The sequence below is a fragment of the Microcebus murinus genome, chromosome 10 (genome assembly GCF_040939455.1).
Source record: "Microcebus murinus isolate Inina chromosome 10, M.murinus_Inina_mat1.0, whole genome shotgun sequence".
NCBI classification, from domain to species: Eukaryota; Metazoa; Chordata; class Mammalia; order Primates; family Cheirogaleidae; genus Microcebus; species Microcebus murinus.
In genome coordinates, this window is record NC_134113.1 from 55,599,352 (window position 1) to 55,885,101 (window position 285,750).

At 42.8% G+C, this 285,750-nt stretch overlaps 10 protein-coding genes, 2 non-coding genes and 2 pseudogenes across 28 annotated transcripts in view; 5 read left to right on the top strand and 9 right to left on the bottom strand.

Moving 5' to 3' along the window:
• Positions 1–10,659: 10,659 nt before the first annotated feature.
• On the bottom strand, positions 10,660–28,243 carry LOC105870061 (natural resistance-associated macrophage protein 2-like). Its single transcript, XM_076007265.1, has 15 exons — positions 28,180–28,243; positions 25,716–25,864; positions 25,069–25,194; positions 24,628–24,747; positions 22,116–22,222; positions 21,314–21,384; positions 21,135–21,202; positions 19,557–19,712; positions 18,379–18,537; positions 16,945–17,031; positions 16,082–16,201; positions 15,448–15,597; positions 14,526–14,599; positions 13,785–13,938; positions 10,660–12,166 (listed from the first exon to the last, which is right to left on the bottom strand). The coding sequence occupies exons 1-15, from the start codon at positions 28,211–28,213 to the stop codon at positions 12,056–12,058; spliced, it is 1,686 nt and encodes a 561-aa protein (XP_075863380.1). The 5' UTR covers positions 28,214–28,243; the 3' UTR covers positions 10,660–12,055.
• Positions 28,244–50,464: 22,221 nt separating this feature from the next.
• On the top strand, positions 50,465–50,600 carry LOC142873602 (uncharacterized; annotated as a pseudogene).
• An 11,480-nt stretch (positions 50,601–62,080) lies between these two features.
• LETMD1 (LETM1 domain containing 1) lies at positions 62,081–70,440 on the top strand. 8 transcript variants are annotated; one of them, XM_012762366.3, is made up of 9 exons: positions 62,081–62,147; positions 62,767–62,918; positions 64,708–64,823; positions 65,773–65,855; positions 67,240–67,426; positions 67,556–67,657; positions 67,762–67,914; positions 68,335–68,431; positions 69,379–70,440. In XM_012762366.3, the coding sequence occupies exons 2-9, from the start codon at positions 62,813–62,815 to the stop codon at positions 69,447–69,449; spliced, it is 915 nt and encodes a 304-aa protein (XP_012617820.1). In that variant the 5' UTR covers positions 62,081–62,147; positions 62,767–62,812; the 3' UTR covers positions 69,450–70,440. The 8 variants fall into 8 exon arrangements, with proteins under 8 accessions (XP_012617820.1, XP_012617814.1, XP_075863383.1 ...); XM_012762360.3 differs by having other exon boundaries at positions 62,095–62,254; XM_076007268.1 differs by having other exon boundaries at positions 62,095–62,254; positions 69,382–70,440.
• A 57-nt stretch (positions 70,441–70,497) lies between these two features.
• On the bottom strand, positions 70,498–88,566 carry CSRNP2 (cysteine and serine rich nuclear protein 2). 2 transcript variants are annotated; one of them, XM_012762402.2, is made up of 5 exons: positions 88,290–88,566; positions 82,230–82,466; positions 80,102–80,361; positions 76,235–76,531; positions 70,498–74,674 (listed from the first exon to the last, which is right to left on the bottom strand). In XM_012762402.2, the coding sequence occupies exons 2-5, from the start codon at positions 82,378–82,380 to the stop codon at positions 73,751–73,753; spliced, it is 1,632 nt and encodes a 543-aa protein (XP_012617856.1). In that variant the 5' UTR covers positions 82,381–82,466; positions 88,290–88,566; the 3' UTR covers positions 70,498–73,750. The 2 variants fall into 2 exon arrangements, with proteins under 2 accessions (XP_012617856.1, XP_075863381.1); XM_076007266.1 differs by lacking the exon at positions 88,290–88,566 and having other exon boundaries at positions 82,230–84,514.
• LOC142873578 (U7 small nuclear RNA) lies at positions 80,822–80,885 on the bottom strand. The gene has a single exon (XR_012921581.1). It is a non-coding gene; the product is annotated as a U7 small nuclear RNA (small nuclear RNA).
• Positions 88,567–95,842: 7,276 nt separating the features above from the next.
• On the bottom strand, positions 95,843–156,870 carry TFCP2 (transcription factor CP2). Of its 6 annotated transcripts, XM_012762479.3 has the most exons (16): positions 156,738–156,870; positions 156,014–156,195; positions 117,784–117,935; positions 117,137–117,213; positions 115,217–115,322; positions 111,857–111,963; positions 109,518–109,670; positions 107,869–107,979; positions 107,528–107,616; positions 105,124–105,172; positions 104,626–104,719; positions 102,434–102,524; positions 100,793–100,917; positions 100,222–100,364; positions 97,776–97,827; positions 95,843–97,359 (listed from the first exon to the last, which is right to left on the bottom strand). In XM_012762479.3, the coding sequence occupies exons 2-16, from the start codon at positions 156,133–156,135 to the stop codon at positions 97,322–97,324; spliced, it is 1,509 nt and encodes a 502-aa protein (XP_012617933.1). In that variant the 5' UTR covers positions 156,136–156,195; positions 156,738–156,870; the 3' UTR covers positions 95,843–97,321. The 6 variants fall into 6 exon arrangements, with proteins under 6 accessions (XP_012617933.1, XP_012617952.1, XP_075863389.1 ...); XM_012762498.3 differs by lacking the exon at positions 156,738–156,870 and having other exon boundaries at positions 100,805–100,917; positions 156,014–156,730; XM_076007274.1 differs by lacking the exon at positions 156,738–156,870 and having other exon boundaries at positions 95,843–97,356; positions 156,014–156,730.
• Positions 143,128–143,234, top strand: LOC142873506 (U6 spliceosomal RNA). Its single transcript, XR_012921528.1, has one exon. It is a non-coding gene; the product is annotated as a U6 spliceosomal RNA (small nuclear RNA).
• An 8,238-nt stretch (positions 156,871–165,108) lies between the features above and the next one.
• POU6F1 (POU class 6 homeobox 1) lies at positions 165,109–195,076 on the bottom strand. Of its 3 annotated transcripts, XM_012762422.2 has the most exons (11): positions 194,738–195,076; positions 184,250–184,344; positions 182,278–182,473; positions 178,320–178,441; positions 177,209–177,434; positions 176,431–176,684; positions 175,663–175,791; positions 174,839–175,042; positions 170,800–170,941; positions 170,056–170,224; positions 165,109–169,063 (listed from the first exon to the last, which is right to left on the bottom strand). In XM_012762422.2, the coding sequence occupies exons 2-11, from the start codon at positions 184,295–184,297 to the stop codon at positions 168,718–168,720; spliced, it is 1,836 nt and encodes a 611-aa protein (XP_012617876.1). In that variant the 5' UTR covers positions 184,298–184,344; positions 194,738–195,076; the 3' UTR covers positions 165,109–168,717. The 3 variants fall into 3 exon arrangements, with proteins under 3 accessions (XP_012617876.1, XP_012617888.1, XP_075863393.1); XM_012762434.3 differs by lacking the exon at positions 194,738–195,076 and having other exon boundaries at positions 176,431–176,681; positions 184,250–185,177; XM_076007278.1 differs by lacking the exon at positions 194,738–195,076 and having other exon boundaries at positions 184,250–185,177.
• Positions 195,077–198,646: 3,570 nt separating this feature from the next.
• LOC105870147 (large ribosomal subunit protein eL21-like) lies at positions 198,647–199,378 on the bottom strand. The gene has a single exon (XM_076006806.1). It carries the CDS (start codon positions 199,333–199,335, stop codon positions 198,856–198,858), a length of 480 nt encoding a protein of 159 aa, XP_075862921.1. The 5' UTR covers positions 199,336–199,378; the 3' UTR covers positions 198,647–198,855.
• A 12,740-nt stretch (positions 199,379–212,118) lies between these two features.
• On the top strand, positions 212,119–216,729 carry DAZAP2 (DAZ associated protein 2). Of its 2 annotated transcripts, none has more exons than XM_012762539.2 (4): positions 212,119–212,251; positions 213,281–213,399; positions 213,808–214,053; positions 215,284–216,729. In XM_012762539.2, exons 1-4 carry the CDS (start codon positions 212,239–212,241, stop codon positions 215,410–215,412), a joined length of 507 nt encoding a protein of 168 aa, XP_012617993.2. In that variant the 5' UTR covers positions 212,119–212,238; the 3' UTR covers positions 215,413–216,729. The 2 variants fall into 2 exon arrangements, with proteins under 2 accessions (XP_012617993.2, XP_012618001.2); XM_012762547.2 differs by having other exon boundaries at positions 213,808–213,976.
• Positions 216,730–217,520: 791 nt separating this feature from the next.
• SMAGP (small cell adhesion glycoprotein) lies at positions 217,521–242,531 on the bottom strand. The gene is made up of 5 exons (XM_012762566.3): positions 242,502–242,531; positions 237,828–238,044; positions 236,792–236,863; positions 220,384–220,464; positions 217,521–219,626 (listed from the first exon to the last, which is right to left on the bottom strand). Exons 1-5 carry the CDS (start codon positions 242,529–242,531, stop codon positions 219,448–219,450), a joined length of 579 nt encoding a protein of 192 aa, XP_012618020.2. The 3' UTR covers positions 217,521–219,447.
• A 323-nt stretch (positions 242,532–242,854) lies between these two features.
• BIN2 (bridging integrator 2) lies at positions 242,855–281,896 on the bottom strand. Its single transcript, XM_012762643.3, has 12 exons — positions 281,736–281,896; positions 274,256–274,336; positions 262,713–262,767; positions 261,970–262,064; positions 261,354–261,449; positions 260,670–260,777; positions 259,916–260,001; positions 258,434–258,509; positions 257,504–257,586; positions 251,263–252,034; positions 247,926–248,006; positions 242,855–243,325 (listed from the first exon to the last, which is right to left on the bottom strand). The coding sequence occupies exons 1-12, from the start codon at positions 281,814–281,816 to the stop codon at positions 243,296–243,298; spliced, it is 1,644 nt and encodes a 547-aa protein (XP_012618097.1). The 5' UTR covers positions 281,817–281,896; the 3' UTR covers positions 242,855–243,295.
• Positions 254,678–255,767, top strand: LOC105870215 (Y-box-binding protein 1 pseudogene; annotated as a pseudogene).
• Positions 281,897–285,047: 3,151 nt separating the features above from the next.
• Positions 285,048–285,750, bottom strand: part of CELA1 (chymotrypsin like elastase 1) — a 14,089-nt gene continuing 13,386 nt past the window's right edge. Inside the window, exon 8 of the mRNA XM_012764742.2 lies at positions 285,048–285,198. Within this exon, the coding sequence (XP_012620196.1) occupies positions 285,181–285,198 (18 nt within the window). The 3' untranslated portion in view covers positions 285,048–285,180. The remainder of the gene's footprint in view (positions 285,199–285,750) is intronic.

The following is a 285,750-nucleotide window of genomic DNA, read 5'->3' on the forward strand; positions in this document are numbered from 1 at the left end:
AATTTGAGGTTTAGGAGGGTTCAATAATTTCCTAAGGACACATAGCTAGTTAGAGGCAAAGCCAGGCTTTGAACACAAATGTGTTAGACCTGGGAGCCAGCACTCACCTCCCACACCATACTGCCTCCATCTTGGATGTTAATGAACTCACAAGTGAGGTTCGCTGTTGCCTGCCACACAGAAAGCCAATTACTGAGGCGGCAAAGATTGTTAAGGAGGAAAGGATTTATTTCTGTGAACACATCAACAGAGAGGGGGAGGTTAAGAATCACCTCAAATCTGCTTCTCCAACCATCAGGGTCAGGGGGGGTTTCTGCAGGCAAAATGAATAATCCATGAGGGGAGTGAGCATCATTGTGTGTTTGGGGTGGAGTGCAGGGTACACAAGCGCAGTGGGAAATCACGCCAGTACATACGTCCCATGATCAAAAAATGGCAGATATATCCTTCCCAGGGCAGAGATGTAAGTATTATAATGAGCTAGAGGTTAATACTGGTCATTCTTTCAGCCTTGTGCCCAGGCTCAGTGGGTCTTTGGTCATCGTCTGTGGTGGGGTATCGCTTATCTTGACTTTCCTGGACACACAGGTGGTCTGAGGCTTTGTAAGAGATTCCCCTGTTCCTGGGAAAGAAACTCAAAAGAGAATGCATCATTGCAACATAAAGTTAACAAATTTCTGGTCTGCAAATTTTACTGAAGAGTTCTCTGTTTTCTAATTTGAGACTGTAACTGCTAAGTTACCAGGGTTGAGATAAATCTTCCTGTCAAGGCCACTCAGAGCTGCCAGTTGCAGCCATGTGAACACTGAAAACTCATTTGAAATGGAGGGAACTAAAAACATTATTGAGAAAACATTGCTTATAGAGCTGGTTAAAACTTCCTCCTTTTTCTTGGCTTATTCCTCATTCTTAGGAAATCAGGGCATTGATTGATTTAGCTGTTCCTTGCTGAAGTGGGGTGTTGTTAGGGTATGAGAAATGAAAATTTTGACCCTGTTGTCAAAAGTGCTCGTGAGTAATAGGTGAATGATTGAAAGTTTCTAGTACCATCATTTAAGTATTTTTGTTTGGGGTTTTAAAACAACATTTTAATCCATATTTAATTAATATACTTCTAATGAGATAAATTAAGAAAGTAGTAGGAAGGAAAGGCTAAATTTTAAGATCTTTGAAAGAATGGAGGGAGTATTCTGAGGAATCTAAGAGAATAGTTCTGAGAACCAATCTTCTATTGCTACATCATCTTTATTAACCTGTTGTAATCATGAAGTTTGTTGTCTAATTTTATTAACATGTGTTTTTACTTCTGGAGGTATTAATATAAACCCAACATGAAGTATTAGCTATAACACAAATACCTCCTTGATCTGTTAAAAAATATAGTCAGGAGCAATGCCATTATCAAGAACCACTGGAGCTAAAAAGCTTAAAGATTTTGTTGAGTAGCTATTGCTAATATAGTTTCCTTAACAATCATTTTTAAGGTTATAGATAGGTTGTGAAGCACAAGTTGGTGAGCTGCTACTGCCCACCAGAGAGGTAGGGTAGACGCCATCTGGGATTCCTCCTGGGAGTACTGTCTTTGGGCTTCCCAGATGGAATCTCCCATTTAAGATTTCCCTGGTTAATTGTGAAAACAATTTTAGGGGGCTGGTCCAATGAGCCATTTCAGATCTGTTATGGACTGAAAAGGGTGTTATGAAGACTCTGGGTTTTTTTTGTTTTTTTTTTGAGACAGAGTCTCACTTTGTTGCCCAGACTAGAAGTGAGTGCCATGGCGTCAGCCTAGCTCACAGCAACCTCAAACTCCTGGGCTCAAGCTATCCTTCTGCCTTAGCCTCCCAAGTAGCTGGGACTACAGGCATACGCCACCATGCCCGGCTAATTTTTTCTATATATATTAGTTGGCCAATTAATTTCTTTCTATTTATAGTAGAGACGGGGTCTCGCTCTTGTTCAGGCTGGTTACGAACTCCTGACCTCGAGCTATCCGCCTGCCTCGGCCTCCCAGAGTGCAAGGATTACAGGTGTGAGCCACCGCGCCCGGCCTAGACTCTTAATAAACAAGTGTCTTCTATTGACTAGCTGTTTAAGCAATCATAAGCTCAAGGAGTTTCTTTCATGTTTCCATAGATAAAAATATATCCAAGGAGTGCACAAACAGTACCTGCTCCTGTTTGAAGGCTTATAGAACTATTGTTAGGTAGCATTAGGGTTAAATTTTTAAACCAAGGGTTTAAAAATTGATTTTGTCCCTCGAGGAGCTGACAGGTTGCTAGTTTTCTAAAGTTTTGAGAATATTGCTTTTGCTGATGTACTATGATAAAAAACAAGGGTCTTGTGGTCCTTGTCTGAGGGATTAGAACATTTCTTTTCTTTCTTTCTTTTTTTTTTTTTTTGAGACAGAGTCGCACTTTGTTGCCCAGGCTAGAGTGAGTACTGTGGCATCAGCCTAGCTCACAGCAACCTCAATCTCCTGGGCTCAAGCGATCCTACTGCCTCAGCCTCCCGAGTAGCTGGGACTACAGGCATGTGCTACCATGCCTGGCTAATTTTTTTGTATATATATTTTTAGTTGATCAATTAATTTCTTTCTATTTTTAGTAGAGACGAGGTCTCCCTCTTGCTCAGGCTGGTTTCAAACTCCTGACCTCGAGCAATCTGCCCACCTCAGCCTCCCAGAGTGCTAGGATTACAGGCGTGAGCCACCCTGCCCGGCCTAGAACATTTCTTAATGAGATAATCTAAAGAGGGTGGTGCAAAAAAGACTGTAGTAGTCGGCTTTTTACAATCGGTGGTCAATTTAAAGAGACCCATTGCCCAGTAGAAAGTATACTTATTTGAGTATGAGTTTCCTTGTATATAACATCTGATAAGGGGCTGGGTAAGAAAGAAACATGGAACTCTGAGTACAGAGTTATTAGTCATACTCTGTTAAGCAATCCAAGAGGCAGGTTTCTTTAAGTTCAATGTACAGGAGGGTACATTAGTGAAACTATATACAGGGACAAGAACAGGCTTAAGATGGTATTACACTGAATGAGGTTTTGGATGATAAACCCAGCAGATAGATAGGTTAGTGGAGGCAATAGCTTGGGAAATTTTTACTAAAGAATTGTTCTATCATGGATGTGAGGGCAATCTGGCTGCAACATCTGTCACCTCATTGATCTCCAGGGTTGATTCGGCTGATCTGGCTGGCTAGGCAGTGTCCCCTTCCTCCCTCACTGCTCCATGTGTGTCCCTCCCGAAGCTGTGTGCTCGGTCGAAGAGCTAGAGGAGGACCTGTCTTTGGTCAAGGATATACGAGTAGCTGTGCTCCCCTGCTAGAACCTCCAAACAAGCTCTCAAGAATTGTTTTATCAGACAAGCAAAAATTCCCAAGGAACAAATAAGATGTATAGAGTATATAATTTCATGTTACTTATTTTTGTTGTGGAAGAATGATTTTAGGTCCTCTAATGGCTTACAAGCCCACTGTTTTTCCAGTCCCTCAGACAGTGGTGAATGCTGGATGCATGGGGTCTCTGGTAGGAGTGCCTCTTTTATTTGGGTGTGATGAATCCACAGCCTAACTCCTGAGAGTTTGACCGATGAGTGAGTTGTTAGGAGCACGTCAGATAGGCCGATTCACTGTGGCTGTAGTTGATCCTCAGACGTTGCTTTCTTCAGGTTTTCAGTAATACTTTGTCTCCTGGTTTTATGAGATGAAGGGGCACTTTTGTTGGAAACTGGAGCCTGTTGGAAGTAAATTCAGAAATAGTAGTTAGCATATTACAAAGTTGTTTTACATATGAACAAGCCTCCATCTCCTTGAATCACTGGTTGAGCTCTGGCTAGAAGCCCTTAGGAATAGTTTCCCATATAAAAATTTAAAGGGGCTAAGTGCCAACTTACTTCTGGGGGCCAGAAGTTAAGACCTGAAGTCTTAACAGGGCAAGAGATAACACTTTGTTCCAAGTTAAATCGGTCTCTTCACAAATCTCGGAGAATCTTTTTCAAAGTTCTATTTATCCATTCAGTTTTCCCAGAAGACTGGGGTCTCCATGATGAATGTAATTTGCAATCGATTTATAAAATTTTTGATATTTGATATTTTTTGAGTAATTTTGACAATAAAAGCTGTTCTGATATCATTTTGGAGAGTTGATGGAAGTTCAAACCTAGGAATAATTTCCTTTAAAACAGCCTTACTAGGCTGGGTGCAGCGGCTCACACCTGTAATCCTAGCACTCTGGGAGGCTGAGACAGGCGGATAGCTTGAGGTCAGGAGTTCGAAACCAGCCTGAGCAAGAGTGAGACCCCGTCTCTACTATAAATTAAAAAAGAGGCCGGGCGCGGTGGCTCACGCCTGTAATCCTAGCACTTTGGGAGGCCGAGGCGGGCGGATCGCTCAAGGTAAGGAGTTCGAAACCAGCCTGAGCGAGACCCCGTCTCTACCAAAAAATAGAAAGAAATTAATTGACCAACTAAAAATATATATACGAAAAATTAGCCGGGCATGGTGGCGCATGCCTGTAGTCCCAGCTACTCGGGAGGCTGAGGCAGTAGGATCGCTGAGCCCAGGAGATTGAGGTTGCTGTGAGCCAGGCTGACGCCACGGCACTCACTCTAGCCTGAGCAACAAAGTGAGACTCTGTCTCAAAAAAAAAAAAAAAGAAAAAAGAAATTAATTGGCCAACTATTATATATAGAAAAAAATTAGCTAGGCATGGTGGCACATGCCTGTAGTCCCAGCTACTCGGGAGGCTGAGGCAGGAGGATCGCTTGAGCCCAGGAGATTGAGGTTGCTGTGAGCTAGGCTGATGCCATGGCACTCACTCACTCTAGCCTGGGCAACAAAGTAAGACTCTGTCTCAAAAAAAAAACCAAAAAAAACCAGCCTTACTGACTTCTGATGCCCATTCAGTCTTGTTGGGGTAAGCTTCATCCTGTTGGTTGGTAACCACAGCATACCAGGCTTCGTGTTATCCATTTTCCATGAAGCTGCTCCTATCTCTATAGAATTCTTCATTTGGGTCTAACAAAGGCTGATCAGTCAAATCTGGGAGGCTAGAATATAGTTGGTCAATGATTTGAATGCAATCATGAACTGGGGAGTGAGAGTCTATAGGCAGCAAGGTGGTGGGATTCAGGTGGACAGTGTCTTTAAAGTTACATTAGGATTACCTAACAGAGTAGCATGATGGTTGCCTAATCGGCCAGCTGTTAACCAAGCGGCTCCTTTTTTGTTCTAGTAGCGGTAACACATAACACACAGTATGAACCATTATCGGCTGTCCAAGCATAAATTTCTCTGCTTCTTGTAAAATATTATAAGTAGCAGCAACTGTTCTCAGGCAAGTGGGCTATCCTCTTGCGAGTATATGTAATTGTTTAGACAAACAACCCATGGGACACTTATTAGTTCCCAATGTTTAGGTTAATACCCCAGTCTAAAATTCCTTGTCTTTCTTGGATGAACTAATCAAAAGGCTTGCGTAAATTCAGGAGGCCCAGAACAGAGACAGTTATCAGTTTTTCTTTAATAGTTAAAAAAAAAAACTTTTGTTACTTTCCTGTTCAAGTAAGGAGTCCCTTTCCTTTCTTCTTAAGGTTTTTTTTTAGGTAGCTTGAAGCTTTAATGGATACTGTTTGCGTTGAGGGGGAGAGATTCCTGGTTTAATCTTGACATGAACAGGGTCCACACGTGCCCTTCCAGGTTGTCAGGTAACCCATACTTTAGGGTTTACTTGATTCAGGACTTGAGCGAGCAACTCTTGACGGACAGCCAAGGGAGCGAGGAGAACTGCTTGCAAGGCACAGGCATGTTCTGCAGGAACTACAATATGCACTTGTTTATTCTCAAAGATTATTTGAGCTAGCAATTTGGAGAGAACATTTCTACCCAGCAATGGGAGAGGGTACTCAACCATGTACAGAAAGCTGTGTGTGAGGAAAGAATTCCCAATAGCATAATCCAGTGTTTTGAGAAAATGTTTGTGAGGGTTTTCCAGATAACCCAGTCACCAGCATTGAGTCTCTAGTAAGCTTAGTTAATTTAAATTTTAAAACTGAGTAGGTTGCACCAGTATCAATTAGGAACTCAATAAGTTTCTTCTCTCACTTTTATGGTTAGCCTAGGCTCCCAGTGGGAGATATTCATCACTGGCTGTAATTCCCGAGAATTCTGAGGAGCCCTAAGGACCCGTCATTTCATATCGTCTGCATTCAGCACCACTGATCATACAGTAGGTTCCCCATTAGTCTTTTGTAGTAACTTAGGACAATCCTTCCTCTAATGACCCATCTTCTTGCAGTAGGCACACTCTTCCTTTCTTTTTTTTTTTTTTTTTTTTCCTGAGACAAAGTCTCGCTCTGTTGCCTGGGCTAGAGTGCCGTAGTATCAGCCTAGCTCACAGCAACCTCAAACTCCTGGGCTCAAGCGATCCTCCTGCCTCAGCCTCTCAAGTAGCTGGGACTACAGGTATGAGCCACCATGCCCAGCTAATTTTTTTATCTATATATTTTTAGTTGTTCAGTTAATTTTTTTTTCTATTTTTAGTAGAGATGGGGTCTTGCTCTTGCTCAGGTTGGTCTTGAACTCCTGAGTTCAAATGATCCTCCCACCTCGGCCTCCCAAAGTGCTAGGATTACAGATGTGAGCCACTGCATCCAGCCACACTACTCTGTTTTAAAGGGAATTTGTCCTTTTAATCTTTTTCCTCTGTGGGATAGTGTTCCGGTTGAGGGAATTCCCTAGTGTTTGTCAGAATTGTTGCCAAAAGTTTTGCTTTTGTTTCATTTCATGTATCTTTCTTTTTTCTTTTTTCTGTTCACAGTTTACAAAGACTTTATAGGCTAGTTCAATGAAATGAGATATGGGCAAGGAAAGAACCCCTAACTTCTGCTGGATATCAGGCATGCTCTGGCCAACAAAGATCATGTTCATTAACATGTAATCATCAGGGCTTTCTGGATGTATATTAGTGAATTTTTGATATGCTTTCATAATCCTTTCTAGGAAGGCTGATGGATTTTCATCTGTTTCCTATCTTATTCCCTACTTTGTTCAGGCTTTCCTTTCTTTTCCTTTCTTCCTTCCTTCCTTCCTTCCTTCCTTCCTTCCTTCCTTCCTTCCTTCCTTCCTTCCTTCCTTCCTTCCTTCCTTCCTTCCTTCCTTTCTTTTTCTTCTCTTTCTCTCTCTCTCTCTCTCTCTCTCTCTCTCTCTCTCTCTCTCTCTCTCTCTCTCTCTTTCTTTTTTTGAGACAGAGTCTTGCTCTGTTACTGGGCTAGAGTGCCGTTCCATCAACCTAGCTCACAGCAATCTCAAACTCCAATCCCAAGCAATCCTCCTGCCTCGGCATCCCAGAGTGCTAGGATTACAGGGAAGAGCCACCACACCCAGCCTGTTCAGGCTTTCAATTTTGGAGACTCCTTTTCTGAGCCCAACCAGGATGCAGTCTCCAAAATGTGGAATCTTACCTTCATTTCCGTTGTTTGAGTCCCAGTGGGGTCATGCGTAGGGATGACCAGATTAGCTGTCACCTGGTTATTTGGACCTTCTGTATGTACTTGGTCAGCTTTTTCTAGAGCCTTTTCCAGGATAATGCAACACTCCTCAGATGTTAACAATATGTTAAGCAGGCTTTGGACATCTGTCCATGTGGGGTAATGTGTGGTGAAAATAGATTCAAACAGATTAGTTATACACTTTGGATTGTCTCTGTGTGCAGAGTTATTCTACTTCCAACTACACAAATCAGAAGTGGCAAATGGGCTATAAGCCCATATTAATCCAGCCGGTTGTTTATTTTCATTTATTCCTCCTACAGGGACCTGTCTTAAAGGAAATTCCCCTGCTGGGAAGAAGGGAAGACCCTGAACAATTGTGTACCCCACTGGGTAGGTGAAAGAGAGACCAGGTCCCCATGCCTCCCCTGACTATTCTCAGAGAAGGAAGAAAGGGAAGGATAGATGGCTGGAGGAGCCAGCAAGGGTGAAGAAAGGAGCCTAGAACCATAAGGGGGTCTCCAGGGGTAGGAGAAAGATCTCTGAAAGCATGGGAGTTGTAGCCGGAGCCACACCACTGCCGCCAGTGCTTTAGCCTCAGCCTCAGCTTGAGCCTGAGCCGGCACAGGCACAGCTGGAGCTGCTGCTAACGCTGCCCAGAGGTATTCTTCATCCTGGGCATTTTCTTCTGCTCATAAGACGAGGATTTTAGATCTGGCATTTTCTTTCCTGACCTTCTTGAAAGCTTTTGTCTTCTGTATTAGAATCTTATATTTAATTTGATCTGGCTTGTTTTGATACAGAAGCATAAAAGACTGTACATAAAGGATTTTATCAAATTTCCCAACATGGTAATAAAGCAAATTTAATTGGAGAATAGTATTGTAGCTCAATGAGCCATTAAGGGGCCACGTCTCCCCAGACCCGAGAGTGCTGGGGCCAGACAATATTATACATATATATAATATATGTATAATTTTTTCTTTATAGGCTCATAGCCATATTCATGGCTGGGTGCGGTGGCTCACGCCTGTAATCCTAGCACTCCAGGAGGCCGAGGCGGGCGGATCACTGGAGGTCAGGAGTTTGAAACCAGCCTGAGCAAGAGCGAGACCCTGTCTCTACTATAAATACTATAAATAGAAAGAAATTAATTGGCCAACTAATATATATAGAAAAAATTAGCTGGGCATGGTGGCGCGTGCCTGTAGTCCTAGCTATTTGGGAGGCTGAGGCAGCAGGATCGCTTGAGCCCAGGAGTTTGAGGTTGCTGTGGGATAGGCTTACGCCACGGCACTCACTCTAGACTGGGCAACAAAGCAAGACTCTGTCTCAAAAAAAAAAATATATATATATAGGCTCATAGCCATATTCAGACCAATTTATAAAACATGGTTGGATCAAATTATTTTTGACAAAGTTGGGACTTATTCACATGACCAAACTTTAGTTGCCTCAATAGGTAATGTAACAAAAACCATAGACTAAAGTTTTGGGTAAAGTAGCTTTCAGGACAGTTTGGGTTTTCTTTTTAAAAAGGTATCTTTAACCTTTTTTTCCCTTCAGTTTCAAATGAGTAACTGGTTGTTCCTGGTTGGCCTTGAATTTGTGATAACTGAGTTCGGTCAGCTCCATATCAACACCTGTAACTTAGCAACTGCAGCTTCAGCAGGCAAAAGACAGACAGTTTAACAAACTTTGCATTTTAACTCTAAAGTGGCATTGTCCATATGAGCTCTGAAATTTTCTTGATGTAACTTGCCCATCAGTTTAAACATATGCATGAGAATAGTACACAGAATGTGGAGACTACTGGGAGTCCTAGAAAACCTGACATCTCTTTAAACTTTCTCATAGACAGTATCTTTATATGTAACATACTACTATAGATAAACACTCATTACAAAGAGAAATTTCAAAGGTTTCAACCACAAGCCCAGGAATACCACATTAGACAAAATAAAACTGAAAACAAATAGAATACTTCGAATCAATTTCTACACAGGGAGACTGGAGAGAAGTTTTCAAGAATCTCATCTCTAACCAACCATTACCGCCATCAATCTGTTCTAGGTCCAAATGGCATAAAAGCCCAAAAGGCAGAGACAGAGATTTCCCAGTGTACAACTTTTACATTTAGGGCTTGAATTCTTATTTCCAAAGTCACACAAACAAACACACTCACACACCAAATGGACTGTAGTTCCAACAAATAAGCCTAGGGAGTGCCAAATCCAAACAGTCGGAGGTCCTGTTCTCTCAAATGAATGGTTAAGGCTTCCAACCCAAATAGGATTTCTCCTGAAATACCTTAAATGGACAGAGGAGCCTGAAGGTCCTATCTCCCAAATGGCTGAGGCCTCCAGGGAGGCTCCCAACACAAAAGGGAATTCCAGAGAGTTTCCTCAGATGGAGAGAGGAGTTACTCCTCTGTGCGGCGAGGTACCTTAAAATACCCTCACCGGTCCAGATACAAACACCAAAATCCAACGGTCAAAGGTCCATTCCTCTATGACAATCAGGGATGCCTTAAGATGTCAGTCCCTGATTTTCTTCACAGTGTATCTTTACAATCAGTTTGGGGAATGATCGTGTTAGGGAGAGAGGGACAGTTATGAGGAGAGACAGTTAGGGGAATTGTCACTCATGATTCTTTATTATTTGAGAGGCTAAGAAAAATATCTAGTCAGTAAAACACACTAGTGTATCCTTAATGCTTAAAAAAGAAAATCCATCCAGTCTGCAGTTGTGAATATGTGCAAAATATCAATAATAATGCCTTGGGGGCTAAGATGAACAGAGAACATCAATCAGCCAGGACTCCAGAAGAAAAGTTTCAAAAATGATAAGTCCTTCAATGCTATTCTCATTACTGTTCTCACCACGTCAATGGCTATAAAAGACTTTTGATTATTTATCTCCAGCTGACAAATATGATTGATTGGAGATAACCACACAGTCTCAGGCTTCACATGTAAAGCTGTCATAAGCGGCTAAAGGACAGCAGTTTCATGCTCAAGACACCCATCTCCTCTGACTCCAGAGCTCCACCATCTGGTCTCAAAGTTTTTCCCTCTGAGGAAACAGCTGTAGAGAGGTAGCCCAGTTCAATCTTGCTGACAGACACAACACTGCAACCACAGTGATACCTAGTGACTTGCTGAGAGAGAGAGAGAGCTGGCTTTGCAATGATTAGCTCCACAGCTCCTGAGATTGCCTCACAAATAAGTCCTCTTGGGCAGGAGGCAGAGCGGTGCATCAGAACAACATGATGAATTCTGGTGAGACTTGGCTTTTAGGAATAAAACAGATGGCTCTTCTTTCTCCTTTGAGTGTTTTCTCCCCACCCCCAAAATCTCATGAGAATGTCAGTTCATAAATGCTACCATCTTTTTCTATCACCGCCCTCCTTGAGGAGGAAAGTGAAGGTTTTACAACTATATGTGCTCAAGACTAAATATCATCAGGAGAGCTCTATACTAACACAAAGTTTATTAAAATCAGGACTCCCAAAAAAACCCTGATAAGCTTTCCATCTCTGAGGAAGATTTTGAAAAGATGATTAGTAACTACAACCTACAGGGGAGTTTTGCCTGTTGTCCACTTTTCACCTTCTTTGTTTTCTCACCCCTTTTAAGTTCCACTGAGAAATTTATAGTGGAAATAAATTAAAAGAATCCTAAGCTTGTCTCTTAATTTTATATTTCATCTGTTTGACCACCCTAGTTGAGATTTTTGTGTAATAACTGAAAGGGTATGCATAAGAATTAATCTGCCTTTGAAAATCCACTCTAAGGCCGGACGTGGTGGCTCATGCCTGTAATCCTGATACTCTGGGAGGCCTAGGCGAGTGGATTGCTCAAGGTCAGGAGTTCCAAACCAGCCTGGGCAAAAGTGAGACCTGGTCTCTACTAAAAATAGAAACAAATTAATTGGCCAACTAAAAATATACAGAAAAAATTAGCCGGGCCTGGTGGCACATGCCTGTAGTCCCAGCTACTCAGGAGGCTGAGTCAGGAGGATTGCTTGAGCCCAGGACTTTAAGGTTGCTGTGAGCTAGGCTGATGCCACCGCATTCTAACATGGGCAATAGAGTAAGACTCAGTCTCAAAAAAAAAAAAAAAAAAAAATCCACTCTATTTTGATAAACAAGACTTGGATACTCATTCAGTTGTATGTATTATGACAACTGTTTTGCACTTTCCCAAAATTTTTGAAACATATGGCCTGGTCAAGAATCATGCATAGATGATTATCTCAAAAGGATAAAATAAGCTAGATAACCCTTGGGCAGCTACTTAAGAATTTAGTGTTGGAATGATAGTAGCAAATGTCAGCTTTTTAAAGATCCTACTTAATCCAGGTCCCAGGTAAGGAGGTCAAGAAAAGAAAAATAATTCCATCTTTCAAACACATATGAAAGAAAGTCTCCCCCAACCAGCACTTGAGTCCTAAATGCAGTCTGTGCATCAGCACATACTTTTAGCTATGTTCACACAGTAAACCATAGAAACACACTGGCTCTGATGGCTACCTGCGCAAGACAGACAGACTAATCCAGTGTTTACTTAGCATAGCCACCGGTGGCTTCTTCAGTCAGCAGGCCTTTAGAGATGCTTACCATGTGCCCACAGTCCAGGAAGGACATGCCCAGTGCAATCAAGCATTGCCAACCCTGAAAGATAAAATAGGGTCATCATTCACCAGGCTCTTCGAAGAGCCCTCTTACCCACCATGACTGCTCATACACCTGCTCAAATGCAAACCTGTTCCCTTCCTTCAATATCCAGCTTTGCCCTTCTTCTACCGGCACAGGTTGCACAAGTCATTCTCCCAACCCCACTCCTCCTTCAAAAAATCCTGAAATCTGTCTTCCTCCACATAGTTTCTCCATACTATTTTCAATACTGAGTTCTCTCTGTCCTACTGCTTTGTGCTTGTGGTTTCTTTTATTCAACTGGGAGTTCCCTGAAGACCACTTTTCTCCAGTCCTCCCCATTCCTCATAATGGGGAGAATGAATCACAGATTAATACAACTGGCTCAGTCTCCTGAGCTGCTCTGTGAAGTTCCTGTTTTGGAGCTCAACAGCAGTAACCTGCTCTAGAATCAGCCCTCATCTCTAAAATTTCGTCTTTAACAATCTCACTAGTCTCAGGCTGACTGAGGAAAACTTGGCACTTTCATATCCAATTGGCATTATGAAAACATTCCCCAAACTTCTAGGGGAATCCTTCTAGGGGAGTTAATTTTAGAAAACAATTCCTGTCAAGGACACAATCAACTCATTGCTTTTCTTTGAAGTCAGTCCCTAGATCATAGAGTCAGTACAATCTTTGTGTGTGCAAGATTTACAGGGAAGAGAGAAAAGGCATATATAAATTCAAGATATTTCTCAATATTTACTCAAGTGATTTTTCTCAATCGAGTACCTAGCATGCAGCATATTGGCATGGGGACCAGGTAAGCCTTCTACATATCAACAGCAGGTTTCCAACCTCTATCTTTAGCCATTCTCTGTAGTAAAAATGGCATAAATTCTGCTGTTCCTTATCTCTAACCCTTCTACTTTTCACAGAAACCTGTACAGAACAGAGAGGAGGACTTGCTGTTGTTTTTGCTATGGCTGTTTTTCATTAAAATAGGCAAAGTTAAAGAAGATTTGGAACACAGAAAGAATATATCCATACTCTCACTTTCCTAAGACAATTACTATTACTATATTGACACAATTTAGATTTAACATTTTTTTAGTATCTCTGTATAAATTTTACATACCTTTTCCATGTAGCTGTGGTTCTATAACCATGATTTTTGAAAATGACTCTAGAATATTCAGTAAGAGAATATCTCTCGTTGCTTATTTCCTTGGCCAGCTAGTAAGTGGTAGAGTGGAGCTGGGCTGTGCACCCGCATGTGTCCCACTCAAAGCTCTAAATCACACTGCACAGCCCATTCTCCAACTCCATCTTGTACCTCTCTCCACTCTCTGTACTGCTACCCTCCTTGTACTTCCTCAAACATACTGCACTTACTTATTAGGAATTGAAAATGGAAACCATATAGAAGTAACAGAAATCAAAAAATGACAGATCTTAGGAACCAAAGTAAATTTTACAGTTTGAAATATTGTTTTATAAATATAGCTCATTTGACAATTCCACATAAATTGTCTCAGCAACTGCAGGTAGATTGCTATGTGCTCTCTAGGATCTGTTTACTTCTAAATGTCAGTCAGTCTCACTTCTACCATCCCTGATACCTGTGCCCCTACCACCTCCAGCCTGGACTTACCAAGTAGAACACAAAGCTCAGATAAGCCACACTGATCACAGCAGCCACCACGTATAATGCCACATGCCCTAGTTCCTGGACATAAATCACTACAAAATACATGTTGATGGAACAGACGATAAGGACCACGATCCCACCTGCAATCCTCCAGCCTCTGTAAAGGAATGAGCACAGTCACTGATGGATTAGGCCAACCCAGTCAAAAACAGAAAAGGAAACTGCATCTTGTGGGATAAACAGGAAAGGAGGTAGAGGCATTTCAAAATGAAGTGAAAACTGGTTCTTATTCTGCTCCAGATTAGGTCAAACGGGACAAAGATAGACCATGACAGGGAGAAAGAGGGGAAAAAAATATCTTCAAATAATCCCTAATATTTACATCCCTAGAAATGCAACAATGCCCATATATCCTTCAAAGGAATATATATAAAAGGTACTAGCTTATGCCTTTCTCATTAAAAAGATTTAACAAAGAATTAAGGTACTTCAAACTTCAGTGGCTGCAGCTGAAGAGTTCAAGCCCTGAAAACTGAAAGCGTTCATCCCCCAAGATGAAAAATGTGCTTTCTCCTTTGCTCCAGTCACAGTCTCCGTTTTTAACCCAAAGAGTAAGCACCTAGTAATAGTCTCTCAAAGCATATATCTCCCCTGTATGAATCATTTCTCACTAGCTTCTTGGATTAACACATCTTTTCCCACATATCACTGTCCCCTTTGGGGAACTAAGAGGAAAATACTCACATTCCATTGGCAAAGTCACTCATTACTGGCCGTAAGCTTGTAAAGGTGAGGATGGGTATGAGAGCAAATGGAAGCTGGAAAAGAAAGAAGTAACATCAGATGGGGCTACTAGGGGTCTTCACATCACCCTAGAGAACTGCATGGCTAGTGAAAGGGAAACATGAACCCTGACTCATCTTCTCCATGAGAAATGATTATCATTCTGACATGTTCAAGTATTTTGTTGTATCTGCACAGCTGTCTGAAACCTAGCATCAGTTAAGATCCCAAGTGTCTTTGTGTCTTTACAAATATTTGGCTGGCCACGGCGGCTCACGCCTGTAATCCTAGCACTATGGGAGGCCAAGGAAGGAGGATTGCTTGAGCTCAGGAGTTCGAAACCAACCTGAGAAACAATGAGACCCTGTCTCTACTAAAAATAGAAAAAATTAGTTGGGCATGGTGGCACATGCCTATAGTCCCAGCTACCCGGGAGGCTGAGGAGAGAGGATCGCTTGAGCCCAGGAGTTTGAGGTTGCTGTGAGCTAGGCTCAGGCCATGGCACTCTAGCTCAGGCAAGAGAGAGAGACTCTGTCTCAAAAAAAAAAATAAAATAAAAATATTTGTATGTGACTTGTCTTCTTAACCTCTACCAGACACAGTGTCCTATATGTTCATTTAACTGTGGTTTGGATTAATGAACTATAATTTTATATTCTACATATCAGTAAAGCTCATAATTCCCATTAAATAGGCTTTAAAAAACCAATCCATTTCTAAAAGCCTTTCGGATGCCAGGAATTTCATATTCATTTACTGCAGACTGTGCCTCTTTCTTCCTCTCAATTTCCCCCCAGCTTCCAGCTCTAGGCTTAGTACCCAAGGGCAGTATATAATGCCACCTGACTAAAAGGGATGTAAGTTGCCCCAGCTCCCTCCTCACCTGTAAGCTCTGCAGAACATTCAGGAAATCATTCATCCCTGTTAGATGCTCCACATCTTGGAAGACAGCAACAAACAGTGTGGGAATGATGGCAATAGAGCGGGTCAGAATCACTCGGGCAAAGCGTGACCATTTCAGTTTCAGGAATCCCTGGAAGAAAATACAGAGCAGGATTAACATCTGGAACAAAGAAGAGAGAAAAGTTCAGGGAGGTTCAGAATAGACTTCAGAAACGTGGTATTAAAAAGTGACAAATGGGGCCAGGCGCGGTGGCTCACACCTGTAATCCTAGCACACTGGGAGGCCAAGGCAGGCGTGCTCAAGGTCAGGAGTTCCAAACCAGCCTGAGCAAGAACGAGACCCCTGTCTCTACTATAAATAAAAAGAAATTAATTGACCAACTAATATATATAGAAAAAATTAGCCAGGCATGCAGACATGTGCCTGTAGTCCCAGCTACTCGGGAGGCTGAGGCAGTAGGATTGCTCGAACCCAGGAGTTTGAGGTTGCTGTGAGCTAGGCTGATGCCATGGCACTCTAGCCGAGGCAACAAAGACAAAGACTCTGTCTCAAAAAAAAAAAAAGAAGTGACAAAAGGGCTTTGTCATCTCTGTCTATTCCATACCACACATACCTCCATGACAAACTGGCCAGAATAGGTTCCTGTCATGGTGGAGCTCTGTCCTGCAGCCAGGATCCCCACTGCCCAGATGTAGAGAGCAGCAGGCCCAAAGTAACATCCCAGAACAATACCCTGGGAGAGACAAAGAAGAAAGATACATTTATGTCAATAATTTGTTTAGACAAGTCTCAAAACAGCATTTCTCTGTGGCATTTCTCCCTCTTCGTTGCTATGCCCCACCTACACCAAGTGCTGTGCCTGGCCCTGTCCCAGAAACTCAGCTCAAGTCCTGATCTCATTCTAAAGGCTTTCAATCTAAACTTTACTAGATGCTCCTTATTCCTCAGCCTAGTCTGTTTCTCTTTGCCAAGCTTCTAAAGCTTTCATTTCCTCTGTTTTAACTATTTAAAAAAAGTGGTCTACACCACACCACATTTCCCAAATTATATTTCTTAACACATTATGCTGGAAAATGGTAATAGGAGGGCAGGGAAAGTTCAAAGAAATCTGGAAAATGCTGCATACTACATATTCTACTCTTGGAGGATCACAATATAAGCAGCATAAAAGGACTGAGAGAGCCCAGGAACAAACACTTTACTAAGAACACTTCTACATTCACCCTAATTAATATCCTGTGAAACACTATGGTATCAACATGAGTTTGAGAAATGCTGGTATACAATCCATCTTTTCAACTGGTTCTGTATTCCCTCCCATGTAATCCAAAATGCTTGTCTGGCATCTTGACTTCTGAAATGAATGACATCCCAGGGGACATATGCTCAGATCTGAAGCGAACTCACAGAAAAGACCAGATAATTTGAGAAGAATATGAATTCAGAAGCAAAGATCACAAATCTGAACGTGCTTACCCCTTTGTAAATGTTCACAATCAGTGTTGAGTTATTGTTAGGAAAGACGCCAGCATGGGGACTGCTGCTATTTTGACACACTTCAACCTAGAACCCAAAGCAGTTCAAGAGCAACTTTAGTTTTAGAAGCAAGAACCAGGTAAGAGCTCTCCTACAGATCATACCCAGTCACCTTTGAGAGGTAGCCTGCAGGGAAAACACTGAATATAGCTTGTGATGTGGACAGAAACTGGCAGCAATATAACTTGGAGTCTTCCTCCATAATCTTTCTAGATCCCTAGGTCATCAAAAATCTTTACTGAGTTAAGACTGTGCATGGTAATGCATAAATGCTGGGGCATTGTAAATGAGGACAGGAGGAAAGGCTCTTAAGAAGGCTTCAAACATTAGAGAACATCCAGCTAGAGAGCCCTTAGTCAAAGCAGACAGGAGTCAGAGGCCCTTTGGATGGGAGACCAATGGTGATCAAAACCACATAGGCAATTAGAAATCAAGATGATACAGAGGATGGGTGCAGTCGCTCATGCCTGCAATCCTAGCATGCTGGGAGACTGAAGAAGGAGGGTCTGCTTGAGCTTAGGTGTTTGAAAACAGCACTTGTCAGGAGTGAGACCTTGCCTCTACTGAAAATAGAAAAATTATCTGAGTGATTTGGAATGTACCTGTAGTCCCAGCTACTTGAGAGGTTGAGGCAGGAGGATCCCTTGAGCCCAGGAGTTTGAGGTTGCAATGACCTACAATGATGCTACTGCACTCTACCCAGGGCGACAGAGTGAGACTCTGTCTCAAAAAAAAAAAAAAAAAAAAAGGAAATTGAACCTCATTTCCCTACTCTTAAAACAAAAAAAAGTGGATACAGAAATCAAAATGACAAAACAGCACAGGTGTGATGGTTCATGCCTATAATCCCAGCACTTTCAGAGGGTAAGGCACGAGGACTGCTTGAGGCCAGGAGTTTCAGACCAGCCTGGGCAACAGAGCAAGACCCCTTCTCTATAAAAAATAACTTTAAAAAATTAGCTGGGCATGGTAGCACATGTCTATTGTCCCAGCTACTTGGGAGGCTGAGGAAGGAGGATCACTTGAGTCCAGAAGTTTGTGGTTACAGTGAGCTATGATGATGCCACTGCACTCCATCCTGGATGACAGAGCAAGACTCTGTCTCTATAAAAAACAAAACAAAACAAATTCTGTCTGAGTCACAGTTTCTGTTTTCTATTTGTTGACTCCTCCCAATCAAAAACTGAGAAAAATGGGTCTAGACTTGGCCAGCCCCAGGACTGTAGAGTCTGACTAGTACACAGTGACTTTAGAGGACAGCAGTGAGGCTAGAGATCTAGTTCCCCTGGGTTCCAAGTCATTGTATTTTCCTACCCCCTTCCAGTCTTCACTTTACCCTCACATTCACTACCACCCATGGGCCTGTTTACTCACCACCTGCTCATTGGTTTTCTCAAAAAATGCTTCAGCAAAGACTGACATAACAAAGACGTTGATGACGAAGGAAACAAAGACAGCAATGCAGGATTCAATGAAAAAGTACTTATTGGCTTCTCGAACTTCTTGTTTATTATTCCGGTTTACCTGTCTAGACTAGAGAGATAACACCAGTAGTTATTTTTTGACCTCTTGGAGCAAATTTTTTTGTAGCATTTCAGTAGTCTGCAGTCAGCTGAGAGATTCAGAGGGCAATTGAGCAGATGAAATGTGAAAGATCCAACACTCACCTACATCCTAGTCCACTGAATAAGAACTGCATGCTCTTTGATGGCATTGCACACCCTCAAATAGGGAACAATGACTAAGTGACTATGGAGCTCTCAGTTATTGTGGCTGGAAGGACCACTGACTTACAAAAACCTGATTTCAGTTCTATGGGGTATATAATCCTAATTATAAAGGTTTCTGAAATCTCGCAGCAAATTATTGTGTAAGACTGACTAGTAAAATCCTAGTTGGACTCCTGTACTTCTGACCTCCACAAGGCCACTCGAGCTTTTGAAATTTAAACACAAGAACCTTGGTACACTTTAAGACCTTTTATGGGCTAGGTGCAGTGGCTCACGCCTGTAATCCTAGCACTCTGGGAGGCCAAGGGAGGCGGATTGCTCCAGGTCAGGAGTTTGAAACCAGCCTGAGCAAGAGAGAGACCCCGTCTCTACTATAAATAGAAAGAAATTAATTGGCCAACTAATATATATAGAAAAAATTAGCTGGGCATGGTGGCGCATGCCTGTAGTCCCAGCTACCCGGGAGGCTGAGGCAGTAGGATCGCTTGAGCCTAAGAGTTTGAGGTTAGTGTGAGCTAGGCTGACGCCACACCACTCACTCTAGCCTGGGCAACAAAGCAAGATTCTGTCTCAAAAAAAAAAAAGACTTTTTATGAAGAATTTTAGTCCCACCTTCTCTGTGGGGCCAGTAATCTCTGGTCAGTTTGGTCATAAAAACAAGAGTCCAAGTCCAAGCATGTAGAGGTTATAAATGTCAAGGCTTGGAAAATAACTTGCTTCTTGAGAGCTCTGGTAGTTATAAACTAATGTTGTGGCCCTTGAAGTTAAAGGAAAATATCCCATTAACTATATAGGGGACAATGAGAAAAGGGCCTTGCTCACCTTGACTAAGGCAGAATGCAGATACACGTTGTGTGGCATGATGACAGCTCCCACGATGCCCACAGCCTGCTCGATCTGTGGTGTGCGACAGCCTGAACAGGATGGCACGAACATGCCCTTGAGTACCTGGCTCTGGCTGGGTTTCACTGTAACATACTACATGCCAACAGAATACCATTAACCCCTCTTGGAACATGAGACTGGGGGAGTAAAATAGTACTAGGGAACACTCAGCAACCTCTTCTGCAACTACCTATGATAATGAGGAATACAGAATCATCAAAGAACCAAGCAATATAAGGGACTTCCTACTGGGGGTCAAAGAATCCAGGACTGGAATATTGAGATATTTTATGTCTTATTTTAGATACATAAAACAGATGTGTATAGAATATAATTGATATTCAAAAGAAATGAAATGGCTAAGAATCTTACTTTTATTAGCTTCCCAGCAATTCCTATGAGACAGACCCAAGACACAGAATCAATTATTGCTTATCTCTACTTATCTTGCTTCTGTTCACCTATGTTCATTTAAAAATCACTTGATTTTCCACTAGTGTGTAGTGAGTCTCATTCATAAATACTTCTCATACATGCTTTTCCCTGGTTTAGTATTTCTCTCGGAAGCCTTTGGCCAAGATGCATCATCTACTCAGAGATTAAATTTTTATTAAAAGGCCAGGCCAATAAGCAGAAATCAGTTATAACAAACTGGACATAGAAAGATGCTAATACTGCAAATAATGGTACTGGTTCTTAGGGGTTCCTGGGTTGGGGTACAAACCACAAAATATCAACTATATCCCCTATAGTTCATCAACTCTTAATACAGGGAAAGTTCAAGCTGCAATTAATATAAACCAGGATAAGTAAAAACAGAACCCTATCTGAAATCGAAGAAGAACCCTGCAATTCCCTTCCTAACCCTCTGCAAGTTGTTCTATTGTTAGGATGGCCAACATGGGACTAGGGGTTTAATCTGGAAAGCCCTAGTAAGTCTAGTTTTTTTTGTTTTTTGTTTTTTGTTTTTTTTGAGACAGAGTCTCACTTTTGTTGCCTAGGCTAGAATGAATGCCGTGGCATCAGCCTAGCTCACAGCAACCTCAAACTCCTGGGCTCAAGCAATCCTTCTGCCTCAGCCTCCTGAGTAGCTGGGACTACAGGCATGTGCCACCATGCCCGGCTAATTTTTTCTATATATATTAGTTGGCTAACTAATTTCTTTCTATTTATAGTAGAGACGGGTCTCACTCTTGCTCAGGCTGGTTTCGAACTCCTGACCTTGAGCAATCCGCCCACCTCAGCCTCCCAGAGTGCTAGGATTACAGGCGTGAGCCACCACACCCGGCTGTCTAGTTTTTTCTAACGTAGTAATCTCTATAGGCCTTTCTGCACACTGATCTTTGCTAAAAATCATATTTCTTTAAAATTGTCCCAGGATGGAACTGACCTTTTGTTGATATATGTCAAACAATTAGACCATCCTAGCACTAGTACTGTCTTTTATAATAAAACGCTAAAAAAATTAAAAACCCACATGTTAAAAAGCTAACAAATATAGCTTGTAATGCTTGCCTCATATCCAAATGTAAGGGCCATAACAGTGATGAGAAATCCAAAAAATGCTTCTAACTTCCGCAAGCCTAAAGGAGAAAATGTAGCAGTGAGCACACAGCAATCAGACTTCCTTTCCCATTAGCCACATGAGATAAAGCAGCTCCTTTGATTGACCCCTCCATTCCCATTCTCCTTACCATATTTGTCCAAAAAGAGAAACACAAAGGTATCTGCAATGGTGATAAGGACTCCACCCCACAGAGGAACCCTAGGTCAGAGATAAGAAATGGACAGCAATGAAAAGAAAGGAAACACTGAAAACCACTTTCTTCCCACCAGCTCTCTAGATATAGAAAACTTAGAAAAGTCATGGCCAGGCGCGGTGGCTCACGCCTGTAATCCTAGCACTCTGGGAGGCCGAGGCGGGCGGATTGCTCTAGGTCCGGAGTTCAAAACCAGCCTGAGCAAGAGCGAGACCCCCGTCTCTACTATAAATAGAAAGAAATTAATTGGCCAACTAAAAATACATATAAAAAAAAAAAAAGAGAAAACTTAGAAAAGTCAGGCCTTAGGGGAGGAGGGACAGTAGCAGGAAGCCAGACTTCTTGGATAGTTTAGGATAAGTTAGCACCAACTTGATTACATTCATTCAAACTTTGATTGAGAATCAACTATGTTAGATATTTAGGTTACAAAGCTGAAAAGTATAGGTGTTACTATCAAGGAGCTCACTAACAGGAGACAATAACAAACAAATAAACAATGATAATATAAAATACCACACGCTGTGTAAGAGAGGTATGTATAACGCACCATGGGAATGAAAGACTTAGAGCCTACATCTTCTGAGGGAGAGGAAGGGAGCTCCAGAAAGGTTCCACAGAAGAAATAAGAATCGAGTTGAATCTTGAAAATTAAAAAGGAATTGGGTTTTTGTTTTCACCTTTGCTTTGAAACCCACCAAAACACTGATTACTTTCTAGAGGGAAACCCCCTTACCTTCCTAAAGACAGAAGATTGATGGCAATGGCTGAGCCAATGACTTCTTGCATATCTGAGCCAATAATAGCCAACTCTACCATCAGCCATAGGATAATTCGTGGGACCTAAATACCAAACAGTAGAAAGACATGGTTTTTTTAGACACAGGGTCTCAGTCTATTGCAGAGGGTGGAGTACAATGGCACAGTCATAGCTCACTGCAGCCGTAAATTCCTGGGCTAAAGCCATCCTCCTAGTGCAGCCTCCCAAATAGCTAGGCAAGCACCACCACAACCTCCTAATTTTCAAAATTTTTTTGTAGAGATGGGCTTCTTCCTATGTTGCCCAGGATGGTCTCAAACTGCTGGCCCCAAGCAAACATCCCCCTTGGCCTCCCAAAGCTCGTGGTTTACAGGTGTAGTCACTGTGCTTAGCAAGACAAGGTTCTGTAATCATTGCTACTAAACTCCCCTGCATCCTGGAATTCATATTTTACCACTGACCCATAAACAGTCATTTGTAAGTATGCAGACTAGAAATGAGTTACCAGACCTTGGCTCTACTGAGCACATAACTGCACTATGGCTCCCATATGGAGAAGAAAAGTGGCTTCCATGTGGCAGAGTCTATCAACAAAGGTCAGGTTGCCACCTGATCTTACCTTTTTCTCTTTCCTTTCCATCAAGAAATGAATGAGACTTCCATTCATTAATTTCTACTTAGTTTCCTGCCTAAAAACAATCCTCAAGGTTTTGGGGAGAATAATGATGCTAAAATAGGGATCAAGACAGACTAGGAACTGACTGCAGGAGAAAACATCTATGCTGACCATAGGCGAGAAGACAAATCACATGAAAAGGTTGGGCTGATTTTTAATGTAATAATAGTACACAAGCAAGTGAGAAAGAACAGAAATGCAAAAGAACTCAGGGTGAAATGGTTGGAAATGGGTGGCATATAACAAAGTAGGACACTAATCAGGCCACACCATCCAGCTGAAAGACAGATTTAGTTGTGCTGGCTCATTGAAGCCAGAAAAGACACTCGCGGATACCTACTGTCCAAAAAATATCTTGTCACAACAAAACAACTATTAACATGCATGAAAAAAGATAAGCTAAAGAAAATTATAAATTATCAAGGTTTTTTTTTTTTTTTTGAGACAGAGTCTTGCTTTGTTGCCCAGGCTAGAGTGAGTGCTGTGGCATCATCCTAGCTCACAGCAACCTCAATCTCCTGGGCTCAAGCAATTCTGCTGCCTCAGCCTACCGAGTAGCTGGGACTGCAGGCACGTGCCACAATGCCCAGCTAATTTTTTCTGTATGTATTAGTTGGCCAATTAATTTCTTTCTATTTATAGTAGAGACCGGGGTCTCGCTCTTGCTCAGGCTGGTTGTAAACTCCTGATCTTGAATGATCCTCCCGCCTTGGCCTCCCAGAGTGCCAGGACAACAGGGGTGAGCCTCCGCACCTGGCCGGTTTTTTTTTTCAAAGCAGATAGCCACTCACAGCCAGAAAAGGAGATTAAATACTGAGGACAAACAAGAGGCAGAGCAGTCTCTTACATAAAGAGAAAGCTCAAGGCCGGGCGCAGTGGCTCACGCCTGTAATCCTAGCTCTCTGGGAGGCCAAGGCAGGCGGATTGCTCGAGGTCAGGAGTTCAAAACCAGCCTGAGCAAGAGCGAGACCCCGTCTCTACTATAAATAGAAAGAAATTAATTGGCCAAATAATATATATAGAAAAAATTAGCCGGGCATGGTGGCACATGCCTGTAGTCCCAGCCACTTGGGAGGCTGAGGCAGGAGGATTGCTTGAGCCCAGGAGTTTGAGGTTGCTGTGAGCTAGGCTGATGCCACGGCACTCATTCTAGCCTAGGCAACAAAGCGAGACTCTGTCTCAAAAAAAAAAAAAAAAAAGAGAAAGCTCAGTTAAAAATGTCTTCCAGATGCAGAGTTCATTCCTGTCTTAGGCAATAGCAAGAAAGTCCCATAATGTCCTGAGGGAAGTTGCAGAGGATAGTGTAATCCCCAGGGTGAGGATAAACTGAAAACTAATTATTAGCAAATCCAAAGATCCTTCCACATACACTTTGTAAGAAAAGGAAAAAAGTTTACCATTTTCAAAGTGATGGCAAAGTCAAACAAAAAAGAAAAGATACATATCTAATGTAAACTGATGAAGCAACATAGAGGTATGAATAAAGTGCTTGGACAGAGTACTCGCTTCCCCCATGGGCTGGGCACTGCTAGATGACAGGAGGTAGAGGCAATGGTAAATGTTTACTCAAACAGCATTTTCCTAAGGAAAGATTCTGGGGAAAAAGTGAATCTCAAGTTTGATTTTCAAGAAGGGAAAAAGCATGGCTCAGCAGCAGAAAGGATTATAGAATTTCCCTTGGTTCTCCCATTCTTCAGGGCCACTGGCCCCCAGTCCTCCACTGTCTCAGTATATAGTGGGGCCAGCACATATGCCAGACACATACATCCCTATGATATGGGTGAGAGACAGACAGGACAGTACATTGCTCACCTTGGGATACTGATGATGACACACTTCAGCAAGATGCAGCCCAGTGACCACTCCCAGTCTAACTGCGAGCCGCTGGAGCAGCAGCCCCAAGATGGTAGCCAACAGCAGTACCCAGAGCAACTAAGAAGAACAAAATCCCCCCATAACACTCATTAGACACCTGGGTTTAACACTAAAATCAAGGGAAAACACAGGTGAGGAATCAAATGGTCTGAGTTCTGTATCAGGTTTTGCACATGACCTCCTAGGTCACCTTGTATCTTTCTGAGCCTCAGTTTCTCCCATTTGCAGTTTCTACTTTATTAAGGAACTATGTGGATAAATTAAAAGACCAGACAGGAAGTAATTTTCACCTAAATTTCACCCCTGAGGCTACTATCCAACACGGGTGTGAGGGGATATTATGTGTCTATAAGGACGGGGGTAGGACTAGATGTTCACCTTAAATCCAGCCACTGCTCCAGACTGCAAATCAGCTTCAATGTTTCCTGGATCCAGGAAACCAATGCTCATAAGAAAGCCTGGTCCCATGAAAGCCCAGAGTTTACGAAAGCTAAAACAAGAGTACTGAACAAAAAAGGAAAAGAGATTAAATTAAATACCACTTCCAAACTGATGATCTAATTTAGCTGTTATCACATATGAAGCAACAATATCTTTACAAGAACAAAGGATTTAGCATATTGGATGTTGTGTGTGCCCACGTTTCACTTCCATCTTATGTACTTTTTATTGATAAGCTGGCCACTTCTCTGTCCAAGTCAGAGCCAGTCCCTTACCTGCTCTTTCCATCAGCCTCTCATTCTAAAACCACAGTAACAATATCAGTAGCTCTGTGCCCAACCACTTCCCAAAGAAGACCATAATAAAAAAGAAATACAAAATTCATATTTTCCTGATCAAAAAATGCTCACTAGTGCCACCTAGCAACTATTTTCAATTTCCTTAACAGTTTCTATTTATTTTGATTACAAGAGAATGTCTGCCAAAATTGGACATGAGGCTATGGAGTTTCAGGCATCCAGCAGATCTTTCACTCATAGGCTTTCCCAAACAATAGCGTTTCCCGCTAAGGACCCTTTACTAACCTCCTCCTCAGGAATGGTGATCTTCTCATTAAAGTAGGTGGCAAAGGGCTCCTCTGAGTGTTTGGTGGACTGTGGAAGAGAGGAGTTACCATAGGCACAGCTGAAGGCATCAAGGCCGGCAGTGTCCCTATGGTCTCCAGAAACATTGCCTGAATTAAAAGATTTGAGAAAAAATTAATAAGAATGAACAAAATATACTAACAACTCATCCTTAGTATACTAAAATTAAATCTTTTTTAATACCTAAATAAATGCACAAGAGATCAATCTAACTCTAACTTAATTTATTTTTAATAGTTTATTTTTATCTTTTTTTCTTTTTCTTTATTGAGAAAGGGTCTCGCTCTGTTACCCAGGCTAGAGTGCAGTGGCATCATCTTAGCTCACTGTAACCTAAAACTCCTGGAGTCAAGTGATCCCCCTGCCTCAGTCTTCCAAGTAGCCAGGACTAAAGGTGTTCACTGCTATGGCTGGCTAATTAAAACATTTTTTGTGCAGAGAAACCATCTCGCTATGTTGCTCAGGCTGGTCTCAAACTCTTGGCCTCAAGCTATCCTCCCACCTGGCCTCTTAGGATTTACAGGCATGAGCCACTGTACCCAGTATTACCTATATTTTTAAATGTATTTTTTGGATAGATAATATATTCACATGTCAAGAATTACAAAAAGCCTCCACTAAAAAAGTTCCCTCTCACCCCTCCCCCTCCAGTCACTCAGCTCTGAATCAGATTTTGTTTTTGTTTTTTGGTTTTTTTGAGACAGAGTCTCACTCTGTTGCTCGGGCTAGAGTTCTGTAGTGTCAGCCTAGCTCACAGCAACCTCAAACTCCTGGGCTCAAGCAATCCTCCTGCCTCAGCCTCCCGAGTAGCTGGGACTACAGGCATGCACCACCACGCCTGGCTAATTTTATATATATATACTTTTAGTTGTCCAGCTAATTTTTTTCTATATTTTTAGTAGCGATAGGGTCTCTCTCTTGCTTAGGCTGGTCTCGAACTCCTGAGCTCAAACCATCCGCCCACCTCGGCCACCCAGAGTGCTAGGATTACAGGCGTGATTCACCACACCTGGCCTCTAGATCAGTTTTAACACGAATTTCACATTGGTTTTCCTAGTTTCTTTCTTGTATTCTTTCTTGGTAATTTTTAGAACCATTTCATTTCACTCTAAAAAACACTGATACCTAGAGCTCAAAATATAACATTCCCAGACAAACCCCACTGGTAACCTAAAATCCTAACTTTTAAAAGAAAAGAACTATGTCTGTCCAGTGGAATGTACACCCTACCCTCCATTATTTGGTGGGACATACTCAAAGAATCATCCCTGGACATTATACCTTCGTCAGCTTTCTCAAAAAATATGGAAGTTGCAAAATCCTGCCACAGTTCAGGCTAAAATCTGAAGCTGCAAGGAAACAACCAAGCAGGAACTCTGACTAAGGTTTGCAGTTAAGTGTTACTGGTCACGGGGTGCCAGTACCCTTGTGATACCGAGGCTCATCTCAGTGTTGCCCCAAGTTCTGCATTTGCAGCTAATCTTAAATGCAGGGAAGGGGAAGGTCTGGGAGAAGAGGGACAATCCACCAGAAATATATAAAGCTCAGTTTGCTGCAGCCATCAAATGGCTATTTTGAATCACAATGTTCTAATCTCTGTATTTCTACTAAATCCTTATAACCTCCGATTAGAAAAGCAAGGGCTTTCTTTCTATAGGGAACAGACCCACATCACCGTCATTAAGTGGCCCTGAATTGATGAGGAAAGTTACAGAAAAGGAATAGAAATTCCTAAGGGGAAGCTCAGATTTAGGAAGAAATAGTCAAAACTCTCAAGAAGACCAGCCTGAGCAAGAGCGAGACCCCGTCTCTACTATAAATAGAAAGAAATTAATTGGCCAACTGATATATATATAAAAAATTAGCCGGGCATGGTGGCACATGCCTGTAGTCCCAGCTACCCGGGAGGCTGAGGCAGAAGGATCACTCGAGCCCAGGAGTTTGAGGTTGCTGTGAGCTAGGCTGACGCCACGGCACTCACTATAGCCTGGGCAACAAAGCGAGACTCTGTCTCAAAAAAAAAAACAAAAAACTCTCAAGAAGCTCCTGTCAAAGGCAGGTGTAACGCACTTGCTCGGTATTTTACTGTTCCATACACACCTGAAACATCAGAAAGTGCCACCAGCAGCCAAAGCACTCCAGAGGTTATCACGCCAGGTCTGGGAAGACTACTGCCTTTGCAAGATTACTTCTATAGAAGCCAACCTTGTAGCTAATCTTAGCTGAACTCAGAATTGGAAATAAAGGATGAAGGCAGGTCTTGTTTACAATCTAAGTCACCAGACGATGACCGCTAAATGGAGTTATTGGAATAAACGACGAGAGGGAAAATATGGTCCATTTCTGATTCTGACATAAGCCTTAATTCCAAATAAAAATTAGACAACACAAAGATGTAAATTACCATTTGACATCTTCTGTTCAGGACCCAACCCCATGGTGGATACCTGAGTGCCCAAGTTCTTGGAATAGGATTCTGGAAAGGAGAAAAGGGAGGGAGAATTAGCAAGAACATACTAACAAGTTGAGAACCAGCATTTTGTCTTTTTTTTTTTTTTTTTTTGAGACAGGGTCTCACTCTGTTGCCCAGGCTAGAGTGCTGTGGTTTCAGCCTAGCTCACAGAAACCTCAAACTCCTGAGCTCAAGTGATCCTACTGCCTCAGCCTCCTGAGTAGCTGGGACTACAGGCATGTGCCACCATGTCTGGCTAGTTTTATATATATGTATATATATATATTTTTCTTTTTTTTAGTTGTCCTAATTTCTTTCTATTTTTTTAGTAGAGACAGGGTCTCATTCTTACCCAGGCTGGTCTTGAACTCCTGAGCTCAAACAATCCACCCGCCTCAGCCTCCCAGAGTGCTAAGATTATAGGCATGAGCCAAGGCACTGGCCGGAACCAGCATTTTGTTACTCTGTATGACTGAACCCTTACTATATGAAAAGAATAATGTTTCTACTGAATTAGATAACCTTGAAAATATTTACAGTTTTCAGAATATGATTACAGAGATATTTAACAAAAACAGAAAAGTCTTAGTCACATTTTTGCTGCCAAGATTTCAAATCCAAATTGAAGCAAAGGTATTGTAGTGGGACAGGCAAATACTTTTTAATAAGCGTCCACACAGAGGCTGCTAGGCAATTACCCATCTCTGCCTTTGCCTCCAGATTACCCCAACTGTCTGAAATAAGACTGTCTTCCCCCAATTTTACCAGTTTTTAAGGACAGAGATCTATAACTGTCTTTGCTATAGCAACTTAAGCCTGTGGATCAACCTTCTGGCAAGGGTAGGGAAAAGCACCATACCAGCATACTAGTAGTGGAGGACCACTATTTCGCAGCCTCAAATTTTCCTAAGGAAAGACTCATCTACAATGTTCCAGGCCTCATTCTCCAACCCTCTGACAAGCAGGAAAAGAAACTAATCACCCATGGCCCAGCCTCTCCTGGGATCTCAAGGGGAGCCAAAGCACCAGCAGGATTACGCCTGTGGAATGCCAGCACTTCTCTAGGTCCTAGAACAAGTAACTTGCAGGTGGGTGGGGGTGGGGATGGGGATGGGGATGGGGGCAGTGGGGTTCTCAGATGTCCAGCATCTGCTAAGTTTTTGGGGGGAGTGGGAGATATTAGCAAGCTCATTTGGCCACAGATTTATGGCATATTCTCCAGTCAGCCTCAACAATAAGGCTGATTTTTAACATTTCTAAGTACTTATTATAGAATCTACTTATCAGTTCACTCCTAATTTACAAGAGGAAGGACAAGGTAGTATTTATTCATTCCCCCCCATTACATCCCGATAACTATCCTACTGAAAAAGTGATGAAGCCTCTCCTAACCACATTTTCCTGCTTAAATCTAGTCTTTTTTCCACTCTTGTCCCTTATGTTGCTCCTATCTGACCAACCTCTTACTTTCTCTTTTGGGTAAATCTCTCTATCTACCAACATATTCTATACCTATCTTATAGAATTACAGAATTCAGATCTGAAAGAAGTTTTTAGGTTTATACCTGCCTTGTGATGTATAAAATATACCACCACTTCCTAATTTGAAAAACACAGTATTTTCTCTCAAGAGTCACTAATGTCAAGTATTATATTACAATGGACCACTAGCCAAGTCTCTCCTGTCACATTTGAAGCCACCAGATTCCTAAACACCAGAGCCTAATAACACTAGCTAAACCAACCCCTCTTGAGCCATTTACGATAGCACCTAACTCAATGGGATGTGTATGTCTGACCACTCAGAATACTAGTACTCCCTTGGATCATAATCATAGCACAGCCCCTTTGCACTCCCCAAGGCCTTCTTACTTTTGTTTTACATATAATTCTAATATGCCAGGTTATCAGGTTATCTTTTTTTTTTTTTCTGAGACAGAGTCTCACTCTTTTGCCCAGGCTTGAGTGCCATGGCATCAGCCTAGCTCACAGCAACCTCAAACTCCTGGGTTCAAGCAATCCTTCTGCCTCATTCTCCCAAGTAGCTGAGACTACAGGCATGTGCCACCATGCTCACTAATTTTTTCTATATATTTTTAGTTGTCCAGCTAATTTCTTTCTTTTTTTTTTTTTTTTAGTAACGAGGGGGTCTCGCTCTTGCTCAGGCTGGTATCAAACTCCTGAGCTCAAACGATCCACCTGCCTCGGCCTCCCAGAGTGCTAGGATTACAGGCGTTAGCTACTGGGCCTGGCCTATCAGGTTATCTTAACCTACAATAAATTAGAAACCACAAGTCAGATCTAGAACCCTAAGAGATAATAAAATTTCAGGACCCTCTAAATTTATTATGCAAAGGAGTAAGTTAAGCCTGAGAACTAAGTTACACAGCATGTTTGCAATTCTGCTTATACTTTAACTCTCTTCCGCATTGTTCTTCTTCTGTAAATGACTATGAGAGACCAGAGACCAGACCTTTACCCCTTCTAATCACTGATCTTTGCTAGAGATTAACTGCCTCCTTTATTGTCTTGTACCTAACTCAGAAGTGATGGTGTCCAAGACCCCATGATAATTCCATTCCAGTGTGGAATGTTAAATATACCTTTCTACAAAGAAAAAGACCACCTCAACTAATCAGATTATTTTAACTGTGCATTAAGCCTTTCATTAAGGACAGGTGCAGTAGCTCATGCCTATAATCCTAGCAGTCTGGGAAGCCGAGACAGGAGGATCACTTGAGGTCAGGAGTTTGAGATTGCTGTGAGCTATGCTGATTGCATGGCACTCTAGTACAGGCAACAGAGAGGCACTCTGTCACAAAAAAAAAAGAAGCTTTTTTGGCAACAGGAAGAATGATTATCATTAGATTATATGTAACCCATTTATTCTAATGACAGATATTGCCCCCAAAGTGTAGATTCACTTTAAGTACATATTTTCCTCAGTTTTTTTTTCAAACCAAAGAAAGATTATATGTAGACAGGTAACAAATACTACAAGATACGATTCTTCACCCTTCTACAAACCTCCTTCTGCTCTTTAGAACTTTCTAAAATTTTAATAATTAACTTGTAGCCTTCTTCTTTTGTTACCTAGTTTTAATAGTCACCAGATTATTAGAAATGAGACCCAAACAAACAAAAAAATCCATACAAATTGACCTGCCAGCAATAGTACAAGACTGAGAACCCTAATTTCCCTGCCTATGTCTTTACTGGAAACTTTAGTCCTTACACTAGAAAATATAAATTACTCTGACCTTAAATTGAAAATGAAAAGGGAGTTACACAATAAATATATTTTTGTCATTCCTGGCCAATTGTTTTATATTCCATTCTGATTTCATTAAAATATACTTCATATTACATATGTGTTGATTCACTTTATCCAGAATATTCCCGATGATACCTGCAGAGCTCTTCTTTTTATTTTTGGAGGCCAATTAATAATTTTTTGTTTTGAAGACAGGGGAAATCCCTGACTTCAAGTAATCCTCCCATGCAAGTAGCTGGGACTACAGGTATGAGTCACTCTGTCTGGCCATGGTCTAGGTCAGGGGTCCTCAAACTTTTTAAATAGGGGGCCAGTTCACTGTCCCTCAGACCATTGGAGGGCCGGACTATAGTTCTAAAAAAACTATGAACAAATTCCTATGCATACTGCACATATCTTACTTTGAAGTAAAAAAACAAACGGGCAAAAACACCCACATGTGGTCCTCGGGCCGTAGTTTGAGGAAGCCTGGTCTAGGTCTTCTAACTCCTCATATTCTGCCCATTCGAATGCCCCTGCCTTCTTTTCCAGAATATCTTATTCAAATCATAGAGATCCAGACATGATAATGATGACAATATTAGGGCAGCAGTTTTCCCTTTTTGCCTCAAACACACTCAACACTTTGAGTGTCATTCCCTTGTCTCCTTACTCAAGCACAAATAGAAAGATTTCAAAACACTATTCATCATTCTTATCAAGCCAACAGTCAACTTTAACCCTAAAGGGGGATTAAACTGTCTTATTCCAAAGATAAATAACTAAACTTTAACATCTGTACTTCAGCCAAATCTGGCCAGCATGCTACTATAGTAAGCAGTGTTCTTTTTCATAAATTCAATGTTTCTCATTTTGTGATTAGTTGTTTGTTTGTTTTTGTTTTCTTTTCTTTTTTTTTTTTTTTATGTGAGACAGAGTCTCGCTTTGCTGCCCAGGCTAGAGTGAGTGCCGTGGCATCAGCCTAGCTCACAGCAACCTCAAACTCCTGGGCTCAAGCAATCCTGCTGCCTCAGCCTCCCAAGTAGCTGGGACTACAAGCATGTGCCACCATGCCTGGCTAATTTTTTCTATATATATATTAGTTGGCCAATTAATTTCTTTCTATTTATGGTAGAGACGGGGTCTCGCTCTTGCTCAGGCTGGTTTCGAACTCCTGACCTCGAGCAATCCACCCGCCTCGGCCTCCCAGAGTGCTAGGATTACAGGCGTGAGCCACCACGCCCGGCCTGTTTTTGTTTTCTGATACAGGATCTCACTTTGTTGCCCAGGCTACAGTAAGTGATGTGGCATCAGCCTAGCTCACAGCAACCTCAAACCCCTGGACTCAAGCAATCCTCCTGCCTCAGCCTCACAAGTAGCTGGGACTATAGGCATGTGCTACCATACCTGGCTAATTTTTTCTATATATATTAATTGGCCTATTAATTTCTTTCTATTTTTAGTATAGACCGGGTCTTGCTCAGGCTGGTTTCCAACTCCTGACCTCGAGCAATCCCTCCACCTCGGCCTCCCAGAGTGCTAGGATTACAGGAGTGAGCTACCGCGCCCGACCATGTTAATAGTTCTTAATCATGCTAAGTGTACAAATAGCAGTTTCCTTAAAGGGGAGAATTAGAAGACAAAACAGTCTACCACTGTGGTCTCCCAGATAGCACCAAGAGAACGTGAAAGGGATTTTTAAGCCCTTAAAGGGCTTAAAAGGGCATAAATCTGTCATCAGACATTTGTATTTACCTGCATGGTGAGGAGGCAGAAAATAAAGATGTCTTTGATTCAACAGCACCCACACAAATTCTTAGCACTGAAAGTCCAACAGAAAAGATCTTACTTTGCAGATTCCATTCTCTAAACTTCAGTGAGTCAAAACTGAACCAAAGCTACTAAGTAGCTCTGTGGAGGAATCCAAGGACCACTGCTGATTTCCTAATAGTAAAGTAAGATTAGCTTTACACGAACCTTCCCCAATCCTTAACAAGAAGTGCTGCCAGGCTACCCAGAAATTCCCCTTCTGAGTCCCACAGCCTTTCCGGAAACATGAGAAACCGAGTATGCTGCAATCATGGCCTTTTGGGATTGGGTCCAAAAGAAACTGCCCAGGCCAAGCAAGACTGTAAATGAAATAATGTCCAGTAAAAAAATAAACAGCCAAAGTTCTCAGGTTTCAGTTAGCCAACACAGTTATCACAGTAAATGACTTAGTACAATGATAATTTCCAACCTTATTTAATAAAACAAACACCCGGCAGAAAAAGCCTCTAGTCACATGTAAATTACACCATATACCCTCAGATCAAAAGTAATGATGTGGATGGAAAGCACAGCCTAAGGTTTCACTGGCAATAGGGCATGGGATTCTAAGCAAAGAATAAATAATAAGGTCAAAATTCTTTAGTTTAGAAGACAGGGGAAAGAAGGCACATGTAATAACAAAAACTCCTACATGACAGGAACTGTTCTAAAAACTTTGTCTTAACTAATTTAATCCTTACCAACAACCCTAAAGATTGATATTATCAATCCCCATTTTAAGTATGTGGAACGAAAGAATAAAGTAACTTGTGAGGAACTCGCTCAAAGGTTGACATGGCCAAGAAATGATGCAAACCAGTCATGCTTCAGACTCCACAGAAGTCAAGGGAAACACAGCTTCCCCTGTCGTCACCAACATTCACTAAAATTATGCCAGCAAAAGTTTCTAGAAGCCTATCTCCCCTGTGAGCTCTCCTTCCATATTTTTGCTTTCGCTTTCCACTTCAGAGAGATGTCACATGCCTTTAACTTCATAATACCCCTTTGACGCACGGACAACGTGAGAATGTCTTCATTTTACACACAGGAAACTCAAGCCTAAAGTCTTCAATCTCCCCTAATGATGCTCTTTGAAATAGTCTGATATATGAGGTCAGGAATTGGAAGAAGCCCAAAGAAAGCAAAGGCATACTATCAAAAAGCAAAAGCTTTAAAAGGGACATCTCACTCCTAACAGCTGGACAGGCATCCAGCCCACTTATGTGTAATATGCCCCTACAGAAAAACCCTTCTCCTTGAGTATGGAATCCTGAGAGGGAGCCTGAGAGCTGCACAAACAGCACTAAAACCAATCTACACACAACTACTTAGCAGCCTGCCTAGGCCCTTCACACGGAAGGCCATCTATGCGTGTCTGCTGGACTAAAACGAGTGTTTTGGTTTAAGTGGGGTGGTGAGAGGCTCCAAGGAGCAGCCGGGGCCCCAGGGCTCCACTGATAAGGCGGCAGCAAGAGACCTTGCCCTGTGCCTGTGGGCCTCTTCCCCGCCATTGACGAGAGTCAGCCCGCCCCGGATCGCGGGTCCTGGCGCTCCATCCAGCGCGCCAGTTGGGCCATTTGGCCTAGGCTGTAGCAGGGAAGGAGTGAGGCCCCTGCGACCAGAGGTGTTCACTCCTCGAGACCTCCTCTTGGGCTTCCTTCTTATTTTTTTATTTTCTTTTTCTTTGAGACACAGTCCCACTTTCTTCCCTGGGCTAGAGTGCCGTGTTGTCAGCCTAGCTTGCAGCAACCTCAAACTCCCGAGCTCAAGCGATCCTGCTGCCTCAGCCTCCTGAGTAGCTGGGGCTACAGGCATGCACCACCATGCCCGGCTAATTGTTTTTCTTTTTTTAGTAGTTTGGCTAATTTATTTCTATTTATAGGACAGACGGGGGTCTCACTCTTGCTCAGGCTGGTCTCGAACTAGAGCTCCAGCAACCCTCCCGCCTCGGCCTAACGCGAGGATTACAGGCTTGAGCCACCCTGCCCGGCTTCCGTCTTTCTTCAAATAAGGGGGCTTCATCAGTCTCCCGGACCCGGTGCCGCGTGCCCCAGGCCCTCACTGACCACACCTCTCCTGGAAGCCCTGAACAGAGCACCCTGCCCCACACCAGGCCGGGAGCCTGCCAGAAGCTAGCCATAGGGCCACCCCCCACACACACACACACACCCCAGCGCCCTACAGCTGAGGCCCACAGCTACAAATCTCCGGAGGCAGGGCGAGGCTGACCAACCCACTTCCCTTCCTGCGATTGGCCGACAGTACAGCAGCCGCACAGTCTTATTGGCTGGATTCCCCGCCGCCGTGCGATTGGCCAGCCACTGATACGAGGCTCCGCCCACACTAAGGTGAAGCTGGGGGCGGGCGTCTGTACCTACGGTGCATCCCGCAGGGCTGTTGCTTGCACTGGTCCCACCCATACGGAGCACGGATTTGGCAACTCCCACCTGCGGGCAGCCTGGGAACAGATAAAAATCCTGCCATAGGCCGGGCGAGGTGGCTCACGCCTGTAATCCTAGCACTCTGGGAGGCCGACACGGGTGGATCGCTGGAGGTCAGGAGTTGGAAAGCAGCCTGAGCAAGAGCGAGACCCGTCTCTACTATAAATAGAAAGAAATTAATTGGCCAACGAATGTATATAGAGAAACTTAGCCGGGCATGGTGGCGCATGCCTGTAGTCCCAGCTACTCCGGAGGCTGAGGCAGGAGGATTGCTTGAGTCCAGGAGTTTGAGGTTGCTGTGAGCTAGGCTGACGCCACGGCACTCACTCTAGCCTGGGCAACAAAGCGAGACTCTGTCTCAAAAAATAAATAAATAAATAAATCCTGCCATAGATGGCAGTGTCCTCACGTCAGGTACTGAGAAGTCCCTTTCTTCTGGAGACCTATAAAGTATAGCCACCTCGGTGGCTATTTCCTGTCGCCCCCAGAGCCACATCATAGTATCTGCCCCACCAAGAGCACCACGCACCTGGGAGGAAACTGCGAAACATCAGCTAGTGTAGCCAGTTTGAACGCCTCAGCTGTGCTGCTCCCAAGCCCCGCTAGTGAATTGTTTTCCTCCATCCTGCCCAGCTGCCTCACTACTGCTGAGACTTGATCCTTACCTATCCAAAAGCAATCCCATTCCATCCCCAGCCTCAACCTCACAGCCAGCCCAGACTTTCGTTTGATGATGACTGTCAAACTGGTGAGTAGGGAGATTAAATGGTCTGACAAGTCACCCTCATTTTTTACAATGTCATTTAAAGCTACCAAAAAAGTCTTAGAAACACCTCCACCACCGTTTACGGCATTAAAGATAATCGGGCTTCTTTCTTCAAGTAAAACACTGCTAGGAGAAAATTTTATTCGTTAGTAAGAGAGTCCAAGAGATGAGGAAAGGCGGGTGAACTACAAAGAGAAATATACACATAAAGTGCAAAGTAAAAACAAGCTCGGACACCAGAATCAAACCAAATACAAAAACAAAATTGGGCCAAGCATCATCCGCTTCCTGGAGCAGGTTAGTTTCTATACAGAATTTCTCCTGGAGAGAAAAGAAAATGCACAAATTAGTTCTGAGAATCTCTCTACAACGCATCTGTAGAGTTTCAGAAAGGCTTGACAAAGTCCCTCCAGAACAGAACCTTTCCTCTGGGAACTTCTGCTAAAACTAGAAAATAAAATGGCTGGAGCAGTTCTTGTCCCCCTTCCAGGTGTGCTAGGCTGAGCAGCTTCCCTGGGCTGTTGCATGCCAGCTGGCTACTTACTTAGCTCACACTGTGGAGCTGCCTCTGTCCTAAGCTGCTGCTTCCCCATGGTGCAGAACTGGTTTGATTTTTCCCAATGCCAGCTCCTTTATAAATGAAGACAGGTGCACATGCATCTCTTAAATAAGGGCAGGCACTTTGGCTGCCCCTAAGCAGCACAGCACTAGTAAAGACTAGCAAGGAATTTAAAGAGGCGGCCTGAGGCAGTGGCTCAGGCCTGTAATCCTAGCACTCTGGGAGGCCTAGGCAGGAGGATGCTTGAACTCAGGAGTTCAACACTACTCTGAGCAAGAGTGAAACAAACATCTCCACCAAAAAGAGACAGGAAAAAAACCCCAGTGGGGCACTGCAGCATGTGCCTGTAGTACCAGCTACTCAGAAGGCTGAGGCAGGAGGATCTCTTGAGCTCAACAGTTGGAGGTTGGGGTTAGCTACAGTGAAGGTGCTGCACTCTACCCAGGGAGACAGAGTGAGACTCTGTCTCAACAATAGCAACAACAAAAAAACAAGGAAACAGACCAGCCCTCCTAACAATCCCCTACTACTTCATATATATTTTTAAAAAAATTTTCGAGGCAAACCACACCCTCCAAAGCATAATCAAAGTTCATCTTTGACCTGCCATGAAAAGGGAAGCATATGTATCTGCCACTCCTGTTAGGTAAAAGCATCAGCCTTGCAAAAATAACTGGAAAATACCTAAACCCCCCCATCTCCCCAGTAACAATTAAAGATCAATCCTATGACTTTTCTCATTAACACCAGTGCTGTGAGCACCTACTAGCCTTTCCACACTAACAAGAAGGACAGAGAAACAGGTCAGAGGTAATGGAATGAAAGGGGCTGAAAAATATGAGGGAAGAAACAGTTATAAGATAACAATAAGCAGGAAATATTTACCAAAAAAATAACCAGGGGAAACAGTCATTTCAATCTTAAGAGTAGGGTGATTACACGATGGAACACTGACCACCAATCAGAAAATAGACACCTTAAACAGAGACTTTCCCCATCATACATATGCGAGAAAGGAATGACTGGAACATAACCTTATGTCCAAACCTGGAAAAATTCAGTCCCCTAAACCCATGCCATATAGTCATAAGTAATTATAACTAACTTTTAGCATCAACTACTAACATATAAAAGGAGCAATTCTAGAGTTAATTAGTGTCTTCTCCACTTGTGGAGACAGACCCAGTTCACCTTAGGAAATGTACTTTCGCTTTGCACTCTTAAACTTCCCTTAGGATCAATTCTTCACGCTTACTTGCTGAATGTCCGTCATTTCTCTCCTTCCTTCAGGCCAAGGCTGTGATTCTTCCAAGCCTTGAGATTGTGATTCTTCCACAAGCCAAGAGACCAAAAACTGGGGCAACGCTTCAAAGTCCAGCTCTGCAATGAACCATGACACTCCTAGATATTAATCAACAATATATTGAGTTCAAAAACTTTTATTGCAAGATTTCATTTCTGTCCCATTTGGCAGGAGCAGGAGGTGGTGGTGGGCCTGTGAGTGCCAGTGGATGAAGGGGGCAGAGTAAGACTTCCCTTCACAGCTCCCCTTGGAGTGAAGCTGGTTCAGGCACTTGTACCAGGGGTACAAATGCACGAGGACGCGCTCCTCTGAGACAGGTGAAACCAATTAATGCCACACCTGACAGTCCACATGTATTTTCCTGAGACTGCAAGAAAGACATCAGAAGCCCAGAATTTCTCATTCTGGGAGCAGCGAACTGAAAGAATGGGGAAAATTTGACTCAGGGAAATGATTTAGAAGGCAATTGAAAAGACAAGGCACTGAACTGAGGTGAGATACAGGAGCGTAGACAGCAGTTGTTGCTTTCAGGTGGCAGGCAGTTTTCCAGTTGATTTAAGGACAATCTTCTTAGTACCATAAAAACATAACACCTTAGAACAGAAAGAAGAGCAGTGGTCAATTCAAATTAGGCAAGGTAGGCTTCCAGCAAGCGGCTCTGGTCCTATACAGAACAATCATTGAGTCAGTAGATGGAAGGAGGGATCTTCTGCTCAGGACTCCAGATGAAGATCTCTTTTTGCTCAGGCTTCTCTCAAGCAGGAAAATCTTTTTTTTTTTTTTTTTTTTTTTTTTTTGAGACAGAATCTCACTCTGTTGCCTGGACTCGAGTGCCATGGCATCAGCTTACCTCACAGCAACCTCAAACTCCTGGGCTCAAGCAATCCTCCTGCCTTACCCTCCCGAGTAGCTGGAACTACAAGCATGTGCCACCATGCCCGGCTAATTTTTTTCTTTGGCCAATTAATTTGTTTCTATTTTTAGTAGAGACGGGGATCTCACTCTTGCTCAGGCTGGTTTTGAACTCCTGACATTGAGTGATCCACCTGCCTCGGCCTCCCAGAGTGCTAGGATTAGAGGCGTGAGCCACCTTGCCCGCCACAAGCAGGAAGATCTTATCACTGCAACCTGACCTCTCTCCTGTCCTTCCTCTACATCAGATATGTTGCCTAAGGCAAAACTGTCTCTGCACATTGTAGAGGGGAGGGCAGTTGGTCCCCCTTCAGGGAAATATAGAAGCACCTGTAAAATCACCCATGACTGAGGTTTTGGAGGGAAAAGGCCTATTTGAGCTTAGAAAATCTAAAAAAAAAAGGATGGATTTTACAATTAGACTCTACCATAGCCCCACTGTTTCCTTTAGTCGCCTGTTTCCCCCAACATACACACACTGCACTTTTGTCTTCCTAATGCCTACTTCTCAAACAAACTGATATTAACTGAATTCTTATTATGTACAAAACACTGCATTTCACATTCCACAAACATGGATTAATCCTCACAATAAACTCAGAAGGCAGGAACTATTTTATTACCTTCATTTTGCAAATTAGAATTTGATGTAATTTCAGTAATTTGCCTAAGGACACATAGCTAGTAGGAGGCAAAGCCAGGCTTTGAACAGAAATGTGTTAGACCTGGGAGCCGGCACTCACCTCCCACACCATACTGCCTCCATCTTGGACACCTAAAACAATTCCCTTCCACTCCAATCTAGGTCTGCCTCTTTCATAAAATCTTATCAATGTAGACCCACTAAAATTCCACATTGCTGCAATAGACGTTAATATACATCTGTATCATGTGTGCCTTTTATTTCAGTAGGAAGCCTCCAGCGGCATATATTTAGTCCATTGCCTGAAAGGCATGACTCTATGGAGAACAACTATGTAGCTAGCATGGGCTGGGTGCTACAGATACAAACACAGATAAGATAAACACAGTCCCTTGTCTTGATTGTTGTTTTTGTGCTGTCTTCTCCCACTAAATTGTGAGCTTCTCAGTAGGGGAGATTCTTATTTTAGTACACTTGGTGCTAGCAAAGGCCAGACATATAGCAGGTATCCCATAAATGTATTATTCCTTTTGTTATATGTTATGGCTATTGGGCAATAAGGAATAATAATTAGGATCTTTCTGTTTATACTTATGTACCTGTTTTCAAAGTTGAGTCTTGTCTATCCTTAAAATATTCCTCTCTTTTTTTTTTTTTTTTTTGAGACAGAGTCTCACTTTGTTGCCCAGGCTAGAGTGAGTGCCATGGCGTCAGCCTAGCTCACAGCAACCTCAAACTCCTGGGCTCAAGCAATCCTCCTGCCTCAGCCTCCCGAGTAGCTGGGACTACAGGCATGCACCACCATGCCTGGCTAATTTTTTCTATATATATATTAGTTGGCCAATTAATTTCTTTCTATTTATAGTATTTGTAGTAGAGACGGGGTCTCACTTTGCTCAGGCTAGTTTCAAACTCCCGACCTTGAACAATCCGCCCACCTCGGCCTCCCAGAGTACTAGATTACAGGCCAATATTCCTCTCTTGACTCTGCCAGTCTTGTAAACTGTCCTGTGGGAAATGCTGGAATGTTCATCCCAGGACCCCCTTTCAGAATCAAAGGTTTATTGCCCTAGTCATTTGGATTGAGAGTGCTGCTGCCAGACAGCCCTCAGCTGTCAGGTCATGTCCCCTTCCCAGGCAGGCCTCATCCATTGACTGATCCATGTGGGGGTGTAAAAACTCATCCCTCTAAGACCAACCCAGCACATCTCTGAAGGTTGGCTGGGCCTTCCTTCTGCATCACAGCTCAACCTCTCCTGCCCAGCCTTGCCTCCTTCTCTTCCCTCAGTGTTGATCCCGAGATCACTACCCAGTAAACTTCCTGCCTTTGTCTCAGAGTTGGCTTGGCTTCATACTTGTTCCAGTAACCCAAAATGACAGTTTAAAAACATGACCTGCACTCACTCTACCTCCTTACCACTGTTACGTTTGTTCCAGGTGGGAACCCAAAAAGTATGTATAGGACAGTGTGGTTAATGCAAAACTTAGCCTTGTAAAACAATAGCCTCAGTAGTCCGGGGAGTCACCAGACTTTACAGATTTCACAGACAGCTGCAGCCAGCATTCCTTCCCCCTCCCTCCCTGATAGAGGCCGAGATGTTTATCTCTTGCTAATAGAGCTAACAGACAGCTGCAGCCAGCATTCCTTCCTCCTCGCTCCCTGATAGAGACCAGGGCTACCCTTCCCTAGCTCTCCTGATAAGGACTACCCTGGAGCAGAAGGATGGATGTGACTGGGGCAAAGGGGTCAAAGGAGTTGGTTGTTTGAAGAAGAATTTACCACAAGCAGCTGTTCTGCCCACCATCCTCTGCCATACCTGAAATCACGTAGTAGGAAGCAATTCTTCACCTGCCTGACCACAACAACGATACTGATCAGAGTTTGGCCCAGAAACAAAGAACTGACCAGGGCAAGTGGGAGGGGGTTGACTATCCCATTTATAAAAAACCTCACAAAACCCCCTTCTGCGCTGACTCTCTTTTCGGACTCAGTCCACTCACACCCGGGCGAATAAACCAACCGTGTTGCTCCCACGTAGCCTGTGTGTGAAATCTGTCCTTTGGGTCATTCACCCTTTTAACCACTTATTTCTTATTTCCCTTATTTAACCATTTATTTCTCTGTCCTTTCTGATCTACTCTGGAAATTACTTTCTCATTGGCTAAATGAGACCATCGTTAGCCATCTACAGTCCAAACAGCTCTTCCAGTTTCTCGGTGTTTGCCCTGTTATGCTGATCCTCTTACAGTTCTTTGGCTTCCATCAGACTATGCTCTCTTGCTAGATCTCTTTGAACTGCTCTTTTTCTGCATCTTTCATCTGCTACTTTTCTTCCTCCTACTCCGTAAATGTAGGCATTCCTTAGGTTCAAGACTTAGTCCTCTTTTAATATTATACATCTCTCTGCAATTTCAATGTAATAATATAGAACCCACCAAGCATTAGAGATATTCATGGGACACGATGGAGTAATGGAAATAACAATGTCTTAAGGAGAAAATAGACCTGATTACAGGTCTAGCCAGCTGGGAAACCACAGGTAAGTTATTAAATGTTTGTGTTTCATTTTTTCCTCTGAAATAGTTATAATATCAGCCTCACAGCGATATGTTTTTAACTCCACAAATGCACCAGTGTTCTCTCTTGTCTCCCTGTCATTTTACATGTTGTGCCTATGCTGGAACATTCTTGCTCTGCCTATCCTTCACCTGGCTAACGCCTACTCACCACTGTGGTCTCACCTTAGATGTTCCTTCCTCCAAAACTCCTTCCATGACCCCAATGTGAGGGGGACGAACATCTTCTATGTAGTCCTATAACACGCTGTGCTGTCCCCTTCCCTTTCCACAGCACCATCCCACAGAATTGCTCTTGCTGGTTATTGGTCTATATCGCTCCTTGAGGGCCAGGACTTTCTCCTGTTCACGGTTGTATCCTCAGGGAGGTCTCCACGGATGGCAACCTCCATTCACACCCATGGCACCATTTCACCTTTTTGATGAAGACTCCCAAATTTCACTCTCCGTAGCCTTTCTCCCTGAGTTATAACTCCTGTTGGACTTTCTCCCTGGACATCCAGCTGTAAAGTCAACATTGGTGTAGCCCAGTCTATCCTCCTCTCTTCCCAAACCAGCAGGTTCTTATAATTTCCCCATGTCCCCAGTCTCTGGGACTTCAAACCTGTAAATCACCAGGGACTTTTCACCCTCCTCCACATCAAATAAAGCTACACAAATTGTTGTCTTCTTTCTCTTCCCACAGCCACCTTCCTGCTTAGGCCTCCACCACTCAACTGCGACTTCCCTCTGATCAATCTGATCACTTCTCTTCCCCACTTAGAAACTTTCAGTGGCTCCCTATTGCTTCCAGAGTAAAGGAGAAGGAGGTGGAAGTGGGCTTCTCTTCATTGAGCACCTACCTTTTGCTAATGTAAAAGCTGTTTTATACACCTCAGCACACATAAATACAGAATAAAGTTTTCATCTGACATTCAAGGTTCCCCACACCATGGTTCCAGCCTTCTTTGTACCACACCTCTCACCTTCTATATGTAAACCCTCCTTCCCGTTGAATTTCATATTCTGTTTTCTCAACACACTTGGCTTTCTGGACCCTATGCCTTGGCTCCTGCTGGTAACTATCCCCACACTTCAAGTACTGAAATCTTGTTCATTTCTCAAGAACTAATTCAATTGTAATTTGCTCCTTATAGTCTTTCCTCATTCTCACAGCAGTAACCTCTTACGCTCTTGTACCTTTGTGCTCTTTTGTTTCACAATTTTTCTTTTATTAATTACTTGAGCTTATTCTCTAATTTCTGCCATTCGATCTTGTGCTTCATGAAGATAGCTATACATTATTTATATCATTCACCTTACCTGGCAATATACTTAGCACATCATAAGTGCTTAAATATTAATATTAGTGTGATTAAACTTTAGCTTAGATTTGACTCTACATATATGTGACCTGTAACAGTGCTTTTCAAACTGGGTCTCAACCCATATGAAATCAATTGTGAAGGTCACCAGAGTTTTAAAAAAATAGAATAGAAAATGCCAGAGAATGCCACAGACACAAATGTAGGTATTGTTTTGTGAAGCATTGTTTTAATATTGTGGGGAGAGCAGGCATGGAGGCTCATGCCTGTGATCCTAGCATGCTGAGAGGCTGAGGCAAGAGGATTGCTTGAGCCCAGGAGTTTGAGGTTGCAGTTAGCTATGATGATGCCACTGTACTCTAACGCAGGTGACAGAGCAAGATCCTGTCTGCTCCTCACCCAAAAAGAAAAAAAATTATGTGTGTGTATACTGGGTTGCTGTAAAATATACTTCTTATTGTGAGTCACAGTCAAAAAAAAGTGGAAAAACAGCACTGTAATGCACCTGCATTAATTCAGTCAGCTGATTAAAAGCTCCTTAACAACAGAAAGCAGGTTTGCCAAACTCATAACCTTATCACCAGTGAAAGACTACTCCCTCCTTTGAGTTCCACTCATTCCAGGAAGCTACCTTAGACACTAAAATAGAGACTCAAGGCAAACAGCGATGACCTGTCTTTAAGCGAGCTTCTCTTCTATTAAGACAAACAGAAAATATACTCATGAAGAAACTGTACAAATACTAGAGAAAGCAGCTGTGGAACTGCAGAATACGCTTGGAATTCAGAGCCAAAAGACCTACATTAGAGTGCATGCTTTGCCATTTATTAGCTGTGGGATGTTGGATAAATTGCTTGATTTCTCTGAGCTTCAGTTTAACCAACTAAAGAATAATATATACCTCACCTCACATAATTGTGTTAAAATTAAGTAATATGTATGTAACAAGATTATTTTATAAACTATAAAAATGTTTTAGGTCAAAGTCTGAATATGTTCTTAAGTAAACAAATGAAAATTGATGTGGTACAAATTATACAGTTAAATGTATACTAGGCATGATTTTTGTCTTCTTTTGTTTTCTTGATTTCTAGTAATAGAAACCCAATTGAAACTGGTTGTGCTCAAAAAGAACTGGATCACTCACATAACTGGGTAAACCAATCATACAGGTAGCCTTGGGCAGAGCTGAATCTGGGGACCCAGATAATACCACCAAGCCACTGTCTGTTTCTAACTCTGTCTTACTCTTTGGTCTCTGCTTTAGAATCCATGTGGTTTTATTCAGGCAGGTCTCTCTGCATGGTAGAACAATGGCCACCATCTGCTCTGAACTGACTTGATCCATGCAGATAGCAGGGCAAGATTATCTCTTTTCCTAGTCTTCAGCAAAAGTCCCAGGGAGGGCTGCTTACTACCTAGGGTTATAAGCTAAGTCCCAAACCAAAAACAGTGGCTACGGGTGCCTGGGACACAAGCTGATCCTTGGAGGTAGGGTGTGGGGTCAGGCCTATGTGAGTTACCTTGATTGAAAAAGAGGTTGGTTAGGGGAGTCTTCTCAAGGGGCAGGGTCAGAAATTCAGAATGACTGAGCTTCTACTACTGAATAGGGGTAGTACAGAAAGACTCCTGTAGTCAAGGACACTACTCATCTTGCTGTTAATCTCTTCTGTTTAATTTCATCATACACCATTGACATAAGGACACATGAACACATGTTTGTTCCCTTTACTTTCATTCATTTAACAAATCCACTATAGAGACTCTACTATTTGCCAGCCACTATTCTAGGCACTGGGATTTAGCCATGATCCACACATAACAAAGTTCCTATTCTGTAAAAACTTACATTCTATGAGGGACATAGATAATAACCAGTCAATAAGTATACATCAGGGAGTGATAACTTCAAGGAAAAAATACATTTATTTAATAAAAAGCAGGAAATGGAGCAACAAGACCTAGAGGTGGGAGATAAGGACTATTTCAGAAGGATTGTTAGGGAAGACCTTGCTTTGTGACTTTGAAGCATAAATCTGACTGAAGTAAAGAGCAAGTTATATGAATATCTGTGGAAGAACTCAGGCAGAGGGAACAGCAAGTACAAAGACTCTGAGACAGGGCCAATAACGTCACTGAAACAATCATGTACATTCATTAGCATAAATACTTGCATTTGTATGTAAGCATGTTAACCATTTTCTTGGTACATTAAAACGATTTTTCTGACAATGATATCAAACTACAAAATCATTGAGAGCTTTCTAATATTGATTCAACTTGGTAGGACGCTTAGGAGTCCTGCTGAATGCGCAAATGTACCTAAATTGACAGTACTTCAAGGCAAGGGCTTCCTGCCTCTGATAGGAACTGAATGCAGGGGAAGCTCAGTCAGTGGTGCTAGTGGAACTGCGTCCCCCCTCCACCCCAGTGAACATCAATACTGACGGTACTGCTCCCAGGTGACCCTACCAAAGCTGCGTGAGGAGAACTTTCCTCAAAGGGTTTCCTTACTCTGTCCTTTTGCTCTAATTGCTGTGGACGTGCCAGGCAGCACAACGTGGCTCCTGAGGGTGGTTCCTGCTGACTTAGCACAAAGTAAAAATTCCTCTGATCTCAGGCCTTAGCAAGGGTTATGTTGCTGGGAAGAGGAAAAACCTGGGGTGAGGCGCATGTGTGGAGGGTGGAAGAGGGTGGCAGAAGTCAGAAGGCAAGAGGCCCGCCCTCCCTGGCTGATCCCTGACTTGCCCTGAACTTGGGACCCCCTATAATCAATCCCTACAAGGCAATGCTATTCACCTAATGATGCCTTTATCTTTGAATTGCACTGACTTCTGTTTGATGTGAATGCTTTGCTGTCTACAGTAGTTTTGGATTGGTCTACCTTTTTATTGTCACATGATAAGTCCTTTGTTTATCTGTTTTATTAATTTTTATACACTATAAATTCTTAAACCATGTTCATAAACAATATATACTCAATTAATTCACTATCTACCTTAATTGCCCATTGCAAACAGGTACTGATAAATGCTTTTCGATGACTGCAATTACAAAAATCAAGGGCTACTTCTTGTAACTTTGGAATACATCTCCTCTGGAGGTGCTAACCTCCTTTTAAAATTTGTCTCCCAAAAACTGGTTTCAGGGCCAGGCGCAGTAGCTCATGCCTGTAATCGTAGCACTCTGGGAGGCCAAGGCAGGAGGATCACTCGAGGTCAGGAGTTTGAGACCAGCCTGAGCAAGAGCAAGACCCCGTTTCTACTAAAAATAGAAAGAAATTAGCCAGACAACTAAAAATATATAGAAAACATTAGCCAGGCATGGTGGCGCATGCCTGTAGTCCCAACTACTCAGGAGACTGAAGCAGAAAGATCGCTTGAGCCCAGGAGTTTGAGGTTGCTGTGAGCTAGGCTGAGGCCACAGTGCTCTAGCCTGGGCAACCGAGTGAGACTCTGTCTTAAAAAAAACAAAAAACATACAACAAAAAAACTGGTTTTAGGCAGACTGCCCTGAAACCTTTCAGTTTAATGGTCAGGAGATCAGGGTTCTAATCTTAGATTCATGACAACTTCTGTGTAACCCTATGCTTCAGTTTCACAATCTTCTAGTGCAACACAGAAAAAGTGCCCAGGGTTTGCCAGTAGGGAAGATAGGTAAAATGAGAAAGTACAGTGGAAGGGCTTTAAACATAGCACATAATGGTTCTATCAGAAGTCTGTACCTTGTTCCTTTCAGGGCCAACCTTCTGAGACATTCTTTTTTTTCCCCACAAACAACTCTTCTTCTAGGATGCCCAGGCCCTGGTATGAGGATGAAGAACCACCCTTGGGCATCATGTTTTGCAGAGATTCCTCCTGATGATGCCCTTTACCCTACCTTTGCCACCTGATTTTTCTTTACAGGCCTTCGAGGAGGTAATCTTCTAAGCTTGAGGCCTCATTCATATTCCCCTTGTCTTCTTTCCAGGAGAAAGACTCTGAGGGAGGAGGTAAGATGCCTAGAGTGCCCAAGATGGTGAAGAATCACATAGTGAGCCCCAGAAACCTCAAAAGACAGAAAAGGAGTGGGCAAAAATGAATTGGTGAATTAAGGACCTCGAGTTGTAAAAACAAAACAAAACAACCAACTTCAAACTTAGCTTTAAAAAAATACAGCACCAGCTGGGTTCAGTAGCTTATGCCTGTAATCCTAACATTCTGAGAGGCCAAGGCGGGAGGATTGCTTGAGGTCAGGAGTTCAAGACCAGCCTGAGCAAGAGGGAGACACCATCTCTACTAAAAATAGAAAAATAGTTAGCCAGTCAACTAAAAATAGAAACAAAAAATTAGCCTGGCGTGTTGGCTCACGCCTGTAGTCCCAGCTATTGGGAGGCTGAGGTGGGAGGATCACTTGAACCCAGGAGTTTAAGGTTGCTGTGAGCTAGGCTGATGCCAGGGCACCCACTCTAGCCCAGGCAACAAAGCAAGACTCTGTCTAAAAAAAAAAAAAAAATACAGTACCTTTATGACCTTCAGATAGAATTTTAACAATCAAATTAAGAAAAAGCAAAAGTCATAATGCACAATTTTGATAAAGTTGATTCTAATCATAAAAACTCCTGTCTAAAACACATTTTTAACAAGGTTAAAATACAAGTGACAGAGCTAAGAGGAAGATAACTGCCACAGCTATATCTGGAAAAGACTGGTAGCTAGTATTTGTGAAGGACTCCTACAAACTGATAATAATAAAGAAGACAAACAAGTCAACAGAAAAATGGACAAAAGGTATAAATAGACAGTTCCCAAAAGAACTCCAAATGACCAATGATCATATCTAAATATTAAATATCTAAATAATAAAATCCATTCCACCTTTCTAGTAATCAGAAAAATGCAAATTAAACTCATAATGATATTTATTTCCCAGATATTAGACTATCAATAATCTAAAAGTCTGGCTCACACCTGTAATCCCAGCACTTTGGGAGGCCAAGGCAGAAGGATCACTTGAGGCCAAGAGTTTAAGACCAGCCTGGGCAACATAGCAAGACCCCGACTCTACAAAAATAAAAATAAAAAATTTAGCTGGATGTGGTGGTGCATACATTATAGTCCTAAGAGGGAATAGGATCCCTTGAGCCCAGCAGTTGAGGCTGCAGTGAGCTATGATGGTACTACTGCGCTCAAGCCTTGGTGACAGAGCAAGACTCTGTCTCTAAAAACACCAGAAATATTAAAAGTCTCACCATTGTAAGTCTTGTTGATGAAGTTCAGAAACTAGAACTCATACCCTGAACCGGCACAACCACTTGGTAGAGCACCTTGATAATATCTACTTAAGTTTAAAATGTGCCTACTCTTTGATCTGCAAAGTATACTTCCAGATATATACTTTAGAGTAGCAGTCCCCAACCTTTTTGGCACCAGAAACTGGTGTCATGGAAAATAATATTTCCACAGACCCTGGGGCAGTGGCAGGGGATTATGAGCGATGGGGAGCTACTGTAAATACAGATTAAGCTTTGCTCACTCACTTGCCACTCACTTCCTGCTGTATGGCCTGGTTTCTAACAAGCCTGGAACCAGTACCAGTTGGTGGCCGTGGGGGTTGAGGACTGCAACCTTAGAGTATTTTTTATTTTTTATTTTATTTATTTTTTTTGAGACAGAGTCTCACTTTGTTGTCCAGGCTAGAGTGAGTGCCGTGGCATCAGCCTAGCTCACAGCAACCTCAAACTCCTGGGCTCGAGTGATCCTTCTGCCTCAGCCTCCCGAGTAGCTGGGACTACAGGCATGTGCCAATATGCCCGGCAAATTTTTTATATATATATATATCAGTTGGCCAATTAATTTCTTTCTGTTTATAGTAGAGACGGGGTCTCGCTCTTGCTCAGGCTGGTTTTGAACTCCTGACCTTGAGCAATCCGCCCGCCTCGGCCTCCCAAGAGCTAGGATTACTGGCGTGAGCCACAGCACCCGGCCTTTTTATTTTTTTTTTTTTGAGACAGTCTTGCTCTGTTACCCGGACTAGAGTTCTCTGGTGTCAATCTAGCTCACAGCAACCTCAAACTCCTGGGCTCAAGCAATCCTCCTGTCTCAGCTTTCCAAGTTGCTGGGAGTACAGGCATGCGCCACCATGCCTCTCTAATTTTTTTCTATTTTTAGTTGCCTGGCTAATTTTTTTTCCATTTTTAGTAGAGGTGGGGTCTCAGTCTTACTCAAGCTGGTCTCAATCTCCAGAGCTGAAACAATTCTCCTGCCTCGGCCTCCTGGAGTGCTAGCATCACAGGCATGAGCCACCATGCCTGGACAGTATTGTTTTTCAATCCATTTGTGGGTCATGAAATCAATCTAGTAGGTCATGTCCAGCATTTTACAAAAATGAAATAGAATAGAATGCAATAGAGTAGGAAATAGTGTGCATATAGCTAGGGCAGGTATTATTTTGTTAAACTTTTATTTCATATATGAACTGGGTCTTAATATAAAATATGTATCCATGGTGGTTTAAAAAAGAAGCTCTGAGTCTCAGAAACATAGGAAGACCCCTGTCTCTACAAAAAACAGTTTTTTAAATTAGCCAGGCATGGTGGCATGTGCCTATACTCCCAACAACTTTGAAGGCTGAGGCAGGAGGGTCACTTCAGCTCAGGAATTTAAGGTTGCAGTGAGTTTTGATAATACCACTGCATTCTAGTAGTCCAGGCAGCAGAGTGAGATCCTGTTTCAAAAAATAAAAAACAACTATAGATGCAAGAAAAACGTCCTCACACTTTCTGTCTGCCTGATTGTGGCAGTCAGATTGAATAGAGGAATACAGAGAAAAAACATGGAGAAGTTTCACAACTCAGGAATAGCCTTGTAAATAGTGAAGAACCTGTTTTACCCCAAAGAACCTTAGATTTTTTTTGGGGGGGGCCCAAACCACGTGGCTTTATTATACACTCATGGACAAGGTTCTGGGGCCCCAGGAGAGGGGGGCCCCAGAAGTCGCCCAGAACCTTAGATTTTGAGCTTTCTTTAGAAGTGTTGGGAAACGTCTCTTGCCAGTGTCATCTGGTTGGTTACACTTGTAAAAGCTTAAAGGTTAGAACTAATGAAAAACGAGTGACTTTTAGGTCCATTTGGACATGTGAATCCAGTGATTTAGCAATCTGGACTTTGCCCTGGTGACTTTAAAGTCCATAATGTCCAAAACCTGAGGCAGATACTAATCAGGTTATTACTGCCCTCTGGTGATTGGAGAAAGCAAATTCAAATAGGTGTTGGAAACTCTAAAATTTGACAGTTTTAAGCCTTGATTGCTGATGTTAAAACGTAGGAAGAAGAGCCAGTCTCTGCTCTAGGAGGCCACTTGCTCTGAAACATACTAGCATGAATTTTCAGGCAGTGGCCAGTGCTATGGAAACCAGGGTAACCTGATAAGTGGGAGAGGGTCTTGAAGTAACATCTAAGCTGAGATCCAGTTGGTGAGTTAGCCAACTTCCAAAGTCTGAAAGGGCAGATAAAAATAGCAATGTGAAGGATGGGGGCTGCTGGTGGGACCTGGCCCCCACCACAATTTTTGAACATTTTCAGATCTACAGTAGAGTCCTTACCTGCAATGAATGTTCTTTATAGCTGTATTCCCCCAACACTCGGATCCCATCAAGGTTCATACATTGTATTTTATGTCTAGCTTTTAATCCAGAAGTGACCAACCCCAGCTTTTTGTTTGTTTGTTTGTTTAAGAAAAGTTTTACTAATGTGTTAATATTTCAGCAAAGTTATTGCAACGGGCTTAAAAGGCAGACAGACACATTATTACAGGCTGTAAAGTAACAAAAGAGTTTTTACACAATTATACAATATTACACAAACTTATGGGATTTTTCGAGTAACTAACAGACTCATAAAAGAAATTAAATCTGAAAGAGTAAATCTAACATTAGCACCTACGATATCTCAAAGTAAAATTTTAACTGTTTCACTTCCCCAATGTATTTCTTAACTTTTTTTTCCAGAATACAGTGCTCTCAAACCCCAAAGATGAGTAAAAGGCGTAAGAAGCCCTGATACTAAGAACGAACAGCCAGAAGGAGAGCTAGAAATATTGACTCAGACTGGAGAGTTTTACTTAGAAATAACTTACTGTACTTAACCCAATCGTAAGATTTCTGTGTACTGAATACTGTATATGAGGAAATTCTGTGAGTTATAAGGTTTGCCAGGAGGGATAGTTAAAAATTAGTAATATACAGTATTATTCCTATCAAATTTTTTTCTCACAAGTTATATTTATAACAAAACTATAATTAAAATATTTATTGTACTTGCTTATTACACATTCAGGGACACAGCAGGGACATTTATGTGTTTGACGGTTTAGCATCCACTTTATTGTGCTTACTTATTTTTGTAATGAACAAGCAACACATACCACATTTTCCCAACAGTCAAGGTAATGCAATAATAACATAAAAATTCTCCGAAGAAAATAATTGGAAATTGCATTAAATACTGCTTTAATTAGAAATAATTGCTATAATAAAACAAATAACATTATACATTTTTTAAAATGAGCTTCAGTTTGAGAAACTCAATAGCAGAAACAGATCTTAAGATCTGAGTTATGGCAAAACTGGTAGTTCTTTGAAATCTGGGAGATGCATTAGCCAAACCACAGACACAGCCAACCCCTCACCAAAATCCTGGAGAAAAGCATTTTATTAATTTTGGGGAATAAGACTGAATACTGGCTAAGCTATGACATGATGAGGCCCAAAGCCACCTGAGAAGCTGGCCCAAAGAATGGAGAGAACCAATGGTGCATACTGGTGGCAGATAAGAAATAAACTTTGCATTGGGCTGGGCTGACCAACTGCATATTTTATTAAATGGCTTTGAATAAAAAAAGTGAAATGCTTCATTGTGTTTTCTCAGAAACGAATCAAAAGATTACAGAGTCCTACACAATTTGGAGACACAAAGTGGATGCTGAGTGACTGTAGGTCACTCCAGGTGTGGAATTTTAGAAAGTTAGTCCTTGGAGTAAATGGCACCGTGGCTCTGGCAGCAGATACAAAGGAATGATGCTCTGGAGAGGAGGTAGGGACGCTCTGCGATCGGCCAGTGGACAGACGAGGATCCCAGCTGGAGGTGGGATCTTTAATTTTATGGTTTATCTTCCACTGCTTATGCCTCTGTCTTCATAAATGGTAATTTCAATAACTGGAAGTCCTCTCTCAATAGGATCTGTCAGGAGGAGGCCTTGAGGAGCATATATCTTCTCATTCTGCTCTTGAATGTATTTGGAGACTTTCTTCAGAACCTTCTCATAATGAGTTTCCATGCATAAGGAAATGGTATATGCTGTTAAACAAGCCAAACAGCCTTCAAGATAGGATTGGCCCCCAAGCTTCTCAGCTTCTGCATACAGGTTATTTAGAGTTGGAACTGTTTCTTCAAACTGCTGCCTATCAATCTGTACTATGATCCGTTTTTTCACTCTAATCATCTGCTTTTACTTTCTTCTTCTGATAGTACTTCGTAGATTTCAAACCTCATTACTTCATCCCGGTTCTCCAGCCCCGCGGGGAACGTGGTCTGGAAGTGGCAGCGGGTGCCACTGCTGTAGTCTCGCTGAATGAACACCTTCCAGGACACCGGCGCCTGCCGCGGCCTCAAGGCGAGGACCGGACGCGCCGCGCTGTGGGTTCGGGGGGACACCAACCACGCGTCAGAGCCCCGGCCCGGACCGGGACGCCAGCCCCGCGGGCCCGCCCGCCCAAAGCAGCCCACGGCCTCCCGCCGCGCTCCCCTTCGCCCATGCTGTCACGGGCTTCCGCTGGCGCCTCGGCCCGGCCCCGCGCCCCCCACAGCCCGGTTCGGCCCGGGAACACGAACCCCTCAACCCCAGCTTTCATGGTGAGGTTTTATGATTCCAGGTAGTTATCTTTTAGGCTGCCCCGTATTTTCTATCTTTTTCTGGTTATTCCTAGAGTTAGGTAAGGGCATTATGGGCAAAAAATAAAAAAAAATTTAAAACAAACAAACAAAATTAAAAAAAAAAACCAAAACAAAAACCTCTGAAAACACTGAACATTGTTTAAGAGAAGCTCTTATATATTAGCACAAGGAAACATGTTCCAGGATTTTCTTTACAATATTGTGTTTGTAATAATGGCACAATGAAAATAATGTAAATGTCTACTAGTGGCATATGAATAAACCAATCTGGGTGTATTCATGTGATGGAACACCACATAGCAGCTGTAATTAGTGAACATGATCTGTATGAATTAATTTTGAAAGTAAAGTTAAGGGAAACAAAACAAGATGCAGAAAAACAAGTGCCACATGAAACCAATTAAATGAATTTTTAAATGCGTAACATCACTGATCATCACAAATGCAAAACCACAATGAGAAACCATCTTATACCAGTCAGAATGGCCATTACTAAAAAGTCAAAAAACAATAGATGTTGGTGAAGATGCAGAGAAAAGGAAATGGTTATACACTGCTGGTGGAAATGTAAATATTTACAATCTCTATGGAAAGAGCATGGAGATTTCTCAAAGAACTAGATTCAATCCAGCTATCTCACTTCTGGGTATCTACCCAAAGGACAGAAATCATTCTATCAAAATGATATCTGAATTCACATATTTGTCACAGCACTATTCACAATAGCAAGGATATGGAATCAACCTACATATCCATTAACTGATGATTGAATAGAGAAAATGTGGTATATATACCATGGAATACTACTCAGCCATAAAAACCAATGAAATAGGCTGGGTGCAGTGGTTCATGCTTATAATCCCAGCACTTTGGTAGGCTGAGACAAAAGGATCTCTTGAAGCCAGTTCAAACCAGCCTGAGCAACATAATGAGATCCCATCTCTATAAAAATTTAAAAAACTAGCCAGGTGTGGTGGTGAGTGCCTGTAGTCCTATGTACTCAGGAGGCTCACTTGAGCTAATGAGTTAAACCCTGGTTTAATCTTGATATGAACAGGGTCCACGAGTGCCCTTCCAGGTTGTCAGGTAACCCATACTTCAGGGTTTACTTGATTCAGGACTTCAGCTCTTGAGCGACAGCCAAGGGAGCGAGGAGAGCTGCTTGCAAGGCACAGGCATGTTCTGGGGGAACTCCAATATGCATTTGTTTATTCTCAAAAATTATTTGAGCCAGTAATTTAGAGAGAAGGTTTCTACCCAGCAATGGGGAGGGTACTCAGACACATATAGAAAGCTGTGTATTGGCAGAGTGCAGTGGCTCATGCCTATAATCCTAGCACTCTGGGAGGCCAAGGCGGGTGGATCATTTGTGCTCAAGAGTTTGAGACCTGCCTGAGCAAGAGCAAGACCCTGTTTTTACTAAAAATAGAAAGAAAATTAGCTGGACAACTAAAAAATATATAGAGAAAATTAGCTAGGCATGGTAGTGCATGCCTGTAGGCCCAGGCATGGGAGGCATTAGGAGGCTGAGGCAGAAGGATTGCTTGAGCCCAGGAGTTTGAGGTTGCTGTGAGCTAGCACTTTAGTCCGGGCAAGAGAGTGAGACTCTGTCTCAAAAAAAATCCCCAAAAACTGTGTGTGAGGAAAGAATTCCCAATAGCATAATCCAGTGTTTGGAGAAAATATTTTGGCGAGGGTTTTCCAGATAACCCAGTCACCAGCATTGAGTCTTTAGTAAGCTTAAAGTTTAAAACTGAGTAAGTTCCACTGGTATCAATTAGGAACTCAATCAGTTTTTTCTCTCACTTATATGGTTATCCTGGGCTCCTGGTGGGAGATATTCATCACTGGCTGTAATTCTCGAGAATTCTGAGGAGCCCTAGGGACCCGTCATTTTATATCTTCTGCATTCACCACCACTGAGTGTACAGTAGTACCCCATTACTCTTTTGGGGTAACTTAAGACAATCCTTCCTCCGTGGCCCATCTCCTTGCAGTAGGCACACTGCTCCTTTTTTTTTTTTTTTAAGGTAGTGCCTTCATTTTATTCTTGAGGAATCAGCATGTGAACGTTACATTTAGGTGGCAAAATTCAGCTTACAAATATAAGATAAATATCAAATAATATCACATTTATGGTTTACTGGAAAATATAACAGTTGTGACAGTCATGCATGCTCTTTTTTTAACCCTTTGCACTCGCTTGCTTTTTTCTCGATTCCTTTATTCTACTCGGGATTTATTTTTTTAAATACCCCAGATTTTACAAAGCACGGCAGTAGAATAAAAAACTGGAGTTTCTTTTCACACAAACTTATTTATTTGGATTTTTTTATATTTTAAATTATTGATACATTCAAAGAGTAATTTTAATCTCTATAACTTCTGCTAACTGTGTCGAGTCACACTAAACATCCGAGTGCAAAGGGTTAAGGGAATTTTTCCTTTTAATCTTTTTTCTCTGTGGGGTAGCGGTTCCGATTGAGGGCACCACCTAGTGTTTTCTGTCAGAATTGTTGCCAAAGGTTTAGTTTATTGTTTCATTTCATGTATCTTTCTTTTTCTGTTCACGGTTTACAAAGACTTTATAGACCATTCAACGAAATGATGTATAAACAAAGAAAGAACCCCTTCTAACTTCAGTAACTTCTGCTGGATATCAGGCATGCTCTCACCAACAAAGATCATGTTCATTAACATTGATTCATCAGAACTTTCTCAATCTATATTAGTATATTTTTAATATGCTTTCATAATCCTTTCTAGGAAGGATGATGGATTTTCATGTTTTCTGTGTTATTTCCTGAACTTTGTTCAGGCTTTTAATTTTTGAGATTCCTTTTCCAAGCCTAACCAAGATGCAGTCTTGAAAATGTTGCATCTTACCTTCTTTTCCATTGTTTGAGTCCCAGTGGGGTCATGGTAGGGATGGCCAGATTAGCTCGAGCTCTACCTGGTTATTTGGGTCTTCTATATGTACTTGGCCAACTTCTTCTAGAGCCTTTTCCAGGATAATATGATGCTCCACAGAGGTTAACAGTATGTTAAGCAGCTTCTGGACATCTGTCCATGAGGGGTGATAATAGGTTCAAGGACTTTGGATTGTCCTTGTGCACAGAGTTATTCTATTTCCAATTACACAAATCAGAAGTGGCAAATGGGCTATAAGCCCATATTAATCCAGCCGGTTGTTTATTTTCATTTATTCCTCCTACAGGGACCTGTCTTAAAGGAAATTCCCCTGCTGGGAAGAAGGGAAGACCCTGAACAATTGTGTACCCCACTGGGTAGGTGAAAGAGAGACCAAGTCCCCATGCCTCCCCTGACTATTCTCAGAGAAGGAAGAAAGGGAAGGATAGATGGCTGGAGGAGCCAGCAAGGGTGAAGAAAGGAGCCTAGAACCATAAGGGGGTCTCCAGGGGTAGGAGAAAGATCTCTGAAAGCATGGGAGTTGTAGCCAGAGCCACCACTGCCGCCAGTGCTTTAGCCTCAGCCTCAGCTTGAGCCTGAGCCGGCACAGGCACAGCTGGAGCTGCTGCTAACGCTGCCCAGAGGTATTCTTCATCCTGGGCATTTTCTTCTGCTCATAAAGACGGGGATTTTAGATCTGGCATTTTCTTTCCTGACCTTCTTGAAAGCTTTTGTCTTCTGTATTAGAATCTTATATTTAATTTGATCTGGCTTGTTTTGATACAGAAGCATAAAACACTGTACATAAGGGATTTTATCCAATTTCCCAACATGGTGATGAAACAAATTTAACTGGAGAACAGTATTGTAGCTCAATGAGCCATTAAGGGGCAACGTCTCCTCTGACCTGAGAAAGTGCTGGGGCCAGACAGCATTATGCAAACATACCATTTTTTCTTTATAGGCTCATAGCTACATTCAGACCAGTTTGTAAAACATGGTTGGATCAAATTGTTTTTGACAAAGTTGGGACTTGTTCACATGATCAAACTTTAGTTGCCTCCATAGATAATGCAACGAAAACTATGGACTGAAGTTTTGGGTAAAGCAGCTTTCAGGACAGTTTGGGTTTTCTTTTTAAAAAGGCATCTTTAACCTTTTTTTTCCTTCAGTTTCAAATGAGTACCTGGTTGTTTACTAGTTGGCTTTGAATTTGTGATGAGTTCAGTCAGCTCCATATCAACACCTGTAATGTAGCAACTGCAGCTTCAGCAGGCAAAAGACAGTTTAATAAACTTTGCATTTTAACTCTAAAGTGGCAGATTGTCCATCTGAGCTCTGAAATTTTCTTGATGTAATTTGCCCATCAGTTTAAACATATGCAGGAGAACAGAACATAATATGTGGAGACCACCTGGAGTCCTAGAAAACCTGACATCTCTTTAAACTTTCTCATAGATAATACATTTATATGTAACATACTACTATAGATAAACACTCAATACAGAGAGAAATTTAAAAGGTTTCAACCACAAGCCCAGGAATACCACATTAGACAAAATAAAACTGAAAACAAATAAAATACTTCCAATCAAATTTCTACATAGGAAGACTGGAGAGAAGTTTTCAAGAATCTCATCTCTAACCATAACCGCCATCGATCTGTTCTAGGTCCAAATGGCATAAAAGCCCAAAAGGCAGAGACAGAGAGATTCCCCAGTGTACAACTTTTACATTTAGGGCTTGAATTCTTATTTCCAAAGTCACACACACAAACACACTCACACACCAAATGGACTGTAGTTCCAACAAGCCTAGGGAGTGCCAAATCCAAACAGTCGGAGGTCCTGTTCTCTCAAATGAATGGTTAAGGCTTCCAACCCAAATAGGATTTCTCCTGAAATACCCTAAATGGACAGAGGAGCCTGAAGGTCCTATCTCCCAAATGGCTGAGGCCTCCAGGGAGGCTCCTAACACAAAAGGGAATTCCAGAGAGTTTCCTCAGATGGAGAGAGGAGTTACTCCTCTGTGCGGCGAGGTACCTTAAAATACCCTCACCGGTCCAGAAATAAACACCAAAATTCAAAGGTCAAAGGTCCATTCCTCTATGACAATCAGGGATGCCTTAAGATGTCAGTCCCTGATTTTCTTCACAGTGTATCTTTACAATCAGTTTGGGGAATGATCGTGTTAGGGAGAGAGGGACAGTTATGAGGAGAGACAGTTAGGGGAATTGTCACTCATGATTCTTTATTATTTGAGAGGCTAAGAAAAATATCTAGTCAGTAAAACACACTAGTGTATCCTTAATGCTTTAAAAAAGAAAATCCATCCAGTCTGCAGTTGTGAATATGTGCAAAATATCAATAATAATGCCTTGGGGGCTAAGATGAACAGAGAACATCAATCAGCCAAGACTCCAGAAGAAAAGTTTCAAAAATGATAAGTCCTTCAATGCTATTCTCATTACTGTTCTCACCACGTCAATGGCTATAAAAGACTTTTGATTATTTATCTCCAGCTGACAAATATGATTGATTGGAGATAACCACACAGTCTCAGGCTTCACATGTAAAGCTGTCATAAGCGGCTAAAGGACAGCAGTTTCATGCTCAAGACACCCATCTCCTCTGACTCCAGAGCTCCACCATCTGGTCTCAAAGTTTTTCCCTCTGAGGAAACAGCTGTAGAGAGGTAGCCCAGTTCAATCTTGCTGACAGACACAACACTGCAACCACAGTGACACCTACTGACTTGCTGAGAGAGAGAGAGAGCTGGCTTTGCAATGATTAGCTCCACAGCTCCTGAGATTGCCTCACAAATAAGTCCTCTTGGGCAGGAGGCAGAGCAGTGCATCAGAACAACATGATGAATTCTGGTGAGACTTGGCTTTTAGGAATAAAACAGATGGCTCTTCTTCCTCCTTTGAGTGTTTTCTCCCCACCCCAAAATCTCATGAGAATGTCAGTTCATAAATGCTACCATCTTTTTCTATCACCGCCCTCCTTGAGGAGGAAAGTGAAGGTTTTACAACTATATGTGCTCAAGACTAAATATCATCAGGAGAGCTCTATACTAACACAAAGTTTATTAAAATCAGGACTCCCAAAAAAACCCTGATAAGCTTTCCATCTCTGAGGAAGATTTTGAAAAGATGATTAGTAACTACAACCTACAGGGGAGTTTTGCCTGTTGTCCACTTTTCACCTTCTTTGTTTTCTCACCCCTTTTAAGTTCCACTGAGAAATTTATAGTGGAAATAAGTTAAAAGAATCCTAAGCTTGTCTCTTAATTTTATATTACATCTGGATGACCACTTTAGTTGAGATTTTTGTATAATTACAATAACTGAAAGGATATGCATAAGAAAAGAATTTCTCTGCCTATCAAAATCCACTCTATTTGGATAAACAAAACTTGTATACTCATTCAGTTGTTTGTATTATGAAAACTGTTTTGCACTTTCCAAAAATTTTTAAAACATATGGCCTGGTCAAGAATCGTGCATAGGCCAGGTGCAGTGGCTCACACCTGTAATCCTAGCACTCTGGAAGGCAGAGGTGGGTGGATTGCTTGAGGTCAGGAGTTTGAAACCAGCCTGAGCAAGAGTGAGACCCTGTCTTTAAAAAAAAAAAAGAATCATGCAGAGATGATTTATCTCCCAAGGGATAAAACAAGCTAGATAGCTTTTAGGGAGCTGCTTAATATCACCCTAGAGCAGGCGTCCTCAAACCATGGCCCGTGAGCCACAGTAGGGCACCTAGCACATTTATCTGGCCCTCCGAGTGTTTTTTGCCATTGCTGCCTGTCCTGCTTAGCAGCCCACTCGTCCAGTCCCACAGTGCACACTCTTCAACGGTCTGAGGGACAGTGAACTGGTCCCCTGTTTAAAAAGTTTGAGGACCCCTGCCCTAGAGAACCATATGACTAGTGAAAGGGAAACAACCCTGCCTCATCTTCTCCGTGAGAAATCATTAATCCTAGCACTCTGAGAGACTGAGGCGGGTGGATCCTTTGAGCTCAGGAGTTCGACAGAACATATAAGGCAGTGTGCCATGTCTGGTAGAGGTTAAGAAGCCAAGTCACATACAAATATTTATAAAGACACAAAGACACTTGGGATCTTAACTGATGCTAGGTTTCTGACAACTATACAGATTCAACAAAATGCTTCAGCATGTTGGAATGATAATGATTTTTCTTTTCTTTTCTTTTTTTTTTTTTTTTTTTGAGACAGAGTCTCGCTTTGTTGCCCAGGCTAGAGTGAGTGCCGTGGCGTCAGCCTAGCTCACAGCAACCTCAAACTCCTGGGCTCGAGTGATCCTTCTGCCTCAGCCTCCCGGGTAGCTGGGACTACAGGCATGCGCCACCATGCCCGGCTAATTTTTTATATATATATCAGTTGGCCAATTAATTTCTTTCTATTTATAGTAGAGACGGGGTCTCCCTCTTGCTCAGGCTGGTTTCGAACTCCTGACCTTGAGCAATCCGCCCGCCTCGGCCTCCCAAGAGCTAGGATTACAGGCGTGAGCCACAGCGCCCGGCCTCTTTTCTTTTCTTTTTCTTTTTTCTTTTTTTTTTTTTTTGAGACAGAGTCTCACTCTGTTGCCCGGGCTAGAGAGCCCTGACATCAGCCTAGCTCACAGCAACCTCAAACTCCTGGGCTCAAGCGATCCTCCTGCCTCAGCCTCCCGAGTAGCTGGGACTACAGGCACGCACCACCAGTGCCCAGATAATTTTTTCTTTCTATTTTTAGTTGTTTGGCTAATTTCTTTCTATTTTTAGTAGAGACAGAGTCTCCCTCTTGCTAATTTTTTATATGTATTTTTAGTTGGTAATTCATTTCTTTCTATTTTTAGTAGAAATGGGGTCTTGCTCTTGCTCAGGCTGGTCTCCAATTCCTGAGCTCAAAGGAGCCACCGGCCTCAGCCTCTCAGAATGCTAGGATTAATGATTTCTCACGGAGAAGACGAAGCAGGGTTGTGGACAGTTCCCCGCCTCAGGCCGCCACCCTTAGAAAACGCCGCGGTCCTCCCAGCCCCCAGGCGGCGCCGTGGCCTGAGGCAATGTCAGATTGCCATAGGGTATCTAACGGTCAAAGGCCCAACCCCCCGGGTAAAGGCTGAGGGCAAACGCGGCGCTGGGAAGCCCCGAGGCCCTAGGGAATAGTGAAGGGTAACTAGGCCCTTCAAGGAGAGGGCGACCTCAGGATCACAAACCCCTATCACCGGCATTAACCATCACTCCCTCGGTTATAGCCTGTTTCCGGCGCCTTTAAAACAGGAAGTACTGCTGTATCCAATCCCGGCCCTCTGTCCGCACTTAGCCTTTGAGTACTTTCCCCGCCTAGTTTGAGCACTAGCCAAATGGGCTATGGCTACCAATCAGCGCTCAGGGAAGGCGCATGCGTCCTCGAATGAACACGACGTACAGTGAACTTTGACCTAAAGACGACCTCTTTTCTCCCGCCTTCCTTCGACCGCTTCTGCTGTGAAGATGGCGCTGTCCAGGGTGTGCTATGCTCGGGCTGCTCTGTGGGGTTCGGCAGTCACCCCTGGATCTTTTGTCACCCGGAGGCTGCAACTTGGTCGCTCTGTCCTGGCTTGGGGGGCCCCTCGGTGAGGGACCTGGAGAGAGAAAAGCATTTCTGACGTCCAGGCCTTTCTAGTGGCACAACCTTGCCAGCATACTGTCTCTTAATGCTCAGGGTTCCACGCCTTGGACCCGGGATTTTTAGTTTTCTGCTCAGGATTCCCACTCCAACGCCAGCTAGTGACCTAGCTTCTTGGCTCTCTCGATTCCCAGTGCCCCATATTGTTTGATTTCTCCCACGTGTCTTCAGCTCATTTTTAGTCTCCCTTTTTTGGTTCAGGTTTTACCGCTACTCTCTTAATCCTACCTCTCTCTGGCCTTGGCATGCAGTTCAGTTTTTCCTACAGGCCTTGCACTCTCTCCAGACTTGTACCGCTCCTTGACTTCCCTTCTGCCTGACCTCTGCTTGATCTGTCTTCCATAGTCCGATTGCTTATCTCTCCTTGACCCCAAGATCTTCCTTGGTATTCGGAAGTTTCAAGTTTTAGCACACATTCCAGGACTGGTTCCCAGATAGTCTCTTTGATCTTCCTTATAGGTCTTCAAAGTTTCACCTTTCTCCAAAAGCAGATGTGAAGAGCTTGATGTCTTATGTGGTGACCAAGACAAAAGTGATTAATGGGAAATACCATCGTTTCTTGGGTCGTCATTTTCCCCGCTTCTATGTCCTGTACACAATCTTCATGAAAGGTAAAAACAAAACTAAAATAAAAATCCTTGAGTCAGCTCTTGGGCAAAGTCAGAGGGTTAGAATAAATAAGATCATTTGTAGGTTCTGCTTTGGGGGTTTGAGGAGGGATATCTTCTGTTACATAAATGCTTGAACATTAAACTAATTCTTAAATTAACACTTCTTGAGGGTGTTTCTAGAAAGATGTTATGAGAAACAACTTTGACAGCATGGGAGAGGGAAGAAAATATATGTATATTCTTATACTTTTCTTAACCTGGCTATCAGAAAAAAAAATTTTTTTCCTGCACAAGGGCAGGGATTTATGGCTGTATAGACCTCTGTGATTTATCAGTTGACTAGGCCCTTAAGAAAATGTGGTCTAATGCTTGTCACAAATCTATCTTAGGTAGTATGTTGTAGCAGAAATAGCATTATGTATACTTGGTTTCTGAATGTTTTGGTTCAAATTGAGATGTTAGTTTATAGAAGATAATAGGTATTGTGTCAAGGGTCCACTCTGGCGCTGGATTGCCTGATTCAAATCCCAGTTTCTCATTTGCTGGCCGTGTAATTGGACTGGTTATTTAACTACTGTTCCTTGGTTTTCTCATCTGTAAAATGTGAACATTAGAACCTACCTATAGACCATATGGTTGTGAAGATTAAATCAATCAATACATGTAAAGTACTTAGAAAAGGGCCTGATCCTTTGTAAGTCCCCAATAAATATTAGCTATTAATATTATTATACTCTATGCTTTTATCATAACACTATAGTAAACTACCACTTTGTCAACTCTATTATCATCATTATTACTAGCTTTATGGATTTGAAAATATTAGTTATCCTCATCTATAAAGTAGAAATAAGAATGGCTTCTTTGTTTGCCCTCAGTTTTATAACTAGGATAAAATGAGAAAAGGGTTGGAAGGCATTTTGGTTTGTTCATTTTTAAACATTCTATTATGGAAATTTTTACACATACATAAAAATGGAATAGTATAATAAGCTTCTATGTACTCAACTTCATTTCAACAATTACCAACTAATGGCTACCAATCTAATTTCATTAATACACCTGCCTTCTGTATTATTTTGAAGCCAATCTAAGCATCACATCTTTTCATTCATAAATATGAAAGCATTTTTAAAAACTATAATCTTAGATAAATGTAAGAATTTTTTATAGAATGAATATTAAAAACGTAATAATAGAAATATGTTGACTTACACCACTTAAAAAGTGTTCCCGAAAAGAGATAGATTAATGACTGGCTGGGGAATACATAGGGTTAATTGAGCAAGACTTTGTGAGGTTATGGAGCTTGATTTTTAAAAAGGAGTAGCTGGGTGTGGTGGCTCACACCTGTGAGCCCATCTACTCAGGAGGCTGAGGCAGGAGGATTCCTTGAGGCCAGGAGTATGAGACCAGCCTGGGCAACAGAAAGATCCTGTCTCTTAAAACAAAAAGGTGAATAATGAAACAGAAAAGGGAGACTATTCCGAAGCAGATCACAGAAGCCCAACTTAGCTGTAACAGAAATGATGTGCTGAGTGGTGTGGGTGGGGATAGGGGAGAGATGAAAAAAGAGATTTGTCTAGGTGCAAATAATTCTAGGGGAAAAAAAAGAGAGAAAAGATTTGATGTGGCCTCATAAGAGTTTCAAGTTACCTAGTTTAGAGCTTTCATATCAAGTGGTGTTGGGGAGGGGCAAGAGTGTGTGCATGTGAACATGGAGTAGGAAGCTGTGGTGAGATTCAAATTGGGATAACATCACACTCTGTCCTCTACTTTAATGAGGCAGGATTGCAGATGTTTTGGGCTGATGCCAAAAAGGCTAGAAGAATAAAGACAAATATGTGGAAGCACAATATAAAGTTTCATCAACTTTCATACCGGGAGATGGAGCATTTGAGACAGGTATGGGCCGGGGGGAGGCAGATATCCAGAAGTTCATAGTGAGGTAATTACTTTTAACCAAGATCTCAAGGTTTTTTCTTTCCCTTTCTTATTTGCCAGTGATGAAGCTTTTGCCCTTTGCTGTGAGATCAAAGTATTGAAATAAATGAGGGCACCAGATTATTTGTAAGAATTGGGTTCATTCAGGGTGTTAGCCCTCCAGAGCAGAGCTCCATAGAGTTTCTGGTACACTTTTGTGAATAAAAGTTATAAACACCAAAATCCAATTAGTTTTTGAACACGTAGAAACCTATAAAGATCCAAAGGGCAGCAGGAAAGTAGTAGTTGATGGTGACTTTACTTTTGAAATTGAGAGTAAGAATCTATGACCCATTCTATAGATCAGGAAGAATTCACTGAAGGATTTGGTATAATGTCAGGCCCTGTACTAGACATTATTTGGGATACAAAAGTGAACAAATCAGCTCCGTATGGCGGCTCATGCCTATAATTCCAGTGCTTTGGGAAATGGAGGCGGGAGGATTGCTTGAGCCCAGGAGTTTGAGACCAGCCTTGGCAACATAGAGAGACCCCATCTCTACAAAAAATAAAAAAATTAGCTGGGCATGCCAACATGCACCCGTAGTCCTAGCTCTTTGGGAGTCTGAGGCAGGAGGATTGCTTGAGTCCGGGAGTTTGAAGCTGAAATAAGCAAGGATTGCACTGCTGCACTCCAGCCAGGGCGATGCAGCAAGACCCCATCTCAGTCAATCAATAAATACCTCCCAACCCCTGCCAGCAAATCAGAGGTTCTGTCCTCAACAAACTTACCATCTTGAAGTAGATAAAAGTAAATTTGGTCCTTTTCTGCACTGTAACAAATCTTAATTGCACAGTGGGGTGGAGGGATTATCCATTGTATTAAGAACTTACTTGGGTTAAAACTGCATCTGTGTTTATTTCTGCTTAGTTCCGCCAAGACGTCACCAAGTGTCTTTTCATAGGTATCATTTCCATTCCACCCTTTGCCAACTACCTGGTCTTCTTGCTAATGTGAGTACAGACTTCCATCTCTCCAACATTTTGAAGATATAGATATTTTTAAATTAAAAATTAAGCAGAACATTTTATTTCAGAAGTGAGGCAGAGGTTATTAAACTGCTCTAGTCTCATTATCCCAAGGTTCATAGAAGCCACTCAATAAAACCTCGGTTACTGGGACACATCACAGCTGTAGGTATAGGTGGCCTAGACTCTTCATGTCTGTTAGCTGCCCTGGGTGAAGATAATGACCTTCTCCATCATTCCTAGAGGCAGCAACTCCCTGAGAGGCACAGCAATTTGGGACAAATTTTTTTCTTCCCCAAAAAGTATATTTCATATTCTGATAACATATCTTTATTATTTCATATCCAAAGATGACATTTCTAACGTGACTTTGCATGTTATTCCAGTTATCTATTGCTGTATAACAAACAACTGCAAAGCTTAATAACATAAAACAACCACCACAATTTTTATAATTTTGTTAGTCAAGAATTTGGGCAGGACTCAGGTGGATGATTGGTTATTCTTTTCCATACAGTGTTATCAGAAGTCCCCTCTCAGTGATACTCACCTGCTGAGAGGGTCCACTGTTACTCTTATGTCTGGTGCCTTCGCAGGAAGGGCTGAAAGGCTGGAACTGCTGTTAACCAGAGTGCCTATCTGTGGCCTATTCAGTGTGGTGGTCTCCGGGTAATGGGAGCTCAGGGCTCAAGAGTGAGTGTTCAGTGAATAAGATTTTTCATGACCTTTTACAACCTTGTGTTGGAGGTCACAAAGACTCACTTCTGTTCTGTTCTATAGTTGAATCAATTACCTACATTGAAAAAAAGGGAGGACATAGACTTTGCCTCCATAAGAGGCGTGCCAGAGAATTTGTGGCCATGTTTTAAAACCACCACACATGTGGATAAATGAGTTAAAAAACAATTTGACTATCTTTTACATACTGTATACACATGAGGACTGTATTACAGTTAGGTTGTCACAGCATCACATAGAGTGTCCAGTTCTGTCTGTAACTCTGTCCAAAGCAGGTTCTTTCACATGCTTTAGTTCAAAAAGAGTCATTTTATTATTTTTTTTAATTTTTTCTCTTTTTTTTTTTACAATGCAATCTCATTTTACCCTAAATCATTTTATTATTTATTGCTGCATACCAAGCAATTCTACTTCTTCCTTTCACATCACATTTCAGTAATGTTGCTTGAAATTGTGCTTCAGTGTACCTTTTCACCTTGGTTTGAGACTCACTTAAGAAAAAGAACATTGAGGTAGGAAAGTAGTGTCTCCATCCCTTCTTCCTAGTAAACACATCTGATGAATTTTTACTTAGCTCACTTTGAAAGATGCCAGTTTCAGCAAGTGACCTTATAATTCTTTCTCCTTTCAGGTACCTGTTTCCCAGGCAGCTACTGATCCAGCATTTCTGGACCCCAAAACAACAAATTGATTTCTTAGATATCTACCATGCCCTCCGAAAGCAGTCCCACTCAGAAATCATGAGTTATTTAGAAAGGGTCACCCCTCTCATTTCTGATGCAGGACTCCAGTGGCATCTGTCAGAAATGTGCACCAAGGTATTTCTCCAATTAGTCCTTTCTATTATACAAACTAGGAATCTTGTTAGAGCCAGTGCACACTAAAACTAGGTAAGAGGGCTAAAAAGGACCTTTCCTAACATCTACCAATCTCTTACCTGTGCCAAGATACAGCGCGGTATCCACCCAGCAATACATGATATCTTGGCTCTAAGGAAGTGTTTCTGTAACCATCCTCTGGGCATGAACCAACTCCAGGCTTTGCACATGGTGAGCACTTTGAGGCCTTCTCTTTTCCACAGCCTCACCTTGTTTCAGATCTTTGCATGAGGTAATACTGTTTGCCTTTCTCCTTCTATGTGGTTGTGTCACAGAAAGCCTTGAGCCGGGCCATGCTTCTCACACCCTATCTGCCTCCTCCTTTATTGAGACATCGTTTGAAGACTCATACCACTGTGATTCACCAGTTGGACAGGGCTTTGGCAACGCTGGGGGTTGCTCAGCTAACTGCTCAAGAAGTAAAATCGGTAAGAGCTTGATTATAGCATCAACCCTCAACCCTTGGTGGGCTGGAAACTTACAGGGGCTCCTTGCCTTGCTCGTTATATCAGAACCCAAGCTCTTTATTCTCTCACCTTGTTTCTATATCTTTTCTCAGTGAACTTAACTAACGAGAATTACCCATAGTAATTTTGGTTTGTATTTCTTTTCTTGTGGCACTTCAAAAACCAAGGACACTGCACTTCAGACCTGCTGTTTTAGGTTATATAGGCCTGTTTGCTTGTCATCTTGTCTACCACTAGTTCAAATTGCCATGGGGAGAGGTTTCACGTGGGGATGAGGTTGTAACTTATTTAAATAAGATTTAGGATTATTTGTGGCTTTCCACTTCCTTGGCATACTCACTCTATGGTTATTAAGGACCATTTCTCTTCTGATTGGTATAGGCTTGTTATCTTCGTGGCCTGAATTCTACCCATATTCCTGAAGACAGGTGTCGAAGTTGGCTGGGAGAATGGCTGCAGATTTCCTGCACCTTGAAAGGTAAGACAAAAAAAAAGAGACAGGTAAGACAAATTTCTTTGGTTATGCCACTAAAATCCAAGTTACATCTATATTTTATTCTGAGGTTATTTTGCAGTTAATTTTTGAATAGTGTGAGACCCTTATCTAGCATGTATGTCTAATTGAAAGGGCACAAACTCACATGCCTACTCACATGCCTACTGCACATGTTGGCAGGTAAGGAAGTAGATGTAAGACAAGAGGGAGTAGTGGGGATTGTGGGAACATGAGTGCGTGCATGCTAGTCAGAAGCAGATTTTCTCAACCATGGCACTTTCTTGTGGGGGCCTATCCTGGCCTTTATAGGATATTTAGCAATATCCCTGGTCTCTACCCACTAGATATCAGTAGCACCCCTTCACTCTCAGTTGTGAAAACCAAAAATGTCTTTAGATATTGCCAAATGTCCTAGAATTGAGGAGATGAGAAGAGAGGGGCAGAATTGTCCCAATTGAGAAGCACTGGTCTAAAGGCATTCAAATTCAAAATAAAAACACTCCACTGGCTAAATAAAAAGTATTTGTGGGTGGTGTTGAGCCCTTGGTCTAGCTGTTTAGAAGCTTTGGCTAGAACTTGATGTTTTACAGGCCTTGGGATATGAGGGTAGACCTACTAATCATCCTAGAGCACCAGCTTCTACCAGGAGAATCCCAGGCTGACAATGACTTTTAGTACCGTTACCATTGCCAAATTTTCTACTGCTTTCACATGAGAATCAAGGACTAGAGAACAAGTTGATATGAATATATAGTGAAAGGAAAGGAAAGCGTGCATGCTGGGGCTGAAATGAAGCAGGGGAACTTTGAAAACAATGCCACCCCTCCCTGCACTTGGCTTCCTGCCTCTAGTTTCAAGCCCTGTACACCAAGGCAGTTAGAAGGCAAATTGTTCCCTAGCTAAACCACTAACACTGATGGTGTTTTCAGAAGCTGAGCTGTCCCTCTTGCTGCACAACGTGGTCCTGCTTTCCACCAACTACCTTGGGACAAGGCGCTGAGTGAACCATGAAGTGGATGGCGTTGTCCTGCAGTCACATAATATAGCAGTGTGGGACCAAACTGCACTTGTCACAAAGAGTCTGTGTGCACTGTTAAGTGTGTAGGAGGCAGAGGAGCAGGTGCCATGGGCGTCACAGAGTGGTACCCACGTGGGATCTACAGACATTCCCCTTCACCGCTAGAACTGCAACCACCCGTCCTTCCAGGGATGGCGCATGGGCGGTGTCGTCTCGTCTCCCTCACAGTTAGCTGGAGCTGGCAGCAGCCTCTGTACTGGGCTTCTGCTGTGATGTGTTAAGTTCAGGTCCTAGGAAGTAAGCCAGCTTTTGCTCTTTGTCCCAGGTGAGAATCCTCATTTGGCCTAGGACTCATCATTGCCATGTTCTTTGTATCTGTGTTGCTTTGTTAAAGAAGTTGTGGCCGGTGAGGAGAACAGCACTTAGACTGGAGCATTTGCATCCATGCATGTACTTCAGCGCTCCCCTCAATCCCTTCTGACATGACCAAAAATATGGATCTTTTTATTGTTGTTCTCACTGGCATGGGCCAACCTCTCCCTTTCCTTTTCAAATGCATTGAACATTTTGACTTTTTTTAAAATGAATAACTCATGGGGACATTTTAATGGAAAAGATAAAAGGAAGTACAAGTGGTTCTTGATCCCTTTTCTAGTGTTTATGGCCTTCACCCTCCATTGTCTTAATTTCTGGGCTGTAGTACAGCCTCTGTGGATCTTAAAACTCTTTGCTACCTCCACTGTGTTGCAATAATACAACTGTATGTAACTGACAGTGGCTGCCTTTGGGCAATGGATCAAACCCATGAGGTACTAATTACTGCCCAGCGGGGGAGACCAGGAGAGGTCTGCATCACGTTAGTTAAGTTGGGTTTAGTTTTTGTGTGTGCATCAGTGACCTGTAGTTCTGTGATAACTTATTGTAAATGCATGAAGCACTGCTTTTAAACCCAAGTAAAGACTGCCTGAAACCAGTTGATGAAAATTACTTATGTATCATTTAATAATTTTATTAAATCTCCTTTTACAAGACTAATATAACCTAACTAATGGGGATTTAATTATTTGAAGTAGAACCTTCTGATGGGATGGAAGTTTTGAAGGAACTAATTTGAAGTTGATCTTACTGGACATTTTATGGTGGTAACTATAGGGAGAATGTCTTAGATATAAAATTAATGGGGGCCGGGCATGGGACTTATGCCTATAATCCCAGCACTTTGGGAGGCCCTAGGTGGGAGGATTGCTTGAAGTCAGGAGTTCAAGACCAGCCTGGGCAAGAGCGAGACCCCGTCTCTACTAAAAATAGAAAAATTAGCTGGGCATGGTGGTGTATGCCTGTAGTCTCAGCTACTCAAGCAGTCCTCCTGCTTTAGCCCAGGAATTTGAGGTTGCTGTGAGCTATGATGCCACTGCACTGTAGCCCAGGAAACAGAGTGAGAACCTATCTCCAAAAAAAGATTAAATAAAAGTTAAAGGAATGAGAAAATGGGACCCAAGAGTAGGGGCTACAGAGGGGGCAGAGCTCCAACAGGACAAGAGCAAGGCCTGCTTCAACTGAAGAGGAACAGATGAAGCAAGGGCAGATGAAGCAAGTCTAGGTCTTGGTGCTTCAAAGAGAATATTCTATTTTTCTAACACAAAATGTTCCTACTGTTAACATTAATTCCTAACTGACCTAATTAAGTTTTATATACAAAGCTGGACAAGTATCCTTTCTCTAGTAAGTAACTAAATTGTAGCCCGCCAAGATAAAGAATAAAACACCATTCTTTTGAATATTTCTTTAATATTACATTTAAATATTCTCTTTAAATACAGCATTATCACAATGTAAAGAACCTAAAGGGCAAAAAAAAATTTGTTTTCAGAGAACCAGACAAGCTTTGGATTCACATTGAAAATACTACTTGTGTACAGTATGTGAGAAGGAATATTGGAAAATTAAGAATTGCAGTAATAAGAGTCATTCCTTTTATCAAGGCCTAGACTGAGTGGAACTGAAGCTATCTGCTTCTATGATCAGAGGCCTAGCTTTCCTAGCAACCATGAGCTAGAATTCTGTCCAACTCAGGTAGCACCAGAAATGAGATGGACTAGGTTATAAAAAGGCCCTTTGCTTGACAAGACAGTTAATGCTAAATGTTAATATTTAGCATTCAACAGTTTAGGATTGGTATGAGTCAGAATTGTAGAGTTAACGAAGGGATGGACTTAGATTAGGAAATACAGTTTTTCAGAATATCCAATATCTCATGGCAATGAGTTTAATAATTACAGATTGATATTCCTGGTTTGATCCCAAAGGCTAATGTGTCCCTTACCTACTGAGCAGCTGGAATCTCCTTCTTAGATTAAGCTAGAGCCTTACTTTGGAGGAAATATGTCAAGTTCATCCTTTTCTTCTGACAATATTTCAAAGATTCTTTTCTCCACAAGCTAAATTCCCAATTAAGCTTCAGTACTTGTATTTGAGGGTAGCCCTACCAGTAGGGGAGTGTAGCTGAGTTCTGGATAATGTCTACATCTCAGGTACTTAAGACTCTCAACTCTGTTTTATGAGGCTAGGGCTTGGGGAGAGATAAGAACCTATGTACTTAATTAAGAACTTCCCTCCAAACATAAAACCAAGCAGAAACAGGAATGAATAGGAAAGGCAGAATGGGCTGAAAAATGTATGTGTATTAAGTACAAGGCCTTTCAGGCTGCTGTGACATACACAAAGGTTGCTTTAAGACACCAGGGCCTTCATAGCCCATAAGAAAAGGCTTTATGAGTAAGATAAGTACAAATAGTTATCTCCCCACACACACAAAAGTTTTTCACTTTTTTCTTTTCTGGTTAATAAGCCATACCGGAAGTGAAGCGTGGTATAAAGAGTGCTAGAGAATAGTGTTTTGTTCCTCACTGCCTCCATTTTAACACAGAGGCAGAGATAACTTTGTTAGTTTAAAAAAATCAGTGGTGTTGAATGGAGCAGATCTTGGAAAATAAGCTGGACATAGTATCTCTTCTGACAGAGGTAAGAACTGAATTTAACTCAGTTTGAGTTCCATTCTATAGACATCAGAGGTTATAATCAGAACTTGAATCCTTTGGAACGTTAAGAATTTGGCTTCCAATTTTTTTATATCATCACGATGGAGGGGCCCAATAGACATTTGCAATTCTTGGGGTTGAACTTACACTGGCTTGTAAGAACTCTCTAACCTTGAATATCCAAGAAGGACAAGGGTAGATACAGAAAAGAACAGAAACTAGTTGGTGACCTTAGATTGCCATATCCTACATTCCATTAAAGCTCAGATCTCCCAAAGAGGGAAAAAAACCTGGGTGAAAAAGCAAGCATGGCACAAATAAAGTCATCTTTGCAGACAGCAGCCTGTTCCTGCTGCCTCCTTTGGACACAGTTAATGTTCCACATAGCCCTCCTGTGGGATGGGCGAGCCCCAGCCTAGAGCTGCCTGACGCAGCTAGCGTCAGACACGTACGGAAGACTCGGGCTCTTTATACCATATCCCCAGACAATCTAGCTCTTTTTCTCCAAAGGAAAAAGGATGGAGGGGCAAAAAGACAAATAGACAAGTTTAACTCTAGTACCTAAGAACATGTGAAAGAAACAATTCAAGTTACAGACCAGGAATCCCCAGTGTGGGGAACAGGTCAGAGAACACCTAACATGTCAAATAGTAACTTATTTACCAAACAGGAGGGTTGGAAAAAGGCAGGTTAAATTTTTATAAATCCTGGAGGTCTTGTATAGAAGCAGAGACCTTTCCACCCCCCTCCTCTAGATTCAACCAGGTGACATTTTCCAATTGCAGTATTATGATACACCAAAATGGGATATCAAGAGTAACCACTGAGAAAAATGAGCTTGTACCCCATCTGGAGCTCAGGAAAAAAGAAAGGGCTTTGCCATGCTGTTTAAATTCTCATGTTCTGGTCCCTACATAAAGAATAGCTGCTTGAATTACTCAGCTTCTCCTGTGAGATCCTAATTCTTTGTTCCAAATGGCCCAGAAAGCTCAGTATTCAGCACTACACAGGCAGCCTCCTCTGCCCCAAGACTCTATCCCCGGATCAAGCCGGGGCTGGTCTCCATGGTACCATTTCCCTTTTAAAAAATACTTGTACAAATACTCCTTTCCCACCCATTCCCCAAAGACCTCAATAAAATACCATGGGAGCAGCAGCTGCTTCTACAGTTTTGTTTTGAAATGGCATTAGATAAAATAAGGGAATAAATAGAGAACGGGAAAAGGCAGCATCTCCATCCCCATGTCACACTGCCAGAGGGAGTTCTAGGGAAGGATCTTCGGGGGGCCGATCCTCACTCTGCTGTGAGGTCTTCTCCACCCCACAGCCCTCTTTGCTGTCCGTGCAGAAAGGAAGGTTTGAGGGGGACCAAGAGGGGCGGAAGTCTTCATTCTCAGGCTCCTTGGAGTTACAATCTTCAGGCAATAGCGCTTCTAGAGTGGACGTTTTCCCCACCTCTGATTTACAGAGGGCAGCTGGGTCTGTGGGGCTACAAGCCATCAGTGAGGTAACAGGGAGAGAGAAGACACTCAGATCCTTCTCCTTGGGGAAAGAGGCTGGGCCTTCTTCTGTACCAGGCTCTCCTTTCACTCCCAAGACGGGCCTCTGCTCCACCTGATAATAGACCAGGGGCCCACTGTTCAAGTAGGATGGGTTGTTCACCGTGGAGGCAGTTGGGTGGTCTGAGTTATCAGCAAAACACAGGACAGAGGAGCCCGGGGGCAGCTGAGCCTGGATGAGAATGGGGGCGGTAAGGCCTGGGCACAGCTCTTCAGGGACAGCAAGGGGCTCCTCCAGGATACACACCCCCAGGCTCTCAATGCTTGAGTCCAGGCTGGCACTAGAGCCACTGGAGTCTTCCTCTGCCTTGAGCCGCTCTAGTTCCTCTGCACTCTGCAGGTGCATCACTGCTGTCTCATTCTCAGCAATGAACTCCTGGAAGTCCTGCGTCTCGGAGCCCTGTGCTCCTGTCAGGCTGCAGCTGGCCAAGGGTGAGGACTCCTCGTCTGCGGCTGCCGGGCGGCTCACCTGCCGCTTGCTCTCCAGCTCCAGCTTCATGATGGTGTGGAGGTAATGAGTCCGGACCCGGATCGGATTAAACTCGATACGCCCAGCCATGTTCCCACAGCCATCCCGGGAGCAGCCACAGGGAAAGGACATGCGATCCACCTGAAGGAGCGGGACAAGGAGGTTGAGGCAAGATGAGACCAACAGATCTGACAATGGAGTTAGAAGACATTAGCTGGCAAACACAGGCAGTGGGATTTTAGGTCTTATAAGAAGAAAAGCAACCAATTAAAAACAGCATGCAGTGTGAGCTCACAGAGCACTAGACGGTAGTTACCAGACCACTTGCATTTCAGTTCCAGCTCAGCCATTAATTAGTGGTGTGACCTCAAGAGAGTCATTTCTCTCTAGGGCTTTGTTTCTTCTTCTAAATAAAAATTACACAAAAATCACACCAAATGGTCCTTCTGGCTAAAAGGTCCAGAAATACCTCTCTGAATGCTGACAGTTCTCACAGAAGAAATTTATGTGCCTCAGAGACTTTTCTGGAACTTACCTGGTTTACTGAGACAACAAAAGGTGGGGGCCCAAGCCTATGGCCTCCTGCAATGACAGGCATGGGAGCATGAGTAGGTCTTGCTAGTCCAAAGCAATACATTCTGGAGAAACTAAGCACAGGTGCCTAGAACGCAGACGCAAACAAGTAATGGGCAGCTTTTTACCGCCTGCTTGCTTTTCCCTGAGGGTTGAGTGGTTTAGTTCTGAAGCAGTTATGAAGATAATTAACTTACAGACCAGGGATATCTGGAAGGGAGATGCTTTCTACCTCTTTATCTCTTTCATATTCCAAACAGGGAAAACACACACACACACACCAAAAAATAAAAATTAAAAATAAACATGTACAAATACACAGTGTCTTTTTATGATATCGACTTATAGAAATCTCCACTCCATTTCTACCAATTCTTAGGAATGTTCTCCCATCTATGTATAACAGAGTGATCCATTATGGGACTTAAGTCTGTAAAGCAATACTTAGTAGATCTGCTATAGCTATTTGCTACCTAGATAAAAGAAAGAAAAGGTTGGTTAGGAAAAATCCAACCACCAGGACTCAGCATCCACGTCCTCAGTTTATACATTCCAGACCAATTTCATCCTTTGGGATGGTATTGCTGTTTTCAGTGGAAATGTGTCTTCTAAACTGTCCCTGGTCAGAAGGCCAATGAGGGGATAATACTTTCTATCTTTCAGGAAACTGGATTTAGGCTCTGCCAGGCAAAGTCTGATCCTGAATTACAGACTCTGAAAACTATTTTGATTCCTACAAAATTGGAGTTGAGGTACTGTGAATGGTGTTTACAGACAGAATCCATAGGGCCACCTCCTTTCCCTGCTCCCTTTTGTGTCAAGGAATACGTCAGTATTTAAGGAACAGTTATTAAACGTTAAACATACTAACTCCTGCTCTTCCCTGTGCTGGCAGCTGCTGCTTGTCACCTCTGAGGTATGAATCAAAAAAGATAATAGGTCTCTCCACAGCCTAAGAATCCTGTCATGCTGGTTTTCTTTGTTGGTGGAGGAGGTTTGTGGAACTGGGACGTGTTCACAGCCATGGGGAATCCAGCCCTGGAAGGGCAGCCTCCCACATTCACTGGCACCCACAACACACCCCTGGCCCTGGTGTAGACATACCATCTCCAGCCAACTTGGACCGACCTGGCATTTAATTCCAGCCTGGCTACAGGCACACGCTTCTGGGTCACAATACAGTCGACAGTCACAACCACACTCTTCCCGTGACAGGCGGATGGCTCGAAGTTCTTGCTTCTCTTCAGCGTCAATACGGTGGACCCCAGAAGCCCTGAGCAGGGCCCGTCGCCGTTTGGTGGGCAGAGGCTGCAGGAAGAAGTAATCATCCACCTCCACGTTTTCCACATCGATATCTTCATCTGAAACATCATCCAGCGTCAGGCCATCAGCCTCCACAGACTCCACCGTCCCATTCTTGGTCAGCTGCCAAGTGACAGGAAAGGTTAGTCTCTTGAGCACTGGCAACACGAACCTCCCAGTGATCATCTATAGCAGCACTGTCCATTGAACTTTCTGGAAAGATGGGAAGAACACATGTGGCTACTGAGCACTAGAAATGTGGCAACTGAAAAACTGAATTTTTAATTTGATTTAATTTTAATAGCCATATGTAACCAGCGGTTACCACATGAATAGCATGCAGGCGAAGGCAGTAAATCAAGTGGGAAGATAGGAAATTTTATGAAGTATCACCCTGTCAACACAAAGGACATCACCTTTCTGGGTCCAAGTGTCTCAAAAATCCATCTCATCCTCCCTCCTAGATGATAATCTGTTCCCACAAACATACCCTCCATTCCCATATATGTCTCCCTTAATTTAGACTCACTTGCCTTCTAGCACAGGGAGGAAAAGGTATACGAATGGCTGGTTGTTCCTTCAATATATAGATAACCTTGAAAAACACCCTTCAACTTGTGGCCTATAGAATCCCAAACTACCTTCTTGGAAAAAGTGTAAATTAAAGTACAGTACAAGGCTACCAGGTCTTCCCCAGTGAACCTGAATCTCCATAGTGTGAACAATTACCTGTGCATGCACCAAAGAGCTTCATTTTATTGGGAGGAGAAAAAAGCAAATTATTAACAGTTATTAAAGAATGCCCTCAATTCTGGCCCAGGGCTTAGAAGAAATGTATTCTTTCTCCTTTCTAATCCTTTTTTATTTGACTTCAAAGAAAAGCTGTATGAGAGGTCGGGTGGTATAAATAATACTGAGTATACTATTTACAGGCAGAAATCTGGGTTCTCTGGGCTGAGATGGCCAGCAAGCCAAGAAGAGAATCTCAGTGGAAGGACAGACGGAAGACAATCTATGGCTGAATGAGTTCTGAAAACTCACTAGAAAATTCAGGTAAAGAAAATGAGGCCTCATAATCCCTGGGGCTCTGGAAGCCGCTAGCAGGAGGAAAGCCAAGTGACTGGAGCCTTTGGTTTATTTCATCAGACAACCTCGGTAGTGCTGGGAAAGGAACAACTCCTGGGAGAGATGTGATGCAACAGACCTGGGTAATAAGCTACACACCTGGATTTTTAGTTTGTTGATTTGTTTTAGGGGGAGGTAGTAGAGAAAAGAAGAGAGAAGGACTTGTGGGGGTTCCCTAGTCTATTTGTGTACCAGGCAGGCCAACAACAAGGGGCCTTTCTGTAGACCTTAGGATTGCTCCTGTCTATGTCACCAGGGTTGGCCTCCTCCTAAGCACCCTCCCTCCTGCTGTCCTCTAAAAGAAAAGAGGTTAGAGATGCAAAAGAAAGAAACTCATACAGGTATATATGAGAATTTAATACATCATGACAGAAATGGCATTTCACATCAATAAGGAAAGAGTCTTCTAGTCATTAAATGGTATTGGGACAACTGGATATTCTTAGGGGAAAAAAGATTCCTAATGATAATGAATTCCAAATGGATAAAAGGCCAAAATACAAATAATAATAATAAAAATATTTTTAAAATTATAGGTAACTAAAGCTGCAAAGCACCAAACAGCTACTAGAACAATAATCTAAAAAGAAAACAAACATTAGATGACATATGAAAGATATGGGAAAAAAATATATGTATACACACATACATACATATATATATATTTTTTTTTTTTTGAGACAGGGTCTCACTCTGTGGCCCGGCTAGAGTGCAGTGGCGTCATCATAGCTCACAGCAACCTCAAACTCCTGGGCTCCAGTGATCTTCCTGCCTCAGTCCTGAGTACTGGAACTATAGGCATGCCACCACACCTGGTTAGAGAATGCTAAAGATAAGAAAAAAATTTTTTTTTTTTTTTTTTTTTGAGACAGAGTCTCGCTTTGTTGCCCAGGCTAGAGTGAGTGCCGTGGTGTCAGCCTAGCTCACAGCAACCTCAAACTCCTGGGCTCAAGCAATCCTCCTGCCTCAGCCTCCCAAGTAGCTGGGACTACAGGCACGCGCCACCATGCCCGGCTAATTTTATATATATATATTAGTTGGCCAATTAATTTCTTTCTATTTTTATAGTAGAGACAGGGTCTCACTCAGGCTGGTTTTGAACTCCTGACCTTGAGCAATCCGCCAGCCTTGGCCTCCCAGAGTGCTAGGATTACAAGCGTGAGCCACCACGCCCGGCCCTTTTTTTTTTTTTTTGAGACGGAGTTTCGCCTTGTTGCCCAGGCTAGAGTGAGTGCCATGGCGTCAGCCTAGCTCACAGCAAAAAAGTTCTGAAAAAAGAGTAAACTAGGGATGGTAAAGCAAGGGTTTCCTTTGAGGTACAAAGATGTATTAGATGCCACCACTGCTGGTGTTCACTAAATATCTTGCTAAGAAATAGGAATCCTTGCTAATAACAGAAATAATAAATACTTCAGTCTTGGGTTTGCCTGGCTTTGTCCCTAGAATTTCTACAAGGAAGGGGCATAGAACAGGACAATATTCCTCTACCAGATTTAGGAGAGAGGAGTTTTCTTCTAGGGAAAGGGAAGAATGCCTTCACTGCAATTGATGAGAACAGTGTTTATTTGCCCAGCTGTTGCTATAGCAGCTGGAAGGTGACAGGGTCAGTGATGGAATTCCTCAAGACAGAAGAAAGGATGCCTGAATGTCAGTCTAGTAAGGAAAACAGGTGTAGGGCTTTAGGAGCAGACTGAGGGAAGTAGACACAGAGCTCTCAAAGAGAGAAAGGAATGAGATCTGGTCAGCCTACACCCTTTGCCACCAGTTCTTCAACTCTACCACATTCTGGTGTGTGTCACCCATAGCCCTGGAAATAATGCAGCCACCTATTTTAATGTGGATCAGCATGCTTTGGGCCCAGAAGAAACTTGGCCAGGCTTAAAGCAGTGTTAAAGCAAATTTGGATCTAGGAATTCTGGGGAAAATTTTTGAGGACTGTGGAGTGTCAAACAGTGCTGATAGCAACAAGGTGGCTGTAAAGAGCCATTTGAGTTGAGTCTTCTCCCAGCCCCTTTCTCCTAAACTTGAAGAGCTATTGCTGTGTATCAGTTGATAGGCACAGTGTTACACAAGTCTAAGTAACTATTTGATAATGCTGTAGTTTGCACCTAGAAGAGTATCACCTAAGGGTGATGAAGGTTATACAAACAGCAGGATCCTTTCAGAGAACATGAAAGATCCTAAACTTTTTCTGTGTATCAGTGCAAGAGACAATCAATTGACAAGGAACAGAAAATTAATTGTGCTTCTTTGGGTTCCAGGGGTGGTAGACCTGAATGCCTTTAGATATTCACATTGTAAACTTTAAAAAACAAAACTGGGGTGGGGTAGGGCATGGAGAGGGGGGATTCTAGGAAAGCCCATTTTGTTGTATCTGCTAGACTCCCCTGCCAGATGAAAAGAAAGAAATCTCAGATAGATTTGATTCCAAATCTGAGACTTTTCATTAGAAAGATTTGGAATCTCTACATACCCAGAACAACAGTCAAATCAAAGATCAATGAACCTAGATGGTTTCCTACTTTATCCTAGCATATGAAAGCACCAAACCCCAGAACCCTTAGGCACCTTCATTTTCTTGGCATGGAGTTTCTCTTCCTTCAGGTGCTCACGAAGAATCTCTCGATGGTTCACCTCCTGCTCTTGAGCAAACTCACAGAGTGTGTAGCTGCGTACGGAGTTATGGCGCTGGGCCATGCCCAGAGAGCTACCACCCTGGCTGGGCACACTGGTGAAACCCTGGCGCCGTGCAAAGTAGTACACAGTCACCTGATCAAAGCGTACGTTCTTCCTCCGCAGCTGCTTCTGCCGCTTCAGGATGGATGTGGCTGAGAAGGGAGCACAGATAGGCATTGTTAACCCAGAGATGGCCTGTTTGGGGACTTGGCTCTTTCTCATCCACTAGGCTTTCAACTCTTCCCCAAAATGTGCTCCCTATATCTGGAGAACTTTCTAATATTTTCAAATCATAAATGCACAGTTGGAAAGGACCTTGAACCTCAGCTGGTTCATACCACTGCCTCCAGACTGACTTCATCTAAACTGATGACTACAAAATCTATTTTGAGACACCAACTGTGAAGACCTCTAGGTAATCTCTTCAGGATATGACAATCTATAGTTTTACTGTCAAATACAGTAGCTACTAGCCACATGTGGCAATTTAAGTTAATTAAAACGAAATAAAATTAAAAATTCAGCTCCTCAGTTACACTGGCCACATTTCAAGTGCTCAATAGCCACATATAGCTAATGGCTACCACTGGACAATGTAGACATTGTGGGGGAAGGGGTGTTTTCTCGTGAAAACTGGAAAACCTGCTAGACAAATTCCAAAAGAGCTGTAATACTGAACATTTCTATCATAACAGAAAATTCTACTGGATAGTATTGATCTATAGCAGGGGATGGCAAACTTTTTCTATAAAGAGCCATTCAGTAAATACTTTAGGCTTTAAGGGCTATGAGGTCTTTGTTGTAACAACTCAACTCTGCCACTGTAGCATGAAAGTAATCATAGACAATGGGTGTATCACCATGTTCCAATAAAACTTTATTTATAAAAACAGGCAGTGCAGGCCGGGCGCTGTGGCTCACGCCTGTAATCCTAGCTCTTGGGAGGCCGAGGCGGGTGGATTGCTCAAGGTCAGGAGTTCAAAACCAGCCTGAGCAAGAGCAAGACCTCGTCTCTACTATAAATAGAAAGAAATTAATTGGCCAACTGATATATATAAAAAAAATTAGCCGGGCATGGTGGCACATGCCTGTAGTCCCAGCTACTCGGGAGGCTGAGGCAGAAGGATCACTCAAGCCCAGGAGTTTGAGGTTGCTGTGAGCTAGGCTGACGCCACGGCACTCACTCTAGCCTGAGCAACAAAGTGAGACTCTGTCTCAAAAAAACAACAACAACAACAAAAAAACAGGCAGTGGGCCAGATTTGGCCCATGGGCAACCCCTGATCTATAGTATCAGATGTTCTTTCCAAGAACTAATCGAGCCTTAATTTAAAAATCTGGGCTGGGCACAGTGGCTCACACAGTGGCTCACCCTAGCACTTTGGGAGGCCAAGGCAGGAGGACTGCTTTAGGCCAGGAGTTTGAGACTAGCCTGAGCAAGAATGAGACCCCATCTCTATAAAAAAAATAGAAAATTTAGCTGAGCATGGTGGCACACACCTGTAGTTCCAGCTACTTTTGGAGGCTGAGGCAGGAGGATCACTTGAGCCCAGGAGTTTGAAGCTGCAGTGAGCTAGGATGAAGCCTGGGCAACAGAGCAAGACTGTCTCAAAAAAAATTAAATAAATAAATCTGGAGTTGCCCAGTTGTTTAGGCAGTAAGCATTTATGTCCTGCTATTGCTACAATTTCCTGGAACTGTATGGGACTCTGGTGGGGGAAGGGTAGAGTCCTGGACTTCTTCCGTCTAATTCAGCCCCATTCCGGGGGACCCAAAAACCACAACACAAGTAAAATCAGCTAGACTAAATCAGACTCCAGTTTATGATATTAGAGCACAGTGGGCTGGGCACAGTGGGAGGCCTCCACTGAGCCTCCAAAGGCTCAACAAGGTCCTCCAAAGAGCAAAGAAAGACTATGATTAAGGGCAAATCCCCAAGCTAGATGGAAGCTCTCTCAGGAGCTGTCATGGCCTCTGATGCTTGGGGAATGTGGGTGCAGGCGGGGGAGCAGCTCACTCACGTGTGAAGCTGGCAGTTGTAGGAGGGTTGAGGCTGTCGCAGCTGTCGGCACTGTCACTGCTGGAGATCTCATCATCTGAGTTGGAAACTGATGAGCCCACATCCACATCATCAAACTTCCTCTTGAGACCCGAGCCCGTGAATGCATCCATTGGTTTCAAAGGGGTTTCCTTGGGGAGCCCACCACGTTGGCCCCAAAACCCTTGCTCACCACCGGCTAGCCAGGTGCATTAGGATTCTGCCCAGGGGAAAAGAGGAATCAGCATTCCTGTCTGAAGCCAGATCCCTCCCAAGTCTAAACACACAGCTCTCTAACTGAAGAAAGCAAGCACCTGACCTAGCACTGATGTCTGGTTTCTCATTAAGTCATTCCTCTACTGAGCCAACATTCTCCTACTTTTGTTTCCCTTCAGCCCCTCCAGTCTCAGTTACTCTTAGAATAATGAGATGGGTGGCAACAGCACCCTTCCCAGTGGAGGGAAGGCCTTTGGTTCCAATCCAGCTGGGCTCTAAGCTTCATTAACCCAGGGATAACAGTAGCTATTCTTCTGATCACACAGGAAAGCTCTCCGAGGGACTAGTGGGAGGGACTGGAGATCCAAAGCAGAATTAGGCTGTGCCTAAACCAAGACTAGACCCAATTATTTTTCCTAGATTAATACAGCCTGACATTTCACTGTGTACTTTAAACACATTAATTCCATGGACATTTATAGCTTTCACATGGATATAGGACTGCTATGTCAAAAGAGTTTAGAAAACTGTTTATGGGGGCCAGGCACAGTGGCTCGCCTATAATCCTAGCACTCTGGAAGGCTGAGGCGGTCAGATCGCTCCAGGTCCGGTGTTTGAGACCAGCCTGAGCAAGAGCAAGACCTCGTCTCTAAAAATAGAAAGAAATTAATTGGCCAACTAAAAATATATAGAAAAAAATGAGCCGGGCATGGTGGCGCATGCCTGTAGTCCCAGCTACTTGGGAGAGTGAGGCAGTAAGATCGCTTGAGCCCAGGAATTTGAGGTTGTTGTGAGCTAGGCTGATGCCACAGCACTCTAGCCCAGGCAACAGAGTGAGACTCTGACTCAAAAAAAGAAAGAAAGAAAGAAAACTGCTTATGGGAAAATCTCTTAGAGGCTCTTATTATATAATACTGATGAGGATGGTGAAGGCTGAGAGAAAACAGAATGTAGTGTTTCTACAAACCTGATTATGGAACTCACTGTTTGTTCCAAAGTATCTTAGTGGGCAAATAATTCTTGGAACACACTTTGGGAAATACAGCTTCAGGCTGTCAATTTTGAAGGGCACTGCAGTCAAGAAAACCCATTATCTACATCTTCACAAGAATAAAGTATCTCACCAGACTCCTACAAAGGTCAAATTTGGTACTAAAGAATCTGCATTGGCTTCAAAAACCAGAATCCTTCCCAATCTCATACGCTCCATAAAATACAGCTCATCTGGTGTATCATCATCCTGTTCAAGGAAAACCTATCTTTACAATCTTTGCTCTCTGTAAAGAAACCAGCAAGGGGAAAATAACAAAAGAAGTGACAGTCTACTCCGGTTACATCAATATAGCAAGCGGTGTTTTCAACATGCCTTCACAAAACCGAGGAGTATGGATAGTCCATTTCCCAGGTATAAATCTTTTTCCTTCTCTGTCTTGGGACTTAAGTTCCAGAAGGGCATGAATCTGCTCAGCAGAAATGCTGTCAGAGCCAGAGCCATGTGTGATGAGGAAAGAAGCTTCCCTTGCTCTGCCTCAGTAATGCCAGAATCTCCCCAGACTATGATCTCACTAGTTGCTAATTATGCAGCAGGAATAACAACACTGCCCAGAACGACAGAGCTGCATTACGGCAGAGCAGCTCCCCAGAATATACTGTGGTGTCAAGAGATGCCTGCTACAGAGCTGTTTTTCTGGACTGTGTCTCTTTGTTAGCGATTTGCCTGCTCTTAGATCAGCTCTACAAAGTCAACCAGACTTAATAAGTACTTCATATTTCCTAATCTATCCAGACATCATCAAATTCTGCATTCAAGTCACAAGATGTACCTAAGAAACCTCAACCATCACAGGTCGCAGACAAGCACATTCCTAAAATAAATTTGGCCAGGGAGGAAAAAAAATAATCAAGTACTTGGTAAGAATTGTAATTAAATTTAAAAATAAGCCCAAAGTATCAGTTCTGTTCTTCAGGCTACTGCTTTTACCATCAGAAGGCACATTCTTAGGACACTGTAAGGATGGAGAGAGCCAAGGGCTTTTTATGGGTTAAGATTTTAGCTAGATGGAGTTCAGTTGGAATTGGGGATTAAGAAAGTGAAAAATATTTTAAAAAATATATAATAAAAAAAAAAAAGATTTTAGCTAGGTTTAACACATTAACTGCCATGTGAGTTGTATTTAACTCACACTAGTTTTGAGCCCAGGGCCTTATGAAGCCTATGTAACACACATGTCTCTTTGCCTTGGGAGCTGCTTGAACTATTTTTCAAGTTGCATATAACTCACGCCAAGAAAACAATAAAAAAAAAATAACAATTTTTTTTTTTTTTTGAGACAGAGTCTCGCTTTGTTGACCAGGCTAGAGTGAGTGCCGTGGCATCAGCCTAGCTCACAGCAACCTCAAACTCCTGGGCTCAAGCAATCCTCCTGCCTCAGCCTGCCGAGTAGCTGGGAATACAGGCATGTGCCACCATGCCCGGCAAATTTTTTCCTCTATATATTAGTTGGCCAATTAATTTCTATTTATAGTAGAGACGGGGTCTCACTCTTGTTCAGGCTGGTTTCGAACTCCTGACCTCGAGCAATCTGCCCGCCTCAACCTCCCAGAGTGCTAGGATTACAGGCGTGAGCCACCACGGCCGGCCACAAATTTTTCATTAAATTAGAAAGAATCATTTTGCTTTTGAAGTTTTTATTCATTTTTGTAATAAAACACCGTGGCCCCAAGGAAAAAAATTTTTTTTCTGGTGTGGCAATCAATGTGTTAAAGGTACCTATCAAATTTCTCATTCCATTCTACTGTGGGTGGGGGAACCCCTTTTAATTGAGGACTTATGTGTATAGGATGAAAAAAAAAGACATAATGTTGACCACTGAATTTAATTTTTCCTCCTCAGTAAACACCTTATCAACTACATGAGAAATCAGACTGAGCTGAAAACCTGCTTCCTCAGAAAGGGCTTAAGTCCCACTTCAGTTTGAACTGAGCTCCAGTTAGTGCTGCTCCTAGACAAGTGGCTTTTTCCTTGGTCTGGAAGCATCAGGGAGTTATGACCGGAAGCAAGCATGCACTCCTGTGTTTCCTCAGGTGTCCCTTTGCTTCTGGTAGTGTGAGTTTCCTTTCAATATTTCTCTTTAAGCCCCACATAAGCTTGGGTCTGGTCCAAAATCATCTTTGTTACTAAAACTCTCCATCATCTTAACGCAGTTGCCCTCAGGAGTAGCCCTTCTCTTTAGGTTACTTTTTGTGCACTCGGGTGCAGTAAGGATTGCTGGTTGCTGGTTCTACCCTTCTCCTTTTATTCTGTGTCTGCCCCACTTTTACTTCTAGAATAGTGGTTTCTGGGCAATGAAGGAGGTAGGTAAGAAATCAAGAAAGAAAAAAGATGTGACACCTAGGAGAAAACTGTTTTCTTTAAGCTGTCTGAGAGTAATCAGAAACCTACAGCTATAGGTGTAACTAACGTGCATGTTGACCTCCGATCTAAGTATTCTATTAACTGGGATGGCACTCAGGAAAATCCTCAAGGAGACTCCGCTGCTCTAGCTCTCTTCATCCTATCCAGCATCTGCTAGCATCACTTTCTTTGACATTAATTCCATTATTTTTTTAAAATCCATTTGTTATCCATTCCTGATAACGAATATAAATTTAAATTTCAACCCAGCTCTCCCTGTCCAACTCTCTGGTGTGAACCTGACTTTTAGATAAAGATGTTCACTGGGCAATCAAGAAACCTCCCATCCTCTTCCAGTGTCTTGAAGAAATCTTTCTTTGCAATAGTAACAACTAGAATAGGTTCCATACTTTTCAATTCATCGAATTAATCTCCTTTCAAACCACAACTAGAAATCAGTCATTCCTACCTCTCTCAACTATTCATTGTAGAGGATCAGTGCCTCTGTTCAGGAGATGATACACTTACATGTTATACTCCAAGCACTTACACATACAAAGTAAGTAATCAAGGAGAGCCTGGAAATATAGGTCAAAACTGACAGTTAACTGTCAGAATGACCAACTCAAACAACAAATGGTTTTGGAGAAAATAATGCAAAATAATGCAATAAAAGTTTTTAAATGCCAATGAAATGAAAGGTCAGCTGAGACTTTCTGGCTACATGCCTTATGTTCTTTCCTCAAGTGGTTCTGCTGAACATTTCCCAAAGGTATATGAAATAGTTCAGATCCAGGGCATATAAAAGACATGAGGCTAGCACCAAATAAAACAGATCTACCAGTGTGTGTGTATTTTAATACTAGATCTAAGTTTTCTCAAGCCTGTAAGGATTCCTCTAACCACCAAAACAAACACATTTTAAAAAGCCAGCATATGTGAGACTAACAAGAGGGCCTGCCCAGGAATAATTTTGTGGAAGAATGTATTTGTAAAGGTTAAGTAATGTAAGCCTCTTTTTAAAATGAGTCCAAAATAATAAGACAAGGTACATCTCACAGGAGAAAGCCTCTCCACTCAATAGGAACGAAACCTTCTGCTTAAAGGTCAAAGGACCAAAATCTCTAGTAAGATCGGCAGGGCTCACATCTGTAGCTGGGTTAGAGGAAGGAAGGCTTGCTGCTAAGTGTTATGATAAACCTGAATAAGATGACCTGCCCTGTTTCTCCTTTTACAAGATACTATGGTTGATTCTCAAATACTATGAATTTCGTAGATGCATATGTCCTTGTGATCACTAGGATCATGAACTTATAATGCACTCAAGAGAAACCCTCCAGTTTAAGGGAGGTATTTAAAGAAAACCCTCCACTCACCCCTACTCCCCGGTTTTTACCCATTGACTAACATAAGGTTAGAATTTGGTTTTCCATGTCTAAACTACCATCGTATGGAGGACACAAGATCTTTGTGGGAGAACTGGAACATGATGCTGCATTAACTCTCAAGGATATCCAGTCATTTATAACTCTGGCACACACCAACATCCTGGCTTTGGAGATTTGCAAGATAGAAAGCCGGTAAAGAAAAGGAAAAATATGAATCAACTATGGATTTACCTTGAAAACTGCAGGTCAAGGGGACAGTGTTGTCTTTGGGGGATAACTTCTAACATTTCATATTGAAGAACGGTTTGTGCATCACATTGCCACTCTAAAACCCCTTTAAAAGGATGAATCAAGAAAACAGCACTAAAAGGGATGGATGGTAGTCGGCTGCGTGTTTGGGCCTGTGAAAAGATCAAGCTAGCAACCAGGGCAAGTGATGCTTTCATTTTCCCACACAACGCCGGGAAAATGGGAGACATCTGGAACCTGAGCTGAAGGGACATGTCAAGTCACCAGTTCCCTTTAACGAACACCCCTGCTGAATCCTTCGGCTCTCGGCCCATTTCGCTCAGATTCCTGCTAACCTTCCCGCTCATTCTAATCATCTGCAGCCCCTACCCAGCCTTCCTCATCCCTTCCTGCCTGCTACTCACAAATTCCCAACCACTCCTCCCACATTTTCCTCTGTTCCCCCTCCCCTTCCTTCACTTTCCTCCATCCTACATCATTATCCACTCCATTCCGAACTCAACCTTCATCCGCAATCCTGCTGGCTTCCAGGCCGCCCATCAGTGTCCCCCGAGCTGCCCCCACAGTCCAGGCCCGCGTCCTCGATGCCCCTGGCTCCACGCCTCTTCCCGACTCCGTCCCTTCCCAGCGGCACTCTAGCTCCCCGCCCCCCGGCCGCTCGGGTCCGAGCCTCCCTCACTTCTGACCCCTCCATCTGCACGGCTCTGGGCTTGACCACTCCTCCACAACCGCCCGAGGGCTGACCCCGAGAAAGGACGAGGCGGCACCCTCCGCCCCACACCCCCAGGCCCATTACCGGCCCCGCCGCAGCTGCCTCCTCCCGTGATGGTCGCTGCCGCCCCCGCTGCCGCCGCCGCCCTAGCCCGGGGAGGAAGGAGGGAGGATCGAGCGAGTCCCGGGCCCCGCGGCGACGGTCGGGGAGCTCCCAGGGCGGCAGGGCGGGGAGGGAGGGTAGGTGGGCAGGACGGCCGGCAGGCGGCGTGGGGCGGGCGGCTCCGGCAACTCGGGCGTCCCCGGCAGCAGAAGCCCAGAACCGCCCCGGCTCCGGCTAACAATAGGCTCCGGCCGCAGCGCTCCGGCTCTTATAGGCGCCGGCACGTCCTGGCCGAGCCCCGGGGCAACCTGGGAAATGGAGTCTACGTGCCGGCCCCACGCCCAACGGCATGCCGGGAGTTGGAGGCAGTGATTGCAGCAAAGCCGAAGCCCGCAGGCAAACAGCTTCGGAGGCGGCGGCTCTGCTGTAGCGGACTCTGGGAAAGCGAGTTTGGTGCCGCTGCAGTCTTTTGAAAAGGAAGAAAGGAGACCCTCAGCTACGATCTTCAATGACTAAATGAATTCTCCTCTAAAGCCCCCCTTTTCCTTTCGCCAGGACCATTCTCCCATATCTAAGGAATATGGTCTCCCCTCTCCTTGCCCATGGGGTCTTAAGTCTTCAGCTATATGATTTGACGCAGCCTGCCTAAGTTATAAAGAAGAAAATACAAGAAATACCTTGAGGGATCTACTTATACGATGGACTGATTCGGTGGTTTCTTTCAAAAAAATTTTTTTTTCATCTTGATCTTGATTTTCGAAATTTTGCAACCCATTCTTAAGATGGGTAAAACAAAGACTGAAAAGCCAAAAGTTATATGTGATTCGTCAAGGACACATATCCTTGGTTTCTTCTGTCTCTCCCTTGACCTATAAAGCTCTGCAAGATCTAGTGCAAGGTGCATCTTCTTGTCCTGCCTCTCTGTCATCTTGTTTCCTTTTACTTTCCTCCTCCCCTACTCCTATACACTGGCACAATGGGCTCCTTGCAGTTCCTTCAACAGGACAACCATGCTCTTGCCATAGTCTTTATCCCCTTGTCATATATATATATATATATATATATACACATTTTTCCCCCCTTTTTTTGAGACAGGGTCTCACTCTGTTGCCCCAGGGAGAGTGCAGTGGCATCATCATTGCTCACTGCAACCTCAAACTCCTAGGCTCAAGTGATCCTCCTGCCTCAGCCTTCCAAGTACCTGAGACTACAGATGGATGCCACCAGCCGGCTAATTTTTTCTTTTTTTTTTTTTTTTTTGTAGAGAAGGGGTCTTGCTCTTGCTCAGGCTGGTCTCAAACTCCTGGGCTCAAGTGATTCTCCTGCCTCAGCCTCCCAGAGTACTAGGATTATAGATGTGAGCCACTGCGTCCAGCCCCCTTGCTGCATATTTCTTCTTAGCAACACCATTTGACATATTTGTTTTCCAGTCGTCTCTGACTTGACTAAATTCTGTGAGAGCAAGGAATTGTTTTGTTTACTATGTATCCTCAGCACACAATACAAAGTCTGGTATTTGACATTTGGGAGCATGGTAGGTATTTATTGGATAATTGGATGGATAGCAAGATTTAAACTCAGGTTAGGCTGGTTCCAAATCCTGGTGCATTTTTCACTGCAACCAAAAAACAATGAAGCCAGATCTACTGGCTACCAAGCCATCTCAGCTTTAGAATTAAGAGAGGTTGGAAGGCTTGGGAAAAAAATGCCAAAAATTCCAGTTCTCTCTCCTAGGTGATATCAGAGACTCCAAAGGGCTAGGAAACAACACTGCAAAATGAAAAAGCAGCAAAGCACAAAAAAGCAATCCTTTGGGTACCATTCAGTGGATTCCCTCCCTATCTGCTGAAATTTAGAGGCAATATAACACATGACCAAGGGCTTGGATCCTAGAGCCAGACTGCCTGAATATAAACCCCAGTTTCTCTACTCACTAGTGGTGTTACCCTGGCAAGGTACATAACTTTTCTGCCTTAGCCTCCTCATCTGCAAAATGGGGCTAACAGTATATATCTCAGGGTTTTGTGAAGATCAAATAGCTAATATGTTGTAAAATGTTTACAATACAGTCAGTGCCAAGTAAATGTTAGCAATTTTAACTATAAATGTTCTATTCAGTTGTGCAAAAGGTTTCATTCATTATTCTGTTCTTCCTAGACATAGAGAAGACAAAAAGAGAAAGCTGTCTTAGACTACTCTGTAGAATCAGTAGGCTGAGTAACAGAAAACCAGCCTAATGGCCATGTTGAGCAGGCTGAAAAAGTGTCTCATATGTCTATGAGTCCAGAGTTTCAGAAATCATAAAAATTTGTCAGGGTACCATCAGCCCCAATGCCAGAGCTTTGTTGGTTGATGTCACCATATTAGAAGATAGCCAAACCAAGGTTGGCACATCCTTTAAGAAGATAGCAGAATTCAATTTGGCAACAAGCTCTTGATTAGTTAAAAGATCATCTGGACCTCTAACAAACATCACAACTATTCATCCTAAAGTCACTTATTCACCATATTTCATTGTTATGATATAATCTCTAGGTAAATTACTACACTGGTGCCAGTTTATCCATAACAATTCTGCTTCTAGCCTGTAATTCTGCTTCTAGCCTAAGCAGGGTCTATAGAAGGCAGAGGTCAAGTGGCAGCTGTTCAGGAAGCTGAAGTGCAATATAATAAAAATTACAAAGAATATAAAACTACATATTATTACATTAATAATAACATTAGATGTCCAATTCTAAATGTCACTGCTTTGTTCCAGACCATGCTGCAACATATATATGGACCAGCTTGGAATGCAAAATCACAGACAGGTGGTCTGTTTTAGGGGCAAAAAAGTCAAAGAATAGGAAGAAAAGACATAAGACCTAGAGGAGGCACTGCAAATAGCAGCCACAGATGAAAACCACAGGTCAGTCGTAGGCAGTGTTTATATGTCAGTGTTACAGTTAGGTCTGTGGAAGTGATCTTATAATCAGTAGTGTCTTTAGTTTACTGAATAACTGAAGAAGTATACAGTATTCAGTACAAAATAAAATTGTGTTGTATACTCATTACCTCTTTTAATCTCTCCAACAACCTTATCAATTAAGTATTTATTATCTCCTTTTTAAGATGATAAAATTGAGTCTTGTAAGATTTTGTCCAAGGTCACATCCAGGAAGAGCAAGATCTAGGATTTGAACACATGCCTACCAGACACCAAAATATATACTGTATCAACTACCCTTTACCACCAAAAGATAAAAAGAATACACTCCCCAGAGAGGTGAAAATGATAGGACAGAGGATATTATGTGCTGAACTTCTTAGAAAAAAAGAGTTATGATAAAAATCTAAGGCATTGTATTTGTTTTTCTGAAAAGGAACCTGAAGATTTAGCAGAAAGTTGTATATTATTTCACCAATTTACATTATATTCCAGATCTAGAAAGACAGGCACCTCTTTGTAAATAATTCCGCACTAACAGAAATAGATCAGTATGTGTAAATCTGGGAAAAAGATAATACCACAGCAATTTGAAAGCACAAACAGCAAAAAAGCTGTATAAATGGCATCAAGGAAAGTTTCAAAAAGGATATACACAAAGTTATTTAAATATGTGCATAATACACACACACCATTTATAAAAGCAAAGTAACAGCAAGGTTTGAGGGTAGGGTGCAGAGTTGTGAATTTATAAAGGGCAAGCTTATGCTCAAGGAGGTGAATGAAAGTCTGAAGCAAGGTTATAAAAATGTCTCGGGGAGGATATTAACTAAATCCTTAAATGAAAAATCAGACATGAAAACTCAAGAAGAAAACAAGAATCTGTAGTGATTAAAATGAGGAATGTGTATATCTTAAGCAAATCTAATATATGAAAACATAGATTCATGTAATAGGTAAACCACTTATAACTCATGTCCTAAAAGATCACATACAGTACAAAATAGTATAATAAGACAATAAATATTATTTTAAATAGCAAGTTCCCTTATAATTGACATTAATCCAATTGAAAACTTTAATTCATATACAACTTTTTTTTTTTTTTTTGAGACAGAGTCTCACTTTGTTGCCCAGGCTAGATTGAGTGCCATGGCGTCAGCCTAGCTCACAGCAACCTCAATCTCCTGGGCTCAAGCAATCCTACTGCCTCAGCCTCCTGAGTAACTGGGACTACAGGCATGCGCCACCATGCCCGGCTAATTTTTTCTATATATATTAGTTGGCCAATTAATTTCTTTCTATTTATAGTAGAGATGGGGTCTCGTTCTTGCTCAGGCTGGTTTCGAACTCCTGACCTCGAGCAATCCACCCGCCTTGGCCTACCAGAGTGCTAGGATTAAGGTGTGAGCCACCCCACCAGGCCAATATACAACTTTTTAATCTCTGACTTTGAAAATGCAAATGGTAGGCTTACTTGAAATTTCCAAGATAACATTGTAGATTTTATCTTAGACCTAAGTTCATAAGGAACAACACAGAGGAATCTGGAAATCAAGAGGAAAGACACAGAAATAAAAAGAAGCAGAAATAGATGAAAGTTCAAGGCTGAAGGTGAAATATAAGGTCATTAAAAGAAGCAAGGAGAAATAAAGTATGCAGAAGAAAACAAGTGCTGATGGCATTAGTCCCATGTTGCATGGGGCATCTTTCCCAGCTCATTCTATTTTGGAGTTGGTATAATGAAACAAAAATTTAATCACAAACTAAAAGTAAATATTCTAGTATAGAAAGCCTTAATCCACAACTAAGAAAACAGAGCATTTATAGGAGAAGCAGAGGAGTGAGGTAGGATTGCTTTCAATGAAATAGTATATAAATGATGCAGCTAGGTGGGACATTTGTGCTATTCCTGTCAAGATTGGAGTTCTCATAACAGACCAGTAGGGACCATAAAAGATCAAATTCCTGTAGAGGAACTATATGTGGCCAAGGAAGCAGAACAATGATTCAGTAACACCATAAAATGGTTCTTCAACTATGGTTCTCCTGTCTCAAACTGTCTGGAATTATTAGGTCTGGTCAGAGAGAAAAGCCACAACGAAGAGGGAGAAACTCAGTCCTGACTTAAAATATTTGTACTCTAAATTTGTGTTACTTTTAAGACTAAATGCTGAAGTTCTGTTCAATCCTGCATGGTGGTTTGCAAGGCAGTCCAAATCTCTGCAGCAACCCTATACAAAAGACTTTCTCACAATACTTGGGGATACAAAGAGTTTTGAGAACACTCCTCTAGTGTGCATAAATCAGAAATGGTTGGTTCCGTTATCCCAAGCCTTCTTCACTTGCCAAGCCTCCCCATGTGCCTCCAGCTCAGTGTTGACATCATGCTCTGCCCTCATAACACACCCAGTGCCTGATAGTGCCTGACTTCCAGGAATCAGAGTGTCTGCCCCTTAATGTGGACCTTGTTTTCTCAGGCCTTAGGTTGTTTTCTATTTGTTGTATCATAATCATTTTCCAGTCAATAAGACAATTCAAATTTCTCCTCCCTTTAAATAACTTCTTAAATAAACCATTTACATGAGCAAGCATTCTTACTGGGCCATAATTTTTGGCAAACAATCTTATAACTTCATAGCCACAGTTCAATTAGTGACTAATACTCAATCCTTAGAATTCTGCAATGACTCTCCCCCTTTTATTTCTCAATAACACTTCTTAACTACCAAGTCTTTATAACAGATTTTTCTATATTGAACTTATATACTTGAAAGTAACAGTACTCAATGGTAAGTTAGATAGAATGCTATTCTACTTCTTGAAAGGGCCTAAAATCTAACCATTCTGCTTCTCATATGGAAATATTAAACCATCTACTTTAATTTTAAGATAAACTGTCATATTATTAAAAAAATAAAACTTTTACTTTTAGGAATATATCTTAGAGATATATACAAAAAACTCATGAAGATGCATGTTCAAATATATTTAACCTAAATGGCATCAATAGAGAATGGCCATTTTTTAAGAAGAATGATACAGAACTATAAGTTCTACTATAAAAATATGTTAAATACAAAAATCAAATTGTGGATCATTAGTATAACATGAGCCCACCTGAGTATGTGTATGTGTGCGTGTGTGTGTATGTATTTATGTGATAGGGAGGAGAATTTTTTGCAATGATGAACTCTATAGAGTAGGACTAAGAGGTAAGGGGCAAAAGTTACATAGTACCCTTCTTTATTATTTGAATTTATCATTTTTGTATATTACTTTCATAATGAAAAAGCTATTAATACTTTGAAATTTTCATTTAATTGAAAGGATCAACACTAAGCATGTAATTTTTTAAAGAAAATTGAATAATTACAATACTTTATCATTATACCAATTCTTTTTTTTCTTTTTTTTTGAAACAAGAGTCTCACTCTGGGCAGGGCGCGGTGGCTCATGCCTGAAATCCTAGCACTCTGGGAGGCCGAGGCGGGCGGATTGCTCGAGGTTGGGAGTTCGAAACCATCCTGAGCGAGACCCCGTCTCTACTAAAAATAGAAAGAAATTAATTGACCAATTAAAAATATATATACAAAAAATTAGCCGGGCATGGTGGCGCATGCCTGTAGTCCCAGCTACTTGGGAGGCTGAGGCAGGAGAATCACTTGAGCCCAGGAGTTTGAGGTTGCTGTGAGCTAGGCTGACACTACGGCACTCACTCTAGCCAGGGCAACAAAAGTGAGACTCTGTCTCAAAAAAAAAAAAAAAAAAAAAAAAGAGTCTCACTCTGTTGTCCTGGTTAGAGTGCAGTGGCATGATCATAGTTCACTGCAGCCTTAAACTCCTGGGCTCAAGCGATCCTCCTGCGTCAGCTTCCCAAGCAGCTAGGATTATAGGCATGTGCCACCATGCCTGGTTAATTTTTTTTCTATTTTTAGAAGAGATGGGGTCTTGCTCTTGCTCAGGCTTATCTCCAACTCCTGGCCTCAAGCAATCCTCCCACCTTGGCCTCCCAGAGTGCTAGGATTACAAGCGTGAGCCACAGTGCCCAGCCACTATACTAATTCTTACCAATTATATTGCACTGACACAATAATTTTTTTTTTTTTTGGAGCTAAAGAAAGCCTAAAAGATTTTCCAGTAAATTTAAGGATCTATAATTACAGGGTTGTATAAATTCATTTCCTTAAATTTGAAGGCTACTCTAAAAAAAAAACCTAACTTCAAGTAAAACTTAGTAATATTATTTATAGTGAATATAGTAATAAAATTCTATGCATAACTTACAGTTAGCAAGATTCATAAATTCACAGATTTGGAAGAAATCTTAAAAGTCACCTACTACAACCTTTCCACCCAAACATCCAAACACACTAGGGAAAAAAATAAATAAATACCAATAGCAGCATGCTGAGAAGTGACCTCACTAAAGCTGACAACCAGTTAGGAACATAATACAACTACAAACGTCTTCTCCAAATAAGGACATCTGGTAATCATTCAACAAAAATGCATTCTGGCCTGATATGTCAAGTTACCCACATCAGTTTTAAACAAGTCATTGACTTAATTTTCTGTTTTCAATTTGTTTTAAACCAAGAGAAATAAGACCATGATGCAGGTTGATTTTAATGAATAAAAATCTCTGTATAAAACACACACACACACAAATTCAAGTCCAATACAGAATCTCTGAGCATAATCTTGGTTCACCTCAATATAATCTGTAAAGGTATTTCTGGATAAAATTGTACAAGTGAAAAAAGAAGACCCATTATGCTACACACTTACATACACACACACACACACACACACACACACACACACACACACACACACACATACATGATCATTCTTAAGAATAAAAACATACGGTAAGAGTGTGAATGGGACAGGAATGCATTTCTTATAAAGCTTATATAAAAAAACACTGCACGAGTAAAAGAACTTCCTTTACCAAGAGAAGGTGTAGAGCAAGGAAACAGAAAGCAGGGATTGGACTAACTCATTAATAAATAGTTTGACAATGCCATTCAAAAACAGTAGATTTGGGGAATTACAGATAATCCCAAGTTTTTACCACCTCAAATTCTGTGATTTCAATAATTGATGATACTTAAAGAACATCTATGTTTTCATTTTCTGTAGGTCTTGATTTGTTCATCATTATTTAAGTGTGGTTTGTCTCTTTCAGTGGTTAATTCCGCAGTTCACACTCAGTGTTATGTCCTATTCACCAGAGGGCCAAAGTAATAAACAACAGTGAGCACAGGCTATCAAGGGTGGCACTGGATGTATTGGATACTGACTAATAAGAGCCAGATTACCTGGATATGGATTTCAGCATGACTACCTGCTGGCTGCCTGTTACCCAGCAAGCCACCGTGTGTCTCCATTCCCTCTCTTTCAGTGAGGGATCACTACAGCACCTACTTCATACAGGGTTAGTAAGAGAATTAAACAAGATAATCATTTAAAGAATTCATCACACTGCCTGGCTCAATAAATGTTAGCTAAAATTACTATTAGTTGTAGTATTATAGGGGAACCAAAAGAAAAATTCTATCTCTGTATTTCTCCTCATTGATAAAGCTTCAAGGACCAATTGTGGCAAAAAGCAGAGAGGCTTTCTGAGACCAGTACATTTGAGAACAGTACAAAGAGATTGAGAACCTAGTCTTATGAATATAGATGCTCATTTTTATATTAGAAAAAAATTTACATGGCTCTATATCACAAAATTTAACATCTGTTAAATATCACACAATTCCCATCATTATTATGCCCTACATACACCCTAAATGATGTGGAGTTTCTATTGATATTAAATAAGAACAGGGTTCAGAAATTTTAACTAAGAAATAGCTGCAGAACTGTATGGTGGGCAGTAATCTGTGTGTGCCACAAGAGCATGGGGCTAACACAGAAGGCTGGGATTCTGCCTCCGTGGCCTGGACTCCCCCCAACACACAGTCAGATGGGTCAGGTTCCTTGCAGACCTTCCAATCTCCGTTCACATCCCCCTCCAAGAGGGCCATTTTCAAGAGGTGAAGGAAGTAGCAGCCACTGAGCATGGAATGCCCCACTCCTACTTCAGTATGATATGATAGCTATCATTGGTTTCTGCTGTTAAAAAAAAGAGAGAGAGAGAAATCTTTAGTCACTTCGAAAACACAGTAGGACAAAAGAAGTATGGTAAGGTTTCTTGTGAGAAGGAAAAAGAGGAGCGTACTTATTAATTAGCACAGAATATTTGTAATAAATATGCATTATAAAAACAATATGCCTTGATCTCCTCATCTGTCAATGAAAGATGGAAGAGAATGGTGGAGAGTTATCAGCTACACTTTGTCTACTCTAAGAATGGCAATAAGCCAACTCATACAAAGGAACAATCTCTAATGTTACTTTCTCTAATTCAAATATAGTTGATACTTTCCTTATCTCTCCTCAAAGAAGTAAAACATGTACTTTACTTAGTAGTAGTAAAGTAAAGCTTTTAAACTGCTTAGAGAAAGGTGTTTATCTTACTATCTTATTACCTTTCATTGTGTCCAGAATAAAACAGGCTTCTTCCTGAAAGTTCTGTATCATCTGAAAAAAACAAGAAAATTTAGATTATTAAAAACTTTGGTTTGCTGCATTCATTTTGATTATGTGGCTTTTTAGTACATTATATTTAAGTGAAAATAATACCTTTCTATTTCTATGTTATTACGACTAACCCAAATCCAGAGCGGTTTAGATGTGAGATCTTACAGGTCCATATAGAGTATTACATGAATATCTATAGAATCATATGGGTTTTTTCCTCCTAACTTTCAAAAGCCTGCTTCACAAGCCTGTTTGTGTTTTTTCTTTTTTTTCTCCCCAGTTTGGTTTTTAAATCTTAAAAAAACTGAGCAGTCTAGAACAGTTGTCTTAAAAGTGGGATATGCATTTCCCTGGGGTGAGACCTTCCGAGGCACACATAGACACTGATAGGCCCACATGACAGAACTTACTTGCAGGCCTTCAACTTCCATATGAATTCTTTCCTAAAACCTCTTTAATTTTCCTAGAACACCTCCCCCCTCAAACCCCATTCCTCCATTTTACAAAATAAAGGCATGACTTTCACCCTCTCAGAATCCTACAAAGCTGCCCTGCTGTGGGCTATTAAAAAAAAAGCCTGGGGTGCCAAAGTAGAACTGCAAAGGTGAATTCAAATGATTAAGTAACAAACCCTACTGTGAATCACATGATTTCTAATTTTTCCTTTCATCAGAATTATTGAGTGACCTAATCACTGTCAAATGATAGATGATTCAAAATAATTTTTTTCAAAATATTGTCTCGCCGGGCGCGGTGGCTCACGCCTGTAATCCTAGCACTCTGGGAGGCTGAGGCGGGCGGATTGCTCGAGGTCAGGAGTTCGAAACCAGCCTGAGCAAGACCCTGTCTCTACTATAAAGAGAAAGAAATTAATTGGCCAACTAATATATATATAAAATGAGCCGGGCATGGTGGCACATGCCTGTAGTCCCAGCTACTCGGGAGGCTGAGGCAGGAGGATTGCTTGAGCCCAGGAGTTTGAGGTTGCTGTGAGCTAGGCTGACGCCACGGCACTCACTCTAGCCTGGTCAACAAGCGAGACTCTGTCTCAAAAAAAAAAAAAAAAAAAAAAAATATTGTCTCAATCTGTTGCTCAGGCTAGAATGCTGTGGCATCAGCCTAGCTCACAGCAACCTCAAACTCCTGAACTCAAGCAATCTGCCTGCCTCAGCCTCCCCAGTAGCTGAGACTATAGGTGCTCACCAGGATGCCCACGCCCCATCTAATTTTTTCTATTTTTTTCATAAAGATGAGGTCTCCCTCGTGTTCAGGCTCGTCTCAAACTCCTGACCTCAAGCTATCCTTCCGATTCTTCCGCCTCAGCCTCCCAGAGTGCTAGGATTACAGGCATGAGCCACTGCACTCCACCCAAAATAATTTTTGATAATATCACTATGTAATTTTTGGTACATAATTCAGAAGTTCAAAATAATTTAGTGATGTTGTTATAACAAAATTTCATCCATTCCTATCTATAAATTTATATGAATCAGATTCCACAGCATTTCCGCCCCCCAGATTTTAAGGGGAAATTGATCCTGAACTTTATGTCATTCTAGCAATAAATAGGCAGTAATCATCTACCGATGAAATAATGTACAAGGGTAAGGGTGGAAAATGGAACCTTATTAGCAGATGCACTTCTTTTCTTTTCTTTCTTTTTTTTTTTTGAGGCAGTGTCTTGCTGTGTTGTTTGGGATAGAGTACAACGGCATCACTATAGCTCACTGCAACCTCAAACTCAAGGGCTCAAGTGATCCTCCTGTCTCAGGCTCCCAAGAAACTGGGACTCCAGGTACACGCAACCACACCTAGCTAATATGTTTTATTGTTGTTGTATAGACAGGGTCTTGCTATATTGCTCATGCTGGTCTTGAAATCCTGGCATCAAGCCATCTTCCTGCCTCACATTCCCAAAGTGCTAGATTTACAGGCACAAACCAAGTCTGGCCTAAAAATTCTGTTAAAGAAAAGTACAGTCATGTATTTTTTTAAATGGGATGATGGTGATATTAAATCACTCTTTTTTTTTTTTTTAACCAATGAAAGTATGTGTTTTGCTGAAAAAAATCACTCTTGTATTTAGGTTACATGGAATGCAATTAGAACAGTGATGTAACCATTTCATTTTAAAATGTCATATGTAGCCCACAAATGACATCTTTTACAACTATTTAAACTTGTAACCAAAAATTTTAAGCCAACCTAAAAATGTGCAAGGGGATATGCAATTTTTAAAAATTATTTTAGGAGGTAAGCAAACAAAAAAGTGTGAAACCCTCTGATCTAGAAAACAGAGCACTCTGTCCCAGTAGAACTGCTCTTGCTCCTGTTATTAATACATGCCCTGACAAATTGTCATGTGGTAATTCCACTGTACTGAAAAAAGTCTACCTCATCACTGATAAGCACATGGATTCCTGTTGGCCCCTGCTTGTAAATCTGGCTGATTTGGCAAGGGGAAATGCTGAAAAGCTGAGCAATTTTTTCTGTCAATTCAACGGCTGTCAGTTCTTCTAGATAGATGGCATGGTACACTGCAAAAGGGAGAGAGCAACAGCAGTCAGTACAGTTTGTTCTTATAGGTAATCTGATCACTAGGAACGCACACTTTTCTGAAGGACTCAGAAATCAGGCTGCCTGTGTTTAAATCCTGGCTCAGCCACTTGCTAGCTACGTGATCTAGGGCAAGCTATTCAATATCCTTAGGCCTCATTTCCTCATGTGAATGTTGGAGATAACAATAAAATCTTCTGCAAACTGGAGATATTAGCTGTAAAAATTATAGCATGTAAAAAGCATTGAGAATAGCACCTGGCATATATTAGGAGGTCAATAAATGTTAGTGATTATCATTACTTCTAGCAAATGTTGAATCTGCTGTTTGAGAAATTCCCATCACACATGCATAGGTTATCTCTTCACCTTTCTTCATATCCGTCCTGGTCTGTCCAGAACGACCTACCAAAGAAAGTACCATTGGAGTCTCCATCCTCATGCTTTTGTTGCTGCTGCTGCTGCTGTTGCTGCTGCTCCCTCAACTGCAGCGATTCCTGACAAACATAAATGGTTAACCTTGGACGCACCATCCTAAGGGGGAGAAAACAGCTGTTAGTCTTACATTTTCTATGGTAAGCACATTTTAAGGGAGAACATGTGTTTCTACATTAATACTATAGAGCAAGGGTTGAAAACTGGCAGCTTGTGGGCCAAATGCAATAAATCTGCTATGTTTTATTAGTTTCCCACTGGTGATTTTTTTTCTTCTTCTTCTTTTTATCCTTATGCTGAACTAGTTCCAACAGGAGGCATCACATAAACCTCTGAACTTTTGGCTTTTCTTGAAAATCAGATCAAGCAATCTGAGGCCCCCATTCTCAACTGAAAACAATCAGCTATACTCCTTACAGGGTACATGCATTCTTCACTATACCCCAGACTTGACTGTCACTCATTTACATTACCTATGTGGCCTCTGTAGTCATTTGAATTTGGGATCTTTGGTGTAAAGGTCAGAAATATTCAAAATGTATGAGCCACTGTTTTATGGGTCAGGTTCAAGATATATTTTTTACCTAAAAGTGGCATTATGGTAAACTGGAGAATCTTATGTCTCTCATTTCGTTCTCCTAAGTAGCCTAAGCCCTCTTGCTATTCTTCTTAGACAAAGGTATTTAATTACCTCTTGATCTGATCATCTCATTCCTTCCTATTTCCTAGCACTCTTTAGATAATACACTTAAAAATGAGATCCATTCTTTTTCCCCAAGTCACCTCTTTTCTTAAAATTTTCTAAGATTACAGCCAATCTGATTCGATATCCCTTGTTATGTAGACAAACACAAATACTTCACAATCTATTTTATTTTTTAGTCGCTGATTTAGTTTTGTTGACAATGACCTGCATGTTTTTTCCATCAATATTACTACTACTTAAAATTATAAATCCCAAAATGGGACTACTTATTACTCTGTATTGTAACATTTGCAAACAGACACTTAATTTCTACCCAAACTGACCAATGACCTCTTCCCCACTTAAAACCAGCTGGGGCCTTTACACCTGTTGTTCCTTCTGCCTAGAATAATCTTCCCTCATATGACTCCAGAGCTTCATCCTTCTCATAACTCATCTTAAATATTTCCTCCTCAAAGAGGTCTTTCCTGATCACATTCTGGGTACTCTACACCCCACAACCTTGTTTTTTGCTTATTTGTTTTGTTTTCCTTCAAAGCACTTATCATTATCCAAAATACTATTGTTTATATCTTTATCTGTCTCTCTGTTAGAAAGTGAACTCCCCAACAATGGGTATCTTATATTTGTTCACCAATATAGCCCCAGAGCCTTTAATAGTACCTGGCTCATGATAAGGACAATGAATAAATGCTGGATAAAAATTATTACCTGGAAATGAAAAATGAGATATCATGAGGAATTCCTTGGATCAAGTATAAGAAAAGATATTTTTCATCTTTATTTGGTACATTGGTAAAAAATGTTTTGACAAGAATGTATTTAGCTGTGCAGAGTACTATGAAGAATCCCTGAATCCAAACCCATTTGGAATCTAAGCTTATTGATACTTTAACACTAATTACATACCGGCCTTTTAATGCATTAAAAAGTCTGATTCCATCTGCAGGGCCACAGATTTGGATCACATCATCTCTAGTTAATTTCAATAAATCTGCTCCTGGAATAAATATAAAGAAAATGGATGATAAAGGCAAAGATTCTCTTTGTTAATGACTACTAAAATGGACACTATTGCAAGGACACCTCATTACCATTGTGTTATAATCTGTAATCTTTTGCATTGTATATAAGGCCCTTCATAACCTGGCCTCTGCCTCCTCTCCAATCTCAATTCCCTCTCAATTAACTTCTCCACTTGATCCTATGTTTTCACCACACTGATGATGCCTAATTAGCAAGTTGGTCTTCCTGTTTTAAATATCCTTTCACTGGCCGGGCACGGTGGCTCACGCCTGTAATCCTAGCACTCTGGGAGGCCGAGGTGGGTGGATTGCTCGAGGTCAGGAGTTCAAAACCAGCCTGAGCAAGAGCGAGACCCTGTCTCTACTGTAAATAGAAAGAAATTAATTGGCCAACTAATATATATAGAAAAAATTAGCTGGGCATGGTGGCGCATCCCTGTAGTCCCAGCTACTCGGGAGGCTGAGGCAGTAGGATTGCTTGAGCCCAGGAGTCTGAGGTTTCTGTGAGCTAGGCTGACGCCACGGCACTCACTCTAGCCTGGGCAATAAAGCGAGACTCTGTCTCAAAAACAAAACAAAACAAAAATATCCTTTCACTATCTAAGCTTGGTGCAGTTAATTGTCCATTCCTATAGTCCCAGTACTTGGGAGGCTGGGGCAGGACAATTGCATAAGGCCAGGAGTCTGAGGCCAGCCTCGACAACATAGCAAGACTCCGTCTTAATTTTTTTTTTTCCTTGAGACAGGGTCTCACTCTGTCACCCCAGCTAGAGTGCAGTGGCTTCATCACAGCTCATTGAAACCTCAAACTCCTAGGCTCAAGCAATCCTCCTACTTCAGCCTCCCAGACAGCTAGGACTACAGGTGCATGCCAACACACGCAGCTAATTTTTTCTAGTTTTCATAGAGGGTCTCACTCTTGCTCAGGCTGGTCTTGAACTCTTGACCTCAAGCAATCCTCCCTCCTTGGCCTCCCAAAGTGCTAGGATTACAGGTGTGAGCCACCAAGCCCACCCCTCTGTCTCAATTTTAAAAAAACAAAAACAAATCTTCTACTCTGACCAACAGATTGCTCCTTATCCCTCGAGATTCACCTCATGTGTCACACAAATTCTCTAATACCAGACCCTCTCCTGAATGTCTCACTGTCAGAGCACTTATGTTTTTCAGGGTTTTATTTTGATTTCATTGGCTATTGTTTCCTTGTTTTGGACATTAGATGAATGAGCTCTTTGATTAGTAAGTACGCCTCATTCATTTGTGTATTCCTACTATACCCGGTATACAGAAGGTGCTAAATAAATGTGGATTGTGTGAGTAAAATACAATACAGTGATATTAAGAGGAAATTTTCAGACTGCCTGAATATGTCCCTTGATAAAATAGTATGGAATATACATTTTAAAACGTATTGTATGGAATAAGCATTTTTTTTTTAAGACAGAGTCTCACTCTGTTGCCCGGGCTAGAGTGCTGTGGTGTCAGCCTAGCTCACAGCAACTTCAAACTCCTGGGCTCAAGCAATCCTCCTGCCTCAGCCTCCCGAGTAGCTGGGACTACAGGCATGCGGTATCATGCCCGGCTAATTTTTTCTATATATTTTTAGTTGGTCAATTAATTTCTTCCTATTTTTAGTAGAGATGGGGGTCTCACTCTTGCTCAGGTTGGTTTCGAACTCTTGACCTTGAGTGATCCTCCCACCTCAGCCTCCCAGAGTGCTAGGATTACAGGCATGAACCACCGGACCTGGCCTTGGAATAAACAGTTTAAAATTAAAGTGATTCCAAGCTTGTATAGTTAGTAAAAAAAAAAAAAAAAAAAAAAATGAAAGTGAGCTTAAACTAGGAGGAATTTCTTTTTAAGTATTTCACAGCACGGTTGCAGCTGGTGAGGAAGTCTAAAACAAAGGGTTCTATGAAATTTATTTCACCAGAAAAATGCAGTAAGATCTCTCTCTCTCTCTCTCCCTTCTCTCTCTCACTTACACAAACACACATCTTACATGTATACCAGGAGGGTCTAGAATACAAAGGAATATCCCATGCTGGGGAAAACAAAAAGAAAAGCAAATTTAACCTGAGAAGTTTGTGAAAAGTCTTGTGAATGTAGAAAAACGGTTCCGATGCAACCACTGCTGAGCTTCCTGAGGTGTGGTTGTTGGCAAGAGGTTCTGAAAGGCAGAGAGCAGTTTCTTGGTAACTAAATGGATTCATCTGTTACCCCATTAGGTAACACACAGCCAATTACATCCATATCCCCATACTCAGGTCTAGTTTGGAAGTTGTTTACACCACATCAATCTTCTCTTTCTGTAACCATGCAAGATGCTCATGGAATTCCATTCTTATCTTTCCTGCTAGACTGTAATCTCCTCAAATGTAAGGGTCCTGCATTACTTGTTTCATATCTCTAGTTCCTAACACAGTATCTAGTTCATAATCAAAATTCAATAAATATTTGTTTAATAAATGAATAAATAATATTCCCTAAAAGTCGGGCATTTCTATTGAATTGCATAGTCATCAAAGCATTTACAAGACACTGCAAATAATTGACATTCAACTTCAGACTTACATCTGTGACTGGAGGGGGTGGCTCTGGCTGGTGGTTTGGTGAACCATTTCTAAAGAAACATGTAAAATGAAAGGATGAATCCATGACACATATTAGGGTTCATTATCTCATTCTTTACCTTCATAATAAGTTTTAAGCTAGAGGTTTAAAAGAGTCTGTTTGCCAGTTGCGGTGGCTCACACCTCTAATCCCAGCACATTGGAAGGCCAAGGCAGGAGGATCACTTGAGGCTGGGAGTTCAAGACCAGCCTGAGCAACATATTAAGATCCTGTCTCTACAAAAAATACAAAAATTAGCCAGGCATGGTGGCACATACCTGTAGTCCCATCTACTCTGGAGGCTGAGCCAGCAGGATTGCCTGACCGCAGGAATTGGCGGTTCCAATGAGCTATGATGATGCTACTGCACTCTAGCCCAGGTGACAGAGAGAGACCTTGGATCCATAAATAAATAAATCTGTGCTGTCTCATAAAACATTCCTATTCTTTGATCCAATACTTCAATTATCTGTTAATTTAATCTAAAGAATTTATGGGGAAGTGGGAGAAACTGTCATTTGCAACATTTTTATTATTTTTTTTCGACTAAGCCCTTAACCTGTACATTTTTTATTACTGAGGAAACTAAAAAGAAATCAAAATTCCAATAAGTTGGGACTGATGAGATAAATTATGGCATGAAGAATATTTAATAAGAAATTTATTAATATGACATAATCAGGATATAAAAGTATATCAATACATTGCTACTATATTAAATACATAAATATGCACAGACATACACAGGAAAAATATTGGAAGAAAATTTATGCAAGGCAATATGATCACACACCTAATCAAAACCACTTAATTATTTTTAAAGCAGTTTCAAAAATTACTGCTATCTTATTTGTGATTGAAGGGCTATCTCCAAACCTTTGGTTTTTCTTTACTCTTTATTTATGGATTGTCCCTCTTCCTTAATGTTTACATCTATCTATCTGTCTGTCTGTCTGTCTACCTACCTACCTACCTACTTATTTAGAAACAGGGTCTCACTCTGTCACCCAGGCTGGAGTGCAGTGGTGTGATCATAGCTCCCTGTAGTCTTGAACTACTGGCCTCAAGCAATCGTCCTCCCTCAGCCCCAAGTAGCTGGGACTACAAGTGCAGATCACCACACCCAGCTAATTTTTTAATTTTTTGTGTAGAGACAAGATCTTGTTATATTGCCCAGGCTGGTCATGAACTCCTGGCCTCAAGTGATCCTTCTGCCTCACCCTTCCAAAGTGATGGGATTATAGGCATCAGGCACTGCACCCAGTTTAATGCTTACTTCTTTTATGGGAGAAAAAGTTGAGCCTAATATGAAGTATATGATGAAGAGAAAAGAAAAAATTTTAAAACACAACCTTTAAGCCCTATATAATATTAAAAATTACCTACAAGTAGAATGCATCATCCATGTGGATGTTAAGAGATTTTTTTCTTTCAAAAAAGTTTTGAAAGAAACTTTCAAACTTAGTAATTAACTTATCTGATGACCCTAATTATATGTAGTCCTTCTACAACTAATACCTGCTTTTATTCTTAATTGTTATGTTTTGAATATTTAAGCTACCTTAATTAAATCCTGTAAGAAGTAGGTTGAACACAGAGCCAAAATAAATCCAAAAGCAAACATTGCATCCAAACAATATACTTGCACATTTGGTGGCCTATTTCAAGTTTTAATATGGTTACATGGAATACACATTCAATGCTAGGACTATAATACAGCTACTTTTTTTTCTCCTATTCTATATGTGGTAACAGCTACTTTTTTAAACTAGAGTAGGCATCCATACCAACTTTCAATTAACTCTGATTATTAAAAAACAATAAGACAAGATTAAATGCATCCCATAGATAATTTCGAAAATTATCTTCAACCTTTGTTCCCTAATTATCAAACATTCATAATAATTAGGTGTTAGGGACATTCTTAACAAATAACAAAACAGATTTTAGTGTTTGCGCAACTGTGTTTCCAATTCCCAACGACCACTTTGGTGCAAGTAAGATTAGGAAGTGAAATAACCACAAGATGAGCAGTAATAGGAAGAAGCAAAAAGCCCAGATGATCAGTCCCTGGATCATTAAAAATTGACAATAAATGCTATTTTCTAATGGGGGAGAGAGAAGAGGAGAAAGATGTGGAGGAAGAGTAGAGGAAAGGGGGGAGGCGGAAGGGGAGAAGAAAGGGCCATATAAAACTCTTTCAGTCTTTTTTGAAGATAATCCAAACCTCAGTTAATATATAAATCCATCAAAAACTGATCAAATAGAAGTACTTACTGATTTTAAAAAAACCTTATTTATGGAAAGATAATGAAAAAATACATATCTGGGACAAATACCTGACAATTTTATTTCTCAGACTTACCCTTCCCCAAGAGAAAAACTGCTATGGGAACTGTTGAAGCCAGGTGATGGGGAATTATTGACGTATGTGATCTCAGGCCATGGAGAACACTAAAATCAAAGGATAGCTTAGATAATGAAAAAGCACACTTGATCCAAGTGTTCCAATAACATATTGTTATTATACTTGAATAGCAGATCTTAATTAGTAAATCTTCATTCTTCAGAGGACCCAATAAGTAATAAAGAACATACATGTTCAGGAAAATTTTGATCAGGCTAGATCAAATCCAGGAGGTGATGGATTTTCCTTTTAAGAATAAAAGTTATGAAATGAAATTGTCACCAAAAGAAATCCCTTACCTCTGTGAGTATGGTTGTCTCATAAGAAGGTTGATATTTCTCCTTTTCATGAGGTGTTCGTTTCTCCATTTTTTCCCTATCTGTTTTTTGCTTTCTGTCTGCACCTTTGGGCTGAAATGAGATATATTTTGTTTTAAAATCAGGTATTCATCCTTTAACCGGACAATATTGCTTCTAAAAATGTAAATAGCCACATATGAAACTAAGAGGTATGTGCCATAATATAAAGGCAAGATGCGGGGCCTGGCGGTGACTCATGCCTGTAATCCTAGCACTCTGGGAGGCCAACGCGGGAGGCCGAGGCCGGAGGATCGCTCAAGGTCAGGAGTTTGAAACCAGCCTGAGCAAGAGCAAGACCCCACCTCTACTAAAAATAGAAAGAAATTAATTGACCAACTAAAAATATATAGAAAAAATTAGCTAGGCATGGTGGCGCATGCCTGCAGTTCCAGCTACTCGGGAGGCTGAGGCAGAAGGATCACTTGAGCCCAGGAGTTTGAGGTTGCTGTGAGCTAGGCTGATGCCACAGCACTCTAGCCTGGGCAACAGAGTGAGATTCTGTCTCAAAAAAAAAAAGATGCATCATCTGGCCTAAATTTGAAAATAGGAAATTTAAATGTTTGATGGAGTTGGAAAAGAATAAAACATATCTATAGCTACTGACATGGAAAGATCTCTAAAGCACATAGTTATCTGAAAAAATCGAGTTTCAAAACAATTAATATAGTATAACCCCATTTATGCTTCAAGGAAAATAAATATGTGTATACCTATATACATGTGGTATAAAAGCATAGATGAGGACTAGAACATATACCAAATCATGACAGTGGTTCCATCAGGGGAGAGGTTGGGGATTCATGGTAAGATTGGTAACAGGGATTTTATTTCTGTATTACTAAATCTCTTGCAATGAGAACATAATAATATTTACCCACGTGATAAAAATAAAGACCAGGCTGGGCGTGGTGGCCAGCACTGTAATCCTGTAATCCTAGCACTGTGGGAGGCCGAGATGGAAGGATTGTTTGAGCTCAGGAGTTCGAGACAAGCCTGAGCAAGAGCAAGACCCCGTCTCTACTAGAAATAGAAAGAAATTAGCTGGATAACTAAAAATATATATAGAAAAAATTAGCCGGGCATGGTGGCGCATGCCTGTAGTCCCAGCTACTTGGGAGACTGAGGCAGAAGGATCACTTGAGCCCAGGAGTTTGAGGCTGCTGTGAGCTAGGCTGATCCCATGGCACTCTAGCCCGGGCAACAGAGTAAGACTCTGTCTCAAAAAAATTAAATAAATAAAGACCAAAATAAGGAAATATCAGTTATGATTGTTACCACAATAGTCAACTTTCCATAATTTTTGTGAGCTTTACAAAAGCTTTTAACTTTAACAGGCATTAAGAGCTTTCAAAAAGATTCTTTCAAAAAGGCATGAGGATCGCTTGAGCCCAGGAGTTTGAGGTTGCAGTGAGCCTCGATGACACCACTGCATTCCACCAGGGTGACAGAGTAAGACTCTGTCTCAAAAAAAAAAAAAAAAGGGGGGGGGAATTCAACCCTTCCTCACTCCCCACCCTTCATAAAAAGAAAAAATTCAAAAAAGAAGAAAAAGAAAAAGAATCCAAGAGCCAGCACATTGCCAAGAATACCTTGAAAACTTTGATCTGGCAGCTGGCCGAGTGCAAGTGCTCGGTATATTCCCCGTTCTCGTTCTCCTTGAAGGTATCAATCTGTACTCGGAATGGCACCCCCTTTTCTCCACCATGTTTCCTCATGGTGAACTCTGTGCTAATACAGTGCACCTGAAAAGAATCCAACATCAAGGCTTCAGTGCTGCTGAAGGGAAGGATCTTCACAAAGACACATGCCAAACCAGTCAGCAGTATTTTTTTAGGAACTACTAACAGCAAAACATTTAACAGGCATTATGAACACCTACAAAACCACTTTCTCTCTTTTTGATCTGGAAGAATTTACAGTCTAATGGATGAAATGAGAAAAACTTAAATGATTTATGAATATCAAATAAATGTATAGATCTAACAAAATGCTATCAAAAGCTACTGTGAGGAATTAAATTGATTAACTGTTTGAGAGAATATAGAGTTAACATAAAAGAGAAATGATTTCTGTTAGTAAAAGTTTGTTCGACTTTAAAGAATATTTTGGAAAGAGGCAGCACTATCCACACTGGGAAAATAGTAAATATGAAAGCTCACAGCAATAGGGGAGAAAATGGTTGCTTGGCTACTGCATAATGACAGATTGGTGAATCTTAATAGTGGAACCTTGTCTGACTAGCCATTTACTAGCTTGGTAAGTTACTTAACCTCTCTAAGCCTCAAAGACTATTCCTACTCCAAAGATTATTGTAGAAAGTTTTGTGGGTTTTTTTGAGACAGAGTCTCACTCTGTTGCTTTGGCTAGAGCCATGGCGTCAGCCTGACTCATAGCAACCTCAAACTCCTGGGCTCAGGCAATCCTCCTGCCTCAGCCTCCCTAGTAGCTAGGACTATAGGCATGTGCCACCATGCCCGGCTAATTTTTTCTATACATTTTTAGTTGGCCAATTCATTTCATTCTATTTTTAGTAGAGATGGGGTCTTGCTCTTGCTCAGGCTGGTTTCGAACGCCTGTCCTTGAGCGATCTGCCTGCGTCAGCCTCCCAGAGTGCTAGGATTACAGGGGTGAGCCACCACTCCCAGCCTGTAGGAAGTCTTAAAATCATGTATACAAAGTGTTTACTTAGCACAGTGACTATCTCATGTTAACTACTCAATAAACTATTAGCTATCATTAATACAAATAGGGGCTTTCAAAGAATTTACTGAAAGAATATAATCAGATATGCAAATTAATTCTTAAGTAAAGGCCAGGCTTGGTGGCTCACACATGTAATCCTTGCATTTTAGGAGGCTGAGGAAGGAGAATTGCTTGAGCTCAGGAGTTTGAGAGCAGCCTGAGCAAGAGTGAGACCTCATCTCTACAAAATGTAGAAAATTTAGTCAGGTACATGGTGGTGTGCACCTGTAGTCCCAGCTACTTGGGAGGCTGAGGCAGGAGGATTGAGTAAGCCCAGGAGTTGGAGGTTGCAGTGAGCTATGATGATGCCACTACACTCTACCCAGGGCAACAGAGTGAGACCCCGTCCCCTAAAAATAAAAAAGTATAAAGATGTTCAAAATAACATTATGGATAATAGGATAAAATAAGGTCAATCTAAATGCAAAAGAATTGTTAGGTAAGTTATGGTACACCCAAAAAATGGTATATTATGTAGCCGTTAGCAAGTATTTGGGGGAGATACAAATAAATAAATTGAGGTAATTAGATGAGCAATACAGAAACTCCTCAATGATCTAAGATAGCGGTCCCCAACCTTTTTGGCACCAGGGACTGGCTTCATAGAAGACAATCCTTCCATGGAGGGGAGACTGGGAAGTTGCAGACTTATAGTGCCAGGATGACCCACGCAAACCATATTCATTGTGTAGTCAAACCTCTCTGGCGATGACAATCTGCACTTGCAGCTAGCTGTTCCCCAGTACGAGGACCACTTACCCAGGTCAACCCAAGATCATCAGAAACCAGACTCTCACAAGGAGCTCAGAAACCTAGAACCCTTGCTGTATGTAATACACAGTAGGGTTTGGGCTCCTATGAAAACTCAATGCCACCACTAATCTGATAGGAGGTGGAGCCCATGTGGTGATTCGAGCGATGGGGAATGGCTGCAAACACAGATGAAGCCTTGCTCACTCACCTGCCCACTGCCCACCTCCTACCCCAGGGCCTGGCCCCCAAGAGGCTATCGACTGGCAAGGGTCTGAATTCTGGGGATTGGGGACTATAGCTCTAAGGCACGTGTTGAGCGGTCTGGACTTGACAGTCAGGCTAGGATTTCAAATTTAATGTTTTATCCTTTAAGAAACAAACTGGTAGTAAGACGTGCTTCTTCATAACTAGAACCCCATCTGCAAGGCCTTACCTGAATAAACACAGATGTTCTCTTTGCAGGGTCCCACAGGAACTCCACTGTATTTAGTTGGGTTGGATTAGCCCTAGGATCAATTATACCCACAGACATTGGGATATCTGAGAAACAAAATGGTAATCATTGAACAATTCTGAAAGCTATTCGGTTTTAGATAAGAAAGCACTAATTCTTGCATTACTTGTCCCTAGTTGCAAAGATTTTTGTGTATCACACCCTAAATTTCTTTTTTACCAATGAAAAAGGTTTGATTACAGTTGAAACTGACTTAAGTACTTTCATTCTGAATACCTTTTTTCCTCTCTCAAGTTTTATAAATAAGGCAATTTAAAAGCAGTTTCCTTTTAATTTGCCAAAATTCTACTTAAGGTGGATTAAATCTACATACTAACTCTACTGTCATGAAAATTGTTATTTATAATCTATTTCACCTACAGTCTTTTTTTTTTGGACACAGAGTCTCACTCTGTTGCCTGGGCTACAGTGCCATGGCATCATCTTAGCTCACAGCAACCTCACATTCCTGGGCTCAAGGAATCCTTCTGCGTCAGCCTCCCGAGTAGCTGGGACTACAGGCATGTGCCAGCATGCCCAGCTAATTTTTTCTATGTATATTTAGTTGTCCAATTAATTTCTTTCTATTTTTAGTAGAGACTGGGTCTCACTCTTGCTCAGGCTGATTTTGAACTCCTGACCTTGAGCGATCCTCCCACCTCAGCCTCCCAGAGTACTAAGATTATAGGCGTGAGCCACCACGCCCGGCCTCACCTACAGTCTTAAGATTAGTGTCACCACTAGAAGCACTAATTTGTTTTTCATCCCACACAGCAGATACTCAAATACCATTCCCTGACTTCTATTAATATTCAAACTGGGGAGATAAAGACACGTGATATTATTTATTATTATAACTGTACTATAACTATACTACTATTTTGATATCAATGATTCACACAAGAAAGCATCAAGCGGGTCCCACTACACAGTATTAGTTGTGTTAAATTCATCCTAAGGTCAGTTTACCATACAGATATCAGGAAAACTGCATGAGAAACTGTTTTCTAAGGTAAAACTGTAACAGTAGTACTTAAATTTGTTTAATAACTATATTCATCAATAGAAGGTATTAACCAATTGGAGATCAAAGGTACAGATGCCAGGATTAAAAGTATGTTCAGGAAAAGTGACTGTGTGTTTATGAAGATCCTTCCCTTATACACTATGATTTAGGAAAGACAAATTCTACTCTGTATAGCAAAGTAGTAAGGAAAAACTAACCTGCAAACCAAGAGACATAGACTCCAATTCCAGAACTCCCACTTTAGGTAGAACATACCACTAATCTTGTTCTCAAGCACTAGTAAAATACAGAAATTTTCAGCATGTTGGGAAAAAAAACCTGGCCCCTTTTACATACCTCTCAAACAAAATATCGGATCCTTAATAGCCAAAATAATCTTGAAAAAAAAAAAGTTAGAGACCTCATGCTCCTGATTTCAAAACTTACTACAAAGCTACACTTACCAAAACAAGCATAAAGATAGTCACATAAACAATTAGAATAGAATAGAGAGCCCAGAAATAAGTCTTCAAATATATGGTCACATGAAGTTTGATAAGGGTACCAAGACCATTCAATGGAGGAAAGAACAATCTTTTCAAATGGTGCTGGAAAATTGTATATTCACATGCAAATGAATGAAATTGGATCCTTACTTTGCACCATATACAAAAATTAACTCAAAATGGATCCATAATCTGCCTGTAAGACCTAAAACTATAAAACTGTTAGAAGAAAATTTATGGATAAAGTTTTATGACATTGGAATTGGCAATGATTTCTTGGATATAGCCCCAAAAGTACAGGCAATTAAAAAAATAGGTAAATTGGACTACCTCAAAATTTAAAACTTTTGTTCACCACAGGACACATATCAGCATAATGAAAAGGCAACTCACAGAACAGAAGAAAATATTTGCATAGATATATCTAATGTGGGGTTAACATTCTAGAATATATAAAGAATTCCTACAACTCAACAACTAAAAACCAAACAACCCAATTCAAAAATGGGTAAAAGATTTAAATAGACATTTCTCCAAAGAAAATATACAAATAGCCAATAAGCATATGAAAAGATGCTCAACATCACTAACCAGGGAAAAATCAAAAGCACAATGAGGCCGGGAGCAGGGCTCCTGCCTGTAATCCTAGCACTCTGGGAGGCAGAGGCAGGTGGATCGTTTGAGGTCAGGAGTTCGAGACCAGCCTGAGCAAGAGCGAGACCCCGTCTCTACTAAAAATAGAAAGAAATTACTTGAATACCAAATATTTATTCTTTTTTTAAAAATAAATAAATTAAAATTAAAATTAAAAAAGCACAATGAGATACCACTTCACACCCATTAGGATGGCTATCATCAAAGAAAAGCAGAAAGCAACAAATGTTGGCAAGGATGTGGAGAAATTGGAACCTTTGAACACTGCTGGTAGAAAAGTAAAATGTGTAGTCACTGTGGAAAACAATATAGTGTTTCCTCAAAAAAATTAAAAATAGAATTACCATTCTATTTTCCAGCACTTCCATTTGGGGTATATATTCAAAAGAACTGAAAGCAGAGACTCAAACAAATATTTGTACATCCGTGTTCACAGCTGCATTATTCACAATAGTCAAAGGTGAAATCAACCCAAATGTCTATCAAGAGATGAATGTATAAACAAAATGTGGTATATATAAACAATGGAATATTATTCAGCCTTAAACAGGAAGGAAATTCTGATGTATGCTACAACATGGATGAACCTTAAAAACGTTATGTTAAGTGAAAAAAGCCAGTCACAAAAGGCCATATACTGTATGATTTCATTTACGTGAGGTACCTAGAGTAGTCCAATTCATAGAGACAGAAAGGAAAATAGTGGTTATCAGGGGCTGGGAAGAAGGTGGAATGGGGAGTTATTATTTAATGGGTACAGAGTTTCAGTTTTACAAGATGGAAGAAGTTCTGGAGATGGATGGTGGTGATGGTTATACAACAGTGTGAATGTACTTGATGCTACTGAACTGTATACTTAAAAATGGCTAAAGTGATACCTTTTATATTATGTATATTTACAACTTAAAAAACAAAACAAAATCACCCTTAAGTAATAGAAGCAACTGATATGGAACTGAAGTGTCCAACTTCAATTTTGATATCATTATACAATTAATCTTTTATGCTTAGTCCAAGGTCCATCCTACTCGAGCCTCTGAAATAGTTGAATCAAGGTAAATGTCAAGTAAAGAAAACCAACTCTTAGTCCACAGTTAAAGCCATTTCCTACGCCATAGATTCTCTTAAGCTCACCTATGTCAAGAATTCTATCTCCAGGTCGGTTCCACCTCCAGCCCTCCAGCTGTTGATGTTCAGTATATTGTAGCCTTCTGTCATGGAACACTACGCGAAATATACTCTAAAAGGATACAACAAAATCAAATGATAATAGGTTTCTTGAAAATCAGTGCTGACAGAGGAAAACTAGCAGGAGTCACTGCCAGTTAGTTTCTAGACACAATCTAAAATTATTTTTCTTAAGACCTATTTTACACTAAAATCCATACCATAACAAGCACTATTTCAGGATAAATTGTATAATTTCTCAGATATAATCAATATTGTTAACTGGCACCATATTTAAAATTTGTCCTAGCACTCTGAAAGGCTGAGGCAGGTGGATTGCTCGACGTCAGGAGTTCGAAACCAGGCTGAGCAAGAGTGAGACCCTGTCTCTACTATAAATAGAAAGAAATTAATTGGCCAACTAATATATATATATATATAAATATATATATATATAAAAAATTAGCCGGGCATGGTGGCGCATGCCTGTAGTCCCAGCTACTTGGGAGGCTGAGGCAGGAGGATTGCTTAAGCCCAGGAGTCTGAGGTTGCTGTGAGCTAGGCTGACGCCACGGCACTCACTCTAGCCTGGGCAACTAAGAGAGACTCTGTCTCAAAAAAAAAAAAAAAAAAAATTTGGCTTAGGCTGGGCACGGTGGCTCATGACTGTAATCCTAGCATTCTGGGAGGCCGAGGTGGGCAGATCACTCAAGGTCAGGAGTTCAAAACCAACCTGAGCAAGAGTGAGACCCCGTCTCTACTAAACATAGAAAGAAATTAATTGGCCAACTAAAAATATATAGAAAAAATTAGCCGGGCATGGTGGCGCATGCCTGTAGTCCCAGCTACTCAAGAGGCTGAGGCAGAAGGATCGATCGCTTGAGCCCAGGAGTTTGAGGTTGCTGTGAGCTAGGCTGACAACAAGGCACTCTAGCCCAGGCAACAAAGTGAGACTCTGTCAAAAAAAAAAAAAAGTGTATTCCAATTAGTATGCCAGCCAGGAGCACACGAGACAGCCAGCCATATTCTTTACCACCACCGAGCGTATAATTAAAATAAAAGTTTTAAAAATAAATAAATAATAAAAATATGTAGAAAAAATTAGCCGGGCATGGTGGCGCATGCCTGTAGTCCCAGCTACTCGGGAGGCTGAGGCAGAAGTATTGCTTGAGCCCAGGAGTTGAAGGTTGCTGCGAGCTAGGCTGATGCCATGGCACTCTAGCCCAGGCAACAGGGCGAGACTCTGTCTCAAAAAAATAAAATTTGGCTTAAACATCAGTCCTAATGGTAATTAGGCAGAAAAGACTCTTATCTGAAGCATTTCTACATGCCTCTACTGTTATACCATGTAATAACAGGCTCAGCTCTTCAAATGTATATGAAAAACTCGCCAAGTCCCCAGCTTGCTAACTCACCATACAACTTGTAAACACTGAATTACCATGTAATATCAGGCTCAGTTCTTCAAATGTATATGAAAAACTCACCAAGTCCCCTGCTTGCTAACTCAAGCTAGACTAAGAGAACTGCTATTCATCAACAGTAGCTTCTGTTTTCCTTGTTACAAGACCAAGCAACCAAAGAGACACTGAAGCATCTCTGACAATCTCAAAGAGGTTACTTTACTCCATCCAAAAGAACGGCATTGAGCCAAGGGATTACCCTGGACAGGGACTGGTAAGCCTTTGTTTCTGAAGATCTGAAAAATTCACATGAATTGGGAGGGCTTACTCTGACTCCAGAGAAATAATACATCTGTTTACTACTCTGCCAACAAATTGTGGCACGTAAAAGATACCATCTAGCATTAAGCCCTTTATGAAAGCAAAAGAATATTAGTAATATATATATATTGTGCAGAGGAATGATTTACTTATTTTCTTTTACCTTCACCAATTTCCCATTAATTTCTGGAAGTTCTCCAAGTTTCCTATTGTCTAGCATTCGAATTTCATAAGACTGTCCTAGAAGAAAAAGTAATTGCATATTATATTTATCATAAATTAACTTTGCTAGATTCAGAAAAAGTAAAATTCAGGTGGTTGAATACACAAGAGTATAACAACATTATTAGTATTAGTAACAACTATAAGCCTACTAGAACTAGGTAATCTGCTAAGTACTTTCATATATTATCTCGTTTAACTGATACAAATTTTTAAGGTATTAACAATCCCATTTTTACAGATAAGAAAATTGAAACTTAAAGAGTTTAAACAACTTGTCAAAGGCCACACAATTGGTAAATAATAGAGCTGGGTAGGGTAATACTTCTCAGACAGTAACCAATGGGGATATCTAGGGAACATGGATTAGAAAGACAGAATTGGGAAACAAAATGGGCAGGTAAGCAAAAGAAGCCAGTAAAATAAATAAATAAATAAATAAGTCAAATATGACCTTAGAACTCAAATCTCTGAACTAAGACTTCTAGTTTGACAGGTCACACTAGAAAGATCTAACTTTTTACATGTAAGTGTAGATATGAATCCTGCAGATCTGTAATAATACTAATGAATGAGGGAGCATCTAACCTTGATTGAGATATGTTAGGGTTTCATCATGGAGTTTCACTGCTGGAGAGGTGGCAGCACAAAGCACATATTGAAAAGGTAGGATTTTATTTTCATTATCAGGAGGCAAACTTGACTCTTCTTGCTTAAAAATGGGTAATGCGAGAACATCACTAAAATAAAATAAACAAATTACTTACATTAATATCTGATAATGGTGCAAAAACAGATTTATTGTTGAAAAAATTTAACTGAAATTTGCTTTGGAAAACCGTAAATATTACTCACTTTAGTGGAGTTTCATCCCAACCATTTGGTTCAGATTACCTGCTATGTTATCCTCCTGACCACAACAGTGAGAGTGATGACAGATATTTACTGCTAAAGCCATCTAAGTGTACAAAGAGAATGGTCCTAGGAATAATAGACATGGGCTCCTAAAAGAACTCTGAAAATTATAAACAGAGTTCCAAAATTAATTCTAGGACTTTCAGTAATATACTTAAGGTACCAACTATAATATCTTTATAACCATATCAGCTGATCTACGATAAAGACTAAAACAACTTCTAGAATTCCTTTAGAAGTCACATGAAAAGAACAAATCAATGGCCAGTATATATTTCAAGACTGTCTTACATTCTGTGGAATACAACCAATACTGAGATGTTCCTACAGCTACTTCCTCCAAGAAAAACCTTCTTATATTTATCAATTTATCTAAACTTGCAAGCCAAAGACACATATCCAGTTAATTCTACATATGTCACTCTGAAGTGCTAATAGAAGAGTACAGGACAAGCTAGGTCAGAAGTCATAAATTTTAGTCCCTGAAACCTTAGGCAATCTTATGCAAGCTCCCTTGAGTCTTTATTCCTTCTTCTATAAAACGGGAAACACATCTGCTGTCAAGAAGAAATGCATGAGAAAATATTTTGGAAACCATAAGGTGTTAAAATGGATATAAAGGATTAGTACTAATTTTCCCTCATAAACTCTAGCTATAGATTACTGGGTGAGGATATCCTGGGCCTCAGAGATACTATCCTGATCAGCACTCAAACCTTAAAAGGATCTTAAGACATGTAGCAAATTACAGAGTATTTCCAATTATCTCAAGAGTTGCCATAAAATTCTCAAAATAAAATTTTATTTTAATTTCCTTTACAAAATATGTATAGGTGCTCACTAGAACAGCTAAAATTAAAAATAACTGACAACCCAAATGTTGGCAAGGATATGCAGCAACCACACTCACACTTTACTAGCAGGCCTATAACTATTTTTGAAAAAGGTTTGGCAGTTTCTTAGAAAATTAAAAATGTATCTGTCCTTTGACTCAGCAATTCCACTCAGAAGTATTTATCCAAGAAAAATTAAAACATAAATCTACCCAGAGACTTGTATATAAATGTTCATAGCATAAAAGCAAAAACTAGAGAGAACCCAAATATTCATGGTTAAGAAAATGGAGTTACGGCCAGGCGCAGTGGCTCACGCCTATAATCCTAGCACTCTGGGAGGTCGAGGCAAGTGGATTGCTCGAGGTCAGGATTTCAAAACCAGCCTGAGCAAGAGTAAGACCCAGTCTCTACTATAAATAGAAAGAAATTAATTGGCCAACTAATATATATAGAAAAAAATAGCCGGGCATGGTGGCGCATGCCTGTAGTCCCAGCTACTCGGGAGGGTGAGGCAGCAGGATTACTTGAGCCCAGGAGTTTGAGGTTGCTGTGAGCTAGGCTGACGCCACAGCACTCACTCTAGCCTGGAAAACAAAGCGAGACTCTGTCTCAAAAAAAAAGAAGAAAAAAAAAGAAAATGGAGTTACAAACTGTGGTTTGTAACTATTTATACAACAGACTACTACTCAGCAAAACAAAGGAATACAACAACATGGATGAATCTCACAGATATAATGTTGGTAGGGGGAAAGCTAGACACAAAGAATGCATAATGCATGATTCCATTTATATGACATTCTAAAACGGGCAAATCTAGAGAACAGTGGTTGCCTGGATGGGCTTGAAAGGTATATAAGGGAAATTTCTGGGGAGATAAAAATGTTCTATACTATGATAGGTGAGTGTTACATGGTTGTAACTATACAGCTTAAGTTTGTGCATCTCAATGTACATGAATTTTACCTAAAAAAAACAAAACTGTTGAGTAGAGAGGATGGGGAATAATAGATAGAGGTATGGGGAATAATAAATAGAGGTATAAATACTAAAAAAGTAGTATCATATTGATGATTTTTCAAACAGTGTGATGGGTAGAAGGGGGTTCATCACACTATACCATTTACTTCAAATTTTCTATAATAAAAACTTTTTTAAAAAAAGGAAAAATATGTATAAGCCACAGAGTACTTCTGGGTACAAAAGAAACAGTATACATGAAATAAAACAATTATGATTCCTCCAAAAAGTTAAAAGTTAGGGATCTAGTGATTTTTGTCAACATTCCCCACATTTAAAATGGAATACACTCAAACTTTTACTTATAATTTAAATAATATACTTAGAAAGTAAAAAGACCAAAATCAATTTTTTTTTACTATTCGCAGATTTAAAAAAGCAATCTCTTATATGCATCTATATCCCTAAGCAGTATATACACATTTTCCCCAATACGTTAAAGGGTCATTACATTTAGACAAAAACAATTCATAAAAGTCAGCCAGGAGTGGTGGCTAACACCTGGACAACACAGCAAGACTCCATCTCTACAAAAAATTTCTAAAAAATTAGCTTGGTATTGTAGCACATGGCCATAATCTCAGCTACTCAGGAGTCTGAGGCAGGAGGATCACCTGAGCCCAGGAGCTGGAGGGTGCAGTGAGCTATGATTGTGTCCCTGTACTTCCAGCCTGCGCCGCAGAGTGACATGCTGTCTCAAAAACAAGCAAAAAAATAGTGGCCAGCCATGGGGACTCACACCAGTAATCCCGGCACTCTGGAAGGCCAAGGTGGGAAGATCCCTGGAGGCCAGGAGTTCAAAAACAGCCTTAGACCATTTACAATTTGTTGCCAGATTTAAAAAACAAACAAAGGAACATCCAGCCTGGCAAACATAAGGAGTCCCTGTCTCTAAAAAAAACCAAAAAACAAAAGTTGACTATATTTTACACTCGACTACACTCACGTGAATCTTACAGACAGCATTATGAATTCTTCTTGGAAAGCAAAAGAGCAAGTGTTTTGATTATTGACCTGATGCATAAAGATATAATACAAATTTAATGGCATGAACGCTAAAAGGGGGGACTTTTTTTTTTTGCTAATGTCTAAATAGCAAGAATATATGTTATCAGTTGAATCCTGTTAGCTAAATAGTTTTTATGAAACAGGTTTCTAGTTGCTAAAAAAAAAAAAACAACAACAACAACATGTTTCAAAGGCCAGAACAGAGCGGGCACTTTCTTATTCCTTAGGCATAGAGATGTGTGTGCTTTGCTCATATAGGTTAATAATAGAAATGGTAGGTAATCTGTCTTCCTGTCCATATTAGTTTGTCAAGTGAAACATATCATTGCTCCTCAAGACTACTTAAAACTGTAGAAGCATGGGGTTTTCTGAAAAACTACTTAGTCTCAGTTCTTCCATTTCTTAAAATCAGAAGCTAACACTGATCCCACAACAAATAGTATAGAAAATGATGCAAAACATCACAAAACTTAAGAAACATACTGTTAGCCTTTGGGAGACTTTACTGCCACATCATTCTCAAATACATCACATCTGATGATTCCTTGAAAGATTAGTGAAGATTACCAGGAAACAAGGCAAATAGGATTTTGCAACATAGCAACAGGTCAACATTTATGAACACAGAGTATTTTTTTTTTTCCTTTGCAAATGTCATTGCCAAGCAAGGTTAATAAGTAGTAACAGGTCCTAGTCTTCTCAGCATCATGTGGCATTACACCTAACCCCCCATGACTAAGCAGAAGATTGTCATCTGGGGCTGGAGTTCTAAAACTGATTCTAAAAGTTACCCCTAAAATTAACTAGAAACAGTACAGCCAAACCAAATACACAAGATTGTATTTCCTCATCAGAGATTTTAAGATATATAAATCCTAAATATATTTGAATTCTTGCTACATTGCATTTCTTTTATTCTGCTGCGAGAGCAAGAGTACTAATCAGTCCCACATTCCTAGACATAAAGGGTAAGATTACTGGTAAATACTGTTCTAGACTCCTGCTTATATCCAATCAAAAACAAACACATTTAGCAAGAAACAATTTTGAAAATACAAAAGTCTGCTCTTTTCTCAGAGGTAAGTTGAGTATAGATTAGGAAAACCCAAACCCATTCTGGGCAGACTCTTAAGTATTATAGTTCCTGCCAACGTATAATTTAGCATTTGACTATATTCTCTGATTGCTTCGTGTATTTAATTCATTTCAATGAAACATAAGCTATTTGAAGAGAAGACTTTTTATGTGCTTAGTAAATATGTATTGATATGATTTATACTTTTATTTTGTTAAATAAATTATAGAAGTCCATTGTTTTGGACTAAGTTCCTATGCTAGGCCCCAACAAACCAGGCTAAAAATCAAAATGGAGTCATCCATGTTAAAACTCCACATCACCAAACCAAGTTATCTGATCTGACTTTCCAAGAAATCAGGAGAGAGGTAACAGCCAATTTTCCAAACAATGATAGAAAACAAATTTTCAATTCAGCACTATAATGAAGTTTCCTATGCTTTATTCCTTACCACAAAAAGTAACCTGATGTTAACCCTATCTTTTTTATTGTTCTGTCTCCTTGTCCCCACCTTACGAGAAAATGTAACTTTGAAAAGTAACTAATATACTCTTTGTTCTTTGCTTCTACTTTATGCAACTCTGTCTATAAAGCCAAACTCTTCTGCACAGCTCTTTAGAATATTTATTCTATTTTATGGAATGAAGTGTTGCCAGATTCTAGAATCACAAATCAAGCCAATTGAGATCTTTAAACTCTATTTGTTGTGATTTTGTTCTTGGACAGGTTGTTTGCATTCCCCAGAATATTCAGTGCTATATACATTGTGATCATTTTGGAACTCTTGACATCTTACCATATCTCTGATCAAATATAAAGGTGTAGAAATCATACTTGTTAAAAGGATAAGTTGAGTATATGTTAAAAATGTGTAGCCCTAAGTGAAAATCCACAATAAGAGTAGAGGCATAGCAGAAAGCATCTGAGTGGAAGTAAGGGAGGAACAGAAGCAGTATCAGGAACAATCTTTCCTGTATGTAACTATGTTTCTAGGAAGAGCTGGTTCATGGTCCAGAGAAGTATAAATTACCCTCTTGAGATAAGGCAGCCCCTGAATGGTCTCTACTAATTTGTAACTATGGCTTAACTTCGCCCTTCAAGCCCACCAGCTGTTTGAGATGCTGTCTTCTGGAAAGAGCCTAGAAGAGAGGGTGAGGTTTGGTGCACTTTGCCTTGAGTAAGACCGACAGTAGAAGGCTGTCTTACTTGGACAATAAAATGTAGTGAATTTCAACTTCCCTATTTGTAACCCTCATTTAGCCTCCACTAAATGATGAAAATAAAACATTTGAAAAAAAGCATGCTAATATCCTTATGTTAGCTACAGCATGAAAGGGCAAGAATTGAAGAGACTACATCCTACTCTGAGATCAGCTTCAAAAGAAAAAATAACCAGTAAATACTTTAAGGCTGGGCACAGTGGCACACGCCTGTGGCCCCAGCTACTTGGGAGGCTGAGGCAGGAGGATCACTTGAGCCCAGGAGTTAGAGGTTGCAGTGAGCTATGATGATACCACTGCACTCTACCCAGTGTGACACAGTGAGACTCTATCTCAAAAAAGAAAAAAGGTTTAAGGCTGAAAAGAAAGTAGACTGATTTTCTGGGATTTGTGGGAAGGATGTAAGGTCAGATCAGGGAGGAGACCTGGCAAGGAAAGATGGCCCTGCAAGTTTTTTTTGTTTTGTTTTGTTTTTTGTTTTTTTTTTTTGAGACAGAGTCTCGCTTTGTTGCCCAGGCTAGAGTGAGTGCCGTGGCGTCAGCCTAGCTCACAGCAACCTCAAACTACTGGGCTCAAGGGATCTTCCTGCCTCAGCCTCCCAAGTAGCTGGGACTACAGGCATGTGCCACCATGCCCGGCTAATTTTTTGTATATATTAGTTGGCCAATTAATTTCTTTCTATTTATAGTAGAGACGGGGTCTCGCTCTTGCTCAGGCTGGTTTCGAACTCCTGACCTCGAGCAATCCGCCCGCCTCGGCCTCCCAGAGAGCTAGGATTACAGGCGTGAGCCACCGCGCCCGGCCTACCCCTGCAAGTTTTAACATAAAGTCACTAAGATGTCCTGACTACCTAGGAAAGGTGAAAATTACCTTACCTTCTGTCACATGTGATTAAAGATTTCTACTACTGAAAAATCTCACTCAACTACAAAGGAACATACATGATTTTTAAAATTTGCCTTGCTAATTATTCTATCACCCAGAAGGTAGAAGAAATGAGTAGTATAATTCAGAGCCTAATTTAAATAAGAAGAAATTGATCAGAAAAAGAGAAGTGGTAGGAGCCTTAAAAGAAACCAACCAAGCCAGACAGGCAGGAAGAGGAGCATGGAGCACAGCTAAATGTGGCTCCTAGACTCTTAGAGAACAGGATTCAAACAGTAAGGGAGATGGGACTCAAGCCCATGGTCTGAGGTGCTAAAAGGGAATATGATGCGACTGAGGTTCTCAAAAATGAAATCCTGGCAATCTTATATTATCTGAGAGATAGGGGTGATATCTAAAGAGACTAGCTAAAGTTCACTCATCAACTTAGAATCAGATGGACATGTACAATATATATAAAAAGGAAGAAACTATTTTTAAAAAATAGCACTAATGTGTCACCAAGAAGGAAGAAGGAAGCTTGAGCTGAAGCCCAGAATGTGCTGAGACTTACAAAAATGGTAAGGAAGGCACAGGCCCACTCTTTGATGTAAATGGCAATTACTTAACAAAAAGCAGAGACAGAATATCTCAATTCCTGTTTTTCTTCTCTCTTTTCTGTAAAGAAAAATCATCTTGAGAGTAGAAAGAGAAGAACAAATATTAGAAAAAGTATCCCAGCTACTCAGGAGGCTGAGGCAGGAGGATCGTTTGAGCCCAGGAGTTTGAGGTTGCTGTGAGCTAGGCTAACGCCACGGCACTCACTCTAGCCTGGGCAACAAAGCGAGACTGTGTCTCAAAAAAAAAAAAAAAGAAAAAGAAAAAGAAAAGAAAAAGTAGATTAATGACCAAGATAAAGATAAATAGGAGTCTATCAAAGAGTACCTATATGTCTAAATGAATGAAAATCTCCTAGATGAACTATATACCAGGAGAATTAAAGAATTTGCAGATAAGGCCAGGTGCAGTGGCTCATGTCTGTAATTCCAGCACTTTGGGAGGCCAAGGCAGGAGGATCACTTTAGGCCAGGAGTTCAAGACCAGCCTGGGCAACAAAATGAGATCCTGTCTCTACAAAAAATTTTAAAAAATTAGCTGGGCATGGTGGTATGTGCACATAGTCCCAGCTACTTGGAAAGCTGAGGTAGGAGGATCACTTAAGCCCAGGACTTCGAGGTTGCAGTCAGCTGTGATTGTGTCTCTGTCTCTAAAATAAATAAATAAAAATCAGTAATATTAACATCTAAAAATATCTTCAGATAAGATCTACGTGATACTTTGAAAACTCAAACTTTATGATTCCAATAATGCCAAATATCACATTAGCTCTTTATGTCTGTAGTAGGAATTTTCAAAATGAGGGGAGAGTACATTCTTTATACCTTTCACCAGAGTGATGTGACATCAAGTCTAAGCAAGACTGTAGAACAGGTTATTAAAAGCATAGTTCATGAATACAAACTAGCATCAGGGATCACTAGAAGTCATAAACTCCATTTTCCTTTTATCATTTTTTTTATTTCAGCATATTATGGGGGTACAAATTTTAAAGTTTCAAATAATGCCCTTGCTCCCCCTCCCCCTTCCCACCCACCCACCTTCCCACAAGTCTGAGCCTCAAGTGTGACCATACCCCAGACGGTGCACGTCTCACTCATTATGTATGTATATACCTGCGCCCCCTCCCCCTTCCCACCCACCCAGTACCCAATTAATGTAGTTCCTATGTGTCCAGTTCATTTTCCTTTTTTAAAATATGGTTTAGCCAGCAAATGCTATACCCATATAGTACCTGGATTTCAGCAATGCATAAAATAAAGTCTCTTGACATCCTTGTGCAAGGTGAAAAATATGAATTTTGTAACAGTTAAGTGGCTTCTCAGATAACTATACAACTCTACTTAAAGAGTGCAGATAAATCTAAAAGGTTTAGTGGTATGACACAGGGCCCTAAAGCAACCTGCCCTCTGAAACATTTTTTATAACTAATTTGGATGAGAACATGGAAAAGGAGGATGATCAAATGTGCAAATTAACAGGAACCTGGGTTGGGAAAGCAAATACCCTATACGATAGAATCAACTTTTTAAGTAATTCTATGTGGCTGGAACAGGAGGCTAAACCTAAAGATAAGATTTAATAAGGATAAATATAAAGTCACATGCTTGGAACTAAAAATTAACAATAAAACAGCTCAATACAGTGAGAAATGACTAAGGCTTTCAAAAATATCTGTTTCAGAGAGACAAACAGTGTGATATGGCTGCCAAAATCACTGATACCAGGTTTCATTAAAAACAAAGTCTGAATAAAGGAAATGTCATTCCTCTCTACACAAAGCTATTACACTTGAAAACTGTACCTAATTCTGACTGTGGAAATTTGAGAAGACTTTAAAAACCTAAGGAGAGAGACAAGAATAAGTGAAGTAACCTAAAGTTGTGCTCTATGAAGAGTAACTAAAGGGTAAGAGGATATCTGTTCAAAGCAAAGAAATCTTGTTAGGTCTACTCTGTAAAGAGATTTAATTATTTCTTTACAGAGATGAGTTGACTCAGGGTTGAATGAATTGACCTCTTTAAAATGCCTTCCACATTGGGCGTAGTGGCTCATACCTATAATCCTAGCACTCTGTGAGGCTGAGGTGGGTGGATCGTTTGAGCTCAGGAGTTCCGAGACCAGCCTAAGCAAGAGTTGAGACCCCATCTCTACTAAAAATAGAAAGAAATTAGCTGGACAACATATACATACATATATATATATATATATATATATACACACATATATATATATATATATATATATATATATATATATAAATTAGCTGGGCATGGTGGCGCATGCCAGTAGTCCCAGCTACTCAGGAGGCTGAGGCAGGAGGATTGCTTGAGCCCAGGAGTTTCAGGTTGCTGTGAGCTAGGCTGATGCCACACCACTCTAGCCTGGGCAACAGAGTAAGACTCTGTCTCAAAAAAAAAACCACTTCTAAATTTCAAATCTACCTGCTAGCCACACTTTTTTGGAAGCTGAAAAGTATCTGGCTAATGTCAGAAACAAATTTACTTCCAGAATGCTTATAGGATATTAAAAGTTTAGTCAAGCAGGGCGTGGTGGCTCATGCCTGTAATCCTAGCACTCTGGGAGGCTGAGGTGGGAGGATCACTCAAGGTCAGGAGTTCGAAACCAGCCTGAGCAAGAGCGAGACCTCGGCTCTACTAAAAATGAAAATAAATTAATTAGCCAACTAAAAATATATAGAAAAAATTAGCCGGGCATGGTGGCACATGCCTATAGTCCCAGCTACTCGGGAGGCTGAGGCAAAAGGATCACTTGAGCACAGGAGTTTGAGGTTGCTGTGAGCTAGGCTGACACCACGGCACTCTAGCCCGGGCAACGGAATAAGACTCTGTCTTGAAAAAAAAAAAAGGTTAATCAAAGAAATCCGAATCAGCAAAACCAAACCTCAGGAGATTTGCCAGAAATAGGCCTGCTTTCTGAGTTTTTTTCCATATATTACAGGATTAGCTCTTAACCACCCTATTAATCTCATTTAAATGCTGCTAACTGAAAACATCACCTGTGGCATCATTAATACTAGGCTCTTCTATTAAATTTCTGAAATCACTGACTCTTCCCATTTAGGTGAAAAATGCCAATTTGCAACAATATTCCTAGGTTATATCTTCAAGGGAATCTGACAATTTCGATATAAAAAGTAGAACTCCCATTTCAGTATTCAAAGATCTGACATCTACCATCAGAATATGACCTAACTAAGAAAACACCAATAGAGGTTTTTGGTTTTGTTTTCTTGTGACTAAGGGAATCCACTCAACCCTTTATAATGCTGTGCCTCAAAGATTCTTTTCAGATTCAAAATGTCTACCATCTGGTGTTTTCCCCCTTGCAGTTATGCTTCCTTCTTCTCGGCAAGCTTCACTTACTACCTATCTTTTTTGGGTCCTTCTGTCTTGCATATCCTGTCCCTCCTACCATGCCTGGCTTCAAAGCAGGACAATCTCTCTAGTCCCCCTTCCTCCCTGTACTGAAAGACAAGCACAGACACTGTTACAGCTTCACCAGGTTCACCTTTCTACTTCTCAATAGGAAGCCAATACACTGAGATAGCAGGGGTTACTGCAGAGAGAGGTGAACATCACAGGCGCCATGTGAGTAAATGGGAGGAAGTTCTCAAATCCATTTCCCCAAGAATTTTGGAGAAATGGTTCTTAAAGATAGTTTGGCAGACAAAGGGCTAGACAATTGGATCTGCTGATTGGCTAGGTTCAGGTGGATTCATAGGGGTGTAAAAATTGTCTTTTTGTGCTAAGTTCCTGGGTAGGGGTCGCAAGACCAGTTGAGTCAGTTCCTTGGTATGGCCCGCTGGTATGGGTGGGTCAGTAGTTCCACCAGAATGCAGGCCTAGAAGATATCTCAAAAACTAGCTTTAGGTTTCACTAGAGTGATGTTATCTATGGGAACAGTGAAGAAAGCTAAGAATCTTTATGACTATCAGCTATATGATTCCTGAGTAGTAAGCAATTACAGGAAAGCAAGCTCAGGAATAATGGCTGTTTATATATCTATTTCCCTACCACAGTTCCTACCTTGTGGCCCTTTATTAATTTTACAAAGGGCAGTTTCATTCCCAACCTGGGCTTCATCCCACCTCATTCCTAAGGCATGGGCTAATGAGATGGAAAAGAGTACACTACTGATCTGACTTCTTCCTGCTGACAAGAGGCATGGTTGGGGTTGAACCCAAGATAAGAGGAATGAAATTGTTTTGCAGTTGTCTTCAAGTATTCATGGGTACATGGTTGCAGACCTAAGGTTTGTATGACAACAACATTAGTACTTTCATTTACAGTCTTGGCACAGTACTTAAGTGTGCTAAATAGATAACAAGCCTTAGGATAAGGAGTGAGAATCCTAGCTTCAGGAGTTCCTACAGAACTGATCTAAAGTCCTGGGAAAATCCATGAATAATCAGGCATGGGGTCACTAGTAGAGCCCTGTTGTAGCCACAAAACTTGGGAAACTTTTTCTATTCAGGTTTCCATTTTCCTGGGGTATTTATATAGATATAGCAGGTAGTGTTTAAAACCACACAGACTCCCCCTTGTTTAGCCAACAGGAAATCTAGCACTACCTGATTATATAAGACAACCTAGGCTACAGAGTTGAAGAATTTTTGTTGCGCCCTACAGCTCTTCGCAGTTTCTTCTGTGATTAGTCCTAGAGTTGCAGACAGATTTTTAATCATGTCTCTGTTGGCACTACTCTGTAGTTAGGGACTAGTATTCACAACAAGCTTTGCTACCAGGTATCCTGGTATCTTCCAAGCAACTCTCTCTTAAGGCTATGCAGGAGGGAGTAGAGACTGTCAGTTAATCTTTTCTAGCTCAGGTACAGAAAAACCTGACTGCATTAATGGAGATTTTCTACAGACATAAGTTTGTCCCCAACCATACACACAAAACACAGTCGTGCAGTGTTACTTCTGTGGCAGCCATCCCAAAATATGTCAAAGAAATATATTCTGGGGTAAAATATTTCTAATTTCTTTCAGTGCTCACTTTGAAAATAAAAGGTTTTAGATATTAAAAGCCAAGCTATTATCTATGGACTAAGAAATGGTAAAAAAACAAACTGGAACAAATTTAAATATATCATCCTCTATCTTTTTGTTCAGTCTCTTAGTCCTGTGACTAGATCAGTATAGTTAAACAGCTGTGTCTCATTCCAGGAGCTGCTGGCATTGTAGATGAGTTTTTCCAAAAGAAAAACAAGAGTTAATATCTGGAACAATTCATAAAGTAGTTTCCTTAGTTTAGAGGGCATCCAGCTAAAGCTTCTAGATCAGGCATCCTCAAACTACGGCCACATGCAGGTGCTTTTGCCCATTTGTTTTTTTACTTCAAAATAAGATATGTGCAGTGTGCATAGGAATTTGTTGATAGTTTTTTTTTTTTAAACTATAGTCCGGCCCTCCAACGGTCTGAGGGACAGTGAATTGCACCACCACCCCCCACCACCCCCCGTTTAAAAAGTTTGAGGACCCCTGTTCTAGATGTTAAACTCAAAAGCATCTTTAGTTAAAGTGGAAGTAGTGGCCAAGCGTGGTGGCTCACAGCTATAATCCTAGCACTCTAGGAGGCCGAGGCGGGTGGATTGCTCGAGGTCAGGAGTTCGAAACCAGCCTGAGCAAGAGCGAGACCCTGTCTCTACAAAAAATAGAAAGAAATTAATTGACCAACTAAAAATATATATAGAAAAAATTAGCCGGGCATGGTGGCGCGTGCCTATAGTCCCAGCCACTAGGGAGACTGAGGCAGTAGGATCACTTGAGCCCAGGAGATTGAGGTTGCTGCGAGCTAGGCTGATGCCACGGCACTCACTATAGCCTAGGCAACAAAGTGAGACTCTGTCTCAAAAAACAAATAAATAAATAAAGTGGAAGTGGGCAGTGGCAACCTGACAGATTTTCTTTTTTTTTTTTTGGCCTGGAGTTTGTGTGTCCCAAGGTATGCTAGCAGTGTCTCAGGAAAAAATAGTAGCAATTTCATGGAGTCCAGTTCAGAAAAATGGAAGAAAAATTTGAAAACATTATTTGGAGACTTGTAGCTAGGAGAGAATTCAGAATTCAATCCAAATTGTAGGCAAATAACAAAAACTCAGTAATAGTGGACAAAGCTAAAATGTAATAACAAGTGGACTACAGTTTCTTTTTTCTGAACCATTTTTTTCTCTGTCCAGTTTCCCATTTTTATTAAAGACAAATCATAGTAGGATCAATTTACTTGCAAAGATGAAGTTTAGGGCCGGGCACAGTGGCTGACGCCTATAATCCTAGCACTCTGGGAGGCCGAGGTGGGCAGATTGCTCGAGGTCAGGGGTTCGAAACCAGCCTGAGCAAGAGCGAGACCCAGTCTCTACTATAAATAGAAAGAAATTAATTGGCCAACTAATATATATAGAAAAAATTAGCCGGGCATGGTGGCGCATGCCTGTAGTCCCAGCTACTAGGGAGGCTGAGGCAGGAGGATCGCTTGAGCACAGGAGTTTGAGGTTGCTGTGAGCTAGGCTGACGCCACGGCACTCACTCTAGCCTGGGCAACAAAGTGAGGCTCTGTCTCAAAAAAAAAAAAGAAAAAAGAAAAAAAAGAAAAATGAAGTTTAGTATCATTATATTTGGCTTGATTATTTGCATAAAGTACAGTAAGAAAAATTAATGGCCATATAGGCTTTTCTTTTTTTTTTTTTTGAGACAGAGTCTCGCTTTGTTGCCCAGGCTAGAGTGAGTGCCATGGCGTCAGCCTAGCTCACAGCAACCTCAAACTCCTGGCTCAAGCAATCCTCCTGCCTCAGCCTCCCTAGTAGCTGGGACTACAGGCATTCGCCACCATGCCCGGCTAATTTTTTGTATATATATTAGTTGGCCAATTAATTTCTTTCTATTTTATAGTAGAGACGGGGTCTCGCTCTTGCTCAGGCTGGTTTCGAACTCCTGACCTCGAGTAATCCGCCCGCCTCGGCCTCCCAGAGAGCTAGGATTACAGGCGTGAGCCACCGCGCCCAGCCTAGGCTTTTCTTTTTTAAAACTGGCTTTGTTGGAACTTTTCCATAGGAATCTCAGGTTAGATTTAAAACCTCTCAACTCTGAACCTGTAAACCACTGAGTACAGAGTAAAAAAAGAAAAAGAAATAGTTAAATTAAAAATAATTGTAAATAAATAAATAAAAATAAAACCTCTCAACTGAAGCCAAGGATTTATCTGTGCCTTTAGATACCTACATGAATTGGGTAAATTCCTCTTTTCTCAAGGTCCCAAAGTAACTAGGGGTTCCTGGACCTTTCAGAAAGTGACATTCTTTACTTATCACAGGTCAGGAAATATTACTGATGGGGTACCTTGCCAGTTTTTCCAAAGGGCTTTTTATAGGCTTTATAAAGTCAACCTTAATTCCTTAATGCAGTCTGGACACCTCTGAAAATAAGCTATTCCAGTCAAAGCCTTGGTAAAATAACCAGTGTCTTTCACAGTGTTCTGTTATAGGAGAAAACAGAAATTCTTACTGAACCTAGGCAAATAACTATATTACCATAAATTAATTACTTACAAACAGTTTTCAAATTCTGGAGAAATCAAAGAGAGAGAAAAATAAATGCTTCCAATTTTGCTTACAAATATATATTTTGTTGTAAGCTATAAACAGTTCAAAAGAAGGAAAAGTTTATTTAATTTCAGGGAAACAAACACAAAAAGAATCAGCAATGTTTCAAAAAATGTCATACAAAATTAGTCCTATGTAATTAATTTCTGTTCTGTTTGAGGTTAAGTTAGCAATACTTCATGTATGCATCTGCTTTTTAAAAAATTTATAATATACTTTAATTTTTAATTATTTTGTAAATAGAGATGAGGGTCTCACTCTTGCTCAGGCTGGTCTCCAACTCCTGGCCTTAAGCAATTCTCCCACCTTGGCCTCCCAGAGTGCTAGGATTACAGGCATGAGTCACCATACCTGGTTCTAGGTTTTTATTTTTTTATTTTTTTTTTTGAGACAGACTCTCGCTTTGTTGCCTAGGCTAGAGTGAGTGCCATGGCGTCAGCCTAGCTCACAGCAACCTCAATCTCCTGGCTCAAGCAATCCTTCTGCCTCAGCCTCCCGAGTAGCTGGGACTACAGGCATGCGCCACCATGCCCAGCTAATTTTTTATATATATATATTAGTTGGCCAATTAATTTCTTTCTATTTTTATAGTAGAGACGGGGTCTCGCTCTTGTTCAGGCTGGTTTCGAACTCCTGACCTCGAGCAATCCGCCCGCCTCGGCCTCCCAGAGTGCTAGGATTACAGGCGTGAGCCACCACGCCCGGCCTGGTTCTAGGTTTTTAATTAAAGTCCTGGAAGTTTGTTTTGTTTTAGTCCAATGGTATATAATCTCCAAAGTTATCAGAAACCTGTATTCAAGAGAACCCATCAGTTCTTTCCATGACTTTCCTTGAAGAATCAAACTTTGGACTGTAGCCAATTAAAAAACCACTTTGTGAAAAGAATAAAAGTAAAATAATAATTGTCTATGGATGACAAAAGTCTTAGAATAGCCATGGGTAAAGAGACAACAAAGAAAGTTGGTTATTTTTTTTTTTTTTTTTTTTTTGAGACAGAGTCTCACTTTGTTGTCCAGGCTAGAGTGAGTGCCGTGGCGTCAGCCTAGCTCACAGCAACCTCAAACTCCTGGGCTCGAGCGATCCTTCTGTCTCAGCCTCCCGAGTAGCTGGGACTACAGGCATGCGCCACCATGCCCGGCTAATTTTTTTTTTATATATATATCAGTTGGCCAATTAATTTCTTTCTATTTATAGTAGAGACGGGGTCTCGCTCTTGCTCAGGCTGGTTTTGAACTCCTGACCTTGAGCAATCCGCCCGCCTCGGCCTCCCAAGAGCTAGGATTACAGGCGTGAGCCACAGCGCCCGGCCAAAAGTTGGTTATTTTTATAGCATACAATTTAACATAATAATCATAATTATTACTGATAACAAAGACATATCAGAATTTTAGGAATCTCATACTACATAGGAACATATATTAATAACATGTTTATATAAATATAACCCAAAGCAGTTAAATATTTCATATTTGATAATGCTTCCAGTATGCTCTTAACATACCACTTAAGCCCAATATGTTTTTCTTAGACTTTCAGTAGCCCTAATATTTAAAAAGCTAGTTTGAAGTCAGAAAGATTAGATTTAGAATTTTGATTTTGGAAAGTTTGTCAAATATCAAAAGCTTAAAACACTTGCTGTCATAAAAATACTTGTTGGGCCCGGCACGATGACTCATGCCTATAAATCGTAGCACTTTCGGAGGCCGAGGCAGGAGGATTGCTTGAGCTCACGAGTTTGGGACCAGCCTGAGCAAGAGTGAGATGAGACTCTGTCTCTACTATAAATACTGTGTTTCCCCAAAAATAAGATCTACCCATAAAATAAGCCCTAGCAGGATTTCTAAGCATTTTCTCAATATAAGCCCTACCCCAAAAATAAGACCTAGTGATGGGCGTGGCTACGCAGCATATCTGCACAACCCATGCATTTCATCGCTGAGCGGTAAAGACAACGAGCACACCTTTCTCATCTGCCCCATCGTGACAGCTACTATCCCAGAGGTGACTGGAAAGGTGTGGGCAGCCCGACCAACAAGGTCAGCTCCCCCTGTCAGGTCCCAGCCATCCTGTGCATGCTGCAAGTTGAGGCTTTGAGGGGAAAATAACACATCCCCTGAAAATAAGCCCTAGGGTGTCTTCTTAAGGAAAAATAAATATAAGACCCTGTCTTATTTTTGGTAAACACGGTAGAAAGAAATTAGCCAAACAACTAAAAATAGAAAAAATTAGCCGGGCATGGTGGCGCATGCCTGTAGTCCCAGCTACCTAGGAGGCTGAGGCAGGAGGATCACTTGAGCCTAGGAGTTTGAGGTTGCTGTGAGCTAGGCTGATGCCAAAGCACTCTAGCCTGGGCAACAGAGTGAGACTCTGTCTCAAAAAAAAAAAAAAAAAAAAAAAAACTTGTCATAAAACAGGATCACAGGTAACTATAAAGTTATAGCCATTCATTTAGCCAAATTGATAATTCAAAGATTTTAAAAAACCTTACTCTTTGATATAGACAGGAGACTCAGTTTCCCAATCATAAGAACAAATATAGACAAACTAAAGACGAGCTAATAAAGAGGCAAACTGAATCTGTCTCTCTCTCTCCCCTCGCTTTTTTTCTTTTGCAGTTTATTGGAAAGGCAAACAAAAATCTTTTGTTATTTCTATTAATAGCAGATGCAAATCTTGTTCAAAAAAGAAAACTAAATTTTACCTTTGCATTAGTGTATTATTAATGGTAAAGCTAATTTTAATAAAATCTTATAAACAATCTTATAAGGAAAGTGAAATGATAAGTCACAAACTGGTAGAAGATATTGGCTACATATAAAGCTGACAAAATATGAGTATTTAAAATATATTTTAGGCCAGGCCCAGTGGCTCACGCCCGTAATCTTAACACTCTGGGAGGCCGGGGTGGAGTAGGGGTAGGCATTGCTTAATGTTAGGGCTTCGAGACTAGCTTGAGCAAGAGCCAGACCCTGTCTCTACTAAAAATGGAAGAATTAACCAGATGTCTCTACTAAAATAGAAAAATTACCCAGCTACCCGGAGGCTGAGGCAGGAGGATCACTTGAGCCCAGGAGTTTGAGGCTGCTGTGAGCTAGGCTGATACCACACCACTCACTGTACGCAGGCAACAAAGCAAGACTCTGTCTCAAAAAAAAAAAAAAAAAAAAAAAAGGGTATAGCCTATTGTTATGCTACAGACCTTTATAGCATGTTACTATAGTAAATACCATAGGTCTTAACAATGGTTAAGTATGTGTATCTAAACATAGCTAAACAAAGTAAAAATATGATATAAAAGCTCTGAGTGACTCAGTGAGTAAAGAGTGAATGTAAAGGCCTACGCATTGCTGTACACTACTTTAGACTTAGTAAAAATTGCTAATTTAGACTACACTAAATTTTAACATCATTCTCTTTAATAATTATCCTGAGCTTATTATAACTTTTTTATTTTATAAACTTAAATTTTTTAACTTTTTGACTCTTATAATAACAGCTTAAAACAAACACATTGTACAGCTGTACAAAAATATTTTTTCTTTATATCCTTATTCTATAAGTTTTCTATTTTTAATCTTTTTTTAACTTTTTAAACGTTTTTTGTTAAAAACTAAAACACAAACATACACATTAGCCTAGGCCTACACAGAGTCAGGACCATCAAGACATCACTAGGCAAAAGAAATTTTCCCAGCTCAATTATAATCTTATAGAACCACTGTTGTATATGCAGTCCATTATTGACCAAAATGTCATTATGTGGTACTGACTTTATATAAGTTCCTTCTTTGTTGCTTGTAAAGTTTTTTGATTTAAAGTCTATTTTGTCTGATATTAGTACAGACACTTCTGATTTCTTCTAGTTACTATTTGCATGGAATATCCTTTTCTATCTTTTCACTTTCAACCTATTTATGTCTCTGGGTTGAAATGAATCTCTTGTATAAAGCATAAAGTTGGAAATTTTTTTTTTTGAGACAGAGTCTCTGTTGTCCAGGCTACAGTGCCGTGGCATCAGCTTAGTTCACACCAACCTCAAACTCCTGGGCTCAAACAATCCTCCTGCCTCAGCCTCCCAAGTAGCTGGGACTACAGGCATGCACCACCATGCCCAGCTAATTTTTTTATATATATTTTTAGTTGGCCAATTAATTTCTATTTTTAGTAGCGATGGGGTCTCACTTTTGCTCAGACTGGTCTTGAACTCCTGAGCTCCAATGATCCGTCCACCTTGGCCTCCCAGAGTGCTAGGCTTACAGGTGTGAGCCAACACACCTGGCCAAAGTTAGATATTAAAAAAAAAAATCCTTTCTGTCTTTTGACTGGAGAGTTTAACTCATTTTACATTTAATGTGATTACTGACAATGAAGGATTTTTGTTATTTTGCTATTTGTGTTCTATTAATACATGCCTTATAGCTTTTTTCCCCTCATTTCCTGCATGCCTGTCTTCTTTTGTACTGAATGTTTAAATTCTTTTCTGATTTCCTTTTGTGTATATTCTTTGGCTATTTTCTTTGTGATTACCATGGGGAATTAAACTTAACAACCTAAAAATTTTTTTTTGAGACAGAGTCTCACTTCGTTGCCCAGGCTAGAGTGAGTGTCATGGTGTCAGCCTAGCTCACAGCAACCTCAAACTCCTAGGCTCAAGCAATCCTGCTGCCTCAGCCTCCTGAGTAGCTGGGACTATAGGCATGCGCCACCATGCCCAGCTAATTTTTTCCTCTATATATTAGCTGGCAAATTAATTTCTTTCTATTTTTAGTAGAGACAGGGTCTCGCTCTTGCTCAGGCTGGTTTCGAACTCCTGACCTTGAGCAATCCACCTGCCTCAGCCTCCCGGAGTGCTAGGATTACAGGTGTGAGCCACCGCGCCCAGCCAACATCCTAAATTTTTAACATTAATTTGAATTTATACCAGCTTAACTTCAATAACATATAGAAACTCTGCTCCTTTAGCAGCTCCACCCCCGCCCCTTTTAGTTGATGCCATAAAATTACATCTTTATACAATGTGTATCCAAAAACATAAACTATTAATTTTCATGCATTAGACTCTTAACTTACATAGCAAAGTATGGATTACAAACCAAAGTTACAATCATACTAACTTTTAGACTAATAATTGTGTTTTATTTAAATGCACTAGTCTCAAATCATGTAGAAAACAAAAAGCAGGCCAGGTGTGGTGGCTCACACCTTTAATCCGAACATGAAGGCCATTACAAGAGGACTACTTGAGGCCAGGAGTTTGAGAATAGCCTGGGCAACATAGTAAGACCCTATCTCTACAGGAAATAAGAAAAATTAGGCCAGGCCCGGTGGCTCACGCCTGTAATCCTAGCACTCTGGGAGGCCAAGGTGGGCGGATAGCTCAAAGTCAGGAGTTTGAAACCAGCCTGAGCAAGAGCGAGACCCCGTCTCTACTATAAATAGAAATAAATTAATTGGCCAACTAATATATATATAGAAAAAATTAGCCAGGCATGGTGGTGCATGCCTGTAGTCCCAGCTACTCAGGAGGCTGAGGCAGGAGGATTCCTTGAGCCCAGGAGTTTGAGGTTGCTGTGAGCTAGGCTGACACCACAGCACTCACTCTAGCCTAGCCTGGGCAACAAAGTGAGACTCTGTCTCAAAAAAAAGAAAAAATAGCTGGGCATAGTAGTGGATGGTTATAGTCTCAGCCACTTGAGAGGCTAAGACAGGAAGAATGCTAGAGCCCAGGAGTTCAAGGCTGCAGTGAGCTATGATGGTGCCTCTATATTCCAGCCTAGGTGACAGAACAAGATTCTCTAAAAAAAAAAAAAAAAAGAAGAAAAAAAAAAAGTTGAGTTAAACACCATTTTTACAACAATACTAGCTTTCATAATTACCCATATATTAACATTTACTGAGATCATTATTTCTTCATATAGCTTCAAGATCCTGTCTAGCTGCAAGATTCCCTTTAGCATTTCTTGCCAGACCAAATCTAGGAGTAACAACTCTCTCCATTTTTATCTTAATTTTTCTTTCAATTTTTAATGATATATGTACTTTTAGATTGACAGATAACATTATATGCTTTAGCCACATATAACATACTGTTCTGAAGTATATACACATACGGAATGGTTAAATCTAGCCAATTAACAAAAGTGTATTGCATCACAGTTATCAATTTTTTTTTTTTTTGAGACAGAGTCTCGCCTTGTTACCCAGGCTAGAGTGAGTGCCGTGGCATCAGCCTAGCTCATAGCAACCTCAAACTCCTGGGCTCAAGTGATCCTACTGCCTCAGTCTCCCGAATAGTTGGGACTACAGGCATGCGCCACCATGCCCGGCTGATTTTTTCTATATATATTAGTTGGCCAATTAATTTATTTCTATTTAGAGACGAGGTCTCGCTCTTGCTCAGGCTGGTTTTGAACTCCTGACCTTGAGCAATCCACCCACCTCAGCCTCCCAGAGTGCTAGGGTTACAGGCGTGAGCCACCGCGCCCAGCCCACAGTTAGCATTTTTAACATCTGCTCTTGTTACATTTTTCAAGAATACAATATATTGTCATTAACTATAGTCACCTTGCTGTACAACTCCCACACTTTTAAAAGACAGTTTTGCCAGATATAGGATTCTTGGTTGGCAGGGTTTTTCTTTTTTTTCCTTTTAGCACCTTGAGTGTATCAACACAACTACCTTCTGCTCTCCAGTTTCTGACTTAAAAATCTGCTGAAAATCTCATTGAGGATCCCCTATACGTGATGAGTTGACTTTCTCTCTCTGCTTTCAAAATTCTCTGTTGTCTTGTCTTTTAACAGTTTAATTATGATGTGTCTCAGTGTAGATCTCTTTGAGTTCATCCTTCTTATAGTTAGTTCACTTCTTGAGTATTTATATTCAATGTCTTTCATCAAATTTGCAGATTTTGGCCATTATTTCTCCCAATATTCTCTGTGCCCACTTCTCTTTCTTTTCCTAGGACCCACACAAATGTACTCAGTAGGTGGTGTTCCATAGGTCCCTTTAACTCTGTTCACTTTCCTTAAATATTTTTTTCTTTATATTCCACAGACTCAATAATTAACATTGTTCTATCTTCAAGTTTGCTGATTCTTTCTTCTGCCTGCTCAAACTTGCCCCTGAATCACTATACTAAATTTTTCATTAGTTGTTGTCCTTTTCAGCTCTACAATTTCTTTTTGGTTTCTCTTTAGGTTTTCTATCTCTTAATTCATATTTCCATTTTATTATACATAGCTTTCCTGACTTTCTCCATGTCTTCCTTTAATGCTCAGGGCATATTAAAATAGTTGTTCTAAAACCATTGTCTAGTATAGCAGTCCCCAACCTTTTTGGCACTAGGGACCAGTTTCATGGAAGACAATTTTCCCACAGAAGGAGGTCGGGGGGACGTGGAAAGCTCAGGCAGTGATGCAAGCAATGGGAAGTGGATATAAATACAGATAAAGTTTTGCTCGCTCACCCTCAGCTCACCTCATGCTGTACGCCCCCCCCCCTCCTAAGTTTCATGGTAGACAATTGTTCCACAAATGAGGTGGCAGGAAAGTGGAACTCTGTGGCCTGGTCCCTAACACTGACCAGTACCAGTCCATAGCCTGGGGGTTGGGGACCACAGGCCTAATAGATCCACCATCAGGTCATTTTCAGGGATAGCTTTTGTAGGTTTATTTTTTCCTTTGAATGGGCCATATCTTCCTGTTTCTTTGTATACATGATGATTATTTTGTTGAAAACTAGACATTTGAGCCCTATAATGTGTTAAATCTGGAAATTAGATTCTCCTGAAAACCAACAGTTTGCTGGTTTTTGTTTTTGTGGTTTGCCTGCTGTAGGCTGTCTCTGTGTCAAGGATCAGCCTGAAGTATAAATGTAAGATCTTCTCAGGTCTTTTCTGAGCCTTCCTACTTCCCCTGGGCATGCACAATGACTTCTTAATTCCCTCATATATTTGGTTGCTTTTGATTATCCTAGTCATCAATATCTGGCTCTCAAATGTGGGAGAGGGGGTTAAGGGAAGGAGGAAAGTAAGGTGCCAGCCTTTTAAATACCTTAGATGTCACATCAGTGGTGGTGGTGGTGGGGCTTACAACAAAGGGGAGAGGTGCAACAATAATGGCCATTGCCTCCTTGCAACTCTGGATCAAAAGCAGCAATGTGATCAGAGCAGATTTCCACTATTTAGAAGACAGGACCTTTTTTGCCCACCTTGGGCCCCACAAACTATGTGCAAGTTGCTCCAGGAACATATGCACAACTGTCTACCACAGGGCTGAGGGGTGCGAGATGGACAGCTGTTATTGTGCTAACAGCTGAAATCGAATGATATTAACCACGATTTACCACCCTATCCTAGAAACAACTCCCCTGGCAGTTGCAAGATTTCAATAAACTTCAGATTTCTAAAATAGCTGCATCAGACAGATTCTGTCAATATAATTCTTGTCTAGATTGGAAGACAGATTTTTGGTGCTTCCTACTTCACCAACTTCCCAGAATCCTCTCTGGAATTATTTTTTAAATGGACAAAACACACACTTACAAAGTTTTCTACATACAGAATAAACTGGATGGGTGGTGCGTGTGTGTGTACACACATACATGTGCTGAGTCAGAAGCAGAGTTGGGTCAATTAAAAGGCTGTTGAAAATTAGGGACAGAAGTTACAGAAGATGATGAAGTAGGAAGCTCCAGGAATTGGTCCCTTCACCAAAACATCTATTGAGATGGTAAGAACTTACATGTTGCAATGATCTAAGAAGAAAAAAAAAAAAAAGATGGCAAGAACTGCTCTGAAACTACTATATAGAATGCTGGGATCTAAACAAACACTTGCAAAATCCAAAGGAGTGCTTGATGAAGAAGAAGGTTGGTAAATTTTAGCATTTGGCATAGCACAACCCTGTGACAGGCACCTGTGAGGATGGTGGCCTGAGTTCCTGTTGTAACTTGGTGGTTGGGTAGGCAATAGAGGCCTGGTCCTCCAAAAACTGAGGTTATATGGAGCGTTTCATTTCTTTTTGTTTAGTTTTTTGAAACAGGGATTCACTCAGTTGCCCAGGCTAGAGTGCAGTGGCATTGCCATAGCTCACTTCAAACCTCAAACTCCTAGGTTCAAGCAATCCTCCTGCCTCAGCCTCCCAAGGAGCTGGGACTACAGGTGCACACCACCATGCTTGGCTAATTTTTCTATTGTTTTATAGAGATGGGGGTGTTACCATGTTGCTCAGGTTGATCTTGAACTCCTGGCCTCAAGTGGTCCTCCTGCCTCAGATTCCCAAAGTGCTAGGATTACAGGCTTGAGCTACTGCACCTGGCCAAGGTTATATGTCTTGATCACTACCTTTGATTGCTGAGGAGCTGCCACAGAGGCTGGCCATTGTTTCAACCCACACAGCCAAAATGGTTTCCCCAGCGGCACTGGACAAGTGGATTTAAAGAGATAGAATACGTTTTTTTAAATTTATTTTCTTGGCCAGGCGCAGTGGCTCACGCCTGTAATCCTAGCACTCTGGGAGGCCGAGGCAGGCAAATCGTTTGAGCTCAGTTCTAGACCAGCCTGAGCAAGAGCGAGACCCCATCTCTACTAAAAATAGAAAGAAATTAGCTGGACAACTAAAAATATACAGAAAAAATTAGCCAGGCATAGTGGCACATGCTTGTAGTCCCAGCTACTCAGGAGGCTGGGGCAGAAGGATTGCTTGAGCTCAGGAGTTTGAGGTTACTGTGAGCTACGCTGACGCCATGGCACTCTAGCCCGGGCAACAGAGACTTTGCCTCAAAAAAAAAAAAATAAAAAAAAATTAAACACTTTTGTGCATTAAAGGACATTATCAAAAATGTGAAAAGACAACCTATAGTAAGGGAGATTTTTTTTTTTAAGACAGTATTATTCCTTCACCCTGGCTAGAATGCAGTGGCCTCATCATAGGTCACTGCAATTTCAAACTTCTGGGCTCAAGTGATCCTCCTGCTTCAGTCTCCTGAGTTGCTTGTACTACAGGCACAGCACTGCACCAGCTATTTTTTCTATTTTTAGTAAATACCATTTTAGTAGGGTCTCATTCTTGCTCAGGCTAGTCTCAAACTCCTGACCTCAAGCGATCCTCCTACCTTGGACTCCCAAAGTACTGGATTACAGGCATGAGCTACTGTGCCTGGCTGGGAAAAAAATATTTATAAACCACATATAGGCATATCTCACAGGTTCAGTTCTAAACTACCTCAATAAAGTGAATACTCCCATAAGGCAAATTTCTTAGTTTCCCAGTGTATGTAAAAGTTATGTTATACTATACTGTAGCCTATTAAGAATGCAATAGCATTCTGTCTTTGAAAAAATGTACATACCTTAATTAAAAAATATTTTATTACTAAAAATTTGCTAACAATCATCTGAACCTTCAGCAAGTATTCATCTCTTTACTGGTAGAGGGTCTCACCTCAATGTTGATGGCTGCTGACTGATCAGGGTGGTGGCTACTGAAGGCTGGGGCTGGGTGTGGTAATTTCTTAAAATAAGACAATAATGAAGTTTACTACATTGATCGACTCTCCCTTTAAGAGAGGTTTCTCTGTAGCATGTGATGCTGCATTTTACACATAGTAGAATGTCTTTACAAACAGGAGTCAATCCTCTTAAACCTTGCTGCTGCTTTAGCAACTAAGTTTGTGTAATATTCCAAATCCTTTGTCATCATTTCAACAATGTTCACAGCATCTTCACCAGGAGATTCCACCTCAAGAAAACACTTTCTGTGCTCACTTTGGCAGCACATGTACTAAAATTAGAACGATACAGAGAAGATTAGCATGGTCCCTGCACAAGGATGACATGAAAATTCATGAAGCGTTCCATATTTTTTAAATATATTAATATATATATATCACTTTCTTTGCTATATATACCACTTTCTTTGGAATAAGAAGCAATTCCTCATCATTCAAGTTATATCATGAGATTGCAGCAATTCAGTCACATTTTCAGGCTTCACTTCTAATTCTAGTTTTCTTACTATTTCCACCATGTCTGCAGTTACTTCTTCCACTGAAGTCTTTTGAGACAGAGTCTCGCTTTGTTGCCCAGGCTAGAGTGAATGCCGTGGCGTCAGCCTAGCTCACAGCAACCTCAAACTCCTGGGCTCAAGCAATCCTGCTGCCTCTGCCTCCGAGTAGCTGGGACTACAGGCATGCGCCACCATGCCCGGCTAATTTTTTCTATATATGTTAGTAGGCCAATTAATTTCTTTCTATTTATAGTACAGACGGGGGTCTCACTCTTGCTCAGGCTGGTTTCGAACTCCTGACCTCGAGCAATCCGCCCGCCTCGGCCTCCCAGAGTGCTAGGATTACAGACATGAGCCACCGCACCCAGCCCCACTGAAGTCTTGAACTCCACAAAGTCATCCATGAAGGTTGAAGTCCACTTCTTCCAAACACTTGTTAATGTTGATAATTTGACCCCCTCCCACAAATCACTAATGTTAATGGTGAATTTTTTCCAGAAGGTTTTCAGTTTACATTGCCCAGATCCATCACAGGAATCACTATCTATGACAGCTATAGCCTTAAATAATGTATTTCTTTAATAATAAGACTTAAGTCAAAATTACTCCTTGATCCATGGGCTGCAGAATGAATGTTGTGTTAGGCATGAAAACAATATTAATCTCCTTGAACATCTCCATCTAAGCTCTTGGGTAAGCAAGTGTATTGTCAATGAGCAGTAATATTTTGAAAGGAATCTTTTTTTCTGAACAGGGCTCAACAGTATGCTTAAAATATTTAGTAAACCATGCTAAAAACAGATGTGCTGTTGTCTAGGTTTTGTTGGGCCATTGATAAGAACACATGCAGAGTAGATATAGTATAATTCTTAAAGGCCCTAGGACTTTCTGAATGGTAAATGAGCAGTGGCTTCAACTTAAAATCACCAGCTTTATTAGCCACTAACAACAGAGTCAGTCAGTCCTTTGAAGCTTTGAAAATAGGCATTTACTTCTCCTCTCTATCTCTGAAAGTCCTAAATGCCATCTTCTACTAATAGAAGACTATTTCACTGTTTCATCTACATTGAAAATCTGTTGCTTAGTGAAGCCACCTTCATCAATGATCTTAGCTAGACCTTCTGGATAACCTGCTGCATCTTCTTTTTTTTTTTTTTTTTTTTTGAGACAGAGTCTCGCTTTGTTATCCAGGCTACAGTGAGTGCCGTGGCGTCAGCCTAGCTCACAGCAACCTCAAACTCCTGGGCTCAAGCAATCCTCCTGCCTCAGCCTCCCACGTAGCTGGGACTACAGGCATGTGCCACCATGCCCGGCTAATTTTTTATATATATATCAGTTGGCCAATTAATTTCTTTCTATTTATAGTAGAGACGGGGTCTCGCTCTTGCTCAGGCTGGTTTTGAACTCCTGACCTTGAGCAATCCGCCCGCCTCGGCCTCCCAAGAGCTAGGATTACAGGCGTGAGCCACAGCGCCCGGCCTGCATCTTCTAATACTACATCAGCACCTGCTGCTTCACCTTGCACTTTGATGTTACGAAGACAGCTTTTTTCCTTCAGCCTCCTAAACCAACCTGCTAGCTCCAACCTTTTCTTCTGCAGCTTCCTCACCTCTCCTGGCCTTTACAGAATTGAAGACAGTTAGAGTCTTACTCTGGATTAGGCTTTGGCTTAAGGGAATCTTGTGGCTGGTTTGATCTTCTATCCAGACCACTAAGACTTTCTTTTTTTTTTCTTTTTTTTTTCTTTTTTTTTTCTTTTTCAAGCTGTTACTTCTGATGGAAAAGACTTTCTTGATATCGGTAATTCAAGACACAGAGACAGGAAGTGAACACATGCTGTTGGAGAAATGGCACCCATAGACTTGCTGGACATAAGGTTGCCAAAAACTTTCTATTTGTAAAAACACAGTATCTGTGAGGTGAAATAAAGTGAAGTGCAATAAAACGAGGTGTACCTATATCTGGTAAAGATTTACTACCCAGAATATATAAACAATTCTTAAAACACAACAGAAGATCTTGAGGGGGAGGGAGGTGGAAAACAACAGCAAAATGACAACTACCCAATTAAATACTGGGCAAAGGACTTCAATAGATACTTCTGCAAAGAATGCATACCAATGGCCAACAAGCACTTGAAAAGATGTTCAATATCATTAGTCATTAAGGACATGCAAATCAAAACCACAATGAAATATTAATTCATAGCACTAGGATGTCTGTACAAAAAAAATTTTTTAATGGAAAATAACAAGCATTGGTGAAAATGTGGAGAAATAGTAACTCTGTACAATGCTGTGGGTAAAAATGGTTCAGTTGCCATGTAAAACAGTTTGGTGGTTCTTCAAAAAGGTAAACGCAGATTGACGGATTCCTTTTATTTATTTATTTATTTATTTAATTTTATTTTTTTGAGACAGAGTCTCACTCTGTGGCCTGGGCTCGAGTGAGTGTCGTGGCATCAGCCTAGCTCACAGCAACCTCAAACTCCTGGGCTCAAGCAATCCTCCTGCCTCAGCTTCCTGAGTAGCTGGGACTACAGGCATGTGCCACCACGTCCAGCTAATTTTTTCTATATATATATTTTAGTTGTCCAGATAATTTCTTTCTATTTTTAGTAGAGATGGGGTCTCACTCTTGCTCAGACTGGTCTTGAACTCCTGAGCTCAAGCAATCCTCCCACCTTGGCCTCCCAGAGTGCTAGGATTACAGGTGTGAGCCACCACACCTGTCCAGTTCTTTTTAATTTATTTATTTTGGAGACAAGGTCTTGCTCTATTGCCCAGGCTGGAGTGCAGTGGCAGGATCATAGCTCACAGCAAGCTCAAACTACTGGGCTCAAGCAGTCAGTCCTCCTGCCTCAACCTCCCAAGTAGTTGCAACTACAGGCATGAACCACCATGCCCAGCTAATTTTCTTATTTTTTGTAGAGACAGTAGTCTATGTTGCCCAGGCTGTTCCCCAAATCCTGGCCTCAAGCAGTTCTCCTGACTCGGCCTTCCAAAGGGCTAGGATTACAGGCACAAGCCACTGCACCTGGCTATAAACAGAATTAACACATGACCAGCAATTCCAATCCTAAGTATGCACCCAAGAGAAATGAAAACATATGTCTATGCAGAAACTTGTCCATGAATGTTTACAAATATTTTGTGGTCATTTCCTTATAACATATATAATGTTATATAGCAGCATTATTCATAATAGCCAAAAGGTGGAAACACCCAAATGTCCATCAATCAGTGAATAAACAAATTGTGGTGTATACATACAAAAAACTGCATTAGTCAGCCATAAAACAGAATGAAATATTGTAGTAGTACATGTTACAATGTGAATGAATCCCAAAAACATGTTAACCACTTTAGTACGAGCGTTGACTATAGTCGATAGCCACAGATGAACGCACACCGAGACTGTAGCCGACAGCAGTGATAATGACTTTTCTCATTTTTCATTTATCAAAATAATGAACATTTAAAATGTGAACATTTTAAATGTGAACATTTAAAAATAATGTAATGAAAACATACATGCATGTTACCTATTCTGATTTACATTACAAGTAAAGCTGCCTGTAAAGTAAAACAAGCTTTCAGTGCTTTAAAGCTTTCCTCATCACACAAGAGCAAAACGGATTCGTAGTCAATGCACAGCACAAACAATCGTGTGGACTATGAGTGCCGGCTGTGGGCAAGGTTTTGCGGCTGGTAAGCACTGTACCAAAGTGGTTAAGTGAAAGAAGCCAGACATGAAAGATCACATACTATATGATTCCATTTTTACAAAATATCCAAAATGGGTAGATCCACTGAGACAGAATGAAGACTGGTGCTTGCCAGGGAAAGGGGGAATGGGAAGCAATTGCTTAATAGAGTTTTTCTGTGAGGTGATAAAAACGTTTTGGAACTAGATAGGGGTGGTGGTTGCAAAACATTGTCATCATACTAAATGCCAGTGAATTGTTCACTTTAAAATGGTTAATTTTCTGTTATGTGAATTCAACCTCGACTTTAAAAAAAGGAAATAAGAGAAAGGGAAAAAATATTTTTAAACACAAAATTTAATTTCTTTTACTCATTTTTTTCTATAACTCCATTAAGATACAATTCACATACCATACAATTCACCCATTTAAACTGTACAATTCAGGGCTGGGCATGGTAGTTCATGCCTATAATCCTAGCACCCTGGGAAGTTGAGGCTGGAGGATTGCCTGAGGTCAGGAGTTCCACGCCAACCTCAACAAGAGCAAAACCCCATCTCAACTAAGAATAGAAAGAAATTAGTCCAGCAACTAGAAATAGAAAAAAAATTAGCCGGGCATGGTGATGGGCACACCTGCAGTCCCAGCTAGCTACTTGGGAGGCTGAGGCAGGAGGATTGCTTGAGCCCAGGAATTTGAGGTTGCTATTGAGCTAGGCTGATGCCATGGCACTCTAGCCCAGGCAACAGAGCGAGACTCTGTCTCAATCAAGCAATCAATCAACAAACTGTACAATTTAATTGTCTTTACTATAGGAAGAATTGGGCAACGCTTACCACAAACAATTTCGGAACATTTTTATCACTTCAAAAAGAAATCCCAGGCCAGGTGTGGTGGCTCACGCCTGTAATCCTCTAGCACTCTGGGAGGCCAAGGAGGGAGGATTGCTTGAGCTCAGGAGTTCGAGACCAGCCCGACAAGAGAGAGATCCCATCTCTACTAAAAATAGAAAAACTAGCCAGCTGTGGTGGCACATGCCTATAGTCCCATTGAACCCAGGAGTTTGAGGCTGCTGTGAGCTAGGCTGACACCACTGCACTCTAGCACAGGCAACAGAGTGAGACTCTGTCTCCAAAAAAGAGAACCCTTATACCTGTTAGCAGTCACTTCCCATTCCCTGCTCCCCCACAGCTCTAGTCAACAATCACTCAGCTATTTTCTTTTTCTACAGATTTGCCTATCGTGGACACATCATAGAAGTAGAATGGTATCTTTGGTGGTCTTTTGTGACTGGCTTCTTTTTTTTTTTTTTTTTTGAGACAGAGTCTTGCTTTGTTGCCCAGGCTAGAGTGAGTGCCGTGGCATCAGCCTAGCTCACAGCAATCTCAAACTCCTGGGCTCAAGCAATCCTCCTGCCTCAGCCTCCCAAGTAGCTGGGACTACAGGCATGCACCACCATGCCTGGCTAAGTTTTTCTATATTTATTAGTTGGCCAATTAATTTCTTTCTATTTATAGTAGAGACAGGGTCTCGCTCTTGCTCAGGCTGGTTTCGAACTCCTGACCTCAAGCAATCCGCCCGCCTTGGCCTCCCAGAGTGCTAGGATTACAGGCGAGAGCCACCGCACCTGGCCTGTGACTGGCTTCTTTCACTCATCCTAATGTTCTCAAGGATTTTCTTCTTTTTTTCCTTAAAGGTCATCTTCAGTGGACATGTTTTTATGGCCTCTACCCATCTGCACCCAGATGCTCAAAAATAAAATAAATAAAATAAAATATAAAATAAAATAAAATAAAGGTTATCTTGGCTTCAAATCCTTTACTTTTACTATAAAGTTTGTGTCTTGTATAAAAATACAAGAAAAAAGGAGGAGGATCAAGATGGCGGATGAGAAACACCGCCAGACAGAGTGTCTCTGCAGAAAAGACAGATTCTAGCAGAAATTAGAAAAAAGCAGCAAGAAAGCGAGCATATAGCAGACGAGGGCCGGAAGGAGGGGTACCTGAGAACCCGGGAGACTCCACGGGAGGAGGCTGCAGAGGAAAACTGGAGGCTGAGACCGCCGGAGCACCCCGGAGACCAGCGGCAAGGGTAGGTGGATAAATCACCTTTCCCCTCCTCTGCATTTGGGACTGCTGGTGGGCTCCCCAGCGGGTGGAGAGACCTGCAGACACCAGCCCAGAGACGGCCGCCGCCAGCTAGCGGTGAGCCTGTAGTGGACACGGCACCAGACTCCCAAATCCCTCGGGGCACCTCCGTGTGCACAGACCCGAGCCGCGCGGCAGGGCCATATTGCCTCCTCCTCCCTTCCGCCGACCCTACCTGCGGCTGCCCACAGAGATAATACAGCCACCAGCCGGAGGCACCTCCAGGGAACAGGACCTTCCCTTTTGGGACCCTACAGCTGACTCAGGGGAACTCAGACTGTGAGCTCCCTATCTGCCAGCCCTCCCAGGTGCTGCTGGCACGGTGTTCCCAGGAGAACGGTGCAGACTCAGAGGCTGAGAGACACAGACACAGCTTGGGCTCCCTGTGGGTGAATTGGGACCGGAAATCCTCTCCCTGGTGGGGATACAGTTTGAACTCTGGGACCCAGAGGTCAGACCTGCAGACCAGATCCCGTGCACCGAGGTCTAGCATTGCCCAGGGCACAGAAGGGATATTTGTGAACAGCCTGCTGAGGTGTGTGTGCCTCCAGGGGCAGATCAGCGTCCTAGAGGGCAACCTCCCCCCAAAGGGAGGCTGTGCGCCCAGCCCAGGTGGCGTTCCTACAGGGGAACCTCCCCACCGGCATCACAATCCGGGGAGGCCTGGTGGCGTGTGGTCTGGCCTGCTGGCAGAGGCCCAGGAGTAGCTGCGGAGTTGGGGAGGGTGGAAAGAAGCGAGGCCTGCTCCAGACTGCGGTTCTCAGACAGCCCCACCCCCACAAGCAGACTTTCTGGCTGAGCGGGACCATTCCAGCCCCGCCCTGACGGCTTTTCCTGGAAGCAGAGAACAGAACTTTGACCCTTGCTAAGGCATTGGTGGTGCCTGAGGGCAGGCTTACCCAACCCAGCTCCGCCCAGAACAAGAGCTGAAAACAGGACACAAAAACAACAGCATAGCCTGTTCCTCCAAGCAAGCGCCACCTACTGACAGGGACGGCATCCTGCACAGCCTTTTCACGGCACCCACTGACTCATTATACAGGGAGTGGTCGAATCTCACCCACAGACACCACCTAATGGCCCAGAAACTAAACAAGGCGTGTGAATACCCAAACAAAAACCTAAAGGAAAGAAACAACAACTGATCGACATGGGAAGAAATCAGCGAAGGAACTCTGGAAATATGAAGAACCAAACAGAAAACACACCCCCAAAGAGGAGCACCAGCCCCCTAGAAATGGACACCAACCCAAATCAGGCAACCAAAATGACAGAAGAGGAATTTCGTATGTGGATCATAAGAACACTCACTGACGTGCAACAACAACACAATAACCAACACAAAGAAACCACAAAAAGCCTCCAGGATCTAGAACAAAAGTTCACTAAAGAAATAGACACAATGAGGAAAAGTTTATCTGAACTCCTGGAAATGAAGAATCAATTCAGGGAACTACAAAATACAGTGGAAAGTCTCAAGAACAGGGTAGATCAAACAGAAGAAAGAATCTCAGAGATTGAAGATAACACCCTCCAACTAAATAAAACCATCACAGAGATACAGCAGAGAAACGAGAAAAGAGCAAAGCCTACAAGAGATGTGGGATTATGTGAAGAAACCTAATGTGAGGGTCATAGGGTTACCAGAAGGGGAAGAGGACAACACCCAAGGGTTGGACAAGCTATTTGAAGATATAATAGAGGAAAATTTCCCAGGCCTTGCTCAAAATCTCGATATACAAGTTCAAGAAGCTCAGAGGACCCCTGGGAGATTCAATGCAAACAGGAAGATGTCACGACATGCAGTCATCAGACTGACCAAAATATTAACTAAAGAGGCCCTTCTAAGAGTTGTAAGATGAAAGAAGCAAGTGACATACAAGGGAAAGCCAATTCGAATAACACCAGACTTCTCTAATGAGACTTTACAAGCAAGGAGAGACTGGGGCCCCATTCTCACTCTTCTGAAACAAAACAATGCCCACCCTAGAATCTTATTCCCTGCAAAACTAAGCTTCATATATGAAGGAGAAATAAAGACATTCTCAGACAAGCAAAGTCTCAGAGAATTCACCAAGACAAGACCAGCCCTACAAGAAGCACTCAAAACAGTGTTATGCACGGAACACCATAATAAAAACTCACGAATATAAAAACAACCAAAACCCAAAGATTAAAGGCCAGATAATACAATGGCTCAAGAAAGAAACCAAAGCAACAACATCCAACTCAACAGAATGAACAGTAATCTACCTTACCTATCAGTTCTCTCAATAAATGTGAATGGCTTAAACTCTCCACTCAAGAGACATAGGCTGGCTGAATGGATAAGAAAATACAGGCCAAGTATATGCTGTCTTCAGGAAACACATCTAACCTGCAAGGATGCATATAGACTAAAAGTAAAAGGGTGGAGATCAGGATTCCAAGCAAGTGGAAGCCAAAAGAAGGCTGGCGTGGCAGTTCTAATTTCAGACGATTTAGTTTTTAAACCAACAAAAGTAGTGAAAGACAAAGAGGGTCATGATATAATGGTGAAGGGCACACTTCAACAAGAAGAGATAACAATTTTAAATATATATGCATCCAACTTAAGGGCACCCAGTTTCATAAAGCAAACCTTACTGGATCTAAGCAAATGGATTAATAGCAACTCCATAATCACCAGAGATTTCAACACCCCACTGACGGCACAAGACAGATCCTCCAAACAGAAAATTAATAAAGAAATAATGGACTTAAACAAAACCTTGGAACAACTGGGTCTGACTGACATCTACAGGACATTCTACCCTAAATCCACTGACTATACGTTCTTCTCATCAGCTCACGGGACATTCTCTAAGATTGACCATATCCTAGGACACAAAGTAAATCTCAAGAAATTTAAAAAAATAGAAATCATACCATGTACCTTCTCAGATCACAGTGGAATAAAAGTAGAAATCAACCCTAACAGAAACTCACGTTTCTACACAAAAACGTGGAAGTTAAACAACCTCCTACTAAATGATTACTTCATAAATGAAGAAATCAAGATGGAAATAAAAAAATTCTATACTCCTACACTGCTGGTGGGACTGCAAATTAGTTCAACCTCTGTGGAAAGCAATATGGAGATACCTTAAAGCGATACAAGTGAATCTACCATTGGATCCAGCAATCCCATTGCTGGGCATCTACCCAAAAGATCCAATGACACTCTACAAAAAAGACACCTGCACTTGAATGTTTATAGCAGCACAATTCATAATTGCAAGGCTGTGGAAACAGCCCCAGTGCCCATCAATCCAAGAATGGATTAATAAAGTGCGGTATATGTATTCCATGGAGTACTATTCAGCTCTAAGAAACAATGGTGATATAGCACATCTTATAGTTTCCCAAGAATGGAAAAACAAGCACCACATATACTCACCAACAAATTGGTATTAACTGAACAGCACCTATGTGGTCACATAGGTACTGCAGTAATAGGGTATTGGGCAAGGGGGAGGGGGGCGGGTATATACATATATAATGAGTGAGATATGCACCATCTGGGGGATGGTCATGCTGGAGACTCAGACTTGTGGCAGGAGGGGGGGAGATGGGCATTTATTGAAACCTTAAAATCTGTACCCCCATAATATGCCAAAATAAAAAAAAAAAGAAAGAAAAAAAAAATACAAGAAAAAAGTAAGAATAATATTAGAGATCTACTTATAAAAAGAACATTAAACAAATCCAATAAAGATGAATCTTTTAAAATATAAATCAATAGATCTGAAGATGAAACCGTTATAAGATGCAGCAGAAAACAAGTGGACTCGGGCAAAACAAATACGTTAGGGAAAATATTCTACAAAACAAATTGCTTGTCAAAGAGAACATTTTCCCCAATTAAGGTATAAGAAAAGAGACTGATCCATCAATTTTTTTAATTTTTTTTTTTTTTTTTGAGACAGAGCCTCACTCTGTCACCTGGACTAGAGTGCAGTGGGGTCATCATAGCTCACTGCAATCTCCAACTCCTAGGCTAAAGCAATCCCCCTGCCTCAGCCTCCCAAGTAGCTGCGACTATAGGCCCATGCCACCACGTCTGACAAATTTTTCCATTTTTTGTAAAGAGAGGGTCTCGATCAGGCTGGTCTCAAACTCCTGGCCTCATGCAATCCTCGTATCTTGGCCTCCAAAAGTGCTAGCATTACAGACATGACCCACCTCGCCCAGCCACCACAGACTCTTAGAACCAGTTGGCAAAGATTATTGGTGGAGAGTGGTACGAAAAGATCACAATCTCTTATTAAAAGGAGAAACAAGAAGAGCGAAGAATCATTGTCTTTATGTATACAAACTACCCTATATAGTGTTTCTCCAAGCATAGTCCCTGGATTACCTGCATCGAAATTACATAGGAGAACTTGTTTTAAAAATCTGATCTCTGGTCTTTGCCCCAGAGAATCACTGGAAATAGGACGCTGTAAATTGTATTTTTAATAAGCACTCCAGATGACTCTTATGAATACTAAAGTTTGAGAACCAGTATCTAATTGACATAAATTAAAGCAAAAGATTAAATGTGCCTAAGAGTCAAAAAGAATAGTGACAAGTACATAATACATGAAAAAGAGGAAGGTAAAAAAAAGCAAAGGAAGAAGTATTTAAAATTTTGGCAACTTGTGTTCTCAAGAAAACAAAGTGATGTTTGAAAACTGTTGTGGATTTGATGTTGGAAAAAAATTCTAAACGTGTAAATATACAAGCCATTCTAATATCTGTGAAGATCACACAGGGTATGATTTGGAAAGCACTTAAATGTAAGGTCACATGGTATCAAGAGCATATAATAGTACACACAGTAAATAAATATTTGCTGATGATAGTAACTATTTTTATAACAAGTACAGTTATATTTAAGTATTTCCATCCTAAACTCTGGTAACCTAAACAGAATCAAACTTTCTGCTGTCAAACAATAGGATAACAATTATCAAATACTGACCAGGGGAGACGGCTCACACCTGTAATCCTAGCACTCTGGGAAGCTGAGGTAGGAGCATTGCTTGAGGCCAGGAGTTCGAGACTAGCTCAGGCAAGAGCAAGACCCCATCTCTACAAAAAAATAGAAAAAATAAGCCAAGCATGGTGGCCTACGCCTGTAGTCCCAGCTACTTGGGAGGCTGAGGCAGGAGGATTGCTTGAGTGCAGGAGTTTGAGGTTGCAATGAGCTATGACGAGGCCACTGCACTCTAGCCTGGGATATAAAGCAAGACCCTATCTCAAAAAAAAAAAAGAAAAGCTTGGGGTCAGGGTCTTTACTCTCAGACCAAATTAATCTCTATTTTTATGGTCAGACTTAAGTAAACAAGGACAGGCAAAACTACAGTTAAATTTCACTTTCTCATGACTAAGAACATTCCATGATAGGATTCAAATTTCCCTGAAAATCACTAAAATATTTATACAAGTATAGCCTTTATTATTCTAACTGTAAGCAAAGACTCCTGAAGAGGCTTAAGTATTAAGTTCTAACTCATAATTTTACTGCAGTAAGGAAAGTCCACTTTGAATTAGCAGGGATAAAGAAAGGAACTTTATATAACTTTTAAAGGATCTCACTAGCAGGTTGAAAACTTTGTCCACTTTCCCCATAAAAAGGATCTTTCCCCTATAAACTCATAAACCCAATGAAAGTGTTAAATTCTAGTCTCTTGACTCACTTATTTAGATTAAACCTTATAATGCATTAGGAAACCCAATTATAGTCCCATCCAACTTGAAAATGCAGATGTTTCAACATTTCCACACATGATTCTTGCACATCTATAAATGAAACAAACTATACTGAGGGAATGAGTACCCAATGCATACATAAGTTACACAGGCAGTAATGCAGCATTCAAAGGAAATTTTTACTCTGTTATCAACAATTAGCTTGAGACTGGGCATGGTGGCTAATGCCTGTAATCCTAGCAGCGGAAGGATCACTTGAGCTCAGGAGTTGGAGACCAGCCTGAGCAAGTGAGACCCGTCTCTACTAAAAATAGAAAAATTAGCCGAGATGTGGTGGCAAGCGCCTGTAGTCCCAGCTACTTGGGAGGCTGGGGCAGAATCGTTTGAGCCCAGGAGTTTGAGGTTGCTGTGAGCTAGGCTGATGCCAGGCACCCTACTTAGGGCAACAGAGTGAGACTCAGTCTCAAAAAAACAAAAACCAAAACAAAAAAACAATTAGTTTGATACATGAAGATCTAGAGGTATCTAAAAGTTCTCTTTGCCATTTCCAAGGTTTATGTTTTAAAAGACAGAAACCCTAAAATTAAGTAAAGCCTTAAGGCCAGTGAAGATACAGCAGTGTACACTTCTTCACCAAAGTCTCTCATTTCTTTCCAACAAGCAACCAACCAACATTCATCATTAAGCCCAAGCTCCCAACTCCCCAGATTGCTAGACATCCCTCATATGCTAAATGTAACCTCTTCTTTACATAAAACCACTTACATATACACTCTCAGTCTCCAGGTCTCCCACACTGGCACAAAGCCTCTCAATATTCATCTGGTTGCTAATCAGGGTCCATTCTTCCTTCTTCCACCAATCCTGCACAGACTTCACATTACCTATAATCTCTTTTTCCGTTTCTTCCACAACATTCAGTACTCAAAGCAACAAAAGAACAAGTCCCTTTTCCCAACCGCAGACAGCGTTCCAAACTCTATGCACCTTCTCTCCCTCACCCCTTTCTTATTCTCTACCCTGCCTTTGTTACTAAGAAGGTGTAGGGTCTGGGGGAAATCTCACTCACCTCATGCTATAGGCACCAGCACCCAGTTCCTGGCCGATCCCGGACAGGCTAGCATCAAAGTCCTGCACCAGCCCGGATTCAATCACTTCATCGGCCAGAGGCAGCTTCAGAGCCCAGGCCATCCTGGCTCCTTCCTTGCCCCAGGAGACGCCGTTTCTTGTACAAAGGCGCGGAGCGTGATTCTACCCAATGGGGGCAAGACAGTAGAAAACTCCAAACCAAGATCTCTCACGCAGTGCCCACCAGCTAACCCCAAGCCCGATCAGCACTGCCCGCACAACTAATCTCCCATAGCCTTGGTTCCTCGCTCTTGGCTGTCCCGGCTTCCAAAAATCCCTCCTACCCTGCTCTCAGGAACGTGAGGCCCCTTTTGCTCAACTATTTGAGACTTTCCAGAGGTAGCTGTGGACTCCCGCACTCCTACTCCTTGGGCTTATCCCCTTGAGCTAGTGGTGATTGTTCGCTGCTTTCCAGACAACCAGCGGCAGCGGCAGGACGCCAGCCGGGCGCTACCACGCCGCTTTAGCACCTTTTCCCCCGCCCCCTTCTGCTGGAAGCCCCCTCCCTCCCGGGACCTGCTCCGTCTTTCCCCTCCAGGCCTCGCTTCCGGTCAATCCCCAAATCACTTCCGGTCACCCCTTTTCAACCCCACCATCCTCAGAACCTAATCCAAGTTCCGCAGAGCCGACTCCCCGCCCTCGGTAGCCCCCCACGGCCTGGAAACCTGGAAGCAGAAAGTCCAGCATAGGCTTGAAACCCAGACTCGCCAGGCTCTTCCACCGCCCGCCGCCCCAGCGCCAGCCAATCATGGCGCCCTCTTCCTTCGCCGACCCGACGAATATGACGTCACCTTGGCGGTTGCCAATGAAGAAGAGACTTCGTCGGCCTCGACAGCGATGATAGGCTAGATACGCCACGGCTCCCCGCCCCCGGAGATGGGCTGGGCAATCGCAGACAGGACCTGGCGTAAGTAGCGGAGTAAACGTCTCTGTGTGGCTGTCTGAGGTTTGGTACCTGCTGTGTACCAAGTCAGCGCTCTGGGGCGTGGGAGGAGCTCTCCTTGTAGCCTTACCGAATCCTCTCCACCCCAGGTGGACTCTTGGACGGTTTTCCGAACGCTCCCTACATGTGCGCGTTTGCTCCTCCTCATCCTCCTGTTTCCTTTAGCTCACCTCTGCAGAGGTCAAGACTCTGCTTAAGTCCCACTTCCCTCGATATTCATTTTCCGCATTCGCCCTAGTGCTTTTGAACAGGACAGCATGAAGTAGGTAAAAGTATGGTTTTTAAAAGATTATTGGGGGCCGGGCGCGCCTGTAATCCTAGCTCTCTGGGAGGCCGAGACGGGCGGATTGCTCAAGGTCAGGAGTTCGAAACCAGCCTGAGCAAGAGCAAGACCTCGTCTCTACTATAAATAGAAAGAAATTAATTGGCCAACTAATATATATAGAAAAAAAATTAGCCGGGCATGGTGGCGCATGCCTGTAGTCCCAGCTACTCGGGAGGCTGAGGCAGGAGGATTGCTTGAGCCAGGAGTTTGAGGTTGTCGTGAGCTAGGCTGACGCCAGGGCACTCACTCTAGCCTGGGCAACAAAGCGAGACTCTGTCTCAAAAAAAAAAAAAAAAAAAAAAAAATGTGCCTTGAATTATGCTTTTGTGTGTATCTACTCTCACTAGACTGATCTAAAGAATAGGAAATAGGTCTTTTCAAGCTTCTGTTCTATATATCTCCTGATATAGTTCTGCAATCAGAACTTTTTAAAAAAAAATACTTTATTGAATTTTAAAAGGAAAGAAAAAGGAATAAGAGAATGAAGGAAGAGAAAGGAAAGAGGTTGACAAGAAGTTGATAGCAGTTTAAGCCATAGGCATCTCTCTGAGAGTTCTTGGCTTAAATCTGTTTTCTTACCTTGGTAAGAGCCAGTTTTATCTCAAAATGTGTGTCTATAAGTGAAGGAATAGGTCCTGAGCTCAGAGACTAAAAGAGATACATCATTTGGAGATCCTTTGTACAGCATTGTATCCAGGGTATTTTAAAACACCTATTAGATAGAACTATGCTTTGTTTGAACAACAGTTCCATCACTAGCTATATAAGCTTGAGCAAGTAACTTTACATCTCTGAACCTTAGTATTTCAATCCATAAATTTGTGAAAATACCTCCTCTTAAAATTGTGGTGAGGATTAAATAAGGTGCCAAAGTGCAAACAAAAATAGTAGTGATTCAATAAATGTTAACTCCAGTCTCCCACTAACTAGTACACTTCTGCTTCTCTGTTAAGGTTGGGTCAATATTACTATCCTATTTTAGTAACATTCATTTACATTGTATGGTATGTTATAGTCGCACTTACATATATATTGTCTCATTTAATGTTCAAAAAATTTTTTGTTTTCTTTCTTTTGAAATGAGGTTTCACTATGTTGGCCAGGCTGATCTCAAACTCCTGTGCTCAAGTGATCCTCCTGCCTCAGCATCCTGAGTAGCTTTGATTACAGGCATGTCCCACTGCACCCAGCTTTGTTTTATTTTTTGATATGAGGAATCTGAGACTCAGAAAGGATAGAATGGTCAAAATTAAGCCGACCTTTTTAGAAAGTATCCTGTGGCTGGGCGTGGTAGCTCACGCCTGTAATCCTAGCACTCTGGGAGGCTGAGGCGGGCGTCAGGAGTTCGAAACCAGCCTGAGCAAGAGTGAGACCCCATCTCTACTATTAATAGAAAGAAATTAATTGACCAACTAAAAAAATATATACAAAAAATTAGCCGGGCATGGTGGCACATGCCTGTAGTCCCAGCTACTCGAGAGGCTGAGGCAATAGGATTGCTTGAGCCCAGGAGATTGAGGTTGCTGTGAGCTAGGCTGATACCACGGCACTCACTCTAGCCTGGGCAACAAAAAAAAGAAAGAAAGTACCCTGAAAATTATCTCATGCTTCTGCAACTCCTTTCTACTTAATATGTCCTCTAGAAACTCTTGCACATACCAGGAGACTTGCACCATATATAGTAGCAAAAAAGAAGAAAACAATTGCCCACCAACAAGAGAATAGATGAATTGGAGTAGAATAGAATATTATACAGCAGTGCAAATGAATAAAGCTACCCTCAACTTCATGAATAAATCAGTCTTAGAATTGAGGAGGAAATGCAGAAGTCCTCATACAATGTAGTATCACTTTATCAAGCTCAAAAAACAGCAAATAAAGCAATTTATCATTTTGGGAAATATACAGTTGACTCTTGAACAACACAGGTTTGAAATGCACACGTCCACTTATTTGCAAATTTTCTTATGCCTATGCCACCCATGAGACAGCAAAACCAACCCCTCCTCTTTCTCCTCCTCTTCCTCAACATGAAGATGATGACTTTTGTGATGACCCACTCTATTTAATGTATAGTAAATATATTTTCCTTATGATTTTCTTAACATTTTTTTCTCTAAAGGAACATAGCATATAATACATATAAAATAGAAAATATACATTAATCAACTATTTGTTTTCAGTAGGTTTCCAATCAACGGTAGGCTGTTAGTAGTTAAGTTTCGGAGGAGTCAAAAGTTATTCATGGTTGGCTGATCCAATGGTAGTGGGTTATCAGAACTTATTAACGTTATTGTCATTAAAGTTGGTATTCAACCCCCCACTGCTAAATTTGACTGGCTTAAAAAAGAAAAATAAAATTTTAATATAAAAAAAAGTTATTCATGGCCGGGCGTGGTGGCTCACGCCTGTAATCCTAGCTCTCTGGGAGGCCGAGGCGGGCGGATTGCTCAAGGTCAGGAGTTCAAAACCAGCCTGAGCAAGAGCAAGACCCCGTCTCTACTATAAATAGAAAGAGATTAATTGGCCAACTGATATGTATATAAAAAAAAATTAGCCGGGCATGGTGGCGCATGCCTGTAGTCCCAGCTACTCGGGAGGCTGAGGCAGAAGGATCGCTCGAGCCCAGGAGTTTGAGGTTGCTGTGAGCTAGCCTGACGCCACGGCACTCACTCTAGCCTGGACAACAAAGCGAGACTCTGTCTCAAAAAAAAAAAAAGTTATTCATGGGCCGAGCACCGTGGCTCACACCTGTAATCCTAGCACTGTAGGAAGTTGAGGCAGGAGTATCGCTTGAGGTCAGGAGTTGGAGACCAGCCTGAGCAAGAGTGAGACCCATTCTATACTAAAAATAGAAAAAATTAGCCAAACAACTAAAAACAGAAAAACAAAAGATTAGCTGAGTTTTGTGGCATGCACCTGTAGTCCCAGCTACTTGGGAGGTTGAGACAGGAAGATCCCTTGAGCCCAGGAGTTTGAGGTTGCTGTGAACTAGGCTGACACCATGGCACTTTAACCTGGGTAACAGAATGAGACTCTGTCTTAAAAAAAAAGTTATTTATGGATTCTCAACCACATAGAGGGTCAGCACTCCAATCCCCACATTGTTCAAGGGTCAACTGTACATATATTCCTTTTAAAAAGTTTGAAATAATAAACACAGTTCTAAGTGGTGGTCTCATCTAAGGAAAGGCAGGGGGAAGGGCTAGGGGAGGAACTAAAAAGTAAGGAGTAGATGCATGTAAAAGTAAGGAGTAGATGCATGAGTAATTGCTCCATCATTATACTTTATAACTTACCAAAAATTTTATTCTTAAATATATAACAAATATTACATAAATTAGCAGCTGAACCAGGAACTCCAGTCCAGCTCCCTGACTGTGGTAGCTGGGCTTTGCCTACAGTGATGCCTCCCTGCTGGTGGCACAGTCCTAGGAACTGTATGCATGCAGAGCAAATAATAGCTATTAATAATTATAGGCTCATATTTATTGAGCCCTTCCTTAGTGCCAACCCCTAAAGACTAAGTGCTTTAAGTTTATTATCTCATTTCATCTTCACTCACCCCTGTTAGGAAGGTAATTAGGTTCATTTCATAAGTAAGGAAATTGAGGCTTAGAAAAAATAAATGGCCTGCCCAAGGCCACCCAGCTTGAGAATAGTGATGCAACTGACCCCACCATCTGGGCGTGATGCTACACTGTCTCTGTGGATGGTTATAACCCGAAGAGGAATCTGCTTCTTACCTATCCTTCCTTTCAGAGATGAGTTCTAAAGCTTGTGGAAGTGAGAATACTGAATTTTCAGAAAATTATGCCCATGAAGGCATATTGGAGAAAGGACAAAGCATGTTTTCTCATCCACCAAAGAATAGTTCAAGGGGAATATCATGGAGCCAAAATACTTAGAAAAAGACAGACATGTACTTCTTGGAAATACTTAAGCCTAAGTTTAAATTCCAAACCAAAATGAAGATTCCACAAAGGTCTTCCTTACCATTTATTAATTCTAAAATAAGCAAGTGAAATGAGAGGCCACTCCTAAACCTTGATTCCCCCCAAGTGGAATACAAGTCAGCCTGGAGAATTATACCCTTGAGCCCAATTCCCCTTCAGGAAAGATGACTTTACAGACTGTTTATGCATGGAATTCTGTGACTGGAGGGGTGGGCTTTTCCTTTCCTCTCCCGTCCCAAATGTAACTAAAAGTGAAATCGTAGTGTCAGGATTGGAAACAGGGATTCCAGAGGCATCCCTGGGGGTCCTGCCTCCAAGAAAAGACCACTAGGTGTTCCCCTAGAAATCCAGCACCACTCATCATAGACCAAATTTTTGCACCTGTAAGTTTATCCCACAATAAAAATCTTGGGTCCTACTAGATATAATAAATAAAACCAATTAATCAGAGCACCTGTGCCACAGAACTCCAATTTCAGTATTCTGTCTTGTTGGATAAAATCAAGGCTCATTGTGAAGGGCTCATTTCCCTAGATTAGGTCCTGAAACTGGACACTGTTTAGATGGGACATAGCAGGGTCTACCCTGGAAGGTGAAAATGTGGAAACCTTACTGGAAGGGTCAGAACAGATAGCAACCCCAGATTCCACCCACCTCTGAGATCCTATATGGGGTAAGGCTAAGCACAAAGGCTTTAGAGACAGCCCACCTGGGTTCAAATTTTGGTTCTGCTGCTCACAAAGCAACCCTGAGTAGTTTCCTCATTTTCTCTGTGCCTTAATCCCCTATACACAAATTGATTATAATAACAGTTCTTACTTTATAGAATTACTGTAGGAATTAACTGAGATAGTGCATGTTAAGTGCTTAGAAGAGTGCCTAGCACTCCGACTAGTGATCAGTAAAGGTTAGCTATTATTATTATTACTGACAAAAAGGGCACCCTACCACCTGTATTGCCTATCTCATAAGACAAATCAATTTTCTCAGAGGCTTGAGGACTCAAGCTCCCTGGGTCATCACCTGTCTATCCCCTAAGCTTCCCTTTTCACTCAATTACTCAAGTCAGTTAATGTTGCTGGGTTCCTCGGTCAATTACTGGGCATTTTTACACGAAGAAATCATTATTCAGGCAGACATTTTTGAGGACTGGACCATCTAGCTTTAGCTCTTCACATCTCCCTGTGGCCCACCCAAGGAGGCTGCAGCTGGAAAGAAAGTAAATCAGTTTTCATAGCCACACAGTTTCAAGCAACTTCTGGTTCTTCTCTCATCTCTATTCCAGATATCAGCCTGCATCTTCTCCATTCCATAAAAGATCAATTCCCCCTTCACAGCCGTCTACAGTGCAATGAACTTCCCAGGCCTGGGAATAAAAAATACGATCTGTCCACAAACCTATTCTCTAAAGCCTTCCTAGGCCAACTGCCAGGAACCACTCTCAACTGGTCTGAGCCAGAGCTATCAACTCCTACTGACTTTGCTGGTGGGAACTGCTGGGAGCTCTCTCTCTCTCTGGTCAGGGCGAGTTGCAGCCCAGATTTCATCACTCCCACATTCCACAGACCAAACTCTGCATGGCTAAGCAGAATCCTGTCCTTACAGTCTCCCAGTGACTCAGCTGTCATTATTTCCTTGAAGGAGAGGGTAGGAAATGCATTCAGTCATCCATCTGACATTTATCAAGCACCTATTGCAAGCCCCTGATCTGTGGACACAGCCCAGTGAGTATAGGTAATATCACGGTTGTAAGATCTATGCAGCGGGAAGTGCTGGCTTCTATTTGATTTTTTGCTCCATTATTTCAGGGTACTGTAAAGCTCCTCTGATTCCTAAGCTTTGCATCAGAGTCTTAGACATTCATCATCCCCGAGTACGGGTGGGGTGATGAGACATGGTCCAGACACCACCACAGTGCCCAGCTCGGGAATGCTGACTGGGTAGAATCAAAGGTGATGCCGTACTCTCACCAGTTTAGATTATGTAGCCTCATCAATATCAGGTAGAAGAACCTATAAGGGAGATGGCATGAACCCCACTCCTAGGAAGTAGACAAGCCTCATGATTAATATGCTCCCAGCTCTAAGCTCAGGTGGCAGGTCTGGGGAAGAATACAAATGAAGACCTGCTTACCATAGAGCCACACTTGTATAAAGTATAACTCAAACTAACAATGATCTAGCCTCCTATCCTGATAAGTATACCTTCATAATGACCTGGAAGGCCAGGTTTGAAGTTGGACTGCTAGGACTCCTGAAGTTCCGTGCTACAATGTGCCCCAGCCCAAGGCCTCCACCTTATTGGCTGCCTTCTCTTCACACTCCCCATCTTTCACTGCAAAGGGCCCCGTGTACATGTGTAGATGCTCCAGCCTACACGTCCAAGCTCTGTCACCCAACTCTCCAACAAACAGCTGTCCCTTTGCCACTGCTGGTCTGAATGTTTATGTCCCCCCAAAATTCATTTGCTGAAATTTAATCCCCAATTGTGACAGTACAGTCATCTGTCCGTATCTGCAGAGAATTGGTTCCAGGACCCCCCAGGATACCAAAATCCATGGATGCTCAAGTCCCTTATATAAAATGGCATAGTCGGCCGGGTGCAGTGGCTCACGCCTGTAATCCTAGCACTCTAGGAGGCCGAGGCGGGCGGATTGCTCAAGGTCAGGCGTTCGAAACCAGCCTGAGCAAGAGCGAGACCCTGTCTCTACTATAAATAGAAAGAAATTAATTGGCCAACTAATAAATATAGAAAAAATTAGCCGGGCATGGTTGGCGCATGCCTGTAGTCCCAGCTACTTGGGAGGCTGAGGCAGGAGGATTGCTTGAGCCCAGGAGTTTGAGGTTGCCGTGAGCTAGGCTGATGCCACGGCACTCACTCTAGCCTGGACAACAGAGTTAGACTCTGTCTCAAAAAAAAAAAAAAAAAAAAAAGGCATAGTATTTTCGTATAATCTACACATTGTCCTGTATACTTAAAATCATCTCTAGATTACTTATAACACCTAAAACAATGTAAATACTGTGTAAACAGTTGTTATGCCATATTGGTCTTTTCTGTTTATATTATTTTTTATCTTTGTATTTTTTTTAATATATTTTCAATCTGCTGTTGGTTGAATCCACAGATGCAGAACCTGGGGCTTCAGAGGGCCAGCCGTATTCAGAGGTGGAGCCTTTGGGGAAGTGATTAAGTCAAATGGGGTTAGTGCCTTTATAAAAAAGGTCCAAGGGAGATTTTTTGCCCTTCTATCATGTGAGATTAGAATGAAAAGATGCCCATATATGAGGAAGAGGGCCCTTACCAGACACAGAATCTGCTAGCACCTTGATCTTGGACTTCCCAGTTTCCACAGCTGTGAGCAATAAATTTCTGTTGTTTATATGCCACCCAGTCTAAGGTACTCTATTATAGCAACCAGAACAGACTAAGGCAGCTACCCCTTGGACCTACAAGTGTGTACACCAACAGCACAGTCTGTCTGTCCTTAGGACTCAGAGAAGACGGGTCCAGGAAGTAGGCACAACAAGAATTCTGAGGTCCTAGGAGTCGAGAAGAAGAGTGGTCTACAAGAAGGAAGGACATACCCCTTGGCACTGCAGACCCTGTGCCCCCCAGGAGGGTCATGGTGGGAGGGCCCAAGCAGGGCCTTCTGAAGTAGGAATCCAAGGCACTAACCCTTGCCCTCTTGCCTTGGGATTTTCCAAGCTGCAAGCTGACAGCAAAAGCCACTCCCTGCCACTTCCCTGGCCTCTGACACTGGCTCTCTTATATCTCCACCCTGAAAAGTGAACAAGAAACAAGAAGGCCAGTACAAAAGAAAAAATACTGTTTATTCCACACAACTACATCAAGTGCTTCTCCCCCATTCTCCTCTCTCCTCCCTACCCCTCCCTCCAGCCCTCAGTAGGCCTTGCCATGCTTGGAGATAGAACCTCAGTCAGAGCCTGGCCTATGAGGCAGGAAGGAAATCTGGGTACAGGTGACAAGATTTCCAAGAACATAAACATGTCAGGGTCTCGAATTACAAACTCAAGTGTGTCCTTAGCCCATTTGGCCGAATTCATTCCCTGGACTCCACCTGGATAGAACGCCATGGTTAGTGCAGGGTCAAGGCCCCAGGTGATTCACCAGGCCACAGAAAGTTTTGATCTTTCATTTAAAATAAAATTATACACAGTTAAACAATTTCTGTCCATTTTCCTCTCTTTCCATGGTAAAGGACCCACCAAGCTCTGGTTTAAGTCCAGAGAGCTGCTTTCAAAACACAATTTAAGCCAGGCGCGGTGGCTCACGCCTGTAATCCTAGCACTCTGGGAGGCTGAGGCGGGCGGATTGCTCGAGGTCAGGAGTTCGAAACCAGCCTGAGCAAGAGCGAGACCCCGTCTCTACTATAAATAGAAAGAAATTAATTGGTCAACTAATATATGTATAAAATTAGCCGGGCATGGTGGCGCATGCCTGTAGTCCCAGCTACTCGGGAGGCTGAGGCAGCAGGATTGCTTGAGCCCAGGAGTTTGAGGTTGCTGTGAGCTAGGCTGACGCCACGGCACTCACTCTAGCCTGGGCAACAAGCGAGACTCTGTCTCAAAAAAAAAAAACAAAAAAAACAAACAAAAAAAAACACAATTTATATCAACTCTTTTCAGAGCCTGATGCTACCAAAAAACAAAAAAGAAATCCACCTCATAGGTGAGTGGCCCAGGCCTCAGCTGCTTCCCAGGGATCTGGGGGAGCAATGGGAAAAGGTCATAGGCCAGTGAGCTCTGCTTTGGGTTTGCTTCAGGGACACCCTGCTAGGGAATTCAGCCTGCAAACATTCTCCCTCTGAATGACCAACCCATCCTTGTAGCAGAGGAGAAAATGGTTTAATTCTAGCTCAGCCTTGGAAAGACAGATTTAGATGAGGGAGGGGCCTAGAAAGCATGGCCAGGCCTAATTTAGGCCAGTGGCTCATTATTTTTTTTCCTGCCATGACACAGATAGATGGTGTCCTCCGGCAAGTCCACCACCACGGACACACCCTGGATTATATGCTATTCCCAGGGTAGCAGCTGTGATCCACTTGTCTCTCCCCAAAAAAGAAAGCATACGTGAAAGCAAGTGTTTGAGCAGGAAAATCTGCATCTCTCTAATTTATTGAAGGGAAGTCACTGAATCCTTTACAAACTCTAGTACTTCAACTATTCTTACTGAAAACTTGTTTACCACACCCCTCCCACAAGAGTTTGTCATCTTATTGAGGCAGGTCGATAACCCTGAACTAGAGCGTGGAGACTTCCCACTGGAGACACAGTCTCCTGGGAGGCTGGGTCCGGCAAGCTGCTCACCTGCCCCTTTGCCTCCACCACACTCTGGCAGGTCTGGTTGGCCCGAACTCGGAGGGGCATGTGCGTATGTGTATGTGCACGTCTGTGTCTGTGTGTGTGTGTGTGTGTGTGTGTGACAGTTCAGCACACAACTCTCCTCTGCTCACTGGCAGGGCTACCAAGAGGGTGGCCACAGTGCCATTGCGGGGCCTGGAAGTGACCAGTCGTAAGTGGGAAAGGAAACACAGAAGAAGCTGGGCTAGAGGCGGGGATGTGCCCTTGCCTAGCGGTCACTCCCTCAGGGTGGAGGGCAACTGCTAGAGACCAGGCTCTGGAAGGGTAAAAGTAGTGAAGTCAGGGGGTGCTAGACCCCTTTAGGGATGGTCTACACAGCAAGCCCAGGACCATCTAAACAAATCTCTTGAGTTCTCTCCTGACCTCCTAAAGTCACATACTGAATTTTAGGGGCTGGCTGGACACTCACTTAGCAGCTTAGATGAGATTCCAACCCCCAATGTGCTATAACGACCCCTCCAAAGGCAAAATCCATCCTAATCTGGGATATTCTTGACTCAGAGGAGCACTGGGGGGATTGTTTACACATATACATGGTCTAAGACTCTGGAAAAAATGAGATTTCTCCTCCAGTATCCAAGGCTTAAAATTATAAAGAAAATTAGAAGGCCGGGCGTGGTGGCTCACGCCTGTAATCCTAGCTCTCTGGGAGGCCGAGGTGGATGGATCATTTGAGCTCAGGAGTTCGAAACCAGCCTGAGCAAGAGCAAGACCCTGTCTCTACTATAAATAGAAAGAAATTAATTGGCCAACTAATATATATAGAAAAAAAAAAATTAGCCGGGCATGGTGGCGCATGCCTGTAGTCCCAGCTACTCGGGAGGCTGAGGCAGAAGGATCGCTTGAGCCCAGGAGTTTGAGGTTGCTGTGAGCTAGGCTGATGCCACGGCACTCACTCTAGCCTGGACAACAAAGTGAGATTCTGTCTCAAAAAAAAAAAAAGAAAGAAAAAGAAAATTAGAGTTAAGTCAGCTTCCACAAGAGACCGTTCTGGGCTGTCATCAGCTCTCTCAAGGATGTTGTCCTTTCCCCCAGGGCCTTGCTGTCTGGTTTATTGTTTAATTTGCTTGTTTTGAGAAGGCCTCAGTACTGGGTTGGGGGTGGTTCTGGGGACAAGAGAAAGTGAAAGTTAGCATTCCTTTCCTTAATTTTCTCCAGAGCTGCCTACTTGTAGTGGGATTTTTCAGGCTGCAAATTCCCTTAACCCATACTGTTTTTGTGGGAGGGATGGCTATGGACGTAGATTAGATTAAAATCAGGGAAAATTGCCTTATTTTTTAAATTCCCAACCTGCAGCAGACCCAGGACAAGCCCAGGACAGGTACAGTTCACTCTTGCTTCCTTCCAACATGGATTACAAAAGAACAGGTTCTATTTTAGTGCAACTGTTCCCTCAAAGGAACCAGGGAGAGGTGGGAGAGAAGACTACATGTTCTGGCCCCAGGGCTAGGGGACCCTTCTGACCTTGAGGTCAAGGCAGACATCGAGTCTGACCTTGTAAGCAGCACAGCACACTTTTCTGAATTTTATCTCCTGGGTCCTTTCAGGAGAACAATGTGCCCGCAGGCAAAGGGGGGGGGGCTGCAGGGGGTTGTGGCTCCACTGGATGAAGTATCATACCTGCCACACTAACACAGAGGAACAAAGGAGAACAGGGGGTGGAAAGGGAATGCCATCAAAAGCAAGAGCTAATGGCCTTAGGAGCTGCTACAGCCCTATCCCAAAGCCCAGGACTTTCTGGTTCCCAACCAGAATTCACCCTTCAGAAACCATGTTAGCAAAGTGCTTCTCTAAGTGATATCACAAATCCTTCTTCAGCATGGCCAGCCTAGAGCCTGGAGCTCTCACGGGGGCTCCTCAGGCCTCCCCATGGTGTGAGATATGTGGGGGAGAAGAGGGAGGCATCGACGCACATGCACACAGTGGAGTCTCATGACCTAGGGCAAGTACGGCTGCACGCGTTGTCATGGCAGTGGCTGCAGCCGGGAGCCAAGGGGAAAGTACAAAGTGCTGGGACACAGGGCTGGGGGCTGAGCCCTAAGGGATCTGAAAGACGTTCAGCTTGCTGGTGTTCTTGAGCGTCTGGCGCCGATTGCAGAACCAGACCCGCACGACCTCGCGGTCATAGTTGAGCTCCTTAGCAATCTCAGTGATCTCCTGGCCCGTGGGCAGTGGGTTCTTCTCAAAGTAGGCATTGAGAGCCTCTATGGCCTGGGGGGTGAAGGAGGTGCGGCGTTTGCGTTTCTTGGAGGGCTCACCTCCCACAAACTCCATCAGGTTTTGCTGGCCTTCCTGGTTCCGGAGTTCGGCCTCATTCAACCACTTCTCCAGCACCGGCTTCAGCTTCTGGGCACTCTTGGGTGTGATGTCCAGCTTCTCAAACCTGTGCGCAACCAATGTCCAGGAAGAGACAGTGAGAGTGCCTCAGTCACTTCAGCACACCCTGCACTCAGGTGTAAGCACTATCCTCGAAGGCTGCTCCCCTGGAGGCTGGCGACACCGACCCAGGGCCCCTCTAGCTCAGCCAAGCCCAGACTCCTCACTCTCTGTTTTCCCAGGTCCTAACAGGGAAACCATTCTATGACCTTAGCTCAATCAGTAGTGCAATGATAATAGTACAACTACTTTATGAACAACATACCAGAACTTTCACCTAAATGAGTGAAGGCCTTTGAGGAGTCATCTTGAGATGACATCCAGATGTCATAAGAGCAATCGCACTCCCATGGCAGACTGATACAAGTTGGGCTACTCTTTCTGGCTGAGCCTGGATGTGGCAACAGAATTCTCAATGTGGCGTTGTAGGCACTCTAATAGTCACTCTGGGTCTAGTCAATGGAGTTGGCAGACAAATGAAACCTTTTGGCCATCCCTGAGCCACACACTTCTCCTTGTTTGAAACTCTCTACTACCCTCTCCTTTGGTACTGGCACCAAAACCAGTTTGTCAGCTGCATGCAAAAAAATTAGTTATATTACTTTATAGTCATGCTTTTAAGAGGGGGAGATGGGAACATGAGGGAGTATGGTAGTTTATAGTTGAGGACCAACACAGAAGTCCCTACTCTGTTTAATTTTGTAAGCTGTACTCCTTTCTCAATAGGATTCCTAAATGAATTAAGGTCTTGGGTTCGCCAAAGAAGACCATATAAATGCTTAGGATTGGAGGATAAACTTCACAGGGCCCCCAAAATCTGGGTCAGTCTTTGGCTACCCCAGCTGAACGTGTCTACCCTTAGGACAATCTTCTTTATCTGGAAGAAGGAAGGAGCAAGGGGGAACATGGACAGTGACCAGCTGACTGGGTCCCTATGAGTGCCCAATGGCACCAAACACCCAAGCAGGCCCTGATCCTGTCCAGGGCAGCTTTACTCACCGGCAGATGGCTGACTGGCTGTAGGCTGGACCTTCTGTCGCAGTCAGAGCCTGACCCACCTGGGTCTGTGTAAGGCCCAGGGAGAGCCGCCGGATCTTAAAGTTCTTGGCAAACTCTCGGATCTCTTCTAAGTTGATCCCATCCTCATCCAGACTTGGAGTATGTGGCTCTAGGCCAGAGGGAGGGACCAGGGATGAGTGTGTAAGATAGGAATCATCACTGCTTATCTGGTTCACTGGTCTGGACTGGTAGTCAGGGGGGCAATGAGGACATCTGGCAAAAGGCTTGTGCACCCTTAAGACACTCATCACCCCTGTCCCCAAGACAAACAAGGCTTGGGGAAAAGAGGCCTGAACCAGGCTCTCTGGCGGTGAGGGTCTATTTTTAAGTTTTTCCAGCTCTAACTGTTGACCTTCCCCATCCTCCCTATGCCTGGCCCCAAACACACCTGTTGGCCATCCACATTCCTCAAATACTAGGTGAGAGACCACAGCAGAGACAGCCAATGGCTTGGCCTCTCAGAGAAGCAGCCAAACAGCCAACTAAGCAGCCTCCACCATCCTCATGCCCAGAATCCAGCTCAACAGGAATGGGAATAAGAAAGTCAACCCCTTGCATTGGGTTTCTGCCCTCCCTCTTTGGGCCCCAGGAAGCTTATTAAGGAAAGCAGCATCTGAAGAGGTTGGGGTACCCAAATAAATGCTTCCCCCACTTCCCCATACTCCTCCTCCAGGAGCCACTTACTGGACACCAACTGGCTGACGGTAGGGGTCTCTGAGCAGGTGATTGGGATGGGAGCAGAGGCAGATGGCTTGGCTGCCGGAGCTGGGCTGGCAATGACCACAGCAGGCTGGGGCACTGCTGATGTGGGCTGGATGGGCTGCACCTGTGAGAAGAGAGACAACAAGCCTTTACTGCCCCTGCGAGGCTCAGGGGGTCAGCATCCCTAGGTGGACCAGAGGCAAGGCAAAAATGGGCATAAAATCCTCACCTACCTAGGACCCCCACCACTTGTCCTCTATCAAAAAGCAAGTCTAGAAGCTGCTTATTTACACCCACCCAACAATCATGACTAAACCATCCTAAATAAGCACCGCAACATGCCCCACCAAACTGGAGTCTCACAGCCACCTGTGACACAGGCAGGTGAGAGGCTCAGAAAGGTTCGGTACAATTGGTCAAAGCCCCAGCAAGTGCCCACCCTTGGGATAACTGCTCTCAAATCTCTGCTCTCAAAGGAGAAGCCTAGGCCGGGCACTGTGGCTCACGCCTGTAATCCTAGCTCTTGGGAGGCCGAGGCGGGCGGATTGCTCAAGGTCAGGAGTTCGAAACCAGCCTGAGCAAGAGCGAGACCCCGTCTCTACTATAAACAGAAAGAAATTAATTGGCCAACTGATATATATATATAAAAAAAAAATTAGCCGGGCATAGTGGCGCATGCCTGTAGTCCCAGCTACTTGGGAGGCTGAGGCAGAAGAAGGATCACTCGAGCCCAGGAGTTTGAGGTTGCTGTGAGCTAGGCTGACGCCACGGCACTCACTCTAGCCTGGACAACAAAGTGAGACTCTGTCTCAAAAAAAAAAAAAAAAAAAAAAAAAAAAAAAAAAAAAGGAGAAGCCTAAACCTGATTCTAGAGCCTCTTAGGCCCCAAATGTCCATTAATAAGGAAATGTTAGATGACCTCTGAGACCTCCCTAAAATGAGATACTGTGCAGACACTAAAAAGAAAAAGGTGGCTGGGCACAGTGACTCACGCCTGTAATCCAGCACTGTGGGAGGCCAAGGCAGAAGGATTGAGGGCAGGAGTTTGAGACCATCCTGAGTAACATAACAAGACACATATCTACAAAAATAGAAAAAATTAGGTGGCCATGGTAGTGTGTGCCTGTAGTCCCAGCTACTCAGGAGGCTGAGGCAGGAGGATTGCTTGAGCCCAGGAGTTTGTGGTTGCAGTGAGCTATAATGATACTACTGCACTCTAGCCTGGGCAACAGAGCGAGATCCTGTCTCCAAAAAAAAAAAAAAAAAAAAAAAAAAAAAAACTCTGAGGTCTGAGTCATTGTATTAAGTGAAAAAAGTAAGATGAAACCAGTTTTTATGGAATAATGCTTTTAAAAAAATATTGATACATATGAGGCCGGGCGCGGTGGCTCACGCCTGTAATCCTAGCTCTCTGGGAGGCCGAGGCAGGCGGATTGCTCGAGGTCAGGAGTTCGAAACCAGCCTGAGCAAGAGCGAGACCCCGTCTCTACTATAAAATAGAAAGAAATTAATTGGCCAACTAATATATATACAAAAAATTAGCCGGGCATGGTGGCGAATGCCTGTAGTCCCAGCTACTCGGGAGGCTGAGGCAGGAGGATTGCTTGAGCCAGGAGTTTGAGGTTGCTATGAGCTAGGCTGACGCCATGGCACTCACTCTAGCCTGGGCAACAAAGCGAGACTCTGTCTCAAAAAAAAAAAAAAATATTGATACATATGAATTTCCAGAAAAAGTATCTTAAGGCATATAAAGCAAGCTATCAACAGAAGTCACTTCTGGAGGTGGAATTAGAAGAAATTTTTACTTTTTACATGACACATAATGTTGGAAATTTTATAAAAATCATTTTTAATCAAGAGAAGCTATAAATATATGAAATTTATATTTTTATTTTATTTTTTTGAGACAGAGCTCTGTTGCCCAGGCTAGAGTGTCGTGGTTTGCCTGGATTTCAGCCCCTAGTAGCCCTCAAATTCATTCCTTCTTCATCCCCAGGGCTTAGTTTGTCTTTTTCTTTTTTTTTTTTTTTTTTTTTTTTTTTTTTTTATTGCTAATAAGGAAAAGCAATCCAGGGCTTAGTTTGGACCTCCTAGTCTCTTGCTAGAACTGTGTAAACTGCCTCCTAACAGGTGACAAGGATTCAAACCACAGCCCAGTTCTTGACCCCACCTGAATAACACAGGGATTTTTTTTAAAAAATGCACATCTGATAAGCCATTTTCTTGCCAAGAAAAGCCATTTTCTTGCCTGTAGCCACTCCCTACTACCTAACAATCGTAATAATAAGGACTATTTTTCAAGTGCTTTCTGTGTAACAGAGTGTTAACTGCCTATGTGTAATATGTCCTTTGGCATTCATAACCTTCTGAAGTTGGTACTCTTATAATTCCTATTTTACAGATAAGGCTAAGTGGTTATTTTCAAAGCTTGGAAGCAGCATACTACATTTGAGAACCACTAGTCTTTATGTCTCCTGGGAACTTAGAAATGCAAATTCCTGGGCTCCACTCCACACCTACTGAATAAGAAACTCTGAGGTGAGACCCGGCAATCTTTGTTCCAACAAGCCCTGCAGGTGATTCTGAGTTTGAGAACCACTGCTCTTGCAAAAAGTATATGATACTTGGATACTGGGTGGCAGTGCCCTAAAGTTAGAACACTTTCACATCCAACCCAACTCAAACCTTCCATTTCTGCTGCAGCCTTTTTTTTTTTTTTTTAGAGACAAGGCTGGAGTGCAGTGATTCTTCACAGACACAATTACTATAGCCTCGAAATCTTCAACTCACGAGCGCCTCCTGCTTCAGCCTCTTGAGTAGCTTGGTACTAGACACTACATATACCTTCATCCCTTTATGTTAGTTCAGTGTCCCTTATCTGTGAACCCTTGCCTAATCTCCCAAGTCTGTCAAGAGCTCCCTTCTCTGGGGTCCCAAAGCACCTTATTCATGCCCCTATCATAGTCTTTTTTTTTTTTTTCTTAGACAGAGTCTCACTCTGTTGCCCGGGCTAGAGTGCCATGACATCAGCCTAGCTCACAGCAACCTCAAACTCCTAGGCTCAAGCAATCCTCCTGCCTCAGCCTCCCAAATGGCTGGGACTACAGGTGTGCACCACCATGCCCGGCTAATTTTTTTTTTTTTTTTTTTGAGATAGAGTCTCACTCTGTCGCCCAGGCTAAAGTGAGCGCCGTGATGTCAGCCTAGCTCACAGCAACCTCAAACTCCCGGGCTCAAGCAATCCTGCTGCCTCAGCCTCCTGAGTAGCTGGGACTACAGGCATGCGCCAACCATGCCCGGCTATTTTTTTCTATATATATTAGTTGGCCAATTAATTTGTTTCTATTTATAGTAGAGACAGGTCTCGTTCTTGCTCAGGCTGGTTTCGAACTCCTGACTTCAAGCGATCCACCCGCCTCAGCCTCCCAGAGTGCTAGGATTACAGGTGTGAGCCACCTCGCCCAGCCCAGCTATCACAGTCTTTATCATGCTGACTTCTAATTATTTCCAACACTGAGCTGCCTAAGGTTAGGAAGGGTGTCTTATTCATCTTTGTGTCTTCAGCACTTGGAATATAGTATGCACTCCAAAAACACTCCTAGAATAAACAAATAAATGACTAATCAAAGCCACTGTGCAGAGTAAAAGAGTGGAAGGGTGATGCTGTGAAGGCGGGGGAGGGGTGCAAAACCTTCCAGGGCTTTTCTGGCAGTTTGTTCACCCTGGAGCTGATCCAGGCCTAGTCCAGACCACCTCCTCCCCCCCACCATCTTAGAATGGCACCGGCCTCTGAGGGCACATATACTGATCTTGGTGTGTGTGGGTAGGGGCTTAGGGGGGTGCTGTTTCCCTGGGCAAAATGTGTGGACTCACATGGGCCTTCTACTCTGGGACCTCACCCAGAGAGGTACCCTGCTCTCCTAGGAGTTTCAGAAGATGTTGTCCTATCCGGCAGTCTGGAGGGAGCCGCCCATACCAGAGAGCATTGACCATCCCCCCTCCCCTCCTCCATCCCTTGTACCTCACTCTTAGCAGGGGACTCAGGCGTGCTTGGCTTCCGGATAGCCACGGGTGGAGGCAGGGGGCTGCTGGCCAGGGTCGCAATCACCTGGCCCTGGGCGTTCAACAACAGTTGGGGGGTCACAGCCTGGACCTGCAGGCTTTGGGCTGGTGCTGGGGCCGCCACACTAGCTGAGTTCACTACCCACGGGAGTGTTCCAATAACCTGGCAGGAAATAAGGCAGGGACCCCAGGTGTGAGAGTAGTGTCCAGCTCCACCTGACCCAAATCCTCACACTGTCAGGGGGAGAGACTAACAAATCACTTAACCCCCTCTGGCCTCAGTTTCCTCATCAATAAAGTGAAGGATTCACAGGCTAGAGGCTACTTCCTTCATTCCATCCTCAGAGCTGCGGTGGAACAAGAATAGGTGTGAATGTGGATTCAGAGAGACCTGGATACACATCCTTGCTCTGCCACATTTTAGCTATGTGGCTTCATTTCTCTGAACCTCAGCCTTCTGTCCTAGAAAATGGGAATAAAAATCTCCATCTAATAGATTTGTACTCAAAACAAAGTGAGATAATGTATGAGAAAGCTCCGAGAACAGAGCCTGGCCACAAAGTGGGTGCTCCATAAATGAAACCCCCCAACTAGAGTGAGTGCCTCTAGGGCAGGGGGTGGCTACACCCCTGCCTGGCCCCCGCCTCGGCAGAGAGCTGTGGCCCAGGGATGTGAACCGCAGCTCCACACACTGCATTTCTCTGACCCCTAGCCCAAGTCCTGGCCACCCCCTTCCAGCTTCTCCACAGTCCCCACCCCTCAGCCCTGCCTTTGACCACTTGCCTGTCCCTGAGCATTGGTGAGGATCTGGCTGCTGAGCCCTGGCATGCTGGGAATGGCGTTGGTAATGACCGGAGTTGTAGTGAGGGAGCCCAGGATCTGGGTCTGTCCCCCGAGGGAAGCAGCACTGATCTGTGGGTGGAGGAAGAGCCTTGCTCAGAGGCCAGGGGGTGAGAAGAGCCCGAGGCCGAGGGAAGAGGGCTGAGGGCACTGGGGTGGGCAGATGTGAACGTGGGCTGCAGGCCCATGACCACCGGCTGAATAGTTTCCAGGGATGCAGGGGTCAGCAGGGAAGGGTGGGGCCACAGTCATGGAACAATAATTCGGGGTAATCTTTCAGGCCAGGCCTGGGAGGGTAGCAGGGCCAGGCTGGAGAGGCTGATGTGATTCTAGTCACATCTAACAGCTCCTACGGCCAAGCCAGGAGCTACACTGGATGGACAACAGCGCAGAGCTGTAAGCTGCTGGCTGCACCTTAGTGACCGCTCACAAGCTTGCAATCCCCAGACATCATCCCACCCTCCAAGCCTGGTCCAGCGGTTCAGGTTCTGGAGAATTTTCCTGGCCCTCTTGGCAGGGGTTGTCTGCCTTTTTCTGGGATGGACGGGCTGGCAGCTGCAAAGAGAAGGCCTCAGAGAGAGCCCATCTCTGCTGATGTGTTGGAAAAGGGCTGTATTCAGGGGCTGGTCCTCCACTGTGGGACAGGTCAGTTCCACCCTTGGCCCGACTCAGTCCATCCCTGGTCAGCCCTGAGTGAGGGCGGCAGCTTACGATTCCTGGGCTAAACGCGAAGCCTGCAGGCTGGACGGTGATCTGTGGGGGGGTGTCCACTGGCTTGGGGGTGGGGGCAGCGGCGGTGGCAGCAGTGGGCTGCGGTAGGATGGCAGGTGTGGTCTGCAGCAGCGGCTGGGTCTGGAACAGCGTCTGGGGCTGGCCTGGTGGCCGGGATTGGGCCGGCGAGGAGGCCTGTACTGGTGGGGCAGCTTGTACGGGTGCCGGGAGAGCGGTGTTCAGCACGGCAGCTGCTATGGAGCAAGGCAGAGACAGAGGTGCTCAAGTGCCTAGCCACAGCCCAGAGCAGCTCCAATCCCAAGGGATCTGGCACAAGATTGAGAGGGGGTGGGGCAGTGGGCAAGGGGAGCAGGCAGCCACGATTCCCTTGATCCTCGAAGGGCTGGCAGGCGCCAACATCTCTCATCCCCCCTCCCTTGGGCCAGGAGATGTGGAGGTTCAAGAACCAGATGTTGAATCTTCTTGCAGTCCTTCTCAGGAGCTGGTCATGGGGTGAGTTCTGGCGCTGGGGGAGAGGGGCCGTCTCAGACAGTTGGCTGAAGTAAGAAAGGCCTGCTGGGCCAGCGTGGTGTCATGGCCTAGAGTCCCACGGTGGTGCAGTGGCTCTGTGGCTGGATGCCCAAGACAACAGATCCAGACTCCAGGGCTGTCACCCTGAGTGGGCTGCGGGTTCTGAGTCCAACATGGCAAGGTGCAGGGGTGGTAGTGTAGGGTGGTGGGGGCCTGGTGGTGCAGTCCTGGGAAGAGTTGCCGTTACCTTGGAGACCGGCTAAAGGTGGCTTGAAAATTCCCCCCGTAGGAGAAGCAGCGGTCAGTCCTGGGAGGGCAGCCACGGTTGCTGTAGGAATTGTCCACACGGCCAGCCCCTGCTGACCAGCCACTTGACCTGCAATACTGATGGGGATAAGAAGAGGTTGAGTAACTGCCCCTGCTGGAACCATAACTCCTGTCAGAACTGTGGCTAAGTTTTCCTGAGTCAAGACCTGCAAAAGCAAACAAGATTTCAAAAAGAAAAGAAAAAGTAAAAAATCAACATTGACAGCGCAAACACTGGGTCTCTCAGACCCAGCTGAGCACAAACAAAGCATTCTGAGGGCAATAGGGAAAAGGCCACATGAGGGGGAAGGAGCCAAACCCTAGCTGGAGGCCTAAACCTGAGGGGGTGCCTGGACCAACTATCCTGCTTCCAGAGGAGTCTCCCGAATTCAGGACAGGCCGGGCCCTGCTCACGGCGTGGGGAAGGGTACACAGGCCTCTCCCACCACAGTCTGCTGCCTCCCGGACCTTCCCCAGGCCCTTGTCCACAGGACCAGCGCTTCGTGGCCAGGGAACAGGGAGAAGAGACTGGTGGAACCAAGTGGTCAAGGGCCCACAGAGGCCTCCAAGAAGCCTTGGTGGAGGAGACCCTTGACTCCGTGACTTAGAGACCAGTTCGTTCAGCAAAAGGTCACAGGGAGCTCTGCATGCCTGTTCACAGCTCCTCACGGCACTGGGGGCCGCTCCCTGGCTCTAAATGAGGGCTCTGTGAATAACTCATTAACTCTTCCAGGCATCCACTGGAGAAACTGACAAGGGCATTCACTCAGTTAGTCATTAAACCGAAACTCTGGCGGCATGAAAGAGTTAATAGAATTTCTTGCTGGGCTCCAGGAGATGGCCTGGCAAACTCAGATCTTCTCTTCCAAATGTGCCTGCTATGGGCGGGGGTGATGCAGGGGGTGCCTAGTAGGAGATTCCTTCCCTCAAGCCACAGCCCCTTCTCTGTTCTGCCTCATGAAGTTCCCAGAGCCCATGGCCACCCCATGCCAGCTGTCCCATGCGTCGCTCTACCCACTGCCCTCTGTCCAGCTCCCCAGGGTGGCCCTTACCTGGGGGGCAGCTTGCACAGCCAGTGGTGTCAGGGTCTGCGATGCCTGAGGCTGGCTTGGGGCTTGGCTGAAGGTGGCAATGGTGGGGGCCGGGCTCGGAGGGATCCCCGGGAGTGACTTCACTTCATGTGGCATTGAGAGAAAGAAGGACAAGGAGTGAGCTGGAAGTGAGTGGAGGGGTCATCAGAGCAGAATGCCATGTCTGTAGCCTGAAGTGGTAACTCAGCCCTACGTCGCATTTCTGCATAACCCGAAACCAACTTCCTTCCTCAGCCATGAGGCAGCTTCGAAGCTTGCCAGATGCTACTGGGAGTGAGAATAGGAGGCTGAGGAGCCCTGTGCCAGATCTGGAAGGTAAGCTACCCTCTCCCCCATCTAGATGAAGAAAATGCAGACTGTACAGCTGCATATTAGCCCCTCATAGGACCTGTCACATAATCAGGAGAGGGGCCTAAAGCACACCTGTCAGGGAGGGAAATCATTGTTCACCCCACCTTCAGGCTACTTTTTGGACGTGGGTGTTGCCTTGGGCAAGGGGCAGGGTTCCTGAAGGACAAAGTCCTAGAAGCAACAGTCCCTGAAAACTGGACATGTCTTTGCCACACTGCAGGATCACGGGGCTCTCCAGGCCAGACAGCTTTGCTCCACCACTCCCTGAGGGCTAAAGTCAGGATGAGCAGCTTCTGTGAGCTTCTAAAGAAACTTCCCATGAACTGGAGCTTTTTGCCTCTTCTTGCTACCATGGCCTATTCAGGTATTGGGGTGCCTCCAGGAAACCTCTTCACATCCACATGATGGTGAGGAGGAGGATTATTATTTAATATATGGTGAGACATTAAAAGGAGTCTGGATAGTGGGTGATGGACATGGGACCATATCAGTGGCTTCTTAATACCGCTGGCCATTTATCTCTTGGCCCTACTCTAGGCCTGCTGAACCAGAATGTTCAGGAGCAGCAGTCAGATACCTCTCCTCTCTCTGTTTTTTTCTTTAAAGCTCTGGTGTGATGCAGCACACAGTGGAAACCAATGAATCAAAGAACCTTCGGGGTTCTACCTAACCCTGCAGTCTTAGCCTGTGTTTTAATCTGGAAAGGCATCGAACTAACCCAAACTATACTGTTCACAGCATGTAATAATAAAACCTAGGTAGTTGGAGGGTTAAAGAGACAAGCATGCAGCAACAAAGGCCTTGTAAAATAGCAAAGGGAAATGAAATGGAAGGTTTATCTCCTCTGTGGAGGAGAGATACATTTCTAACTATTGAAAAAAAAAATCACAGGTTAAGGATAATCTGAAAATCTTAAAATTTAAAAAATATCCTTTTGGACAAAAATGTAATGAAGCATAAAAAGGAAAGTGAGAAAATGGGAATGTGACAAACAAAACGATAAAAGCTTAGCATCTGAAGAAATGAAATATTCATTTTATTAGGGCATATTTCCAAAGTAGGACCATGGGGTCTGAGGGTTTACAAACATTTAGAGCTTCTGTTGCTTCCTGCTAGACTGTACAGAGAGACTAAACCAATTCACACAGCCTTCAACAATTTACCTATTTCTCACAACAACACCCAAGTTAGGTTTTATCACTTTTTATTTATTTTCTGGCTTAAAAGGCACATGGTACCTTAAAGTCAATCACTTTTCTTCTCATTGATAGCAAGATTTTGTATTTTTCCATGTGATGACTTCCTCCTATGTTAATAATTAATTTCTCTTCAAAAGAAATTTTAGTGCACTATATCACACACACACAAAAAGTTTTCTAAGCTGGGTGTGGTGGTATGTGCCTGTAATCCCAGCTACTTGAGGGGTTGAGGTGGGAGGGCAGTTTGAGCCCAGGAGTTCAAGTCCAGATTGGGCAACATAGCAAGATCCCCTCTCTATAAATAAATAAAATATGAAAAAAAAAAATTTAAAAGACCAATACAAAGACATTCAAAGCAGTACTATTCATTTATGAGAATGAAAAATCAGACAGTTTTTACAATGGCCCAAACCAGAAGCAGGTGTGTGAATCTATGTAAATAATGGAAATGGGCATGTGAAATAATATGGTGGTATCATACTAGATACTCTACCCTTTGGCCAAAATTATAAAAATATATATGTGTGACAAAGATGGGATAGTAATTTGGAGTGATACAAACCACTAGATTCTTTTTTTTTTTTTTTTTTTTTGAGACAGAGTCTCACTCTGTTGCCTGAGCTAGAGTGCTGTGGAATCTACCTAGCTCACAGCAACCTCAAACTCCTGAGCTCAAGAGATCCTCCTGTCTCAGCCTCCTAAGTAGCTGGGACTACAGGCATGCACCACCATGCCCAGCTAATTTTTTCTATATATTTTTAATTGTCCAGCTAAATTCTTTCTATTTTTAGTAGAGGAGGGGCCTCACTCTTGCTCAGGCTGGTCTTGAACTCCTGACTTCGAGCGATCCTCCCGCCTCAGCCTCCAAGAGTGCTAGGATTACAGGCATGAGCCACCACGCCCAGCCTTAGATTCTTTTTTCATTCTGAAAAAGGTTCCAATTACTTAGTTCTGTTTTGTTTTAATAAGAGGAAACCCTTAATACTACACATCTAGAAGGGTTCCATCAAGCTAAGCTGGCAGCTTCTTAGATGGCACCATCAAAATACCTCCCTTACCTGCTTGACGATGATAAAATTCCTTTACAGAGAAGAAGGCTTTCATGAAAGGCTTAAGTACCCAAATCTCTGGAAGAAGATGCACACCACCATAAACACTCATGGGAAGGTATAAATAATTGATTCAGGATCCATTACTGAAAGCAGGTTTGGAAGAGGAGCAGAATTGAGGCACCAGAGGAAATGGGATATACAGGATGGATAAAAGGGTGGAAAGGGAAGTTGGGGCACTGAGAATAAACCTGAGAAACCTTCCAAATGTTCTGAAAAGGGGCTCCGTCCATTCCTCAATGGCTATGCTGAATGGAAAGAGTGGCAGGGACATAGTAGACTTCTTGTTTTCCCCGCCTGCTCTCCAGGGCACTGCCCCTTGGGAACAGGTGATGGCCCATCCTGGCCTCAACATGTAGGCCGAGCACTTCCAGGCTAGGTAAAAATGCTCATGTCTCTTGTCATTCCTTTATTCAAAAAGGAAAACAATAACTCGGGTTATTAGGGTCCCAAAGAATCTGCGTACTGCTTTGCAGGTACAGCAAGTAATGTGAAGTCATGCAGTTTTTTTGTTAAGGAGTTGTTGTTTCTCCAAAGTTTGTCTGTTCTCATTTGTTCTCTTGGCTTCTCCTCCTGGCCTAGCCCCACCAGCCCATATCTCCAGCCTAGGTAAGGGGGGACCAGAGGAGATGAAGTGCGATGTTCTGGGGAACCAGCAAAGGAGGCCCAGTACTTCCTAGGAAGGTCAATGAAAGGGTGCCCCATGGCCAGAGAGCAGTGAGTCACACCACAGCTCAGGCTCTAGAATAGCCCTGGCTATCTCAGTGCTATCTGCAGAAGAATCAAGTTCATGCCCTATAGTCATCTTTGGAGAAGGGTGGCACCTGTAAGTCTGCTGTGAGAGGGAAGCAGAAATTCTGCAAAGTCCTAAATAATCTGCATCCATCCTTAATCTGAAGTAGGTAAAATGCCCTCCCAGCCTCAGCTCCTGAGACCTCCCAGCTCTACTACAAAAAGGACTGAGTTAGAAAGGCTGGCAGGATCCCGAAGGTCCAGTCCTCTCTGCACTGGGCTGAGGGTCTGGTTTAGATCTAGGAGCCCTCCGAGGTTGATGCAACCACCTGAACTGAGTCCTGCCAATCTCCTTCCACATTCCCATCCCATTCCAGTTTAGGCCTGGAAGTGACTAGAAGCTGTCCAGGGGACAGGAAGACAAGACCCTAAGGCCACCTGGGCCCCAGGGACACATGCTGGCTCCCCGGAGCATCACAGAAGGAACTCTGGTGGATCAATACCAGGTGGGAGCAATGGCCTTCATACCAGTTGCCTCCGCAGAGGAGTCTGGGTTGTCCGGCCCAGCTTCACCGGCAGTTTCGCTGGCTTCAGTGGGGCCTCCACTCTGGGCGCCCTCAGTGGTCACACCCTCCAGTCCTTTGCCCTCCTCCTCAGTGGGGAGCTGGGCATCCACTCCGACTTCCAGCACTCGGATGGTCTCGTGGCCTGACATCACGATGACCTGTAAGCAGAGCACGGGGGTGCTGCTGGGGGGAGGGGCCGGCACCACCCTGGGACAGAAGCTCTGGTCATGTTGGGGTACAGAGGAGAGGGCACCTCAGGATGCAGACTTCCTGTCCAGAGGGCTGTGTTCTCTGTGAGGATCCCAGAACCTGGGCAGGCTGCAGCTTCCTGACTGCAGGGACACTGCTGCTAGAAGAAAGCAGGCCCTAGAGACAGGGAGAAGGGCCTGACACTGCCGGAAAAAGTCCCACAGAGCCAAACCACATGGCAGACAATTCTGTGTGCTCCCTCTCTTTGACTCAGTTCTGGGAGTGGTAGGTGGTCTGTACCACAACCTTGCAAGGATGTCCCCATGGTGGCTAGGATATCAGAGTGTGACTACGAGGGCTCCTAACACAGTAGCCACAGCTTAAGTTGGGCCAGGAAGCAAATCCCTTTTTACTTCCCTTGAAACCAACTGGAAGATCCCCAAAGATAAAGGGGTGGAAAATGAACGCTCCACAATGCTGAGTAACTTTTATTTCCAAAACTCTGGGGTAAAGGCTCAGAATTTCCCTGCAAGCTAACTTCCTGAAACAAGGGTGAAGAGTACTGAAGATGTGGCCTCTCCCTCTCCACACTGCCCCACTCTTGGACTGGAGCTCTGTGTCTGGGCCTGCGGCTCCCGCTGTGCCATCTGCTGTGGGCATGCCCAGTCCTAAGAGGATCCTCCATGCACAAGTGATGCGGGCGGTCCCCAAGCCCTCAGGACACGTGGTCTTCCCCTGGCTGTGCACCCCGTACTCCGCTCTGTGCCCCCAGCACGGAAATGCTGCCAACTGGGCAACTGAAGAATCAGAGACAAACTCTACATTAAGAAGCTTCGTGTCAGGCCTCCCCTGCACTTGGCCTGTGCCCAACACCACTTTCATAACACATTCCTTAAGCCTGAAAATTGGATCCAGCCAAAGACTGTGCTGGAAAAAGTGACAATGACCCTTTAGGAGAGTCGAAGTGAAATAAATCCCCAAAAGCAGTTTCCTCACTGACTCAAACTTGACCTATGAGGGACTTCATTCCGATTACATTTTAAGAGATGTTAATCTCTTTTCTCCTTTTAAAAATGACATAAGTAATAAACAGTCACTGCTAAAAAATTAGAATATATATATATGCAAGAAGAAAAACTAGGCCAGGCATGGTGGCTCACGCCTGTAATCCTAGCACTCTGGGAGGCCGAGGCGGGCAGATTGCTCAAGGTCAGGAGTTAAAAACCAGCCTGAGCAAGAGCGAGACCCGTCTCTACTAAAAATAGAAAGAAATTAATTGGCCAACTAAAAATATATAGAAAAAATTAGCCGGGCATGGTGGCGCATGCCTGTAGTCCCAGCTACTCAGGAGGCTGAGGCAGAAGGATTGCCTGAGCCTGGGAATTTGAGGTTGCTGTGAGCTAGGCTGACGCCACGGCACTCTAGCCCAGGCAACAGAGTGAGACTCTGTCTCAAAAAAAAAAAAAAAGAAGAAGAAAAACTAAACAGTAAATTACTTGATGTTCAAATCTTTCCCCATGTGAAGTTATACATGTTTGTACATTTTCATTCCACCTTTTAAAGTCACAGTTTAAATCTCTAAACTCAGCCCCTAAGAAATCCTAGCTGGCAACTACCTCTGGGCCAGTGACATGGCCATGAACCTTGGTAAGAGACACTAAGGGGCTCTGTGGAGTCTTCCTCCCTTGCCCACACCCCTCGGTGCCTCACCCCACCCACCCACCTCTTCCTGCCCCAGATGATACCTGCTCATTGACAGTCAGAGATGACTCTGGCCCGGCTCCAGGATCCATGGTCACTTGTCAGGGTGTGGTGGGAGCCCGCCCACACCTAGTGCATCCTGGGTAAGATGGGATTGGAAAAGCAAAGGCTGATGTGACACAGTAATGCAATTTCCATACCATCTAGGAAAGTCAGAATAGAATGGTAGGAGGACAGAGAACCTAGGTTCTCCCAAGTATCTGCAGAAGTAAACAGAACAGGATTCTAAGAACTTTGAAACTAAAGTGTCTCACTTCCTACAGCATCCCAGTAGAACCTACTACACTAGGAGGAACCAGAGCCATCTGTGCTGAGGGTGACAAGAGGAAAGAGAGCTGGGCATCTGTTCCTGGGGGTTCCTGAGTCCAGTGGGAGAGTGCACACCCAGGAGAACCCAAGGTGAATCTGACCCTTGGACACTCAGAATGTTGGACACAGGTAAGGAGCACGCTGAGTATCAGAGTGCTTCTTGGGGGAGAAATCCGGGCAGACTTCCTAGAAGAAATGGTAAAGACATAAATTAAAACAGTGGTCTCAAACTTTAATAGGCATGCTCATCATCTGGAGTAATCATTACAAATGCAGGTCTCCAGGACCCTTCCCCAGACTACTCTTAGAGAGTCTGATTCAATGTGTAGACCCCAGGGGATCAGCTCTCAGGTGATTCTGTGGCAGTGACCCAAGGACCACAGTGATCTGTAACACAGGAGGCAGGACATCCCAGATGGTGGGAGAGCCTGCCACGTGCAGTGAGAAGGACTGGGCAAAGCCCACGTGAAGACAGGTTGCCTGGCTGGAGCCACAAACCACAGTTGTAATAAATAAGGAAATAAAGGGGGCAAATAGGTTTAGATGCTTTTACAGAAAAGAAGGCAATTAGCATTAATTGTGTACTGTGCGCTAGTGTTACATTTTATGTAACACTAATTGATGTATACTCATGCCACCTCTGGGGGATGCAGAATGGGAGGCATCAGTATCACCATGTTACAGATGAGGAGACGAAGCTCCAAGAGGTCTTCTAGAGCCAACTTCTCCCCCCTCGCTGGGTTTGTTGTTGTTTTTGTTTGTTTGTTTTTTAGAGACAGGGTCTCGCTCTGTCTCCCAGGCTGGAGTGTAGTGGTGTGATCATAGTTCACTACAGCCTCAAACTCCTGGCCTCAAGTGATATTCCTGCCTCAGCCTCTCATAGTGCTGGGATTACTGTTGTTTTTCATTTAGGTAAAATTCTGCTATGGTATGAATGTTTGTGTTTCCCAGCTGCTCCCTCCTTACCCCTGGCCCCCAATTCATATGTGGAAATTCTAATCCCCAAGGCAATGGTATGAAGAGAGGGGCCTCCAAGAGGTGGTTAGGAACGAGATTAGTACCTTTATGAAAGAGGCCTAAGAGATACCCTCATGCCTTGCACTATGAGGACACAAGAAGGCTCTACAAGGAAGTGGGCCTTCACCAGATACCAATACCTTGATCTTGGACTTCCCAGCCTCCAGTTCTTTGAGCAATAAATCTCTGTTGTTTATAAACCAGTTTATGGTTTTGTTCTAGCAGTCCAAGCAGACTAAGACAGTCATTTAACATAAAATTCACCATTATAGCCATCTTAAAGTGCACAATTCATTCAGTGGAATTTCGTATATTCACAATGTTGCGTAACCATCACTGCTATCTAGTTCCAGAATGTTTTCATCAACCCAAAGGGAAACACTATATCAACTAGTAGTCACTCACCTTCCACTGCCACCTCCCAGCCCCTGGCAACCACTAATCTGCTTTCTTTATGGACTTCTCTATTCTGGATATTTCATATAAATGGAATCCTACAATATGTGGCCTTCTGTCTGGCTTTCTTTTACTTATAATGTTTTCAAGGTTCATTCACGCTATAGCATGTATCAGAACTCCATCCTTTTATGACAATAATATTCTATTGCAGGGGTCCTCAAACTTTTTAAACAGGGGGCCAGTTCACTGTCCCTCAGACCACTGGAGGGCCATTGGAGAGTGCAGCGCACATTCCACACATGCGCACTGTGGGCCCGGAACGAGTCAGCTGCTAAGTAGAACAGGCAGTGGTGGCAAAAACACCCGGGGGACCGGATAAACGTCCTTGGCTGGCCGCATGTTTGAGGACGCCTGTCTATTGTATGGGTATACTACATTTTGTTCATCCACTCATTAGTTGATGGATATTTGGGTTGCTCTACCTTTTGGCTACTGTGAATAGTGCATCTATGAATATTTGCATATAATTTGTTTGAACATCTGTTTCCAATTCTTTTAGGTATATTCCTGGGAGTGGAATTGCTGAATCCCCTGGGGTTTTAGCATCTTCACCCCTTGACAGAGTGTTCCCTGATCAACTAGGCAAGGAGAAACAAGAGGTCCCTTCCCTCCTGTTGCTTCCCTAACCCCTCTAGAGTGGGGTTCAAGGAGAGGGCAAGCAACTCAAAATACCTAGCAATTTGGAAAAAGGATAAGTGAGCCTTCTCTTTTCAGGTAGTGTAGGGGGTGGCAGAGGAATTTGCTGGAAGAACTGGTGAGCATCTGCTTGCCTCACTGAAGCTCTAGCCTCATTCCTGGGTGTTACCTCCCCCTCCCTGATTTTGTACATGGGGGTAGCAGAGAACTTGGCAATTTACCACCACTTCTGGAATTGAGATGAGCCATGAAAGTTGTTACATAGATAAGCCAATTAGCAATCATTTGCAAATTCAAATATGAGGAAGAGACAAAATTGAAAAGAAAGGTGTGCAAGGTGAATCTGGGTCCATTATCACTTGATACATACATGTCACAGAAAAAAGAATTCCAATTCCAAAGGTGGTCATTAGGCGAGAGGCAGCAGCAGCCAGTCATGGTAGGGCAAGGAGGCATCTGCTCAAGCGGGGCTGAAAGTCTGCCCATAGTCTTGTTGTGGGCTCTGGTTCCTTGCTGCCCACCATGGCTACTCACAGGGAGTGGCTGAGCAGGAGTAAGTGCCCACTTTGTGACTATGTTCTTAGGGGATTCAAACAGTGACAAGGCTTGGAGATTCTGATATCCTTTCCACTCTTGAAATTCCATGAGCTATGAGGACCTAGGCCTCAGTGTCTGGTCCTTTGTGTCAAGGGCAAGATCAGTCTTGGGTCAGAGCCTCTGGCCACACCTAGGCCCACTCCAAGCCACCAACCAGATTGGAGCTCAGCAAAAATCCAGACAGAGCAGAGGCAAACAACTCCCTTGTCCCAGACCCCAGATCTCCCTGGTCTCTCTCTCTTACCTTTAGATGACTCCTATCAGAGACATGTATGTGATATATACAACTCTCTCTAACATGTAGATTTTCAGCATTTTCACTCTGAGCTGTGCCCTGTGAGTTCCCCTTGCTTGGCGTCTGTGCACTTTCCCCTGGACCTGCTCCTATCCCCTTGCCAGGAAAGTTCCACATTTTTTCAAGCCTTTTCCATCAGGCTGTGGCTTGGTTTCAATGACTAGATAGTCATCTTCAGTTTGCTTTTTGACCATTTCCTCAATGACTGGGATAAACAGCACATCTGGATGGCCTCCTCTGAGCCCATGACGCTATGCAGTATCCACAGCCTGATGCCCAGGGAGGAGAGACAATCAGCTGTCTGTTTCAAGAGAAGAGGCCCCTGTCTCCACCCCAGCAGCAGAATCCCAATACATAAACAGATCACAGCAGAGCTGCTCTGGTGAAAGCTGGGGTGAGAGCCAGAGGCCACCCAGAGCCTCCTCCTTTGCCTTCTTTCTCTAGTGAGTTGAGTTTGAAAAACACCTGAAGCAGACCTGGCAAGGCACCCTGGTTGGCTATCAGATGGTTCACTTATCCCTTGCTTTCCTGTGCTGACATCTAAAAACCTAGGCATCCTTGGGGTGAATGAACTGTGGGTGCTGAGGCATTTGCCACAACCTGAGAATCCAGAGAGGTCCAGCCATCCAGGACTTTGGGAAGAACGAACTAGAGGACTTGACCTCTAGAATGACCTGTCATTCTTCTCTGGAACGGCTTTGGGTTTAGGGCAACATTTCAAGCCACCCAGGAGAAGCACTGGGAAATGCCAAACAAATCAGAACTCCCTAGAATAGCTTGTAATCCTATTAGAAAAAATCCTGAAATGCCTTGTCCCTTGTTTTTCAACACGTATTTCAGTGGCTACTATGTGCTGGGTGTTGGAAATTCAATGGAGAAAAAAATAAAAAAACATTTCCCACCTTTGTCAAGAAGGTTACAATCCAATATGAGGGACCAAGGAAATAAAAGGGTAACTATGACATAGTATATTTAAGTGTCATGGTGGATGAATAGAAGGTGGTAGAAGATCTGCAGGAAGGGCACCTAATGTTGTTTTGTGTGGTCCTAGTTCCCAGGGAGGCATGTGCTTCAGACATGAAGTTTTATGTAAGAAGAATCTTGTCCTATGTAGGAAAATGGAACCTGTTTTATGGGATTTCAACTTTTAACTCAGATTCATTTCTGTGGTTTTAATCACTCCATTAACACTCAACATGGTTGAGGTTTTCAAGGTGTAAAATACCTTCTTATTAGACAGTCGTTTTTAAAGGTGGAAGGTTCTCTGTGTAAAGTCAGCAGACTCCAAGGAATGGCTGGTTAAGCTGGACTTAGTTTACTTCCATTAAAACTGTAAGAAAGTTATACTTGTTATGGGAAATCAACTTTCAAATTTTTAGCATTATAATTCTCTCTGGCTAGGTCGTTTGCTGACATCAGCATCTCCAGCTCTACACCACTGTTGTATTTCAAGTGTGCCCACACTTCCCTTGGCAGAGCTGCCACTTAGAATGACCACAAGGAGTGGGCAGAAGGTTGGTCTAGGTAGGTAGCTGGGGCTGAGCCGAAGGGTGTAGCCAATCTGTTCTTCACTCCCTCCCTAGGTGGTCTCAGCTACTCTGACAATGACCAAATCTAAATCTCCAGCTTGGACTTCAACTGGGAAATTTAGACTCTCATATCCAATTGCCTACTAAGTGCTCATATCTCATCTCATACTCAACATGTTCAAAACCGAACTCCTGTTCCAAAACCCCAAACCTGTTCTATCTGTGGCCAGCCTTCCCCCTCCTTCCACAGATGCTCAGGCCTTGCTGTCATCCTTGTCTTCTTTCTCTTTTTTTCCCACATTTGCTCCTTCAGCAAACCCCATGGCTCTACCTTCCAATACGCCCAGAATCTTCTCTTGTTACCGTAGCTCCCAGTCAGCTTCAGCACGTGGTGTGAAGCAGCACCACGCTCCTGCTGCACGCAAGTATTATCTGCCCTGTTCTTAACTGGCCAGACTCCAGGCAGGCCGTCCCTCTTTCAAGTTGTCATTCGTTGAGGGATTTTCTGCACGTCCTCCTACCTCTTTCCACTTCTGGTCCCAGGACACAGGTATCCCATCCTACCTGCTGAAGAATAATAATCATTGACAGTTTTTTTTTGTTTGTTTTTTTTTTGAGACAGAGTCTCGCTTTGTTGCACAGGCTAGAGTGAGTGCCGTGGCATCAGCCTAGCTCACAGCAACCTCAAACTCCTGGGCTCAAGCAATCCTCCTGCCTCAGCCTCCCGAGTAGCTGGGACTACAGGCATGCGCCACCATGCCCAGCTAATTTTTCTATATATATTAGTTGGACAATTAATTTCTTTCTATTTATAGTAGAGATGGGTCTCGCTCTTGCTCAGGCTGGTTTCGAACTCCTGATCTCAAGCAATTCTCCCGCCTTGGCCTCCCAGAGTGCTAGGATTACAGGCGTGAGCCACCACGCCCAGCCTCATTGACAGTTTATTGGGACTCAGGACTTTTATGCCACAGTACTGGGGTTAAGAGCACACTCTGGAGACAAACTGTGGGGTTCATAATCTCAGCTTTGATATTTACTAGCTGCAGGAATTTGGACAAATGATTTAACTTCTGTGCCTCAGTTTCCTCATTTGTAAAAAGGAAAGAATAATAGAACCTACTTGATAGGGCTATTGTGAAGATTGAATAAATTAATACGTATAAAAAGTGTAGACCAATGCCTGGCACATAGTAAGTGCTCTGAAAGTGGTAGATAGTTTAATTATTTATATATATTATCTCAGTATGTATTTCAATTTAGTGTAGCAGGCAAGAACCCAGGTTCATCTCTCAGTCTCACCATTTCTTAGCTGTGAGACCTTGGGCAAGGGCCTACCCTTTCCATGCCTCAGTTACCATATTTTAAATGGAGATAGTATTGTAGTAAATTGTGTAAGAGTCCAATACATGTTAACTATTATTATTCAGTTCTGACACCAGTCCCATGAGGCCATAGAGCTCAGTGGTTAGGTAAACAAATACTAAAGCTTCACCAACTATGTGTCTATCTGCAGGTCACTGTACTAGTAGACACTGAGTACTTCTCTGTTTTCTCATGGATAAATCCTAATAATAAGAGAGTTCGCCTTGAAATTATTGTACAAAACACCAAAAACAATGACTTAGCTATTATTATCCCTATTTTATAGATGAGAAAGTTGAGGATCAAAGAACGATAAGCTTAAAGGCTTCCAAGGAAAATCCAAATTCAAATATTAGCTATCATAGAACAGCTGTACAATCTTAGGCAATTGATTTAACCTCTCTGAACATAATTTCCTTTTCTTGGGGCCAGGATCTTGATCTGTTGCCCCGGTAGAGTGCGGTGGCGTGATCATAGCTAACAGCAACCTCAAACTCCTGGGCTCAATCGATCCTCCTGCCTCAGCCTCCTGAATAGTTGGCACTATAGGCATATGCCACCATGGCTGGCTAAGTTATAAATTTTTTTTTGTAGGGATGGGGTCTTACTGTTGCTTAGGCTGATCTTGAACTCCTGGCCTCAAGTGATCCTCCTGTCTTGGCCTCTCAGAGTACTGGGTTTACAGGCATAAGGCCCTCACCCTGCCTAATTTTCTTTTTTTTTTTTTTTTTTTTTTTTTTTTTTTTTTTTTTTTTTTTTTTTTTTTTTGAGACAGAGTCTCGCTTTGTTGCCCAGGCTAGAGTGAGTGCCGTGGCGTCAGCCTAGCTCACAGCAACCTCAAACTCCTGGGCTCGAGTGATCCTTCTGCCTCAGCCTCCCGGGTAGCTGGGACTACAGGCATGCGCCACCATGCCCGGCTAATTTTTTATATATATATCAGTTGGCCAATTAATTTCTTTCTATTTTTATAGTAGAGACGGGGTCTCGCTCTTGCTCAGGCTGGTTTTGAACTCCTGACCTTGAGCAATCCGCCCGCCTCGGCCTCCCAAGAGCTAGGATTACAGGCGTGAGCCACAGCGCCCGGCCTAATTTTCTTATCTTTAAAATGGAGATTAAATTGGTAAGCCCTATAGGGTTCTCCTAATGATAATACTAGATAATATAAGTGAAATGCTTAGCTTAGTGCCCTTATCACAATCCTCTTCACTTTTATCTATAGGTAAATAGAGATAGAAAGAGGTCAGGTGACTTGACCAAGGGCACAGGAGAGTCAGTGGCAGATTCAAACTTCAAGGCCCTGTCCACTTGCCCTAGACCCCTGTCCTCCTGACACCACACAGAGCCTCCTCTCAGGAAATGAGAGAAAGGCTGATGGGGACTGTTCTGGCCCCCTCATTGGAAAATAGAGGCTCTCAGTTCTGTTCCGGATCTAACCCCACCCCTAGAGCCTGAACCCACGGGCACAGGTAAATGGCTTGCCAAGCTGTCACTAGAACATCGAGGCACACTTCCTTTCCAGAAGAAAGGAAAAGGCCTGATGAGGTGGGAAAAAGACAGGGGAGGAGGGAACAATGCATTCCCCCTTTCCCAACCTACTACTTATAATCTTAGACAGATATAGTTGAACACTAAAGACTTGTTTATTAAGGACAGAGATTTAGATTTAGTTTCTTCTCCTGTCCCCTATTCCCTTGTGCTCAAACTTGATTCATGCCAGGAAGGGTGAAGGGAGGGAGCACATGACATGTGAAAAATAGATATGTTTCCACTAAACTGTAAGCTCCAAGAAGGCAGGGGTCTTGTCTGCTTATTGTCACCTCCCTGGTGCCTAGCACACTATGTGATACACCACAGTGGGTTAATGAATATGGGCTGAAAACATCAATTAAGATAGTAGGTCCTATCCTAGCCACAGCACTTAGCCTCCTCATATTTCGTACTTTCTCCCTCAAAACACGTATCCTATTTCAAATGTTTTGTCCTCATTCCCAGTTCTGGAGCTACTTAAAAATGATTTCAAAGATGCCATATTGAGTTCTGGAGGACCCAGACCGCACTTACCCTTTCCCAGAGTGCTGGCTCAGCTCCTCACTCCCCAGCCTTCCTCCCTTGGCCAGTTTCTCTTGGGTCCCACTCCCTCTTCCACCTCACTGACCCTCATTTTGACACAAAAAGAGCATGAGGTTTAAAGGCAGAAGACCCAGGTCGAATACTGCTTCTACCACAGGTAATGTCTCTAAGCCTCAGTTTCTTTATCTGTAAAATGGAGCTACATTATAGTACCCATCTCATGGGTTATTATGAGGATTAAATTGATAACATTTACACAAGGCACTTGGAACATGGCCTAGCATGCAGCAAACACTATATAAGTGTTTGTTTTTATTATTAGTAGTATTATTTTTAACTCAAATAAAGCATGCATATAAAAATGTTTTAGGCTGGACAGGGTGGCTCATGCCTGTAATCCCAGCACTTTGGGAGGCCTAGGTGGGAGGATCACTTGAGGCCAAGAGTTCAAGGCCAGCTTGAGCAACACAGTGAGACCCTGTCTCTACAAAAAAATTTAAAAATTAGCTGGGTGTGGTCACACACACCTGTAGTCCTAGCTACTTGGGAGGCTGAGGCAGGAGGTTCACTGAGGCCAGAAATCTGAGGTTACAGTGAGCAATGATCATACCACTGCACTCTAGCCTGGGTGATAAGAGTGAGATCTTGCCTAAAATATATATATATATACACACACACATATATATATACACATACATATATATGTTTTAAATTATAAAGCATTATGAAAATGTAAAAAATTACTGTCATAATTTCATAGTGAGTAGATCTTGGGGAGGGGATTATAAGCTTATCCCAGTTTCTTTCATAATGCAGAGAACCCTTAGAAGAGCAAATTTCTTCTGAGTCACTTTTCTTATTTGCCAGTTAGTACCTCCAGGAACAAAACAGAAGAAATAGTTTATCTCTCCTTCTCTCTCTCTCACACACACAAGAACACATACACAGGTGGGCACAAACAAAAAAATCACTCTATGACATTATCTCGTTTGTTTCATGTTTATCATTTGCTGACCCACCCCCAGAATGAAAACTCCATGACAGGAGCTTTATCTGAATTGTTCAGAGCATGGCTGCTAGTGGGCATTTTCGTTGAATCAATGAAGGAATGAAGTCCAAGAGCAGAAAAGCAAAAAAGTACCAGGTCACAGAAGCATCACCCCGAGCACTAGGACTTCCATCAAAATGCAATATACGGAATTATTTCTCAGAAGGCATCTGCCCGTCCAAGTCGGCGGCCTTAGCTTACCAAGGGGAGCGGGATGTATGCATGTGAACAATTGAAGACCGGCCCTCTACTTTTGGAACAAGGAATCAGGAGAAGCAGATGAGACTGAAAAAGCCTCTTTTCTTTGGCCCAGGAAGGCTTCCCGAACCTCTTCTATTTCCCCCTGACCAGCAGCAGAGGCTATTCTGTGAAGGTTTTAGGCTTCCAACCAGGCTGAGCGGGGGACTCTAACGCTAAAGTGCAGATTAGAAGGCACCCTGGGGCTCCCTTGGCCTGGCCAGGTGAGAATGCCTAGGAAACACATCGGGCCCATTATTATGACTATGTATTAATAATAATATTGTTATTAAATATTTATGAAGTGCTCCTGCTCTGCTCGACGGCGACCCTCCTACCACCGCCCCACCCTCCCAGCAACGCCCGGGTACCTAACCCCGAGTCCCACCAGTCCTCCCGGAGTACGTTCGCTCCGGAGAATGGTGACTGGTCGCCCTGGCCGCCTCAGTTGGCCCTAACCGCCGGGAACCCAGGCGTCCGGGCTCCCCTGCGGGGGAGACCCCGCTCCTGGCCGCCACCGGGTCTGTGTACGGAGCGTCCTCGGTGGCCCATACCCGACACGGGCTCCAGGGGCAGAAACGGGGAGGGGCCGGGGCCAGGTTCCCCACCGGGTCCACCTGGCGGCCGCCCCCTCCCCTCCGGTCCAGGCCGGCCCGCGGGCGGGCGGGCGGGCGAGGGCGCGGCCCCGGTCCGGCCCCAGGCGGGCACCCGCGCGCTGTCCCACTCCCGGAGCTCCCGGCCGGCCCGGCCCGGCGTCCCGCCGCCCCGGCCCCGCGGCTTTTTCTCTCTTTATCATAAATATATAAATTATGCTAATTACGGGCATTGCATATTAACCAAACCCGAAACCTCCCCTGCCCGGCCCCCTCCCCCTCCGTGCAAACCCCTCCCCGCCCCGGACCCCGCTACTTACCGGAGCCCGAGCCCGAGCCGCCTTCGCCCCGGGTGCCCGGCGGCCACCGATTAGAGATTCATCTCACAGCCCGGGCCAGGGGGCCGGGGCCGGGGCCAGGGCGGCCGCCGCCCGCAGACAAAGAAGCCAGTGCGGCTTGGCCGGGCTCGGCTCGGCCCGGGAGCCGGTCGGGACCCGCCGCCGCCCCGGGGCCCCCAGCCTGGGCTGGGCAGCGCCGAAGGGGGCTCCGCGGGCTGCGCTGGGCGGAGGGGCACAGCCGGAAAGCGGGAAGGGGAGGCTTGGGGGGGCGGTCAGGTATATATTTTTCTTCTTTCCCCCCTTCCACGACCCCCCCTTATCCCTCCCCCCCTTTTTTCCCTCCTTCTGCTACTTGGATTTTTTTAGCTGCTGCGTCATGAGCATAATTTATGCAAAGAGCTTTGCCGCATGCTGCACCGCCCGCGCCAGCCGCCGGGGGCGGCGGGCTGGGCGGGCGGTCAGGGAAGGGAGGGGATGGGGAGCCCGGAGCGAGGGATGGGGGTGGGGAGGGGGCCCTCGGGTCCTGGCCGAGCTGGGCGGCCCCAGAGGCGCTCTCCCAGGACAGGGATGGAGGGTCGGTGGGACCGGTTACTCTGCCCCCTCCGAGGTGCCGCTCGAGGCCGTTTCATTTTCGGAAGGTGCGAGAGTGGGCGCGGGAGCCTGGGAGTCCGGGTCGGGGACCCGGTGCCGCACTCCCCTCAGTCGAGGGTCGAGGCGCTGACAGCGGCGACTCCTTGCTGCAGCCTTTCCTCTCCAGGTAGTCAACTGTCCTCAACGTTGAATGTCAAGTTCATGTCTATTCCCCAGCCCCAGAAAGGAGAGGGGACTCAGCATCACTCAGCCGGCGTCCAGCCTCCGGAGCAGCTGTGCCCCAGCCCCAAACCAGCGCCGGGACCCGGGTCCCTCCACCCCCTACCCTCACCCCTGCAGTGGTTGTGGGCTGAGTCGTCTAAAGGCAGCTTCCCGGCCTTCTTGTCCAAGTAGGCAAGGAAATGTGAAAAGAAAGACAAAGTTCAGTGGAAATAGAGAAAAAACAACGTCCTGTGTTGGTGGCGGTGGGGAGGGTTTGTTTATGTAGCAGATTTTGAAGGTAGAAAAAGGATAAGAAAAGGCAGATTTAGGGGCTGGAGGAAAGCAGACTGGAGAAGTAGTGGACACCTGGAAGAGTTGAGGGACCAAAGCGACAGTGGGGATGATTGGAGAAGTAGGGAGAGGGAGGCTCTGTAAACCCACTGAACGTGAATCCCAACATCGAGGCAGCCTGCTGTCAGCCTAGGCTGTTTCTGTCCCGGCAACACGCATTCGGTGGTCTTATGATGGCCAGAGGTAGATGAGTTAGAGTAGTATCAGGAGAGTGGAAGTGGAGCCCTTGCCTTCCCGTAGACTGTTCCTTAAGCCCTCCTGGTGGAAGGACACTGCAGGGGAGCGGAGCAGCACCTGGTGGCTCCAGACTTTCACTACACACTCTTCCAGAGGACCTGCTCACGGAAGCTTTTGGGGAGGCCTGGCCAGCAGAGCTGGGGTGGTATCAATTTGCTGATTCCATCTGCAAGTGAAAAGTTACTGCTAGTGGCAGTTGTGTAACCAGTGGATTTGGAGTAAGAATACCTAGGTTTAAGTGCCAACTCTTCCTTCTTCCCTTCCTAGCAGTCCAGGCAAGTCATCCAACTTCCTCATTACTTATAAAATGAGGGTAATATTTATAATGACTACTTTACAGGGTTGTTCAGTTTAACTGTGCGCCTGTATGTGAAAAAATTTTGAAAATTGTATGCTCTATACAATTGTAAGGTGTCATTACCTGTACAATAGTTTGAAGCCATTTTAATGGCCCTGTGAAACTCTACCACATGGCATGGTATTATAGCTCTTGGGGTTTTGGTTTGGTCTGTAATCCCTGTGGTCTCTTCCCCCTGCACTGTAAATTCTTCGAGAGTACCAGTTGTGACTTGCTCATTTTTGTATTTCCCACTGCTCTTTGTGAGAAGATAGGGCTCAGCATTGCTGTTGAACTCTGTCACATGAAGGCAGAAACTTTCTATGCAACTTAATTTGGTGCTACATGTAGATAGATCAAAGGCTTTTGATGACGGATATCAGGGATGTTTTAAAAAAACAAATATGGATGTGATCAGAGGAGCTCAGGAAGACGTACATCAAAATGTTAATCATGGGCCGGGCGCTGTGGCTCACGCCTGTAATCCTAGCTCTTGGGAGGCCGAGGCGGGCGGATTGCTCAAGGTCAGGAGTTCAAAACCAGCCTGAGCAAGAGCGAGACCCGTCTCTACTATAAATAGAAAGAAATTAATTGGCCAACTGATATATATATAAAAAATTAGCCGGGCATGGTGGCGCATGCCTGTAGTCCCAGCTACTCGGGAGGCTGAGGCAGAAGGATCACTCAAGCCCAGGAGTTTGAGGTTGCTGTGAGCTAGGCTGACGCCACGGCACTCACTCTAGCCTGGACAACAAAGTGAGACTCTGTCTCAAAAAAAAAAAAAAAAAAAAAAAAATGTTAATCATGGTTTAGGAAAAGGAAACCTTTAATTTATGTTGTACATATACTTCTGTATTGCTTAAATATTTGATGAACACTTATTACTTTTTGTTTCTTTAATTTTTTATTGTGATAAAACATGCACACAGTAAAGTACATAAATCTTAAGTGCATACCTTGACAAATTTTTACATATATATCCATGTAATCATGACCTAAAACATAACCTAAATCATGACCTAAAAAATATACAGCCTTTCTGACACCCAAGAAGATTCTCTTGTGCTCCTTGGTAGTCCATAAACTCCCAAAGTAACCATTATTCTGATTTCTGTCACCATAGATTAGTGTTTTTTTGTTAGTTTTACAGCCTGGGTGGTTTCCCACCGAAGTAATAACCAGGCCTGACCTCGCTTAGCTTCTGACGTCAGGTGTGTTCAGACTGGTATGGCCATAGATATCCATAGGTTAGCTTTATTAGTTCTTGAGCTTCATGTAAATGGAATCCGACAGTATGTACTCTTTCTGTTTCGCTCCTGTCACTCAACATATGTTTTGGAGATTGATCCATGTTTTTGAATGTAGCAGTATTTTTTTAATTATTTATTTTAACTTTTTTACTTTTTTCCCCTTGCCACACCTGTATGAAGTGTAGCAGTATTGTTTTTTATTGCTGTGTAGTATTTTTTTTTTTTTTTGAGACAGAGTCTCACTTTGTTGCCCAGGCTAGAGCGAGTGCCATGGCGGCAGCCTAGCTCACAGCAACCTCAGACTCCTGGGCTCAAGCGATCCTACTGCCTCAGCCTCCCAAGTAGCTGGGACTACAGGCATGTGCCACCATGCCCGGCTAATTTTTTCTGTATGTATTAGTTGGCCAATTAATTTTCTTTCTATTTATAGTAGAGACGGGGTCTCGCTCTTGTTCAGGCTGGTTTTGAACTCCTGACCTCGAGCAATCCACCCGCCTCGGCCTCCCAGAGTGCTAGGATTACAGGCGTGAGCCACCGCGCCCGGCCTGCTGTGTAGTATTTTATTACATAATTATACCACGATTTATCCATTCTGCTATTAATGGTCATTTGGATTGTTTCCCGTTTTTGACTCTTATGAATAAAGCTGCTATGAACATTCTTGTACAAGTCTTTTGGTGAACATAACATATGCACTTATTTCTCCTGGATAAATACTGAAGAGTGGGATTGCTCGGTTTGCGGTATATGTTTAGCTTTTAGAGATGCTGTTAAGTAGTTTTCCAAAGTGTTTAAACCAACTTATATCCTTACCAATAACATATGAGAGGTCTGGTACCAGTAATGTATGAGAGTTCTAGCTGTCATTCTAGATCCTCACCAATACTTGGTATTGGCAGTCTTTTTGCAATAAATACATATTACTTTTATAATTTTTTTTTTTTAGAGTCCAGTGGCTTTTATTAGGTTTGTCTCCTATACCATGAATTCATAGGGAATAGATTCTGGCAGCTCAAGGTCCTTTCTTTGCTTCTCACAGGTGTGCTATACCTATTACGCCATGAATTCACAGGGAACAGGGCCCAACACCTCAGGCTCCTTTCTGTCGCTTCTCACAAAGTGTGAAACACCTATTATGCCGTGAATTCATAAGGAATAGGTTCCAGCAGCTCAGTCTTCTTTCCATTGGTTCTCACAAAGTGTGCTTCTCTGGGTGGAGCAGGCTGTCGCTTCAGTTGAACCCAGGTACCTTTCTCTTTGGCTTCCTTCTTTTTCTGATCATTTTCCTTCACATGCTTCAGGAAGCTATCTCGGCTCTTAGAGTGCTTAATGTGCTCGATATGTACATTAATCCTCTTGGCAAGAATCTTGCCCTTAACTTGTTTATTTACAACAATTCCAACAGCATGTTGGGTAATGTAGACTCTTCCAGTTTTGCCATGGTAACATTTGTGGGGCATGCCTTTTTGAACAGTACCCATTCCCTTGATGTCTACAATATCACCTTTCTTGTAGATTCGCATGTATGTGGCCAAAGGAACAACTCCATGGTTTCTAAAAGGCCTAGAGAACATGTATCGGGTGCCTCTCCTCTTTCCCTTTGTGTTTGTCATTTTGGCGAATTACTGGAAGATGGCGGCTCCGGCCGAAAGGCTACTTTTATAATTTTTAAAAAACCCCACAGGCTGGGTGTGGTGGCTCATGCCTATAATCCTAAGCACTCTGGGAGGCTGAGGTGGGAGGATCACTTGAGGTCAGGAGTTAGAGACCAGCCTGAGCAAGAGATAGACCCAGTCTCCACTAAAAGTAAAAAATTAACCGGGCATGGTGGTGCATGCCCGTAGTCCCAGCTACTTGGGAGGCTGAGGCAGGAGGATCACTTGAGCCCAGGAGTTTGAAGTTGCTGTGAGCTAGGCTGATGCCATGGCACTCTAGCCCAGGCTACAAAGTGAGACTCTGTCTCAAAAAAAAAATAAAATAAAATAAAAAAAGAAAAAAGAAAAAAAAGATAGCAAGTGGGGGCCAGGGAGGTGGTTCACGCCTGTAATCCTAGCACTCTGGGAGGCCGAACTGGGTGGATTGCTCGAGGTCAGGAGTTCGAAACCAGCCTGAGCAAGAGTGAGACGCCGTCTCTACTATAAATAGAAAGGAATTAATTGGCCAACTAAAAATATATAGAAAAACTTAGCCGGGCATGGTGGCACATGCCTGTAGTCCCAGCTACTCGGGAGGCTGAGGCAGGAGGATTGCTTGAGCCCAGGAGTTTGAGGTTGCTGGGGGTTAGGCTGATGCCATGGCACTCTAGCCCTAGTACTAACAACAGAGTGAGTCTTCGTCTCAGAAAAGAAAAAAAAACCCACAATATAAATATTTTCATTCCTATGGGTGGGTAAGGAGATCTCACCAGTAGCTTCCTTCTGCTTCCCATGCCAAATAAAACTATTCAATGGAATTCCCAGCCCAGCACAATGTCTTTTTCTCTTTCACTTCCACTTCCCATGCCTTCTGAGTGAGCCTTCATTTATTGAACAAATATAATTGTTATTATCTACTGTGTGCCAGACACTGGCTGGGTGCTACGTCCAGAAGAAAACAAAACAGACTGCTATCTTGGAATTTATAGTCTACCTGATAAACAGACATTAAACAAAAAAACATAAATATATCACTACACATGGTAATTAAGAAAAGAAGATGCTATGAGGCAGACTAACACTTAGGGCAGGGAAGAGCCCTCTGAGGAAGTCGCCTGAACGTGAGATAAAGGGGAGGCAGAAGGAACGGCACAGGCAGAGGTAATGAGGTAGAAAGACCTTGAGGTTCAAGAAATTGAAAGTGGGCCAGGTACAGTGGTGCATGCCTGTAGTCCCGGCTACTCCAGAGGCTGAGACAGGAGGATCACTTGAACCCAGGAGTTCAAGACCAGCCTAGGCAACATAGTGAAACCCTGCTAAAAAAAAAAAAAAGCAGATAATCCCTGGGGGATTATCCCTGACTTGGGAACTGACCCAGTTCTAGGTCTTCAAAAACTCGTGATGGAGCATCTAGGTTTTTTTTTGGAGACAAAGTCTCACTTTGTTGCCCAGGCTAGAGTGAGTGCCATGGCGTCAGCCTAGCTCACAGCAACCTCAAACTCCTGGGCTCAAGTGATCCTCCTGCCTCAGCCTCCCAAGTAGCTGGGACTACAGGCATGCACCACATGCCTGGCTAATTTTTTCTATATATATATTTTTTTAGTTGGCCAATTAATTTATTTCTATTTTTAGTAGAGATGGGGTCTCACTCAGGCTGGTTTCGAACTCCCAACCTTGAGCAATCCGCCTGCCTCGGCCTCCCAGAGTGCTAGGACTACAGGCGTGAGCCATGGCGCCAGGCCTGCATCCAGGTTTTACTAGGATCCATGAATATCTATCTTCCCAAACACCTTCCTCTTTCCTTACCTCCATAGCCAATCTTGTCCCTCCTGCTGTCTAACCACCAGATTAAAGGCCCATCTGCTGTTGCTGAGACAACGAAGCCAGGACAGGTGGGAGTGAGTCGAAGGGTGATATAGCAGGGGACTTAGGCTGGTCAGCAGAGCAAGCCTCTCGCTGTGAGGACAAGAAAGGCAGCAATGCATTTCTGAGGGCTTGTAGGTCAGTTTTCCTAAAACGAGGAAGCAGTTGTCAGTCTTGGCTGATCATATTGAAGGCCTATGAGGAGACTGGGCCATGGAGAAGTTCCCTAAGTACAGTTAACAATACAAGGATACCTTAAGGTAAGAAGCCAGAGTTTTTGATAACTTACGTGTGACAAGCAGTGTGATTGTGCCTGCTCGATTTTTTAGAGACCTCCACTTCTTGCCCCGAAATGTATATATTTTATTCTATTTACTTTAATTTTAGCAATAATATAAAACTGTATTGCTTGGCTGCTGTCACTGACTCTGACAGATTACCAGCTCAAAGGGTAAATATGGTTCTTTATTTTTTTCATAATTTTTGTACAGTAACATGGTAAGGAACATTTTAGCTCATAAATTATTTACCAAACCTCACAGGCATAATAGGCCGTGTGCATATTCATCAGGCTATCATCCATTATTCATAAGTTCACTTCAACTGTTAGAAGAAAATGAGGTTGTTGATTGGAATGCTGAAGAAATGTGGGCTTTTGTCCCCCTCCTTCCTCCCATCTGAATAAGTCTCGAAGTTTCCATCAAAAAATGATATTATAGAAAAAAAGATTTTATTCCTGACAAGTAGATATGTAGATAGAGGGAAATAAAGCATGCAGGAGGAAATAAATTGGCAGAATCAACCACCATTCATTTGACTCAGATAAAGTCCCCCGACTCCTGCTTCCACACAGACCGTGCCCAGGAAGTAGCCAAAGGGGTCCCCCTCCCTGTAACAGAAGGATAGCTTCAGCAAATTTGGTAGAGTTATTGCTTATGTTAACTAAGGTACAGGTTGCATATACAGCTTAAGAAGTATTTATTATGATCTTTTTCTTTGACCCTCACACCAAGTCTTCGAGGTAGGAATAATTTTTGAGATGGGAAAACTAAGAAAGATGAGAAAACTGAGACTCACAAGGTAAGTGACTTGTCCAAGGCCAAACGGCTCATAAGGAACAAAACCAGGACTAGAACCTAAATGTCCTTCCACATCTCATGTTCTTTATATTCTGTCTTCCTGAGTCCTCTAGATGGTAAAACCCCACTATTCCCAAGATACAGGTATTTCACAAATGTTTTCCATGAACCATTGGTTTTATTTTCATTTCTTAAATATCTTTATTATTTCTGTGGAATACAAAAGCAATATAGGCTTGAAAGCATTAAAAAAATACAAAGTTCTGTAAAATAGAGAGTAACAAAGTCCAACCATATAGACAGACCCCCAACCCTACCGCCACCTCCATTTCTACAGGAAAACGTGGAAATCAAGTCAGACCCACAGATCTGTGTTCAGATCTGGCCATGGTCACTTAGTTGCGCGTAATGTTGGGCAAGTTAGCCATAGTTTCCCTATTTGTAAAATGGGAATACCACCTACTCTTGGGTTTTTTTGGTGAGTGTTAAAGAGTGTTTAAGAGTCACCTCCCTCTGGTATATTTGACGAACTGGAGTAGAAGAAAGGGCTGTGCCTTTCTCCCAAGTCTTCCACTTGACCCTCTGTTCCATTCTGTCTTGAGCCACCCACTTGGCTTCTGGTCATGACCTAGAACTCCTGGTGTGGCTCCTTTAAATTAAATGCAACTTATGGGGACACAGGTGTGAATTATTTCCATCCTGACTACACATGTTGTTCTTTGGAGGAACACTTAAAGAGAATTATAATAATGGAAAGTATTAACTCTTTGGTTTTAACATTCTCTATAATCCAAGTGAAAAACAGCCAAGAAATTCAATCTTTATTAGGGGGTACCAGGTCCCTAACCTGGCTCCCCCTTCTCAGGTCTTCTTCCCTCCCTCGGAACTCCTCTTCAACCCTCCATTCCTTTCCTGGAAGCCCCAGGCCCTGTCTCCCTCTCATCTCTCAGCTATCCATAGAAGAACATTTCCCCAAATCTGACAGTCTGGATTCTGGATTAACAGCACAGAGGGTTGGAGGGGTGAGTGTGTGTGTGTGTGTGTGGGGGGGTGGCTGATAAGGGGGGTACAACAGAGAATGGGTGCCACAGTGGCTTAGTGGGAATGAGCTTCGGCACACAGCCCATCCAGCAAGATACAGACAGGGAACCAGCAGACCCTGCTCGATAAAGAGTCTAAAGAGTCGTAACACCCCACCAAGGTCTCTGATGAAGCAGGAGGCGATGGTGAACACTGACCAAAACCAGCTAGAACCAACATGGCCTTGAAAAATGACCTCAATTACCCTCACTGCTCATTATACCCTGCTTATAATGCATTATCCACTAAAGGAAACTCCCTCCAGAGCCATGACAGTTTATAAACGCCATGGCAACTCCTGGAAGTTACCATATGTGGTTTAAAATGGGGAAGAATCCTCAGTTCCAGGAAGTCCCAACCCTTTCCCAGAAATCTTAGGAATAATCCTCCTTCTGCTTAACATAAAATTAAATAGAAGATATAAAATAAAACCTCGAAAACTCACAAAGTGCTACTCTCTGTTGCTCTGAGAGATAACTGCTACCTTTGGCTACCCCATCTATGGGGTAGCATCATGGTTTTTTTTTCCTATCTTACCTCAATAAACTTGCTTTTACCTTACTCTGTCAGATTGCCCTTGAATTCTTTCCTGAGTAAAGCCAAGAACCCACTTGGCCTTCAGGCTGGACCCCAGTTTGGGGATACACTTTCCTGTATCAGGAATGTCTAGGGGAGGCTGATACCCCAAGTCCCAACCACTTCTAGTATTCTAGCCAGACTGAGATGCAGATGAAGCTCTGTTCTTCTGAGTACTCTGGGTAACCTTTGGAATACACACACACACACACACACACACACACACACACACACAAACACACACACACACATGCACACACATACCTCAAAAGATAAAATGAAATCTCAACCCCCTAACTACCAAATTTTGGTGTGCATTGGTATCACCCCATTTAATCTGCATCTTTAATAAGCACTAAAGGATTCTAATACAGGTGGTTTGGGATTTCACATTAAGAAAAATTGGTCAAAATCAAGAAAGAAGACACACTCCCCCAGGATTTTCTAGAGGCTGTCCCAGCAACAGGGGAGTTGGTGCTTTATGTTTATCATGCAGAGTGGTGTTAGTGCCTCTCCTACAAAGTCTTGCCAGGAATGATACAGGAGAGTCCATTTCTGAGCCATGTATCTTGTGATAGCTGTTCCCTTAGTTACACAAAGACCAGCCAAAGCTTTAAAAATGTTGCTTAAATGAGTGATTGGACCCTTCCACAAAGCTCCACCCTCTCTGTGGGCTAGGAATTGGAGGCTGTTTTGTTCTTCTAGGTACGAACACAACACTTAATAGGTGTTCAATAAAGGTACATAGATGAGCTGAAATCAGCCTAATTAAGTGGGACTAGTGGACCTATCCTGCTCTGAGCCCTCACGTCATAGCTTACCCATCTCTAGTGTAGCACTTACCAAGTTCTGTAGTAATTTTCCTTTTAGCATCTGTCTTGCCCAAGGCACATTAAGAGTTCATTAGCCATCATTCTTGGCTTTTTACTTTTCTTCATCCCAACAGTATTTTTTAAAATAGCTTTATTGAGCTATGGTACATTCAATAAACTGTATATACTGATAATGTACAATTTGATGTTTTGACATATGTATACACCCATGCAACCATCATCACAATCAAGATAATGAACATATTCATCATCTCTCAAAGTTTCCTAGATTTCATTTATAATCTCCCTTCTGCCCTTCCCCCTTCTCCTACCCTTCAAGCAGGCAACCATTGATCTGCATTTCATCACTATAGATTAGTTTGTATTTTCTAGATTTTATATAAATGGAATCCTACAGTATGTATTCTTTTTTCATCTGGCTCCTATTACTCAGTATAATTAAGATTATCCATGTTGTTTCCTGAATCTACAGTTTATTTATTTTTATTGTATGGCATTAAATTTGTTTATCCATTCGCCTGTTGATGAAAATTTTCATCGTTTTCAATTTTGGCTATTACAAATAAGCTGTTATAAATATCCATGTACAGGGCCGGGCACGGTGGTTCACGCCTGTAATCCTAGCATTCTGGGAGGCCGGGGCGGGCGGATTGCTCAAGGTCAGGAGTTGGAAACCATCCTGAGCAAGAGCAAGACCCTTCTCTATTATAAATAGAAAGAAATTAATTGACCAACTAAAAATATATATAGAAAACATTAGCTGGGCATGGTGGCGCATGCCTGTAGTCCCAGCTACTCGGGAGGCTGAGGCAGCAGGATTGCTCGAGCCCAGAAGTTTGAGGTTGCTGTGAGCTAGGCTGATGCCACAGCACTCACTCTAGCCTGGGCAACAAAGTGAGACTCTATCTCAAAAAAAAAAAATAAATTAAAAAAATAAAAATAAAAAAATAAATATCCATGTACAAGTCTTTGTGTGCCCATATGCTTTCATTTCTTTGGGGTAAATGCCTATGAGTAGAATGGCTGGATAATATGGTATGTGTATGTTTAACTTTTAAAGACCCTGCCAAATTGCTTTTCAAAGTGGTTGCACCATTTTTCATTTTAACTAGAAGTGTATGAGAATTCTAGTTGTTCCACATCCTCTCCAACACCTGATGTGATCAGTCTTCTTAATATTAGCCATTCTAATAGGAATGCCAACATTGTTTTAGTTTTTTTTTATTAGAGATAGGGTCTTGCTCTGTTGCCCAGGAGGCTGGAGTGCAGTGGTGCAATCACAGCTCAGCATAACCTTAACTCCTAAGCTCACACAATCCTCCCACCTTGACCTCCCAAAGTGCTGGGATTACAGGTGTGAGCCCTTGTGCCCAGCCTGTCTTAATTTTTTGAACAGGTAAGCATTCACATGGTTCAAAAATTTAAAAAAATTTTAAAGGTATATAGTAAAAATCTCACTCCCACCTTTGCCTGCTGTCCCCCATTCATTCACCCCATACTGTAACCACCTTTATAGGTGTTCTGTGTATTCTTCTGGAACTTCTTTACTTAAATACTAATGAACATTCTTGGTTTTCCTACTCTCTGACATAAAAGACATCATACTAAGCATACCATTCTGAACCTTTCCTTTTTTCATTTAAAAAGTATTTTGGAGAACATTCTCATTCTTTCTTTTGGCCACATAGTATTTTAATGTATAGATGCACCAAGATTCATTACACCAGTTTCCTACTGAACGTAAGGGTTATTTCTAATGTTTTGCAGTTATAAACAATGCTGCAGTGAACTAGGAGGTGGACTTATACATACAGTGGTTCTCATGAGTGCAAATATATCTGCAAGAATTATTCCCAGAAATGGGAATGGTGTATTTACAAGTCTGATGGATATTGCCAAATTAATCCTATAGGATTTGTGCCAATTTTCATCCAACCATCAATAAATTAGAATGTCTGTTTATCTATAGCCCTGCAAATAGAGTAATGTTAGCAAATATTTGGATTTCCATCAAGCCGATAATGATATCTGTGTGATTTTAATTTGCTGCCTTATTATCATGACTGAGGCTGAACATAATTTCATATGTTAAGACGGCATTTGTTAGGCCGGGCGCGGTGGCTCACGCCTGTAATTCTAGCTCTCTGGGAGGCCGAGGCGGGCGGATTGCTCAGGGTCAGGAGTTCGAAACCAGCCTGAGCAAGAGCGAGACCCTGTCTCTACTATAAATAGAAAGAAATTAATCGGCCAACTAATATATATAGAAAAAATTAGCCGGGCATGGTGGCGCATGGCTGTAGTCCCAGCTACTTGGGAGGCTGAGGCAGAAGGATTGCTTGAGCCCAGGAGTTGAAGGTTGCTGTGAGCTAGACTAAAGCCACGGCACTCACTCTAGCACTCGCTCTAGCCTAGGCAACAAAGCGAGACTCTGTCTCAAAAAACAAAACAAACAAACAAAAACACACACAAGATGCCATTTGTTGGCCAGGCATGGTGGCTCATGCCTGTAATCTTAGCACTCTGGGAGGCCAAGGCGGGCAGATTGCTCAAGGTCAGGAGTTCAAAACCAGCCTGAGCCAGACCCCGTCTAAAAATAGAAAGAAATTAATTGACCAACTAAAAACATATATACAAAAAAATTAGCCGGGCATGGTGGCACATGCCTGTAGTCCCAGCTACTTGGGAGGCTGAGGCAGTAGGATCGCTTGAGCCCAGGAGATTGAGGTTGCTGTGAACTAGGCTGATGCCACAGTACTCACTCTAGCCTGGGCAACAAAGTGAGACTCTGTCTCAAAAAAAAAAGAAGCCATTTGTTTTCCCTTTTCTGTAAACTGTAAATGTCATACACTATTCTTTCTAATGGCTGGTCATATACTGACTGGTTTCTAGGAATTCTTTACATGCAGGGAGATTAAAACCTTTGTCATATGAATTACAAATATCTTTTTCCAATCTGTCATTTGCCTTTTGATTTTAAGGCATTTTGACTTTATGGGGTTTTTATCCCTGATATTAATCCTATTAATTAATTCTGTTAATTACTCCTGGTATTAGTCCAGTTGTTTTTGCCTCCTTAATATTTCTGGAATCCCTCCACTTCTCTCCACCCCACTGCTATTTCCCTAGGCCAGCCTGCCACCATCATTCACCCAAGTGACCACATTGGATTCCAAGTGGTATCTCAGACACACCTCCACTTTTGTCCTTTCTCTATCCTATTTCACATTCTGTAACCAGAGGGATTTTTCTAAAATAAAAACATGATTATGTCACTTTCCTGCTTCATACTCTTCAGTGGCAAACTAGTACCCTAGGACAGATGTCTTCCGTAGACCCCATTGCCCCTGTGTGGTCTGGTTTCAGTTTACCTCTTCAGCTGCTTCTGTCACCAGTCCCCACCAGTCCCCTTACCAGCCAGTGTGCTCCGGCCACACCGAACTGTTTTCATGCCCTCCCTTTCTCTAAGCCCTCTTACTTCCAGACCTTTGCACAAGCTGTTCCCTCACCCAGGAACCATCTTTACTTGCTTCACTTCCACTCACCATTCATGTTTCACTTCAAACATCACTTGCAGCAGGAAACCTTCCCTGGAGAGAGTAGCTGCCTCGCCTCTGTGCTCTCCTTACACCCCATGCTGTCCTTATGTCAGCACTAATCACATTATGTTATGATTATCTGTTTACTTTTCTGTCGCTCCCATTAAGTATACTGCAAATACCATGCAAATACTAGTGCCTATCACAGGGCCTGGCATATAACAGGTGCTCAAAAAAAAAAATCTATTAAATTGACACAAGAAAGAGTGTCTGATACGTGACTACACGAACATCTTCGTCTCATTGGGGGGCGGGGCAATGAGAATGAAGAAAATATTAAGGCTTGACTCTTGTTCAAGGAAATAGACAGTTACTCCTTAATCCACCTGCCAGAGAAAGCAGTGGCCTACAACCCCTCCATTTCTGCTGGTGACCTCATTTGCCTCTACCCTGGCTTTCCCAATGTCCAGATCCAGGGTGACAAGCAAGATACTCAACACCCCCATAGGAGAGGCTCTGACTAATCTGGGGGCAGCTTGCATGAGCAGGAGCTAGCTCCAGGAGAATTCCTGGGTGCCAAGAGTTAACCCTTTAATCATTGGACAATGGAGAGGCCCTGGGAAGGACCACTCAGTAGAAGCATTTACATTTCTAACACTGGCAGGACCTGGCAAGAATTTACAAATTGATTGTCAGCTCTGCCCACTCCTCATGTTTTTTCAGGCTCCTCTTCATTCTTTTCCTCCTTTAACATGGAGTCTACATTTATACCTGGAGGTGACACAAAGATTGTGTGACCTCTTTGGCAGATGATGAAGCTGAGACCCTTGAGAGGCAACATATTAAAAACAATTAGTGGCTTGTGAAGTCAGGTGAACCTGAGTTTGAATACTGGTTCTGCAGCAGTATACTTAGTTTAGCTACTTAACCTGTTTGAAATAGTTGCCTTATTTGTACCTTCTTCAGAGTCTGCTATGGACATGAAATGGACAAGTCTGGTGCAATGTCTGACTCATACATAGTGGAGAGTAAGTGGCAGTTGAATAGACAAGGATCAAAGTCAGTCAATTAGTAGCAGAGTTAGGACCAGAACTAGTGTCTTGATTTTGGGTCCACCTCCTGACCTCTCACTGACATGGACTACTATAATTAACAAAATTTCAGGGGCCCTAGTGCAGTGGCTCATCTCCACTAAAAATAGAAAAAAATAGCTTGGCATGGTGGCGAGTGCCTGTAGTTCTAGCTCTTCGGGAGGCTGAGGCAGGAGGATGGCTTGAGCCCAGGAATTTGAGGTTGCTGTGAGCTAGGCTAATGCTATGGCACTCTAGCCCAGGAAACAGAGTGAGATTCTATCTCAAAAAAAAAAATTTTTTTTTTCAGGGTCCATCACCGAGGTCTCAGAAAGAGACATAAAGGAAATTTCCTTTCTTTTGTTCATTCCTTTCTTTTCTGAGGCCCTGAACACCAGGTAAAGGTGGAGATAGATTAGTGACCTCTCTAGTTTCAGGCCTTAGGGTGGAATCAGTTTTAGGATCTGATTTGGAAAAGTTAGGATACAGGAAAGATTTGCCCGATCTGACTTCCAAGGAGTTATTTATTCAGTTATTGACTAATTACTAATTATAAACTTCATACTAAGAAAAGTACAAGGCCCTGGTCATAATAGTCCACTAAAAACAGTATTTTGGCCAGGCGCAGTGGCTCACGCCTGTAATCCTAGCACTATGAGAGGCCGAGATAGGGGGATCACTTGAGTCTGGGAGTTCGAAACCACTCTGGGGAATATCGAGACCCTGTCTCTACAAAAAATGGAAAAAGTAGCTGGGCATGGTGGCATGTGCCTGTAGTTAGTTCTAGCTACTAGGGAGGCTGAGACACAAGGATTGCTTGAGCCCAGGAATTGGAGGCTGCAGTGAGTGAGCTATGATGATGGCACTATATCCAGCCTGAGGGGTACAGTGAGACTCTGTCTCAAAACAAACAAACAAAAGAACCAAAGCAAAACAGAAAAATGGTGTTTTACGAACTGTGGGTCCTGACTTGTTAGGGGGATATGAAATCACAACCAGAATTAGAAAAAAAAAAAAAAAAGATAATAGAAAAATATAACATTGCCTTTTTAATAAGGATGTTAAGTATATAGGATCATAAAATTTTATTTCAGTCATATATGATTATAAATGTGTATATGCTGTGTCATGACTTAGGTGTATTACTATGGATTTGGTCAACAAAGTTTGCAAGCCCCTGCATTAGAAGGTGAGCTTCAGGAGAACAAGAGTTTTGTTTTAGAACAATGCCTGGCATTTGTAGGAGTTGAATGAATGAATGTTTAACACTATGACTGCCTTCAAAAAGATTATAGAGTCAGAATTACAGAAAAAAGTAAGTATCATAGGCTTCATGATACTAATATTAGTCTGAATCGTATGAATAATGTGAATATGCTGAAAGAGAAAAAAATCTAAAAGAACTCCAAAAACAAAGTCTTAGACTATCAGACTTTAGAGTATTTTAGTCATGTTAGGCAGTGTGAGGTGATAAGAAAAAACAAAAACAAAAACACTGACCTGGAATCTGGGAGCCAGGAAACAAAACCAGATTCTGTAACCTGTTAATTGTGTGACTTGGGACAAATCTCTTTAATAGATTCTCTAATTTGAAAAACAGCAATGTTCAAACAAGCCCTGCCTGCCACACAGGACTATTGTGAAGACCTGGGATGATGAGATTGTGCATTTTAAGGGTGTCCAGCAAACCATAATATAATACTGGAGACAAACCAAGAGATTACGAGTCGAAATGAGTATGGGTCTTTTTCGTAGTTCAATTAATTAGCAAATATTTATCAGGTTTCTAATGTTTATTGAGGGCTTTTCTTTCCAAAGCTCTTCGTTTTTAGATGCTTTTGCAATTATTCTTACTATAATGCAGAAGGTAAACTCCAGGAGAATATAGTGTTGGTCTGTCTTGTTTGGCTTCCTCTCCACTTGCGCATAGCAGGGGCTCAGCAGGTTATTTCTGAATGCAGCCAGAAAGGAAAAAAACTTAATTGCTGTCCTAAAGGCTGCCATCTTAGCCCTTCAGGAAATTAAGTTAGGGGCAAAGCGATACACAGAAAGTATCTACAAGGCAACATACAGGTCACCTGGAGCAGGTGGTGCCAAAGACAGGGCAGAGTCACACAATACTCCTTGGGTACTACGAGTTTGTCAGTTTTACTGCTAGCTGTTGTGGGCAGCACAGCAGAACAGAACTCCTTCCTTTACGTGAGAAAGGCAGCGACACAGAGCTAACAACCGACAGCCTGTCGCCGGAACAGACAGGGCAGCGAGGATTCGAATGAGGGTCTAATTCAGGAAAGGATGTGAGCTGGACTGGTAAAATAAATCTTTATGGAGCTGAAGCTTAAGTTGGATTTAGTAGGAAGCAAACACATGACAGGCCAAGGCTTAGGGAGCATACTGTAGGCAGTTTCGGAAATCGGCAGAAATCTATGCTCCTTGTGAAAAGGTGGCCAAGGTGAGCTGACCTTGAGTTAATGTGTGTAGGTGGAAAAGGTTCCAGGGAATGGCTTCATTGCTCGGCCTCCGAGCGTCCACCAGGGAGACAAGATCCTGTTAGGAGACAATACCTGCACTTGGATTTCCTCCAGTTGAGGAACAGGGGCGGGGGGTGTACGGCGAGAGCTAGGGAGAGCGGGCGGGGCCAACGCGAGGAGGCGGGACCGCGCCGGCCCTCCCTGCAGCGACTGGAGGCCGGGCGCAGGGGCGGGGCTTCCGGCGGCAGTAGCTTTAGGGCGTCGGGTGACGCTAGGCGGCCCATCGTCACGTGACACGGAAGTGACTCCGAACAGGAAGAGGACGAAAAAAATAACCGTCCGCGACGCCGAGCCGAACCAGACTTGCAGCCACCATGAACAGCAAAGGTAAGGACAGGGGGCGGATGAGGCCGTCGGGGGGAGTAGTGCTGGCCCGGAGTGAGCGGGCCCGGAGCCCGGGGTCACCAAACGCTAGGCTTGGGGGTGGGCTGATCCGCGCTCCTCGGTCGGTTGCAGGCCTGGGGCTGCGCCTGACGCCTTCATCATTCCTTAACTACTGCTGCTCACTCCCTCCCGGCCCTTTCCCCCGTAAACTCTGTGGCGCAGTTTGGAGCTGCGGGGTTTGGTTGGGGGGGCTTGTCATGATGGGCGTGTGCGGAAACAAATAGAGTGCTAGAGCAGGGATTTGGGTAGGCCAATGGAGAGCCGGAGGAGGCGGGGCCCGCGCTCCGGAACTACGGGCAGGGTCCGGAGCTTAACTAATGCGTTGCCAGAGTAGATGCGCGGGTTAGGGCCTTGGGGGTGTCATTTTTCCTTTCGCACCCCCTCGCCCTTCTCTCCGGGGCCAGAACTTCTCTCCGTTCCTGTGGTGGTACCAGTGTGTCTGTCAGGACATGATTTCCAGCTTCTCCAGAGAGGACATTCCCCCTCACCCCTCCTTCGCCCTTTCCCGGTCTCACTTCCACTATTCACTCTTCTTTATTTGGAAGTCGACCTTGAATAAGAATCTGTGAGATGAATCAGAACCGTTACCCACGACGTCTGGGCTGGCTACAGCCTGTGGAGACTACCCAGAGCAGAAGCACCCTTGATAAACCAGCAGGCCAGAACCTCAGGAACTGGTGCCCAGACTGGTCCCAAATTCCAGAGGGAACTCAGCTCAGCTAGACTTAACCCTTATATCAGTATGATAGTAGGAGCAGCTCCTTGCCTTTCCTGTCTTGTCAGAATCCAGCATCTCGTGTTATAAGGGTGCAAAGACAATGCTTATTGTTTTGGTTCCAGGAATCACGTCCTGTGGAGCAGTCTATTTGCAAACTCCCCTTCTGCTTTGTCCCACTATGTTAGCTACCCAACATGTACTGCCCTATTTTGATGGCTCTATGTAGTAGGCAACCTGCATTTTTTGTCTTCCAGGTCAATATCCAACGCAGCCAACCTACCCTGTGCAGCCTCCTGGGAATCCAGTATACCCTCAGACCTTGCATCTTCCTCAGGCTCCACCCTATACTGATGCTTCACCTGCCTACTCAGAGGTGCTTCCAGTTTGCTAGACTTGAACTAGTTGAGAATACTCTTGGAGCATATTTTTAGTCCTTAGCTAAGTCTGACTTCACATATTTACCTATTCACAAACAGAAGAGAGTGCTCACATAAATAATTTAAACACTATATAATTTAGTCATTTATGGTAGGAGTTGAGAATGCATTATTTGATTATTTTGTGTTATTTGGCATGGGCTGAGGTTAAGAAGATGAATTTGCATTCCTTGAGCCTAACAGCAGGAAGTGATCCAGGAGAATAATGAATGCTAGTAGAAAAGCAGCTTGTATATTTCAAAAAGTAGAATCAGCACAAGGAGAATTAAGAATTGACTCATTAAGGAGATCTCAAATAGGAATTTAATAAAGTAACCTTTTGCCTTCTCTTCTGATTCTTCTAGCTCTATCGTCCGAGCTTTGTGCACCCAGGGGCTGCCACAGTTCCCACCATGTCAGCTGCATTTCCTGGCGCCTCTCTGTATCTTCCTGTGGCTCAGTCTGTGGCTGTTGGGCCTTTAGGTTCCACAATTCCTATGGCTTATTATCCAGTTGGTCCCATCTATCCACCTGGTTCAACAGTGCTGGTGGAGGGAGGTTATGATGCAGGTGCCAGATTTGGAGCTGGGGCTACTGCTGGCAACATTCCTGTGAGTATGACCTTATCAGAAAAAACTCAGCCCTTGTCTATTTTAACCTTCTGAAATGACTTCATATTCATTCTCTTACCATTCCTGGAAAATAGTTGCCGGTGTTTGTGCAACCATTGACATCCAATAGTCAGGCAGAAAGCAGTTGAGGGGGAGAACTGTACCAAGTAAGTAGCATCTAGCAAATTCACTGGAGTCTGAATTAACCAGATTCCTTTGTTTTCCTGTCTTGAGAACCCTGCTTGCTGTTTTTCCAGTTCATTTTGGTACAGTAAATGGGTCTAATGATGCTCCTTATTCATTGTATAAGCATTTACTTAATATTTGCCACCAGCATGGTGTTGTATTTGAACCCTGATGATTAAAAAGATAGAACACATAATTCCTAGTAAGTAGCTTTTAGAAAATACTAGCAGTTTTGGTTATCACTATCTTCTGCTTAGTTCTCCAGTGCATGGCATTTAGAGCCCAAATGGGCTGGGCATGGTGGCACACACCTGTAATCCTAGCACTCTGGGAGGTCAAGGTGGGAGGATTGCTTGAATTCAGGAGTTCAGGACCAGCCTGAGCAAGAGTGAGACCTGTCTCTACTAAAAATAGAAAAATTAGCCAGGTGTTGTGGTATGCACCTGTAGTCCCAGCTACTTAGGAGGATTGCTTGAGCCCAGGAGTTTGAGGTTGCTGTGAGCTAGGCTGATGCTGCAGCACTCTATCAGGGCAACAGAGTGAAACTCTGTCTCAAAAAGAAAAAAAGCGTCCAAATCATCTTTGCTAAGACTATATCTACTCAGTAATCATATGCCAGAGACAAGGTAAAATGTGTCTTTAGTAAGCCTTCGGCTTATCCAGTAGTCTATTTAAAAACTATAAGGGACCCTGTGAGATTCAGACATGGACCTGATACCCTGTCCCTGTTTTGGGAGTGTGAGTGGGAGGATTTCCTACCCTGAAAATGACTGTGGTTCTGGCCTATTCATATTTAGAGGGTATCCATAGGCTTCATCTTGGAGCTGGAACCCTTTGAATAAATAGGCTTCCTTTCCTATCTGTATCTTTGGGTTCACAGAGATATAGACCTGCTTTAGAACTCAAATTGGTGGCAGAACTAGCTCCTTAAAATGCTACTGGTTAGCACATTGCCATCTTCCTAATAGGCTTCTGCTTCCCCTTTGTCCCTTTCCCTTATATAAGCTACCCTGTGCCCATTCTACTGTGTCCCTTTCATTTCAGCCTCCACCTCCTGGATGCCCTCCCAATGCTGCTCAGCTTGCAGTCATGCAGGGAGCCAACGTTCTTGTAACTCAGAGGAAGGGGAACTTCTTCATGGGTGGCTCAGATGGTGGCTACACCATCTGGTGAGAAGCCAAGGCCACCTCCGTGCCGGGAAAGACATCACATACCTTCAGCACTTCTCACAATGTAACTGCTTTAGTCATATTAACCTGAAGTTGCAGTTTAGACACATGTTGTTGGGGTGTCTTTCTGGTGCCCAAACTTTCAGGCACTTTTCAAATTTAATAAGGAACCATGTAATGGTAGCAGTACCTCCCTAAAGCATTTTGAGGTAGGGGAGGTATCCATTCATAAAATGAATGTGGGTGAAGCAGCCCTAAGGATCTTCCTTTAATTCTCTGGAGTAATACTGTACCATACTGGTCTTCGCTTTTAGTAATAAAACATCAAATTAGGTTTGGAGGGAACTTTGATCTTCCTAAGAATTAAAGTTGCCAAATTATTCTGATTGGTCTTTAATTTCCTTTAAGTCTTTGATTTATATTACTTGTTATAAATGAAATGCATTAGTTGTCTGCCTTCTTTCCATCCTTTGCCCCACATCCCACCTCCAACCCCAGTCTTCCGTTTCCTTTGCCAATCTCCATTGAATCAATGGTGCAGGACAGAAAGCCAGTCAGACTAATTTCCTTCTCTCCTTGCACTTCTCCCCACTTGTCATCTTTTAACTAGTCTTTGCCAAGGATCCTCTGAAACCCTCTCTGTGCCCTAAGCACAGATCCCATTACTTCTGCTTTTGTATCTCCTCAGGCAAAAGGGGAGGGTGCCTTTTGGACCCTTCTCATAGGTTGTGTCTGCATACAGGAACCTAACCCAAATTTGCTTTGGTGCCAGGAAAACTGAGCTTTGTTTGAACAAAGGACATCGTGCAAACTGCACTGTAAACAGCAGTTTGTTTAACATACGAGGGGCAAGGAAGAGGATGCATTTCAAAAGCCTGATTGATGACTTTAGAGCCAAATTAAGGGGAGTTTTCAGATTAAAAATTGGTTACCATTTTTGTCAGAGTGTCTCATGCAGCCACTCCTGGCTCCCAAGAATTCCTAAACTGGGTTAATAGGGTCATATTGTGAATGCTTCACTACAAAATGACTTGAGTCCAGTGAAATCTCATTAGGGTTAAGAATATTTCAGGGATCCTTAATATTTGGATTTTTTGTTTTCTGAAATTGGATTTTATTTTATTTTATAATTTCAGTTCATCTAAATTTTGTGTTCTGTACATGTGATGTTTGACTGTACCATTGACTGTTATGGAAGTTCAGCGTTGTATGTCTCTCTCTACACTGTGGTGCACTTAACTTGTGGATTTTTTATACTAAAATGTAGAATAAAGACTATTTTGAAGATTTGAATAAAGTGATGAAGTTGCATTACACCTCACTCCACGGATTCTTTACTTAGCTTGCTTTTAGATTTCTTCTCTATATATCTTCTTTTATAGCCTGCCTAGAATTCAGCTAGGTGTTGCTGCTGTTCTCTTTTCTTTAATGAAACCTTTGAAATAAATGCAGGAGTACAAGGCTAAGATTTGACCGTTTCGTGAGTTCCATTCAAGATGTTCAACTTTTCCTTACTCTACTTCCTAAACTCTTTCAAATTCTGGGATTCAGAACCTAAACTTAGAGATAAGGGAAAGAGCTGGGTGCAGTGGTGCATGCCTGTAGTCCCAGCCTACTCTGAGGCTGAGGTGGGAGGATCTCCTGAATCCAGGAGTTTGAGACAGGACTGAGAGCAACAGTGAAAACCCTGTCTCACAAAAAGACAAAAACCACCACTAACAACAACAACAACAAAAAAAAAACCACCACTAACAAAAATGGAATGATTGGGCCAGGCACGGTGGCTCACTCCTAAAATCCTAGCACTCTGGGAGACCAAAGCGGGAGGATCGCTCAAGGTCAGGAGTTCCAAACCAGCCTGACCAAGAACAAGACCCCGACTCTACTATAAATAGAAATTAATTGGCCAATTAAAAAAATATATATATAAAAAATTAGCCGGGAATGGTGGCACATGCCTGTAGTCCCAGCTACTCAGGAGGCTGAGGCAGGAGGATTGCTTAAGCCCAGGGGTTTGAGGTTGCTGTGAGCTAGGCTGATGCCACGGCACTCTAGCTGGAGCAACAGACTGAGACTCTGTCTCAAAAAAAAAAAAAAGAATGATTGATTCTCCTAATTTGCTTTAAAGTTTGGCTTGAGGAAAATGTTTTGGTATGGCAATTTGTATACATTCAGGATGACCTTCAGTTTCACCAAAATTCTCCGTGGAGAAATACTGAAAATTCCTAGTATCTAGGCTACCAAGATTGATTCCTCGACTCTTGGATCTTTGGGTGGGTTTGAGCTTCGACAAAGGAGGCAATATGTTAAGACTTCAAGGAGATCTAGTTTAATTTCAAAGTAAACAATATCTGGGCCAGGCGGTGGCTCACGCCTGTGATCCTAGCACTCTGGGAGGCCGAGGTGGGCGGATTGCTTGGGGTCAGGAGCTCGAAACTTGCCTGAGCAAGAGAGACCTCGTCTCTACTATAAATAGAAAGAAATTAATTCGCCAACTAATATATATAGAAAAAATTAGCTGGGCATGGTGGCACATGCTTGTAGTCCCAGCTACTCGGGAGGCTGAGGCAGTAGGATTGCTTGAGCCCAGGATTTTGAGGTTGCTGTTAGCTAGGCTGACGCCACGACACTCACTCTAGCCCTGGCAACAGAGTGAAACTCTGTCTCAAAAAAACCCCCAAAAAACCCCCAAACAATATCTGAGGGCTGGGTGTGATGGCTCACGCCCATAATCCCAGCACTCTGGGAGGTGAGGCCGGAGGATCCCTCAAGGTCAGGAGTTCGAGACCAGCCTGAGCAAGAGTGAGATCCCGTCTCTACTAAATATAGAAATTAATTGGCCAACTAAAAATATATAGAAAAAATTAGCTGGGCATGGTGGCATATGCCTGTAGTCCCAGCTACATGGGAGGCTGAGGCAGAAGGATCGCTTGAGCCCAGGAGTTTGAGGTTGCCATGAGCTAGGCTGACACCATGGCACTCTAGTCCCAGCAACAGAGTGAAACTGACTCGAAAACAAATATATGTATATCTGAGAGGTTAATGAATTATACCAAACATGGTACCTTCTAAACATCTCATTTTGAGACTATGTTAAATCCAGGAAACTTCTTGGCTTGATTCTGAGGACATTTGGGAAAGGTGGTAGGTAGATTTTCCTGGTTCCTTCTGTGTATATATGGAATGGGTTCTGGGAAGTTCTGGCCCTTGCCAGGATGAAGGCTACACCAACTCATCTCCCAGGGTATGTTTCTGATGATGCTCCTCTGGTACAAGCTTCCCTGGACCATCTTTACCTCAAATCTCTGAGATAGTTCTGGGAACTTCTGGAACTTCCCTAGGATTCTTATGGCTTGGAAGAGAACATGTGCAAAGGTGTTAAACGGGCAAAAGAAAATGAAAAAAAAAAAGTTTAAGCAAGGATAAAGGTAGTTCTCGCACATGACAATCTGATTTTTGCATCAGTGAAAAATTTTAATGTGGATAAAAATCACATAAGTATAAGGTTGTTGGGAACTATGGAAAGGAAGGGCTCAGATTGAGGGTTGTAGCACACTTATCAGGAGGTAACATCTCCATAGTCTACCCCTCCTGGCCTGGCCTTTTAATATGGCATCCAGCATCTGGGATGAACTCTGGACAGTGTCTCCACTTAGGCTATCACTAGGTGACCAGGTAGAGGACAGAGTGGAGCAGCCAGTGACCCTAACTCTCTTTTCTATCCCTTTGTGAAAAAAGTTAAGATGACTGGGCACATACTCAAATGTCCCCTGGTAGAGCCCCGCCTTGTTGGCCATTTACAAACAACAGCTCTATTATGAAGGCCTGTTTAAAGACATCATAAGCAGCTTTTTTCCATGTCCCTGGTCCCTGGAGTCAGTGATGCTGGCATTTGGGACTGTGTCCTGGAAGGAGTGTGGGATTGCCTACATCAATCACTGTGTCTCACTGGCTTCAGAAAAAACTTTCACCTAATAAATTAAACAGTCAATGTGTTAGCAGTGGAGCCAGGAAGAAGCTCCTTTGGGCCCAGGAATCATCAGATGAAAAATTCCTCCTTCTCTCTGCCCTTGGCTGAATCATTCTCCATCTGGAGGATGGCACTGGGCTCGCCTTCTGCAGATTCATAGGTGACGTAGCTGCCTTTGTTCTTGTACAGGTAAAAGAAGATCAAGATCACAACTGAGAGCAGGGTGAGGAAGACCACGGTGATAACAACTTGGAAAGGAGAGGGAAAATGTAGAGATGTTTCAGGATGGAGGATGCCTCAGTAATTCACTAAACCATCTGAATTAAACACTTTCTTGGTCTATTCTCATAGGATCCTCCCACTTTAGTTAACTAGTGCCCACTCCCATCCAAATCCATGTCACCCCACCAAGCCCAATGTCACGGTACAGAATAGCTGCAATCTCATGGGTGCTTAAGCTAAGGACACAATCTTTTTGATTTCTGACAAAACTGATTCTCTCCCAAACCAGTTCCTGATGATTATGATAGAAACAGGAAGGAGAGAAACAGGAAATAGGTTACTCCAACAGGAAGGGTTTTTTAAAACACATATATCCTCCTCCCTACCCACGTACTCGAATGTAGTGTCCATATGCATAGCTATTTGTGGCCACCTCCTAATCTATCATTTACTGGCAGTGCCTCTGACAGAAGGCTCTGAGTCTTTTGTAGCCGTGTGTGTGTGTGTGTGTGTGTGTGTGTGTGTGTGTGTGTGAGAGAGAGAGAGAGAGACAGAGTGAGAGACTGTGTGTGTTTGAGAGAGAGAGAGAGAGAGATTATGCATGTGTGTGTATGAGAGAGAGAAACAGCTTGTGTATCAGAGTGAACCCATTGATGGATTTTGTCCCCAATGTCGTGGTGCTTTTCCTGTATGGGAAAAATCTTAGTTCATCAGGCTGTGTCTGGAGAGAGGTGGCCCCTGATCCCAGAAGGCCCCTTGGCTTTGGCTCAGAGCCTTTGTTACCTGCAATGAGTGCTGTGCTGGCTCCAGCTTCTGGAGACAGGGCCTCCGTGGCCTGCAGAATTGGGGTGGTCATCAGTTCTTCTGGAAAATTAAGAAAAGTATAAAAGGAAATGGGGTGAATTCTTTTGTCTGAAAGCATATGTTTGTCCTTCAAATTTTACCACTCCACCTTCTTCCCTATTCAAAAGTTTATCATTCAATGCCTATAATAAATCAGAATAGAAAAACCTGGAGAATAGAGAAAATAAACTTCTACCCAAAGACAACTGACATTTTGACGGCTTTTTCCTTGCCTAATATAGTAGTTGAGAATATGGGCTGTAGGCCAGGCGCCATAGCTCACGCCTGTAATCCCAGCACTAGGAGGCCAAGGTGGGATCGCTTGAGTACAGGAGTTCAAGACTACCCTGGACAACATAGTGAGATCCCATCTCTACAAAAAATAAAAAAATTAGCCGGGCATGGTGGCATGCACCTGTAGTCAGCTACTTGGGAGGCTGAGGCAGGAAGATCTCTTGGGTACAGGAGTTCAAGGCTACAGTGAACTATAATAACACCACTGCACTCCAGCCTGGGTGACAGAGGGAGACCCTGTCTCTAAAAAAATAAAAAAGACTATGGGCTTTAGAGCTTGACTGACTGGGTTTCAAACCCCAACTCTTGTCCTTCAGTAGCTGTGTGACCTCAGGAAATTACTTAACCCCTCTATTTGTCAGTTATCTCATCTGGATGGAGGTAACAGTACCTACTTTATGGGGTTGTTGTCACATGTAGTAAGTAACTCAGTAAGGATAAGCCATTATGAGGAATGCATATTTTTACATACATGTACATATACTCACCAATTGATTTCCATACATATATGTATGTATATGCACACATATATTTATATTATACAGCACATACATTTTCTTCAGTGTTCTTACAAGCTCTTTGTAATCATTATTTTAAAATAATGAAATAATGCTCCTCTCCTATTAAAACCCTTTTTCTACACTTCCAGAACAGGCCCTGCAATTTGAAACATTCTGAAACAGGCCTCTCCCACCCTAAAATATATCCTGCACCCCTCTTGCTATAGGCCTATTTATCCTTCAGAGCTTGAAAGCCCCACCCTAAAGTCATTACCCAGGGTCAGAACATTATAAAATTAGTGGTCTCTAGAAGTCCTGTGTAGTGTTCACACAGAAAGTCAGGAAGCCCTTTAATTCTTTCCTAATTAGCATTTTCATGTAGAGGATTGAAAAGATAACAGTTAAGTAGAGGTCACTGCAGGACAGAAGTGCCCTGGGGAAAACAGGCTTGCTGACCCTAGAGTGACCCACAGGAGGCATCTCGGAGTTATTCAGTAAATAGCAGCAGCACAGATTGACCCTGTCTCTGCCCAGCTCTGTGCCAGACACACTGGGGACAGAATGGTGAGCAAACAGACTTCCAGGCGCTTACTCTCCACCACACCCCACAGTTCACACAGTGGGGAACTGCAGCCAGTGCGACAAAGGAAACACCCAGGCTTAGGAGAGTATGTGGTAGAGGGGCCTGATCTAGCCTTCCAGCCAGGAGCTACCTCCCAAGGAAGGAATATCCACACAGGGAGCCAAAGCAGGAGTAGGAGTTTACTGGGTGACAGGGGTGGGGCACCTTCTAGGCAGAGAGAATGGCCTGGGTCAAAGCTCTGGGACAGGAGGACTCAAAGGCCAGTATGGCCAGCACAGTGTGAGCATGATTCCCATCTAGTCCCTGACACGTTCAGATTGCCATCCAAGCCAAGTAACATTAACTTGTCATTGGTGGTCTGGTGAGTCTGAGCCAAGAGGGGCCAATGGTGTTGAGGGGATTTTCCACACAGACCAAGGGGAGCCTGATGACGTCTTGGACCTATGACAGAGAACGCATAGGTGGGCTGCCTAGAGCACTTTCCCTTCCCAAGGCTGGGCCAAACCCTTCTCTCCTCGTGTCCACTCTTTCTTGAGGAATGGTAGTATACAAAGCCACTTGGTGGCCTTGAGCAAATGGCTATATATCTTGATTCAGTCATCCATTCTCATCTGCTACCCAGGGGGACTACATTAACCAATTTTGCAGGTCTATTGTGAAGATTAAAGGAGAGAACATGTGAGCATCATATAGTAGCTACTACACAAATATTATTTAATATGATTTTGTTATGAATGCTTAGTGATTAAAAGGAAAGGCTGCTCTGAACTCTGTCTACCCTCCCCAACAGGACCCACCTCTCCGAAAAATTGTCTTCCATAAAACCAGAGTACCTAGTGCCAAAAAGGTTGGGGGACCACTGATTTAAGATCAATTAACTAACAATTTACTTTGCACCTAGATGTGCCAAAGGCACTGTCATAGATGCTGGGAACATACCAGTGATGAAGTGAACCAAGGACCTGACTACAGAGCTGAATTTTACTGAGTATGCAGAGAACAGATAGATACATATGAGTCCCTAGAAAGAGAATCTGGGAGGGAAGATGGTTCCTAGCTGGGAAATTCTTCAAATGATCCCAATTGTAACAGCTGCCAATTACTAAGTCTCTGCTTTGTGCTAGCTGTTTATATACACCATTATCAATCTTTACAACACCAATCACTTCAAAGTAGGTGTTTTGGTTTGCTGATATGGACTCCAAGACCCAAGAGTTAAGTGACACACCTCAAATTACACATGAATTAATAGTGGATGGGCCAGGTGTGGTGGCTCATGCTTGCAATCCTAGAACTCTGGGAGGTTGAGGAGGGAGGATTGCTTGAGGTCAGGAGTTCAAGACCAGCCTGAGCAAAGGCGAGGCCCTCTCTCTACTAAAAACAGAAAACATTAGCCAGGCATGATGGTGCATGCCTATAGTTCCAGCTACTCAGGGGAGGCTGAGGCAGGAGGATCGCTTGAGCCTAGGAGTTTGAGGTTGCTGTGAGCTAGTCTGATGCCATGGCATTGTAGCCTGAGCAACAGAGCAAGACTTTGTGTCAAAAACAAAACAAAACAAAACAGTGGATGGAGCCAAGATCTGAATCCAGGAGTACCCAGTCCAAAGCCCAAGCAAGGTATTTATACTAAACATTCCTGCCATTGTTCTTTTCTTTTTCAATAGGGAAAAATAAAGAGAGGCATATAAGATAACTATGAGGCAGCACAACAAGCTTTCCAAAAAGTTCAGAGGTTTAAAAGATATGGATAAATGTAGAAGAAAAACCAGGTGGTCATAATCAAATACCGCCCGTCATGCTACAGGGAGTGCTCCATAAACGTAAACTCGCTCATAGGTGACAGGCCAACGGGAATGATGTCAGGGTAACATGGAAGGTGTGTGGATTCAAATGCAGATTCCTTAGCTTTAATGTTTAACATGATCAGAAGCAAGCTTTCTCACACTACAGAACATTCTAACAAGATAGGAAGACCTTAAGAAAAAAAAAATTCAACAGAATGCTTTCCTTGAATGCAGTTATTGGTTGGTATCCACTTACACTAAGCCCTCTGGTGAAGCAGTAAGTGCAGATAAATAAGGTATTAAGAAGGTCACCTCTGCAGGGCACAGTGGCTCACGCCTGTAATCCTAGCACTCGGGGAGGCTGAGGCAGGCGGATTGCTCGAGGTCAGGAGTTGGAAACCAGCCTGAGCAAAATAGAAATAGAAAGAAATTAATTGGCCAACTAATATATAGAGAAAAAATTAGCCGGGCATGCTGGTGCATGCCTGTAGTCCCAGCTACTCGGGAGGCTGAGGCAGGAGGATCCCTTGAGCCCAGGAGTTTGAGGTTGCTGTGAACTAGGCTGACGCCATGGCACTCACTCTAGCCTGGGCAACAAAGTGAGACCCTGTCTCAAAAAAAAAGAAGTTCACCTCAACATTAAAACAATGGATTAATGAAGTAGGCAGACCCTATAAAAGATTTTTTTTTTTTTTTGATGAAATGGTTTCTATTAGAAGAGAAGGCTCTCTGGAACCTACATCTAAAAAAAGGAAACACACACCCCAGAGTATAGGCTGCAAAGGATTGAATGGAATTCAGTGAATGCTAGTGGAGATTTAACTCTGCCAATATTTTTATTGGGGTTATTATTATATTTGTTAGGGCTCTGGTTACAAAGTTCCATAAGTTTTTTTTTTTTTTGAGACAGAGTCTCACTCTGTTGCCCGGGCTAAAGCCACCATGTCCGGCTAATTTTTTTCTATATTTTTAGTTGGCCAATTAATTTCTTTCTATTTTTAGTAGAGACGGGGGAGAGGGGGCAGGGGGGGGGTGTCTCACTCTTGCTCAGGATGGTCTCGAACTCCTGACCTCAAACAATCCACCCACCTTGGCCTCCCAGAGTGCTAGGATTACAGGCTTGAGGCACTGCGCCTGGCTCAAAGTTCCATAAGTTTTGAGTGGTCTGCCCGAACCCTGTTTTTCATTTTCATAACATGATTTCAAAATGTGAATCTTTTAAAAAATGCACATAGGCCAGGCGCGGTGGCTCACGCCTGTAATCCTAGCACTCTGGGAGGCCGAGGTGGGCGGATCACTCCAGGTCAGTTCGAAACCAGCCTGAGCAAGAGAAAGACTCCGTCTCTATTATAAATAGAAAGAAATTAATTGGCCAACTAATATATATAGAAAAAATTAGCTGGTCATGGTGGCACATGCCTGTAGTCCCAGCTATTCTGGAGGCTGAAGCAGTAGGATTGCCTGAGCCCAGGAATTTGAGGTTGCTGTGAGCTAGGCTGATGCCATGGCACTCACTCTAGCCTGGGCAACAAAGCAAGAATCTGTCTCAAAAAAAAAAAGAAAAGAAAAAAAATGCACATAAAGTTTTATAGCAGAAATGCCTATATTAGAGGCTGTCAGAGACTCAGAAGGATAGTGTCAGGAAGCTCTATGTAAGAAAGCGGAATTTCCCCCAGGCCTTCTATCACAGAGCATGATTTTTGCACTAAGGGGCAGTAGGAGCCTTAGGGACAATGAGGAAGTGAGCTCAAGAGAAGCAAAGAAACCCAGAAAGCACCAAGTAATCTAAAAGGAATCCAGGTAACCATAGCCAGGGCATCAAAAGAACTTGTAAATGGGATTTCTGTAACTGATGTAGGAGCTTCTGAGAAAGAAAGGGACCAGGAGCCTGAATGGCCATGGAAAGAAGGTGGATTCTGTAAACAATTGGTGAGCTTGATGTGGTTCCCCAGCAAAAGTGAAGAACAAGTTATTAAGGCCTGCTTTGAGAGCCTTGAAACAGGAAATGTTAGGAGTCAGAATGGGATGACTAAGAGCAAACTGAGTCAGACAAGCTGCACAGCCTTCTTAGACTGAGACTTCAGGTTCACAGACAGGGAAATTTAAAAAATTAATTCAATCAAAAAGAGAGGCAGGCCGGGCGCTGTGGCTCACGCCTGTAATCCTAGCTCTTGGGAGGCCAAGGCGGGCGGATTGCTCAAGGTCAGGAGTTCAAAACCAGCCTGAGCAAGAGCGAGACCCCGTCTCTACTATAAATAGAAAGAAATTAATCGGCCAACTGATATATATATATATAAAAAAAAATTAGCCGGGCATGGTGGCGCATGCCTGTAGTCCCAGCTACCCGGGAGGCTGAGGCAGAAGGATCACTCGAGCCCAGGAGTTTGAGGTTGCTGTGAGCTAGGCTGACGCCACGGCACTCACTCTAGCCTGGGCAACAAAGCAAGACTCTGTCTCAAAAAAAAAAAAAAAAAAAAAAAGAGAGAGGCAATAACCAATGCTGATGAGGATGTGGAGAAAGGGGGACTCTTGGGCTGGGTGTGGTGGCTCAGGCCTGTAATCCTAGCACTCTGGGAGGCCAAGGCGGGCGGATTGCTCAAGGTCAGCAATTCGAAACCAGCCTGAGCAAGAGTGAGACCCCATCTCTACTAAAAAATAGAAAGAAATTAATTGGCCAACTAAAAATATATAGAAAAAATTAGCCGGGCATGGTGGTGCATGCCTGTAGTCCCAGCTACTCGGGAGGCTGAGGCAGAAGGATTGCTTGAGCCCAGGAATTTAAGGTTGCTGTGGGCTAGGCTGACACCACGGCACTCTAGTCCGTGTAACAGAGTGAGACTGTCTCAAAAAAAAAAAAAAAAAAAAAAAAGAAAAGAAAAAAAAGAAAGGGGGACTCTTGTATACTGTTGGTAGGAATGTAAATTAGTGCAACCACTATGGAGAATAGTATGGAGGTTCCTCAAAAAACTAAAAGTAAAACCACCATATGTTCCAGCAATAAATACCAGTGCTGGGTATTTAGCTGAAGGAGGGGAATTCAGTATATTGAAAAAATATCTGCATTCCCACGTTCATTGCACATTAGTCACAATAGCCAAGATATGGAATCAACCTAAGTGTACATCAACAGATGAATGGATAAAGAAATTATGGTACATATACACAATGGAATATCACATAGCCACAAAAAAGAATGAAATCCTGCCATTGGCAACAACAGGGATGGAATAGGAGAACATTATGTTAAGTGAAATAAAGTAGGCACAGAAAGACAAATCTCGCATATTCTCACTCATATGTGGGAGCTAAATATTAAAAACAATCGATCTCATGCAGACAGAGTAGAATGGTGGTTACCAGAGGCTGGGAAGGGTAGTGGAGAGGGGGGATAAAGTGGGGATGGTTAATGGGTACAAAAATATAGTTAGATGGAATGAACAACATTTGACAGCACAACAAAGTGACTATAATCAACAGTAAGTTAGGGTATACTGCAAAATAACTAAAGAGTGGAATTGGAATGTTCCTAACCCAAAGAAATATTAAATGCTTGAGGGGATGGATACCCCAATTACCCTGATTTGATTAATTCATTATGTGCCTATATCAAAACTTCACATGTACCCTATAAAGATATATAACTATTATATACCCATAATAATTTAAAAAATTTGATTCAACAAGTACTTATCGAGGGTATACTCTGTGCCAGGCTGTGGGCATAGATCAGAAGAACACAAGTGAGAACTCCTACCTTTATATTTCCTCCAAAGATTAAATAGAATTGCCATATGATCCAGCAATCCCATTTCTAGGTATACATCCAAAAGAAATGAGTGGAGTCCAACTAATATTTGTATACCAATGTTCACAGCAGCATTACACAACAGCTAAAATGTGAAACAACTCAACTGTCCATCAATCTTCAATGGATGAATGGATAAACAAAATGTGGTATATACATACAAGGGAATATTTTCAGCCTTAAAAAGAAAGTAAATTCTTAAAAAAAAAAAAAAAAAAAAAAAAGAAGGCATTCTGACACATGCATACTACAACATGGATGAACCTTGAGGACATTATGCAGGTGAAATAAGCCAGACACAAAAGAGCAAGTACTGCATGAGTCCACCTATACGAGGTACTTAGAGTAGGCACATTCACAGAGATAGAGAGTAGAATGGAAGTTGTCGGGGTAGGGGCAAGGGGAAAATGAGGAGTTGATGTTCAATGGGTACAGAGTTTCAGTTTGCGATGATGAAATGTTCTGGAGATAGATAGTGGTGACAGTGAATGTACAACAATGTGAATGTACTTAATGCTGCTGGCCTGTACACTTAAAAATGATTGAAATGGCATATTTTATGTTATGTATAATTTTACCACAATAAAAAAAAACCCTCTCTCTTTATACAATTTACATTCTTAGATGGGGAGGACCGACAATAAATAAAATAAATACATAAAAGATATGCTATATTAGCTATTGATTAGCACCATGTAGAAAAACAGGCAGGAACGTGATTGTTCACAGTCAGTTACAGATTGAACTCCTTGTTCTACTACTTTCCCCCCTCCTCACTACTGCACTTCACTAGTCTTAAAAAAAAAAATTAAAAACAAAAGAAAAACAGGTAGGAAAGGGACAGGGAGCTGGGACGTGGATAGAAGTTGTAATTCTACGTGAGGTTGTCAAGGAAAGCTTTACTGATGAGGTAATTTCAGTGAAGACCTAAAGAAGGAGAGGGAGGCAGTCATGCAAAGACCTCAGAGGAGAACATTCCAGGTATAGGGAACAGCAAGTTCCGGGTAGGGCTGTCCATAATATTGCAAAGCACCTGGGGCCAGCGCAAGCTTGGCATGTTAAATACACAGCATGGAGGCCACGTGGAGGGAGCAAGGGAGAGAAGAAGAGGAGATGAACTCAGGGAGGCCTTTGTGGCCAAGATAAGGACTTCAGCTTTTTCAGTGAGTATGATGGGAAGCATTTTACAGGTTTTTGAGCACAAACTAATCATATTTATATTTTATTTTATTTTTGAGACAGAGTCTCACTCTGTTGCCTGGGCTAGAGTGCCGTGGCGTCAGCCTAGCTCACAGCAACCTCAAACTCCTGGGCTCAAGCATTCCTCCTGCCTCAGCCTCCAGAGTAGCTGGGACTACAAGCATGTGCCACCATGCCTGGCTAGTTTTTTCTATGTATTTTTAGTTGGCCAATTAACTTCTTTCTATTTTTGGTAGAGAAAGGGTCTTGCTCTTGCTCAGGTTGATTTCAAACTCCTGAGCTCAAATGATCCACCTGCCTTGGCCTCCCAGAGTGCTAGGATTACAGGCATGAGCCACTGCGCCCGGCCAGATTTATATTTTAAAGCATTGCTTCTCAAACTTTGTAGTGCACAACAGTCTCCAAGAATCTTGTTAAAATGCAGATTCTGGTTGGGCACAGTGGCTCACGCCTGTAATCCTAGCTCTCTGGGAGGCCGAGGCAGGCGGATTGCTCGAGGTCAGGAGTTCGAAACCAGCCTGAGCAAGAGCGAGACCCCGTCTCTACTATAAATAGAAAGAAATTAATTGGCCAAATAATATATATAGAAAAAATTAGCCGGGCATGGTGGCACATGCCTGTAGTCCCAGCCACTCGGGAAGCTGAGGCAGAAGGATTGCTTGAGCCCAGGAGTTTGAGGTTGCTGTGAGCTAGGCTGACGCCACGGCACTCATTCTAGCCTAGGCAACAAAGCGAGACTCTGTCTCAAAAAAAAAATTTTTTTTTCTGTAAAGGTGAGCAGAGAAATGAGGCTGAAGAAAGTTCAAGTTGTTTGTTTTGCTTTTCAGGATGAGAGAAATACCAGCATGTTCATGTACAAAGAGGAATGACTCAGATGAGAAGGAATGATTGATGATGCATGAGAGGGGACAGTGACTGCAACCACGTCCTTGAAGGGATGGGATCTGTTGCACCCTAGAGGGCCCAGCTGCAGACTGGAGTAGAGAGAGTTCATCCCTTGTAATAGGAAGAAAAGCAGAGGACATGGGCACAGACGGAGATGGTGGGAGTAGGAGCCAAGAAAATAGGATGCAAGATCACAGTTAAGAGTGAGGATGGGGAGGGAGTGTAACGAGAGTTGAAGGTGCTGCATGAGTAGACAGCATCACAAAGTATATGATAAGACTGTTTATAATATCCTTGTGGGCAAAGTGGAGAGGTACAGCCTGGCTATACGGATTAAGTGGGGCAGTAACTGGTTGCCAAGGAATGGAGTGATGCCAGTCTAAAGAGTTCTTCCACTAGGATTTCACCTTAGTTATTTTTGAATTGATCATTGTTGTGTCAAACTATGCCCGGGCCAAAATAAGGCCTTTATGTAATTCAAAATAAAAATACTAAATCATAAAACAAGTATAAGAAAGTCCAATAAAATGATTTTTCTCTTACGGTAATGACTCCAGCTTTATTATTTTGTAATGTACTATCAAATTCTTTGCAAGATCTTTTGTTTTGGTGGTCTGCTGTATTGGTGCCTTCCATGAGGACTTAGTGCGTCTCTGCACTTTGGGTAAATGCAAACCCCTGTAGACCTAGGGAAGGTCCAACAAATTTGTTAAAGACTTCAAGGCTAGAGGGGCAGCTAGTAAGTTGATAAATAGAGACAGATTTCAAATGACTTAAGACATGAGCCAAATTGAACAAGAGGAGAATTTAACAAATGCCTTGCTCGTAGGTTCAGGAAATCAACTACTCACAAATAGAGGATGGGAAAGCTGTGGCTTAGCAGCAACATATATAAAAGACTTACAGTGGGATGCCTAGGAAACTACTGGAAGGATGCACTCCACGACAGCAGCAGGAGTTACAGCTAGGTTGTGGAATTCTCAATGATTTTTATTTTCTTTCATATGCTTTCCTTTATATTTCAAATTTCTTACAGTGATAATTACTCTTGTAATCATAAAAAATTTAAAATTGTTATTATTTTAGGTATTAGAATATAAATATCATCTCTAATAATGCAGGCAAACCACGTCAGATAAAGAAAGCCTACAAAAAAGAAAGCCTAGAGAAAAAACTTAAGGGGAGCCTAGAACTTAAATTCTGTCCTCCAATATGCCAAGGAATGACCTGTACAAGAGGACGAATGGCAGAAACTGGAGGGGGAAGACAAATGTCTCCCCAACAGAAGAGCAAAACTGGACAAATGGTTCATGACATATCGGAGAGAGATTTCTAACACAGAACCGGTAGTTGAACTAACTGATTGTCAGGACCCTTCTCAGCCTTAACTATGGAATTTTTATAAATTGAAAGTGTTCCATTAGAATTTTCTTCAAAATTGAATTTTTGAACTGGTGAAATCCCTATAAAGTCTGTAGTTTAGTTAATAGTTTTGTACCAATGTTAATTTCTTGGTTTTCACAAAGGTACACAGTCATGTTAGATGTTGACATTAAAGGAATCTAGCTGAAAAACATATGGGAACTCTGTATTATTTTGCAACTTTGCTGTAAATCTAAAACTACTCAAAAATAAAATGTTCATTTCTTTCTTTCTTTTTTTTTTGAGACAGAGTCTCGCTTTGTTGCCTAGGCTAGAGTGAGTGCCGTGGCGTCAGCCTAGCTCACAGCAACCTCAAACTCCTGGGCTCAAGCGATCCTACCGCCTCAGTCTCCCGAGTAGCTGGGACTACAGTCATGCGCCACCATGCCTGGCTAATTTTTCCATATATATATTAGTTAGCCAATTAATTTCTTTCTATTTATAGTAGAGACGGGGTCTCGCTCTTGCTCAGGCTGGTTTCGAACTCCTGACCTCGAGCAATCCGCCCGCCTCGGCCTTCCAAAGTGCTAGGATTACAGGCGTGAGCCACCACGCCCGGACTATTTCTTTCTTTTGAAATGAGGTTTCACTATGTTGCCAGGCTGGTCTAAAATTCCTGGGCTCAAGTAATCCTCCTGCTTTAGCCTCCTGAGTAGCTGGGACCATAGGCATATGCCACCACACCAGCAGAAAAATCAAATTTTTGAACTCCACTCTACACAAAAGAGTTTTTCTCAGCCTAAAGGTCACAGAGTGTCCTGGGGGCTTATAAGCTAGGGGTCAAAGTATCAGAATTATAATTGATATTTGTGATTTGCAGTTTACAAGACATTCATTATTTTATCTCTACCCGAAGAATGTGACGTAGGCAAAGTTGGTGTTGTCACAGCCCTGGGTAGCTCAGCCACGTTTCAAATCTGTCTCCTCTTTCCAAGGTTCTTTCCACCAAACACTACCAACTCTACAAGTTCTGAAAACACCCCCTGTTTTGCCTCCAGCTAACATTTCATTTACATGTCCACTGGGTTGAGTTCTCTGAGTTTTATGGCAAAATGGAAAGGGTGTTCACTGTGGCACTGTTTGCAAGAGTGATTCATACCTGAATGTCTATTGGGAGAGGAAAGATGAAATAAACTATAGGCCATCCATTCTGGAAACACTATACAGTGTTAAAAAGAATGTGGTAGATCTGTAATATTACTGGGACTGGATATATGGTTAGATGAAGAAAGCAAATTGTCAGGTGATATATGTAATATGATTACATCTTTATAAAAATATATGAAAACTATACACATGCACATATATGTCTGTATGTACATAGAAAAGGTCTGGAAGGCTATGTCCTGAGGAGCATGTATTATCTTTTTTTTGGGAGGAGATAGAGTCTCACTCTGTTGCCCTGGCTAGAACACCATGGTGTCAACACCTAGTTCACAGCAACCTCAAACTCCTGGGCTCAAGCAATCCTTCTGCTTCAGCCTCCCGAGTAGTTGGAACTACAGGCATGCGCCACCATGCCAGGCTAATTTTTTCTATGTATTTTTAGTTGTCCAGCTAATTTCTTTCTATTTTTAGTAGAGACAGGGTCTCACTCTTGTTCAAGCTGATTTTGAACTCCTGACCTTAAGCGATCCACCCATTCCACCTGCCTCGGCCTCCCAGAGTGCTAGGATTATAGGTGTGAGCCACCGCGCCTGGCCTGTATTACCTTTTAAATGAAAAAATAAACAACAACAAAGTCAACTAAGTTCAAGAAGCCCAGCATGAGAAGGGAGAAAATGGCTTTCCCCCATCACTTCCTGTTCCTACCCCATTTCTTTCCTATCTCCTTGTCCAAACAAAGGAATAATAATGCTACTATCTACCTTCCCTTCTCAGGTTTGGAAAGACTGTAGCACCACTTTTACTGGTAGTGGAATGCCAGGGCAGAGGAGCACGCAATTTAAGGCTCCACCCAAATCCTAAACAACAGCAATGACCTTCAAGATCTAGTCTGTTCATTCTCCTTTTTTTGTTAACTCAGATACTGGCTGGTTTCTTTGTGGCGCTTGTTCCCAGGTTGAGCTAAATCTCTTATCACTGAGGCATCAGATCCTTTGCCACCAGAGTCTGCCAGCCTACTTATTTACTCTCAACCTGACCAAATGGGGCGGCTCCTCTAATTCCCCTTCTGTGGGAACCCGACCTGGAACTCTGCCCCCTCTCTCCCACCTTTCCTTTCACACGCACTGACCAGTGGGTGGAGCGAGACTTTGGGAGAAGTACACAATGACAGAAAGAACACAGGCTTTGCAGTAAATCAGACTCGGCACAAAATCCTGCCTCTCCTGTTAAACAGCTGCATGGCCTTGGGACATTTTCTTGACCTCTGAAAATTTCTTAATTTCCTAATTTCCCTGAACCTCAGTGTTTGCTTCTGTAAAATGAGAGTAAAATCTGTTTCAAAGGGTTGTGGTGAGGAATAATAATAATGCAATTTGCTAAGTGTCTAATACAGAGTAAGGACAAGCTAGGAAGTAGCTAGAGTGATTATTCAGTGGCACGGGATGAGCTTTATAGCTGGTGGGGGTGGGCAGAGCCCACAGGCACAGTTCCACTCTGCCCTACTTCCAACAGGGTTGGCTTATGCACTATGTACAACCACAGTGCCTATGGTCCACAGTACTTCTAAGGGCCCATGGAAATATTTTTAATGATTTTCATTTCTTTTAAAATAGGAAGAAAAAAATCAAACTTTTAGGTCAAAGGAATATTAAGATTATTACATCATTCAGTTAATTATAAATATTAACTATATTATTATATTAATATTTTTATATTCTTTCTTATACTGATACAGTTGCAAAATACTATTACATATATATATTTTTTTTTTTTGGTTAGGTGCTTGAGAGCAGAAGACCCCATCTCTACTAAAAATAGAAAGAAATTAGCTGGACAAGTAAAAATATATATAGAAAAAAATTAGTTGGGCATGATGGCGCATGCCTGTAGTCCCAGCTACTCGGGAGGCTGAGGCAGTAGGATCGCTTGAGCCCAGGAGTTTGAGGTTGCTGTGAGCTAGGCTGACACCATGGCACTCTAGCCCGGGCAACAGACTGAGACTCTGTCTCCAAAAAAAAAAAAAAAAAACCACAATGAGATGCCACCTCACACTCATTAGGATGGCTACTATTAAAAAAAACAGAAAGTAAAAAGTATTGGCAAGAATGTGGAGAGAAACAGGAAGATTTATGCACAGCCACTGTGGGAAACAGCATGGTGGTTCCTCAAAAAAATTAAACTTAGAATTACTACATGATACAGCAATTCCACTTCTGAGTATATATTCAAAGGCACCGAAAGCAGAGACTCAAACAGATGTCTGTACACCCATGTTCATAGTAACATTATCCACAATAGCCAAAAAGCGGAAGCAATCAAATAAATGTCCATCAACAGATGAATGGATAAACAAAATGTGGTAATTACATACAATGGAAGATTATTCAGCCTTTAAAAGGAAAGAAATTCTGACATATGCTATAATATGGATAAACCTTGAGGACATCATGCTAAATGAAATAAGCCAGACTCAAAAGGACAAAATATTGTATGATTTCACTTATACAGGGTATCTAGAGCAGTCAAATTCATTGAGGCCGAAGGTAGAATAGTGGTTTCAGGGGCTGAGGGAGGGAGGAATGGGAGTTAGTGTCTAACGGATGTGAAGTTTCAGTGTGGGAAGATGAAAAAGTGCTGGATATGGAAGGTGGTGATGGTTGCACGACCATGTGAATGTACTTAATACAGTCATCCCCCCCTTATCTGTGCTTTCTCTTTCCATGGTTTCAGTACTCTCGGTCAACCACAATTCAAAAATATTAAATAGACAATTCTAGAAATAAATAATTCATAAGTTTTAACTTGTATGCCATTCTGAGTAGTGTGATGAAATCTCACTCTGTCCTGCCCAGGAAATGAATCATCCCTTTGTCTTGCATATCCATGCTGTAGATGCTACCTGCCTGCTGGTCACTTAGTAGCTGGATGTCATAGGATCACAGTGTTTGTGTTCAAGTAACTCTTCTTTTACTTAATAATGGCCCCAACACAAGAATGTAGTAATGCTGACAATTTGGACATGTCACAGAGAAGCAGTAAAGTGCTTCCTTTAGGTGAAAAGATGGAAGTTCTTGACTTAATCAGGCAAGAAAAAAAATTGTATGCTGAGGGTTCTAAGATCTGCAGTACAATAAGCTATTTTGAGAGGGAGAGAGAGGGGCCACGTTCACATAACTTTTACTAAAGTATGTTGCTATCATTGTTCTATTTTATTATTTGTTATTATTAATTTCTTACTGTGCCTAATTTATAAATTAGACTTTATCATAGGTAAGTATATGTAGTGAAAAACATACTATATATAGGGTTCAATACTATCTGTGGTTTCAGACATCCACTGGAGGTCTTGGAATATAGCCCCTGTGGGTAAAGGGGGACTACTGTACCACTGAACTGTACACCAAAGAATGGTTAAAATGGTAACACTTGTATTATATATATTTTACCATGAATTTTAAAAAAAGAAGGAAAAAAAGAGTGTAAATAGTTCCCTTTGCTCAGGTCCTAACCCCAGCTGGCTTTTTCCCTGTGGGCAGGTTTATTCTGGATCTCCTCTGCTCTCTCCTCCTGAACATCCTGCAGGGCAAATCGGGTTTCCATAGCTTCACACATGGGAAAGGTATTCTACCTTCATCTAGAATACCTGCTGCCCCTCTATGCCTGTGCAAACCTCAGCCATCCTTTAAGAGAAAGGCCCAGATCCCCTTCCCCACTCATGAAGCCTTTATTGACCAGTCTAGACTTCTGCCCATTTCTCCCTTTTCTTATCTCTTCTCACCAATTAAAAGTCGACATATGTGCATCACAGTCAGAGAGGACACTGTCTTAGACTTCTGCTGGGGTTGTCAGTTACCTATTTCCATATCAGCAAAAGCTAGGAATGTCTGTCCTAATGACCAATGAGAATATGTGTATGAAAACATAGGTACACAGACCAACCAAGAGTTTGTTCCCCCCTCACTCTATCTAGTATATGCTGAAAACAGTCAATAAACATCTGACAGTTTCTCCAGCCCAGCCTGGTTACCAACCGAGAAGTGGAATCCATTCTCAGTGTGATGAGTGGCAGAGCCCTGCTGTAAAATACCTCCAGGAACAGTGGGGTTTTGGTGCTGGGTCTGTATCATCAGAAGGGTCGGATTAGACTAGCAAAATCCCTTTCCAGGGAAACATGCATTTCTAACAAGCACCCCATAATAATAACCAATATCATTGAGTGCTTACTAGATACTAGACACTATTATAGGAATTTTATGTGGGTTGTCGAATTTAATCCGCACAAATAGCCACATAAGATAGGTACTATTTTCCTATTTTACAAATGAAACTGGAGTTCAAGCTTAGAAATACTATCTTTAGCATGTTTTATAAAAATGTTTACTTCCCTGTTATCTTTGAAAGCTTCCTTTTCCATGTTTAACTATGGGGGTTGCTGTCAAACTCTGCCATAGCTATAAATTACTAGAAGGGAGAATGTAAAGCCCTTCCTTTAGGTTTATAGAGTTAGTTTATAAAATCAAGGTCACAAAGCTTTAAGCGGTAGCGTCAGGAAACTGGCCCAGGTCCACCAGACTTCAGATGAAAACTGTACTACAGTGCACGGTCCAGTTGTCTCCGGTGTCCTGCCAGGACCTTTTCCTGTGAGGCAGGCAGAGAGGTGAGAGAGTCCTCCCCTCTGGGCTGAGGCCTCAGGGAATTCCAGGACTGATCTGGGGAAGGGGATGTTGAACAATTCTCTTCCATTAGGATTAGGAAAGCCTTCACCTACCTCCTGGAGAAGGTGTGGTCAGGAGGCTGGCCATTGCTGCCAGTGGTTGAAGACCTCGAGGAAGCGGCAGATCTGTAGGAAGAAATGCAAAGGCAGGAAAGAAATGGGTGGGGCCCTGGGGCTGGAGACGCCTGTAAATCCCAGGAAAGCCTTTGTTGCCAGGTTTTCCCGAGTCCTTTCCTCATTTCCTCTTTTTCTCTTCTGGTTTCCCTGAGTATCTCCCCAGATCTCCCCAAGCGCAGGCCAGAGACTGCATGTATTTGCTGTGCATTCCCTTTGAACGCTCTAACCCGAGATCCTGTCACTGGGCTACCACATTTACCTAGGCGAGCTCCCAAGGCCTGAGAAAGTTAGGCAAAGATATGCAAATCAGCAGCGGACCCAGTTTCACCAAAGCGCGATAGCAGGTACCCTGGGATTCCACAGCCCGGATTGTGGTGGAGCCATCCACCAGGTGTCAGGAGAAGGCCATGAAGGTCAGGACCCACGCCCGGGCTCGGGAGCTGGGGTGGGGACGACAGGGTAGCCAGGAAAGAAACTGAAGGTGAGGGCCCTCAGTCGCCTTTTGGCCTGTCTCCCGGCTTGGCCGCCCCGCTGCCAGCCCCCGCTTCGTTGTTTGGTGCGCCATGCGCGCACAGCCTACCGAACCCCGCCGGCCGACCAAACCTCACTTGGTCCCAGCCTGTGACTCGGGCTCCCCGGGGACCCGCGACACCTCTGCGGACGTCGGGGATCACGCCGGGCGACCCCGCGGGCTGGGTCCTCGCCCCCGCGGCCCGCCCCCAGCCCCACTCGGAGCCCTCCTGCGTTACCCGCACAAGTGACTCCCGCGCGGACTGGGGCCGGTGCGCGCCGGGCGGTGCGTCCCGGGACGCCGCGTTCGGAGCAGCTGCCACCCGCCGCTCCAGCGGGACGCGGAGCTCCGGCCGCTCTCGGTTTCAGTTCCTGCAGTGGCCGAGGTGGCTGCCGTGTGTGTGGGCGACTGGGCTCTCCGGGCGCTCCCGCCCTCCCCAGGTCCCCTCCTCCGCATGCTCACCTTTCCAGTTGGACGGGCTGCCGGGGAAGGGCCGGCGCCACTCCGCGCGTCCTTTTGAACTCGACCCGGGCGGGAACCCCGGAGATTTCGCGGAGGCCTGGAGAGGCCGAGCCAGAGGGACCGACCCAGGGGGACCGACCCGAGCTGGAGGAAGCCGCGGAGAGACGCGCAGAGTTAGCTGCAAAGCCAGCCGGAGTGGGGGAGGCGGACAGGCCGACTGGGTGGGACAGGAAAGAGGAGAGAAACCGCCCTCTGCAGGTCCCCTCTGCCCGCTGGGCCGCCTCTGCTGCCCGGGGAGGAAAGGCTGCCTTCCCTTCTGCGATTGTCACTTTACTTTCCATCCGGAGCCACTTCCTCCCTCGCTCCGCGGCTCCAGAGAGGATGAGATCTGAACCGCGGGCTAACTGGAACCCCTCCAAGTTGTTCGTATCCTCAGCAAATGCGAAAAGTTACATTTCTTTGCGTTCGTAGGTCACTTACACAAATAGGTCTGTGTCCCGAAGCTTTGGAAGGTCAGCTAACTCAGTAGGTGCATCTACTAAGGGGGGTGAGACACGAGGCGCCACCCGCGCCGTCCCTGCCCGTTCTCATTCATCCGCGGCAGCGCGGCGGAGCGGAGCGGTTATGAGCGTGTGGACTTTGGCTCCAAACAGCCCCGGCGCCTCCGCCGCTTGTTAGCTGTGTGGGCAAATTACTTAACATCTCTGAAACCTGTTTCCTCATCGCTAGAATGGGGCCCTGAAAAGTCATAATGCCTGTAAAGCCGTTCTGTAGCACAGGGTGAGCGCCACAATTGAAATATTAATCAGTGTCGTACTTAGCTGCCTCTTGACTCACTTCTCTGGGAGGAAGTTCCCAAATTAATGAGAAGAACAAAGTGACTAAGAGGATGTGATAGTATATAATACAGGCTCTGAAGTCAGCTCTGCTGTGTGATCTTGGACAAAGTACTTCTGTTTCATTTCTCTTAGGTGGCGTGGAGCGACACCTGTCTCATAGAGTTACTGTGGGGATGGAATGAGTTAATACATACTTACAGTAAAGCAACAGAACCTTACCTGCGTGGCACATAGTAAGTGCTCACCAAATGCTAGTAGCTATTGTTATCCTGACTTCCCATTTAGGGCTGGAATTCTTGTGGTATAATTCTGCCTTCTGTCCCAGTGAAACAGACTTTTGTGCTTGCTTCTTATTCTTATGAGTTCTGTAGGTTTGGGAATCAATATTTATAATGATCCATAGAAAGACAGGTATCATCAGATCGTGCATATTCATCAGGGGAATAAAGACTGAAGGAGAAAGTCTCAGAAGAGAGAGGCATAAAAACCAAAGCCATAAATAAAGCAAGGGTAGTTGCTTTTATTCCTAAAGTTGGTAAAAACAAACAAACAAACAACAACAAAAGCAGAGAAGAAAAAAACAGAAAGTTGGTGGAATTGATTTTATTGAAATATATTGTGTGAGAAATATATATGTGTGTGGAAAACTGCCAATCCAACAAAGGCAAAGTGACATGTAAGCAAGGTGTATGTAAGGTAGAGGTCTGCCTGGCCAGATAAAGGAATATCCAAAAGAAAAGGAAATTCAAATCTTAAGGGCTAAATTCCAAAGGACAGTTGTTTACATTTACTTAATTTGACCAGTAGACCATGAATTCCAGGAAAGGTTGAGATCTTGTATCTGGGTCTGTCTCCCTTGTTGCATATTCTGTTATGTGTTGAAGATTGTTAGAACCACAAACTCAGAGGCCATCTATCTGGCCCAACTCTACTGATTTGCTGACACTTTCACAATTTGATTTGATGGTTGTTAATAGTCTCTCATAAGCATCTTTTTTCTTTTTAAAATGTAACCTTAAAAAGTCTTGTTAATACATAATTTTTTTTCCTATAGGCACATACTTCATTTTTAAATATTTTTTAAAAATTTTATTTACTTTTTTTTTTTTTTTTTTTGAGACAGAGTCTCACTTTGTTGTCCAGGCTAGAGTGAGTGCCATGGCGTCAGCCTAGCTCACAGCAACCTCAAACTCCTGGGCTCAAGCGATCCTCCTGCCTCAGCCTCCCGAGTAGCTGGGACTACAGGCATGCGCCACCATGCCCGGCTAATTTTTTTTATATATATATCAGTTGGCCAATTAATTTCTTTCTATTTATAGTAGAGACGGGGTCTCGCTCTTGCTCAGGCTGGTTTTGAACTCCTGACCTTGAGCAATCCGCCCGCCTCGGCCTCCTAAGAGCTAGGATTACAGGCGTGAGCCACAGCGCCCAGCCTAAATTTTATTTACTTTTTTAGACAGGGTCTCACTCTGTCACCCAGCCTGGAGTACAGTGGCATGATCATAGCTCATTGCAGCCTTGAACTCTTGGGCTCAAGTGAAATGATCCTCCTGCCTTAGCCTAAGGACTACAGGCACTCGCCACCATGCCCAGCCTCATACCTCATTTTAAAAGTATAAACATTCAGAAAAATAGGATCCTATATGCCCATGCTCAGCATCCAGTCTGGCGTAAAATAAAGACTATTGTAAGCTGTGTGCGTAGTATGCTCTTTGGCGTATCCTATTTATCCTGGATTATGTCATGTTTCTAGAGTTCTCTTTCTTACCCAGTCTATCAGTATGATCCTTCAAATTGTTGGAGGGCATGGACTGGGTGAAGCTTTTGTAATTAACTCTGTGTACATATGCATATAGATAGATGATGAACCCTCATGTGATGGTGAACTGCCAGTGTTCTCCAAGGATTAAATGCTAAACCTCAGAAACTGGAGCAGCCATCCTTTTGTCAACAAACCTCCAGGGGCCTCAGGGTAGAGGACGAAAGATATTCATCTCTACCCAATTTTACTGGCATTCAGCCCCATCTTGTGTTGCTGCCAGAATAGCAGTCTCCTAAGCCCCAGCCTTTCTACCATTTTGTAAATCCAGGTAAGCAATTTTGTTTCCGAATGGTACTATCCACCCCAGATAAGCATGCTAGCCCTTTCCCGACTCCTTAGAGCCTTCAGTAGGGTCATATGCAAACAATGTGCTAACCTCACAATTTAGTGAAATTTTCCGCTTCAATTGTACCTCTATTGCACCAGTTACTGCAGCTCTCCCTCACCAGAAAACTTCCCAAGAAGTTTTCTCTGCCACACCCCAAATATGAGGGTCAGGGAAAGCCCTGGACAGGAAAAATTTGAACCGTTTTGCAGATCAACATGGGAGGGGCATTCCAAGCAGATCTTGAAGGACCTTGTACAGCTAGAGGCCTATATTCCCAGGGCTTTCCCTGTAGCACTCCCAGCAGTGGTTCTGAATGCCAAGGGAGTGGAATGCCTTCTAGGAAAAATATTAAGAGAGGCAGTGAGGCAGTAGGGCTTTTATAATTTGAAAAGCCACCCTCCCCTCAAGGGGGGAATGCAACCACCTCCCCATTACTGCTGTACACAGTAGAGATCCTTACGCTTTTTAAAGAGTAACAGGATTCAATTTTAGAAAAAAAAATGACTCCCAAATATAAACATTCATTTCCAGTTCCCTAATGGACACATCTACTGGAAAATCCTACAAGTACCTCAAACTCCTTGTGTCCAATGCTTGTAGGAGACGCCTAAGGTTTGTTTATATAGCTTAATCAAGGCATAACTGATGCACAATAAACTGCCCATAAAATATATAATTTTATAAGCTTTGAAGCATGTATATACTGATAAAACTCTCGCCATAATCAAAATTAAGAACATTTCTATCATCCCCCAAAGTTTCCTCGTCTTTGAATCCACCCTCCTCACCAGTAACCCCTACCACCACTGATTGATCTTCTAGTCATAGACACCAATGTGCCTCCCCCAACCCCCACCTCCCCACTCCCACAGTAATAGTGCCATAGTTTTCCATTTCCCTGGTCATAGGATGGACACATCATGCAAACTGGGCCAGTCAGATTCTTTCTCTAAGGAGTTTGGATTTCGGGAGGACATGTTGGCAGGTGGTAGCTGAAGCTGAGTCTTCCAATGGCAGCTGCCTTGAGGAACTGTCCATATATTCCTGCTGTAGACATCCCTGGGCTGGCTCATTCTTTCCTGTAGCCTGGTTATTCTTTCAGTTCTATGAGCTGCCTGATATCCTTATGACATATCCTTTAATGTTAATTTTGTCTATCTGTTGCTTGTAACCAGAGAACCCATATAAATACATTATCTCCTATAGTCACTGTTTCAGGGAATGGCACCACTAAATTCTTTTTTCTCAAGCCTAACCTAGGCTTAAACCTTCCTTAAAACCTCAGTCTTCATCATGTGTCCTCTTTTATCCCATCACAAAATCCTGCCCATTCAGCTCCCTGCTCAATATTCCCATTGTCTCTTTAAATATCTTACTTTCTTTCCCCCTCCTCATTGTTTCCCCCATACCTAGTACTAGTTCTCAGTGCTTGGCACAGAGTTGATGCTTAATAAATGCTTGCTGACGGACTGAACAAATGGTGATATCTCTAAAAGCAAGAGCAAAGATGGAAGAGTGTTTGCATGTTTATGTGTATTTATCAAGGTGGCAGGACTTCAGAGCTACTTTTAATGTTTTCACAAATATTTTCATGGAAAGCAAATGAAAGAATTTGAATCCAGGACTCCTGACTCCAAATTTCATGCCATTTCCATGATATTATTATTATACTTTGCATCCTTTACCTTCACTTGGAGTTTCTTATCTTCCAACATCCGGCTTAGATCCTTATTCATACCAAATATTAGATTGTGAACACTAGATAGAACTCCAAAATATAACCCCTTTCCAAGGGTAATTGCTCATTAACCAAAGAGGGGAGGGCATGCAGTAGCATATCTGGATTGAGGAGAGAAGTCTGTGTCCCCTGACATCATCATTACAGCTAGGAGGTAGGGTGAGCTAGGGGTGAGGGATGCAACTAAAGCTTTCTGAACCTGGGGCAGAATCAATAATCTTGCCCAAGAGGAGAACAGTGTGCTGGGCTGGAGTAATGCCCTGTATCAAACAAAAGAATCATATACAGTCAGAATCATACTTAATTTAACAGTCTGAAAATTTATTCTTTTGGCTTTAAGTCTTGCAAAATGAGTGGTAAGTCAAAGACAGATTTGTTCACTATTCTCTGAGTATGTGTGGTTATGTGTCTCTGTGTGGAAAAATGTTTGTCTATAGATACTTTTGCATTATAGCCCCATTTTAATTGATACATAGAGTCTTATTCTTCTAAAAATGCTAAAACCTGAATTAAGTATTCCCTGAGTCTAACATTCTCTTCTCTCAAGACTGCTTGCCTCCTTCCCTCCCATAAGACTGTTCCTCAGCTTTCAATAATGCCAGGTTTTAGAGACCACCAGCATTCATACTGTCTGAGAATCTAGTAATGAATGCTGGCTCTTATATCCCTCTGACCTATACCCTCTAGCTGAGGAGCTTCTCTGGAGAGGCATGTGTATGGGAGAGGCTTGGCAATTTCTCTTCAGAGTTGTGCATTTTGACTTGTAGATACCTGGAAAATAAACATGATTGTATTAGCTGCTGGCCTGCCCTCCCATCAACCACTTAAGTGGGGTAAAAACTCAACTTGCTTCTATTGAATTGTATTTCATGTAATGCCACTGGTCTGTACTGAGGGGCACAATGTGAAACTCGCTGTTGGGATTATTGTTAGAACTTGTTGCAGATATTGTTCATTATATCATTCACCATGTCTTTATAATGGGCATCATGAATGAGTGAACTGACAAGGTTTCTCTCTTCTTGGATATTAGAAAGTATGGAATCAATTTTATGATCCATCTGTAATAAATTTATTTCATAGAATGCATTTTTTGTACTTTAATTCATGGCTTCATTTTGTGTCACTGTCTTGTCTCATATATTTCTGAGTTATTTGGCTATGTTGTGTGTGTATATATGAAAGTATATTGTATATGACACATACAGTCATGCATTGCATAATGATGTTTCAGTCAATCATGGACTGTATATATGACAGTGGTCCCATAAGATTATAATTGAGCTAAAAAATCCTATCGCCCAGTGACATTGTAGCTGTTGTAACAGTACAGCATAACGCATTACTCACACATTTGTGGTGATACTGGTGTAAACAAACCTTCCGCACTGTCAGTTGTATAAAAGTATAACACATGGCATTACATACAAGACATAATACTTTATAATAAACAACTATGTTACTGGTGTATGTATTTACTATACTATACTTGTTATTGTTATGTTAGTGTGTACTCCTTTCACTTATTAAAAAAACAGTTAACTGTAGAACATCCTCAGGCAGGTCCTTCAGGAGATATCTAAGAAGACATTGATATCATAGGACATGACAACTTTATGCCTGTTACTGACTCTGAAGATCTTCCATCGGGATAAGATGTGAAGGTGGAAGACAGTGATGTTGATGATTCTGATGATTCATTGGCCTATTATAACATGTATATTTTTATCTTAGTTTTTTTCCCTCCATTTATTTTTAATTCTTTTAGAGATAGGATCTGACTGGGTGCAGTGGCTCACGCCTGTAATCCTAGCACTCTGGGAGGCCAAGGCGGGTGGATTGCTCGAGGTCAGGAGTTCGAAACCAGCCTGAGTAAGAGTGAGACCCCGTCTCTACTATAAATAGAAAGAAATTAATTGGCCAATTAATATATATAAGTATGTGTGTGTGTGTGTATAAAATTAGCTGCGCATGGTGGCGCATGCCTGTAGTCCCAGCTACTCGGGAGGCTGAGGCAGCAGGATTGCTTGAGCCCAGGAGTCTGAGGTTGCTGTGAGCTAGGCTGACACCACGGCACTCACTCTAGCCTGGGCAACGAAATAAGACTCTGTCTCAAAAAAAAATAAAAATAAATAAAAAAATAGAGATGGGATCTTACTATGTTACCGGGACAGGCTGGATTTGAACTCTTGGGCTCTAGTGAATCTCCCACTTCAAGTTCCTGAGTAGCTGGGACAATAGTGTGTGCCACTACATCTGGCTCTGTGTCTTAGGGGTTTTTTTTTTGAGACAGAATCTCACTTTGTTGCCCAGGCTAGAGTGAGTGCCGTGGCATCAGCCTAGCTCACAGCAACCTCAAACTCCTGGGCTCAGGCAATTCTCCTGCCTCAGCCTCCTGAGGAGCTAGAACTACAGGCACTTGCCACCATGCTGAGCTAATTTTTTCTATATATATATTAGTTGGCCAATTAATTTCTTTCTATTTATAGTAGAGACGGGGTCTTGCTCTTGCTCAGGCTGGTTTCAAACTCCTGACCTGGAGCAATCCGCCCGCCTCAGCCTCCCAGAGTGCTAGGATTACAGGCGTGAGCCACCGCGCCCGGCTGGATATACTATTTTTTATCTTCTATACCATATTTTTACTCTACCTTTTCTATGTTTAGCTATACAAATATTTACCATGGTGTTACAATTGCCTGCAGTATTTAGTATGATAAGATGCTGTACAGATCATAGCCTAGGTGTATCGTAGGATATACCATCTAGTTTTGTGTAAGTATGTAAGTACACTCTGATGTTCACACAACAAAATCACCTAACAACACATTTCTCAGAACATAATCTCGTTAAGCAATTCATGACTGTATAACATACATATGACCTTTTGGTATTCTTTTTGTATATCTTAACCTCTGTAACTCCTTTTTGAAATAAGTTCGGAGATAATTAAATAAACACTTATGAGATAGGGCTAGTTTAATAAGGCCAAGTGTTGGGAAATGGGCACAGAGACACCATAAAGTCCCAGTTCATTCTTGGTTCCTTTGGTTCCCACCTGCTTGACTTTGCTCGAAAGGTATGGTTTACTGCTGTAATCCCCTTATACTTGTAGCCCACAGTGAGAATTCCAGCCTGGGCAACATAAGGAGATCCCATCTCTAATTAATTTTTTTTTTCTTTTTTTTTTTAACCTGGGTCCTCTAGGCTAAAGAGATCCCATCTCTAAAAAAAATATTTAAAAAAAAAGGAAAGCCCAGGCCGGGCGCGGTGGCTCATGCCTGTAATCCTAGCACTCTGAGAGGCTGAGGCGGGCGGATTGCTCGAGGTCAGGAGTTCAAAAACAGCCTGAGCAAGAGTGAGACCTCGTCTCTACTATAAATAGAAAGAAATTAATTGGCCAACTAATATATAGAGAAAAAATTAGCTGGTCATGGTGGCGCATGCCTATAGTCCCAGCTACTCAGGAGGCTGAGGCAGGAGGATTACTTGAGCCCAGGAGTTTGAGGTTGCTATGAGCTAGGCTGGCGCCACGGCATTCGCTCTAGCCTGGGCAGCAAAGTGAGACTCTGTCTCAAAAAAAAAAAAAAGGAAAGAAAAACCCTGTTTAGGAACTGCTATGCCAGGAAAAGACTTTGGTACCCTGAGGTTTAAAACAATTTTTTTAATTGAAATTTAACTCATAACCTATAAAATCCATCTTTTAAAATAGAACCAATTTCTAACAACGTAATAGCCACTTGAAATTCTGTGATTTCTCCTTTAAGGAAAATTTCCTTCTTACTCCCTCCTCCCCTTTCCAGGCCATAAATTAGCTCAAAGGTAATATGGCCTCCCAGAAAGTTATCAAAACCTTCCTTCTTTCTCAGATGATTCAAATGCTGAGCAAGAACAGACTTTTTCCCTAGTTATATTTCTATTTACCCATTTTTACATGTGGTATATCCATAATTCTGCTTGAGAGAAAATATGACTTATGATACACCTGCAAGAGAAGTAAGCAAATCTTGTAGAATACAAGCTTCAGAGGATAGGTGACCCTGATAGGATCTAAGATGCTCTAGTTGCTTAATTCCACAGGATAAATATGTTACCTTAGATGACCAAAGCCATCCTACTGGAGATGCTAGGAGTTAAGAGCCTCAGAGGAAAGGAGGTTGTATCCATACCTCTTCCCCAGGGAGAACAGTGTTACTAGCCTATTCCTTAAAATGATCAGACATATAAAATCATGTAATACATTACAAAGTAAAATCAAATTTTTTTTTTTTTTTGGAGAAAGGGTCTCACTCTGTTGCCCAGGCTGGAGTGAATGACACAATCACAGCTCACTGTAACCTCAAATTCCTGGGCTCAAGCCATCTCCCACCTCAGCCTCCCAAGTAGCTAGGACTATAAGTGCACACTAACACACCTAGCTAATTTTTAAAAATTTCTGTAGAGAGAGGGTCTTGTTATGTTGCCCAGGCTGGTGTCAGCCTCCTGACCTCAAGCAATCTTCCCACCTTGGCCTCCCAAAGTGCTGTGATTATAGGCATGGGCCGCCCTGCTCAGCCTCAAATTGAATTAATTTTGGATTTTCTATACCATTGAATTGCTCTTTTCAGTGGAGAGAGATAGAAATGAGACCTGCTATACTTTAACTGCTCACGTCCTGTTGTTATTTACTGGCCACATGTCTTGCATATCTTTCTTAATCAACATAGCTGTCTCAGACTAGGAACCAGCCAATGAAAAGCTTTTTTTTTTAAATTTAATTTAGAGATAGGTTCTCACCATGTTGCCCAGGCTGGAGTGCAGTGGCTACTCATAGGTACCATTATGGCACACTACAGCCTCAAACTCCTGGTCTTAAGTGATCCTCCTTCCTGCCTCAGCCACCTGAGTAGCTGAGACTATAGGCGCACAACACTGTGATCGGTTTAAGAAAAAGTTTTATTAATATATCTTGCTCTGTTAGGGCCTTCAATACCTCAAGTGAATCAAGACTGAGGGCACAGCTGGGCGCGGTGGCTCACGCCTGTAATCCTAGCTCTCTGGGAGGCTGAGGCGGGCGGATTGCTTGAGAGGTCAGGAGTTCGAAACCAGCCTGAGCAAGAGCGAGACCCTGTCTCTACTATAAATAGAAAGAAATTAATTGGCCAACTAATGTATAGAGAAAAAATTAGCCGGGCATGGTGGCGCATGCCTGTAATCCCAGCTACTCGGGAGGCTGAGGCAGAAGGATTGCTTGAACCCAGGAGTTTGAGGTTGCTGTGAGCTAGGCTGACGCCACAGCACTCACTCTAGCCTAGGCAACAAAGCGAGACTTTGTCTCAAAAAAAAAAAATAAAGGCTGAGGGCACAATAATGTTGGTCACTTAGATTTCAGTACCTCAGGGGATTCAGCTGAAATAAGCTTATTGTTCTCTTCCTTGTCTTCCATCTTCCTTGCTGTTTCAGGCTCTGAAAAAACCTGTGAATTGAAGTAAACAATATAGGAGAAAGTCCCACACCTTTGCACCCTGGATGCCACCCTTATGCCCTTTGTCCATATTAGCCCCTCTCAGGTAGCAGGAGGTTCCCAAGGTCAATCTTAAGTTAGGTATAGGTGGTAGTAGGGTGGTGTGATCGGAGGGGCACCAGAAATCTCAGACACTTTTTCCAGATATTCATATAGCTCATGTCCTGGCCTTCTTCACTACCCAAATGTCATCTCTGACCACTCTGGATAAACTTGAGATTCAGCCCCAACTTCCTGTGCCCTCCCCTACTTCATTTTTCTTCATATCTCTTATCCCCACTAGATTGTAATTTTACTTATTTATTTTTTATCTTGTGTGTCTTTCTGCACTAGAATATAAGCCCCAGGAAGGAAGGGGATTTTTTTGTGTTGCTGTTCACTGTTGTACCCTACCTCCTAAAAAAGTGCCTGGCACATAGCAGGGGCTCAATAAGTAATTGTGGAATGAATGAATAAATCTTGGTGCCATCTAGTCAGACACCTCATCATAATCCTCTCTACAATACACCCCCATTGTCGATCTTCCTTACTTACTTTTTATTTACTTCTTTATTATTTATATATTCATTTATTTATTTATTTATTTTTTTTTTTTATTTTTTTTTTTTTTTTGAGACAGAGTCTCACTTTGTTGTCCAGGCTAGAGTGAGTGCCGTGGCGTCAGCCTAGCTCACAGCAACCTCAAACTCCTGGGCTCAAGCGATCCTCCTGCCTCAGCCTCCCGAGTAGCTGGGACTACAGGCATGCGCCACCATGCCCGGCTAATTTTTTATATATATATCAGTTGGCCAATTAATTTCTTTCTATTTATAGTAGAGACGGGGTCTCGCTCTTGCTCAGGCTGGTTTTGAACTCCTGACCTTGAGCAATCCGCCCGCCTCGGCCTCCCAAGAGCTAGGATTACAGGCGTGAGCCACAGCGCCCGGCCTATATATTCATTTATTTAGAGACAGAATCTTGCTCTGTCACCTGGAATGGAGTGCAGTGGCGTCATCATAGCTTATAGCAACCTCAAACTCCTGGGCTCAAGCAATCCTCCTACCTCAGCCTCCTGAGTAGCTGGGACTACAGAGCCCAGCTAATTTTTCTACTTTTTTTTTTTTTGTAAAGACAGGGTCTCGCTCTTGCTCAGGCTGGTCTTGAACTCCTGAACTTAAGCGATCCTTCTGCCTTGGCCTCCCAGAATGCTAGGATTACAGGTGTGAGCCACTATGCCCAGCCTATCCTTAGCTCTTAACATCAAGGAAAGAAAACTATTTCTCAAGATGGCCCATCCCATTTTGCTTTTTATCAGCAACTTGTGCCTCCTTTGCCCTTCTCCTATAATTAAAAAAATTTTTTTTTCATTACATTTTTTAAATGAAGCTAATTGCTGAAAGCTCCTCTTATATTTATCCCAATGTACCATTAAAAAAAATCTTTCTACATAGGGCCTACCTAGTTCTGTCCTCTGGAGTCTCCCAGAATAAGTCAAATCCCTCATCTATATGATGGCCTTTCATATAATTTGAATAGAATATGACTTGATTTCCAGATCCTTCACAGAAATAGTTGCTCTCCAATGGGTATCTCTCAATTTTTTCTTATCTATATTCTCACCTTTCAAAAGGCTATCCCTTTTGCTTTCCTCTTTTTTTAAATTTTAATTTCTTTTATGTTTTTGAGATAGGGTCTTGCTGTTACCTGGGCTAGAGTACTGTAGTAGCATTATCATAGCTCACTGCAACTTCAAACCCCTGGGCTTAAGCAATCCTCTTGCCTCCCAAGTAGCTGGGACTACAGGTGCACACCACGACACACAGCTAATTTTTCTATTTTTTGTAGAAACATGGTCTTTCTATAGACCAGGCTGGTCTAGAACTCCTGGGCTTCAAGTGATCCTACTGCATCAGCCTCCCAAAGTGCTGGGATTACAGGCATGAGCAACCATGCCTGGCCCCTTTTGCTGTTCTTTATTTCCCTCTGTGAGTTCCTGCTTCTAGGTCTCTATCATCAAAGAAGATACACCCTGGAAATGTGCTACCATTTTTCTCAGGGTCTATCGCCACAGGCACAGGTATAATAAACTGAAGTTAGATCTTCCCTCACAATCCCATTAAAAAAAGGTAAAGCACAGGATGCCATTTGTAGGTTCTTTATATTAGGAACTCCAAGAATTTGGAAGAAAATAAAGAAATTAATAAGAATCTGCTCATAAAAAAAAAAAAAAAGAATCTGCTCATAATATTAGAGATAAGCCCTTTGTAGGAGTCAGTTACCCTAAGAGTAGATTACTGAATTAATTGCTGTGAAGACAGGAAACAATCACCAGAACCAAAAAAGGTTCCCTAGGTACAGCTGATGTCAGTAAAAAAATTTAAAAAAAAAGAACCAAAAAAAGGTATCCTTAGAGTGATTGTTTGGTGTCGAAGAATTTTATTAAAAAAAAAAAAAAAAAAAAAAAAAAAGGTATCCAAGTTTCTTGAGACTATACTTATCAACTATGGGACAACCTGACTATAGTAAAGTTGATCTACATGGAGGTTATAAAAAAGAACAAAGGCCTGGCGCAGTGGCTCACGCCTGTAATCCCAACACTTTGGGAGGCTGTTGGGGGGAGGATTGCTTAAGTCCAGGAGTTTGAGACCAGCCTGGACAACACAGTGAGACCCTGTCTCTACTAAAAATTTTTTTTTTTTTTTTTTTTGAGACAGAGTCTCCCTTTGTTGTCCAGGCTAGAGTGAGTGCCATGGCGTCAGCCTAGCTCACAGCAACCTCAAACTCCTGGGCTCGAGCGATCCTTCTGCCTCAGCCTCCCGAGTAGCTGGGACTACAGGCATGCGCCACCATGCCCGGCTAATTTTTTATATATATATCAATTGGCCAATTAATTTCTTTCTATTTTATAGTAGAGACGGGGTCTCGCTCTTGCTCAGGCTGGTTTTGAACTCCTGACCTTGAGCAATCCGCCTGCCTCGGCCTCCCAAGAGCTAGGATTACAGGCGTGAGCCACAGCGCCCGGCCTAAAAATTTTTTTTAAGAGATATCTGGACACAGTGGCATACACCTATAGTCCCATCCACTTTGCAGTCTGAGCAGGGAGGATCACTTGAACCCAGGAGTTTGAGGCTATAATGAGCTATAATTGTGCCACTGCACTGAAGCATGACCCCATCTCTGAAAAAAAACATAATAAAGGAAATAGAGACCTAACCAGATCCACTCTTACCTGAGGAGTCATCATGGTGGGGGAAGTACAAAGTTCTTCTGGGTTTGGATTATGGGTGTTTTCCTTTTCTTTGGCCTCAGGAGTTCTTATTGGCTTCTCTGGTGGTTCTGGATTAGAAGAGGCCTCTAAGGAGGCTCTAGGACTTGGAGTCCCAGTCCCCAAGAAGGCCCTGGGGCTGGTGGGAGAACCCCCTCCAGCGGCTGGAGGGCTGGAGGGTATGTTCCCCGAGGATGGCCTGGGGCTCGGAGTGGCTCTGGGTGGAGGAGGCCTAGTAGGTGGTGCTGAGGTCCTCTGGATAGAGGCTCTCTTCTTTGGTTGTTCAGATCCTTCACTTGAGGTACGGGTTCGGAGGACTACTTCTGGGGCAGATGAGGGCTCCTCTGATTCCGAAGGAATCAGGGCTCTGCCTGGTGATGTTGCTGCAGAGCAAGGGAGAACTCCCTTCTGGGGTTTATCACCCTCAATGGAGGGAGAGGGCTGGGCCTGGGTTGGGCCATTGCAGGCTGGTAGAGACTCTTCCTCCTCAGAAGAACTTGTTTCAGACTCTTCCTCTTCTGTTTCCTCATCTTCTAAGGACTCTTCTTGCTCTTCTTTGATCTCAGAATTGTCTTCTCTCTGGGCTGCATCAGGTGCCAGGTCTTCTTCAGTTGCCGAGGCAGATTCATTCTCATCCTTCAAGGACAGTGCAGAAGGACTGGTAGGTGAGCTAAGAGAGCTGGAGACTGTAGATGTTCGGACTGGGGAAGAAATGACTAAAGAGCGCCTGCTGCTGCTAAAAAAGGAAGGGCATTCAGATTTAGAAGAGCTAAAAACTAGAAGTAACCTAAATATACAAAAATAAATTATAATGCAGGCACATAATAATAAAACAGAATAAAATAAATTAAAATGTTAGAAAGTTTGTATAATTTGTAATAATACTTAGTGAAGTGAAAAAAGACTATAAAATTTTATTTATATCATGATCTTAATTATGTAAAAATATTTATAGAAAAAGAAATATAGCAAAATATTAACAAATATTTCCTCTGGGGAAAAGATTAAGGTCATTATAGAGCTGATCCACACAGATTTCATATCTGTGAATTTGCCTCCTTACTTATTTGTAACCCTTAATTAGTACTTGCGGTACTTTCCCAGTCATTTGTGGACATGCAGAAGTGGCGAAAGACAGTTGCCTGACATGCACTTTCCCAGCTGAGGTCTAACAAGGCATCAATCTGCCTTCTTGTGTCAGCTCTCAAACTGTAAACAAGAGTCCTTTTCACCATGTTTTTCACACTTCTGTGGTTTTTGTTGGTGATTTTGCTACCTAAGACCGCCCCCAAGCTAAGTGTAAGAAGACTGTGATGTGCCTTACAGAGAAAATACATATGTTAGATAAGCTTCATTCAGGCATGAGTTACAGTGCTGCTGGTTATGAGTTCAATATCAATGAATCAACAATATATATTAAATAAGGTGTCTTTACACAGAAACTCAAATAAAACAAGGTTACGTACTGGTTGGTTGATGAAAATGTTGTGACAAGAGGCTCACAGGATATGTTCGCAATGGTAGGTTAAAATAAATTTAAAAATAAAAAAAAAGAAAAAGAAAAGAAAAAGAAAAATAGAGGCTCACAGGAATCTATCCTGTGTTTCTCCTACAAGCAATGGTTCAGTAGTATTCAGTGTTGTGGTAACTTTATAAAGCATAACTCCTACAAATAAGAATCAACCGTAACATTTATCAAGTTATGATAAATGTGCTGGATACTGTGTTTATGTACTGTCCATCAACTGATTAAGTAGCCCACAAATATAAAATTGACAGGTGCCAACTATGTGCTGTGTCCTGGGCACAAGGAGGGGACATGGGGAGGGGGAGAGGAAGAGGAAGAGGAGGAAGGAGAGAGAAACTTAGTTCCTACCCTATGGGAGTTTCTGATGTGGGACAAGCAGGACATAGGTTCCTTCTAGCACTAGCATTCTGGGAGTCAGTAAGTTTAGAAGGCTCAAGACATCAAGGTTCTGGGACATCTCAGTGTAAATGATGGTCAGTTTGGGAAGAATAGACAGTTATAAAGAACTCTGGTTTTCAATGCTTGGAAGAAGAGAAAGAGAGCTTTTGGAGCAAAAGGAAATTTGTCTAGGAAGTCTACATTGCCTCTTTAGTGATTCTTTTTAATAGTCCGTAACTAATTGCTAAATGACTAATGCAAACAACAAATGTGAGCCCTATTCTTCCTTCAAGTCCCAAGCTCAGTTTCACCAACTCCTTAAAGCCTTCCCTAACCATCTGCACACTGGCAATTACTTACCTCTTTGGAATTCCTAGTGGTCTCATTTTAGGTGCTTAGTATGTGCAAGCTTATATCATTCTTTGTCTCCTTAGTCACATTTTCTATACTTCCAACTTTCTGTAAATCACTTTAGGGAAAGGACAAGTCTCCTATGTCTCTGGATTCCTAATACCCAGCATTAAATCCCGTGCATAGAAGAAGCTTAATAACACTTTCTAAACAAAGGCTTCAGCATGAGCAAGTGATCACATTCTGACAGACCAGTGAGTTGCTTACATTTACTGGTATGAAGAAAGTATGAAGGCAAAAGACACCACAAAAGGAGACGGAAAAAGGAAGCCAAAGATATTTGCAATGCATACAATTAAAGGATTAGTATCCAGAATATACCAACAAACAAACTAATAAAACAAATAAACAAAAACTCATATAGGCCGGGCGCGGTGGCTCACGCCTGTAATCCTAGCTTTCTGGGAGGCCGAGGCGGGCGGATTGCTCGAGGTCAGGAGTTCGAAACCAGCCTGAGCAAGAGCGAGACCCCGTCTCTACTATAAATAGAAAGAAACTAATTGGCCAACTAATATATATAGAAAAAATTAGCCGGGCATGGTGGCGCATGCCTGTAGTCCCAGCTACTTGGGAGGCTGAGACAGAAGGATCGCTTGAGCCCAGGAGTTTGAGGTTGCTGTGAGCTAGGCTGACGCCACGGCACTCACTCTAGCCTGGGCAACAAAGTGAGACTCTGTCTCAAAAAAAAAAAAAAAGAAAGAGAGGATCTTGAAACAACCAAAAATCAAATAATAACATGGATGAGTCCTTACGTATCAATAATAACATTGAATATGAATGGACTAAACTCTCCAATCCAAAGATATAGAGCGGCTGAGTGGATAAAAGTATAAGAGCCAGCTATATGTTGTTTGTAAGAAACTCACTTCACCTATAAAGAGATGCATAGACTGAAAATAAAGGGATAGAAAAAAAAAAACTAAAAAAAAAAACTCATATAAATCAGTTTTTCGAAAAGGTTTAACAATCCAATTAAAAAATGGGAAAAGAGTTTGATCGTAGCGGGAGCAGAGAGCAGACCCCAGAGTGCCGCAGCCAGCCCCAGTCACCGTCACCACAACTATGAGCCCAGAGGCAGAGACCCAGCAGCCGCCTGCTGCCCCTGCCCTCAACACTGCAGACACCAAGCCCGGCACCACCCGCAGCGCAGGGAGCGGTGGCCCGCGCGGCCTTACATCAGCAGCGCCTGCCAGTGGGGACAAGAAGGTGATCGCAAGGAAGGTTTTGGGGACAGTAAAATGGTTCAATGTAAGAAACAGATATGGTTTCATCAACAGGAATGACACCAAGGAAGATGTATTTGTACACCAGACTGCCATAAAGAAGAATAACCCCAGGAAGTACCTCCGCAGTGTAGGAGATGGAGAGACTGTGGAGTTTGATGTTGTTGAAGGAGAAAAGGGTGCGGAGGCAGCAAATGTTACAGGCCCTGGTGGCATTCCAGTTCAAGGCAATAAATATGCAGCAGACCGTAACCATTATAGACGCTGTCCATGTCGCAGGGGTCCTCCACGCAAGTACCAGCAGAATTATCAGCACAGTGAGAGTGGGGAAAAGAATGAGGGATCGGAGAGTTCTCCTGAAGGCCAGGTCCAACTATGCCGGCCCTGCCGCAGGCAAAGGTTCCCACCTTACTACATGGGGAGACCCTAGGGACGTGGACCACAGGATTCCAACCCTCCTGTACAGGGAGAAGTGATGGAGGGCGCTGACAACCAGGGTGCAGGAGAACAAGGTAGACCACCAGTAAGACAGAATATGTATCGGGGTTATAGACCACGATTCCGCAGGGGCCCTCCTCACCAAAGACAGCCCAGAGAGGACAGCAATGAAGAGGATGAAGAGAATCAAGGAGATGAGACCCAAGGTCAGCAGCTACCTCAATGTCGGTACCGCTGCAACTTCAATTACCAACGCAGATGCCCAGAAAACTCTAAACCACAGATGGCAAAGAGACAAAAGCAGCCGATCCACCAGCTGAGAATTCGTCTGCTCCCTAGGCTGAGCAGGGCGGGGCTGAGTAAATGCCGGCTTACCATCTCTACCATCGTCCAGTTTAGTCATCCAACAAGAAATGAATATGAAATTCCAGCAATAAGAAATGAAGAAAAGATTGGAACTGAAGACCTTAAGTGCTTGCTTTTTGCCCGTTTACCAGATAACTACAACTATCTGCATTATCTATGCAGCATGGGGTTTTTATTATATTTACCTAAAGACGTCTTTTTTGGTAATAACAAACGTATTTTTTAAAAAGCCTGGTTTTTCTCTATGCCTTTAAAGGTTTTTAAATTGTTTCATATCTGGTCAAGTTGAGATTTTTAAGAACTTCATTTTTAATCTGTAATAAAAGTTCACAAACTTGACTTTTTGAAAAAAAGTCAACAAACTGCAAGAACCTGTTAATAAAGGTCTTAAATAATAAAAAAAAAAAAAAGAAAAAAATGGGAAAAGGATAAATAGGAAAGCCACAGAACAGGAAACTTAAATGGCCAGTAACATGAAAAGATGTTCAAGATAACTAGCAATTGTGGAACTGTGACTTAAAACTGCAAAAAATTCCATTTCATACCCATGAGCTTGGAAGAATTAAGAAGTCTGACAATTTCACGTCTAGTAAGAATGTGAAGCCATGGAGGCTCTTAATCACTGCTGACAGGTTGTAGACTGGAGCAATCACTTTGGAGAGCAATTTGGCAATATCCAGTAAGACTCAAGAAGCCCTAGTGACAGACCTTATGAATCAGCGATTTCACTCTAAGTACAGACTCTAAAGAAACTCTTGATAATATTCACAAGGAATATGTAAAACATGTTCATTGCAACATTCTTTCTTTCTTTTTTTTTTTTTTTTTTGAGACAGAGTCTCACTCTGTTGCCTGGGCTAGAGTGCTGTGGCGTCAGCCGTGGCGTCAGCCTAGCTCACAGCAACCTCCAACTCCTGGGCTCAAGCAATCCTCCTGCCTCAGCCACCCAAGTAGCTGGGACTACAGGCATGTGCCACCATGCCTGGCTAATTTTTTTTCTATATATATTTTAGTTGGCCAATTAATTTCTTTCTATTTTCAGTAGAGACAGGGTCTCGCTCTTGCTCAGGCTGCTTTCGAACTCCTGACCTTGAGCAATCCTCCCACCTCAGCCTCCCAGAGTGCTAGGATTACAGGCGTGAGCCACCGTGCCTGGCCTGCAACATTATTTCTCATAGCAAAAAATTGGAAACAATCCAAATGTCTTCTTGAATTAGCAGGAAAAATACAGATAAATCAATGATGAATTAGACATATAATAACATCCATAACAGTTATGGAAAGCAAAGAACAGAGCTAGCAACATACAGCAATAAGGATAAATGTTACAAACAATATTAAAAGAACAAAAGAAGTTGCAGAAGCATACATACGTATAAATCCATTTTATACATATGTTTAAAAACATGGAAAACACTATTTTATATGTACATGTACATGTGAAGTAAAAGTGGAAAGACATGCATGGAAATAATAAATATAACATAATGGTTACCTTTTGTATGCAGGAAGAGAAAGTGAATGGGTAAGGGACATTGGGAGCTTCAACTATATTTGCAATAGTTGATTTCTTAAATTTGGTAGTAGGTATATGGTTATTTGTTGTATTTTTTTAATACTTTCAGTTATGCCTGAAATATTTAAGGAAAATAATTTCTATGGGGCATAATACAAACAACAAACATGATGCACATGAACATAAGGGACAGGTCAGGATTTTGAATTGCAGAAGAATACATACAGTATAAATACATTTATATAAAGTTTAAAAACATGCAAAACAGTATTTTATGTGTGCAGATGAGGATGCTGAATACATACAGGACAAGTAAAGCAGAAGAGAGTCTCAGAAGTTGCTCACCTTGATAGTCCCTTCACCACAAAGACTTTGTCGGAATGTTGCTTCTCCAGTTTGCTCATCACCTCGTAGAGATTGTTATTCAGCTAGAGTGAGCAAGAGAGAAAGGGATGCTAGCCAAATGAGAACCTGAAACTGGCATATCCCTTCTCTCCTCTCCTTCAGACAGTTTCTCACCCTTTCAACTCTGATTAGTAACTCCTCATCTCTCTAGCACTGATGTCCAGGGTCCTCTCCCACCACCCCTTCTTCCTTGTCTCTTCCACCAGACTGGCAGCACTCTCAAGGCAGGGTCCATAACTGGTGTTTGATTTGAGGTTCTAGCTTCTCACAGGTGATCCAGGGAATGAAAACTCAAAACTCATTTTAATATTAACTAGGTAAATCATACCATAGCCAAAGAAACTGTGAAGAGCAATATGTGTGGCTGTGTGAATATAATTAATATTGTAGCAAAAAAGAATCTTGGAATCCAAGGACTAGAAAAGACCCCATAAGGTTATGTTATATAGCTGCCTATCACTGACAGCTAGGACCAGCATTGGTCCTATTCAAGACCAACGACCTGAGAAACTGATTTGTGCTGAAACACTGACCTTCCTGCTCTCTAGCAACAATAGATGAGATTTCACAAGTTGGTTACCCATTTCAATTGTTCCTTCCACAGGCCTAACCTCCTTTATTCATGCTGAAGCCCAAGCTTAGATGCACTTTTTCAGTTGCTAAGGGAGACGGAAAGGGCTCTCTGGTAGTGTACATATGTGCTTTAATATAGTTTAACACAGGCAATCAAGTGCTATTATTTCATCATAGATAAAAATCAAAATCTGTGGTGCCAATATGGATATTTAAAGAAATTATATAAATCAGGGCTACCTTCATATTTATTAGAAAAACACACCTAGCAGTCTCAATTGGCCAGGTGTTTCTCACCTTGCTCATTTCCCTGTAGAAGACATCCCTCAAGTTGGAAATGTTTTGGAAGATGGTCACATAACAGCCAATACGACTATTAGAAAGCAAAACAACACAGAGAGGTAAGTGACGGTGAAGGAGTTATTTGAAATGCAAAGTAAGACCTAAGCCCAAACCAGCTACAACCAAGGCTCCTCAGAGAAAGGCATCCCACATCCTAGACTCAGGATGTTCTGGGATCTGGGTTCATCAGAGCTGGGCCATGAATGTACCTGACTCTTAGGAGTAGGAAGGCCAGGGAAGACAATATCAGCTTAGGCTGACATCAAAGTTTAACAGTTTCATGATGTTATATGATTTGGGCTCTTGAGGTACTAAAGTAGACATGAAAGTGCTTTGAAGAATTTTTTTAAAAGGGCTGTATAAATGTAAGGCCATATAATTATAATTGTTATAATAAGTATTCTTTCTCCTTATGCAGTATAGGATTTCTATGCCTGTATGTACATTAATAAAATTCTTCTATAAATGAATCAAGGAAGTTTCCATTTAAAGAAACTATATTAAATTTCAATTCTATTTGCATTAGGAGTCACATAATTAATGTTTTATAATACGTGTAGCCATTAAAAAGGCTCCATCATACATGGACTAATATTAAGTAACAACACAAAATACTCTGACTACAATTGTTATTAAAGCATATCTTGTACAATGAGAAGAAAATAGGATACAAAAGGAGTTTCTCCCAGATTTCTTTTTCAGTAGGAAAATTTAAATCTAAAACACTTTTATCTACTGTGAAGCCAAGGTACCTTCATCAATGCAAATAATCATCCCATGGTTTACTGTCTAAGTAAATCTACATGTTATAAACCAAGCTTATTTAAAACAATACACATACGAGCTTGAAAGCAGATACTCCTAGAGTGCATCATGGCAGCACATTACTTGCCAAGATCTCTCCTACCCAAGAAACATCTTGTCTTCAAACCCAGAAAAGCTGGCAGAGCAAGGATGGTTATCTCTGTGTTGTAGATGCAGAAACTAGAGTCTAGAGAGATAAAGTAGCTTGCTTAGTATCACAGAGCAAGTTAGTTGCAAGTCTTGCTCTGTTGCCTGGGCTAGAGTGCCGTGGCGTCAGTATAGCTCACAGCAACCTCAAACTCCTGGGCTCAAGCAATCTTTTTGCCTCAGCCTCCCGAGTAGCTGGGACTACAGGCATGCGCCACCATGCCCAGCTAATTTTTTCTATATAGTTTTAGTTGTCCAGCTAATTTCTTTCTATCTTTAGTAGATACAGGGTCTCGCTCTTGCTCAGGCTGGTCTTGAACTCCTGACCTTGAGTGATCCTCCCACCTTGGCCCCCCAAAGTGCTAGGATTACAGGTGTGAGCCACCACGCCCAACCTATACACCACTCTTGAACCAGGGCTTTTTCCATGAGGTGACATATTTGGGCTGCCAGGAAGCCAGCCCTTTCCGGAATCTCAATCATTACCTATTATAAAGAACAGGCAGCTCCTCCAGTAGTTCCTGGTTCAGATCTTCAAACACAATCTGGGCTTTGTTGAACTCTTCCTCTGCCTAGGTTGTAAGGAGATAAGACAATCCTTCTCAATCCTGAACCCAAGGATAAGGCTGCCTCCTTTATCCTGTGCATTTTTTTCAGAGACTGGGATTTTTTTTTTTATTTTTGCAACAGAGTCTTACTCTATCTCCCTGGGTAGGAGTGTAGTGGCATCATTGTAGCTCACTGCAACCTTAAACTCCTGGGCTCCAGTGATCCTCCTGCCTCAGCCTCCTGAGTAGCTGGGACTACAGGCATGTGCCACAATGCCCAGCTAATTTTTCTATGTTTAGTAGAGATGGGGTCTCACTCTTGCTCAGGCTGGTCTCATACTCCTGAGCTCAAGCGATCCTCTCACCTTAGCCTCCCAGAGTGCTAGGATTATAGGTATGAGCCACTGCAGCATCAGGGACTAGACTCAATTGGAGCCACACCTCTCTTTCCCCAGACCCATGTGTTCCCCAGCCTCAAGACTCTATGTCAGGCCAGTTATTGTAAAAAAAAGAAAAAAGAAAAAAAAAAGACTCTGACTATCGTTACAGCATCAGTGTCAGAAAAAAAAGGATTTCCTTTGAGACACTGGATGCAGAATTTATCATTTCCTATATCCATCTTGGCTCAGCCACCTGCCTATGGAAAGAAAAAACAGGAAGGTTTTAGCAGGTTTTACTTTTTATTTTCTAACCTTGACAATCTTGGCCTCATCTTTCTTCTTGGCATTCTGCACGGCCTCTAGGTGGTGTCGAGCACTGTCATAGTCCACGAGTTTCCGACGCCGCTTGGCGATCCTCTCCTAATCCATGGTGATGAGAAAGGGTGTGGATACTCACTTTGCAGTGGCCAGGATGTAGTAACAGAGTACCAAGCAGAGAGGCAAGATTCCTGGGTCCTTTATCAAATTATACTTTTTTTTTTTTGGAGTCAGAATCTCACTCTGTTGCCTGGGCTAGAGTGCCGTGGCGCCAGCCTAGCTCACAGCAACCTCAAACTCCTGGGCTCAAGCAATCCTTTGGCCTCAGCCTCCCGAGTAGCTGGGACTACAGGCATGCGCCACCATGCCCGGCTAATTTTTTCTACATATTTTTAGTTGGCCAGCTAATGTCTTTCTATTTTTAGTAGAGATGGAGTCTCGCTCTTGCTCAGGCTGGTCTGAAACTCCTGACCTTGAGCGATCCTCCAGCCTGGGCGTCCCACAGTGCTAGGATTTCAGGCGTGAGCCCCGCCAACACTCAGTTTTAATCCTTCTCATAATTTACCCAACTTCATTCCTAACCATAAGCTCTAACTCTACTTGTGGAGTTTAACTCAGTATGTTCTCTAACCTGGATGGGCCATCTACAACCCGGCCTTGATTCTGTAAATCAAGTACCTTAATCTCGCTGAACTGGGCTACATAGTTTTCCATGGTTCTCACAGCCTGGTCAACCAGTTTCTCTTCATAGTCTTCCCAAAGGAGGTCATTATTCTGTGGAATAAAGGCAAAGGCTGATGAAGGTTTCACTTCTGAACAACAACTGCCTTCCAGGGAGCATGATATTGCTAGTATTATGTTGGATTCTGGGGAGGAGTCAGAGGAAGAAAAGAAATAGTCCCTGCAGGAGACTGGACAAACATTCAGGGATTAAGAACAGGAACATATGGTCAAAGCCTTGGAATCTAGAATTTAGAGGACAGGGAAATTTGGGAGTAAATAACTGCATGAAATTAGTTTTCAAAAACAACCAATCTTCAGGAGGTAAAACTTCCATAAGGTCTTAAAGAGGGGGAGAAGGTCAAAACCAGACTAATCCACAGATTAGGGAAAATTTGTTTTTACCTTGACAGTTACAGCTTCTTCCTACACCCAGTGACTGAGGCAACATAAATGGACAAAGTGAACTGGCTCTTTTGTTTAACTATGTTCTTGGAGAGGGAAGCTAGGTTGAGATGGGGATAGGAACAGGAATATAAGTGCTGAAAAGTTGTGAAGCCCAAGCCACCCTTACCCCTACGATGGCCTTCAGCTCCTCGTGACCATCCCACTCGCTGCTGTAGATCTCTTGTAGGGTTTCTGACACTCTCTTTGAACTTTCGTGCATCACTGAAAGGAAAGAATTCAGTCCTACCATAAAGTTTTCCCACAAGTAGTTTGGTATAATCCTATGGGTGACAAATCAGTGGGTCCAATTCAGAAGGACAAACTCAGAAGATTTAGGTCATTAGTGAGGGAAGCTGGATGGGGCTGGGATAGGAAAAGTCACTCTTCCTTGGCCCCCAAAGTCCCAGGAGTGAAAGACAGACAAGTGAAAAAAATATGGGTATAGGCTAGGCACGGTGGCTCACGCCTGTAATCCTAACACTCTGGAAGCCCAAGGCAGGTGGATTGCTTGAGGTCAGGAGTTCGAAACCAGCCTGAGCAAGAACGAGACCACCGTCTCTACTATAAATAGAAAGAAATTAATTGGCCAACTAATATATATAGGAAAAAAAAAATTAGCCGGGCATGGTGGCGCATGCCTGTAGTCCCAGCTACTTGGGAGGCTGAGGCAGGAGGATTGCTTGAGCCCAGGAGTTTGAGGTTGCTGTGAGCTAGGCTGATGCTACAGCACTCACTCTAGCCTGGGCAACAAAGTGAGACTCTGCCTCAAAAAAAAAAAAAAAAAATCTGGGTATATTTTTTTCCCCATGCCCCAGACCTCTTAGTAGCTGTATAAATGCCCTCTGGATTCTCTTGTGCTGTAATACCCACCTTTGACTGCACTAAGGAAGTTCTTCAGGTCCCTGTATAGCTTGTAGCCTTCTGTCTGAAAGAGAAAAATATATTTGGTGACTAGAGATACATTCAAAAGATGCTCCAGAGAGTAAAGTCAAAAAGCAGGTTAAAAGCAGAGATCATATCTGAAATTTCTTCAAATATTCACAATTGTTATAAGTTAGCCTTTATTCTCTTTATCAACAAGTTGTAGGTTGTCTCCTTTGTGTGACTTGTTAAGATGGGGGATTGCTAGAGCTCCCATTGCACTGGCATGTCTTCTTTCTTCTGTTTGTTCTCCCTGCCAGTGAACAAGAGCCTATACCCAAGTTCCTCTGTTAAAATGTAAGTGTCTTCTATGTGACGTGGTTTATGTGATCCTCTGGCTTACACACTTCTCTCTGGGTAAACTACTACTATTTTCTGCAGACACCAGGGCCTCTTCCTCCTCTGAACCCTCACACGGACACTTATCTCCTCCCTGACATCCTTCTCTGCCTTGCTCACTTTGCTGTTCTCTTCCATCAGTCACCTGCTTTCCACTTCTCCCCCCAGGAGCCTCATTATTCACTCTCCTCCTGCTCTATGCTCTACCTCCACTGTCTTCATCTATAGTTCCGTCTCTCTCTGCTTCTAGCTTTGTTCCTGTGTCTGAATTCTCATTTCCAAGCTAGAAACTCAGACATACAGACTAGGTTTCCTCCTCTCTCTAAAAAAGAGAAAGAGAGGAAGGTATCATTTAGAGTTAGAAGTTCAAATCTCAACCTGCGAGATGCACTGTTTTTACTGTAACTTTGACAAATGTCCACTGAGCCTGCTTTTTAAATACTTCCAGAAACGTGAAACCCACAACCTCTTGTCTCGGACAGCACTGCTTCATTCTTAAATAGCTCTGTAAGAACTTTTGCCCACCCGTCTTAGGTTGGCCTTCTGTAACCACAGGGTAGATCTAATTTCTCTTTCACACGTGCTTGAAGACAACTTTCACGCGCCCTTCACCAAGTCTTCTTTGTCATAGGTTTCCTTAATTGTTCCTTATGGTGTTGTTTAAAGCCCCTTCCCATTTTGGTCTCCTTCCTATGTGTGAATTCCAGTTTCTTAGAGCTGGGTGGGAAGGAAGTTTAAGGCCAGACAGTTGAAATTTTGGAATCTGACTTCAGGACTGTGGGCTGAGAGAGGTAACCCACATTAAGGGTACTCTACAGTGCCAGCCCATAGGTTAGGAAAAATTAGTTCAGGTAATGGAATACTTGAAACCTGAGTTGCATTATTCAGTACACCTTAAAATAGGTGTTATGAACTTGTTCACCTGTCATTTGCTGTGTTCATTACTTGATAAGCATACCAAAAGTAATGCTTAATAAGCATTACTTATTAAGCATACCAAAGGAATAAAAAATTTATGGGAGTAAAAGAGGAAAATTCTATTAGAGAAAAAAAGGAAAATTCAGAAAATTCTATCTCATGACTTAAAACTTTTTTCCTGTAGAAAATTTGGGAAATATCACTATTATTATATAAATAAATTTTCCCAAATCAATATTTGGGAAAAGATCACTATTATTTAATTTTAGCAACAGAAAAATCAAGGTCTACTTGACCAAATACACAATGAAAACTGGACTAATTGTTTCATCTATCTTCTTGCCTCCAGAGCTCACTTCTAAGCTCCTCCAAACTCTTCACCGTTAAAACATTTAACTCGGCCAGGAGCGGTGGCTCATGCCTGTAATCCTAGCACTCTGGGAGGCCGAGGCGGGTGGATTGCTCAAGATCAGGAGTTCGAAACCAGCCTGAGCAAGAGCAAGACCCCGTCTCCACTATAAATAGAAAGAAAGTAATTGGCCAACTAATATATAGAGAAAAAATTAGCCGGGCATGGTGGCGCATGCCTGTAGTCCCAGCTACTTAGGAGGCTGAGGCAGTAGGATTGCTTGAGCCCAGAAGATTGAGGTTGCTATAAGCTAGGCTGACACCACGGCACTCACTCTAGCCTGGGCAACAAAGTGAGACTTTGTCTCAAAAAAACCCCCAAAAAACCACTTTTAACTCTTCAGGTTAAAAGTCCCTCTTAAGCGGCTAAAATGCCAGGTTGACAGGACATGAGGACACAGGAATAGTCTCAAAGGAGTCAAAGGCACTGTCAGAGAGGTGGGAGAACTGGGATTGTATACTGTTATAGCAAATGAGGATTAAGAGACATCAGAGAAATGAACAGGGGTCAGATCTACAAAGAGGTTAGAATGCAGGAAAAATTGGTAAAAGTTCACTGGCCTTGGTAGTTGGAGGTCACTAGTGACCGTGAGAAAGCACTCACCATAGCATAATATAGACAGATTTAGTTAGTTAACAAAATTCAGAAACACTCAGCACTTACCAGGAAGGATGTCTCACTTCCTCCTTGCTTTTTCACTCATGGAAAAAAGTTTAGATAGCCAAAGATGTTAAATGTACATAATACCTTTTATTTTATTTATTTATTTATTTTTTGAGACAGAGTTTCACTTTGTTCCCTAGGCTAGAGTGAGTGCCGTGGCATCAACCTAGCTCACAGCAACCTCAATCTCCTGGGCTCAAGCAATCCTACTGCCTCAGCCTCCCAAGTAGCTGGGACTACAGGCATGTGCCACCATGCTCAGCTAATTTTTTTCTATATATATTAGTTGGCCAATTAATTTCTTTCTATTTATAGTAGTAGAGACGGGGTCTTGCTTTTACTCAGGCTGGTTTCGAACTCCTGACCTTGAGCAATCCGCCCGCCTCGGTCTCCCAGAGTGCTAGGATTACAGGCGTGAGCCACCATGCCTGGCCCATAATACCTTTTAAACATGGATAAAGTAGGTACGTTCAAAAGTTTGAAAATGTGATAATCAAAGTTTCAAAGAGCTTTGAAAGAGTTTATGGGATTATAAAAATTTAATAAGGCTTTCAAATTCTTTTCTGAAAGAAAACAATATGAACTCAACTTTTTTCTTCACCATAAACTTTATTTATTTTTTTGAGAAAGAGACTCACTCTGTTGCTCTGGCTATAGTGCTGTGGCGTCAGCCTAGCTCACACCAACCCCAAACTCCTGGGCTGAAGCCATCCTCCTGCCTCAGCCTCCCGAGTAGGTGGGACTATAGGCATGTGCCACCATGACTGGCTAATATTCTCTGTATATATTTTTAGTTGTCCAACTCATTTTTTCTTATTTTTTTTAGTAGAGATGGGATCTTGCTCTTGCTCAAGCTGGTCTCAAACTCCTAAGCTCAAACGATCCTCCTGCCTTGGCTTCCCAGACTGCTAGGATTACAGGCATGAGCCACCGTGCCCAGCTCACCATAAAAATTTTATTTCAGGCCGGGCGCTGTGGCTCACGCCTGTAATCCTAGCTCTTGGGAGGCCGAGGCGGGCGGATTGCTCAAGGTCAGGAGTTCAAAACCAGCCTGAGCAAGAGTGAGACCCCGTCTCTACTATAAATAGAAAGAAATTAATTGGTCAATTGATATATATAGAAAAAATTAGCCGGGCATGGTGGCGCATGCCTGTAGTCCCAGCTACCCGGGAGGCTGAGGCAGAAGGATCACTTGAGCCCAGGAGATTGAGGTTGCTGTGAGCTAGGCTGACGCCATGGCACTCACTCTAACCTGGGCAACAAAGCGAGACTCTGTCTCAAAAAAAAAAAAAAAAAATTTTATTTCAAAAATATATGAGTAATAAAAACTATTAAACTATCTTATATAATTTCTATAAATGAAATTCTTAATTTTTTTCCTATTAGATATCACATGGCCTGAAAAATCAGATTAATATAATAATCAAGGCTACCATGTATGATTGATTATACATTGTTTAAAACTAAGGGTACTATTTATATCATAGTCCAGCAAATGTAAATACTTCTGTTCTCCACTACACCTCAAAAAAGCCCATCTCCATTTGTATTTTATTTTTTTTGAGACAGAGTCTCGCTTTGTTGCCCAGGCTAGAGTGAGTGCCATGGCGTCAGCCTAGCTCACAGCAACCTCAAACTCCTGGGCTCAAGCAATCCTCCTGCCTCAGCCTCCCGAGTAGCTGGGGCTACAGGCATGCGCCACCATGCCCGGCTAATATTTTCTCTATATATTAGTTGGCCAATTACTTTCTTTTTATTCATAGTAGACATGGGGTCTTGCTCTTGCTCAGGCTGGTTTTGAACTCCTGACCTTGAGCAGTCCGCCTGCCTCAGCCTCCCAGAGTGCTAGGATTACAGGCGTGAGCCACCGCGCCAGGCCCTCCATTTGTATTTTAGAATCAAGCTTTAGTCACAAAGTTCTCCTTCATGCTCTTGCTCTTTCCTTCAAGAAGATGAAGTATGGGTATGTGTGTGGACGTGGTATTTGTGTGTGGGGGGTAGTAGGGGGAAGCACTGGGTGTCATTTTATTTCTCTGACCATCCTCCCCTGAAATGTCTCCAGGCTGAATAATCCCAGCATCCTTCTCCTTTCCTGACATGTGACTCTCACAGTCTTAGGTTCTCACTAGCCTGGGAGTTAAGAAGCTTCGCTCTACCACCAACTAGCCAGCTATTTTACTTCTCTGGCTTTAGTTTCCTCATCTGTAAATGCTGGGTAAGGCCATTTCTAGCTCTAAATCTTATAATTTTATCACTTCTGCTCTCTGAATCCTTGCCAAATTCTTGGCTTTGCAATAAAGAGTCTGAGTCAGTTCTTCCTACTCCTTATACAAACAGTCCCAACCCTCAGTTAAAAAACCACTCACTCTAAAATAAAGACAAAAAAATAAAAAAAAAAAAAAAAAAAAAAAAAAAAAAACCACTCACTCTGGAAGCTTGTCCTAAGCAGTCAGGTTGACAGATCTAGGTCCTAAGAGACTGGAGTACTGAGGATAGAGAAGGTCCTTGTCCTGAGATTCTCTACTTGCTGGAGAAAAATAGACTTAGGTAATCAACAAAACAAGTGTAAGTAGCATGGGCAAACCCTGAGCAAGTGTTTAAAGTCTTTGGCCTAATGGAGATTCAGGAGGGAAAAATGAAGCTAGATTATTAGATTTGATTTTAAAGGCAATGAATTGGAAGCAGAAGCAGCTGTTACCATCAGAAATAAGAGATTAAAGTACTGCTGGAGGAAAATGATTCTTCTTATGTAATATGTTTGATGAAATGCAAAGGGTGAATGCAAAGGGTGATGAAATGCAAAGGGTGAAAGGGTCTCAGGCAGAGACTCAAAGAAAAATTACCTATGGAAATTTGATCAGGAACCTAGGCAAGTGACAAGGCTTTGAAATCAGGTTGGGGAGTTTGGGACTCATAGGAAAAGCTATTTTTTCCCCCTCCTTTTATTTCATTATATTATGGCGGTACAAATATTGTTGGGGTTACATATATTGTCCCTGCCACCCCTCCTCCCCTGTGCCAGTGCTTCAAGCGTGTCCAACCCCCAGTTGGTGCACACCACACCCATTATGTAAGTATACCCTCTTCCCCTCCTCCCACCTGCCCACCACTCCATAAAAGGTGTTTTTTTTTTTTGACATTTTGGTTACATTGTATATCTTTGCCTCTCCCTAAAAAGGGTTAGAGGTATTTCCTTCCCCTCCATAATGCTCGCCACATCCCTAAGATGTGGCCAGGAAAAGCTATTAATAACAAGTTTACCTACAAGCTGACTGCGGGTGAGGGACAGGGCACATGACCAACCAGTTCAACTTCTTGACCTCGTCCCTTTTCCTCCTGTTCATCTTAGCTACCCCAGGTCCAGCCTCAGACATGACTGTACTGTCACTGTCTTCCTCCTTAAACTGTGAGAGCCTTGAGGACAGGCATGTTCTCTTATTCACAGTGAAGTTCCAGCATCTATTAATAATAGCACAATGCTGCCACTGGGCAGGCACTCATGACATGTTTGTTCAATGAACTTACCAAGAGGAGAATTTCAAAATCATGTTCAATCAGTAATTATTATAGGAGTATCATTCTCTCAGTCAGGAAGTTTTCCCTTATTCTCAACCTAACTCCATTTCATTTCTCAAATACATTATTATCTTCAGTCCTCAAGTGATGTTTAGATAGCAGGCTTACACAGGTAATTCTAAGTAGATTTTCTCATCTGATCCTTTTATTATTTTTTCGGCCCTTCCTTCATCTCTTACCCTTTCTGCTCACACATCTGCTCTCGGAGAGAGGACTGAAGGCACAGAATGGGCCAGAGTCAGAAATCTTTCTATTTTTTTTTCCCCCGAGACAGAGTCTCACTGTGTTGCTCAGGCTAGAGTGCCGTGGCATTAGCCTAGCTCACAGCAACCTCAAACTCCTGGGCTCAAGCAATCCTTCTGCCTCAGCCTCCCTAGTAGCTGGGACTACAGGCATGCGCCACCATGTCCAGCTAATTCTTTCTATATATTTTTAGTTGGGCCGATTAATTTTCTATTTTTAGTAGAGATGGGGTCTTACTCTTGCTCAGGCTGGTCTCAAACTCCTGACCTTGAGAGATCTTCCCACCTCCGCCTCCCAGAGTGCTAGGATTAGAGGTGTGAGCCAACCCCCAGGCCTAGAAACCTTTCAAAGTAGGTGTCAGCAGTCCTCTGGGCAGAAACAAGAAAAAAAAAAAAGAAAAGGAAAAAAAAGTGAGTGTCAGCTTACTGATTCTTCTTTTCATGCTGGATTTGGAAGTAGAACAGTAACTAGAATTGAAAAGAGGCACAGGGAAGCCTCCTTGTAAGGTACAGTGAAAGAAGCACAGAGTTTAAGTTTGAATCCTAGCTCTGCAACTTACAGGCTGTATTACCTTGATTAAACTACTACCCTCTCAGTCAGATCCTATTTCCCCTCAAAGGAGTTGGACTAGATCAGTGGTTGCCTAACGCTTTTCTCAGACTAGCTGTTATAATTACCTAGAAAGTTTAATATAAAACACAGAATGCATAGTCAGTGATCACCTATGGATGTTAATATCACAAAACAAAGGAGACAACCAGACATTATGTGCCTCCTGATGGAAAAATACAATAACATCTATGAAGTATTCTTGTTACTAAAACAAACAAAACCTGAATCTCATCAAGCCTCAAAAATCAATCAATTACAGAAAATACAAGCAACAGAGAAACATGTTGAACATTACCATGGGATTCAATCAGCAAAATATAGACTGGGAAACTGGAGGAAAAACAATTTGGTATCATCAACAAATATGGAATGTAAGAAGGGAAGAATTTGAAATCTATAGATTAATACATTTAATCTTTAATCTAATAAATTTAAACATGTCAATGAGTTGCTGACTTAAAAAATACTGTAAAAAAAAAAATGATGACACAAACAGGGGAATTTGAACATTGACCAGACATTTTGTAATACTAAGGCATGATGGTAATTTTTTAGATAGCACTAAAACTTACATTTTAGTGGAACATTTAATCTGAAGTATCTGAAAAGATATTTGTATTATACTATGAAGTGAAAAAGGCAAGTTGCAAAATCATATGCATGGAATATAATCTCACTTTTGTAAACCTCACATTTATTTATTATAAATATATTTAGATGTTATATACACACATGTTAAATAGCAGTGATTGTAGCTTAGGAAGATGTGAAATAATTATTATTATTATTTATTTTTTTTTTTTGAGACAGAGTCTCGCTTTGTTTTCCCAGGCTAGAGTGAGTGCCGTGGCATCAGCCTAGCTCACAGCAACCTCAAACTCCTGGGCTCAAGCAATCCTCCTGCCTCAGCCTCCCAAGTAGCTGGGACTACAGGCATGCGCCACCATGCCCGGCTAAGTTTTTCTATGTATATTAGTTGGCCAATTAATTTCTTTCTGTTTTTAGTAGAGACGGGGTCTCACTCTTGCTCAGGCTGGTTTTGAACTCCTGACCTTGAGCAATCCACCCGCCTCAGCCTCCCAGAGTGCTAGGATTACAGGCGAGAGCCACCACGCCCGGCTTATTTTTTAAGTTAGTTTTGTTTTGTTTTTTTGAGACAGAGTCTCGCTTTGTTGCCCAGGCTAGAGTGAGTGCCATGGCATCAGCCTAGCTCACAGCAACCTCAAACTCCTGGGCTCAAGCAATCCTTCTGCCTCAGCCTCTCAAGTAGCTGGGATTACAGGCACGCACCACCATGCCCGGCTAATTTTTTCTCTATATATTAGTTGGCCAATTAATTTCTTTCTATTTATAGTAGAGACGGGGTCTTGCTCTTGCTCAGGCTGGTCTTGAACTCCTAACCTCGAGCAATCCGCCTGCCTCGGCCTCCCAGAGTGCTAGGATTACGGGCGTGAGCCATTGCGCCCAGCCAAAGTTAGTTTTTTTTTCTTTTTTCTTGATGTACTTTCTCATTTGTTGTCATCATGAGTGCGTGTATATATATACATATTTTTTTTTTCTTTTTTTTTGAGACAGAGTCTTACTCTGTTGCCCAGACTAGAGTGCCATGGCATCAGCCAAGCTCAAAGCAACTTCAAACTCCTAGCTCAAGTGATCCTCCTGCCTTAGCCTCCGGAGTGGCCGGGACTACAGGCATTTGCCACCACGCCCAGCTAATTTTTTCTATATATTTTTAGTTGTCTGACTAACTTTTTTGTATTTATAGTAGAGATGGGGTCTCGCTCTTGCTCAGGCTGGTCTCAAACTCCTGACCTTGAGCGATCCTCCCGCCTTGGTTTCCCAGAGTGCTAGAATTACAGGCGTGAGCCGTGGCGCCTACGAGTAAATGTTTTACAGAAAAACATTTTTAGGTGTTACAATGGTATTGTGGTTACATTTTAAAAGAGTTGTTACCTTTAGAGATGGATGATGAAATTTTTTTGAATGTGTGGAAATTATCAGAATCAAAATGGAGGCACTAGTGTTAAAAAAAAAAACCCTAACAAATAGAGCTGGGGAAGGCCATGAAGAAAGGGTTCTCATGCCTATATGACTGATAACAAAAGTTATCACAAATGACTGCAAAAACCACAATCTTGCACAAAGGCTATCGCAACCTTATATGATAAATTCTTTTGCAAGGACATTTGCCCAGCAACTGCCTGTCCAACCTTCGATTAGCATCACCCTTGTTATTGATCTGTGTAGCTAAGACTACTCCAAAACAATCATGTAATAATCCTTATCATTTTTTCCTTTAAAAACCTTTGTCTTCCTGAATATGCACATAGTTTACCATGGCACACGTATTCCTATTGCAATGCTCTATTCCTGAATAAATATGTTTATTTATTTATTTATTTTATATTCAGGAACGATCTGTGGAAAGCTTACCTATTACCCAGGGACTCAGAGGAAGGCAGGATTCAGGAGTAAGCCCAGGACGAGCTGCTGCTACCTACTGTTTCCCGAGTTGCAAGCCTTGCCTGCTAGAGTTCCAGAGGTCGTGTCCACCCAATGTGCCCTCCCAGGTTTTGGCATCAAATGTTAGGTCCAGAGCTGAGAGGGAGACAAACGAAGCCTCATACATAGCAAAATGCTGTTTATTTGATGGTGCAGATGGGTAGAGGCTGAAAAAGGCATCCACCAATGTTTTTCTTTTAGAGAGCCTCTTTTTGTTTATTATTTAGGTTGACAGATGATGACATCTGGAATTTGCTTCACAATAATCAAGGATAGGAGAAAGTGGGTGGGAACATAGATGAAACAAGATTGCCCATGAGTTGATAAGTTATGGAAGCTGAATGATGGGTACATGTGGATTCATTATACAAGTTTCTCTAGCTTTGTATATATTTAAGATTTTCCAATAAAAAAGTTTAAAAATAAGATTCCCAGGTCCTACTCCCAGAGACCTTGCATTTTTAAATAGTTCCCAAATGATTGTGTTATACAAGCAACTACTGAATTAGATAGGTAATATCCTTTTAACATAATTTTTAAAATGATTTCCCATGTAATTTAACGGATATTATATAATAACGAATTTGTAGGCCAGGTGCAGTGGCTCATGCCTGTAATCCTAGCACTGTGGGAGGCTGAGGGAGGAAGACTGCTTGAGGGCAGGAGTTGAAGACCAGCCCTAGCAACATTGAGACCCCCGTCTCTACCAAAAAATAGAAAAAATTAGCCAGGTGTGGTGGCACACACCTATAGTCCTGGCTACTCAGGAGGCTGAGGCAAGAGAATTGTTTGAGCCCAGGAGTTGAAGTTGCAGTGAGCCATGATGACACCACTTCACTCTAGCCCGGGCGACCCTCTTGCAAAAAGAAAAAAAGAATTTGTGTTGTCTTTGTCCCTGATTCCTGAGAAGTAACCTCTAAATCCTGTGTCTTCATTATTCAAGGTGGTCCCCTCAGACCATACCTGAGTTTACACTAAACAAATGACTCAGGGTGGTGGCTGGCAGGCTGGAAAGATGAACCCTGTAATTAGAGGACTGAGGCTCTGGGACAGGTGATATCAGCCTGACCTCCGAAGGAGGGCAAGGGAGTGAGAGATTGAGTTTGATCACATAGACAATGATTCCATATGTAAAGAAATTGCAATAAGAACTCTGGACACCTGAAGCTCACCTGAGTAAGCTCAACATATTGAGAGGATAACATGTTCTGAAGACACAGAAGCTTCGTGTTTGGGACCCTCCCAGACCTCACCTTATGGGTCTCTTCATTTGGCTGGTCCTGATTTGTATCTCTTATCAAAAAATTGTGATTGTAAGTAGAGCACTTTCCTGAGTTCTGAGAGTCATTCTAGTGAATTATGAAACCTGAGCAGGTAGTAGGAACTCCCAAATTTGTGCCTAGTTGGTCAGAAGTGCAGTAGCTTGGGAACCCAGAGCTCGCAGCTGGTGTCTAAAGGGAGGGCAGTCTTGTGGGAGATTATGCCCTTACCCTGTGCAATCTGACTTCACTCTGGGTAGTGTCAGAATTGCATTGTAACTGGATATTCATTAAAGTTAATAACTCCCTTCTATTGTAAAAAGGGGATGCATGTGAAGCATTGAGCACAATGCCTTGCACATGGTAGATGGAAAGTCAAATACCCCATGATGGTTAAACCTCTATTATCTACTTCTTAATGTAAATTTTCTACATGAAATGATCCATAATACCTAGTTGAAATAGAAGGAACAGTGAGAACAAGAGGTTTGTTGGTAGAAAAGACAGGTGAAATGGAGGTATTTTAGAACAAAGGGGTAGGTAGGGAAGATGTAGGGAACAAAGAAACAATGAAGAAAGCATGGGGCTATTGAGTTGAGAGGAGCCGTAGGGTGGCAGAGAGGTACTCTGGGGAGGTGAATAAGCCAAAAATGAAGGTGGAGAGGCTCAGTTTGATGTTGTCTAAGGACCTGGTGATATAACTATACCTTGGCAGCCCTGAGGGGAGCCACTAAAAGAAAAGAACATTCCCCTGTCCCTGTAAATCCCAGGGTCAGCAGGAACTGGAAAGGTAAGTTTCTCTGGTTCCCAGAGGAAGGATATGCAGTGAGTCACCCTGTGGCCCTTATGCCTTGTGTCGAGGATGGGCTGGTAGGGACATTCGCCGCTTGGCAGAATCTGCTGTTCTTCTGCCATTCAACCTTCATGTCTCCTTTCTTCCTCCAGCTTCCCTCCCCAACCCTCCAGATTACCTGTTGTTGGTAGAAGTTGCTGGCACTTTGTTCAAATCGCTCATCTTTGGTTTCTACAGTTTTTCCCAATTTCTGCAGTACCTGGGGATATAAGACAAAAAAGCCCATAAGTCATAGTCAAGTCTCTCATCTGTTGGCCTCATATGATCCTGGCTTCACTCATGTCTCAGATGCAGCTAAAGGGCTGTGATCATCAACCCAACAGAATTATGAATATAATACATTATTGAAAAAAAATCATGTTTTGTGGTTCTTCTCAAATTGGGGGTAGCGCTAGGCATATGTAGTAGTGGGCTCTATCTATAAAGTTCAGAATAAGTAAGGTATATCTTCCTAGAATGTCGTTACCTTTTTTTTTTTGACATAGGGTCTCCCTCTGTTCCCCAGGATGGAGTTCAGTGGTACAATCTTAGCTCACTACAATCTTGAACTCCTGAGCTCAAGCATCTTCCTGCCTCAGTCTCCCTCCCTAGTAACTAGGACTACAGGCGTGCACCACCACACTCAGCCAATTTTTAATTTTTTTGTAGAGATGAGGTCTTGCTATGTTGCCCAGGCTGCTCTCAAACTCCTGGCCTCAGCAATCCTCCTGCCTAGGCCTCCCAAAATGTTGAGATTACAGATTATAGGCATGAACAACCATGCCTGGCCTGTCATTGTAAACTTAGATTATTTTTTTTAGGAAGAAGGAGAAGAGCAGTATATCAAAACAAGGATTAAGGCCAGGTATGGTGGTTCACCCAGCTACTAGGGAGGCTGAGGCAGGAGGATTGCTTGAGCCTAGGAGTTTGAGGCTATAGTGAACTATGATTGCACCACTGTACTCCATCCTGGGCGAGAGAGAAAGAGAAGGAGACCCTGTCTCAATATAAATAAATAAATAAATAAATAAATAAGACAAAGATTGAGAAGAATGTAAAATGTGCATGGCTTTAAAAAATAAAACATGAGCCTTGAACACATTTTTCACTTGAGAAACTCTTTTCTAGCTGTGGCCACAGATTCCTTTAGTAGATCAAGTTAGAGAGGTGGCCAGGGGACTCTTCTCTCATGAGGGTCCTTGTGGAAAACTTTTTGAGGCCCTGATATAATACACTTCAAACTCAGCTAGACACTGAATGCTATCCATGTCTATTTCCTCTCAACTAGAAAAGCTGAGAGCCAGCCATCACACTAATCTCAGTACTAATGCAAAAGACATGGTGATAAGTAAGACCCAGTCTCCATTCTTGTAGGGGCCACTCATAAACAAGTAATTACATGTAGTAAGAAAGCCCTGAGTCTTCTTCCTGTAACTTCCATCTTCGAAGGAAGTACCACCATGCCCCCAGGTCCAAATTAGAAACTCAAGAGTTACCTTCAAACACTTCTCCTTTACCCTCCTCATCAAATCCCTTACCATATCCATCTCTGGAAACCATCCTATGCTCTCTGGTCTCACTGCAATAGCCACAGTCGAGGCCCTCATTGTTTCTCACCTGGCCTGCTGCAAAAGGTCTACCAAGCTGCTGCTTAAAACTTTCTAATTGTTCCCCATTCATCTGTTCAAAGAATGTTTATTAAATGCTCAGTATGTATCTATAAGTAATATGTCAAATGCTAGCATGCATACAGGTGCCAATGATGTGATCCTCCATTAAGCCTCAGCTCTCATTACTCGTCCTCCATGCAAGTTTCCCTCCTTGACACTATTTTAGTTTCCTGAATAAGCTACACTGTTGCTTGCCATAGATGCTGGTCTCTTTCTAGAATATCTTTCCCCACCCTTCCTGCCAGGCAAATATCTAAAACGTCCAGTTCATACTCTATATCCTTTGTGACACTTAACCACACCCACTTCATCCCATCAAGTTAATCACTCCCTTCTAAGTGCTTGCAACTTCTATACCTTGTATATATTAATATTTATATTATTATTTTATTATTTGTATTTATTTGCCTATGTCTCCTTCTAAACTGTAAGCTCCTTAAGGATTGGGTACTTTCCTTGCTTACTTAGATTTCTCATTATCCAGCAAATAAATACTTAATAATTTGACAGAAAAGGGGAGTGAGACTGATGCTATAGGAGGGGATGAATGGATGGGGCCTTGAAGTAGGATTTGGTAGATTGTAATAGAGTACAAAGAGTGAAAAGAGGATTTCAGGCAAAGACAACAGCATCGGAAAAGTCATGGGAGCATGCAGCTTCATGAGATGGTCCAGGATGGCTGGTTTGGAGTGTGTTTGGGGGAGTTGTGGGGAATGAAGCTAGGAAAGTGAGACTGGAGTCTCATTATGGAGGGCTTTAAATCCCATGCAAGAGTGCCCAGATCTGGGGAGTGTGGTAGGTTCTTTGTAGAGACTCTGATCCAAGAATAGCCATTCTTTATCTGAGGGGTTAGTGTCTCTCACTCCTGGAGCTCTTTCTGTAGTGGTTAAGATCAAGCACTCTGGAGTCAGACATGGGCTCCCATTTTGACCCTTTCACTTACTGACTATAAGCCTTTGGGCAAGTCACTTAAACTCTTGAGACTCAGTTTACAGAGCTCTATTTCCCTTATTAGGATAATATTTATCTCCTGGAGTTGTTAAGGATTAAATGATATTATACATGTAAACTGCTTTCTCAGTGCTGCCTTACAAAGAGTGTATCCACTATCATTATGTCTAGTTTTGCTCCCTTGCCTTTAAATGTCTGTATTTCCCTTTTGGTTTGGCTGTATGTGTTTGTGTTTGTCTCTAACTCCACCTCATTCATCACCCAACCCTGGTACACAGTCTGCCATCCTCCCTGGCTCCACCCTCTCCCCCAAACAAAACACTGTCCTCTACCAGAAAGTTGCAAAACCACCTTGTTTGGTGGCAAGTGCCGCTCTTACTTCCTTTCTGCTACCCCTCCCTTCCTTTGCCCATGGCTTGGTTCTTCTTAGGTAAAGGTGACAGAAAAGAAAGAAAAGAGAAAACTCAGTCTAGAGTCAGTATAGGGGAAAACTGGGGCAGACCAATCTCACCAATCCTAAAAGGCTTGGAGGTGAAGGGTATGGGGGCTGTTGAGGGAACCTCCTTACCTTCAACTCTGAAAGTAAAAGGGTTATAGTATTATCACCCTGAAACATACCCCAGTGTTCTGGGGCCAAAGTCATTTGTTACTGTAAGCAGAAGGTCCATGTATGGAACTTATACTATGTTATAGGTGTTCTTCCTCAACTGAGAGATCCTTGAGGGTACAGGATGTACAGATGCTCAACAGATGGTTGTTGAAAGAATGAATAAATTGTACTTTTGGATCACTTCCTAATGAAAGCCCATGTAGTGCCAATCCTTAAAGTCCTGCCCTGAGAATTCTGCCCCAATTTGCCTGGCCTGGCAGCTGCAAAGTTAAAATATAGATATTTGCAGAGAAAGAGCAAGAATAAGGACAAGAAAACAAATGTGAATCTGGGTAGAAAATATTCTAGCGTTCATTATTCTTTTAACTTTTCTGTAGATGGGGGGGCAGGGTAAAGCTTTAAAAAAAAAAATCACTTCATACATGTTTGATAGCTATAGTTCTTCACTATCACCTTTCCCCATAGTCATTTATAACAATTGGGGTAATTGGAATAGAGCCTGGATATTAGATGGTGTTACAGAATTTTGCTAAAATTTTTTCACAGATATAATAATTTTGTTGTGGTTACATAAGAAACCTTTAGGATATAGGCTACAGTAGGCTTTCCTACTTTATGGCACTAATACACATTTTCCAGTCTTATCTCCCACTGCTCCCTGTGCTCAGCTCAATAGCATTTCTATTATGTCTAAAAGCGCTTCTAGGCTTCATGCCTTGCTCTTGCTGGCATTTCTCAAGCTAGAAAGCTCTCTTACCACTTGCTAAGGAACTACTAATCACCCACAATTCCTATTTCAAATTCACCTCCACTATAAAAGCTTCCTTGATTCTCCCCAATCTTTCTGACCTCTGAATTCCCATAGACCTGCATATCTCTCAGGTCACTTATTTTACTTTATTAAAAAACTAGATTGAAAGCTTCTGGCAGGCAAGAATGTCTCTTATCTCTAAATTCCCTTCTGGGTCCAGCCCAGTACCCTGGACAAAAGAATTTTTCTGTAAATATTTGGTGAATTAAACCCCTCTGGGATATAGGCTAAGTAAAAGTCAACAGAGAAAAAGACCAACAAAGCAGTGGTAAACTGATCTTCCTTTTTTCAGGGGAGAGCTAAAAAGTTTGCCACAGAGAAGACATGAACAGATGGTGAAAGCAGCACTGTAGTTTGAAATGTGAAGATGTATCATACTGTAAAAACACAATTAAGCCAGTTTAAATTCAGCCTCATGCTGTTTGAGTAGGAACTGGAAAAAAATCAAGCAGAATGTTTCATCCCTGTTGTGTTTACTAGTCACCAGACCTTCACCCCCAGCTTTTTAGAGGAGGAAGCCTGAGCAAAATGTGTTTCCACTCCTAAACTCTATTGCTTTTGAGAGAGGATCAGCAGCAAGTGAGGAGGCACAGATGTCAGAAGGGCTTATCAGGAACATTGTAAAGGGAGTGACTTGAGGTTAGGATTCAAAGGCAGGACACCTGGGTTTCAGTAATTGTTCTGCCATTTACCAATCTCTTTTGAGACTTGTTTCCTCATTTCTAAATTGGGATACTAACAACTTGCTTAAGGGGTTGAAATGATGAAGTGAGATCATGTTGCTAGAATGTTGGCAACATAAAGGAAGAGATCATCTCTTTCTTGTTATATCCCTGTGCCTGTTCCATAATAGGCACTTGATATTTGACACATATCACTATTTGACACATTAGCTCTTACATTACTCAGATTACATCCAATTTCTTATAGAAAAATCAAAAAGTGTTCCAGGGAATCCTTTCTTTTTTTTTTTTTTTTTTTGAGAAAGAGTCTCCTTTGTTGCCCAGGCTAGAGTGAGTGCCATGGCATCAGCCTAGCTCACAGCAACCTCAAACTCCTGGGCTCAAGCAATCCTGCTGCCTCAGCCTCCCGAGTAGCTGGGACTACAGGCATGCGCCACCATGCCCGGCTGATTTTTTCTATATATATTAGTTGGCCAATTAATTTCTTTCTATTTATAGTAGAGACAGAGTCTCCCTCTTGCTCAGGCTGGTTTCGAAGTCCTGACCTTGAGCAATCCGCCCACCTTGGCCTCCCAGAGTGCTAAGATTACAGGTGTGAGCCACCGCGCCCTGCCTGTCTTTTTTAAATTATTATTATTCATGTCTTTGGGGTTTTTTGTATTTTTCAACCATAGCATAGGCTTCTCCTCTCTAATATCTCCTGCTTTACCACATTGCTTCTATCTAACAGAGACTTTCCTAAAGGCATTGCTCTCAGGTCTTGATTTATAAACAGATAGCCTCACATTCAGAGAGGCTGAAACCATCAAGGTGAAGTTAAGGGTAAGTGAAATAAACTCTGGCCATACAGAATCTTTCTCTTTTCCTCATCTCTTTCACTTCATCTCATGAGACAGAAAAACAAGGATTAAGGCCAGGCATGATGGTTCACCCAGCTACTAGGGAGGCTGAGGCAAGATTGCTTTAAAAAGGGTTATTAAAAAAAGAAATAAAGAAAAGAAAAAGTATATACAGTTGGACATGGTTGCACACTTGTAGTCCCAGCTACTTGGGAGGCTGAAGCAAGATTACTTGAGCCCAGGAGTTTGAGACCAACCTGAGCAAGAGTACGACCTGTTTCTACAAAAAAAGAAAAAATTAGTCAGGTGTGGTGGCAAGTGCCTGTAGCCTTAGCTACTCAGGAGGCTGAGGCAGAAGGATCGCTTTAGCTCAGGAATTCGAGGTTTCTGTGAGCTGTGATAACACCACCGCATTCTAAACCAGGCAACAGAGTGAGACCCTGCCTCAAAAAAGAAAGAAAGAGGCCAGCTGTGGTGGCTCATGCCTATAATCCTAGCACTCTGGGAGGCCGAGGCGAGCGGATTGCTCGAGGTCAGGAGTTTGAAACCAGCCTGAGCAAGAGGGAGACCCTGTCTCTACTATAAATAGAAAGAAATTAGTTGGCCAACTAATATATATAGAAAAAATTAGCCGGGCATGGTGGCGCATGCCTGTAGTCCCAGCTACTCGGGAGGCTGAGGCAGGAGGATCACTTGAGCTCAGGAGTTTGAGGTTGCTGTGAGCTAGGCTGATGCCATGGCACTCACTCTAGCCTGGGCAACAAAGTGAGACTCTGTCTCAAAGAAAGAAAAAAAAAAAAGTATATACAGGCCCTCCCTTTCATTGTTGCCTCTTTTTTTTAGTCTCGGAGGTTGTGTCCACCTGGTGTGCCCTCCTGAGTTTCGGCACCAAATGTTAGGTCCAGAGCCAAGAGAGAGACACACGAAGCCCCGTGTGTAGCAAAATGCTGTTTACTTTAGCATCTGGGTACAGATGGGTTGAGACCGAAAAAGGTGTCCACCATTGTTGCCTCTTCAAGTCAGGAACTATATCTACATTCTTTTAATGCTCTTTTGATAATCCTACTTGGGAGAGCTAGTTGCCCTTAATCTTCAGAAGATAATATTATGTCAATTGTTAAGTATGTGTTGTTCACCCAAACACTTCTAAGTCCATTAGCCTTTTAAAAAACCAGAACTGTATCTTAGGTCCTTCTTGTCCCTCCCCTCTCCTCTTTTCTTCTGGCTTACAAGTCTTCCCATACCACCGTGCCTAATGGAGTGTTGGAAGGTGGAGAAGAGACGTTCAGGTTAGAAGCAAAGAAAATACTCTGGATAGAAACAAAAATGCCATTAAAATGTGAACAGTGTCCGCATGATCTCTATAAGCAGGCAAGTTATAGATGGACAACAACCTAAACGCTGGTGCTGGGGTACGGCTACTCAGCGTTAACCAAGGAAGCAATCTAAAAAGAGACGCCCAATTATCATCCTGGGCAGCGCACTCTCCAGCACCAAAGGAAGCAGATAAGGGCTACTGCTTACAACAGCTTACCATCCAGAGACCAGTCAGGAGTAGGTACAGAGAGAATTACGTAGAATTATTCTAGTTTTCAGTAGACTCCCAATTCAAGCTAACTGGTGGTACACACGGGCATCACACCTAGTCATCACTGTCTTTGACTTTGGGGAATTTACCCTCCGAGGGAAATTACCCTCCAATTCCATCATCTGTAAAACACCATCCTCTTGGATTGCTAGGACAAAACCCGATACATGGTTGGCCGAGGTTATTTCCTTTCTTTCACCTTTTTTGGGTGGGCCTGAAGTTTAAGGTTCCTGAGAGAGACTGTTGTCGCCTCGGCTTCCCCCACCCTTGCCCGAGATCGTTCTCTCTCAAATCTGCCAGTTTTCATGGAAACCCGCTCCCTGCTCCTGGGTCTCCTCTACAGCCCTGGCCTTCCAGGGCCCCTGAGCACCCTGCATGCCCGTCCTGCCCGCCCAGCCTTGGCTCCCCTCGGGCCTCAGCTCCTCGCGTTGGCGGGGCCGGGCAGTCGTCGAGGCCCGGCCGCCTACCTTCTCCTGGGCCCTGCTGAACTTCTTCTGCACCTGCTTGGCAAAGAGGCCGGCTGCGCCGCCCGCCTTGCCCTCCGCCATCCTGCCGGCTCCCTGGGGGCGGCTGCCTTGGCCCGGGGCCCTGTGGTTTTCTAGAGGCCCCTGAGGAGGAAGTGCGGGCTCCCGGCATGCCTCGCATCCGGCGGCGGTGGCGGGCGGGCCTCGTCCTCCCGCCCGCCGGCCGCCCCCCGCCGCCCCGACCCCAGGTGCGAGCCCGGGCCCACACGACGGCCACGCTGAGGCCGGCTCCACGGCCCAGCTCAGGAGTGCGGCCCAGAGCGGCAGGCTGGGGACCTGGCGGCGACGCCCAGAGCTGGGGCAGGGGCTGGGCTAGTGCAGAGCGGGGCGGAGACTTGGGCCTGCAGGCAGGTGGAGCTCACTCTAGCCCAACATCGAAGCTCCAGCCCTGAGGCTCCGGAACATCGGCCCCTCTGAACAAAGTCTTCAAATGTGGGCCAAGACTCGTTCATTCCGGAAAGCGAATTAGCTATCACAATCAGCACTGGAAAATAACTGAAACAACAGGATAGAAAATATTGTGAGTTCCACTCGGCAAGGGTATTTATTGTATCAGAAAACGTGTTTCAGTTATATGGGTATTCATTCCTAAGGGGCCAAGTGAATTATGTTTCTTGCTCCGGGTTGTAGTTTAGCCACTGCCAGAGATTGGCTCTAAGCCCGGAACTGGTAGGGACAGAGTGCAGAATGGGGACAGGACTCCAGATCTGGATTTGAAAGAAAGGAACAAATGAGTTGGAAGTAGAAATCAGATGGGGGTGGGGACGAGGGTGGGGGGTTCTTAGGAAAGGAGATGATCTCTATGGAAAAATGCTAAGGAGGAGAGTATGGACGCCTGTACTGGAGATGGGGGGCGAGTTTTTCTAGTTGGAGTACAGTGTACTAGATGAAAGCAGAATGTGAACACCGACACAGATTGTGCAAATTAGGGTGGGGCTGTTGAGATTACAACCATTGTTTCTGTAGGGAGAAGGTCTCCAAATAGAAGTTATTCTCTAATCTGTTTGAGGTTATAGCTGGAAATTGGGACACTAGGTTTGAAAGAACCATTTACTCAAGCATTTTACAGTAGAGATGAAATTCCCTCAAAGAAGGGAAGAAGGTCAAAATACACTTCCAAAGGAGTGGAGAGGGAAGCTGGAGGCATGACAGAAAATTAGAGGTCTTTGTCTGCTATTGTTTTCCATTTTAACCCCCTAAACAGACATTACTGCACTCAAGGTAAACCATGTGCCAGGCATTGTTGGATATTGGGATGCCAAGATGAATAAAATGCACTTGCTGACCTCAAGATGCCTTAAAGTCTGGAGGTGGAGATAGGTTGGTAATCAGATGATGATAATTCATTTATAGAGATTAATACAGAATTTTCAGGCAATATGTGATGAGGATTTATTCTGGATGTTAGCTTTGGTAATGGCCTGAAAGAGGCAGAATCTAGAAAAAGGAAGGACTTGATATTGGATGGGGAGAAGTGGGTAGAAGCCCAGAGAATGGTGATACTGCAGGAACACTGAGAGAAGATGGGCATAACAGGTGTGTCACTAGCAGAAGGAGGCCAATGTCACTTGCAGGACTACCCAGCCACTGCTCCTAAAAAACTGTTTAGTGCTAATATCTTGGGAACTGAAATTGATGGTCACCAAATCATGTAGTATTGCAGAAGAAACAACCCTTACAAGTTAACTAGATGAGGAAGTTGCATCACAGAAAGGGCTGGTGACTTGCCCAAGGTTACCCAGCTTCTCAGTGGTGAAACTGGGATGGGAACACAGAGGTCTTGGCTCCAGCCCAGCCTCTTATAGTACATACATACAGTGTTGTACAGGCCTCTGTTGATATAGCAGCCTACCAATTCCAGCACCTATCTCAGCCAGTTTCTCCCTGCTATAATATTTAATACCCTAGTCCAGGTGTCCTCAAACTATGGCCCACGGGCCACATGGGGGCTGCCTAGCACATTTATCTGGCCCACCGGGTGTTTTTGCCACCTCTGCCTGTCCTGCTTAGCAGCCGACTCTCCCAGGCCCACAGTGCACACTCCAACGGTCTGAGGGACAGTGAACTGGCCCCGTTTAAAAAGTCTGAGGACCCCTTCCCTAGTCCCTCTTGTCTGGTTTTCAGTGATTGGCATGAAAAGCTGCTTTTCATCCTTTTTAACCTTCTCCTTTCAGTTCCCCCTTCGCTTTCTCTCAGGCCAGTCTAACAGACTCAGCCATGGCCAGGACAGAGCAGAATATTCAGCTTCCCAGTTCTCTGTGGTTTATAGACCCCTGAATCCGGTTGACTATTTTCGTCTTAGCTTAAAATGCTGATTCACACTTAGTTTTAGGCCCCATATTGTTGTCACCTCTTCCTCTGTAGTCTGCCTCTTCCCTTCAACACTTTCCTTTTTTGGTTTAGTATCTTTTTTCTCCTTTTTTTCTTTTTGCACCCCAGGCTCCTTTCTAATTTGTTACTTTCTTAGTCTGACAACATCTAATCTACCTCCTAACCCTAATATTTCTATCTCTAGTGTATGCTAGTAGTTGCCATCACCCAGCAGTTGAGTGAACACTTGTTCTAGGGACTGAAGGAATAAACAAAAGAAGAATGAACTCATAATCTACCTGGGAGAGTTAGGGCACATGAGTTACTCAGGAACTTTTTAAAGCACTTTATGCCTTTGAATATAACAAATATGCTCAGAAGAGGGGGGCAGATGGACAAGTTAATGGATAGGTGGATCCTAAAATACAAAATGGATAATGTACAGCCACTCCCACTGGGCTTAGTTTGTGGATTGCTAATGGTAGCAGCAAAGGGAAGAACCAGCCCACAGATGTGGTGAAATCCAACTTGGGTCTTATAACTACTGTATTTCCTCTAGAAGGCTTAATTACAAATAGAAAGACACAGTATGGGCCGGGCGTGGTGGCTCACGCCTGTAATCCTAGCACTTTGGGAGGCCGAGGCGGGCGGATTGCTCAAGATCAGGAGTTCGGAACCAGCCTGAGCGAGACCCCGTCTCTACCAAAAATAGAAATAAATTAATTGACCAACTAAAAATATATATACAAAAAATTAGCCGGGCCTGGTGGCGCATGCCTGTAGTCCCAGCTACTCGGGAGGCTGAGGCAGTAGGATCGCTGAGCCCCGGAGTTTGAGGTTGCTGTGAGCCAGGCTGACGCCATGGCACTCACTCTAGCCTGGGCAACAAAGTGAGACTCTGTCTCAAAAAAAAAAAAAAAAAAAAAAGAAAGACACAGTATGATAATGTATATTCAGTTTTATTTGTTTTTTTATATCTGACTCAATACTCTCTTAGAGTGCTTTTTCCTTGTTGGTCTCAAGTCTATTTGCAGACCTAAGAACCATCTTGGGAAGGCTGCTGGACTCAGGAAAATGTTCAGTTGGAGGCAATGGCCTGAAAGAAAAAAGAGTTATGTCCACAGTCAGTAACTTCTGACCACCTCCTTTCTTATTTTCTCAGGGCTCCCCATAAAGTATGGCTCTCTACTGGGTTTATGAGGAGTTGAGAAGGTATGGGGGTATGTGTGACAAGAAGTCTCAGCTGTGATAGGACACCTCAGTGTTAATGGCAAATGCCCAGGACACAGTGGCAAGGACAGACCTTGAAGTGGCTGTGAGCCAAGATTCATGCCACAAGTCTCCAAGATGTTTGAAGGCTGGAGGGCACAGTGAAATGTGTTATGTGGCTCTTTTAGGACAGTGTAGGCAGAGTCTTACCTAAGTTTCAAGCATTGTTTAAGATGGTAAAACCTCCTTAAAAGTTAGAGCAAATTCTTGTAATGCCCTTAGAAAAAGCTTGTGGTGCCCTCTTTCCTTGCCCATGAACCTGCAAGCCTCTCTGAACTGATTTTTCCTTTGGCTTAGACTTAGGACAGCACTGATATTTCCCTGGTTCAGATCTGATATCGCCACCATCTTACCTTATGCAGTAAACAATAGAGTGAGT

What these genes read in the sequence shown, in the direction of transcription:
- LOC105870061 (XM_076007265.1), bottom strand. Translation starts at nt 28,213, where the DNA reads ATGGGGTTGGGTCCTGAACAGAAGATGTCAAATG. An exon ending in GTCATCATCAGTATCCCAAG is followed by an intron (nt 22,223 to 24,627) that starts GTGAGCAATGTA and finishes TTTGGTATTTAG; the next exon opens with GTCCCACGAATTATCCTATG. An exon ending in ATGTTCTGCAGAGCTTACAG is followed by an intron (nt 14,600 to 15,447) that starts GTGAGGAGGGAG and finishes TTTCTTTTCCAG; the next exon opens with CTTCCATTTGCTCTCATACC.
- LETMD1 (XM_012762360.3), top strand. Translation starts at nt 62,133, where the DNA reads ATGGCGCTGTCCAGGGTGTGCTATGCTCGGGCTGCTCTGTGGGGTTCG. An exon ending in CTGGCTTGGGGGGCCCCTCG is followed by an intron (nt 62,255 to 62,766) that starts GTGAGGGACCTG and finishes TCTTCCTTATAG; the next exon opens with GTCTTCAAAGTTTCACCTTT. An exon ending in AACTCCAGGCTTTGCACATG is followed by an intron (nt 67,658 to 67,761) that starts GTGAGCACTTTG and finishes GTTGTGTCACAG; the next exon opens with AAAGCCTTGAGCCGGGCCAT.
- CSRNP2 (XM_012762402.2), bottom strand. Translation starts at nt 82,380, where the DNA reads ATGGATGCATTCACGGGCTCGGGTCTCAAGAGGAAGTTTGATGATGTG. An exon ending in TCCATGCCAAGAAAATGAAG is followed by an intron (nt 76,532 to 80,101) that starts GTGCCTAAGGGT and finishes GTCACTTGGCAG; the next exon opens with CTGACCAAGAATGGGACGGT. An exon ending in AGGCTGGAATTAAATGCCAG is followed by an intron (nt 74,675 to 76,234) that starts GTCGGTCCAAGT and finishes CCGCTCCTTCAG; the next exon opens with GTGGATCGCATGTCCTTTCC.
- TFCP2 (XM_012762479.3), bottom strand. Translation starts at nt 156,135, where the DNA reads ATGGCCTGGGCTCTGAAGCTGCCTCTGGCCGATGAAGTGATTGAATCC. An exon ending in TTAATGGGAAATTGGTGAAG is followed by an intron (nt 115,323 to 117,136) that starts GTAAAAGAAAAT and finishes GTATCCTTTTAG; the next exon opens with AGTATATTTCGCGTAGTGTT. An exon ending in AGTTTTTCTCTTGGGGAAGG is followed by an intron (nt 105,173 to 107,527) that starts GTAAGTCTGAGA and finishes ATGTTTCTTTAG; the next exon opens with AAATGGTTCACCAAACCACC.
- POU6F1 (XM_012762422.2), bottom strand. Translation starts at nt 184,297, where the DNA reads ATGGATCCTGGAGCCGGGCCAGAGTCATCTCTGACTGTCAATGAGCAG. An exon ending in CTCCTCTGCGGAGGCAACTG is followed by an intron (nt 178,442 to 182,277) that starts GTATGAAGGCCA and finishes TGCCACATGAAG; the next exon opens with TGAAGTCACTCCCGGGGATC. An exon ending in CTGTGCAAGCTGCCCCCCAG is followed by an intron (nt 177,435 to 178,319) that starts GTAAGGGCCACC and finishes TTGCTTTTGCAG; the next exon opens with GTCTTGACTCAGGAAAACTT.
- LOC105870147 (XM_076006806.1), bottom strand. Translation starts at nt 199,335, where the DNA reads ATGACAAACACAAAGGGAAAGAGGAGAGGCACCCGATACATGTTCTCT.
- DAZAP2 (XM_012762547.2), top strand. An exon ending in CTTCACCTGCCTACTCAGAG is followed by an intron (nt 213,400 to 213,807) that starts GTGCTTCCAGTT and finishes TGATTCTTCTAG; the next exon opens with CTCTATCGTCCGAGCTTTGT. An exon ending in TGGTCCCATCTATCCACCTG is followed by an intron (nt 213,977 to 215,283) that starts GTTCAACAGTGC and finishes CTTTCATTTCAG; the next exon opens with CCTCCACCTCCTGGATGCCC.
- SMAGP (XM_012762566.3), bottom strand. Translation starts at nt 242,531, where the DNA reads ATGTTGGAAGATAAGAAACTCCAAGTGAAG. An exon ending in ATAAGAAACTCCAAGTGAAG is followed by an intron (nt 238,045 to 242,501) that starts GTAAAGGATGCA and finishes TGTCCCACCCAG; the next exon opens with TCGGCCTGTCCGCCTCCCCC. An exon ending in GACCACACCTTCTCCAGGAG is followed by an intron (nt 220,465 to 236,791) that starts GTAGGTGAAGGC and finishes TTAATTTTCCAG; the next exon opens with AAGAACTGATGACCACCCCA.
- BIN2 (XM_012762643.3), bottom strand. Translation starts at nt 281,816, where the DNA reads ATGGCGGAGGGCAAGGCGGGCGGCGCAGCCGGCCTCTTTGCCAAGCAG. An exon ending in GCAACTTCTACCAACAACAG is followed by an intron (nt 262,768 to 274,255) that starts GTAATCTGGAGG and finishes TTTCTCTTTCAG; the next exon opens with ACAGAAGGCTACAAGCTATA. An exon ending in CCCAGTTCAGCGAGATTAAG is followed by an intron (nt 260,778 to 261,353) that starts GTACTTGATTTA and finishes ACCATGGATTAG; the next exon opens with GAGAGGATCGCCAAGCGGCG.